The following is a 247,953-nucleotide window of genomic DNA, read 5'->3' on the forward strand; positions in this document are numbered from 1 at the left end:
TAATATGTCTAACCTACAGTATTAACCTTGAAGTATTCTGGAAAGCATGTTTAATTTCTCTGCTACAGACTCAGTTCCAGGAAACTCCCTCTTTTATTCAGGAAAGATTTATAGTCTTGATAGCATTTGATTATCAAGCACTGTTAAACAAAGATTTCCGGATGGCCTTTAGATTATCTCAGAGGCCCCTGTAAAAGAAATATTTGTTACTATAAACTATATTTGAGATTGGAAAATGAGCAGTTAGAGGGGTTAACAGCCACTGCAGATAAAACAAACTTTAACCTTCTAGGCTACGAATGATTTAGACCAGATCCAAATCCCATTGGAACAAAGGGAAAGACTTTTACAAGCTTTGGAGCAGGCCCCTTGTACTTAAAGATATGTAAGTGAGAAGTACTTACCTTTCAAACTGGATAGGATATCAACAGCAGATTCAAAGTCTTGTGTGTGCAGAATTGATGCTTTCTCAGTGCATGGATTGCAGTTTGCCACTGAGGTGAGTGGCTAGACCAGAGACTGCAGTTTGCCACTGAGACAAGTGGCTGGACTGAGGACTGTTGGGTCACCCAGAAAGGGGGAGAGAACTGAGTGGGGCACAGCCAGAGTGGGGCACGCCGTGGTCTGGGGAGCAATGTGGGTCCTAGAAGTGGAGGCGAGAGTGATGATGGGCGAGACACCACTAGATGAGGGCACTCTAGCGAAATGAGAGCTAATTCCCAGGATGGCCAGCAGGAGGCACCACGGTGGTGAGTCCCACCCCGTTACACATGACTTAAGCATGACCTATCATAAATCACAAGTGAAGGCGCAAAAAATAACTATGAATGGGTTAGATAAAGGTCAGCCCTAACAAATTAACACACTTCTCCCATTATCATTATCAACTTATGTTTTCAAAATGGCCCAGAGGCTGTAGATAACATCCAGTAACTTTAATGGAAGAGTTTAAACCCCCAAACCTTCAATAGTTTATGATTTGTACTACAATAGCCTGTAAAGGCTCCAAACAATATTGTGCCAGGCACTTAACAAACGTACCAATTTCCTGGCATCAGCCCTGGCCCAATGCAACCTTGAGCTGCTGATAATGAGTTTTAAATTGTACAGCTAGAATAGGGTCTATTGGGCATGATGACCATGGCAGAATACCCCCACCTGCCCTTTGGTTGTGAAGGGGCCCCTTGGAAGCCCAGGGATGACACATTTGTGCCAGGAGGAAGGAATCCCTCTCCAACAGGGGAATTCTCTGCCAGTAAGTTGCAGCAAATTTCTACTCCCTTTGAGCACTATGAGTGGCACAGAATCTGAAAAAGTCCTGTCCCAAAGAGCTTGCATTCTAAATAGGCAAGGAAAAGGAAGTGAGAAAATTGTTAAACTGATGACTGCAATTTCAGAACCTTTCTTTCCATTTAATTTAGATCTGGCTCTTCTTTCTTTAATGAATAAACAAGAATTGAGAGTCAGTGAATGACCATGACAGTGAGTTAAAAATGGCAGTTACCATGTTTAAATTTTAAAAGGACAGAACATCTCTTTGGGACACCATTGGAATGCACATCTTACAGGTATATTATATGCAGGGGAATCCCATTATTGGAAAGTGTCCCTTTTCACAAAATGCTTCACTCTAAATGAGGTTCCATTATAGCAATAGAACCTGTCCATGTAAAGGCCTCCTTTTTGCCTTGGAAGTAGTGGTAGGGCCACTTCTCTGCTCTCTTGGTGCATCTGAAGGAGTTATGGAGGAGGCCACGTTTGGGAGGCTGTGGGGGAAATAGAAGAGATTGGGAAAAGAACTGCAGCAAGACCAGCTGTCATGGCGTTCCCCTTTACCACTCCTCCAGACTACTAGCAACATCACTCCACTTATTGTGCCTGACATGAGTAAGTGAGGAAGGAGCTGCAACAATTTGAAAACTACTCTAAGAAAATATTGAGTTTCTTTAAAAACTTGACATGCATTTTCATGTCTGCAAGGGTGGTGCCTTTTGTTTTGGGAGCCACAACATTTACAGTTTATTCGGAAATCAGTGGTGAGATCACATTACATATTCCTGTAATGAGCTTTTTTCCTGGACAAGAGGGCTCATCCCATATATTTTAATTATTAATCTTAAATTATTCTTATGGCCAATTTCTGTAGATCTATAATTGGTGAAGATTAAGGACATGACTGCAATCTGCATTCAAATAAAACTCTGGAGGAATCGAATTCAAAACATTACAAGCGACCAATGGATTTATATCTAATCTCAGTTCTGAGGATAATAATTTGGTATGGGGGTATCAGGTTAATACTTTGCGTATTATATTAACACATAAGAGAAGAAGAAGAAGAAACCAGAGGCACAAAATTATAAGGTCAATAAATAGTTAAGCAATTCTCAGACATTCAAATGCTCAGCCAGAACAAGCAGACACGAGGTATGAAATACTAATTTTTAGTTAATGTGCACAGCAAATCAGAGTAAATTTTTAACATTCATTTAGCTGCCAAGACTCATCTGACTGGCTAGATTGAAAAGAGTAAAGGACTAAAGACGCATAAATAAGAAAACTGATATAGAAGAAATACGTAATAAATGAGGAATCCAACCTGTTCCTTTAAAAGACAATAGTCCTGTCTTTGCAGAAAAGTACTGTACTTATACGATGACCACTGTCTCAGCTGACACACCAGAGATTGGTGAGCTACTAGAGACAGAAAGCCAAGGCTCTGTATCTGGGGGCTCTAACAACTTTTACCCCCTTGGATCAGCACAGAGGGGGACCTCTAACACACACTCACCAGTGGGTTACACTGCATATAAATTCTCATGTAGGGAGATGAAATTTGTATGTACAAATCCTATTAACAGTAGCGGGAGTAGCATATGACATACATCTACACAGATCAAGGTGAGAAGGCACTCTATTCCCCTCTGTTCCTTCGTATCACTTTGATGGAGACACGCACATGCTACTTCTCTGAAGACAAGAGGGACACTGTGGGATCTCAGCACTTCTAGCAATCAGGCAACATATTTAGGTGCCTAACTCCAAGCATCCAGGTTCAAAAGTTTTGACTTTAGATCTCAGATAAATGTAAGAGACAATATCAGACCCATATTAACTGTATGTGGGATAGGTTTTTAAAGAGCTTTGAAATGAGTCATTTGACCACATATAGTTTCCTTCAAATCTGTCTAACTGCTGAGTTTCCAGCCTTTGAGATACCAAGCTTATTTCAATGTAGAACAGAGGAAAGCTTTAAAGTTAAAAGAAGCCAAATTTCCTTGATAAGAGATTCTATGGCTTTGAATGTGTATCTTCATCCCTAATATTAATCATGGCATTTGCAAGCTGAATCTTGGCCATATTTTTATAAAAGAGGAAAAATGTCCCTTCATCGCAAGGACACTTTTGACAGTACATTAAGCAATGCTTTTCAAATTTCAGCATCTTACATGGATTCGCCTGTTAACATTACCCTCTCCAAAGCTAGCCACATAACAACCAAAGAAAATCACTGTTGCTGGAGCGGATGGCTGTGAAGACTTTATGTACCCAAACTTGTTCTAGCACAAATGCCAGTTTTTTCAAGACAAATTGCAGATCTGACTACAGAAGACAATTTCATATGTAGTGAGCCAGTGTGGCTCCCCGCTGCCCCGGAGAGGGACGAACCCATCCGGAGTCCGCGGTGGGCAGAGTTAAGGAGCTCAGAGGGTCAAGCGGTGTCCCGGAAGTATAAAGACTCACCCTCAGAGCTCACTGGAGGGCCAGCCGCCGGGGATGCCAGATGCCTCCAGCCTAGTCCGCGACTGGGAAGCCCCTGTGGGCCAAGGTGCATGCCAGGACTGGCCCGACTTGCCCTATGCCCGCTACCCGGAGAAGTTGCCAGGCCTGCTGCTTGCCCGCTACCCCGATGAACCCATGGTGCTGGACCCCCCTGAGGAACCCACCATGACTCAGATACCACAAAACGGGGAGTCAGGAAGTAGCCCGGGGGCAGCCAACCCTAGTCTGGCTTGAGCATTGCCAGAGCCCATGTCAGTGTGTTGCGGCCAGGATCCCCATTGACACAGCAGCGGGTCTTCTACGGCTGATAGGGCCCTCGGCAGGGACGCAGTGGAGCGGGAGGGCCTATTTAGTAGCAATACTAAACCAACCCATGGGTAGCAGTCTCCCCCTCTCCCAGACCATTTGGAGGCTTGGGCCTACTGTTACTTCTCAACCCTGCCTGAGGGCCTGAGCTCCTGACTCATTGTTGCCCTGCCCTGACCTAGGGCCTGGGCTCACTACTGTTTGTACTGTTACTGCTCAGCCGTGCTCGAGCTCCTCCCTCAGTACTGCCCCTTCCTGACCTAGGGCCGGGGCTTACTACTGTTTATATTGCTACTGCTATTGTATTATTGCGCAGCCCCTGCCTGAGGGCCTGAGTCATTGTTGCCCTGCCCTGACCTAGGGCCCCGGCATAACTGTACTTATTTTCTGCCTCCACAAGAGCCGCCAGGGAAGACTTCCGCGGCTGAACTAATTCCCCAATCCTCTACTATGTGTAGTGAGCCGATGTGGCTCCCCACCGCCCCAGAGAAGGTCAAGCCCCGGCTAGCCTTTTTACATCCTAGATGTTAGATTGAAAAGAGCTTTCCAGCTTCTACCCTATTTCCCCACCGAGTGCTTTCCTATTGTACATCTTCTAGTGTTTTGTCCAATATATCTCTAAAACTTGCTAAGCTATAGTGCTTCTACCACTTCCCTTGGGAAACTATTCCACAACCTGCAATGAAGTTTTTTCCCTGATATTCAGCTTAAATTGTCCATTTTTAATTTCAGTCCTTCACTCCTAGACCAGTGGTTCTCAACCATGGGTACGTGTATCCCTTGGGGTATTCTGATGTCTTCCAGTGGGTATCAACTCATCTAGATATTTCTCTAGTTTTATGTAGCCTGTTGTAAAAAGCACTAGTGATGCCAGTACAAACTAAAATTTCATATAGACAATGACTTATGTATACTGCTCTATATATTATACACTGAAATGTAAGTACAATATTTATATTCCAATTGATATTTTTATAATCATATGGTAAAAATGAGAAAGTAAGGAATTTTTCAGTAATAGTGTGCTATGACACTTTCATATTTGTATGTCAGATTTTGTCAGCAAGTAGTTTTTAAATGAGGTGAAACTTGGGGATACGCAAGACAAAATCAGACTCCTGAAAGGGATACAGTAGTCTGGAAAGGTTGAGAGCCACTGTCCTAGACAAACCATCTCCTATTCTAACTAATTCCTATCCATCCTTACTATTTTCATACAATAAAATGCCATTATGCTTCATAAAACATTGATGAATTTTTTTCAAAATGTTTTAATTTTAAAAGGTTCCACCAGATAATTGAAGTCTAGAACAACTCAAAGCTGAGGCCTGCATTTATAAAATTAAATGTCCTTTGTACATTACTGGGAGATTCCAAAGTCCAGACATGGCTCTATGTCATATTAGGTGACAATTAACTTGGCTAATAGTGATAAACAGCATACTATAGAAAAATGGTCCTGATAGCAATACTAAACCAACACAAGATCAAATAAAAGCAGCTTTTATCCTTAAACTAAGAAAACTTGATCCAGTGTTCTCCCTCATCTAACAGAGTCCCCAGTCATCTCTGATATTAACTGAAAAAGTTTGCTCCTTACATATGATCAAGTCTTCAAAAAAACCAATACCCCAATTAAGTCATCTCTGCTGCATAGATGACTGCAGCTGTTTGTGTGATCTATACAAAGCAGAGAATCATCAGCCAATTGCACTAGACTGAATAACCCAAGGATAAATCTGCTGTGAAGTGAACACAATTTTCTATGAGTATTTTGGTGATGCCATGGTCACAGACTCTGAGGCAATTATAGCTGACTGCAGGAGACCAGAATAGCTTTTTTTAGCTCAAGGTAACACTTTTCATTCATGACATTCACAAAATGTATTGAGTATTCAGAGCTGGCTAGCTCATCAAATATATTCCAGTTTAAGGTTCCAATTAAGTCTACTTAATTGTTTCAGACCAATCAATAACAGCAAATCTGAAATGTGTAGATTTTTCTAATATTTATATAAAGCAGTTTCCCCACCCCACACTACAGTCTCAGATATTGTTTTCTTACTGACCCATGGGGGGGCATGGATCAGTATTCCTGTTCCGCTCCCCATCAGTATCTGGCCTATGCCAGGGAAGCTAATAATCTAAGCAGTGGACCAAATTCAGTAATGAATTCTGATCACATGCCACATGAACCACGTTGCATATATGCTAAGAAGAAGACTGACCCAGGTTAATTACATATCATTAAAGATGAATTTTTAGCAAGTCAACAAGAAGGCTTGCAGTGATTTGGCAAAATGTGCTCATTAACTGGTCGCTGGCAGTAATTTTGCACTCTTGTCCTTTATAGGAGAACAGACACCAGCTCAATTGTCTGATGTATTTTCCATTCGCCTGATTAAATAACTGAGATATAACCAAAAGAAGGGGTCCACTGCAGAAATTCTAGATTAAAATTTGCTGCTGTGCAAAGAATTTAAAGCCTTTGAAGAATCAAATTTTGAATTATAGAGAAAATGTATACACTGATCAGATGACCAGCAAATAGGAGTTGTAGGCATTAAGGTATACAGACTTGGTCAAATTAATACAACTTAAAGCAACTTAAAGCAGCCAAGAAATAGAACATTAGCCCTATACAATACTCATCTGATCCAGATGCAATAGGCCTAATATATGAATGAAACACGCCTCGCTACATACTCTAAATATCCTCTGAAAACATCCAAAGTCATGTGAAGCATTAAAGACAGACATATTCATTTTTAAAATATTTTGGACACTTACAAAATATGACTTTTCAAAGGTGTCATATGACATGTATTTTGGGGATTTATGACATCATGGCTGTAGATGCTATGGGGCAGAAGCACCTGATGTAAATTGCCTCCAGTTGCAGAGGTTCTGCTCTTGACAGAGAGAGAATTCCATCAACTATACCTCACATTATAAGATCAGGATTTTTTTAATTTACATTTTATTTGTAAGATCAGAAAATTAACTAGCTGGTGTTGTATCTAAGTCAGTGGAAGCTGTCAGTCCCACTGACACCAGCCATATGACACACACATCCACCTTTCCCAAAGAGAGAGCCTCATTCACTACAGCTGGTTATCTTAGCTATTTGTAGGATCTTTGTCTCATTTGCTCTAGAAGTTGGACGGTGTAGTGAACAAAGCATGGGATTGCAGGAAGAGAAAGAATATTAACATGGTTAAGAGAGGTGAGTGCCACAAGAGATTTCATTTCTCTCTGTCAGTCTTCCTTTGTGAAGCTAAACAAGTCACTTACATCAAAATTTTGGCAGGTGGTCACTACTGTCTGTTCCTCATGTTCTGAGTGTCCCGCTTGAGACACCTACATCCTGATTTGCCAGATTGTTGAGTACTACAACTGCAACTGAAGTCAACAGGGGCTGTGGATGCTCAGCACTTCTGCCAATAAGGTAGTGTGGTCTGGGGCTGTAAGCATGTAGCTAGGAGACAGGAGGACCTGCACTCTAATCCTAGCCCTTGCACTGACCCTCACTATATGGTTACTCCCCGCCCCCACCTGGTTTTTAAATGTTATAAAGAATCCTTTAGAGTTTACATGTTGTTACCATCAATTACAGTGGTCAACATTAAAAATTGATTTGCTATGTGTCCTCCAATTCCAGGCCACAAATTCACTGATGCCACATCAGGAAACAGCCATTTAAGCACTATTTTCTAACGAAGTTCCCTTGCTGAGAACACAATGGTATATGAGACTACCTTACAGCTTCCCCTTATAATTAAAGTAGGAAATGTCTTTGATAGCAGCTGACCACTGTTTGTAGTGGCTTCTACTGGGCATAGGAATAATAGTGTGGTTTAGAATAGTAAATATTTTAAATATTCCATCTGTTGCATTAGGATGTGTGAAGGCTCCCCAAAGGCTGTAGTTGTCATAGTAAGGTTAAAGGGAGAGATAATACAAATACTGTTCAGTGGTACCAATCATTGCAACGGGATTGTAACAACTAAACTCTTGTATGTGCCCTTATGCATCCAATGAAGGGACGTTAGTTTGAAATGTCAAATTGCAGTTGATTTTTCAAACTGTCACCTGCTATTTATTCTGCATAATGATCCTTTTCATTCTCATTTATTTTTCTGTGCAGTGAATTTCAATCCTGGTTTAGATATACACAAAGATTCAGCTTGAAGGAGTTAAGGTAACTGGGGTCATAAATAATTAATGTGAGATACTGGAGCTGTCTTGTTTATGAACAGATCTAAAAATCTGTTCAATAAATGGCTAAAAGGTGCCACACATCAGATTGGTTTTTAAGTGTTCCATAACTGAGTGAGTTTTCCTAAATTGTCCAAATAAGAGCCACAAGACAGTCACTGATGCAGAGCAACCTGGCTCACTGATTGCTTCTGCTCAGCTTACAAAATGTGTGTTTAGTATGTCCAAATGTAAAGTCAACAAAGGAACAAAGAATGCAGGCCATACTTACAGAATGAGGGACTCTGTCCTGGGAAGCAGTGACTAACATGGCTGCTACTCTGAAACCTGTCTAAAAAGACTGGGGGTCAGAGCGGATAATCAGCTGAATATGAGCTTCCAGTGTGATGCTGTGGCCAAAGGGCTAATGCAATCTTTGGATGTATTAACAAAAGAATATCTGGTAAAGTGGAGCAGTTATACTACCTCTGTATTTGGCACTGGCATGACTGCTTCCACAATACTGTATTCAGTTCTGGTGTCAACAATTCAAGAAGGATGTTGAAAAATTGGAGAGGGTTCAAAGAATGATTAAAGGTTTGGAAAACATGCCTTATAGTGACAGACACAAGTGGCTCAATCTATTTAGCTTAAGAGAAATTCAAGGGGTGACTTGATCAGTCTCTAAGTACCTATATGGGAAACAGAAATTTCATTAAAGGACTCTTCAGTCTAGCAGACAAAGGTCTAACAAGATCCAGTGGCTGGAAGTTGAAGCTAGACAAATTCAGATTGGAAATAAGGTGCAAATTTTTAAACAGTGAGGGTAATTAACCATTGGAACAATTTACCAAGGGTTGTGGTGGACTCTCCATCACTGGTAATTTTTAAAGTAAGACTGGATGTTTTTCTGAAAGATATGCTCCAGTTTAAACTAATTCAGGGAAGTTCTATGGCCTGTGTTATGCAGGGGGTCTCACTAGAATTATCAGAGTGGTCCCTTCTGACCTTGTAATGTATGAATGTATTAAAAAAGACCATTGTATTCATGAACCACTGTGGAGCTGTAAAGCTAGTAAAATCAAAGCAGTGGGAATCGCTAGACTGAATTTCTGTAATAAGGTCTGAATTTTAAACTAAACTACATTCAATATTTGACCACTTAAAATGTATTTCAATATAGCAATAAACCCTGCCAGGGTGGGCATTAGTTGGTTACTGATGTGCATCTTATATACTTTCTGAGGCAAGGGGATTAAAGGGTGAATGTAATTAGCCACCCATAGAATGCACTCTTAGTCTAACACCTTGGCATTACTTATTGCTATTAGACTAGGGCTCTTTTTACCTCTAATTTTTAATAAGCCTTTTATAAAAAGCATGCCGCATTTTCTTCTAGTAGTTCTCACTAAATAGATCAAAAATGTAAGGGAAGCCAATAAACACACTTATAAGTAATGTCTCTGAAAGCCTTATTCCTTTTGCAATTCCTCATTGCTTCCAAAATCTTCTCCAGGAGATTTTTCTCCATTCATTCTCTGAGATATCTACATGAAGTGTGAACACTGGCACTAGCCAGTCATTCAAAGTTCAGTACCACTCAGGGCTGGGGTCAGTACCCCATCATTCTGTTATCTTTTCACATTCCCAAGCAACAAGTAGGAGCCACATACCATAGCTTATCCTTTCTTTCCTTCCTTCCTATTTTGTTGGCGGGAGATATTTTAGGATGACCACTCGTGTCATTTAATAACATATGAGGGGATACCATGACTTGTTGCTTGAAGTTTCCACGGGGGAAACAAATGCTGGCATTCAGGTAAAAAATTGTATTTGGCCTCTTCTGTAACACTTTATCATATGTAAAAGTTGTACCAGGATTAAACAGCTGCCTGGGAAGTTCTTAAACTTCCTTTTTAAATAGGTGGTAACTGAACTGTCATAGTGACTCAGCTGCATCCCCACAATTTCTCTAAGAAATCAACATTCCACTGAACATTTTAGATTTGAAAAATGGCCCATTTTCAGTGCTATGTTTCAACACAGAAGTTTTATTTTGACAGAATAGTGCTTTCTTAAAGGGCAGATGTTTTCTGTGCAAAAAAATGTACAATATTGGCTCCCAAGATTGAAAGCCAAGCAAAGTCTGCAGTTAATGCACAGCTTTAGGAAACAGCTGATTGTAACTGAAGGTCTTGCATGTATAAGCAAAGTTCAGAGGGAGGCATGGTATTGCATCCTTTCTCTAAAAGTCCCTATGAAGGATATCAGTGTACCACACTGTCCAACAAAACTGACATTACTATATGATCATTTTGTGGCAGCTCAGTATCATGCAAACTGTACACCTTCACCCGAGACTACAACTGGTATCATTCTTGCTAGTCAAGGGAATATTGATGCAATTCTGGTTACATAACTACTCTTCACCGTTATTTTCAAACTCTTGCTGCTTTATAAGCCAAACAGCTCCAGGGAAATTTCCTCCTGGGCACAAATGTTATTATAATCCGTATGCCTGGGAAGGGGTGGAAAAAAAAGGCTATGTATTTAGAGCTGTTTTAAAGGTATTGCCACTGGCTCAGCCCACAAGTGCAGATGAGTCATATAAACATGCATAATCTTCTGACTATGCCTGTTATATGGGGCTGTCACAGTGGTACGAGATCCTCACTAACACTAATGAAGTTGTCCTCACAACTTCCATGACAGTTATTCTCTGTTTGATGGAGCTGAGGCAGAGTTCAGTGATTTACCCAAGGTAACAAAAAATCTGTGACAGAGCCAGGAATATAATCCTGATCTCTTGAATCTCAGGACAGTGTTTTAAGCAGACCACTCTTCCTTTCCCTTTTTCTGAATAAGAGATAGATGAGACCTATTGGTTTAACAAGGAAAACACCCAAAATGTCAGAACTAAACATTTTACTCTTTATATAGACTTAATTTATTCTCTCTGGATATACCTGGAAGTCCCTCTAAGGGATATTGTGTTATTCTGAGTCAAGCTTGATACTTGTATAATACTGTATTGCTCTTGAATTTTAGTCGGTTGCCTACTTCTTTGTACTCTCACCCTTCTAAGTATTATAATGTGTTGTGTGTATAATAGTGTGTATTTGTAAACCTCTGAAGTCAGAACTGCTCAGCTTTGTGTCATAGGTCCTATATTGCTTACAAATCCTCCTTTAGTTTGTGCTTTTTGGGGCACAAGGATCTTTGTTTTGTCACTACTGTGCCAAATGGCTTTGGTGTGCAATAGTGAAAACCATGATGTCCTAGATAATCATGAATTTCTTAATGTAACACTTAGTAAAGTTAATGAGTATAAGCAGAGGATTATAAGTGTAAAAAAGTAATTTAGTACTGATTGTTAATATAGCAGCAATGTTTCTGCCCCATGGAGACCTACCTACATTTACTACTAAAAACTATTTGCTAAGGAGGGATCTAAATTTTCTTCATCCACATAGAATCCATTTTGAACTATGCCTGGGGCTGAGTGGGGGTTGAGACCCCCAGGGAAAGGAAGCCGGCGCCTGTCTGTTGGTGAGAAAAACAAGCTTTTGCGCCACACAAAGCTCTTCTTCAGGTTTAGCCATCCCATTCTAGTAGCATTTTAAGTGCTGCTTGCTCCCTCAGCTAAATGGATAACACCAGACCCAACAGTGTCTTCATGCCCCAAAATTTTATATTGTGCTGTTTACAGACCTTCAGTCCATGAAAACATTTCTAGCCAAGCCACTTCAAGATAGGGTACCTACAAAATTCAGAGAAAAGTGACAATGCTCCCACACCCACCACACATACCACTAATACATGTGGACAGACTTCCAGTGATCAGAAATGAGCAAGGAAGGGATAGCGCAAAAGGTATGTGATTTAGAAAATTTCTATTCAAGTCACAGACACTAGAACCCAGGTCCTTTATCCTCCTTAACTGCAGGCAGAGATATCCGTTATCAGGCAATATTAGGTACCATAACCTCTGTGTGGGAGTCACTAGAGGATATCATTGTGGGTGCATACATACACACATGCGCACACATAGAATCATAGAATATTAGGGTTGGAAGAGACCTCAGAAGGCATCTAGTTCAACCCCCTGCTCAAAGCAGGACCAACACCAACTAAATCATCCCAGCCAAGGCTTTGTCAAATCAGGCCTCAAAAACCTCGAAGGATAGAGATTCCACCACCTCCCTAGGTAACCCATTCCAGTGCTTCACCACCCTTCTAGTAAAATAGTGTTTTCTAATATCCAGCCTAGACCTCTCCACACACACAGTACAGAATCCCTTCCTGACTAGCATAATCAGGCAGACAGAACTTGGGGTAGAGGGAGAGCTATATCTTTCTACAACTTTAAAAAAAATTATCTTGGCTCCTGGAAACTGATTCTGTTGTTGCCTGGTAACCCTTAATAACAGCAAGAGAGAGAGGAAGTAATTGTGTTGACTGAGGTGGTGAAGTCTGTGTCATCCTCTGTGTTGGGGCTGGAGGAGCCTCTTGGAAGCTTCCAGGAACTTCCTGTGAGAATTCCACCTAAATAATTTCCTTACCCCAGTTGGAGAGTCACTCCCTCTCTGGGTACTGCTAAACCTCCCCTGAAAGATGATGCTTATAAGTATGATTCAGAAGAACCTTTTGTTGGCTATGGAATGGACCAAATTGCATCAAAAGCAGATATTTCTCTGTGGAAGATACCCCCAAACCGCTCAACAGGATTTTCACATCTCCTCCCTCTTCAAATGATATGTTTAATTATCAGTATCTTCAGTTACCAATGTCTACAGCATCGTTCTCAAGAACAAAATATAAATGCTTACAGCAAGAGGTATTAATAGAATTGTTTACCAAGTGATGTTACCTCATACTTTGGTTATAAAAAGGAGATTTGCTTAAACGGAAAGAGATTCCCCAGTTCCTTATCTCTTCAAGCCATAGGAACCCTAGGTACATAAGCTTTAACAGAAGCTGAGAGGAGGTGGGGGATGGTTTCTTGTCCAAGTCCCATATTAAAATATTGGTGGCACATGCCTGGTCAGTCTTCATGACTTATCCTGTTGAGATTTTACAAAGGGAATAAGAGAGAGGGCAAACCAGTAGGAAACATAATAGGTACTTACAGTGAGTAGAGGAAAAGGAGAAAGGTGCAGCCTGTAGCAGTCAAATACAAATTGTGCATTTTAGAGCTGCAGCTGCTTGTCTCTCCCAGATTTAAAAGGCCAGCGGTCAGAGGAGGGAAGAACTCCTATGAAAGGGTGAAGATGCAGGTCTGTGGTAATCAGGGGAAAGAGTTGCAATTTATTCCTGAGGGGGGAAAAATAAAAGAGTAGGAATACTTTTACTACTGGTTGATTCGTAACCCAACCATTTAAAATACAAAAAGAAAAGAAGTGAGCTGTAGCTCACGAAAGCTCATGCTCAAATAAATTGGTTAGTCTCTAAGGTGCCACAAGTACTCCTTTTCTTTTTGCGAATACAGACTAACACGGCTGTTACTCTGAAACCTGTCATTTAAAATACATTTACTCAATATACAACAGCCATAAATAGAACCAAGGCGAAGTAACATCAACAGAGCCTAGTCTCCCACCCCTACCCCTGCTTGTGCCACCAAGATTTCAGAATACCTCTTGCATATATATCTGCAGTTATTTTATTATAACGAAGTGCCTATAACGAGTTTAATCATCCATAGATCCATTATTTTTATGAACAGCCAAATTCAGCAAAGATGCAACAGGATGAAGGAAGCTGTACCTGCATACACTAGTGCTGAATTTGGCTCTTGCACATTCAGAGGCAGCAATCTCCTCAGGCCAATATATTATTATTATTAGAACATTAGCATTTTCTTATCTATTAGTGCAAGAAAAGTCAATGGCCAACCAATTATTTAATTTTAATTTTGTACTGATGGAAGTCATGTAATACAGCACTGGCATTCTAAAGTTCAAAACTGCTCATGAATCTTCTATTGTGACCAACCCCTCTATTTGAGGACATAACCAAATAGAGCACACAGGTGTCTGTTCTTTTAAAAGTGTTTATTTTTAACTGGATGGTCATGTGTTCTTGTGACCAACACTTAATTAACTATGATAAAGTATAAAATGCTTTTTTCACCCACATGAAAGGATTTAACATGTGTTAATGAACACCAGTTGTTCTGGTATTGCTATTAGCATGGCAGAGAGTAGTATAACTAATAATGGAGGACACCTAGTGGTGTTTGGTTGTAGCTATATATGTTTACATAGAAAGTAGGCCAAATTCACCATTTAATGTGTCTCCACAGACTTCAATGAAGTTACAGCAAGTATTAATTTGGCTCATTGTGTTACCCTACAAACTTTCTTCTTAAGTGATTTCCAAAGGATTATTGGATGGTCTGTAGTTATGATCCATATTAAGTAAAGTAAAAATTGTTGAAAAAAATCAAGTTTGATTTCTGCCCCCACCAAGACACATGCTAAGTACTGTGTAGTAGGGATATTTTGATTGCATTGCAGTTATAGGGCCAAATTCACCACTGACATCAACCACTGCAGCTCCATTGATGTCAATGGAATATTTCTATCTGTTTAGGAAGCCAATAGTAAAGTTAATTATTATAAGCTTATGTAGTGAAGAGGCGTGGCCACTCTCAGAGATTGACAGTGAGGGGTGGCCAGCCGCTCCCTGGTGGGCGGAACCAGGAAGGCCACACTCTCCATGCTGGGAGCAGAGGGGCGGGACAGGAACAGGAAGTATAAAAGACAGGCCCTGTAGCATAGTTGTGAGGCAGTTGTTAAAGGAGATGGATGTGTCCTCTTTGCTGTGGATGCAGAAGCCTTCTGTTGCCCCGAGGAGGGCCCCAAGCTACTTGTACGGCCAGACCCGCCAGATGCTGAGGAGTTGCTGGGACTGCCGCTCGCAGTATACCCGAGAGGGAGAATAGGAAGTAGCCCAGGGGAACCAGACTACCATCTGGCAGTGGTGCCACCAGAAATACAATCAGCGTGTTGCAGGTGGATTCCCCGCTGACCCAATGGGAGATGACTCTGCCGCTGCTAGGGCTCTGGGCTGGGACACAGTGGAGTTAGGAGGGTCTGCATCTCCCCTGCTACCTCTCTCCTGGAGTGGCAGTACTCTTCCCCCACCTCTCCCTTTAGGTCAGGAGGCCTGTGCTTGTTGGGTGCTCCCCCTTTGCTGGGGTCCCCTAGACTGTGTTTGGTGCCCTGCCCTGCCCGAGGGTCTGGGCCCCTGAACTGTTCACTGCTCTACCCTGCCTGAGGGTTGGAGCTCTAGCCTGCTTGGTGCCCCGCCCTGATCCAGGGCTTGGGCCCCTGAACTGTTCACTGTTCTACCCTGCCTGACTGTTTGAGCCCTAGAGACAGCTAATTTCCCCCTGTACAGATTCCCATTCTAGGTGCGTGACAGTGAAGAGGCATGGCCACCCTCAGAGATTGACTGTGAGGGACAACAACTCAAGCCTACAGTTTATAAACATGATTAGTATAGGAAACTCATAAAATAAAGGAAAAGTTGGGGTTGACCAGTTTAGATTACTCAAACTCCTTCAAAGCACGCTTGTAGCTATGAAACAAACTACTGACTGAGGATTATTATGCTCTTATATAGTTTTTAAATATAAGTAAATGTCATTTATAAGCAATTTTATACTCAAACATATTTGCACTAATTTTCCACAAACTGTAGTTAAAAGGTGTGTCAATTATGTAGAAGATTGTTTAGCATGATGCCAAAGTCAGACCTAGAATGAATTAGGGAGAGAGTGACTGGCAATGGAGAGATAAAATACATAACCTAAACTTGCCTGAGAAAAACTTTTCCAGTGAAGTGGGAGCTATTCAAGCTGTTATTTGAAGTACATATATTTAGTTCCCAGTGGCACAATTGAAAAACCCAGCTGCATCTAAGCTGATTTTTATTCCATGTGGTAGGGCATGACATAGTGTAGTAGATATTTAGCATCCATTTGATTGAAAAGAAAGAGATACATTTTCTGAATAATTTTTATAAGATTATGCAATCAAACAAAAACCCACCCTGTATCTTTCTCTATATTTGCCTCTAACACAGGGAATCAAGCATAGCCAGGCTTCCGGTACAAACAGACTTTCAAAGCAAGTACTTTTGGGAAATTGCACAATTTCTTAGCTCATAATAGAGCAGTCTGCAAAGCAAAAAGTGACAAGTGAGACTTAAACTAGGCAGGTCTGAGACTGCAAAGTGCAGCTGATGTTGGCAGAAAGAATGAGATAGTCAGCTTTAGATTCAAATGCTGAATAATTCTGCACTCACATCAACACATGAGACATTGTCATTTACAAAATTAAGCATGCCATTAGAAACATGGAAGTCACTACTAGGTGTAACACAGGCTTCTCACACTGAAATCAGCAATGCATACGATCCCATCATGAAAACAGAATTCTAGGCCACAGTAGTGAGAGAGCTGAAGACTCACCCATCAAGTTACATGAACGTCTCCAACCCATTTAGGAGCCTTACATAAATCCCCAGCATATTAGTTTATGCATCTGGGAAGGCAAGAGGGGCAGTATTTTATCTCATCCACTATCAGCCTCTGCCACTGCCTCAGTTTCCTCACTTCCACAGCCAAATAAACCACCACAACTGATGCTTTTGAATCACTCTCTCTTTCTGTTTAATAGAATATAATAGTTTATTTCAAAGCAAGAAACATGTTGTCCAAATCATGGGAACAACCAGGGGTACCAGAATGGCTCTCCAATATGCCAACCTCTTCATGGGCTCCCTTGAGGAATAATTTCTGGAAACATGCACCACAAATCCAATGATATACCTGATATATATCAAAGGTATTTTCATCTTCTGGACAGAAGACCTAAACTCACTCTCAGATTTCCACCATAACTTCAACAACCACCACCCATCCATCAAAGTCTGTCTAGAACACTCCCACACCTGTATCAACTTCCTGGACACCATAGTCCACTTCAGCAATGGAACCCGACTGACAACTATATACAAGAAACTCATGGATCACCACACTTATCTCCACAGATCCAGTAATCACTCTAGATACACCACGAAATTCCCAGCCAGGCACTCGGATACCACAGAATATGCTCTGAGGAGAAAGTCTGGGATACACATCTTACCACAATTAAAACCGCCTTCACCAAAGGACAGTCCATCAGAAAACTAGATCGCATCAAAGAACAAGCTACCCAAAGAGAACCTACTTCAACACAGAAAAAGAACCCCACTGAGAAAATCCCTAGTTGTCACCTACAATTCCACTGGAACCCACATGGAGGATTATCAAACAATTACAATCAGTACTTGATGGGAACCCCACCCTGAAAGAAACATTTCCGGAATCCTCTCTTCTGGCCTTCAAACAACGCCCCAGTCTCACCAAGCTCATCATCAGAAGCAAACTACCCAGAGTCGACGCCACACCAGCTCAAAGCAGCACCAGACCTGGCCGAAACAACAAATGCAAAACCTAGACATCTTTCCACTGCTACTACAATGAACAAACACCCCCCACAACACGCCTTTCAGGATCCCTGGGTCCTACACATGCCTATCACAACCTGTGATGTATCTCATCCAGTGAATCAAATACCCCAACAAGAACTATGTGGGTGAAACTAGACAATCACTGTGTTCTTGAATGAACTCACACAGAAAAAGGATAAAAGACAAAAACACCCTATCACCTATGGACAAACACTTTACAAAGTAATTACTCTATATCTGACCTATCAGTTCTTATCCTCAAAGGAAACCTAAACAACACCTTCAAAAAATGAGCTTGGGAGCTTAAATTCATAACTCTGTTAGACACCAAAAATCATGGTCTCCACAGAGACAGTGGTTTAATGGCTCATTACAACAATTCATAACTTACTAACCATCCTTTGTCCTATGACAGCAGAGGTGTTAATAGCCTACTACACTTTATGTGGTCTCTTGCAAAATGTGTTAACCCCTTATGCTTAACAATCCATTCCACCTTGCATTAAAAGTAACACTATGGTTACTTTTCCCAGACCAGAAAGAGAGCTCTGTGAATCTCAAAGACTTGTCTCTTCCGACAACAGAATAAAAGACATTACCAATAAAATATATTACTTCACACACCTTATCTATTTCAAAGCTAGAAATTATGTTCTTCTACATGATCACCAATTCACTGCATCCTCATTAGCTCAGCAGTCCCATGACACCCCTTCTTAAGAGTTTTGTTTATGTCCCTCGCTTCAGGTAACTCCAGCCAGGTCTTCTCCCTAGCTGGTAAGGAAAGCATCTTCCCCAGTCCTTCCTAAACCTAGGTTGACTCTAGATCCCCTGCAGGGCCCCCCGAGCATCATACTTATATCACTCTCTGGCCACCCAGTTCTTAAGTCAGCGCAGAAATAAGGGTGGCAATACTGGAACCCCCCTAAAATAAGCTTGTGACTCCCCTGTGACTTCGTTTTGGGTCAGGACCCTCAATTTGAGAAACGTCTCCCCCATGAAATCTGTATAGTATAGGGTAAAAGCACACAAAAGATCAGATTTCATGGTCCGTGACACGTTTTTCATGGCCGTGAATTTGGTAAGACCTTACTCATGTGTTTTAGGCCCTGATTCTGCTCTCTAATTAATGGCATATCTCTCAATACCTTAAATGGAAGCAGGATTAAAACCCATTGTTTATAAACTCAAGTGGAGGCTATTTTTATTTATGTCCTGTATAGCACTGAGTATATCATGAGTGCTTTACAAATAATACATGGGAAATTTTTAGTGAGTAAAAAGATTACATCCACAGGGTCTGATTCACAGCCCATTAAATAAATGGAAAGACTTTAATGGGCGTTGGATCAGCCTGTTTGTTGACATGGTCTGTGTGGCCAGAGTTTCACATGAAATGTGGACTAGTTAATCACACAGCATTTTGTACATCTAATATTGCAGATTAACGTAATTGCATAGGCCCTGACTTCACTGTGTATATCAGAAACTTATTTACTGCAATAAAGTATAAAGGCCTTGATCCTGCAAATACTTATGCATACGTTTACCTTTTAAACATGCATATGGTCCCTTTGAAATCAATGAGACTTAATCTCTTGTTTCCAGTTAAGTGCAAGATGAGGCTTCCGTGATCAGATGTCATATGTCATAGTTTTCTCAATAGTCCCAATTACAATATGTAAAGAGAATATTCTGATAGACAGAAAAGATAAAATTAAAAGTTAAAAAGTCAGAAACGGGAAAGCATAACATTGACAAAAAACAAATTAGGTCACAATCCTGCAAGTACTTAAGCATGTGCTTAATTTTACACATGGGAATAGTTGTTCAGAATTCAAATTGGTGTTTGCAGGATCAGGGCCTTAATAATTAAAACTAAGAAAGGTTCAGTAAAAGATGATATCACCTAAGAAAGCGTGAGACAAAACAACTGAGTGAAGGAAAGTGAAGTGACAATTACACTCTTTTCAATATGGGAAAAGAAATAGGACTGCCAAAGTTCTTGAGAAGCCTCTAAAAGCAAACAAGATGTACTATGAAAACAGGAGAGAAGGAAAGAGACTGAAGAAGAAAAGAGAGAGAAGAAACCACAGCAAAAGATGAAACTAAAGCTGAATAAGTGACATAAGGAAAAAATGAATGCTCTGTGGACTGAAAAATTAGAAATGTTGTAAACTAACTGATCACGTCCATAGGGAACTTGTAGGTAATTACAAGGGTTTGTATCTCTGTCTGGAGGATTTTGCATTGGCCACTGAAACGGGATTCTGCAAGGGAGTGTCATTTAGTCTGCTTTGGTCTGGTGGGGTGAGAAATATTGAACCAGGGATACCTTTCAGAACTTACTGGGAGTGGGATGCTGGACCTATGGGTGGGAAGATATTGACCCACAAGCCTTCTTTATCAGTTCTGGTCCTGTGGCTGGTGGAGAGGAAGCAGCTGTGGACCAGACTCATGTGGACTCATTTGGCATTAACACTGCTGTCTTTCGCTTGCCTAGAGCAGACACAAGACCATAGGGAGCACGCACCAGCCTTGACCAGGGGCGGCAGGTTTGTATAATTTTTGGTGGTGTCCAGAATGGGTCCAAGTCCTGCCTCCCCACCACGCACACCTGCCTAAGGCTCTGGGAGGGAGTTTGGGTGTGGGAGCGGTGCGGCCAGTGGGAGGGAGTTTGGGTGCTGGCTCAGGGCTGGGGCAGGGGGTTGGGGTGTAGGAGAGGGTGCAGGGTGCAGGCTCTGCAAGGGAGTTTGGAATGCGGGAGGGGTGAGGAATGTGGGCTCTGGGCTGGGGCAGAGGGTTGGGCTGCAGGAGAGGGTGAGGGGTGCAGTGCTTACCTTGGGTGGCTCCCAGAAGCGACCCACACCCCCTCTGGCAGCGGCTCCTAGGCGGGGGGACTGGGACACCTCCATGCACTGCTGCCTGCAGGCACCGTCCCCACAGCTCCCATTGGCCGAAGTTCCCGGCCAATGAGAGCTGGAGAGTCAGTGCTCAGGGCAGGAGCACCGCGCAGAGACCACCACCCTGGGGCTGCAGGGATGTGCCGGTCACTTCCAGGAGTGATGCGGAGCGAGGGCAGGCAGGAAGCCGACTTAGCCCTGCTGTGCTGCTGGTGGCGGCGGCTGGGGGCCCCAGGGTCCTTTTACATCACCCAGGGGTGGCAGGCCAGGGCAGGAGACACTCCAGGGGAGGCATGCAGGGGCAGGGGAGAGACCAGGCCCCGAACATCGGTGGAGCTGGGCCCCTGTGCCCGGAATATTCCTGGAGCACGGGCACCACATGCTCATATAACTCACCACCCTGCCTTTGTACCACTTGGATGGGATGGGACACTGGACCACGGTGATGGGTGATTATGCAATAAGAACTTGCACAGTATAAAAACGAGGAGTACTTGTGGCACCTTACAGACGAACACATTTATTTGGGCATCAACTTTCATGGGCTAAAACCCACTTCATCAGATGCATGCAGTGGAAAATACAGTAGGAAGATATATATACACAGAGAACATGAAAAAATGGGTGTTGCCATACCAACTGTAATGAGACTGATCAAATAAGGTGGGCTATTATCAGTGGGAAAAAAAAAATTTTGTAGTGATAATCAGGATGGCCCATTTCCAACAGTTGACAAGCAGGTGTGAGTAACAGTAGGGGGGAAAATTAGCATGGGGAAATAGTTTTTACTTTGTGTAATGACCCATCCACTCCCAATCTTTATTCAAGCCTAATTTAATGGTGTCCAGTTTGCAAATTAATTCCAATTCAGCAGTCTCTCGTTGGAGTCTGTTTTTGAAGTTTTTTTGTTGAAGAATTGCGACTTTTAGTTCTGAAATTGAGTGACCAGGGAGGTTGAAGTGTTCTCCGAGTGGTTTTTGAATGTTATAACTCTTGACATCTGATTTGTGTCCATTTATTCTCTTGCATAGAGATTGTCCAGTTTGGCCAATGTACATGGCAGAAGGGCATTGCTGGCACATGATGGCATATATCACATTGGTAGATGTGCAGATGAACGAACCTCTTATGGTGTGGCTGATGTGATCAGGCCCTATGACGGTGTCCCTTGAATAGATATGTGGACAGAGTTGGCAACCGGCTTTGTTGCAAGGATAGGTTCCTGGGTTAGTGTTTTTGTTGTGTGGTTGCTGGTGAGTATTTGCTTCAGGCTCGGGGGCTGTCTGTAAGCAAGGACTGGCCTGTCTCCCAAGATCTGTGAGAGTGATGGGTCGTCCTTCAGCATAGGTTGTAGATCCTTGATGATGCGCTGGAGAGGTTTTAGTTGGGGGTTGAAGGTGATGGCTAGTGGTGTTCTGTTACTTTCTTTGCACAGTATAAAAACCAGTAGAAATCTGGAGTTAAGGAGCCCGGGGGTGGGTAAAGGGGAACCTCAGGAAATCTGGATGTGCAGGAGCCCTGGGTGTACGAAAGGTGTAGGGCCTGTGGGTGGGGAATTGGGAGTGCAGGGGCATGGGAACCGCAGAGGACGTGGATAGGGGGTGCAGCCGGGACCGGAATACTAGGTGTGCATGCGCAGGGGTCGGGGCGGGGAGTGCAGGGACTGCGAGTGGGGATTTGGCGGGCGCAGGGCCCCTCCGTTTGGGACAGCAGGGACACTGGGTTATGGGCCGAAGGGAAAAACGCACCACAGCGGTCCGGGCGCCACCGGCTCCTGCGACCCAGGCCGTAGCTGGGGCGCTGTGGGCCTGGCTGGCCTCCCCAAGGGGCGCCGGCCCCTCTCGCTCCTTCGCGCCGTCGTCTCCTGTCAGCTGCTGGCGGCGAAGCCGGGGCACGGGCCGGGCTCGCGCCGCGCTCCGCCCAGCCGCCGCCGCACGCAGGGCGCAGGCGCCAGTTGCTGCCGGGCCCCGCGCTCATGGCGCTCCCAGCGCTGCCCGGCTCGGGGGTGCAGTTCCGGAGGATCCTGGCTCACTTCCCCCAGGAGCTCAGCCTGGCTTTCGCCTATGGGTCCGGGGTCTTCCGGCAGGCGGGGACCGCCCCCAGCCAGAGCGTGGTAAGCGGGACTGTGCAGCTGGGGGCCGGGCAGAGCATTTCCCTGGTTACTGGTTATCACCCCCTCCCGCCCCGCCGTGCACTGGGGAGGGAGGGAGGCATTGCCCGGTTACGGGTTATCACCCCCCAGTGCACCGGGAGGGGGGGGCATTCCCGGCCACGGGTTGTTATCACCTCCCCCCCAGTGCATTCTGGGGGACCAGGCAGGGGCATTGCCCTTAACAGATTAATATCCCTGGAATGCACCCAGAGAGGCAGTTCCCTTAGTCCTCTCTTTTTCCGAGCTGAAAAGTGTGGAAAAAGTGAATCGAGAAGTGTTATTTACCCTTTCCCTACAATACAAAAATCACGGGTCACACAATGAAATTAATAGGCCGCAGGTTTAATACAAACAAACGGAAGTACTTTTTTACATAGTGGGCAACTAACCTGTGGAACTCATTGCCATGGGGATGTTGTGATGGCCAAAAGTATAACTCTGTTTTAAAAAAATAGATAAATTCATAGAAGATAAGATGTTCAGTGCGTTAGTGAACATGGTCAGGCACACAGTCCCATGCTCGGAGCGACCTTAAATCTCTGACTGCCAAAAGCTTTTATTTTCTTTTAAATTGGCCAAACTCCATGATTTTGTGCATGGGCATAGTTTGCCTTTTCACTGGGTTTTATTTTCCAAGCAAACTAAATCAAGTCTCCTTCTTCTTGCTCCTCCCCACAAGATGCAAAGGAAGAAAAATAAGAATTTTACATTTTTAATATTGTTCCCCACAAACATGAAGAAGGGAGGAAGAGCGAATAACTTGGAAGATTTAACAAGTCTGTTCAACTTTGTACCAACTCTGTTCGATCACTGATTCACTGAGCAACTCAGACCGGTCCAGAAATGGCAAGGCATGTAGAGAGTCATTCCTCAAGAACTTTCAGCATATCTCAAAATGTTACATATAATAACTAGTTGTATAATAACTAAAACTGTTCTTAACTAGCTAGTCTATGTTGTGTTTAGGTAACAAGTCTCCTGGGTTTGGAGTTCCTTTCAAACTGTTATTTCATCACAAATCTTTTGTTGTCAGAAACAACTGATTGCAGGTAAAGTTTGAATTTTAAAAAAAAAAAAAAAGTCTACTGAGAGTTGGAGTTTGTGTGTAATTTTCCAAGCATTGAGAACTCCAAAGGAAAAAAAATTAGGTTAGATTCTCATGCAAAGATTTGTCTTATATAGAAATGTGTTGGACATGACTTAACTGATTTTTTTTTCTTTAAGCAAGTTATGGGTTGGTTATGTTCTGGCTGTGTGTTGCTGTCTGCTATTATCATCGCTGGGCATTATGTGAAGATCAGTAGAATCTTAGAGTGGATATAGCTTGTTTCCTAAACTATATGTAACAGTATCTTTTTTTCTATTTACCTTGTAGCACAATATGCTGGACTTCGTGTTTGCTGTGGATGATTCTGTCACTTGGCATATGATGAACCTGCTAAAGAATAGGAGTCATTATTCTTTCCTAAAACTTTTTGGGCCAAAGCAAATCAGTAATATACAGAGCTGTGGAGCAGGGATTTACTACAATACTTTAGTGCGATGTAATGGTAGGGTAAGTACAATAGGTTGTGACTAATTTCTATAGATCAAATGTTTACATTTAGAATATTGGAATGACTAGCCTAGGGTAGCCTCTGTTCAGGAAATAAAAATTGCAGTTTGCATTTATGTTACAGATACTAGCTGATCCTTGACTGATACTTAAGCACTTAAATAAAAGCTTCAGTTCTACATAGCATCTTTAATATTCAGTGTCTCAAGCTGTTTTACAGAGTAATGTGTTAAATCCTGAAAAAGAAAACAGGAGACAACATTGTGCTCAATAAAAGCAACAATTAGACTCAGCAGTTAAAGTAAAGCACGTTCACAATAATAGCTGAACTTGTATTCTTTTTCTCAGCGATAATTCTAAACACATTACAGCCTTCAATGTGGTAAGGAGGCAAGTATTGTCACCATTTTACAAATGGGAAAACTGAGATCTAGATTCAGAGATTGGCCAATTCACAGAGCAGAGTGGATTATTTGTATTTTGATGTCCACGCAAATATAACATAACATAATTGACATCTGTCTTATTTAACCTCTGATTCCCTGTCATTTTAACACAGGGAGTAATATTTATTCTATCTAGTCATACTCCAACATCTGTGTCCAAACAAGTAGTATTGATGTGTGTGTGTTTGTGACTTTCCACCTCCTCAGTGCTGTTTCAAATTGTTCTCAACTTGTGGTAACGACAAGAAAATCAAATTCCATCTCTTCACCAAAAGCAGGAAGTGGAATGAAGGACATAGGAAAAACTACATTTGCAGCCAACTGTGACTTTGCTAAGGAATTTCAGGCTTGCGGTACCAGGGTGAGCATGGGATAAGTGACTAGACCAGGGGTGGCCAACCTGAGCTTGAGAAGGAGCCAGAATTTCAGTGTACATTGCCAAAGAGCCACAGTAATACATCAGCATCCCCCCATCAGCTCCATCCCCCGCTCCCAGTGTCTTCCACCTACCCGCAGCCCTGCAGATCAGCACCTCCCCCTCCCTCCCTGAAAAGCTGTTTTGTGGTGTGCAGGAGGCTCGTGGGTGCAGGGAGGAGCGAGGGCACTGCAGGCTGAGGGGAGAGGGTGGGAAGGGGTGGAGTGGTGGCAGGACCTATGACAGAGCCAGGGGTTGAGCAGTGAGCACCTCCTGGCACATTGGAAAGCTGGCATCTGTAGCTCCAGCCCCAGAGTCGGTGCCTATACAAGGTGCCGCATATTAACTTCTGAAGAGCTCTGGAGCCACAGGCTGGCCACCCCTGGACTAGACATTCACCAAAAAACCCATCTCACTGATTTGGAGGTAGAGAGAGAGAGGCCCTCTAATGTATTTCATGTGTGTAAGGCACTTGGAGGAGGTATGAATTGTGGGTCCAATCCTGGTCCTCTTGAAGTAAAGCTTTTTTAACTTGACTTTGAGGGGAGCAGGAGCAGCATCTTTGCTATAAAGACTTCTGTTATTACTCCTACCCATCACTCTTGCTTTTCCCTTCACACCTACACCCTTGTGTGGTGATGACAGCTTTTGGATGGTCTCCATTATGTTCATGCATGGTCTGTTAAGAATGGTTCTGGAGTTACTTTGACACTGTTAGTAATCATTGGAATCCTGGGATGTACAGAAATATGCTGTCTATGTTACATTATTTAGGCTGCTTTACTTTAACTTATGATTGACAGGAAACAAACTCTTCGGAGTGAATCCTTCTAACTATTGAAATTGACCTGCAACTCTGATAGAATTATATACTGACTACCCCAAATAGCAAAAATTGGTAGGGATTATTCTGCACATAACTTGGTCCTAAATTTAACATTTTATTGTTCTGTTTTAAGCCTCCCAAAGTTGCAGAACATAGCTCCTGTTCTGCTGTGACATCCTACCATGCACTCTGATCTATCCCAACTATCATACCATCGAGTGTATGCACTGGTCAATTTTTTTCAAAACTTATGGCACTTAGTAGAAAATAATAACCATTCTATTAAATCCTTAAACAAATCATGCAGAGGTAGGGATCCTGTCACAATTTCCTGTTAAATTCTTTAGGTTTGTAGTGTAGTTTCTTTGGAACCCTATGGATTTCACCCTTTCTCTATTAACCTCTATAGAGCTTTTCCATTAAATAATGCCATATAATTAAAAAAAGACACTGACCAAAATGTCAGCTTAATTCTTCATCATGGTTTTCTAGGATTAATGGGGCAATGCAGGAGAATTATAAAATTAATCTGCATTGTATTGAGTTAGCTCTTTAAAACATATATGCAAGATACCCTTACATAAAATACAGACCACGTACAGTAGAATTACAATACTCAAGCAATAATTGAATTTGAAAAAACTGTTATGAGAAGCAGCTGGAATTACCTTCTCTGGTAGATTAGGATTGCATGAACTCAATTCATGCAGAATTGGGTGGTAGAGTTTTTAATTAAATACTTTAAATCTTGGTGTATAATCTTTTTTGCTGTGAAGGCTTTATTTTGTGATGTTACTTCACGGTAAGTAGTCATTGATTAACACTGACTACTATGAAATTCCATTGTAACTGCTCATTACATTTACATTAGTACTGAAAGAGTTCATCATCATTAATGTCACTGTCGAATATCAAGAGGTTTTCATAATGATTTGCCACTTTGTACAAAATGTTACCAATTAAGTGTATAACTCTTCTAATCACTTAGTACTAAGATCAGTACTGTTTTATCTGTTGATAGAGTTTTTATGAACATAGCTTTTGAACTTAGAGTACATTGAAATTTGAAACTGTTCTAGTTACTTAAAAAACTTGAAAAGCTATTGGGATCAGAATATTGCCATGTCACAAGAATATAGCCGTCATCAACAAAACAATATAGCTACAAGAGAATTAAGTATTGACATAATTGTTGTGCGGCCATTTGAATCACAATTTTATTGGCACTAATTTTTATAGTTGACTATTCTGTAATTTATCACTCAGTTTTCTTAAGGGTCAAGTCCATCTGGACTAGGTTTATTTTGAATATATATATAATTTAGTTTTGCTTCAGTGTTATTGATCCTAGAGTTAATTTGTTTTAATTTTGATTCTAGAAAGGACATGTTAACAGCATATTGTCTATCTTCTCAATCCACTTGGTCTAGAAAGGATTGCTGATTTCTGGAGAAAAGGACTTCAGCCAATTTCTGTTTGCCTTTAGAGTTCTAATGGATTTTCCCATTCTAGGTAATGCTGCTACCAGTAGGTTCCCTGGGGAGAGTGTGAATTGAATAGTTTGAATATAAAGTTTCTCTGGTACACAGTCCAGTCCTGTCACAACTTATTTTCATCTAACCTTCTTGCTTGCTTCCTCTGCTCCCCCAACCTGCAGGGGATGGTAACCTTCAGTAAGTCACTGATCCCTGTACCTCAGTTTCCCTATCTGTAAAATGGGGACAGTCACAAGGATGTTGTGCCAATTAATTGGTTAATATTCGACAATGCTTTGAAAAAGTAAGGGGCTCCATGTTATCTCTTCTGTCTTCCTGTATATTGCTCACTCTTTGTGCTATCCACTAATGTGTTCTTTTTCAGTGGGATTATCTGCTCTCATGAAGGGGCCTTCCGCTCCCTCCCTTCTCAGTGTATATGTCATCGCTAATTTGCTGAAGAGGTTTAATGTTGATGGATGATGGTAGAAATCAAACTGCATCCCTTCATGAGTTGTGGGACATTTAGCCTAAGCCTTCTTTTGAAATTATTGTACCAGGCTCAGTGTTCAGAGCCCAACTTAATAAAAATTGAGTAGTGGTATGTTACTTATTTTTATCCATTTCCCTTCCCCTGAACTTCTGTATCGGGTACCTTGGAATTATGGTAAATTCCTTTGAGCCTTGGAATCCACTTCTTGCACTTTCAGAGTTAAGCAGAGGTCCTTCCGCAGCTCATTCTATAAAAGCCATTCTACTGCCTGCAAGTGTTTAGGAGGTCTTATAGTACTGTGTTGTGTAGGAATTGAAGAATAAGAATGATAGTGACTTTTGGATGTGTAGTAGTCGGTTATGCTAGATAGGCATCATCTAGCTTCTGTGTGAAAACATACAAAGCACTGAGAAATAAAATAGATTAAAACCTTTTGAAAACTTGAACAAAGTAATTCAGCATATTAGAAGATAGCAACTTTTTCATCCTATTCTTTTATTCCAACATTATTTATATTACAATGGGAGAAGCCGCTTTAACTGTCAAGTTGGCATAAACCTCTGAGGCCCCAAAGTCTCACTGTGAGACTTCCATCAGAGCAATTGAAGTGGGGTTAGCACTGACGTGAATCTTCATAAAATTTGCTGGGGGTAAACAAGAGGCTTTTATTCTTAGATTATAAAGCCAGAAGGGACCACTGTCATAATCGAGTCTGACCTCCTATATATCAGGCCATAAGACTTTCCTGAATTAATTCCTGTTTGAGTTAGAGCATGTCTTTTAGAAAAACATGCATTATTGATTTAAAAATGGCCAGTGATGGAGAATTCACCACAACCCTTGGTAAATTGTTCTAATGGTCATTTACCCTTACTATTAAAAATTTGCACTTTGTTTCCAGTCTAAATTTTATGTCTGTGTGAGAGGGTTGCTTTTTATTGACTATTTGTAGTTAAGAACATTGGGGTATTTCTAGCTGGCAGCCAACCAATCTATGAGTTTAAGCAGCAGAGGCCTGTAGTCTTGATCTGAAGAACCAGCATATCCAGTCTTGGTTCTGCCTGTTTGTGCTGTGTTAAGATAGCATCAAATCCCATTAGAAGTCTCATTTTGAATTCCTCTTTTAACTGTGAAAAGGATAAATCATCAGGCTTTCACCATTCTAGGTGTCCTTGCAACTGAAATGTTTACTGAAAACTTTGTTTAAAATGAGTAAGGGCCTTTAGAGAGCAGTATCAAAATTTGTTCTCTTCACGTGTTTTCCGGTGTTTGATATTTCTTTGAATCCTTTTATCTGCCTGGTAAAATCACATCTTCAGTGTTGTGGCAAGGAAGCAGGTTTTCCTCCCTGCACTACATCTCCTATCCAGCAGGTTTAGCATGAACAGTGCAGCTTGCATCATCCCCCTGGGCTTGGTGTATCACCATCCTTCCAGGTGCTCTTTGTTGGGAAGTGGGACTCTGTCCCTTGTTGTGCCATTGCCTGTCAAGAACACCTTGGTCATAGTAAAGCTTACAATGCCTATATATCTTAACATTTATTTCCTTGCTTGGGTTGTATAAATGTGGCAGGTATTGAAATGTCAGTGTTGTCACTTGGCAATCTTAATGATTGTTTGTTTTTTTTTAATGAAGTGTTTTGCTTCTGGAATATACAAATATCTGTATTTATATGTAACAGCCTCACTTAATATTTGGTAGATTTGTGACAGTGACATTTTCAGCTGGGTTACCCATTTTAACAATAGAGGATACTTTGCATTTGGTAGAATCCTTCAAAACGAAATAAATCACGGGACCAGTGTATGGGAACCCTAAATTGCAGGTTGTCATAAATATAAAGGGAAGGGTATTCACCTTTAAAATCCCTCCTGGCCAGAGGAAAAATCCTTTCACCTGTAAAGGGTTAAGAAGCTAAAGGTAACCTCGCTGGCACCTGACCAAAATGACCAATGAGGAGACAAGATACTTTCAAAAGCTGGGAGGAGGGAGAAAAACAAAGAGTCTGTGTCTGTCTGTGTGATGCTTTTGCCGGGGACAGAACAGGAATGGAGTCTTAGAACTTAGTAAGTAATCTAGCTAGGTATGTGTTAGATTATGATTTCTTTAAATGGCTGAGAAAATAGCTGTGCTGAATAGAATGAATATTCCTGTCTGTGTGACTTTTTTGTAACTTAAGGTTTTGCCTAGAGGGATTCTTTATGTTTTGAATCTAAATACCCTGTAAGGTATTTACCATCCTGATTTTACAGAGGTGATTCTTTTTTACTTCTATTAAGAGTCTTCTTGTAAGAAAACTGAATGCTTTTTCATTGTTCTAAGATCCAAGGGTTTGGGTCTGTGGTCACCTATGCAAATTGGTGAGGATTTTTACCAAACCTTCCCCAGGAAGTGGGGTGCAAGGGTTGGGAGGATTTTGGGGGGAAAGACGTTTCCAAACAATGTTTTCTCAGGAACCCAGATAAAGTTTGGTGGTGGCAGTGGAAGTCTAAGGGCAAAGGGTAAAATAGTTTGTACCTTGGGGAAGTTTTAACCTAAGCTGGTAAAAGTAAGCTTAGGAGGTTTTCATGCAGGTCCCCACATCTGTGCCCTAGAGTTCAGAGTGGGGAAGGAACCTTGACACAGGTGCATACAGCAATAAATAGGACTTGATTGGTTTTATTTCTTGCTGCTATTACTTGAATAGCAGCTTCCATTGAAGAATCTCAGAGTTCTTTAGAAACACTAGTAAATTATGACCCCTTCTTTGAAGTGAACATCATTCTCATATTACGAAGGTGGGCATGGAGCTCACATTTCCTGACTCCCTGTCTTATGTTGTAACCACATGGCTGTCTTTCCTTCTCTAAGTACTGTCCTAAGGAAAAAGCAGCTGGCTAAAAGTGAAAGCATAAATGCAAGACTTAAAATAAATCAGTTGGATCAAATTCTTATTAGAGGATTTTGATCATTATCAGAGGAATTACTGCTGAAATAAAAGGCACTTTGTAATAATCCATTTATTTGCATTGCAGTAGCAACTAGAGAGCTCCTTCAGGAACTAGGGCCTCATTGTGCTAGGTACTCTACATACATGTAATGAAAGAATCAAGTGAGTTATTTGCAGAATCACAGAATAAATGGCCTGTTTTTAAGTATGATTGAGCAATATATCTGAACCATGATTTGAAGTGACCATCTGAGTGAGAGAGTGTAGTGTGATGTCCATGCCCATTCAGTGCATTGTCTGGAGGGTCAATAAAGATCTTTTTGTGTTTTGGTTAGGATCCACTGGAAAGAAAACTTCATACATTTTAGATGCCTTGCAAGGTAGAGTTCTACAACGGTTGCCAATGCTGGTTGAATGTGTTCCTGAAGGTTTCATCACATGACAGTAGTTAATTAAAGGTTAATCTTTAATTCCTGGAGACTCCAGGACAGTCCTGTGGGGTTGGCAACTGTTAGTGTGATATTTTCATTTAGTTCTCTAACCAGTAAACCGTTAATATTTGTGTTTTTATATTTTACTTAAGAGATTTACATTTCTGTGAATTAATGACTTTTTTTTTTACCAGACTTTTTTACCTGATGCAGCCAGTGTGTAACAAACAATTGTGTGAGACCCTCTATTTTGTTTTTTCAGATGATAAAATATGGCGTAATTGGCACTGATGCGCTGATTGACGATCTGCTTCACTGGAAAACTCTCTATGTTGCTGGACGTCTGCAAAAGCCGGTAACTATCTTATTCTGTTCAGCTGGCTTGTGTCTTTGAAACACAGGAAACTACTGAGGTGGAAGATGATCAAATGCTGCAGAAAGTCGTGTTGATGATTTCAGTTGGTCAGGCTCTAGTTAATTGTCTTTTTATAATACCTTCGTTTAATGGTACAAACTGATGCATAAGAGATGCTTGGATAGTCTGTCTTCAGGTCAGTGTCATGAAAAGTTTGATACACACTTTTAAATGACTGTATGTGTCAAGTGTTCTTTCAGACCTCTAGATGGCAGCAGATATAAGTTAACTTGGAGAAAACTTGTAATAAAATATAGGGAGCTGATTATAATAATACAAAAATCAGTTTTAAGCAAGCAATTAAAAGGGAAGTATTTCAGCTCAGTTGCTGAATTCTTCCTCTCCGTTTTGCTTAAATTACTGGAGTGAGGTAAGGAGTCTTCCATGTAATATGCTGGAATATATAGATAAATATAGTCTGAATCTCCAGACACATAGTACATTGAAAAAAATCTGAAAGATCTCTGAATTTCCAAATAACTTCAACGATTAAAAAAAAATTATTTTCATTTTTACTTATTTTTGCTACAGCTTTTGAGATATTCTGCCTTTCTATCATGTGCAAGCCTCGCTTTCTGCATCCCTTCTTGACTTCAGTGGGAGTTGTACGCTCATAATGGAAGGCAGAGTTGTATTAATTTAGATGGAATGTAGATACCGAAGAGTCAAAGGTGTTAGCATGACCCTGTCACTGTCCAACATTAAACAGTTTAAAATAAGGTTTGGGGTTTAATATACAGTGACCTCAGCCTGCTAAGTATCATGGCAAACACAACATTAAACATCCTTTTAAACATTTTTTATTGAAGATAATGAAAAAAACTGTTCAAATATTTGAAATATAAAATTTGAAGTAAGGCTTTTATTTTAACATCATCTCTTGTTCCCTTTTCCTTTAGCAGAAGAGTTTTTGGAAAGAAACCCCCGTTTTTTGACAGTCCTTTAGGTAATATTAAAAATAGCGTTAACTGTTATTTTTGGGGAAAAGAGAAGAAGGTAGTTGAGATGGGCTAGAGCTGCTGCCATTATAGTATTTTCTGGAAGACAAAATAAAACATGCACACAAGAGGGGAGAGAAAAGAACAGCAAAGATGAAAAATTGCAGCCTCTGCCTCTGTCTCTGGTGTTGATTCTCATTTCCTGCGTCACTGCTGGAAAAACACTGGCACAGTACATGGTCTTATCAGCCACTTGGTGACTTGACAAACTTGCACCAACATTGTACTGTTTAGGGCATTGCTTTTAGCTGCCTCCTTCTGGTCACAGGTGTATAGCAGTGTTGCAAAATATGCAGTCTTGACTGTCTTAGCCAGACTCTTATTAAACAGAGGGCAAATGAAGAGAAATGGGAAAGAGCTAAACTTAAAGTGGGGAAGTAAAACACACATGGGGGTGTAGGGATTGTGACAGCCTCACATCCTGGGTGGTGGTTGGGGTTCAGCTGGAGCCAGTAAAGCTGGAGCTGGTCAGCTGGGTCCTCTCTTGGCCTGGTCGACTCAGGACACGTGTTAGGATCAGGATGACGAAGGCACAATATTGTCACACTGAATCCTGGGATCCTATGAGATGGTGGGGGTGGCAGTAATGATAATGAAGGTCATTCCTTCCCCTTCTTTCAGTCAGCCATCGTTGCAGTAGCCAGTTTCCCCCCCCCCCCCCCCCCAGGTCTCTTTTTGAGGACCCCAAATGGGAATGATGGGCGGAATAGTCCATCCCCTCATTATTTTGTCCACCAGTTAGGTCTAATTTCTGACACATGAATTTTGATTCACTGATTTCCAGTCCCACACTTCTCTGGTTTCCCAGGCATCATGATAACACAGTCCTTGAGTTATATCAGTAGGCCCTTTTGAACTAATTCAGTCTTCTTGTCTCCCTTTCGTACCTTTTCCCATCACCATTTGTTGTTATAGGCTATTGTGGCATTTTAGAACTTTCACTTTTTTACGGTTGAACTTGCAATTAGGATAAATTCCACACACACACCCATCATCACAATGGAGTTAGACACTTGATGTTTAGGACTGTCCATGAGAAATAGCCTTTCAAGCATATGTGCTTGATAGGCGGAAGAAATGATTGGTTTGAGTCCTTCCCATTAAGCTAATGGGAGTTCTGGCTGAGTAAGGACTGCAGGGTTTGCTCTTTTGCTCAAGTTTGAGCTATGTTCATTGAAGCCTCAAACCATCTTTCCTTTTCATACCCGTCCATGTCTAGAACTAAAATCTGCAAGACTTTGCTACTTAATAGGAATGAGGAGTTTTATACAATGTTACTTAGAGAATTTCTGAGCAAAAACCTTTGTTCCGATTCTTTGTAGGCTTCACATTTTAGGTTGTTCTTGTTGGTCACAGTTTCACTTCTGCTGTTGAACTTCTGATACAAACTTTTTAAAACAACTGTAGTGAAATTTTGTTTTGTCTGTAAACATGGATAATAAGGATGCTATTTTTATTTCTAAATTTGTTGGTGATACAGTAACCTGGATTGTTTATATTACAAGACAGCATTGGTTGCAGAGTAGTGTGTCAAAAGCAAGTTCTCTGGATACAAGGCTGGTGGTGTATTAATCTTGACTTAAACTATTTAAATGGACTTCCCCATCCCCTCTCTTGTAGAGGGGCAAATCTTACAAAAGAATAACATGTTTCTAGTGTTGTGCTGTAAGGAGGTTGCCTGTACTGATTCAGAACTACCCAACCTTTTCACAAGTACACCTCTGTGCTCAGAAGCATTTGCTGTGGCTTGAACCTTTTTTGGCTTGACTCTTGTTACAAGTATTTTTTTCTTAAAAATAAGTTGCCTCAACTGAATATTCTTACTGTAGTGTTAATGATATCCATTAAGTTCAAATAAGGACATCTCTAATAGGGTACAAATGGCTTTTTAGACTCTTTCCCAGGCCTCTTTGGCTGTGTCTCAAGAGTCTATTGACTTTTCACTCTGAACACAACATATAGTGTTGTTTAGCCAACTTCCTATTTAGCCGTATGTTGAAGAAACAGATAAACACAATACTAGCTACTTCATAACTGGCTTGTTTTCTTCAAGTAATTATGCTAGATGTAAAAAAAAATCCCAGTACTACCTAACCAGATAATGTTACTTAGAACAAGTGGCATTTCAGTGAATTTTCTGAGATGAATAAAAGCTTCATTAAGTATCATTCTGACATTGGTCATTTTCATGTTACATGTGTGTGTATATGTATTGCAGTGTCATTGTGTATATATAGAGAAAACTTACAGTAACAACCAAGCACAACTCATACATGTAACAATCAAAGCAGCATGCATTTCTACAGAAACGGTTGATCTTTCTAATATTAGCTTCATGTTCATAATGGTGTTTATCATGCCTTTTCCGTTTGAAGCCATTTTTTTTTCTTTTTGTTTATTTCCTTATTAGTCTTCCCTTGCATTAGGTCTTGAACAGCTTGCAAAAGCAACTTAGAGGCAAGTGATATTAGGCTGATAGTTCTACATTCTTTATAATCCTTAGCATTGTTCTTTTTGAGTATTAGGCTACACAGTGAGGTTGTAAAGTCTTCTGGCAATTCACCTGTCTCAAACATACTCTTCATTACCTCTGACAGGGCTTTCAAGCCTTCATTCTCTATGCTGTTTAACAATTCAGCCGTTATTCCATCGCAACCTGGTCCTTTTCTATTTGGAAGTCTCTTTATTGCTGCCATGACGTCTTCATCTATTATTAGCTGGTTTACTTGATTAATCTGTGTTTGAGGATCTTTATTAGACCTCAAAAGAGGAATGAGACAAGATTGTGTAATGTCACCAGCTTTATTCAACATTTATACTGAGTGTTCAATTAATTGAAGAAACAGAAGAAGGTATTAAGGTGTATGGAAAATGAGTGAATAACATTCACTATGTGCTGTTGGCTGATTCAGAAGAAGGTCTGATGAGGCAAAGAATATGGTGTAGAGTTGAACGTGGACAAGACAAAAGCTGTGGCAAAGTGCAACGATCCTGGGAAAACATGTAAGATTCCAGTGAACCATGCACAGCAGGTGAGAAATTATTGCTGCTTAGGATGCGTCATTACAGAAGATGGAAGTTCAGATATCGAAGTCAGCACCAGAATAGCGAGAGCAAAAGGGACATAAATCTGAAGACTAAATTCTGATCCTAAAAACTTATATTTGATGTATGGTAAATCATGATTGTGAAACACAAACACTGAAACAATAGATAATACAGGAAGTATCATTCTTCAAATTATGGTGATGTAGAAGGGTTCTAAAAATATTATGGATAGACTGTGAAACCAACGAAAAAGTATTGGGATGACTGGAACTCAACAAACACTGGATCTTGTGACAAAGATATGATTTGTAGGGCACATTTTAAGGGGTTTAGTGGGAGATTTGTCTATAGGCACTGGAAAGGCAGGTTGATGGCAGAACCCAAGGCAGAAAAAGACCTTGGATGTACAATATGATATCCTGGGTGGGGTATATCAATCCACAAAGAAATTGGCAGAGGATCATACAGAATGGGCTGCCATGGTTGCACAACTCCAGTGATGGAGACATTACATAAGAAGAATAAATAATGTCTAGGGCCATCCACTGAACGAGGAGAAAACAAAACATTGAATAGCTACTCATTAAGTGAGCACTGTCCATTCTGTGCAATGAATGAGGCAGGGGTCCTGTGGGAAAAATATGCACATCATGGCATACATGGAAGGAAGCCAAATTTCAGGTTGCACTATCAACCTTAATTTTGCATTTCCTCACTTTCGAGCACTTGACTTTACAACCTTGTTGGTTTGTTAACATGGTCTTTTGTGTGCAATAGACCTAATTTTCAGGCCCCTAGAATCCTGGAAGGTAAAAGGATAACCTAACATGTATTTGTATACTGTGGAACCTAGGAGCCCTAAACCAGTGGAGGGCAACCTGTGGCTCGTGGGCCACACGCGGCCTATCCGGGTAATCTGCTGGCGGACCGTGAGACAGTTTGTTTACGTTGACTGTCCACAGGCATGGCCGCATGCAGCTCCCAGTGGCTGCAGTTCACTGTTCTTGGCCAATGGGAGCTGTGGGGAGCTGCGACCAGCATGTCCCTGCGGCCCACACCACTTCCCACGGGTCCCATTGGCCAGGAATGGTGAACTGCAGCTATTGGGAGCCGCAGGTTGCCCACCACTGCCCTAGACTATCCCTCAATTAACCTCTCAATGAATCTGTTTTCTTCACTTGAAAGATTCAGACTAGGTCACCTAAAATTCTTTAACTTTGTCTCTAAACTTATATATGAGATGCTCAAGTGAATCAGTCTCATTCTCTGCCCATTAGTTAAAGTTCTGGTGACTTATTTTTTTGTGAGTAGTTTCTTTGCACAGCCCAGACCAATATTCCAATCCATTTTTAAAGATTTTGAAGTTCCATGCATTGATGAGCAAAGTATATATTTCTGAGTTGGTCAGTGTGAGTTTCCAAAGTGCTTGATCAAAAATCCCTAACATTAGGGCATTGCCAATAAGTCAGTTTGTCACCTTGACTAGCCCATGTTGTTGTTTGGTGGATCACATTTGAATAAGTCTGCAGGTGTTCAGAAAATTTGTTCTATGGTTTTAAATGTTTTCAGCTTCATTTTAGGCTCACCAGTAACTCTTCCAGTGTAGTCTAACACTTCATCATTGTCTTCTCAGATCAATTTTAATGCTAGGAAAAAATACAGTAGTTTGTGGGAGAAGAATAATACCCTAAAATATTTGCTTGTAAAGCCAATATCTCTAAAGTATTAAGCACGGTAAATAAAAAACATTTGTCTTAAACGTCTGTGAACCAGTTTACTCTCAAAACAATTGTCTAGATTTTACATCAAACTTCAAATGCAGGGGAAAATTAAAAAAAAAAAAGCATATGTTGTCACATTTGCCATAGAGTATTGGGACTTCGTTCTGATTTCAGCCCTGTTTTAAAGTGGAGTTTTAGCCGTAATCTGTTTGTCAGGCCTTTCTTTGTCCACATCCTAACTACATAAGGCATTAAATATTTTAACTAGATGATTCCTTTGTTAGTTTCATTTACAGAATCTGATTTTGGCTGTTTTTTCATTCTTTCTTTTCCATTCTTAAATCATATGGAAGTTCCATTAGAAACAGGTGATTAAGGTGGAGGAGGCCTTGGATTTCTTTGTACCGTATTTGGGGCAAGATGTTCAAAGGATAGCACAATGCCTGTGTTTGCAAAAATGCACAATGCACCAGTCACACCTCCTAACTCCACTTTTCTTTAAACAAACCAGAGTTATGGCAAATAATCACACAGATGCTTAGCTGCTAAATTGTACACTCCAATGACAGGTTTTTGTGGACACAAGGTGTGATTTACAAAAGCGCCTAAGTAACTTGGGCACACAAGCCCATTAACTTTCAGTGGGACTTGTACCCATAGTCACCCCTTGCAAATATGCATGTAGCTTTGCAGGAGCACTCACACTTGTTAGAAAATCTGTTTCTTATAAGCAAAGCAATTCAGCATTGCCTAACAGAAACAACAGGAGCATTTAGAAACCACAGTAAGAAAGTTTATTCTCCTGTAGCCCAAAGTAGCTTTGTCGACATAAGGTTCTGTATTAAGATTTGTTTTATCCTGGTAACAACCAGCCTCCTATGTCCCAATACATGCATTTTCTATTCAGGGTGTTAGGGTCTACAGTTAAGTCAAATCAGTTGAAATAACACTGCTTTGCCTTGGAAGAGCAAACTTCTCTCAGAGGCGTATAGACGTACTCGACTTCTGTGTTCCACTCTGCTTGCATGTGTGACTCTCCATTAATCTCTATCTGATGATCACTATCTAGTGAAGACCCGCTAAATCGATGGCAGAGCGCTCTCTGGTCTCCCCTGGTACTCCAGCTCTCTAAGAAGAGTAAGGGAAGTCGATTGGAGAGCGTCTCCTGTCGACTCAGCGCAGTGAAGACACCAGGGTAAGTCGACCGAAGTTATTCCCGTAGCTGGAGTAGCGTAACTTTGGTCAACTTACCCCAGTAGTGAAGACCAGCCCTAAGAGGAGAACTAATTTGTGTAAGGGTCTACTTCATGGATTTCCTAACCTGTCATATGGTAGATGACCAAAGAAACCACAAGGGTGCCTGTTAAGGATAAAGGGAGAATGAGTTTCCTGGTTACCAGGGAGAGAGCTCCACTCTTATCACATTAGTCACTCCTTCCTTCTCTCTCACACTAGTGTAGTAGGTTTTCTGTCACTTCTTGTTTCCTCACCAGATGTGTCTTTTTAACACTCACTCAGAATTGTTATTTTGATTAATCCCAGGATTCTAAAAGAGGGGAAGGCAAAGAGCTCTGTAGATACAAGAGAAGAGCGAATAGCTTTCACTCATTGCTGTCTTGTGACTATATGGTATTAGTACTGCAAAGGGAACGTTTACATAGAAAATGGACACACTCTAGGTCAGAGGTGGGCAAACTAGGGCCTGCGGGCCACGTCCAGCTTACCGGACAATCCTGCCTGGGCCCTGAGCTCCCGGCCGAGTAGGCTAGTCTCCACTGCCCCCCTCACTCCCTCGCTGTCTCCCCTCTCCTGCAGCTATACCCCTGTGTGGGCAGCACGACTTGTGCCCGCCTACCTCCCAGGCTTTCAAATAAGCCTGTCCTGCCGCTCTGAGTGGCAAGGTAAGGGGGCAGGGGGAGGGAGGGGTTGGGTAAGGGGCAGGAGGTCCCAGGGGGCAGACGGGGTGGTTGGATGGGGCAGAGGTTCAGTGGGGAGGCAGTCTGGAGACAGGGCTGGGGGGGTTGGATAGGGGGTGCGGTCCTGGGGGGCAGTTAGGGACGGGGGTCCAGGGAGCGGGTGGTCAGGGGATGGGGGGGGATTGGATGGGTCGGGGGTTCTGAGTGGGGCACTGGGGGTGGGAAGTGCGAGGGGTCAGACGGGGGCCAGGCTGTTTGCGGGGGCACAGCCTTCCCTACCCAGCCCTCAATACCGTTTTGCAACCCCGTTGTGGCCCTTGGGCCAAAAAGTTTGCCCACCCCTGCTCTAGGGTTAATTAATTACATCATAATGATGTGAATGGTTTTAAATAAATGTAGTTTATTTTTACACACTGGATTGAGTAATAATTATTGGTCTATCTTCAATGGTATTTTCCTGATGAAATCTTGCTCCCAAATATTTTGATTTTTTTCAGGTGAAAATACTGACACAGAATGAAAATGGCAAGCTGCAGGCTGCCCTACTTAGCAATCTGAAGAGTGCAGTCACAGCAGCCTTTCTCATGTTGCCAGAAAGTTTCTCTGAAGAAGACCTCTATATGCAGATTGCAGGACTGTCCTACTCTGGTTAGTATATGTATTTAAAGTTTCTCTTGAGAAAAAAGTCTTTGTTTGGTAAGATGTCATACTTTGTAGTTTGAGCTGTAATACTGCATAAATAATACCACAAATAATAGGAAGTCTAATATATGGTTAGCTCTAGTATAGAAGTGGCTCAGTGAGTCTGTGACTATTCATACATTTGTTGAGCTAAGGAAGGATGTGTAAGGTCTGATCCTGCATTTTAATGCAGTGTGAGTTTTTCTATCAATTTCAACTGGAACAAGGTTCCACCATACTGCATTGTGCCTACAATATTTCATGCTCCAGTAACTTCATGAGAGTTTGGTTCCAAAGGAGATATTGAGATGCCCTTCAGGTAAGGCTGAGTGATAGTTGCTGTGTTTCAGGAGACCTTGAAAACACACTTGAGAATTTAGTTTGTGCCTGAAGATAATAAGGGGATGAGCTTGTTCTTATGTTACTATGTGATACCTCAGCAAACTTTAGATTTTAATATTTCAAAGGCCTGAAAATACACGTGGTGTCCTTCTCCGCTGTGTAAGGTCTATCTAGTCAGTATTCTGACAGATGCTAAAGAGATTTATTGTTCATCAAATATTATGTTTTGTGATCAAATTCTTCAGCATCTTATTTTTTATCAACAGCTTTTTCTAAAGATGTAGTTGCCATTTTAATTATGGAGATCCTATTCAAGTTTGCAGTTATCGGTTTTTAAAACAATCCATCCTCATGTAATTTTATATTCCCTCTTGCAATCCTCTATACCATTCTTCCAAAATATTAGAAAAGAGTTTATTCATAAGAGAAGTTTTCATTAAAAGACTTCAAAGCACTCCACAAGTTATATATGAATCACTTCACCCACCACTGAAATGCAGCACCCTCTGGGGTGAAAAGTATTACGCACTGAACCATCACGAAGTGAAAAAAGGATACTGTATCTAAGTGAAGTGGTAAAGGGTGTTTTAGCTAGGCACACTTACTAGTGGGTTACATAGTCACCCCAGTTGGAATCTGATTGAGTCTTCTCTGAAAAGTGCTGTGGGATTTGCAATGACCACAGGCGGTCAGGATAATTCTTGACTATTGTAAGTAATGATACAGTTAATACAAAAGTAGGAGATCATTTATTTGGCTAAAAAATGTTGGAATTGGCTTTACTGCCTGAATAAAATTGAAGTGGTAAAATTTCAATTTTGGGATGTTTGAGAAATTAGGTGAATGTTGATGAGGTGGGGAGGGATAGCTCAGTGGTTTGAGCATTGGCCTGCTAAACCTAGGGTTGTGAGTTCAATCCTTGAGGGGGCCATTTGGGATCTGGGGCAAAAATTGGGGATTGGTCCTGCTTTGAGTAGGGGGTTGGACTAGATGACCTCCTGAGGTCCCTTCCAACCCTGGTATTCTATTATTTGCTTTGTTGCTGTTGTATTAAATCTTGACTATTTTCACAATCCCAGTAGATGAAACTTGTTTTATATATTGCCTGCTCAATCCCTTTGAGACAACCAGTATCTTACATGGTACATTTGACACTGATTCTTTGTATTTCTTTACCTAATAAAGTTGTTCATGAGCTTTATGGAGTTACTTTTTAAACCACTGAGACACACTGCATCTTGGGCAGATAGTGATTATAAGTTTTGCTGTGCTTGGCATGATGGAGCTTTGTTTTGCTCTCAGCTAGAGCTGTTTGTTTGGACTATTTCTTTGGAGGCTGTGGGAGAACAGGCTAAGGAGTGCATAGTATCCATTAAACGAAATAATAAAACTAAATTGCTGCCTTGAGATATTCAGCTCTTGAGTGTGGGGAAACAAAAATTGATTCAAGATTTTGTTGCTGTTCACATAATACTATTAGCTGTGCAGTAATTCAAATTAGAGTGAGCTCTGTCTCCTGGATGGTTGTTTTGGAGACTGAGTGCAGTATCTAGCATGATGAGGCTGTTTCCGTTTGGACCCTCTAGGCCAGAGGTTCTTAACCAGGTTACGTGTACCCCTGAGGGTACACAGAGGTCTTCCAGGGGGTACATGAACTCATCTAGATATCTGCCTAATTTTACAACAGGCTACATAAAAAGCACTAGCAAAGTCATTACAAACTAAAACTTCATACAGACAATGACTTGTTTATGCTGCTTATTATACTATACACTGAAATTTAAGTATAATATTTATATTCTATTATATAGTAAAAATAAGAAAGAAAGCAATTATTCAGTAATGGTGTGATGTGACACTTTTTTTGTATTTTTATGTCTGATTTTATAAGCAAGTAGTTTTTAAGTGAGGTGAAACTTGGAGATGCACAAGGTAAATCAGACTCCTGAAAGGGTACAGAAAAGTAGTCCGGAAAGGTTGAGAGCCACTGCTCTAGGCACTTCCAGATTACAAGTAATGTCAGTCTTGCAGTAGGAAAAACTAAGAAGTGGTGTGTAGTGCTTAGCAGAAGAATCTTACCAGTGAAAAAGAGCAGTGGGGTTAGGGGGCAGGGCAAATGTTTGATCAGAGCGGGTGAGCATATATATTACTGGTTATGATCACAAAGGCATAAAATGTTGCCTAAGGGAAGAAAAATTACCATGTCTAAGATATACTTACTAGTGTCTTCATTTCTGAGAGGAGGATAGAAGAGAAAAATGGTAGCTGAAAGATGAAGCAGTGTGCAGGGTTGGGAGTGGGAGCAAGAGGGGTGGGGTGTGAGGGTCAGAGGGTGCACGCGGCCAGAGGGCATGTGGCGCAGCAGGGCCTTCCAAGAGAGAAGCCCAGAACTTTGCACCTCAGGGATATAGCAGGAGAAAATTTTATCCTCCTATAAATGGAGGAGGGGGAGGACAAGAGACAGGACAGATGTGATGATTAGAAGCATCAGCAAGCGGGGGAAGGAGCTGCAGAGCTAGCCAAGTGGGTCTGCTATGCATTGAAACCCACTGATTGGATTAGGAACTACGTGGACTGACTATCCAGTATGTATTGAAAAAGGAAATTGGGGGGGGGGGGTGATGGAAATGAGTAAAAGTGTAAATTACAGATACTAAAATACAGATATTCAGTCCTGTGTTGTGTTAAGATACGTTACAAAGCATTTCATTCCTAGAGAAATGTGACCCTAGTCATGTGATCTAACGCTGCTGACTATGGTCTAAATTCAGCCCTCAGATACATGCATGCACTTGCCACTGACTTCTGTGCAAAGCATTTGATCTCTTCCTATGGTATTTCTAAAGTGCTTATTTTAGGATCTAAAGCACCAGCACTACTCAGTATAACTTTACACTTGGCTGTCTGTTAAAATTGTGATGTGAGTGCTAAGAACTTCATTTGTTAAGGATTTGGGCTTTTCAACCATTTTAGAGAGATGGGATTGACTTAATGGTGTTGTGTGGTTTTTGTTTTTTTTTTAATTCAGTAAAAATATCAGCACAGTGGGCTAGTGGAAGCACAGTATGGTGTGAACCAGATACAATCTCTAGGATATTCTCCTTGAGCTGGCAGGTGTATGAAAAGTACTTCATTATTAGAAGACAGTCCTCATTGAGGAGTGCATGTGGTTTTGGAATAATCAGAGCATAAACAGCTTCAGATGATTGGTGTCTAATTCTATGCTATGATAATCCCCTGTGTGTTCCATGGCTTCGTGTTCTCTGTTTCTGATTTTTTGTCAGTTAACTATTTTTGTTTCCTTGGTTTAGGTGATTTCAGAATGATAATTGGAGAAGACAGATCAAAGGTGCTAAACATAGTGAAAGAAAATGTGCCCCATTTTCAGAAGCTCTACAGTAACATATTACAGGAGTGCTCTCAAGTGGTGTATAAGCACCAGCTGGGCAGGCTAGAGGTAAATGGTTTACATTGTATGTTTTAAACCCACAAGTGGAATTGCTTTATTACTTAGACAGAGAGCAAGAATCGCACAATGCACCAGTGTGAATTTCTCTAGTTTTTCTCGTTTACATTTATTATGCTTCTGTTACTCAACTACTTCCAGCAATTAGCAAACTTGGCACAAATACCAATCTATAAGAATGAGGTTTAGCTCTCGTGCACAGTAAACTGCCATTCAACCTCTCATTGGGTGTGGCTGCTGAATGAGGGAGTCTTGGCAAGGGGGAGGAGGCTGGTTTAAAACAGGTGGCTTGATGACTGCCATTCAGAAGAAGCAGATTATGGAGTATGATGGCCAAAAACAGGTGGTTTGCAACAAGTAAGTGATTTATTGTCCAATTCTAAGTATTACTATCTGCAACCAAATTAGCCTAGGTTTCAGTGAACCCAAAGAAGTTTGAGTTCTAGCCACACAATTCAATGAACCAAACGCAAACTGAGTCCTGGCATCATCCCACCATAGCCCCTACTTCAGAAGTCCATCCCTGGAATTCAGGTAGCCCGAGAATGTCGTGGAGGAAGTGGATGACCAAGAATAACACTTTGGTTTGAAAGTGCATCATCAGAGCAGAAAGTACCAGATGAAAATGCCGGCCCTTTTGAATTACCCCTCATCCCATGTTGCAGGTGACTGTGGACTTGCATCACAACACTGGAGTGTGTTGTCCTGTCCAATCTGTTCACTCAGCCCTACTGTGCACGTTCTTGTGTACATTCTAAAGATTGTTGAAATATAGTGATCAAAACCATAAGTTGCAGCCCAATAACAGTTACCTCCTCTTAATTCAATGCATGGAGGAACTTTGCAATAGAATAAATATTTTAAGTGAACTGTTGCTTTGAAGAATGGAATCTCTTATTTGGATGAGAGGTTTTTTTAAAAAAAAGACTTTGTAGTAAGTTCAGAAAGTAAAAAAATTAAAAATGTGGAGCAAAGGGTGTTGACCAAAACATTTCCTGCAAATTACATAAACCTGACATGATGCAAAGTTTAATGCAGATGAGAGAGAGATTTCTCAAACAGTTTTGATGAAAACTAATCGTAAAATAGTGCGAATCCCTATATATGACGTTAATAATTTTGCTCAATGCTTGAACTTATTCAGCACTTGGAACATATTCAGCACATGGAATATTCAACACAGTTCCATGGTCTTTGAGATTATATTTGTTTTCCTTGTTTTCTGCATTTATTTTATTTAAGAGTAATTTGAGTAAATTAAAAATGCATATAAGCAATTGTGTTCCTGACTTGCTTGCACCATCAGCAAGATAGCATGTGCAAATTGGATGGCTACCTAAAAATTGAATCTTGCACTTAGGTTGCCTTTCAAGGTCATGGTTGAGATTATGCTCTGGAAAAGCAGTGGGAGCTCTCACTTCTGTTGCCCATGGCTCTGTGTGTGTGCACATGTAATAGACTGCATTATCTTTCTGCATATATATGTAACTTTGTAGCTTTATGATCAATATAGCTTTAGCAGGGATCAAAGATAGCCAAAACCCTTCTGTGCTCACTTTGGAAACGTGGATTTTGTGTTAACCATCTTTACTACGTGTGATTGAGTTCACAATTTTCCTTGTTTTTTGTGTTTGTAATGTTCAGATCGATAAAAGTCCAGAAGGTCAATTCATGCAGTTAATGGCTTTGCCGAGGACTCTTCAACAAAAGATAACTTCTTTTGTGGACCCTCCTGGGAAGAACAGAGATGTGGAAGAGGTTTTACTGAAAGTGGCCCATGACCCTGACTGTGGATTAGTGGTACATCAGGGTAGGTCTGTAGGTGCATGGGAGGCAGTCTCTGATTGGAAGTGATATATTTAAGAATTAGTGTTCTACACGGAAGCAGTTTAAGAGAATTCAGCCCATCAATTTAGAGGGGTAGAGGCAGAAGAGAGAAATTATAATTCGGAGATGTTGCATTGTACCCAAATGCTTAATTTTAGGATACAATAGATGCAAACGTTCTCAAAAATCTTCATGTTTGTATATCAACTTTCACTTGTCCAAATTAACATGGAAAAATATAAAGTTCCTGTTTCAAATCCTAAAAGAAATCATTTTAAACAAGAACTGGATTTAATTAGAACATTTAATTTTCTGGTTGCCTGACAGGTCTGTCTTGCCTGTCAGAACAAAGGCATAGTTTCAATCAAATATTGAGCTTCAGTGGTATGCAAATGTGTATTGTGCTACTCAGTTCATTTGAATTTGGAAGAATAACTCCAACAAACTGCAAAATCCTCACATTATAACTAGCACAAGGGTGGGATGTCTTGGAAGAGACATCAAACTTTGGGCAAAAAAAACTGTTGAGTCATGTTAGCAGGTTAATGTATAGACGCTTGTGCTGCTGCCGCCAATGCTGTTCTTGATCTGTAGATAAATGAAAATATTTAGCATTTGTGCAGTTCTTTATATCTTCAGAGTACTTGACAAGCTCTAGCTAATCCTTGCTGCAACACTGTGACATAGAAAATAATGAAAAAAGCACAGTTGTGATTTGTCCAGGACCCCATAGTGAGTCTGTCAGAGCAGTGATCATTTTTCTTCTTTATGTGCAGGTATTTCCCCACATATTTCTCCAGTCAAGGAGAATAAACTTTAATTATACAGTTTTAATAAAAACTGTTTCTGAAAAATCTCACTTCTTACTTTGTAATGCAGCAAAGTAATGCACATGAAGATGGAAACATTATAATTGAGACCAATACTCTTCTATTCTTCAGTGTGTGATAGTGTACAAAGGCTGTGTTGCACACAAAAGTTCACGCAAATAAGTGTGCGTTAAAATTTAGACAATATACTTGCATAATACAACTTAAATGCTGTTTTAAAATAGACTAAACAATTTTGAAAGTATTTTTACAGCCACTATTATTCTTAATTGTATTTTTTACAGCGGTGTCTAAGGACTAGCCAAGAATGAAGATCCATTGTGCTTGGCACTGTGTCAACAGAGAGAAGTAGACAGGCCTTTCCCCAAAGAGTTTATAATCTAAATAGATAAGACTGACGCGGGACAGGGGGAAAAGGGTGTAAAACAGAATGTGAAAACACAATTTCATATTGAAATAGTTTGTTCAATTCTTTAACAAGCCCAGGCAGGGAAATATGAAATGACAAAGCCCTGCTGAAACTGTGCATGCTGAGGAAACGTGATTGATTTGAACCACCCATGACTGGGCAACTGGGTGCAGAAATATAATGGGGAAGATTGAATTAATGGAATCAAACTCTATTAATTACTACCAAGTCTTCAGTATTCTTTTTTCATATAAACAATGTCATGTTGTATAAAAAAAAATGTTAGAAGAGCATTTGGAACAAATTCTTGAATGAGCATGACAAAGCAAAATAGAAAGTTTTTGTTAAGATAATTATAAGTTTTACTTACAGGCTGCTTTACTGTATAACTGGAAAAATATTTAACTTGCAATTTTTTTAAACTTTTTTTTAAGACTAAGATGGATAACATCTGTGTGTTTATATCCTTTCCCTTTACACAGGCATTTCAGGAATTGTGAGAACTTCCAGTCTAATACAGAGTTCTAAAACCATACTAACAGCTGGTAAGAACAAATGCCATTATATACAAATAGGCCTTTCGGTTTCAGAAAGTACAAATCTTAAAACCTCAAGCTCTCTTTGTTACAGAACTTCAAATTATAGACTTTTGGTCTTGGGAAACAGAGAGAAGCCACTGGAAACTTTCACTAGTAATCGCCTCTCTATTTTCTATAATTATTGGGAAATCATCAAAAGGCAAAGGAAATCTGAAACGGGGTGTGATGGGGATGTGGTGTATATATATTACTTTAGAGTTCTGCTCTGTCGAGCACTTGGCTAATTTGTACTGATATTTTGCTCTTCTTGTGTTCATGAAACTTTAGAATTCCCTCAGGATTTCTACACATGCAGGGAGAGCAGAATGAGTGTAGAGATTTGCAATGTAGACCAGAGACTAGAATTTTTGCCCTAAAAATTATACTAAGCTAAGCACTTACTGACAAAAGTTTCAGACTACATGTAAAATAAATATTTTGCCATATCTTATGCTTCTGACCAATCCCTCTGACAGAAACAAATATTAGATCCACCCAGTAGTCAAAACTGCTCTGTAGCTGGTGAGCCTCAGTTAAGAGACCAATACTTTCATGTTCTTAAAGGAGAAAAAAAAAAGTGAACTGTCTTAGAAAAAGAGTTCAGTGATAAAAGCCACCTGAGAAAAGGCTTAACTTTGTTTAATATTCAAATTAAAAAGATATACATTGGACTGGGAAAGGCCAGCTGATGGAGGGAAAATAATTGGTTGGCTGTGGGGAAACAGGTGAAGATTGGGTGACTTTTCCTCCTTCATCAAAAAAAACCTCATCACCTTCTCCATAGTTGATACCCCATCCTGGTGTGCTACCTGTCTGCCTCCTACAGTGGATCTAATATGAAGATGTCCTGAGCCTTCTAGTTTAAAAAATATTTACCTCACAGCTAATTTAGAGTGAAATATATTAGAGCCTGAGCTGTTACTGAGCCATCAAAATAGTCGGGTGAGTTGGGCCCTCATTAAGCCAGGGTCACTGGTAGGCACACTGGAGTTTGCTCTAACTTTCACTTCAAGAAAATTCCTTAAATTGCATAAAGCCATGACCAGATGTAGGTTGTAGCTCATGTACATGTTCCCTACCTCCCAAATGTAGGTTAGATAAAAATTATGGTTTAAGAAGTTATTCTCCATACCAAACAGTGAAGGATTGACTTTCCAGAGTTGTTATCCATCTTGAATTAGGAGCTCTGTAACAGGGGAGTCATACCCCCATCACTTTTTACCAGTCGTAAAAGAGGAAGAGGTGGAGCAGGGCCTTGTGAAGAAGGGACAGGGTGGGGGCATGGTTTGGGGACTGGTGGCCCCCCACTTTTAGGGAGCTTCTGCCACTCCTATCTTGAATTTACATTTCATATTCAATCTTGTGGCTATTCCAAATGTTCAGGACCATTACTAGCTTATTTTGGCTAAAATAATTATATAATAGGGATGATTGTACTTTGTGGGTTGATGTGTTTTGTTTTTGTTTTTTTTAAATCATGATGTTTTACAGTCCAGTTGTATTACATAGAAAGAAAATAGCCAACCTGTTGCCTAATCTTTCTCAGTACTTTGAGGAGACTGAGAAAATGAAGCAACTCCGGATTGAAGGAGAAATGTCCTTTGTAATGAGTTGGACATGTTACCTGTGTGTATAGGGTCTTTATTGCAATTAGTGAAGCTGTTGTTGCTTCATGGTTTGGTGTCACGGGAGCCTGGTAGTGGCTGAATCTCTCTTGCTCTCACTACTGATTAATATGGTGGTATTTTTAGACATACAAAACTGGCTTGTGAAGTTCAAATATGTCAAAAGAAGGAAATGCATCTGAAGCTGAGGAAAGATGGGCTTGATGTTGTAGCACAGGAACAGAAGTTGAAAGATCTGGAGTCTAATTCCTGCCTCTGACATAGGCTTCCTGTGTGATTTTAGAGTAAGTCACTTAAACCCTTCTGTACTTCAGTTTGCCTTTCTGTAAAAGTAAGGATAACATTTAACTACCTCATGTAGCATTTGATCCATTCATCTTCATAAAGTACTTTGAGATCCATAGATAGCAGGTGCTATAGAAGTGCAAAATATTGGTTAAAACAAAATATTGGTTTTTAAATCTTCAAAAATGTCTATGAATTCAGTGCTTGTGAAAGTTAGCTGACTGCCTGGGAGAATGAGACTGTTCGTATACAAACTGCTACAGTATGAGCCACAGCAGTGCAAGCTTCCCCACGTTGCTCCACATGAGTATCTGAACTCTCACCTGGAAGGACCCACCTCGGACAGTCCATTGGTGGCTCCTTCTCAATGCCTATTCAGGCTGCTTACAGAGATTTCTAAGATGTGGCTACCTGTGTTTTGGGACACTAAAAAACACATTATGACGACTTATCTCTACAACGCTTTCTGTTTTGTGCGCTTGAAACAGAGCCATCCTGAGATCTGTTTTCTCATCTTCTTCTCTAATGTTGGTTTTGTGCCTAGATACACAGTATCATTAACTTTGTATCTTACCATAAACAACATTTTTGCCTTTTAAGTAGCCAGTCATGGGATTACATTTATCCCTGAAAAAGTTGGTAACCCTCTCCACATTTCCATGTTACTTTTGGAAACGAAGGGTTGGGTGTGCTGGTTCAGGCCAAATAAAAATGGGCACGAAACTTTGCCTCAAACTTGAGGCAAACCCAAACCCCAGTGAGTCTTGAAAGGTTTGCTTCTCTTTTCTTTCCTCCCTCCCCTTTTTCATACACCTCTTACCTACTTCTTGCCAAAAGCAGAAGCACCAAAATAGACTGGATAGATCTTTTAGGATTACTGACCTGCCTTAAAGTGCGCAGAGATGAGCCCTCCAGACCAAGGAAGTTTGGATAAGGGTCTGAACTTCTGGATGACTACCAAAGCCACACCTCTTGAGGTGTGGTTATTGCTAATTTTAACATTGGAGTGAATGGAACAATTTGAAGTCTCAAACCTGCCCTTCTATAAAAAGCATGCATTAGAAAAACTGCCATATCTCTGCGAAGTCTGCTTCTGAGAAGCTTTTCTAAACTGTGTTGCAATATGAAAGAAGCACAGAATCCTTTTTTTCTTCTTATAGGCAGAGCTGGAAGAGCTGCCTGTATAGCTATGGTTGTGTGACACTTCCCAATGGAAGACCCTGTTTTCACTGGCTTATGACTGCCAAAGTTTAACTGTTGGGGCTGAAATCTCCCAGGCTGAGTGTCTGTCTCAGGTAACATATTTGAAAGGTTTCAGCTTCAGTGGTTTCAGCCATTTCTGAGGAAAAAAGGTTGTTTTTGCCCTTTTTACAAAAATTCTTTCACCCACTGAGTTGCGGGGGCTCTAGTGCTGCCATGCATTGATCCAGAGACTTGAAATTTATCAGAGGGGGTTGCGATAGGGTCAGGGATTTGCCTTTTGCCCTCCCCAGGAAGATTCCACCAAATTTGCCTGGTTATGAACCTCTGTAAAATGTGCATTTGCGCATGCTTAATGGTGACTGCTAAATGCTTGGAAGATTGTATGCACTGAGCCTGCTCCATCTTGGGGCTGCAGAGGCTGAGTAGGGAGACTCTCTTGTGCTTTCAGAGCTCCTCCTGCCTTTGCCCAGGCAGTGAGGAAGCTACCTGATTTAAGTGCAGAGGGGTGGGGAGGCATGGGAAGAATAAGAGCAAGGGGTTGCTGGAACCAGAGGTTGGGAGGTACCAGAGAGGGAGAAGGGTGGGTAGGTATATAGAAGCAGAGTGGGAGGGAGGCAGGAGCCTGTGGTGTGTGAAGGAGGTAGGGTTGGATAGAAGCACAGGGGGAGGAGGGCAGAAGCTGGGGGACATAGGAACAAAAGGATAAGTGACCATTACAGCTACTCCCTTCCAGAACCTCAAAATGAACCCAGGAATCGTGAGTCTCTACATTCCTCTCCTGTCTGCACATAGTTGTCAAACCCACTGGCAAAGTGTCTCATCCTCTTCTTGAGCTGGTCCACGTAGCAGGAGTAGGCTGTTATCCTCTCAGTCACTCCGTGAGCTCAAGTGGTATGGATATAAAGGACTGAGCCCTGCTGCCGACCCAAGCTGGGGCCAGTGTGGTTCCACATAATGATTTTTTTGTCGTTGTTTGTTTATTAGAAGCATTTAGGAAATTAAATTTAAAAAAAAAAGGTTAAAAGAATGCTAAGGTTGCAAAGATAAGCATCAAAAGTCAGGAAATTCCAGTTAAGGTTGCTGCTTGGTTTTTTCCCACAGGACCCCTGCATCATTCAGTGAGTGTGTAGTTACTCAATTTTTGTTTGTATCTTCATGCAATGTGTAGCTCCAGGCCAAAACCAGCACTGCATACATAATTATTAATTCCTCCTAGGCATTTGTTTCTGTGGTGTTCTCACCATAGTGTCTTTGTGCTTCACAATTACTTTATCTTTATAACATCCCTCAGAAATGAGGTGGGGGGTATTCTCCTTTTACAGCTTCAGAATGGAGGCAGGAAGAGAGGAAGGCCAAAATTGTTTCCTAATTTTGGGTGCCCAACTCAAGAGCCTGAATTTCTTAGCCTTTTTATAGCACTTCATATGTTTGAGCAAAGCTTCAGTCAGCTTCAGTTGCAGTTGTGAGCACTAAGCACTTCTGCAGATCTGACACTGGGTGTCTCACATTGTGTTCCTCCCCACTGTCTGGAATGTCCAATTCGAGGACACTTATGAAAATGCTGGCTTAAGTGCCTTCACACAGGAACTCTGTGGCAGCACAGAAGTAGAATTCAATTCTCAAGGATGGTATTCAACTGCCTAAACCTTGAGACTCCTGTATCTTCCTGCAGTCCTCTATCTAACTCATTCCATCCCTTCCAAATTCTGCAGTAAAGGGCAGGGGTCCTACAGACAAGTTTCTTTCACTACAAAGTCCAGATTCATCCCCAGAAACCCATCCATCTTGTGCGCTGAACTGAGGCAGGGGTTCTGTAGAGGAAAAAGTCATACATAAGCATGGAATTAAAGGTTTACAAGGGGACCTGATTAAGGTTGCCACTGGATATTTCATAACTTCAGAGTGCTTGACTTCGCAACATAAGTTTGTAGATGTAATAAATATTTAGTTTACATTTGTATCATGCTAGATCTCTCCTGGAGTTCAGGAAAAAATGTTTTTTCATTTGCTTAGAAATTAATTATTAATAGAATTATTTTGCTTATTACTACTGCTTTATATTTTCCTCCAAGTGTGAGGCTCATAAAATCTTTGTGATTGTTCCATCAATTTAAAGGCTTGTAGTATGTTTTAAAGGAGACCTTGAACCAATTTCGATTGAAGTTTCATCAGTACTTTAGATATTTGCTGCTAGGGGACTGTCACTAATACATGTACTTCAAAATGTCTAATCTGTACTGCTTAATTAATATTTAAAGAGTAGTAACTTCTGTTTGTTTTTAGCTCCAACCAGTTCATTTTCTTATTTATTGAGATACAGTACACAAATTTGTGGCAGATCCATAGTGGTGCTGTTGTTTTAATAGTACAATACAACAAATCTGTTCTAGGAACAGGCCTTAAAGAGCTGAGTTCATTTTAATTCAGTTACACCTAAAGATACTGATTTTGTTACTCTTTTCCTTAACAAAGATACCTCTCTTTTTAACTCTAATTCTCCTAAGATGACTTTGAACTAGTAAAGATGTGAAGAAGTGTTATGGATCTTCACTTATGTATCCAACTGTCCCTTACACCCTTCTTTCTCACACAGTCCTATTCAAGTGATACTGGCAAGCATATAGATAAGTGGCAATGCCAGCCATTGAATCAGTGGTTTGAAGCTCTTTGTCCATTTTCCTTCTATTCCTGGCAACTGTGTTGGCAAGGCCTGATGTCTGGAATCTCATCCCTAGTACATTTGTGCAACGTTGATGTTAATTTTCCCTACCATCATTCTAGCTGAAAGCCAGTGATTGGTAGTTCTGACTTTATAAAAGGAGATAATGTATCAATACTCCAGAAGCTTCCAGATAATCACTAAATGATGTTTAATTAGTACAATTAGTAAAGGATATTTGTTGCTTTTTGTAATAGCCTTGCTGCTTTAAAAAAGAAACTGTGGATCCTAAAACACCTACAATCCAGCCTTTAACAAGCTAATCTATACCATGCTGTTAAAGTGAGAGTACAGTAATTCATATCCAGGGTGGTGGTCATTACTTAGCTGGCACACTGTTTGTTTGCTAACATTATTTGGCAGAGTACACAGACATAACAAAGAATTTCAACCCACCTAACAGGACTATCCTTCATCTTTCTCTGCCAGTGTGGTTTTCAAATAGAGCTTGAGCTCTGTATTTTTGTTTGTTGTTAAATGCCCTATTTAGCTTTTGAAAATGTGCCTGTATAATTTCTGAAGTCTGTGGGGAGATTTCTGGTCTGTTTTCTATTAGAGATGGCACCATCGTTTGATTTATTTTTCCTCCTAGCTGGAGTCTGTATAGTCTTGTGGAACTGAAAACTTTGACATTTTATGTTTAGTTACTCTTAAGGAGTGATTGTATGTTGATATTTTTGAGTTTGGAAACTTTATCTGAAATAAAATCATACTTCATTATATTGACAGGAATGAACCATTGAGCTACAGGTTTCTGTGAGACAAATTCAATTCCATTGAATGTTGACAAATACATGTGTCAGATATACCAAGGGACTTTTCTGCTTCTACTCTTCATTTTATTTATTTATTTATTTATTTATTTATCTAAGGGTTAATGGGTAAAATATTGCAAACTAAATAATCTCTGTTGCTGAAGTTCCTTTGAAGTTCACACACATGCTTGAGTGTTGTCCTAAATAAGAGATGTTTTTTTGAGAATTGGAAACTAAATTTGCCTTATGTTTTATGGACACTTTGCTGTAATTATGTGCAAGCAGCCTTTATATGTTGACATCCGTTGTTTGGTGCAGTGGCTGTTAACCAGCCAACAGCAAATATTAAGCACTGCTCCACTTCACTGTAAATGCAGCTGTTTAATAGTGCAGTGGTTCTCATCCAGGGGTGTGTGTACCCTTGGGGGTACACAATAGTCTTACGGGGATACATCAACTCATAGATATTTACATAGTTTTACAACAGGCCACGTAAAAAGCACTAGCAAAGTCTGTATAAGCTAAAATGTCATACAGACGATGACTTGCTTATACTGCTCTATGCACTATACACTGAAATGTAAGTACGGTATTTATATTCTAATTTATTTATTTTATAATTATATAGTAAAAATAGAAAGTAAAAATTTTTTCAGTAAGTGTGCTGTTACATGTTTTTGTATTTGTATGTTTGATTTTGTAAGCAAGTAGTTTTTAAGTGAGGTGAAACTTGGGCATACGCAAGACAAATCAGACTCCTGAAAGGGGTACAGTAGTCCAGAAAGGTTGAGAGCCACTGTGATAGTGCATATGTTAATCCTGAACATGAGTACATGACAGGAAGTGAAGAATACCCCCTCTACTGTAGCTACAGGGGAAGTTTGGGAAAATGGCTGAATTTCAACATTCCAGGATATTTGGGCTAACCCCTTGCTCTTACAAAAAAATTGATTTGGGACCCTTAATGGCCAGAAGCACTTACAACCTCTTATGGCTCAATCCCCAAAAATGTTTGCAGTTGTGCATTATCTTAAGTCTTTGTTCTGCATCGTCTGGTGGAAAAATTTAAGTGGGGGGAAGGAGGGAGAGGAGGAGACCCACGCTCCAAGTAATCATGGATTCATAGTAAAAGCTGAAAGATAGTTGTTGTCCAAGTGCTCACGAGTATGTCTTCAAACAGATTCTGAAACGGGGGTAGAATTGTGACCATTAACTTTTACTACAGATGTGACTCATCACCCAGAGGGCTGTTATAAGCAATTTGCTATATGCAAGAACCTGCATTTTTTTTTGTAGCATGATGGGTTGGGATAGGAATAGATAAAGCCTCTTATTACATAAGATTCCAGTCTCAGGGCTGAAGTGGGTGGGGTTCAGTAGAGTGCTCACTGCAGGGAGGATATTAAGAAAATCTCTTAATGTTCAACAGCTGCAAGAGACTGTACTGGTTGGCAAGCAGATAAAACTGGCTGGCTTTTCTGACTGCAGTGCCAATGCAGCAAAGGAGCCCTGCAGGGATATATTAACTGCTTTACTGCTGATATTCCATCTGCCATACTGTTGTTATAGTGAGAGTACATTGATTTCATTGGAATGGCAGAACATAATTTTTACGTACAGCAACTTCAGAATTACAGGTTTGTGTTTTCTTGGTGTACAGTACCCTAGTAGCTTGGGCAGTAGTCAACAGGGTCATATTTTTTTAGGCAATTTTATTTGGGACAGGAACTATCCTTTTTTCTGTTTTACTGTGCGTAGTGCAATGGAGTCTTAGTCCATGACCAAAGCTCCTAGATGGTACCGTAATGCAAATAACAGATTATTTGTCATTTACTTTTCTTGACTGCAGTACTCTAGAGTCCATATGCATGCAACTATATAAATTTTAATTTGAAAAGTATTGTGTATGGTACATATGATGCATATTCCAAACAAAGTTCTCTGTTAATGTTTGGGTTGAACAGTTAGGTACTCAAGTGAATAAATGCAAAAATTAAGATTGCATGCACATCCTTAATTCAACCTTTTCCTGCATGTCCATTATTTCTTTTTAATGACATAATCCCATTGTTTCTGCAATTTATAATACTTTTTTCTACAGTGTTCAGTACTCAAGTAATATCTTGTAACTTTGTATATACACTTGCACTTCTTTCATTATGTTAATTGTCCAGTATTTCTTTGACTTAAAATATTATTTAAAATACTTTCATATGAAATTGATTACTGCTTAAGGTATATTTTAATAATTGAATGAGATGTACATCATCTTCTTTCCACCTTTCCAAAGATGCTATTCAGTGGATGTTACACTTAACTCTGAATCTAAGTTGCCTGTCTGTGTCAGCAAGCTGTCACTGTTCCGTTATACTGAAGTATGTTTAGCAATTATGGTTAAATTACTTCAATGTACTTTCTTAGTCTGGCATACAGAGTAATACACAGTTCTGCAAGCTGATATGCATACATAAGGTTGTAGAAAAGGTAGTATATAGTTTAGAGTACATTTTGATGCATACGTACAAGGGGGCAGAACTATAACTGTGCAGCCTTAAAATCTTGATTTTCAGACTTCTGAGTGCTTAACCCTGTAACTTCAATGTTCTTATCGTAATGTAGGGAATTTCATAGTATTTTTTTAAATTAAAAACTGGGGGGAGGAAGTAAGAAATACATAAAAAGCGTCACTCTCCAGGGCCTCAAAGCTTTGCTGGCTTGCCAAAAATGAGCAATACTTCGTTTTAAATTTCATAATTTGGTACACTATGGTTAAACACAGCAGAACATCATGTCCCTTTCACATTAGGCCCACAAGGGAGGATCCCTCTCCTGCAAACTTTAGGAACTGAGTCACTAAAGGTGCATCTTGCAAAGTACACAGAAATAGACCTTCAGCCCTTCACACCTAGAATGTGCACAAGTACTGAGGCAATGGCTGCTTTAGATCTCAGGCTCAGCCCTTGCATACCTTCATGAAAACTAGCCATGCATGCATGTGCAATGTCCTTTCTCACACACTTAATGAAGAAGTGATATGCAGCATTCTACTCCAAAAAGCTCAAATCAGAACAAATTTTCACCACAATACTCAGGCACTTTTCCTCTGAGAGCTTTTACCTTGCCAAATTTCATCTTTCACTTTATGGCTCTTTCAATTGCAGGACTGTTTTAAGAGAAATGTTCAAGAATTTTTTTATAATGGGAGAAGCGTAATTTTTTCATTCAGGTCCTAATCATCTTCTTGACCTCTGCTCCAATAGCTGATAATCCTTGCTGGTTGGACTCAGGATCCCCTCACAGATGTCATCTAGTGATGGCCCGGCCCCTCGGCTTCCTGACTTCCCCAGACAGTCCTTCTAGTATTCAGCTCTGCTTCTGCTGCATTACTTATGGTCTTTATCAACTTTTTGGCATTCACTCCCATGTCATCATGCTCTCCCACTTAGCAGAACACACGCAGTGGGTGGTGGAGAGCAGGGACACAGCAATGCTTGACAAGCTGTTCCACAAGGATGTGCAATGCAAATGCCTCCTGAGTTATCACTGCAGATATCTTCAGCAGTGTTAAGAGTAACAGGCAGATATGTCTGCATACATGTATACAATTATAACTTCACAGTCCTTTACTCATTTTGACTCTTATTGTCACCAGAAGCACTTCAGGGTGAACAGTGCCTACCCTGTTTTGAATCATGCATTATCATTCTTAGCGGTTGCTATCCATGGAATTTGTCAATTTTGTCTATCTCTCACGTGCCATCAGCCTCTATTAGCTACTATATCATGAATCTTACAAGAAAAGGAAAAGTTAGCTATCTGCTGTTGCTATACAAATAGCCTTTGGTCACCTTTCCAGGGAAGTATTTTATTTGAAGATTTGTTTAAGGCTTTCTCAAGAACTAAATAGTTGTTTCTCTTCCTAAGTTCTGCCTGTCTTGTTTTTTTCTTAGGGTTGAAGAAATCAGTGACTTACAGTATGAAGAAAATGTATAAAATGACAAAAGGATGCCTAAGGAAGGCTTCCTGATGTCCAAGTTGTGTACATACTATGTATAGGTAAATAAACAGACTTCTTTTTCTCTGCAAATATTGTGCAATTGGTACCTGTTGCTTAACTGCCTATGTAAACTGTGGATCGGTAGCAACAATTATACTATGTATATACAAATACTTGCTTACATGGGGTACGGATCTCATTTGGTGCAGATAATTTGCTGACGGCTGAGGGAATTATTTTGCAATTATACTTAAGGTTTTCCTGCATATATTAATGATTTGACTCTCAAATACATTTGCCAGAAATGCTTGTTTGCACATCTGAAAGCAAAAAAATAAAATTCCTATATGTTTGATAGCTTTCCTCTCCAAAATAGTCCAGATTCTTTCTTCTCAAGCTTTCTCCTGTTCTCATCTCCAGTCTCTTCTGAGGAGTTTATAGAATTGTGGGGTCCAGTTGAGTTTTAACTAGATATTAAAACTTTCCCCATACAATTCTTTCTTTCTTTATTTTTTACATTAAATCCATGTGAGCACATGTATTTTAAAAGTGCAATATTACTCTATAACCCTTCTTCAGAGTGGAATCCATCAAGAATACATTTTTCTCACACACAACCCAGAAAGGAGTACTTGTGGCACCTTAGAGACTAACCAATTTATTTGAGCATGAGCTTTCGTGAGCTACAGCTCACTTCATCGGATGCGTACCGTGGAAACTGCAGCAGACTTTATATACACACAGAGATCATGAAACAATACCTCCTCCCACCCCACTGTCCTGCTGGTAATAGCTTATCTAAAGTGATCATCAATTTGGGCCATTTCCAACACACTCACTCACTCTCACTCACTCACTCTCTCTCTCTCCTGCTGGCAATAGCTCATCCAAACTGACCACAAGTGCCAGAAGTACTCCTTTTCTTTTTGCGAATACAGACTAACACGGCTGTTACTCTGAAACAACCCAGAAAATACTTAATGAGATAGAAGCATTTTGGAGGATATATTTCACTGTCTGTGCCATGTCTGGGAGCATAGGTAACTGAAGAGTTACGAGCCGGTAAGGTATCATAAAGGTCAGCCATTCTTGGCAATCCTTTTAGTTGACAGCAACATAACTCACAACTAAATAGTGGCTGGGAGGTTATATTTCAAAACAAGGTCAATTTTCATTAAGCTTCTGGGTCCAGTAATGTGTAAGTTACGCAATATATTTTAAGTGTTCTGCACTACCAACTCACAAAGTGCTTTAAAATCAGCCTGGTTAAAATCATGGACGTTGTTAGTTACAGTATAAACTACTTGATTAATGTAAATTGTAAAATGTGTGTGAAAATACTGGCCATAAGGATAGAACCTATTCTCCTCCAATTAATCAGATCAGCTTTACAAAAGAGATTCAACTACCATATTCTTATTACTTTTCAATAAGTTATTAAAGATGCGGTCAGTGGAGGCATTGACTTTTTAATGTAACGAGAATCTTTGATATGGTGTATTAGGAGTAGCTGCTGAAAATAATGGGAATGTTTCAGAATTCCTTTTTCTCTTTGGATCAAGTGGCTTTACTTCCTTGTTTATTCAGAAATGGCTTTTCTTAACAGGTGTTCTCCATATGAAGGGACTTGACAGGGGCATCCTTTTTCTCACTATTTGATCTGGTTTTAAAGCCAGTGGCAGTCTCAATAAGGCAAAAACAAAAATATAAAGAGGTTAGGAATTTAAAAGCAACTTTCCCACAGACTACATTTTTTGTTGCATAACCTTAATTACTCAACTTTATCATTTTGATTTCATTTAATTGGAAGTTTTAGGAAAATCTTAAATTACAAAAAGAATTGAGGGTGTAAAACCAGCTGTTACCTATTTCCAAGGAGTAATTTAAGCATATCATGCAGCTTGGAAATTTGAGTGGGAAGTTGAGGAAATAACATAGTGTAACATGGCTCATTAATTCAGTTCTGCTTTCATCACCATTGAACAGATGTAACAATCTATGACTTTAAAATCCTGAAGAGCTTAAAGTGATTAAATTTAAATCTAGAGTCAGTAGATAAAACTAGATTGTTCCATTTAAAACTTTATTGGAATAAGACTGATAATACGGAACATTGAATATCCTCCTAAAGCCATTGTTCCTATTAACTGTCTTTCCTATATGTATATTCCTATCATATTGTCACCCATCAGTAGTTGGTTACAAATCTTGGAATAGGGTCAAAGCAACCGGACAAACATTTCTGTATAGTGTGCACTTTCTGGTAGTGGTAGGCTTTACGTTTCCAAACTTCCAGGAATACAATATGTTAGGCTAAAATTTCCATATTGATTGTTTCAGAGAAAAAAAAGTAAAAAGACGGCAAGGGAATTTATATTGGAGAATGGCTGAAAACCCATTTCTTCCATGAGTTGCCAATAATTATAATAGTAAGTCTCTGCCTCATACTATTAGGTATGTTAGAGAGGCTCAGAAAGTTGGTTTGCAGCTGCTTCTGTACCCTGTGGAAAGAGACCATGAATCAGTAAGCCTAGGATATTCAGAAATGCAAGAGAAAAGTGAAACTGGGAAAACAGGTTAGTCTCCAAGCACAAAGAAAAAGGATATCATCCCCACGTAACAGGTGAAAGGTAGTGTCATCCTTGCATCACCTTTAAATAGAAAATAATTGGCACTTCTTTTAACTGTGGCATATTCTGCAACAAAAGTTATTCAGGTTAGGAAACAGTTGTATATGTAGCTCTAGCATTGTGTGTCAGGTAGTAAGAGGACAAAGTCCCCGCTCTGAAGAGTTCATAATCTAAGTGGCATACACAAGGAGGATGGGGGTTGAGAGTAAAAAAAGACAGACTAGTGGAGCTGGGGCACATAACTAGTTAGTTCCTCAGGTTTTGGTTGGATTTTTTTTTGGGGGGGGGGGGGGAAGGGGGAGAGAATAAAAATAAAGGGTCTGCTTGATTGCCTGCTAGTCTTGTGTACAAAATACCACTTATCTTAACCAAAAATAGATATGGAACAAATACTTGAATAATCCCACAAATGATGTATTTTGTAGTAAAATGAGTAAAAATTCTCTGAAATCAGTTGCTGATTTAAAAATGAGGCTTATTCAGCAGCAAATTCTTAAGAATGTTGGACACCATTCAGAATGACAAAGGCAGGAATAGGAGATAATGACAAGACAAACACAAGCCTACTTCCTGTGCTGTTCAAATATCCTGAAGTGTGATGTTGGAGGGCCAGATGAGTATAATCACCCCACTGGAAAGTTATGTCCCAATTTGACAGTATGCTGATGAGCCATCCTGCATTCCCATTAAAGTGGGGGAAATGCACCAGCCTGCAGGATTTAGTCCATGATAAAATAATTGAGAGGAATGTATTTCTCTGTAGAATTGTATTTTCCTGTGTGTATGTGTCTTCTGTTTTTGTAATCAAACTTTGAAAAAATAAAAATATTTTATATCAGGAAAATATCCACAGTTGTTTCGTGTGAAAAAATAATTTAGGTTCATAAGGTGCCTTTCACTGAACATGGGAGTGAAGACTGGAAGAATCACAGTCACAAGAATGTACAAACCAAATGTATATTACCAGATAATTCAAGTAGAGAACTAAAAAATTGCTCCAGCAAATTAACCCATTTGTTGTATGCTCTTCATATTTCATATAGGATGTACCAGTTTTTCTTACCTGAGTGTGTTTATAATTCTATTACATCTAGAGGCCTCAACAAAGATCAGGGTTCCACTGTGCTAGGTGTCATACAAACACGCAAACGTTTTACAAATGTGAAGAGCGTACATTCTAAACAGACAAAACAAAGGGTGGACAAAAGGAATATCTGTATCCCCTAATTCATTATGAAGTGAAGAAGGATTAAGTGACATGTCCAAGGTAAAAAAAGATGTCTGTTGAAGAGCTGAGAACTGAATCCAACTCTCCTAATTCCCAATCCAGTGCCTTGTCAGCAATATCAGATTTTGATCAGTAAAATCTTAAATGCTTTGGCTCCCGTTGCTTCAACGACTGTCTCAGAGATTTCCTATGTGCTGGTGCTGAGGCAGTTAAAATATTTTGATACCCCTGAGCTAATACCTGGCTGAGAGCACGATTAGCAAAGCTCTTAGGCACATGCTTAACTCAAGTCCTATTCACGTAAGGGCTTTATGTTTCAATATAACTGGACATTGAAGATTTGATTCTAACTAAATTTCCATCCTTTGGTTACTTTCAGTTGTTTCTTTGTTTTTTTTGTTTGTTTGTTTTGTTTTTTAATAAGGCAAATAGGGAAGTATGAATAGACCCTTCACTAAAAGAATCCCATTAGGATGTTTTATATTGTAACATGCTCATATTTCACATATTCTTTTCGTCAGAGTCCTCACTGACACAAGATCTTGGGATAAGCAACTGGTTATGTTTAAAGTGAGTGAGGAAATGCATTAGAGATGAGTTTGAGCTGTGGAGGAGAGGGTGAGAGTACAGTTTCTAAACAAACCAGAAATCTAATAATGTTTTAATGTGGGATTGCTGTTTTGAGAGGTGCCCACTCATGAAAAATGGTTCAGAACTTTAGAAATAACTTGATCTGATCTGTGAGAGTGAGGTTTGACCCTGGTTTCTGCTATAGAGCAGAGCTGTCTTCATTGTGAGCCTACTTAGCTGAGCAAGGGCATATGTTTAATAAGTAATGTTCTCTGGGGGGGGATGTATTGCTCTCTGCTCAACAGCTAAGTAAACATTTTTATGTGCAACAGATGTTTTGTATAGAGCCAAACCCTCCAAAGCTTTAAAGTGTAGGCTCCTTCCAGTGACTCAGTCTCTTTCACATTACAGGTGTTACTTTATTATAGAGCTTGCCTGTAACTTGAGTTGGTTTTATTTGTCTTACATAACTGAAGTAAGCCAAGCTAAGATATGCACTGCATAGTGGTGAACTTTCTTTGTGCACAGCAACAGAATGGGCCATTTCTTATTCTCCAAGGAGAGGATTAAAAATCCCAGTTTGAGCATGCCTAGTTTACTCCATCTGTTGATACATTACAAATATTCCAGTCTGTGTAGTAAATCTTGGAAGAGAGACTTGAAAAACTTCTCTTTTGGTTGGTGTAGGCAGAAAGCTTTTCTTTCAATGGGTTCTGCTCTGTAAATCATTTATCTTTGTGCTTTTAAAAGTGTCCTACCTTTCCCCTTGAGCCATTGGTCTTGTATGTATTTAGCTTTTTGGCAGAAAGCCATGAATGAATCATAGGCAAGTGCAGCACACATTCTGAGCTCCTCTCTTTTGTACAGTTAAAGTTGTGCATTTAATTTTTCTATGTATTTCAGATATTTTTGTTGCTTTTGAAGTTCCCAGCAATGGTTAGAAATGACCCCTTGCAGTTTACAGCTATAATTCACTAAAATAACTAGCAATCATGGCGTGGAAAGCTAGTTTTAGGAGAACATGTACTGGTAACTGTCTTCAGTGTAATAAGGTGTATTTGCCCTTCTACAATGTTAGTGACTTCCTGTACTTCAAATTTTCATTACATCTGTAACTTTGTTTTATTGAAAAAAGAAAAGGAGTACTTGTGGCACCTTAGAGACTAACCAATTTATTTGAGCATAAGCTTTCGTGATACAGTATGCATCCGATGAAGTGAGCTGTAGCTCACGAAAGCTTATGCTCAAATAAATTGGTTAGTCTCTAAGGTGCCACAAGTACTCCTTTTCTTTTTGCGAATACAGACTAACACGGCTGTTACTCTGAAACCTTTGTTTTATTGCTCTCTCTCCTGCCTAAACCGTGCCATCCTCCCATTCTCCTGCATGTTTCCCTGCTGCTTGGTTACATCTCACTTGGATTTAATTCCCAGTTAGTTCATTCTCTTCTCCCCAAAATATTAATTTTACTGGTCTCTGGCAGCTCCAGATCTTGTTTCCCTCACTTCATCATCCTGTATGAGCAGTGTGCCCAGTAGAAGCAGTTAGGTGGGTGGCTCCTCATTTTGAGGTGCTTTAAAAGGCATCCATGCTTTCTTCTCAGTGAAAGACATCGGTAGAAGCTACTAGACACTACCATAGGCGAGTCAGCATGATGGGACCAGCTAGCTCTCCTCACACGAGGCAAGAGCTCTTCAGACCACACTTTGAGAAACACTACAGTAAAGTGTATTCTGTCTGGACAGATAAAGGGAACTTTTAAATCAAGATTTCTCAGACCAGAGTTGGCAAAGTAGCAAAAATAGGTTGAATAGAAAAGTCCCTGTCCAGATGCAGCATCTATGTCTGTTAGAAACCCGCTTCTCTCTGCACCCACCCATCTCAGGAATGGGCCCCTTTGTCAACAAAAATTTGGTCTCATGAACAACCATCTAAATAATATTTCTGGATCCTGATCCTAGCTGTGCAGTGACAGCCATACTACAGATGGTTACATTTTATGTAATATAGCATATTATGTACGAAATTGGCCAGCTGCTCCGGAGTGGATGCTCAACTTCAACTAATACCTTCAACTAATATCGCCCGTCCATCAAAGATGGGTGGTTCTCCCCCTGCGTAAGTCCTCTTTTTGTTGCAGCAATAAGTGGGACATAATTAAGATTTGCCAGTTCTTCCAGGTGTTTAGCCATATGAAGCTTCAACGATCTAATGCTATATTTAGAGTACTGGAAGTTGAAATAGAAGTGCAGGCTCTTTTAAATATCCTCACCTATGCCTGAGGAGTTCTCTCCTTTGGCATACTTTATCTGTTGACTTTGCATGTCAGTGCATTTGACTAACAGACTGAGTAAGGTAGCTGCAGGATTAGTTAAAAAGCAGATAGTCACCTAAGAACTATAAGTCTAACTTTCCATGGCTCCTCCATAATGTCCTGTGGTTTCAACATGTGCATTGATGCTTTGAGCAAATAGTCTTGTCAGAGAAAATCAGAGGATCTATCTTGGTACTTTTGCATAGTTTCAATAGAAAATGAATCTTTTCCATTACCTGCAACTTGAGCAGAGGGTGACTAAATCAGAGTATCCCCTCCCCTCCCCACCTCTTCTCATAACTATCATACCAAGCAGCACCAAAGAATAGGACGACTACTCTCTGTAGGATGCCTTTTCCTATTCAATATTTTTAAATTACCAACATGCTCTGGTGATCAATGTGGGGTTAATGTCTGTGAAGTTATGAGATCCATTGTAAGATGTTCAAAAAGTGCAAAGCATTATTACCTCTCCTATCAAGGCAATGTGAATCCCCTTTTTGTTGGACCTATTTTCTGCATGTGTGTAAAGGTTTATTCTTTTGTATATTGTTATCTTTTGATGGAAGAAATAAAGTATGGCTTGGTTTATATAGCTAATGGCATAAAACTTCTGCCACACTCACTGTTTCAACTGTGCCACAAAGATTTGCAGTTGATAAAATTTCATTTTACCATATTTTGAAATTATAAATCTGCCATAACAAAACCTTTAACTGATCTTGGACATGATTATTGGTAACAGGAGAAACAAGAGCAAGATGCCTACAGCCTATGGTTTTGTGGATATTTACTCAGGTGTGTTAAATTGAGTAAATTGAAGAATAGATTAAACTGTAATAAATTAAAACAAAGTTTGAGATCAGATATAAGTGTATTCACAGAAAAAGAACATTGCAGGTAACCCTTGGAACCTAGTCTAGAATCATATGTCTCAGTAGTGTCTTCAGAATCCACTCATCTGATCAAATCTTGGTCTGTGAATAATCAGACTTTTACACCCTTTTCTGTCTTTTTTTTTTTTTAAAGTGCACACAGTGGCAAATCCTGATATACAAAGGGCTAACGTCTGACTTGATTTATACCCCCATGCAACCCTGTTGACTTTAGAGGACTCCCATAAGTTTTCAGTCAGGGTAGGAATTGGCTCCTAGAAGTGGTCTTCTTCCTTTCAATAGCAGTTGTAGGCAATAACATTGTCAGTCCTGTTCATTTTGCTTCACTTGCTTTCCCATTATGCCATAGGACTCTCTTTAAAATCTTGGATCTGCTACTGAATGCATGGACATCCTGCTTTATGATACAAAGAAACGAAAGCTAATGAACCAGCTATAGGTCTCATTCCTTGCCTTACAGAACCCTTCCTACATGTCTTCAGTCCTGCACTATACAGACAGTCTATTTTTTGGGATATTTGGTACAGTCAGGTGTTTGGAACCCTAAGCATATTTTTATTTATTTATTTATTGCTGAAATCTTGCTGGTCTCTTGCTCTCCACTGCCTCAGTGCTGTGAGGCTTAGGTATGTGTTCTTATCATTGTGAGATCACACAATCTATCATTTATTCTTAACAGCCTCTTTCATTCTTGCTTTGCTTTTTGTTACCTTTAAATAATGTATACTAAATAGTCACTTCCTTTTTTTCTACTTTATTTGTAATTTCACTGGGAACGCCTCTTCAAGTAAAAAGGAGTCAATTTGTTATTTCTTTTTTAAAAGAAATCCTGCTTCATATTTTACTTGTACTAAGCCATTTGGAAAAGTGGAAACTTCCATCTAGTACTATAACATAGCTCTTACATCCACTTGCAAAATGTGTTGGCTTTAGCAAATGGGGTAAAGGAGGAAGAAGGGGACACACATGTGACGGGTGCAAGTCATGTCACTTACAGCACTTCTGGAAGCCGCTGATAATATGGTGATGAGGGCAGTATGAGAACTTGAATAGATTAGAATACCCCCTTGTTTTGATTGGATAAAATGCCTGATCTTAGAAGTGCTCCAGACCAGCAGCAGCAGCTGTACTGATTTAGCATGGGACCAATGATTAAAAGTGGTTGGGACATGGCCTTTCGCACCCGATTACTCTTGGCTCCATGGCGTATGGAACTTTGAGCAAGTGGAAAAACCCTGGAGGGGGCCCCTAACTGGCAATTCTCTCTTCATGTACAATAAGACCTTCTCTGAATTGATAGTTGTCCATAAAGGGGGTGGTGGTCAAAAGAGCATCAAGGAATTAGGTGCCCAACTCCTGTTGAAGTTGAATGATATTTGGACGCTTAGCTCCATTTGTCATCTTTTTGAAAATCCTGGCTGTATTTGTTGCACACTTGCTCAGTGGTTTACAGGCATTGTAGTTCAAATTTTTTAAAGTAAATTTTGTGAACAAGTATAGCTTTTTGATTATACAGAATTGTCATCATACCCTGCAATGAGGCAATCTATAAATCCTTAACTTTATAATATTGCTACAGTAATTTTGTATCTGGTCAGAAAAGGCAACCTGTTCAGATTTGCTTGATCCTGGATCTTAATGAACCATGACTGTACGATGACTTATCTTTTCTCCTGTATGAATATTAAGGTAAAAACAATGAACTCATTGCATTTGTAGTTTGAGCTTAATTTTTGTTATGAAATAGAAAAGGGATGGAGCCTGAAGAAATTTTCACAACTGTTTGTGTTTGTTGGGTAAGTGCATGTTAAACAAGACTCTTGTAATCCAAAGACTGACTGTGCTGAATTTTTAACTACGTCAAAGGCTAATTTTTCTAAAGGGATTTTATTTTAAAATTACGTCTGTATACCATTTATAACATACCATTATACTATCCTGTCTTTTACACTGAAGTCTCTATTGGAATTATAGCTTCTAAAATAACACAGTGGTCACTTTGTTAATTCTAATAAACATATTTTAAATAAAACTTTAAAAATAAACAAAGTTTTAACTCCAGAGAATATTTTCAGTTTAATATTACAATTCCAAACAATGCTACAATACTTTAACGAAAAAGGAAAACCAATAAGTGTCTTCAAAAAGAAAAGGAGGACTTATGGCACCTTAGAGACTAAAAAATTTATTTGAGCATAAACTTTCATGAGCTTCAGCTCACTTCATCAGATGCTACAGCTCACTTCATCTGTAGCTCACGAAAGCTTATGCTCAAACAAATTTGTTAGTCTCTAAGGTGTCACAAGTCCTTTTTTTCTTTTTGCGGATACAGACTAACACGGCTGCTACTCTGAAACCTGTCAGTAAGTGTCTTGTATTTCAACAGCTTTGGATACCTATAGTACTTAGGACTGGACTTGCCTCTATTCTAGAACAAAACAAGTAAGTCAGTTGGGGTCCAACGTTCTGATGCAGCAAAACTAGAGTCATTTCTGTTTCTACTGGACTCTGAAGTTACTTGGTAGTTCTCTTGAACACAGTGCTGCTGTTGTGTTCCTGCTCCAATTGAAAGTACTGTCTCTTTTAATCTTCCTTAAGGCGATGGAGTAGACCAGTGAGTTTCAGACTTTTGTATTGGTGACGCCTTTCACACAGCAAGCCTATGAGTGAAACCCCCTTATAAATTAATTTTTTTATTGTTTTTTATATTTAATACTATTATAAATGCTGGAGGCAAAGTAGGGTTTGGGAGTAAAGGCTGACAGCTCGCAACATCCCGTGTAATAACCTCACGACCCCCCCCCCCCCCGGGGGAGTCCTGACCCCCAGCTTGAGAACCCCTGGAGTAGACTATTGATTATGCTATGAAGAAGGCAAGCTTTGCCTTGAAGTATTGAATAAATTTACCAAGTTTAACTATCAAGACTGATTCCCCACTCTGGCACTCCAAGTGCAGAAGGTGGGGCCCTGCAAGAATTTCAAAAAAATAATACTTGCCACTCCAGGCTTGTATTAAACTCCCAAGGTTACAGCTTTTCTCTGACCTTGGCTTGGTAAACGCTATCACCACCCAAGTGAAAAACTGCCTCTTGCAAATCCTGGAAAAACTCACTTGGGAAGTTTTCCCTGAGGCCCCTTGGCTTTTCCACCCATCCCTCGGGGAAGCTGGGAAAGAAAACAAAGAATGGAAACCCAGCTGTTGCCGCCAGCTAATTGAAAAACATATGCACAGACTTTTTAAGACACAAAACCAATCAGGTTCTTAAAAAAGAGTAAATGTTATTAAAAACAAAAAGAAAGAAAATACATCTGGAACTTAGGCTTTTGCTAGATTTTAAAAGAGCAATTCCAAAAATGAAGCACTCAAAATAGCTTTCTTGGGGGTTCAGCTTAAAGGTAACAAGCAAACAAAAGTATCTGGAGTTAGCACAGAGGAGTCCACAAGCCTTACAGAAAATAAAATAAATAAACCTCACCGCGTCTATCTAAACATTCCCTGTCCCAGTGAATTCTTCTAGGTGTGGACGACGAATTTTCATATCTGGTCCAAACTTTACACAGTATTTCAGCTGCCCCAGTCTCTTCAGCCCAGAGAGAAACTCAGAGAGACGAAAAAAAACACCAATATTTTAAAATTTTGGAAGTGTTTTCTTAAGTCTTCCCATATATGCTACAGTGTCATGCGTTTAGGCATGCTTTTGATATAGTATAGCAATGTAAATGGATCTAGATTTCAAAATGAGAACTTTAGATGTAAAGCTTAGTGACGCTAAAATATCTTTAAAAAAATTATTTGCATATGGAGCTATGTGATTTGGGTTAGATAAGAAATTTCTTGAAGTAAATTTTACAAAGCTGGTGTCATTTGTGAACTATGACCCATGATGATATTAAGGCAAGATGTAGGTGGAGCCAGATCCAGAATATAAACTATACTGACAAATGTTCCAATGTAAACAGCAAACCTTATTAACGCTGACAATGTTTTGTGATAGCTTTGAAAAGGGCTTGCTTACAGTGGCAAAAATTAATCATCTTTGTGTTGTGCTTGATTGTGCAGAATTTCAAGTAGTACATTAGGAGCTTCTGTTCAGAGAAAGCTGACTTCACAAGCTCCAATCTGTTGCCAAGGAAAAGGCCTGTAATGTCATTATTAACAAAACTGTAAAATCACAATAAGAGGAGAAGCTGAAACTCACTGAACTCTGTTAAATTTCTCTTGTAAGAGCTATGAATGCCAGCTGGCAACTTACCTCCCACATGAACACTTAAGAAAAAATTCAGCTCTTTGTTGTTATGCACAAGTATATGTGACTGAAAAGGCTTATAGCAGCATTGTGCCCCAGACCTGCCAGCTGCACGACCACATGAACTGAAATCAATTTTTAAAACGAATTTCTTTAACAAAGCCTGGCTTGTAGCGTAGCCTGTGCTGAAGTATTCCACTGCTGCAGGGAATGCGTGCATTAGCACAACTGCCTCCAGAGTAGTAAAATGTGGTATTGCTTGTGTCTGTGTGTGAGGAGAGGTTAGCTTAGGGCATTCTTTATTCAAACGTGAGGGGGAGGGGGAATATTTAATTTCCTTATATGGCCATGGAGCAGGTGTCAGGTTTGATCCTGTAACCCTATTGAAATTAGTGGGAGCTTTCCCACAGTAGGCACCACAGAATTGGGCCTTCAGCACTACCAGTAGGCTGTGACAACACTGCAGATAAAAAACATGTTTAAAACTGGGGTTTAATAATAAATAGCAGTACCTGGTCAAACCAATCCCTTATATTTCACCTAGAACTTTATTGGGAGCCAGTGCAGATGCTGAAACACTAGTGTAACTTGCCCGCTGTATGAAACGGTACTTATGAAGTGGGCCGCAGGTTTCTGCATATTGTAGAAATCCCCGTATCATGGTGCAAATGGAGGAAGAACTGTGGCAAGTTCCACAGTTCAGAGAAAAGGTTACAATCAACTTGCCAAGCGCAGATGGTAAATACTCTTGAAATTGCTGTTACCTAGATATCCCCCAATGGTTGTTGATCCAACAAGCATCTGATGTTTCAAGCCCTATACTTTGCACTGTTTCATTTGCTTGTTTCTCCCAACCTACAAGTGTTACTCCTCATTCTTATCTGAGTTCAGTCTGTCAACTGGCCTTCATCTGTGCCCCCATCTGTGTAAAGCACAGGGTAAGGCAGCTGCATTGACCGTGTCACATGAGATGGAGATGGGTGTCATTTGCACTGAAGGTACTACAACCTCACTGATTTTTCTCGCAGCTCCATATGCACATTGACCAAGCAGGGTAATAGGATGGAATTCCTCAGGAGAGAGCCCTTGGGGCACATAAAAACAGGTCCTTCTCCTAGTGGAAACAGTGTGCCTGGCCTTCTGGGATAAGGTGCGATCAGTGACAATGGAATAACTACTATCCTTTGATCCCAGTCCAACTATGACATATAAAATGTGGTCTAAACGTGCTGAGGCAGAAACAATCCCATGTGGGCCCTGTGTTCTTCAAGCAGTATCCCTATGCGTGGTCCACTTTAGGTGTGCATGTCTCTCTTGAGCCCTTGATCTGAGATTTTTTCCATTAATGTCCATTAAGTCTGGACATGCTTTCTATGTATCCTCGTGCCCCACACCAAGGCTATGGAGGGCTGTGCATGGGAACCACCCTCTCTGCCATCTTGGCCAGAGACAGAGCATTAGCAGGTCCATTTTAAGTATGCCTTAGTTATTTTTTTGTGCAGCTTACCTATAGATTTTGTTTAGGATTAGTTTAGTGTTGTTAGATATAAGTAGTGAGAGGATTGACTTGTTTCCTCTCCCTCCCCTTCCTCTGGGGAGCCTTATTCTCCTAGCAGGGCCTGCCTGGCTTGGCAGGTTTCAAACGTTGCCTCTCTTGATGAGAAGCTATCCTGGTTAGCGATGGCCACTCCAAGTGTGTCCGTTGCTTGGGGGAGTCACATGTGTCCCCCAAGTGCAACTTCTGCCTGACCCTCAAATCCAGTCTGAGGAAGAACAGGATGATTAAACTGAAACTGCTGATGGAAAATCTCCCTTCCACCTGCTTCTGAGTCAGGCCAGGAGACCCCCTATTCCCCTCCCCTGTACCTCTGTCTCCAGACTGATCTGGTGACCCTTCAGCCTTGGCACAGGTTTCCTCTAAGAAAGGAAAAGGTACAGAGGCCTCAGGGAAGGATTTGAAGAATTGGAGCTTGGACTTGCATCAGAAGGAGCAAAAGAAGGAGCCAAAAAGGCTCAAGGCCCCTACTAGATCCAACGTCTTCGAGGCCTTGACCTCTCGGCTCAGCACCGTAGAGATGAAAGAGTGCTTCTCAGGTACTGGCATGGCCGCAAGTCCCAGAGCTCTAAAGCAAAATATGGTTCCAACAGGTCCCCAGTACTGTCTATGAGGGACAAGGAGGCAAGACTAAGCACTCCAGACTGGTATTGTCTGGCACAGCCCTGCCATTGGTACCAGGAAAACCACGGTGCCAGACACCATCAGTATCTGCATCAGTATACTACCCATCAACAGGGCGATCTACTTCAGCAACCATGTCAGTACCAGTCCCCTACTCAGTACCACCAGAATTCAGGTATGCTAAGAACTTGTCTGTGACGGATCAACCAGAGTCCCTACTGCTCACAGGTACCAAGCATCTCTACGTACCAAGATCCCAATCTCCAGATTACCATCACCTTCTGGTATTTTTTTCTGCAGATGCCCTTCTGCTGGAATAATTGAGGAGGACAAAGGAGAGTTCCAGTCAGTCTCATTTATCTCTGTACAGAGCTACGCTATGTATCTTTATAGGAATCCATTCTTTGACATTCACATGGAAGATCCTCATGTTCGACAACAAGAGTGATGGAATCAACCTTGCATGTCACCTGCTTTCATATATGCTCCCCCTCCCCCGTGGCCATGCTGGGATCCGTGGGCTGCATATCAGCAGCAGTGTGCCAGACCCCCTCCAGCTCTGTCATATTGGGAGCCTGGAATTGTCCAGTTCTCTTCTTCCCAACCAGCCCCGCAACAAGAGGAGACATTTGAGGAGCAGGAGGCTATGGTGGATAAAGAGGCCACCCCTCACACCTCTATTTAATACTCATCTCCAGATGAGGCAGTTATGCCTCCACTGCCTTCCATGGCCAGTGATGTCTAGCAATTCCAGAACCTTATAAAGAGGGTAGCTGACGATCTTCAGATACCCATTCAAATTGGTCAAGGACTTGCAACTCAAATACTAGACATCCAACTGTCAGCAACACCCACCAGGGTTGTGTTACCCATTAATGAGGCACTCTTGGACCCAGCTGTGGCTGTGTGGCAAACACCTGCTACCATTGCACCAATTTGTTCTCCCCAACTATTCAAAATTTTTGTTCTCCCACCTCCACCTAATTCCATGGTGGTGGATGCCATAAATTAGCAGGATAAGCAACCGCCTAGAACAAGGATTAAAAGAATGGAAGTTTTGCTCATCTGTGACGCTACAGTTTTCGACTGCAAATGACCAGGTGATCATGGCTAGATATAATTTTCAATCTATAATAGATTTACAGCTTTTATTGAACGTTTTCCTCAGGAACATAGGGAATAATTTCCATCCATCATGCTGGGGAGTCAATCATGCCCGAACCTCTCTTCAAGTGTCCTTGGATGCCATGGACACCACTTCCAGGCCCATCTCTGTGGCGGTTATGTGCAGGGCATCATGGCTTCATTCTTGGGGTTCCCGAGAAAGGATCCAGAACACTGTTGACGACGCTTTGATGGTTGAAAGTTGTTCTCTGAGACAACAGATGAGTCCCTGCATGCACTAAAAGATTCCAGGGCCAATTTACGGTCTCTGTGTACACCTATGAATAAGAGAAGATTTAGTAGGTCACAGACAACTGAAAGATCTCACCCTGCTCAGTTCTCTGGATTTTATAGATCCACTGAACTTTCTGTGAGGAGCCAATGTAGAGAGCAAAGCATTGGAAGGATATAATATTTTAGTGTCATTCAAGAGGCAAATAGTTGTGTGTTGAGATTTTTAGGGGTGGCTGTATTCATTACCACTTGTAGTAATCCAGTCTTTGAAGGCCTGGATCACTTTGGCTAGGTCATTGTCTCGCAGTGTGTCCAAGCTGTCTTAACAGTTGCAGAAGGAAATTGTCATTTCACTGGCATTTCAGCCATATCTGAGTGTCAAGAAACCAGAGAGTCCAAAGAACTTCAGGCTAAGGACCAAACTGACTATTTGAAGGTAGCCTCCCTCAATATTGGGAGAGGCTTTGGTGGTGGCTAGTCCTTCAAAATATATCAGCATCACCTCTGTTTTGTTCAGGTTTCGTTTCAGGCAGCTTCCTCTTATCCTGGCCAGGTCTGAAAACAGTTGGGTGAGAGTGCTATCAGCATTGGAACTGGTACAGGAAATAAAGACAAAATCTTGTTTAAAGTACAGCTTCAGTGATTAGCAAATAAAAGAACATAACATAAGAATGGCCCTACTGGGTCAGACCAAAGGTCCATCAAGCCCAGTATCCTTTTTTCCCAACAGTGGCCAGTGCCAGGTGCCCCAGAGGGAATGAACAGAACAGGTAATCCATCAAGTGATCCATCCCCTGTCGCTCATTCCCAGCTTCTGGCAAACAGACTAGGGACACCATTCCTGCCCATCCTGGCTAATAGCCATTGGAATTGGACCTATCCTCCATGAATTTATCTAGTTCTTTTTTTAACCCTGCTATGGTCTTGGCCTTCACAATATCCTCTGGCAAGGAGTTCCACAGGTCCATCTAGCCCAGTATCCTGTCTTCTGACAGTGGCCAGTGCCAGGTGCCCCAGAGGGAATTAACAGAATAGGTAATCATCAAGTGATCCATCCCCTGTTGCTCATTCCCAGCTTCTGGCAAACAGAGTAAAAAGAAATCATAATTAAAATTAATTTTTAATTAATTAAAGAGAATAATTAATTAAAAATAATTTAAAAGAATCTGAGTAAAAAGGAATCATGGAATAAAATGTGATAGATGTTGAGGCTTGTTTTCAGTCCTAATATACTTGTATGGTTCTCTCCAGTATTATGGGGATACTGTCAACTTAAAAATCATGTCCTTTTAAAAAAAAAGTTTGTTAGTCGTAGCCCCATAGCTTTCTAGAAATTCTAGAATTAAAAAAAAAAAACAACAGTGGCATGGGAATGCCACTAGTTAAAGTTGCATCATGATATCTGTGGACCTTGCTAAATCCTTTAAATTCTATATACTTAATTGGATTTCTCTGAAATTTGGTGTGTCTCAGGAGGGTGCAAAGTAGGGTTAGTGACCCACATTTGGAGTCATTTGAGTCAGAGGTTCCAGAGACACGTCACTCAGCAATAGAAACTTTTTTTTAAATGGCTAACACCCCACCCCCTCCGCCAGACCTAGAAATCAAACTATTGATGTGATGTGGGTCAAAATGGTCTCAATCTGTCAAATTTTATCCAAGGTTGCATATGGCACTCACTAAATCCTGGAGGTTAAAATCCACACCCCTGAGCAATGTAGTTATGCCAACCTAACCCCTGGTGTAGACAGCGCTATGTCAACAGGAGAGCTTCTCCCATTGTCATAGCTACCGTCTCTCACGGCCGTGGATTAACTACACCAATGGGAGAAGCTCTCCCATCGCATAGTAGTATCTCCACTAAAGTGCTACAACGGCGCACCTGCAGTGTTTACATGTAGATAAGCCCTGGATGAGTCATACCTTGATGCCCATGAATTCACCCTTCCATTAACCTAATCTAAGGATTAATCACAACACCCAACCTAAGACAAAAGACATTTTGAACTGAGTGGCTGGAGGTTGCTATGATTTGTGAGTAACCATTAGCAATTTTAGTTTGCGGAACGTAATGAAAGTGTTTGGGAGGGAAAAAAATTAGACAGACATGTAAATGTTTCCTGGGAGGGCTACGGTATTGGGGGGGGGGGGAATGGGATAGAAGGATTTGGGGCTGCAGCAAGGGGTAGGACATTATGGGAAGGTGGATAAATGGGATGGGTGGTAGGGAAGGGGAGACAGCCTGGGGGTTCAGGTGAGGGATGCCTTGTATCTCTAGCTATGCCTGTGCATCCCATCTCTTACATGCCAGCCACTTTGCACTCTACAGGTCTGTCAGTGCACCCCGAACTTGTGCACCTCAAGTCTCCCAATGCCCCCCACGGCTCTGCCAGTGCAAGCCAACGCAGCCCCCGACCCCACCCCACCCCCAAATACTCCTAAAGTCCTTAGTTGTGGTATTACTTAGACATATCAATGCTTCCTGGGAGAGGGGTTGGAGCTGCAGTGAGGGGAGGGGGATATATGGGGATGGGTAGTAGGGGGGAAAGGCTAGGGCTAAGGAAAGGGAGGCTTTGGGGCAAGCAGGAGTGGACGGGTGGGACAGAGGTAAGGGTGATTTGGGGGTGAGTAGAAAGGGGACTGGAGAACAGGGGCAGTGGCACCCATCAGTGCCACATTCATATTCTCTCTCTCTCTCTCTCTCTTTTGCCCTTTAATAGTATTAGATGGAATCCTATGGCTGAGAGTGAATGGGTTGTAAAAGGAGGTGAAGAGCTTGTACGTTAGCAACTGTAGAGTAGGCAGCTTAAAAGTGTGCATTAACGGAGAGTATTGGAGCATTGCTGAAAGAGGGCAGAGTTAAGGTTGTATCTCCTGGTTTCCAAAAGTGAGTTTTGCTCAGTTCAGCATTCCACAAGGGATGGCATACCACCAAACAACCTTAACTTGCAATAATGTAGGGGTTTTTTTGGCCAGTGATGAATATGCTTGTTACCTTGTGTTTCTTTGGCTTTTCTATCTGCTTGGACAACGAATAGGCCAGTTTGACTTTCAGCTCTTTTAATGCTGCAATGTTTGGGTTTAAAACACTACAAACTGTTTGTTTTAAAACTATTATGTCTTTTATATGTATATAAATTCTACTGGCCTTCATTTTTACAGAAGCTTGGTTTTACTAAATTTAAATTAGGGTCTTAATTTTCTTCTTTAGAAAACTTCCTGTTTATGTATTTTAGCGAGCACATACAGTTGGTGCTATCAACAGTAGTTGGAATGAAGGTATGTTGCTTTTGTGGAAGTATAACATTGTATAAGTATAACGTCGTATAAGGGGACATGCTGGATACATTGTATATGAGAGGGCATGCCAAAACATGTTACAAAATATCTGAGGGAGCACACGTAGGGACAGTTAGCTTTTGAATGGAGAAGCAATTAAGATAGAGCCAGCACGTCTAAGAAGCAGGCATCAGAATGGAAGGTGTGAAGGGCAATTAGTTAAGTTAACTGGAAGCTGTTAAAGGAGATTGTTAAGGGTGGCAGGTAATTGAAGATACGTGACTGGTCTCAGGGATCTTGAAGGGTGGTGACTAAAATCTTTTTCTTCTTTTGTCTGTAACTTCTCTGTAACTTGTTCTCCAGCAAGCTATATAAATTAAGAGAGACAAGCCCCACTCGGGGGGCTCACTTCTAAATGTATTAGCAGAGCAGCTTTGCTAATAAAACAGAGTGGTCTGATAAATTGTGAGTCTGAGTCAAACTTTGACAATTTGGAGGTTCCACCGAGATGGCAAGCGGCTTCACTGAGGCTGTGTGTTCCCTGACTGCCTTGCAGGACGATCGTGGCAGCCGGCGCCTGGACGCTTAGTCCAAGCGATCCTGCACAAGACAGAAAGGTACACAGCAGCAGCGCAGTCTACGCCATTGAACTTGTTGGTTCCCACTCTGTTCGGGTAGGGGTCTTTGGATCCAGCTTCTGAAATCAGACGTCTCAGGTAATTATTATTTTTGTGCTTTAACCGGTTTGAGGACTGTCTTGTCTTTGTGTCTATCAGTCTTCCCCGTGGTGTGTGTGTGTGAATCTGGGAGCCATCTCTGTCCGGAGACTGGCTGACCAAGGGGTCCCCGTCCCCATGGTCTGAATAAGTGGAATCTGCACAGCTGCAGCCACACCACGCCTTGGGTATAACCCCTGGTGTGAAAGCAAGGGCAGTTGAGGCAGTAGCCTATGGGCTCCTTTCTGTGTGTTGCACCGGGCACCGCTCTGCTGAGCCCGAATTTCCTTCTTGTGTGAGTGCTGTGTGAAGTCCTCCTGGATGGGTAATCAGAAGTCTAAGGTAGAACAGTTCCCTAAGGGAACTCCAGCTTATTTTATGTATTTTAGGAGGGGTCCGGACTCTTGTAGGTTTCTTGAAAAATGGTCCAAATTAGCTCTAGAGAACCCCAAATTACAGTGGCCACTGTTAGGTTCTTGGGACAAGGATCGAGTGGACGCTTTAAAAAGCAAACTCGTCCTCCCAAAAACCAAATTGGAGAGAGGAGAAGTAGACTGCTTCATGCAGTGGTGGGAAGAGGCAAATCGTAGATGGACTGAGTCAAAACTCACCTCTCTTAAAAATTCTATCAAAAAACTAACAGTTCAATTGGATGCAGTCTCTCCCACCACTAGTCCGAGCGCTCCCCTTTGCCCAGTCCTGTGCAATGATCCGGATCAAACCCGACCCGCACCATACTCCTGCGCAAATAAGAAATCAGAAAAGAAAAAATCTTCAGTGACTACAGATAATGAAAGTGAAGAAGATACCCTCATTGGCCTCGCAGCTCTGCAAAATATTATGAAGAAGAAATCCAAAGCAGTCTGCAAAGATTCTCTTGACATCTCTTCTTGGAAAAGAGAACCTGATGGGAGGTTAATGAGAGACTCTGATCAAACTGTTGTGGCACCCTTACGAGTCCTTAAGATGGGAGAAAGTGAGTCCATATGGGATTATAAGCCCTGGACTCGTACGGAGCTTTTATCTATAGTTAAAAGTTTTCCCAAACCACAGGAAAACTCTGTCAAATTTGCTGAGGAGTTTCTGTTAATCTGTGAAACCTATGAACCCTCTGAGACAGATCTCCTCCAACTGTGTAAATTGTTAGCTCCTGCCAGTTATTATGAAAAATGGTTGGCTGCCGCAGACTGGCCAGCTGAGGCACGCCATTCAACCATAAAAAGTACTGGCCCAGATTCGGCATACAGAGACCGGTGTATGGCTCTTTGGAAGCGCCTGCATCAAGCCATTCCCAAAGTGTGATCTCCTAAAACAAACTGGACAGCAATACGTTGCTGTAAGCAAGGGCAAGGAGAAAGCCCAGGCGACTATAGGTCCCGGCTAACTGATATTTTCCTACAACATTCAGGAATACAAGAGCCCAATGTAAATGGGCAGGGGGCCTTGGCACATGCATTTGTTGATGGTCTTCTCCCTGTCACAGGCAGCATGTTAAAACGAATACGTGTGGGATGGGAGACTGAAACCATGGACAAATTGCTGGCAGTAGCAGAGCATTGCCACCGCACTTTAAAAGGAAAGGAGGAACAGTCCTCCCAAAAGTTAATGGCTGTGCAGATACAGCATTATTCAGGACTAAGCAGACCACACTGGGGACAGGGTTGCGGAAGGGGGCGGGGGGCTGGATTAACTGGGGTTTGTAACTACTGTAAACAGCCTGGACACTGAAAAAAAGAGTGTCCAAGACGACCTAATAATTGTATGGGAAATCAAGTGAACCCCCGCTGGTTCCTCCAGCTGATCTCCAACCCTATTTTTCACCCCAACAATGACAGGATGCTGGGGAACCTCACAAAGTTTTAGCTCCCTTATTACCTCTGTCCCCTACTGGAGAATGTGTCCTGACTGTAGATGATCTCTCTCTCCCTTTCCTTGTTGATACTGGAGCTTCTCTTTCTACAATCCGCACCACTGACTTGCCTGAGGTTCCCCAATTTGGAAAATCTGTGTCTGCTGTTGGCATTACAGGGATCCCTACCTCTTTTCCCCTCTCAAAACCTTTGTCTGTTCAGGTCGGTCCCCTCTCTGAGGAGCATGCATTCCTCCTCTCTGATTCCACCCCTGCAAACCTTCTGGGATGGGACTTGCTATGCAAACTTGGCTGTTCTATTTACTGCTTCCCAGATGGTGTCTATCTGCAAATCCCTCAGTCTTCCTTATGTGATTCTGTAGCCTCCCTGCTGTCTGAAACTTCCCTCTCCACTCCGGTCCCTTGCTGTCCCTTAACTCCATCCCTAGAGCACCTAATCTCTCAGGTTCCTTCCCCCCAATGGCCATCACATACCTTCTTTTCCAGTGGTTCCTAACCCTGCTACAATACTAGCGTCTATTCCTCCAAATGCAACCCACTTTACTGTTGTAGATTTGTGCTCCGCTTTCTTCTCTGTCCCAGTTCACTCTGAATCCCAGTATCTCTTTGCCTTCTCCTACAAGGGTCAGCAATATACATGGACTACCCTTCCCCAGGGGTATACAGAGAGTCCATCCTATTTTTCTCAAGCCCTAGCCAGGGATCTCGCTGATCTGGTTTTCCCATCAGGATCCACACTGATCCAATATGTGGACGACTTACTCCTGTGCTCCCCCTCTCTGTCTGCCTCAGAAACTGATTCACTAACACTTTTCACAGCTTTAGCAAACAAGGGTCATAAGGCTTCTCGCACAAAATTGCAGCTCTGCCAAACCTCTGTCACATACCTAGGCTTCCTTCTTTCCCAGGGCTCCCGTACACTCTATCCAACCCGGGTACAAGCCATCCTTAGCTTTCCCCAGCCTTGCTCTCCATGCCAGGTCAGAAAATTCTTAGGCATGACAGGGTTCTGTAGGCAATGGATTCCCCAATATGCTTCTCTGGCTAAACCACTCCAAGAACTCACTCGATCCTCTGTACCTAACTCCATGCCATGGCCACTTGAAGCAAATGCTGCTTTCATCTCCTTTAAGCAGAAATTAGCCTCTGCCCCTGCCTTAGGGTTACCTAACTATGACAAGCCTTTTACCCTTTTCTGTCACGAACAATCTGTTTGTGCCCTCAGGGTTCTTACTCAGGAGCACGGTGACAGAAATCGCCCGGTGGCTTATTTTTCTGCAACCTTGGACCCTGTAGCCCAGGGTTTACCCCCTTGCCTACGCGCTGTAGCTGCTGCAGCGCGCCTGGTCGAGATGTCTGAGTCCCTTGTCCTCCGGTCTCCTCTCACTCTCATGGTTCCCCATTCTGTGGAAACTCTCCTTCTGCAACGCAACACTGCTCACCTCTCCTCTGCTCGCCTCACTAGGTATGAACTTTTGCTGCTTTCAGCCTCACATATCACTATTAAGCGCTGCTCCCGGTTAAACCCCGCTACCCTCCTTCCTTTACCTAGTGATGGTGAACCCCATGACTGCCTTGCAACAGTCTCCGCTATCACTGTCCCGCGCCCCGACCTTTCAGATGTACCTCTCCCTAACTCTGACCTGGTATTATTCACTGATGGGTCCTATTATAGAAATGACCAAGGCCACCTTCTTGCAGGGTATGCTGTGGTCTCCCTCTCTGAGACCATAGAAGCTGCGCCCTTACCCTCTGTGACCTCTGCCCAGGTGGCTGAACTGATTGCTCTAACCCGTGCCTGCTTGCTAGCCGAGGGGCTCTCTGCCACTATTTTTACTAATTCTCGGTATGCCTTTGGGGTTGTGCATGACTTTGGCACCCTCTGGCAGGCTCGAGGTTTTCTTACCTCTACTGGTACCCCTATCAAGAATGGCCCCTATATTGCCACCCTCCTGTATGCAGTTTTACTACCATCTGCCTTGGCAATTGTTAAGTGTACTGGCCACTCAGCGGCAGACACCGAGGTGGCAAACGGTAATGCACTTGCTGATGCTGCTGCAAAACATGCCGCCACTATAAAACCTTCACCAGAAGTGTTTCTTGGTCCCCTCTCCGTCTCTGTAACACCACCATCCCTGTCTCATCTCGCTCAGCTCCAGGATTCTGCCCCAGAAACAGAGAAAGACTCCTGGAGTGCTTTGGGTTGCTCTTTGCATTCTGATTCCCTTTGGCGATTGCCCACCGGTACCTTTGTAGCCCCCCTCTCACTCTACCCGTCTCTAGCCGCCCTGCTACATGGTGTTTCACATGTCGGCAAGGAGGGGATGGTCTCTGCTATGAGTAAGGCGGGGTGGTGGGCTCCCCATTTCAGCTCCTTTGCAACCCGCCACTGTGCCGCTTGTGTTACTTGTCAAATGTAGGCAAATCTGTAAAAGTAACACAAGGGTTCCAGGGTTTGCCTCAAGCACCTTTCCTACACTGGCAACTTGATTTTGTACAAATGCCAAAGTGTCAGAAATATGAATTCATTTTAGTTATAATATGTCTGTTTTCGGGTTGGATTGAAGCCTTTCCCTGTCGCAAAGCTGATTCATTGTCCGTTGCAAAATGTCTGTTAAACCACATTATTCCTACCAAGGGAATTCCTGCCACTTTGTCTAGTGACCGGGGAACACATTTTACTGGAAAAATTGTTCAACATCTAAACCAGGTATTACATGTCACCCACCTGTTGCACTGCCCTTATCACCCACAGAGTGCAGGGGCAGTTGAAAGGTGAAATGATGTGCTTAAAAATAAGCTGGCAAAAATCTGTAGTTCCACAGGGTTAAACTGGCCAGCTGCTTTACCACTGGCCCTTATGGAAATTCGGTCATCCCCATCCCAGAGACACAAATTGAGTCCATTTGAAATCATCATGGGACGCCCTATGCAAACAATGGCTACTATTACCCCAGCCCCAGACCTAAACCTAACTCACAGCACGCTCCTCCAGTACTGCAAAGGATTAATGCAAGCTGTGAGCTCCTTCCATTCGCAGGTGCGAGCAGCTTGGCCGACGGAACCCACCTCTGCTGCCTATCACACTCTTGAGCCTGGTGATTGGGTCTACCTGCGGCACCACCTTCGGAAGCACACCTTGGAACCCCGGTGGAAGGGTCCATACCAGGTACTGCTCACCATCCAGACAGCAGTGAAATTATCCGGCATCGCTGCATGGATCCACACCTCACAGTGTAAGCCAGCGCCACCTCAAGAGGACCAAGCCCCTCTGCAAGACCACGCAGAACCAGCTTCAACCCCAGAAGACAAAGAGGAACAGCCTGCAATACCTTACAATCTGCGCTCTCGTAAGGGTTGCCAGAAGCAGAGGGTAAGCAGACAGCAGGACCCAACAAACAAGAAGCAGTAGTGAGCCTAGCGCCTGCTGGACGTAAAACCGTGACTGCGGTTCCCTCGAAAGGGGTTGTCGGAACCAGAAAGGGTCCTGATTCCAACATGTGTCCTTTGAGAAACTTAATCCTCAGCTACTGTGTCCTGAGGGTCTGGGGAATCCAGAGCGACAGTGACAATTCTTTCATCCAACAACAGGTGCAGATAGCCCAGATCCTGAATATTTCTAATTGCTGGGTCTGCAGCCACATCCCAGCTCACTCACAAGCTAGTATCCCCATCATGGCAATCCCTTTGAATTCCTCAGAGCTTGCTGGAAAACCCTATCCACTTAAAAGGACATGGAAGGAAAATGACACTTGGGGGCTGGGAAAAACATATGTTCCTAAACTTATAAGCGTGGTGAAAGGAAAGGGCCACTGGTGTTGGGTGTGTAATGGGACAGGGATGAATCTAGGGAGGAGCAGCTGTCTCCAATACATCGTGTTCCATGGTGTATGGGACTATTCAAACAAGGTTGGAGAATGGCGAACCGGGTATGGAAAGATAAACTTCCTCTCAACCTGGGACCAAACCAAAGATTCAATCTCTTGCTCCCCCTACAGCCTCCCTGAGAAAAACAGCACCATCTACAAATGTCATGTGAATGCTACCTCTTCTCCCAGTGAAAATCATCCTGTGCCCTTTGGGGGATACTATTCCTCCTTCGTAAATTTTCAATTGATTTCTTGTTGTATCCAAAACTGCACAAGACACACCATCCATCAGGTTACCCCTAACCAGAGTGCTAATCTAATGTTGTTAAATGTCACCAGTGAAAGTAATGAAAAAAAAAAAACGATTGATGTATGGAATCCAGTAAGTCATTGGTCATGGGCATAGCCTTGACCAAAAGGGGGGATTGTGGAAGTATAACATTGTATAAGTATAACCTCGTATAAGGGGACATGCTGGATACATTGTATATGAGAGGGCATGCCAAAACATGTTACAAAGTATCTGAGGGAGCACACGTAGGGACAGTTAGCTTTTGAATGGAGAAGCAATTAAGATAGAGCTAGCACGTCTAAGAAGCAGGCATCAGAATGAAAGGTGTGAAGGGCAATTAGTTAAGTTAACTGGAAGCTGTTAAAGGAGATTGTTAAGGGTGGCAGGTAATTGAAGATATGTGACTGGTCTCAGGGATCTCGAAGGGTGGTGACTAAAATCTTTTTCTTCTTTTGTCTGTAACTTGTTCTCCAGCAAGCTGTATAAATTAAGAGACACAAGCCCCATGGGGGGGGGGGTCACTTCTAAATGTATTAGCAGAGCAGCTTTGCTAATAAAACAGAGTGGTCTGATAAATTGTGAGTCTGAGTCAAACTTTGACACTTTTAATCAATAGGGTATCTCTGCTTTAACAAACTTTTTTCTCTGCTTCGTCATTTGCAAAATGAAAAATATATTTCTAATGTTTGTCATAAAGTACAAGACAATGAAATCTCAGCTTTCTTTCCTAGTGCTTAGGATCTGTTGCCTAACAAAAGGGCAGATGAAAATACATTCTTTGAGCATAAGCGTTTGTGTGTGTAAAAAAAAAAACAAAAAACACTTCTTCAGATGCATGGAGTGAAAATGATAGAATTTATATTTTATTTACAAATCACAAGCTCTGTAGTTTTCACTCCATGCATCTGAAGAAGTGTTTTTTTTTACACACAAACGCTTATGCTCAAATAAATCTGTTAGTTTTTAAGGTGCCACCGGACTCCTCCTTGTTTTTGTGGATACAGACTAACACGGTTACCCCTCTGATACTTAATACAGTCTTTAACATCCTTTGTAAAATCCCTCCTTCCCTCTGCCTGTGAAACACCCAAGTACAAGCGTAATCTAAAGAGCAGAGATTCTCCCCCCGCCCCCAGGAATCCTAGCCTTCATTCCAGCAGCTGCACCACTCAAAGCCCGCTCCAACCCCTCCCACAACAGCACGTTGCATTGAAAACAGTGCTGTGAACCGTTGGAGCTCGCCAAACATAGCAAGGCTGCTTTTGTGTGTAAAGCAGCAGCCCAGGGCTCCTCCCACCTTCAGCCCTGCTTGGATTTCCCTGCCTGCCTCCTCCCTGGAGGAGGGGGGATTTCCCTCTCCTTTCCCTGTGTGTGGGGGTGTGTTGTTTTTTTTCTCTACCTGCTGAGGATGTGATGTCAGGGTCTCATTATCCTAATCTATGCTGATCTCATGGGCTGGCTCAGCCAATGGGGCGGCCCGGCTCTCCCCACCTGCTAGGAAGAGAATTCCGCCGTGCCTAGGATTTTTCCCTTGGCTACTCAATGCAGCGAGTGGCGCTGGGGGAGGCCGGGCCGGGGCTCTTGCAGCGCCAGCTCCCTTGCCGGACTCGCCTTATTTGAGTCTCGGTTCTGGAGTAAACAAACAACCCCCCCCCCCCCCTTGGCTCCTCCTGCAGCCGGAGCCCCGCTGCGCGCTGAGCCTGGCACTTGTTGGAGCCCCGGCCACGGTGCGTGTCCCGCCGCGGCGCTGTGGGGGGGGAGCAGCCGCCCGCCCTGCCGCGTGGGGTGCGCACTGCACACTGGTGAGTGAGCCGCTTGGGCGGGAGGGGAGAGGGAGGCTGCCGCAGCGGCGGGCGGTGCGCTCTGGCCCCGGGAGCAGGTTGGCCAGGGCCCGTGGCCTCAGGTCCGTGGCCGCAGGGTTAGAGCCTTGCTGGGTCCCGGCGCGCGTGGGGGTAAGTGCAGAGGGTACAGGTGCCCGAGGAGGCCGGTTCGGCTGGTGCCTTGGTTCCTCCGTGGCTGCACCAGAGGAGCCCTTGGACCTGGAGGGGGGGTGCTCGGGGCTGGCTTGGGCTGTGCCCTAGGCTGGCCTTCCTGTCCCCCTTTGCTTCCGGCCCCCCAATTCCTGACTTCTCTCCGCTCCGGCTGTGCCTGCCCTGGGCCTTCTCGCACCCCGGGCTACACCTGCCCTGTGTCTCTGGCTCCCCACGCCCGACTCTGCCACGTCCCTCCTTTTGTCCTGGGCCCTTGGCTGCCTTTTGTGACCCTTTCCCTGGCCCACGAGCCCTCAGCTACTCCAGTGATGAGTGCAGTGCAAATGCTTGGCTACTGTCCATGTCTTTGCCTTGCTATGGGGGCCAAGGGAGCATCTCTTAGCTTGGCTGTATTACTGCGGGCACTGACTGCAGCCACCTCTCTTCTGCATCCCACAGACTCCTCCTCTGTATAGTCCTGAGGAAATGTGAGCTGGGGAAGCTTTGAGCTTCCTGCATGTGCTGTGGTGTGGGGGATTTCCTAGCACAGAATATCTCCTGGGCTCCCTGGCAGTCATGCAACATACTGAGAAGGTTGGCCAGAGCTCTCCCTTGGTACCAAGGACCTAACTTGGGGATTGTAGCACGGCAAGCTCCATGTAGCGTGCATGTGGAAGGGACGCTCATCCTTTCTCTGTTCTTGTGTTGGCGTTCTTGTGCTACTGTGTAATGCTTGTGGTGTAATGGGAAGAGAATGCATTGATTCCATCTGGCATTGAAAACCTAAGTTTAGTTTCTCAAACAAAGTGATTTCAGATGATTCCATCATCAGGGAAATTGGCAGCGTGGTGGAATGCTGGATTCTGAGGGGGGAATGCCAAGCAAACCTGCCTCACTTCTAAGCAGATCACTTTGCAGAATTTATTAGGACCAGTCATGCTATTAGTAATCCTAGTTACTAAATCCTAGTTACTAAATCCTAGTGAGGGTGGGAAGGAAAACTCCCCACCCTATTTCAGAAGGTGGGTTTTCTGTGATCCCCTCATCTTCCCTCTGATGTCCCATACCTCTCAGAGCTTGTCTACACTGGAACTTTACAGGGCTGCAACTTTCTCGCTAAGGGGTGTGAAAAAATACCCCCCCCCCCGAGTGTAGCAAATTTCAGCGCTGTAAAGCATCTGTATAGACTGTGCACCAGCACTGGGAGCAGCGCTTTAACATTGCGAGTGTAGACTAGCCCTCAGTTCCATATAGGACTGACACCTCCTTGCAGACGAGGGGATGGATGGAACTTCTTCTGCAGGCCATGAGTGCCACTCCTGAGTCAGGCAGGAGTGTTACTAAGGGGATGCAAAGTGATTTTTTTTCATACCCCTTCCAACATCCATCTCTTGGAATGATTGTACTATTTCTACAATGCTCTCATGCTCTGCCAGTCTATGTGGAAGTGGTTGGAGATCCAAATTTTGCCCTGCAAACTGTTGGTCCCCATCATTTTAAATTAATATTTGAGTTGACACAGGGTGAAGGCTTACATACATGCGGAAGTTTCACTAGTTATACTGATACAATTATACCAATATATCTGTACCAGTCTAACTATCATTTTCAATGCTCTTATTCTGGAATAAGAGTGTTCACATGGGAGTTACATTCATATAGCTATATTTGGCCAGCTTAATTCACACCTTGATTTAAACTTTGCTATGAAACTTAGAGGTATAACTTTCCCTTGCAGACAAGCCCTGAAATTTCTTCCGTAAAATGTGGTTCTATATTGAAAAGTAAGTCTGTAAGAAAGCTTTTTGGATTCATTGTTTAAATCTAAGTGACTCTGTATAAAATATATTCCATTTATAGAGATTTCTCTCTATTTCCCAGTTGTGTGAACTCAGCCTGTGATTGGCATCATACTGAATTTGTTCTCCTCAGGCATAATTGGAAGTAATAATGTTCCACTGGCTAAACTATGATTTCAGTGATACCTGGGCAACCCTGTTGCCTTCAGTGAGCTTTCACAGGTATAACTGATGGGAATTTAGTAACTTTTTTCTATTGATACAAAATCCAGCTTACTTTAGCTGTGTTGGCTTTAGAAGGTGGACAGGTGTAAGAAGCAGGGAAAAAGTGATTTTTCCCCCCTGCTTCCACTAAAGTAAACAGGTATCACTAAGTAAGAAGGAGCTTGTTTTCTTTGGTTTTACAAAGTAACTTTTTTGAGTAGATCTACACTTTAACTGTCTGCCTCTATTTTTAAAGTGAGAGTGTGAGATTAAAGAGTCTCACTCACAGTACAGGAAACTGTAGACATGGGAAGCTCGGAATGAAATTCTGTGGCCTGTCTTTATTATGCAGGAGATTAGATTAGTGACCTCTTTGGCCCTAGAATCCATAAAATCTGGCCATAATGGTCCTTCTAGTCTTAAAATCTATAACTTAGATGAGAACATTTCTCTACAAATTTTCTTGGCCTATATTTTCCTGTTTGTCTGCTATTGAGGAAATTTGTCATCAATAAGTTTTTTTTTCATCCTAGCTTCTCTTCTTGATCAATCCATTAATTAAATCCAAAACCTGCATTTGGGATCAGTCTGTTGGCATGGAAAATGTTGGAGGTCATAAATGCAACATTCTGGATCTGATTCTGTTAAGCACTCAGTAGACCATACATTCATCTACCTAAGGAAATTGACCAGATGATGTCAGTGGTTCTCAGCACTGAGCCCTGATCTATTCTTAAAATGTAGAACAGCTTAGCTACATCAGTCAGGGTGTAGATTAAGCCAACCTAACCTCCCGTGTACGTGTGGCTAGGTCAGTGCTCAGAACAGTGGATTACTTACATCAGTGGAAAAATCCCTTGAGTCAATGGAGGAAGCATCTACGCTACGGCGCTAAACTAAAACAAGTGTGCTGTTATAGTGCCCATAGTGTAGGCATGCTTTGAGTTTCGTTGAAGTGGTCCTGAAAGCAGTTTAACTGGTAGTGTAGGTGAGCCCAAATAGTTTCAAGCATGGCTAATAGAGAGCTGGTAGAGCTTGGTGAATTTCTTAGTGTACTCAGGCCTTTCAGACTGTGTTGTAGGATCAAATAAGAAAAGCAGGGCTCTGAGGTGGGAGGACTTTCTTCTTTAAACATGCATACCTTTGATAAATAGCAAATAAAATACATTTGGGAAAAAATGGGCAGGCTAAGTAGATTGCTTTCTGATAAAGTTGAAAGTTCCCTACAAAGAAAAGGTTTTTAAATTCACCTTATTGTCACTATATATTGCAGGTGTCAGATCAGTGTATTATGTTACAGAAAGTGAGCTGCAGTATCTTCCAAAAACAGGACTATAAGAATGGAATTTCAGCTTTACTTTGAATTACATTGTTTTTGTTGGCTTATACTTCAAACATAGTTCCTAATAGTTTCCTTTTAAAAAGGTTACTTTATTAAAGGGGGATTGTGCACATCAAAAGAAGAAAATGATACAAGACAAGTTGAAAAGCTTAAAGACAAGAATCATAGTTACCAGCCTTAGAGTTGCTCATGCCAAACCACTGGCCCTGTGGCCTGGACATGAGGAGGGAGCAGGGCCTTGTCAGATGCTCATCTGATGCTCCTGGAAGTTGGTTTGCAGAATCAGACCCCAAAGTTCTCACTTTCTAGAGTCCATTTTTATAGGAATTTCTTCCTATGCCAGTCTATGGGAATTGCTTCATCATGCTGTTGCTGAATCAATCAGCAGATGGCACATTCCTGATGGTTCCGTGCTGCTAGATGTTATCTTGTTCTTTGGTTCTCCCATTCTTGAGGGTGTTGGGTGGATTCCAGCCTGCCCTCCGGGGTCCTCTGGTTATTTCCACTTGATGCCTTCTTCAGCCGATGGACACTGGATTCTTAGGCTGGCACCTCCCTGATCATTCAGTTATTATCCACACCAAGCATCCATCCACATACATCCTCTATCTCTATTTTAATCACAATTGTTAATACAACAAAAGGGCGGGGAGTCTCTGGGTGCTGTTTCTGTTGTTACAGAGTATTGCTTTGAAGAACAGACTCTGTCTTAGAATGTACTAATGCAATTAGCAGCTTGCAAGTTTCACACATAGAGGGAGAGAAACAGTACCAAAAACCAAGAGATCTCTTAGTTTAAATTCCAGGGTATTACTAATTATGGGGAATCAAACTCATTTGTGATTTTAATACAGAACTTCTTTAGTATGGTCCAACACTAGCACAAGCATTATAAATGTTAGTTATTAAAATTTCCAATTCTCATCTTCTAATTTTACATTATTTAACTTGCAAAGAACCAAGCGGGTCTCAGGTATCTATCCAATGACCACATGAATACCAGGTTAGAAGGTCCAGTCTATAATCTGGAACACCCATTGTCAAAAGGTGGTTGTCTGTATATTTATTTTTGTTCAAGCGCCAAAAATGGTAGTGTACATTGTAAAAAAACAGACTTGATCCTAATATTTTACATGAGATATTTACCCACCAAGATGACTTACAAGGAGCCACTGCTTACTCCCAGAAATTGATGTGTGTGATGGATTCATTAGATTGATCAAAGTATCAACAATTCTGTCTTGTTTAACTTGGTCTTTTAATTGTTTATGTGCTGTAATAATAGTTTAATCTATCATGGCATTGATTAGTGTTGGAAGAGGGGGAGAGATGATAAATATTGTAGTGGAAAAAATGCAAGGAAAATGGGAAATTTATTGGCCTAAAATCAGTCATCGGTTATTACCCATTCAGTTTTATTAAATATTTAAATTGAGAGAGATTTGCTATGGAATCCGAATCATTCATGTATGATTCACGTGGATACCCAATTTATTGCTGAACATTTCTAAAACCAAATTTACTGCATTTATGAAAAAAAATCATAGGAAAAGCATACTTAGTTGTATCTTCCACTTCCAGAAAAGTGTGTTTGTGTGCTGAAAATGTATTGATCCATCTGACATTGAGAAAAAACAACATTTAAAAAAATGTTTCCCACTGAATGTAGGAATGTACCAATGTGTCTCAACCTTGACTTGGGGGGACCATCTCTGGGAGGAAAGAGGGTAGTATTTAAGGTTTCCATGCCCATTTGCTCTTTGGTTTCTCAGAACAAACTCTCAGTAAAAGTGACATCTCATTGTTATCCATTACATTAGGCTCCGCAGAGATCACCAACTCATTTCACATAGGCCACTAAAATTCTTTAAGCATGCATTCAGCCAAAAAGATGGTAGTAATTCAGGTCACTGTGAGAAGTGAATGAGAACCAGGCCCTAACTGGTGATGTAGCCTTGAAAAAGTCTCGGAACCTGTCTACTGAATTCCACAGCTCCTTCATTATGAAGAATTTGGAATCCTGTGAAACCTCAGACACTTTATCTTTTACATGTAACAACCATGGTACTTTAGTCAGATTATTTACCAGTGAGTGCCATATGGATGAATACAAATTCTAAATCTGAGGAATGTGCAGTTTAAACTCTGAAGTTTGAATGTAATGTGATGTGTGGGTCATTGTCATGAAGTCTAGCTGATTTATATAAAACCTTGAAAGTAGCTTTACATATGGTCCTGAGTCACCTTGCTAATTTTTATAGTTTTACAATCACACTTTTTTTTATATCTATCAAAGTGTTTTTTCCCTTTTGCTGTGTAATTGAGACACACAGATTGACAGAGCAGAAAGAGAGAAATTGACTATGTACAAACGTACTGTGGAAGTGTGATGAGTAAACGAGTGGGGGTAGGGGGGAAGATATCTATTTCTGTTCTAATCTATTTGTTACAATAATCTTAGCTGTTACTTAGATCAGTAGTAGGTACAAAGGATAAAATTCAGACAGAAATGTTATTAAGGTGATTGTGTCCCTTTAAATCTTACTGCGGTTTGGATCTTTCACCAAAACAGCAAAAATAGTAAGAACGTTTTAGCAATAAATTTCATAATAAGGCAGTGGCACTGGAACAGTTTTTATAGTGAGGTTGCTGAGAGCCATTAAACCACACATATATGATGGAAACCACGTCAAGCCAGGGGAGCTGTCTCACCCTGAGCTTTGAAACTTCTACTTTTTGACTACATGTGGAATGAAAGGTACTAGCTGGAAGGATTCCTTTCAATACCTTGCTTGTTCTTATCAGTAATCTGTACTGTTTTCCTTTCCTGAACAATGGGCCCATGTCGTCTTGTCTTGTCTTGTCTGTCTTTAGACTGAGATGTTTGCGACAAGAAGCATGCCTTGCTCTCTTTATAAAATACTCTGTAAATGTATGGCTTTATCTAGGTAATTTTCAAGTAAGTTTCTAAAATTTATGTGGACAATCCAGACACATTTAACCATGCTAATGTTGAAAGTCTGCAGATCTCAATACTAAGAGTATCCCATTAAAGAAGTTCCCCTTTTCTAATGGACGTAACATTAGTATAGTATAATATTAACTTTCGCAAAATGCATTTCTGATTTTATTTATTTATTTTTATCGCTTCTGTAGGTCTCACCTATGAAATAAACTTTGAGAGATACTCAAGATAGTAATGTACTAAACACAGTTTTGCTGAAAGCTGTATGTTTTTAAAATATCTAATATCCTGAACAGAATCAATACCAGGTTCCTGTTACCTTCCCTCAATTTGGATTTGTGTCCCCAGTTAATAACCTTACTAAAAGTATGTTCCAGAAATGGGCTGAGCATCTGCAATGCCAATGTCTTGAAAGTTACTGAAAAATTAAAAGCAAACTGTACTTTCAATATCAAATTATTCATAATATCGCCTGCACTATCAAAACAAGAGAGAGAAAAATGAACACTTCTTTTGCTAAAGGCTTAATAGAGGATTCAAGTTTTTTTTTCCTTCAAATTTAGTACACAGGTTTGCATTTAGAGGCTTTTAACTATCACTTTTATACATCCACATAGTATATTAATTGGCAATTATAGTTCTATAACTTTGTCAATATGATTTTTGACTGCGTTGTGGGGGAGAGGGGGTCGGGCATTGGGTGCTCAGGCCCACAAACAACATGCCAGGAGGCAGATGAAGTGGTACTTTTAGTAATCCAATGGGAATAAAGAGGTAAGAAAAAGATGGGCCCCATGGAGTCCGAGAGATAGAGAGGAGAGGTGAAAGCTGTGACACTAGAGAGGTGTGGTGGAGGTGGGAAGGTTATGATACAGAGAAAGTTCTACTGAAGATAAATTTTCCAGAACTAAAAACTGTTGATAAATGTTCCCTGCTAGGTTTTCTTATTCAAATTTAACAAGTCAGCTGTTTTTATGGACTCAGGCAAAATTTTATGCTTTTCATGTTTTGTTTGCACATGATTCGAGAGTAGTGGTTCTTAAACTTTTTTTCGTGGACCACTTGAAAATTGCTGAGGGTCTTGGTGAACCACTTAATGATCTTTCCAAACGTTGTTTGTACCATTAGCTAACTATTGTAAAGCGCTTTGGATAAAAAAACCGTAATTATAATTAACGTTATTTTGTTCTACAAATAAAAGCACACAACTCTTATTTTAATATCAGTAGTCTTACCTTTCTAATGCAATGGATGTGCCCTCTCTCCCCCGCTGCGGCAGCCCCCAAGCTGGGAAGGAGAGGGGTCTCTCCCTCTCTCCCCCGCTGCGGCAGACCCCGAGCTGGGAAGGAGAGGGGTCTCTCCCTCTCTCCCCCGCTGTGGCAGACCCCGAGCTGGGACTGGGAAGGAGAGGGGTCTCTCCCTCTCTCCCCCGCTGCGGCAGACCCCGAGCTGGGACTGGGAAGGTGAGGGGTCTCTCCCTCTCTCCCGCGCTGTGGCAGACCCCGAGCTGGGACTGGGAAGGAGGAGGGTCTCTCCCCCCACTGCAGCAGCCCCCAAGCTGGGGAATGTCGTCTCTTTCTCTGGTGGCCGCAGCCCTGCGTGTCCCAAATTCCCCCCATCCTCTCTGCTCACCCCACTCCCCCTCCCCTTATTCCCACCAAGGCCACCACCTCGCCTTATATGTGCGTCTTTTCCAGGATCCAGGCACCTAATTAGTGGAGCCATGCCTGCGCATGGCCTTTCATTCTATCCTGTGCAGCGACTCAGGCATGCACCTTAGAGGGAACTATCCGTGGACCACCTGAATGGAGCTCTCAGACCACTGGTGGTCCACGGATCACAATTTGAGAACTTCTGTAATTTAGAGGATGAGAATCCATTTCATCATTTTTAAACTAGTGTACTTAGTTGTTTTCAGATGTTTTCCTTTTTCCTGTGAAATTAATGGGGGCAGGAAGGGACTCTGAATCTTCCATTGAAAATACATACTAGAGGTTTTAAAAAGAAAATATTTACAACAGAAAGCGTTTTCCTCCCCACTCCTTCCCTTAATGCTTTAAAAACTTTAGGTTAGTTTTTATAGTCTTTGACATTATTTAGGCAGGGAGTGGGAGAGCAGAGAGATTTATTAGTAAAGTCAGGGAAAACTAGTCCCCAAACATATGTTTGTTGTTAAGCCTGTATACATGTGTTTGAGATTTCGCCTGCTGCCACCACCCTGCTTTGGTCAGGATTGGAAATGATATTTTAAAATAAAAGGATTCTTGTAATGGGATCACACTCTGCTTTTTGAAAAATCAATAGGAATTGTTAACAGCTTGAGCTTTTTACTGTCCTTTTGTTTACTTAGCACTGCTGCCTGCCCTCTTATTAAAAACGGACCTGTTAGCTACAGCTGGCTCGTGAATGAACTCTTTTAATTGATAACTGTCTAAGCCCTGGTCTACACTACAGGGTTAGATAGAATTTAGCCACAGTAGGTCGATTTAAAAATGATTGTGTCTACACAACCAATCCCGTTCTGTTGACCTAAAGGACTCTTAAAATTGACTTCTGTACTCCTCCCTGGTGAGGGGAGTAGCGCTAAAATCAACCTTGCTGGGTCGAAATTTGGGGTAATGCAGACGCAATTCGACAGTATTGGCCTCCGGGAGCTATCCAAGAGTGCTCTAATTTGACCGCTTTGGACAGCACTTTGTACACCGATGCACTAGCCAGGTACACAGGAAAAGCCCCGGGAGCTTTTGAATTTCATTTCCTGTTTGGTCAGCGTGGTGAACTCAGCAGCACAGGTGACCATGCAGTCCCCCAGAATCGTAGAGCGTAGACTGTTTCTGTGCTCCCTCTATCATCTCCATCCCTGAGGTTATCGCAGATTAGAAGGTGAAAAAAACGCACTCACGATGACATGTTTTCCGAGCTCATGCAGTCCTCCCTCACTGATAGGGCACAGCTTAATGCATTGAGGCATTCAGTGGCAGAGGCCAGGAAAGCAGTAAGTGAGCATGAAGAGCATAGGCAGGAGGCGATGCTGAGGCTAATGGGGGAGCAAATGGACATGATGAGGCATCTGGTGGAGCTGCAGGAAAGCCAACAAGAGCACACCCCCCCGTTGCATCCATTGTATAACCGCCTGCCCTCCTCCTGAAGTTCCATATCCTTCTCACCCAGATGCCCAAGAACACGGGAAGGGGGGAGGCTCCTGGCACCCAGCCACTCCAATCCAGAGGATGGCCCAAGCACAGAAGGCTGTCATTCAAACAGTTTTGATTTGTAGTGTGGCTACAATGAGCAATGTTTTTCCCTCCTTGTCTTTCCCTCCTCCCCCACCCGGGCTACCTTGTCAGTTATCTCACTTTTTTTTTTAATTAATAAAGAAAGAATACATGGTTTCAAAACAATAGTGACTTTATTTCCTTTGCCAGCTGTGATTGAAGGGGGGAGGGTGGTTGGTTTACAGGGAATTAAAATCAACAAAGGGGGAGGGTTTGCAGCAAGGAGAAACACACACGCAACTGTCACACCATAGCCTGGCCAATCATGAAACTGGTTTTCAAAGCCTCTCTGATGCGCAGCGCACCTACCTGTGCTTTTCTAATCGCCCTGGTGTCTGGCTGCTCAAAATTGGCCGCTAGGCAATTTGCCTCAGTTTCCCACCTTGCCATAAATGTCTTCCGCCTTACTCTCACAGATATTATGGAGCACACAGCAAGCAGCAACAACAATGGGAATGTTGGTTGCGCTGAGGTCTAACCTAGTCAGCAAACAGTGCCAGTGAGCTTTTAAACATCCAAAAGCACATTCTACTGCCATTCCGCACTTGCTCAGCCTATAGTTGAACAGCTCCTTACTACTGTCCAGGCTGCCTGTGTACAGCTTCATGAGAAAGGGGTAGGCTGGGTCCCCAAGGATAACAACTGACATTTCAACATCCCCAACGGTAATTTTCTGATCTGGGAAGTAGGTCCCTTCTTGCAGCTGCTTGAACAGCCTGGAGTTCCTAAATATGCGAGCATCATACATCTTTCCCGGCCATCCCACATTGATGTCGGTGAAATGTCTCTTGTGATCCACCAGTGCTTGCAGCACCATTGAGAAATATCCCTTGCGGTTTACGTATTGGTTGGCGAGGTGGTCCGGTGCCAAGATAGAGCTATGTGTTCCGTCTGTCGCCCCACCACAGTTAGGGAACCCCATTGCAGCAAAGCCATCTACTATGACCTGCTCATTTCCCAGAGTCACTACCCTTGATAACATCATCAGTGATTGCATTGGCTACTTGGATCACAGCAGTCTCCACAGTAGATTTGCCCACTCCAAATTGATTCCCGACTGACTGGTAGCAGTCAGGCTTTGGAAGCTTCCACAGGGCTATCACCACTTGCTTCTCAACTGTCAGGACAGCTCTCATCTTGGTATTCCCGCGCTTAAGGTTGGGGGGAAAGCAACTCACAAAGTTCAAGGAAAGTGGCCTTACGTATGCGAAAGTTTCGCAGCCACTGTGAATCATCCCATACCCTCAACACTATGCTTGTTTAACAGGCCCAGAATCGGCGTTCCACTCTATCAACCAGCCCTAGTGCCGCCATGATGTCCCAATTGCCACAGCCCGTGCTTTCAGGAACGTCTGTGTCCGTGTCCTCCTCCCAATCGTCCTTGTGCTGGTGTCTCTTAGCCAGGTTCTGCACATACTGCAGGATAATGCGCAAGGTGTTTACAATGCTCACAACAGCAGCGGTGAGCTGAGGCATGTGCACGGGTAACCCAGGAAAAAAGGCGCAAAATGATTATCTGCCTTTGCTTTCATGGAGGTAGGGTGGGAGGGAGGGGACATGTACTGACGACATTTACCCAAAACCACCCGTGACAATGTTTTTGCCCCATCAGGCATTGGGAGCTTACCCCAGAATTCCAATGGGCAGCGGAGACTGCAGGAACTGTGGGATAGCTACCCACAGTGCACCGCTCCACTGGCCACGGTATTGAGGAAGCATTCCGCTGACTTAATGCGCTTAGTGGGGACATACACAGTCGACTGTATAAAATCGACCTAATTTCATAGTGTACACATACAATCACATATTAGTCTTCTCTTTCATATCTCGTGTGTTTTATTTATATTGAAACTTTCTTTTTCAGTTTTGAAGACACTTTTAATATTAAGTTATTTTAAAGTGAAACATTAACAGGTTTTTGCATGGTATTTCTGTTGGATGGACTGTGTTAATTTGTGTGTATCTAGAAATATTATTTTACAGTGCTCACAGTTGTGCTAGGCAGGTACATCACAGTACCTATAAAGTACGTATGTCCCTTCCACAAGGAATTTGCAGATTAAGCTTGGGAATTTTGAATCTTACCTTTTAAAAGAATATAAGAATTGCCATACCGGGTCAGACCAGAGGTCCATCTATCCAGGGGCAAGAAACTCTTTAGAAGGCAGCTAAGGAAAGTTTCTTTCCTAATCCCCATATGCTAAATGTTGGCTTGTGCTCTGAAGATTTATATCAGTGTATATTTATGAAAGTAACAGCCACACAGGGAAATACAAAAATTCAGATCTGATTATACAACTGTGCATATTCTCAATATTAATTGGTAGTTGACTTTTTAAAAAAAAATACCTTTGATAGAATAAAAATGTCTTGGTGGCTTTCCATCTTTGGATGGGTTTGTCTTTCACTTGGACAAGTGTGAATTAGGGGTCTAATTCTGTTGATGTCAGTGGAGTCACTCTTCTGTAAGTGATTGGGCATACTGACTTTTTTCCCGTCTTCAAACAAATTGCATCTTTGAATGTTGCTTTATGTTGCGGTTGACTGGGGTGGGAGGAAGGCAGCGGGAGGAAGAAAAGTTATAAGGGCCACAAAAACCAATCCAGTGTGAACTTAATATTCAGAGGGCAGCAAGCATCTGACTTCCTTGGTTCTTTTCTCCAGTTCCTTTTTGATTTTTTTCAGTCATAAAGTATTTCGCTCTTCTGCAGAAGCTGACACTTGCATAAATGCCCAACAGGCAGGATGACGGACTGTTTGGATACTAGGTTGCTTGTTTGGTTGTATGACTTTTAAAAGATCACAGTAGAAAGGATAAAAGAAGAGAGGGTTTGGGCGAGAGAAAGGGACAGAGAGAGACAAGTTCCACCCAAAGCATAGATGTGCATATCAATTCCCCTAGTACTGAAATGCAGTCACATCTGGACTTGATGTGTGAAAGGATGATCTTGTGGGTAAAGCACAGGAATAGGATTCAGGAGACTGTGGGTTATTTCAGTTCTGCTACAAACTTGGTTTGATGTTGGGCAAGTAAGTCACTTAATTTTTCTGTACCTCAAATTCTCCATCTGTCAAAGGGAGATAATTATAGCCGCCTACCTCCCAGGGATGGAACTGAGATTCCCTGAGCAGAGGCATCTTGAAGTAAAAGGCATCTGTCCTCATGATTGGGTTCATCTTAATAAAATGGTGGCTGTTCCCTGGTGTTAATATATAATTGAAGCCAGCCTTATTTATTCTATATGTGATGGTATAATGTTTCTGAAAGTGATGTTTCCTTTTCCTTGTCTTACAGTAGTTTATATGGTGGTGTTTGTTTGTGTGTGTGTATATATATATGTGTGTGTGTGTGTATGTGTTTATAGGGAGTTAGATTTGTTATCTAATGACAAAGCAACTTCTCACCTCTTATAAACATAATTTTATGAAACTCTTAGAAAACCTGGCTCTTTTATATTATAGGATCCTGCCAGGAATGGAGACTCCATTGGATGTTTTGTCAAGAGCAGCATTTCTAGTACATGCTGATGATGAGAAACGTAAGTCTAAAATTTAATTTTGTGCTTCATCTCTGCCATTATTTTGGTGCAGCCATTTTACTTTTGCATATTGGATCTCAGTTTAGGTGTTGGATTAATTAGTCTTTCTCAGTTTTCTGTATCTAAGGTTTATAGAGGAAAAATTTCAAAAGTGCCACTGTAATTTAAGTGTACAAATGGGACTTGTGCTCTGAAATCCCCTAGGAACTCTTCATGAGCTCCTTCATAGTCTCCCAAAAGGAAAAACCGAACAATGCATTTTTAACATCTAGTGTCCAAGAAACCAAACATTCCTGATTTTTGGTATGCGCTCAAGGTTTCAGAGGAGCATGTTCCTCTTTCTGCTCTTGGGTAGTAAATTGATGTGGAGTCTCTGACAAACTAAGGACTCTTTCATCTCTGATGTATGTTAGGTCCATCCCCTAAGAAGCTAACAGGTACTCAGCCAATGAAGATGGGCCACAAAACTTCCTTTTCAGTGTTCAAAAAACACCTATCACTATTATACTCGATATCTGCCAGTATTCACTACTTACTACTTTAAGATAAAAGTCAAAGCCTTTTTTTGTAATGTAGTGAAATAACCTGTTTTATTCACTCTCCAACCTACCTTTTATATCCAATTGACTCTTCTTAAAAACACTTCAGAATTCAAGGAAAAGATAATGGTTGACAAAAAGCAGAGAGATTATCTCTGTTAAGCTTGGGAGAGCTGTAAAAAGTATACTAAGACCTATTCCACAATACATTCATTTGACTGCAGGTTTAAATGCATTTAATTTGGAATTTTGTATTGTGGGTTAAGTATAGATAAGTGGTTTCTTCTCTGAAGATCATGCTACCTGAAGTAGGGACCCATTTGTCAATTGGATGCTTGACATAGAGGTACATTTGAAATTCTGTTTGGTGAATATAGGGTTTTTGTAAAACTTGTTAGAAAAGATTACAGCATAACTGGCATTGTTTAGTGTGATTGAGCATTTGTCAGGGTCAGTGCTTTGCATCTTTTCCATACCATCTTCCTGTGTTACAACAGGGAGAAAAGAAAAAATTCAGGACACCCTACCATTAAAAGGGATGGTGTACCTGACCCTCAGGTGAAGAACTCGTGATCTAGAAAACTTTATACTTACTGTTTGTAAAATGAATAAATGTAAAAAAAAATCTTTTGCCTAGCAATGAAAACAGAAAAATAGACAAAACACAAAGGAAGTGCAGTATGTGTATTTAGACTTAGGTAACCATTAAGTAATGATTTTTGTGGGTTTTTTTTTTTATATGCTTCCAGAAAGCAAATCCACTTTCAAGCAAACTATTAAAAAAGGATGTGTTAATATGCATTAGGATACAAGTAAACAAAAGCAAAATAATTTATTAACAGTCTAAAGCAATTTTTCATATATGTGAAGAACACAAAACTGAGACACACTGGCAACTTGCATCAAAAATGATTTGGCTCCCACATGAGGGGATGAGAGGAAGATGGAACTACATGAAAGAAAAATAGCACATAACTTTCTCATTTGTTTTCATAGAATATAACATGTTTTAAAATATGCACATGTAAATTGTGCCTCATTAATATTTTGTAGCCTTCATCTTTTCCCTTGACAGTCATATTTTGACATTCCATAAATTCAGCAGTGTCTCTACAGAAATAGACTTCAAAGTTCTATAGAGGCATATTTAACCCTATTCTGTACACATTAAGCAATACATTCAGCTAGCTTAAATTAGCAGTGTAACACCCTTGAAGATAAGGATCTGGTCCAGAAACTTAGTTTGGAAGTATGAAACCTCCTCTTAGCAGTATAGGTATTTTTTATAATCCTGACCTCATTTAATTAATTATATTATTTATGAAATAAGCAATGGAACACACATACAGAAATTGCTAATTCAAAGACTCATAAATTTGAAATATGGATTTTTACTATAAAAGCTACGTTATTACTGAAGCAATGTACTTTTTGTGGCTGTTAATGATAAATTCTGATCACGGCTCCTGAAACTCCGCAATCCTTCAAAGCTAATTTCTTCACAAAGGGTAAAATAATTTTCAGTGAACTCTGCTTTGCTGATAGCATGTTAACTCTCATAATTCTGTATCTTCAAAATGTGAAGTCAGTTGCAGAATTCCAAGAGAACCTAATTTTGACCTTTGTTCCTGTGTATCTAATGTCGAAGGATCATACTGTGACCCATTAGAATGTTTCCAGAAATGAAGATTCCACACACGTGAGCCTCTGTAGTTGTTGACTTGGGTTTGTTTTGTGATGTGGATTCACTGAAGGGGTTGTCATAACCTATATGTAAGGGGGGAATAGTCCCGCTATCGTGGGGAACTTTCCTGGCTTCTGCACTACCCCGGTGAATTGGGCTAGCAAAAGGATCTGAGTCCTCGTTCCCACTTCCTTTACCCAGTGGCCTCCCTGCCCTTGAGGACTCCCCTTCCACTCTCCTGTCTGGCAGAGTCCTCGTAACCCCAACAAGGCTGGGCCCAGGATTCCTGGGGGGCTCGACCCCCAACCCTGCTGTGGTCACCTAGGACAGGGGCTAGCGTGTCCCCACTCCGGGGTACTCTTTCTGCACTGGGCACTTCTCTGATCCACTGACCATTACATACAAGTTAAAGCAAATGCAAGTTATTTAATCAACAATTAAATTTAAAAAGAATAAGGGAAAATGAGAAAGGTTAAAGGTCAGCCCGCTCTGTGGCAGGGAACATCACAAACAGTGTCTCTGGGATGTCCGGGCAGTTCACAGTCTGTTCCTTGTAAGTCCCAGGGCCTTCTTCTCAGGCCCTGGCTGTGCTACAGGGATGCTGTGGGTTGGACACTCGCTCTGGTGGTAGCCACAGGCTTTAGGTGGCAGGGCCCTTCTTCCCAGCGCTGCCCCCGCCCTGTCAGGGTTACCAATCCCGCTCCGAGTCTGGTCTGCAGAGCCTCCTGGCTGAGGTGTCTCACTGTGCTGGGTCCACCGCCCAGGGTCCCCCCTCACTCTGCCCAGCTGCTCATGACACCCGACTCCAGACCACTCCAGCCCCAGCTCCACTCTGTCTTAGCTCCAGCTCCCTGGGCTGCTTCTCTGGCCCCTCTGGCTCTGGTCACTGCAGCTCTCCTCCCAGGGCAAGTCTGCTCTCTCTGGGCTGTGCCTCTGGCTTTGGGGCTGCAGTTCTGCTCTCTCTGGGCTGCTTTTCTGGTCCCTCTGGATCTGGCAGAGCTCTGCTCCCCAGCTTAGCTTGGGCCCTCTGCTTTCTCCTTAGCCTGGCCCCACTCGGTCTGACCCAGGCAAGTCCAGCTCACATGGAGGACGGAACCTCCCTGGCCTCCTGATTCCCTGATTAGCCTGCCTGCCCTGTCATTCAGGCTGACCTGGAGCATTGGCTTCTCCCCATTGTTCCTGGGAGCTGTCAGTCTAAGGGTCCTGATTCCCCATCGTCCCTTCCCCCTTTTTAGTACTGGGAGCTAGCAACTAAAACACCCTCACTGAATGTTAGTAAGGGGGCAACAGTCCCCTTACACATATTGATATCACAGATGTAGGCTGCATTATTTAGCCATAAGCACTTGATTTTCTTTCGACTGCTTCTTTAACATGGGTGCCTGATGTTAACACCATAAAGGATGTCAGTTGCTAATCGAAGGTGGCTGTGTTGCCATTCATGCAGGGAAGATTAAAAATAGAATCACAAAGGGTAGTATGATTGGGTTTAGAAGGGCATTTTGAATATGCCAAGTAGAAGCCACACGGTGTAGAACAGATTGTTCTCCCCACTGGTTTAGTAACTTTGTTTTTAGTAGAGCATGTGGTGGTATTACAGTAGAACCTCAGAGTTATGGACACTGTGGGAATGGAGGTTGTTCATAATTCTGAAATGTTCATAACTCTGAACAAATCATTATAGGGGTTCTTTCAAGAGTTTACAACTGAACATTCACTTAATACAGCTTTGAAACTTTACTGTGCAGAAGAAAAATGCTGCTTTCCGTTTATCTTGTTTAGTAGTTTATGTTTAATATAGTGCTGTACTAAATTTACTTTTTAAATTTTTTTTTCCCGTCTCTGCTGCTGCCTGATTGAGTACTTCAAGTTTAAAATGAGGTGTGAGGTTGACTGGTCAGTTCATAACTCTGGTGTTCGTAACTCTGATGTTTTACTGTACAATGTGAGACTGGTCAGCATCTGACCATTGCTCCTAATGCTGACCACAGGCACTAGCCTAAGCAGATGCTGACAAGAGAATCTGGTGTTCTAGATTTTAAATTGCTTTTGTGAATAGTTGGTCGTCTATAACAAAGTCCTGTTGCCAAATCACAGAATGCTCAGAGCTCTCAGTATGACATCACCTTGTGAGAGGAATGAAACTTTTCTTTTTCTGTCTTTTAATTGTATTTTTATTGCATTAATCCACATATTTTTCTTTGGAAAGTGAAGGCTGATTCTCTCTGTTAACTGAAACAAAGCTTTACCGATTCTAATCAAGTCATTAAAATAATTACAATTGAAAATAAAATCACTGCCAATATGCAGCTCAGAAGGCTTGGGGATTTGGAGTGTTCACAAACAGTCAAGATCATGCAAATTCAGTATCACAGAAGTTTGGTCTAATGTCTTAGGATGTGAAGCTATATAGTTTAACAAATTGTTGGGTCTTAGTATATAACATTAATTTATCTTGATTCTTCGTCTCCTTACATTACAAAGATAATGTAATCCACCCCATCATATTGGGATGCCTTCTTGGGCCAATAGAATCATAGAATATCAGGGTTGGAAGGGACCTCAGGAGGTCATCTAGTCCAACCCCCTGCTCAAAAGCAGGACCCATCCCCAATTAAATCATCCCAGCCAGGGCTTTGTCAAGCCTGACCTTAAAAACTTCTAAGGAAGGAGATTCCACCACCTCCCTAGGCAACGCATTCCAGTGTTTCACCACCCTCCTAGTGAAAAAGATTTTCCTAATACCCAACCTAAACCTCCCCCACTGCAACTTGAGACCATTACTCCTTGTCCTGTCCTCTTCCACCACTGAGAATAGTCTAGAACCATCCTCTCTGGAACCACCTCTCAGGTAGTTGAAAGCAGCTATCAAATCCCCCCTCATTCTTCTCTTCCGCAGACTAAACAATCCCAGTTCCCTCAGCCTCTCCTCATAAGTCATGTGTTCCAGACCCCTAATCATTTTTGTTGCCCTTCGCTGGACTCTTTCCAATTTATCCACATCCTTCTTGTAGTGTGGGGCCCAAAACTGGACACAGTACTCCAGATGAGGCCTCACCAACGTCGAATAGAGGGGGACGATCACGTCCCTCGATCTGCTCGCTATGCCCCTACTTATACATCCCAAAATGCCATTGGCCTTCTTGGCAACAAGGGCACACTGCTGACTCATATCCAGCTTCTCGTCCACTGTCACCCCTAGGTCCTTTTCCACAGAGCTGCTGCCTAGCTATTCGGTCCCTAGTCTGTAGCTGTGCATTGGGTTCTTCCGTCCTAAGTGCAGGACCCTGCACTTATCCTTATTGAACCTCATCAGATTTCTTTTGGCCCAATCCTCCAATTTGTCTAGGTCCTTCTGTATCCTATCCCTGCCCTCCAGCATATCTACCACTCCTCCCAGTTTAGTATCATCCGCAAATTTGCTGAGAGTGCAATCCACACCATCCTCCAGATCATTTATGAAGATATTGAACAAAACCGGCCCCAGGACCGACCCCTGGGGCACTCCACTTGACACCGGCTGCCAACTAGACATGGAGCCATTGATCACTACCCGTTGAGCCCGACAATCTAGCCAACTTTCTACCCACCTTATAGTGCAATACCATTTGTCCTTGCCAAAAAATATTTAAACAGTGTAACTTTCAAAAACATCAGGTACATCAAAGAAATGCAGGAGTTCTTGCCTACTAATGATGAATTAAAGAGGAGCAAGAGTCTTGAGAAAATTATCTTAACAATGTTTTTGAGTTGGTTGGTTGATCTTTTGAAGTAACTTGCACACTTGTAGAAAGTGCAGAAGCTTTAAAGCAGTTTTCATTGGATGCTTTTGTTTGAACTCTTTTAATAATGTGAATTCCTTGAAGTTTTAGTTATATCTATGGTGGTTCAACATCTACTTGAGCAGATGCTGTGGTTTGGATTTTAAAGTCTGTGGGGCTGGAATCTTGAGCTGGATTTAGGTAAGAAATCTGAAGTGATGTTACTTACACTTTGGCTTCTTCAGTGTTCCTTGCACTAATTTACATCCTCTTAGAGGTACCAATTAGACGTATTGAGTTTTACACGCCTTTTACTACATATCACTTGCATCACCTCTGAATTTGACCCACTGAGTGAAAGGAAGTCTTAGTGGGTGTAACCAATGGTGAGCTGGAACCAATTTGCACCGGTTCGCTGGAACCGGTTGTTAAATTTAGAAGCCCTTTTAGAACCGGTTGTCTCGCGAAGGACAACCGGTTTTAAAAGGGCTTCTAAATTTAACCACCGGCCAAAAGTGGCGCCTTAGGCGCTGACTGCATGGGTGCTCTGGGGCTGGAGCACCCTTGGGAAAATTTGGTGGGTGCAGCACCCCTCCCCGCACCAGCTCACCTCCGCTCCGCCTCCACCCCTGAGTTATGCTCCACCCTGCTCTGCTTCTCCGCCCCTCCCCCCGGCTTCCCGCGAATCAGCTGTTCATGTGGGAAGCCTGGGAGCGCTGAGAAGCAAGCGGCAGCTTCGGACTCAGGCTCAAGGAGGCGGAGCGGAGGTGAGCTGGGGTGGAGGGGAGGGGGCGCGAGGAGGGCCGCCCATGCCGCAGCAGGTAACCAGTAGGGTGCGCAGGGGAACCTCCCCCCGCCCCAGCTTGCCTCTCTGGGTTTGAGCGCGAAGTCGCAGCTTGCTTCTCAGCCCTCCCAGGCTTCCCACGTGAACAGCTGATTCGTGGGAAGCCGGGGGGAGGGCAGAGAAGCAGAGTGGGGCGGAGGTGAGCTGGGGCTGAACCAGCGGAGATGAACCGGAGGGAACCGGTTGTTAAGATTTTGGCAGCTCATCAGTGGGTGTAACTTGCATGTCAAGGAACCAAAGGAGGAGAGTGGACCAAGAAAAAACTTCTAGTAGGATGGCATAAGTAGCTCTAATGATCCACTTTAACTTACACGTTCACCTCGTTTGTCTATAATTTACTCAGACTTCCTTAAATATTGCTAAAAGGGTGTTGTTAGATCTAAGTTAGTCTGAGTGTGAGGAATACAGCTTACACCACTGAATATACTCTGAATTTGGCCCATTATCTTCATGCTTGTCAGTAAGGTGCCTAACTTATTCCTGGTGCTCCACAAAAAATAAATAAATATTGCTGTTGGTTAACACATCTACACTGCACCAGTACTCTGTACTGAATATTTATACATAATGGAAAATCTGTAAAGTGTTTGTTACAGTGAAGATTGCTCTGAATGGAATCTTCTTATTTTGTCTTAAATCAAGTTTTCTAGTTATTCATAGTCTGACTGAATCACTGCATTTTTATTTGTTAAAATTATTTTTTATAATATATCTACTAACTTGTGGTTACTTTACTGCTGGTTCATTGGTGTAGAGTCTAATAGGTTCCTTTTTTCATTTTTGTTTTGTGTCATTGACAAATGAACCACATCACATTTAGTTTCCCGTTTCCCAATTTTGAACAGGGATTCCAAATGTGTTATCTTTCCTGAAACATGTTCCTGCCCGAAATTGATTCTTTAGTTTTGCTTTAGTGCTGGAATAGAATTGTGTGTAACTGACAAATGCTGGCTTTTATCGTCAAGATTTAATTTTGCTTACAAATGGAGAACAAATGAAATATAGCCTGATAATACTATATAGAAATGGCAATAGCAATTATCAAATAGCTATTCGTTAGATTTCAGTGAAGAAGTAAACTTGTTCATAAAAGTAATTTTACTGCGCATCAACCAGGTATTCTTATCTAATCAGTTTGTTTTATAATCCTGGAAAACAGCTGACTGACTACACACCTGGTATGCCAAATGGGCAAATAAAATTGTCTGAGGAATTAAAGACACTATTCATCTTAACTAGTCTCATGCAAAATTGCTTACCTCCGGAGCAGTTTTCCACTGTAGGCAATTAAAATTCCTCTGATCTTTTTTTTTACCTTCTCTTCCAACTATTTGATTTTGCAGAGAGAAATATATACACGCATGTGCATGTGTGTAATGCATAGTACATTTTTTTTTTAAAGCAAAAATAGCTTAGACTTTTTATGCCTCTAGTTCAGGCATAATCAAGCTCAAACTATTGGAGCTTTCCCATCCCATCTATACCTGTCTATCATAATTTTTATTTCCTTTTCACTTAAGTACCGTATATCGGTTCTGAGTCCCCTGGCACATTTAAAATTACAAATCAACATTTCAGCTAGTTTGCTGCTTTTATCAAGCAGAAACAGATCTTCCTACAGCTTCCCCCAGCTCTCCTAAGTGGCCAGATGAAACAAATATTAAAATACTGTTTTTCCAGATGTATGCAACTCTCTTTACTTGTTTGCTGTAGTGGAAAAATACTGTACAAGAAATCATTTGGGGGGAAATGAATTTTGTGAGGATACTGATCTTCATATCTGCGAGGGAAAGCAATTGCTACAGCTGTTCAATTCTTTTTGGGGACCTGGTATGGTAGAGTGAGTGTCAGTACAAAATGAGCTCTGTTTGGCTCTGACTGCTGTGTAATAACCATTCTGCAGGAAGGTTCACCCCTTTAAGTTTTTAATTTGTTTTTTTCCCCCCACAGGGAAAAGATTTTATTTAATGACCTTTTGGGTGATTTACAATAAGCCAAGAACATGTTTTTGCTCAGTACAGAAATTCAGCTTCATGAGACGTTTAACCATGTTAAAAATGGTTTTTATTTCCTAGTGCAGATAAGACCTGTCATTAGCATTTGGTCCATCTGTTGCATTCAAAGATGCAACACAAGAAAGGATGAGCAGAAAAGTTATCAGTGCACTTATAGGCCTGATTCTTATTTATAGTGAGGCCCTTTAATACCGCTGTACACCCATTTTAAAGCCTCTTTACACCATTAGGGTGATGAAAAGGGGCTTTAGTGTAATGAGAATTGGGGCTTATATTGAACTTGTAAAATAGTTTAAAAGAACTATTGCATATAGCTGTTTAGATTTCCCGGGATTGTTGTTAGTGTCCTTAAACAAATTTGACTGACTCTTTTGCAGTTGACCCTATGTCAATAAAGTTGAACTTTATAGTGATGTGTTTGCACTGTATTTTGTTTGCAGTACTTTTAAAAGTGTCAACCCTTTTTGGTTAGATCACAAATGCTGGCAGTTACTTTAACAGCTACTAGTTTAAATCATTCTGACATGCAAAACACTTCTTGCTATCAAAGCATATTTAGTAAACAAATGTACCTGAGTCATTGAAAATGATGAATTGTGGAGGGATAAATGACCAAGGTAATTAATTGTATTTGCAAGTATTGCTACTGTGACATAAGCACAGTGGTATATAGTCCTCTTTTACGGTGGATTGGGACTTTAGAAAAAGCAGGGGGAGGAGGATGACAGTAACTAAATAAAATAGGCGCGTATACTATAAACAGAAATTCTCTTTGAGAAGCCATAATAATTAAGGCAGAGGGCACAGAGTTGCATCTCCTACTGAATTCATTGTTGGCTTATCTGCACTCCAAGTCCTTTATTCCACTTGAAAGAAAACAATAAGATGATGTCATTACCAACCAATCACCTTGCAGTCTTGTCGCTAATCACTGTGGTTGCCAAAGGCAAGGGGAAAAAGGACGCTGAAAATCGGTGTTGCTTTTGAGCAGCTGTTCAGTGCTGGAAGTAAGCTATGTGTAAGAATTTGAACAATAATTGCAACAGAATGAGCTTTTCTGTTTTTCAATGTTTCAGAGATGCAGCCTACATAAGTGAGGCTTATTGAAATAGCTGTGTATACATGTTCGCTTGTAATCTTTTTGTCGTTATCGTAGTAGAAACATTATCAAATATAATTGTGTTCTATTACTATGTTGTAACTGATTTGCAAATCAGGTTCCATGCAATGAAATGACTTGGTAGTACTGGTTATGCAAATGAACCTGTTTTAAAAAAACAAAAAAAACCCTGAACCTGGTAGTTATTGCTCCTTTACTAACTTTTAATTTTGAAGTGTAATGTTTATGGAATTATCGGTGTAAAATTGATGTAGTTTATAATAAGGAAGAACTTGTAGGCAGACAGCTTCACAAAATGATTTCACTAGCTCGACATTCCAAGTCACCTGTTTGATTTTCAGTGTAACACAATGAAACATTTAGGACAGCATTCTGTACTTTTTTAATCACTTTTTTTTTTCTCAGATCACTGAGTTAAATTGGTGCAATGCCCTAGTGTGAACACACTCCTAAATCGGTTTAAGAGTGTCTTAAATAAGTTAAGGATCTTGGGGCTTGTCTATACAGCATGGAAAAGCACTACAAAGAGGTGCAATTTGTAAAGTGCAATAATGTGCTGAGCTATAACTTCCCTGGGTAGATGCTGCTGGTGCTCCCTAAAAGGTACCTAGTTCACATCAACCTAATTCTATGTGAACTGGGTTGGGTACCTTTTTAGACAGGTTTCAGAGTAACAGCCGTATTAGTCTGTATTCGCAAAAAGAAAAGGAGTACTTGTGGCACCTTAGAGACTAACCAATTTATTTGAGCATAAGCTTTTGTAAGCTACAGCTCACTTCATCGGATGAATACTGTGGAAAGTGTAGAAGATCTTTTTATACACACAAAGCATGAAAAAATACCTCCCCCCACCCCACTCTCCTGCTGGTAATAGCTTATCTAAAGTGATCACTCTCCTTACAATGTGTATGATAATCAAGTTGGGCCATTTCTTCTACACTTTCCACAGTATGCATCCGATGAAGTGAGCTGTAGCTCACGAAAGCTTATGCTCAAATAAATTGGTGGAAATAGCCCAACTTGATTATCATACACATTGTAAGGAGAGTGATCACTTTAGATAAGCTATTACCAGCAGGAGAGTAGGGGTGGGGAGGTATTTTTTCATGCTTTGTGTGTATGAAAAGATCTTTTACACTTTCCACAGTATGCATCCGATGAAGTGAGCTGTAGCTCACGAAAGCTTATGCTCAAATAAATTGGTTAGTCTCTAAGGTGCCACAAGTACTCCTTTTCTTTTTACCTTTTTAGAATGCACCCAGTGCAGTTAGAGCACAACGTGTTAAAACACACCCCTCTTGGACTCTTGGCTTGCAACTGACTTGAGTGAAGGGGATTTTAAAAGTGTCCACAATAGGGGATCGATTTAACTAAATAAGTTAAACTAGTTCAAAAAAAATCCCTAAAGTTACTTTAATGTAAGGTGATCTTTTCCTTAAAAAACAAACAGAAAAAACCCCAACACACATGCTTAAGGAAAATGGAAAATGCGTAGCACAATATTACAATGAAGGAATAAAATAGAATTTTGTCACAGAGTGTGTATTTATTCTCTTCTTGACAGGCTTATGCAACTCCCAGTAGAATCAGTGGGAGTTATAAGTGTGTGTATTAAGGAGGACAAATGTTCCACCCCATTGTATTATTTGATATGGGTTTAGTAAAATTTCCCACAGAATAAGAATTTGTAACTTGCTATCCATAATTTTTCTTTTGCAAATACATGAACAAAGTAGCAAAACTTGTAATAAGGAAATAAATGGAAAGAACTGTGGACATACCATATAGTTGGAAAAGGTTACTTCAGTTTTCTCTCTCATAAAATGTGCTTATCTGGTTTTATTGTTCTATATAATTCTTCAATTAAAGAGAAGTTAGAGAAAACTTGGAGTTGCTTATGCAAATAAGCACTTTAGCGTACGTTTCTTTATTAAACGTGCAGGTTTTCTTTGTTGTTGACAGCATTTACACTTGAATATTTGCCTCATGCTAAATCCCTCATGTCCTGCAGCTGCTAATGCTCTTTTAAAAAGCAGTAACTTTTAATGCACCACAGCCTTTGTGCATTTTGTTTGTGCATTGTCCTTCCAGTATGAATATGAGGTTAAAGGCCTCAGCTGATATCAGGACCCATTGTGCTTAGTGCTGTACAGCAGGGAGAGACAGTCCCTGCTTGAAAGAGATTGTAGTCTAAATAGACAAGATTAGAGATAGGGTAGGAGGGGAGGTGAAGTGACTTGGCCATTGTCACACGGCAAGTTAGTGGCAGAGCTGGGAGTAGTACCTAGAGTCTTCTGACTCCCAGTCCAGAGCCCTATCCAATAGATCACTCTACTTCACAAAGTCCACAGAGAGTTGTTAGAGTGGTAACATCATGTGAGCAGTCTACTTCCACAGCCAGTTTTAAACCTCTGACTTATGTCTGTTTCCAGGGTAGCCTGCAGGGCCTGTGGTGCTGGGATGGCTCAGATCACAGCCATGAGGATTGTGAAGGATAAAGTTGGATTTGTTGGGACGACAGTGTTCACCTCTGTCACGGTGGAAGGGTAGTCCCAGTTCCTTCAGGACATTTATCAAGCTAAACTAGAGATTCTGCCTTTTCTTTGGGCCTCTGTAAGCTGAGTCAAGTAGTAAACATTAGGATGTTCCTCCTGAGCCTGTGAGAGAACCATCCAAGAAATGCCTTACTTAAAACTATATTGTTTAGTTGCCATCTTTTCATTGTTCACTAAAACAACGTTATGTATTCTGGATTTTTTTTCTTCAACAGCAAGCAAATAATATTTTAACAAAACAAACATGAATTTTTGAATGTAGTTAAACATTCATATTTTTTTAAAATCAGGTTTGTGTTTGTTAAAATTGTTTTTAACTAAAATAGTTAAATAAAATAGTTTAAAAAAAAACCAAAAAAACTCAAAATTAAAATCAACTGTGTCAGCCAGGTCAACATGAGAAACTTAAAATATTGGCTTCTGCAGCCAACTCAGTAGTCTTCACCTTCATTTTCCTGATTGTTCATCATCTGGAAAATAAAAACAAGCTTTCCAGCTTTTTCAGGTCCCAAATGATTTCTCAATTTGGAATGAATTAGTTCAAAGGAAGACCATATTCTTTCTGCACCGGCAGAAGAAGTTACTGCTGTTAAAAGTGAGATTATCACTTGAACAGTCTCTGAATTCCATCAGTTCACTGGTGTGACTTTCTTTAAAACATCATCAGCAAACATATATTTCTTGAATGGTTCTTTTTCACAAACTGGGGTCTCTTTTATGTCTTGCTGCCATTATAGGTTTTCCCTTCTAGTGAGAGAATGGTATGGTAGATCTCAAATCAACTCAGAAAGACCTCAAGACTTCTGGAATATGCTGCTCAAACAGTTTCACTTTTGTTTCTGCTGCCTATCCCTCCCTTCTCACATTTATCTCCAGACTTCTTCTCCTTGTCCAGATCTGTTCCGTCCCCAAAACAATCTTCTATTCATTCAACTTTTTGAAACTTTGCACTTTTAGGGAGAGGTAAGGGATTAATTCTGTGTACACAAATTTGCAGCAGGACAATAGCGTGGAGGTCTGTTATTTCTCACCTCTATATATAATTTATTTATTTAAAAACATTTTGCATTAACAAGCATGTTATCTCTGGAGACACAAATCCACAGTTTGAGAACTACAAACTAAGCCTCTCTGATGGTATCTTCTAGACTGAGCACTGAGTCCCATTGGGTAGATAGAAAGATTAACCTAAATAATCTATACAGAAGCCCCTGGAACCCCATAAGATTGGGTCCCTAATCCATGAACTATTGGAATTCATTTACAAAACTTTTCTTAAACATTACATGAATATATTGTCTCATACTACAGAATTAGAATTTATAATCCCTATTACATGATGAGATATCTTTGAGCTATAATGTATCTTTAGATAGGTTTTTTCCTCAAAAAGCATTTTAATAAAAACATCTGATTTTTTTTTTTAAATCGTTGATTTTATTCACCCTGGAAACAACTGCCAAAAATTTACCTCTGATGACCCCAAAGAATAAGAAGTCTGACAATTTGTTTGTCTTGTTTGCTGATGCTAAAAAGCTTTTACCATCTCTGTCATGGGTCTGTGTCCCAGTAGGTACGACAGTATATCACATTCCTGTCTGTATCAGAGCTCATTCCACCAGAGCTGTCTCTGCATCATGAACAGTGGGTGCACCGAGCAGGCATCCAGGCTTCACTACCTGTTTTCACTTACTACAGTACAGTTGGTGTGGCAGCTTCTGCAAATATTGGTGTTGAAAGCCTGATCCTATTGGCTGTGGTTCTGTAGCAATATCTCACTCTATATTTATTTTGTGGAATGCTGCTGATGAACTCTTGTCTAGGTTGATAGAAGTGGACAGATAAATCAGATTAACAAAGAAATTCCCCCTGCATTCTATAAATGTTTTCACTATGACTCCTGTTTCCATGGTCCTTCAGCAGATTGACTAAGGATTTTTTTTGTACCAGAAGCATAATAACATAGATGATGCATAGATAGGCTGTATGTGTTCTAAATCAAAAGAGCTCTTTTCTTACTTTGTGCCTGTTAGACAGTTCAGTATAATCTAGAATTCTGAATTCATTTTCTCCTTTTAGAAGGTTGTCACTTATTTAGACAAAAAATGTGCAGTGTTAGAGATCATTCCACCTCCTGAAAAGTAGTAGACTCCCCATATGGCATGATACATTTTTTCATAAGAAAAACAAGAACATAAGAATGGCCATACTGGGCCAGACCAAAGGTCCATCTAGCCCAGTATCCTGTTTTCCGACAGTGGCCAATGTCACGTGCCCCAGAGGGAATGAACAGAACAGGTTATCATCAAGTGATCCATCCCTTGTTGCCCATTTCCCAGCTTCTGGAAAACAGAGACTAGGGACACCATATCTGCCCATCCTGACTAATAGCCATTGATGGACCTATCCTCCATCAACTTATCTAGTTCTTTTTTAACGCTGTTATAGTGTTGACCTTCACAACATCCACTGGCAAGGAGTTCAACAGGTTGACTGTGTTTTGTGTGAAAAATACTTCCTTTTGTTTGTTTTAAACCTGCTGCCTATTAATTTCATTTGGTGACCTCTAGTTCTTGTGTTATGAGAAGGAGTAAATAACACTTTCTCCACACCAGTCATGATTTTATAGACCTCTAGCAAATCCCCCCTTAGTCATCTCTTTTCCAAGCTGAAAAGTCCCAGTTTTATTACTCTCTCCTAATATGGCAGCCGTTCCATACCCTAATAATTTTTGTTGCCCTTTTCTGAACCTTTTCCAATTCCAATATATCTTTTTTGAGATGGGGCGACCACATCTGCATGCAGTATTCAAGATGTGGGCGTACCATGGATTTATATAGAGGCAATATGATATGTTCTGTCTCATTATCTATCCCTTTCTTAATGATTCCCATCATTCTGTTTGCTTTTTTGACTGCCGCTGCACATTGAGTGGATGTTTTCAGAGAACTATCCACAATGATTCCAAGAACTCTTGGTTGAGTGGTAACAGCTATTTTACAGTCCATCATTTTATATGCATAGTTGGGATTATGTTTTCCAATGTGCATTACTTTGCATTTATCAGCATTGAATTTCATCTGCCATTTTGTTGCCCAGTCCCCCAATTTTGAGAGATCCTTTTGTAGCTCTTCGCAATCAGCCTGGGACTGAACTATCTTGAGTAGTTTTGTATCATCTGCAAATTTTGCCACCTCACTCTTAACCCCTTTTTCCAGATCATTTATGAATATGTTGAATAGGACTGGTCCCAGTACAGACCCTGGGGGACACCACTATTTACCTCTCTCCATTCTGAAAACTGACCATTTATTCCTACCCTTTGTTTCCTATCTTTTAACTAGTTACTAAGCCATGAGAGAGCCTTCTCTATTGTCCCATGACTGCTTACTTTGTTTAAGAGCCTTTGGTGAGGGACCTTGTCAAAGGCTTTCTGAAAATCTAAATACACTATATCCACACGCTTGTTGACCCCCTCAAAGAATTCTAGTAGATTGGTGAGGCATGATTACCCTTTACAAAAGCCATGTTGACTTTTCCCCAACAAACTATGTTCATCTACATGTCTGACAATTCTGTTCTTTCAATCTTGGTGAATTAATGTGTTAGGAAGAACTGCTATCAGGTTGATGATTTGTAGAACAAATCTAGGGATTTAGAGGAGAGTCGGGTAACTGGCAGAGGTAGAGAGAACTGAGAAATTGAGGCTTGTGGTATAGGTGAGATATATTCTGGAAAAATAGATGTGGTATAGGACTTGGATTTGATCATTTGTTTTGTTGTTTATTGAAATCAAATCTGTCCTGTGTTCCTTTTGGAACATCTGCTTCCCTAATACTGTCTTATTGACCAGTGAGAAACAACTGGTAGAGCTTGTTCTAGTCTAGAAAGTTAAGACCAGTGTACATGGGTCTTCAGTTTTCTAAATACTATTTATGCCTGTTAGGCACATTTTCAAAGCATGATTCTGTCTGTCCGTATTGATCGTTCAAACTCTGTTAGAACCTGGTGGAGGTGGAACCATATTTAAATATGATTTCCAGACTAATTTCCCGATCCACTGTAAACTGGTTTTAAACTTTCTGTAACTTTGGAGGCCCCATTTCTATCTTGCGTAGTTCAGAGCAATGCCAACTCTATGCAAGGCAATCGTGTGTATACAATATAGGGTCGGGCAAATACTGCAAAAAATATCAGTATATAGTCTTCAGAGTAACAGCCATGTTAGTCTGTATTCGCAAAAAGAAAAGGAGTACTTGTGGCACCTCAGAGACTAACCAATTTATTTGAGCATAAGCTTTCGTGAACTACAGCTCACTTAGCTCACGAAAGCTTAAGCTGAAATAAATTGGTTAGTCTCTAAGGTGCCACAAGTACTCCTTTTCTTTTTAATGAGAACAGACTCTTCTGCCCAGTCATCCCAACCTGTCCTTATCCAACCTCTCATGCCCACTCCTGGTTCTGTGTCCCGGTCCTATTCTCCTCAGACTTCTTATCATTGTCATCTTGTCCAACAAGTTCTCTAATCCTTCCTCCCCCCCCATCCAGTTACTGATCTGTCTCTCCCCACTCTCCTGGTCTCCATTGTCCATGTTCCTCATTCCCACTGGGTCCCAGTCCCTCTCAGTGTAAAGGTAAGATTTTGTTTTCTGTTCGGGGACCTTGCCTTTTGGGGTTGTAGCCTATAATCTGGATTTTATCATTTTGATCGTATTTTTATTTCTGGCTATATAATTAGGTTTGGCCTAGATGTAGCTGTATTATGGATGCTCTGCTTTTCCTCATATTTATTTCTTGCATTTTTATTTTATTAAACTGTAGTATTTTGTATGAGTTTTTCCCCCTGTTCAATTGTCCGAGGATTTCCTTTTCCAGATATTTTTCAATAAGGCATTGTTAAATTTAGGTTGCAGTACAGCTTTATTTTGTTTTCACTTTGTGTCTGAATCTGGTTAATGAAAAGTCAACCAGTAGTAAAAATCAGATGACACACAGCTTTTATTTTTACTAGATCACTGTGGGTACTTTAATTCTCCCAGCTACTATCCTCTTTCTCTCCCTTCTCCCCCCCCCCCCCCCCCGCTTCATTTTGGTTCTGTTTTAAACTTCCTCCTGCATTTTGTGTGTCTTACTCACCGTTAAGTATTTAGTTCTTGTAATTCTGTTTGTGCTTGTTCAGTACTTCATTAAGTGGCAAGTTCATACTCAACCTCTCTGCTCCCCATGCATATTTGAGTCAAAACTTGTTAATTGATGACACACAAGCTTTTACTACTGCTATAAAGAACCTGTAGAGTGAGCATAATTAAAATAAGTCATTTACCATAATAGGCTAGTAACACAACATGGCAGAAGTTCCTATGTTTAAAAATGGGAAATACTTCTGTAAATTCCCTTGATGCAGGTGGCCAGTGGATTTTTTTAGTGGCACATTATGGACATGAGCTGTATTCTCTTCTCATTTACTCATTTACCGTATTCTAGATTTTTATACTGTTCCTTTCACCTGGTTACTAAAGCACTGCACAGTTAAGGAGCCCAAAAAACAAACATTTTTTTCCCTTCTTAATTTCTTGGGGCTAAGGAGCACAATATTGCATGTGTAAGATTTATTTTAAAGAGCATTGATCCTTGAGGGGCGCTTTATCGAAAAGGCGTGTGTTATATCTTTATTGGAACATAGACCTAGCTAGATCCATTTCTGGCAACGAGTTCTGTAGCTAGAGTACCACTACCAAGAATGCTCTGTTCCTGATGATACAAAAATGTTAGCTAAGCTCTGAGGGCAGAGGTGGGCAAACTACGGCCACAGACCACATCCGGACCACGGGACCATCCTGCTCGGCCCCTGAGCTCCTGGCCCGGGGGGCTAGCCCCCTGCCCCTCCCCTGCTGTCCCCCCTTCCCCGCCGCCATGCGGGCAGTGGCGCTGCGTGCTCATGCAGGGTAGCGTGACAGCGTGTCTGGCTCTGGTCAGGTGGCATGGCTCCCACACATGCTGCTCTGAGCGGCATGGTAAGGGGGCCGGGGCTGAGGGGGTTGTATAAGGGGCAGGTGGTCCTGGGGGCAGTCAGGGAGTAGGGGGCGGGTTGGATAGGGCAGAGGTTCCCGGTGCGGGGCAGTTAGGGGCGGGTGGTCCCAGGAGGGGGCGGTCAGGGGACAGGGATCAGGGTGTGGTTGGATAGGGCGGAGGTTCGGGGTGCGGGGGGGCAGTTAGATAGGGGCTGGAGACCCAGGGGGCAGTTAGGGGCAGGGGTCCCGGGAGGGAGCAGTCAGGGGACAAGGATCAGGGGTAGGCAGTCAGGGGGCAAGGAAGTGGGAGGGGGCAGATAGGGGGCGGGGGCCAGGCTGTTTGGGGAGGCACAGGCTTCCCTACCTGGCCCTCCATACAGTTTTGCACCCCGATGTGGCTCTCGGGCAAAAAAGTTTGCCCACCCCGTCTTAGGGTATATCTACACTGCTGTTAAACACCCACAGCTGGCCTGTGTCAGCTGACTCAGGCTCAGGGGTTTGGGCTACAGAGCTGTTTAACTGTATGCAAGGCCTGTACGATATACTCTTAAGAGTAAGTGTAAGATATACTCTTACAGTGCAAGGCCTGGAGAACATACATAGTTATGCTGGTAAAGGCATGATCTTCTACTGATTCTACTGATCTACTGATAGGTAAATTGGTGCGAACTTGGGTGTGGACTCTTATAAACCAGGTTTAAACCTTGAACAAGCCTGAGAGAGAGAACATAATTAGAATTCTCAGATTCCAGGTTAGGTTTTCAGGGCAGGTAGCTAAAGGAAAAAAATCAGGGATGGATAGGGGGCATTATTTCTTCGATGTGCTTCCCTCCCACATTCAATCCTGATCCAGCTTTTCCAAGTAGGCCGGGCTATGAATTTCCACTACAGAGAGTAACCTGAGCTGATTATATTTGATATTCTGAAGACACAAAGGACTTTTACTTCTGGGTCAGTAAATCATTACAATTGTATGTCTATATTTTCACCCTTATTTTTACATTTTTTAAAAAGCTTTTTGAATATCACGTGCAAGTTGGTCTCTAAGAGCTGAACTATATTAAAAGGGAAAGGTGATTTTTATATTTCCTGGTCTGGTTTATGTTTATTTTTCTGAGAGCTTGAAAGTACTATATATCCAATAAAAGTTGATTTAAAATTTCATCTGCTACAAAGATGGAGCTGTTTTAGCAAATGATACTGGAATTAGTTCTGTTTTGGACACCTATGTTCTTTTGCTGTAATAGAAATTGTGAATGCTAGTCAGTCAGGAAATAGTTTTAGGTTTAGGTAAATAGGTTTAGGTCAGGTTTAGGTTTAGGTCAGGAAATAGTTTTGTCTTTCATTTATATTCAACCAGATTATTTTATTTTATATAAACTTGTTCTAGATCTCCTGAAAGTGGCAGTAATAGTAAACGGCTTTCATTTTCTAGGTCACGTCCATAATATCTTCATCAGAGAACAGCTGTGCACCACAATAGTAACTGTGCCACTATTAATCTTGATCCTTTATTTGCTTTCTTTACAGCCCAGGTTTAGACGTTTGACAATGGCAAAAGGGCTACAGTTCAGCAATGGCTGTCTGTCTCTTCTGTTCTAGTATTTATACACTAAAATGCAGGACTCACGTTCAGGTTGAAATGGATGGCACTTTTACCCGAGTCATTCTCTGTGTTCAGTTTTAAAACAATATATATTTTACTCTGCATTGTAAAATAACACTCCAGTTTACAAGTTATGGAGGAACTGTTCCATTAAATAGTTTTTTAACTCTCAGGCTAACAAAGTTCTCTTTTCAGTAGGCAACTTAAATCTAGTTTTGGATTTCAAACATGCCAAAGTCTAGGTATGTTTGGTTCTGGGGTTTAATTCAGGCCTATAAACTTAGCACAATTGGACTCTGATTTTTATTGGGACTTTAAAATATGATTATTCAGAATGCAAGCATTGTCATAATACATATAATAAATAACATTTTCTGTTTTGTCATACTCACCTAAGCAAATTATATTTTTCTAAATGATAAATATCACATAAAAGTAATATAGCTGAATAATTCATTTATTGTAAAACAGATTTATTTACTTTTGAAATATTATCTAAATGTCAGTTCGTATATTTTGTTGGAAACTTGTGATTTCAATTCTCTTGATTAAATTAAGAAAGAAACTTGGATTTAATGTTCACTCCCCAGGTGGAATGTCACTTCCAAAGCTCTGGTATGGGGGGGGGGAAAAAAGGATTTTCGTCTATGCATTACTGCCTCTTTTTAGATGTGTGAAAAGGGAAGCAAATTTTTGAACAATTCTTCTATGGAAATCAAAAGTATTTTTCCTGTAGGGAAATAATTTTAGAGAAACCTTGGGGTTCTGTGAATCTTTTTTCTTTTACTTTTCTTGACTGAAATACTAGATACGTTTTGTCTGAGCTAATAATAATCACTGGCGACATCAATAGCTTCTGTTGCCAAAAGAGAGTTGGTCAGCTGCCTTAATCCATTCCACTGAACTTCTCATGACCCTCAACAGATGTTTTGCCTTTAAAGGTCAATTTAACTTGCTGAACTGACTTGCTCCTTGCTTCCCAAAGCATGCCAGCATAGTTCAGAACTGGAATGTGCTTGTTTGACACAAGGAAATGTCTTTTCCCCTTAGTATTTTATATTTTTTATTTTTAAGAAATTCTCTCTAGGTACCCATATTAATAATGTAATAAATGGCATGAAGATGTGTTAAAAATGATAAAAGGAAAAGAGAATGGGGAAAATAAAACTAGTCAAAATATGAACACAATATGAAATAAAGACAGGGTCAGTAAGAAATTCTTACACATCTATATGTACTATTAATAATATTTATTTGTATTACAGCTGCACTTAAAAGCCCCAAATAAGACTTTGTCCCTGTGGTGTAGGCACTGTAGTAACCCACAGTAAGGAACAACCTGCTTCAAAAAGTTTAAAGTCTGTACAGACAACTTTCATACAAGGAGGAAGAGGTGGGCACAGGAGATTGATCAGTTAGTGGGATTTAGATTACCCATCTTGAAAGTGGAGGCAGTAAGGAAAATTTGCATCTCAGGAGGACAGCATCAAAAATTTGTGTCTCAGGAGGGCATACACAAGGGAATGAATATGAAGCATGTTTCAGAGAGAAACTCTTGGTAAGGAGTCTTCAATTTCTAAAATGTGATCATTGTTCAGAACATCTATGTAATGGTCTATTTTGGGGGTAATTTATAAATGTTTTGTAGGGACTGTTCGAGCAAAGCAGACCAATGCTCCATCTTGTCACTGATAGAAGCCAAGTACTAGATGATTCATATAAAGTTTCTTCCTAACCATGGGTTCTTCTTCAAGTTGTGTCCTTATGGGTGCTCCAGTAATGGTGCGCATGTGTCTTCAAGCCCTTGATCAGAGATTTTCAGTTAGCAGCGTTGGTTCAACCCATGCATGCACCGTGTGCTTCCTTATGCCAGATACCGAAACTATATAGGTGTGCCTAGGCAAGTGGCCCTCAGTTTCTTCTCAACCACCTCAGCCTGAGATGAAGCCCTCCTGTGTCCACCTTGAGCATACCTTGGCTTTTCTAGTATTTCTGTAGTGGTTAATTTAGTTTTTATAGCTAGTTGTTAGTATAGTTTAGTGAGAGGATTGTTTTACTCCTCTTTCCCCTGGGGGAGACTAATTTTTTTTCCTGTCATGGTATACCTGGCTCACCAGATCTCATATGTTGCCTCTCCTGCTGAGAGGTTATACTTGTGAGTGACAGCTACTCTGTGTGTCCTGTTGCTTGGGGGAGTCCCACATCTTCCAGAAGAGCAACTTTTGCCTGGCCCTCAAGTCTAGAGAAAGAAAAACAGGGAGATTAAACTGTCTCTGGGTCAGATTGGAAGCTTCCCTCCCCCCCAAAAAACCCCCAATAACAACAACAAAAAAAACCCCTATGTCTCTGGACAGATCCAGTGCTCCTTTTATCTCAGTGCAGGCTTCCCCTAAGAAAGGGAAGTCTTTGGAGGCTTCAGTGAAGGCTTCCAGAAAGAGGAGCATGGACTCTCATCTTAAGGAGTCAGCTCCTAAAAAGTCCAGGTCCTTGGTGAGATCTACGGTGTGTGAAGCCTCGACCTCTTGACTCAGTACTGTTGAGTCCAATGACTCTTCCTCTGGTACTGGCAGGGCTGTAAAATCCCAGAGCATGAAGAGGAGACGTGGGTTCGATAGGGTCTTGGTACCTTCTACCAGCAAAGAGGTCAAGCATGAACATTCAGGACTAGTTCCATCAAGTTCAGCCCAGCCGTCAGTACCCATGCATGGGGCACTTTCTGCACCAAACAAGCAATGGCACTAGACACCATTGGCGTCTGCTTATGTACACCCACCATCTGTAGTCCTGTTGGCTTTGGCTACTGTGTCACTACTGATCCCCTATTTAGTGCCACAAGAGTTCAGATAACTAAGGACCTCCTGATAACTGATGAGCCAGAGTTCCTCCTCCTTGTGGTACTGAGACCCTCATCTCCAGACTACCATCCTCCATTACTACAGGACTCTCCACTGTTTTGTGGGGGTGCTACTGCTTTGGTTGAGGTGGAGGAGGATGAAGGAGACTTCCAGTCATCTCCTCTCTTTCTGTTCAGGATTCTCTAACATAGTGCTTCAGGAACCCATTCTCTTAAAGTCATAGGGAAGATTGTGCTCATTATTAAGGGTGGAACCAATCCTGCATGCCACCACCACTTCTGTATGGGACCTTCAGTGGTCATACTGGGACCCCTGGGCTGCCTGTTGACAACAATTTGCCAGATCACCAGTACCATCTCAAAGGGACTCCAGAGTTGTATAGCTCTTTTCTCCCCAACCAGTTCCCCCGCAAGAGATGTTTGAGGAGCAGGAGGCTACAGTGGATAAGAACACCTATTTCATCCTTGTCCCAGATGAGACAGTTATACCTTCATCATCATCCATGGCCAATGATTTTTGGCAATTTCTAGACCTCATAAAGAGGGCAGCCGATATTTCAAATTCCTCTTGAAGAGGTCAAGGATTCATATCACAAACCATTGGATTTCTTGTCATCTCTAACACCTTCTGAAGTAGCATTACCCATCAGTGAGATGCTCCTCGATCTGGTTAAGATGGTTTGTCAGGCACCTGCCACTATTCTGCCCACATGTAAACGGGCAGATAAAAAGTATTATGTTCCCCCAAAGAATTCTGACTTTTCTCTCACCCTCCACCTAAATCCCTGGTGGTGGATGTGGTAAATGAGCAGGGTAGGAAGCACTTTATATCTACCCCATATGATAAGGACCAGAAACTGCTAGATCTCTTTGTGTGAAAGGCCTATTTGCAATTCAGGATTGGAAAGTATCAGGCAGTCATGGCCAAATAAAATTTTACTAATTATAACATATTCATGGCTTTTATTGAACATGTGTCATGAGACCCAAGGGGGCAATTCCAGTCCATCATCTCAGAGGGCCAATTGATGGCCAGAACTTGTCTTTAAGCATTCTTAGATGCTGCAGACACTGCTACTGGGTCAACCTCCATGGCAGTGGTTATGCAAAGGGCATCATGGCTCCATTTGTTTTGGTTTCCTTTGAGAAGTAAAGAACACCATGGAGGACCTCCCCTTCGGTGATTGTAAACTGTTCTCGGAAACCATGGATGAGTCCTTGCACGCTGTCTAAAGGACTCTTGGGCTACTTTACAATCCCAGGGCATATATTTACCTCAAAATAAGAAAAGGTTTGGTAGGTCACAAACTTCTCAGAGATAATGTCCTGCTCAGTTTTCCAGGTTCCATAGATCCACCGAACCCATCAGAAAGAGAAACCAATTTCAGAGAAAGGGGGCTGCCCAACCACCCTTCACTATTTACGTTTTTTGTTTCTTTTGACTGTAGATTTTTTAAATTAAAAACATAATTTAAACATAACATTTAAACAAAATATTTGGACTACATCTGGTTAGTAAATATTACTGTATTAGCATAGTCTGTTAATTCTCAAAAATGGAAAATTTAAGGGGTTGAGGTAATCTTTCTGTAACTGCATGTGTGCGTCTTTTTGTGTCTGTTTAAATCCTTTAATGCTTCGGTTCCCAACTTTCATTCAGGGATTACCACTGGATCACAAGATTACCAGCACAGAGAGGTGTAATGAGAAGAAGAGGAAACACTGGGAGTTAGGCAGAGAGGATATGTCTTACAGAGTTGCCAGAATGAAGAAGTTAGAGATCCACTATTCTAATGTATTGTAGTTAAGTGTTTATTTCATCCCCTCCTTCCTTCCATGAGTTAAGGCATTGAAGAAAAGAGCTGGAATCTTTTGGAATGCTAGTAGTCTCTCTGCTATACCACCAGTATACTTTACGAAGGGGAGGACAGCAGTAAAATGACATGGCATGTAATTACACTTAGGGCTGGTCAACAGTGGAAACTTACATCAGTGTGTTACCTTTCTCAGAGGTGTGAAACCTCTGAACGATGTCATTAAACTGACTTAACCATAAAGACAGCACAAGGTCGACAGAAGAATTCTTCTGTTGACCTAGCTACCGCCTCCTGGGGAGATGGATTAACTACGCTGATGGGAAAACTCCCGCTGGTGTAGGTAATGTCTACACTGAAGTGCTCCAGCAGTGCAGCTGCAGCACTGCAGTAGCGCAACTGTAGTGTTTCAAGTGTAGACAAGCCCTAAGCCTGTAACTTCACGAAAAGAATTTTTTTCTGAAGAGGTGACAATCCCAAAAAGTATTGAAGCATGGACTTAACAGAGAAAGGGGAACAAAGAAAGAAGCCCTGGAATTATCTAAATTTTCTGCTTGTAACAAATTTCATATTACATTTTCTATTTGCCACTTGTTGTAGGTTATGTGAGATTGGTATAGAAACAAGTACTGACTGTTTTTTTGCTTTCATTATCCCAAAATATTTAACTCCTTCTTTAAAATATTTTTAATATTAAATAACTTGTATACAGATAAAATAATATTTATCAGCAGAGGAACAGTTTACTCATCCTGCCCGTTAAAATGAGAGCTGCCTTTTCTTACTCTATGTCCACTGACAATCAACAAGAAAAAAACCACACACTTGAAACTAAGTAGTAGTGACAAGGGTGGATTGATTTAATTTTGTGATTTTTTTTTTATCGGCAAACAGGAAATCTAGATTTAAATAATTGATTTTAACTATGCTTTGCATTTGTACTTTCTAATTATTTTCCGAAAGAAAGATTGCTTGTCATTCGTTGGTAAACATCAAAACCTGTTGATTTGCAACTAAAATAACCTTTATACTAAAGTTGGTGCTTCTTTCTACTAACCTTGAGGATACACTATATCTAGTCACATTTATTTATGCAATTATATAGTTTAATGTACATATTATTAATTTTTATCTTTTTGTTATGTTAGGAAATGGTGAATGCTGCACTTATTTCCTAGATGATTAATTTTTTTACTTGTGATTTACGACAAACTCTATAGGTATTTTTTTTTCTCCTGCTGGTAATAGCTCACCTTACCTGATCACTCTTGTACAGTGTGTATGGTAACACCCATTGTTTCATGTTCTCTGTGTATATAAAATCGCCCTACTGTATTTTCCACTGCATGCATCCGATGAAGTGAGCTGTAGCTCACGAAAGCTTATGCTCAAATAAATTTGTTAGTCTCTAAGGTACCACAAGTACTCCTTTTCTATTTGGATGGAAATTAAAATGAACTGCGTAACACTCCCAACGATGAGTCAAGAGGATGAATACCAACCGCAGGACAGACTTTAAAACCAGGACACTAACCCCTAATTGGTTGTGAGTTCTAAATTTAAAAGATGCTCACTCCTGAGGCACTTTTAACAGTCAACATGGAGTGACAGTCAGTGTCTTGCCATCCAGGTGAGCGTATCTCTGTGACAGGTAGCCCCTTACACCACAGATCTCAGCAATATTTAGGCTACTCCTGATCCCAAAGGACTAATCACTTAATTAACCAGGTTAATTGTGCTTTAGGTCTCACACCAAAGACAATGCTTGTAGCCAATTCTATAGTAAACTATATGAAGATTTATTAAATAGGAAAAGGAAATTAGAGAGTTATTCACAAAGTTAAAGCAAGCAAATGTAGACACGTGAATAAGTTCGTCTTAGGTTTCGAAAGGTAATACAGGCTTCTATAGTCAGCAAGCTGTATTTGTCCTTTATCTTGCTTATTCCTAGAAAAATTTCCTCCTCCTTCCCCCCTCCCCAAGTCCAAGCTACATAGAGATACTTAGTTCAGGTTTAGTTCCTTTGGTTTAGTTCCTGCCATGTGTGCTGAGCTGCAAACTCAGCTGATGGAAGGAGTCCACTTGTATAATTCTTCTTCTTGGGAAAGACGGCAGAACAATAATAGTCTTTAGTCCTTTTGTTGACCGTTTCTTAATCCAGATACAGGGAGTTTCCTGTTGTAAGATCCAAGAACCTCTAGTATTAATGTCTCTCCTCTTTCGGGAGGGGCATTACAAATTCTGTAGAAGAGCAGCTCTTCACCCTAATTAATGTCCCTCTCCTGTATGGCGATTCATACAATCACGGAGGCTCACAATACAACCTGTCAAGTATTACATTACAATATGGAACACAGATATTAAAAGTAAAATTTAATTTAAATTTTTTAAAAATCTGATTTTAATTTAAAAAAATTGATTTTTTTAAAGTTATCAGTTTTTTTTTATCCACTCTGAATAGTGACCACAGCATAATTCAGTTAAACATCTTATGGAGAGGAATCATTTCACAAATTGGAACTGAGACCCTGAACTTCAAAATGGGGGGTTTATAAACAAAACAAAGCAAGACAACAGCCCTAAAGTGAAAAATGTAAAAGCCATAGAGTCAGTGTGGGGACTATGTAAGCATCTCCACAACAAAGCAAAACAAACAAAAAAAAAAGTGAGCAGGCAAGAAAAAAGCCAGAATGGTGAAATGGCAAAGTTCAAGATGTTACCTGAGCCAAACAGACATCTTTCAGAAAATGGAAACCTGGCTGAAGTGAAGCCAATGGAAAGGAGCATAAGCAGGAAAATGTAAGATGTTACAGGTCATTTCATAATTGTCTGTCAGTGGGTTTTCTTGGACCTTGTTTTGAAGCTCTTGTCATAGACAGGTTTTTGGACTATATGGATCTCTAGTCTGATCCAGGATGGCAGTGCCCAGCTGCTTTTGCGTGGTGACCAGTCTAATTTTTATTATTGTTTGTGTGCTATTCATCATATGTCACTCTCAAATTACGATTCCATGACTGTTCAGTGTCTCATGATGATTGGTCCAAATGTGGGATGTAACTGTCATGGTTCAGGGCTGCTGCAACTGTATTGCCCCTCCGTGATCCCTTGAGGGCACCCACTCTAGGCTCCTTGCTCCTTAGCCATCAAGTCTCTTCAGTGAAGACCCATGTCTCTTTCCCTCCTGATTTGGGCTTAGTCTGAGCTGCGCAGTTCCCTCCCTACTTTGTGATATTCCCAGCAAGCCAGATTGTCTAAAGAGGCCAGCGTCTGCTCTTTGTGTTCACTACAGAGACTATGAACAGTTGTAACTGACAGGACTCTCAGGTTACCATACAGCTCTTTATAAGCAAGCACATTTATTCTTAAGGTGAAAGTGTTACAGAAAAAAATATTAAAAACAGTAAAAGAACAAACACTCATGATAAAAATCTTGAGTTCACGCCAGCTCCAATCTCAGGCTCTGGTAGGTGTCAGTCAAGTTCATAACTGTCTCTGAAGGTATGTCTACACTACCCGCTGGATTGGCGGACAGCGATCGATCCAGCGGGGGTCGATATAGCGCGTCTACTCTAAACGCAATAAATCGACCCCCGATCGCTCTCCTGTCGACTCCTGTACTCCACCGCCGCAAGAGGCTCAGGCGGAGTCAACGGGGGAGCGGCAGCAGTCGACTCACCCTGGTGAAGACACCATGGTAAGTCGATCTAAGTACGTCAACTTCAGCTACGTTAGTCACGTAGCTGAAGTTGTGTAACTTAAATCGATTCTCACCCCCCCCCCCCAGGTGTAGACCAGACCTCACATTTGTAACCAGAACCATAAATAGTTCAGTCTTTTCTTTATACAGTTTGCACCTTTGATCTTGGCCTCATGTAACAGGTGATCAGCAGACAAAGGGTGTAGCTTCAAAAGGTTGGGTTTTTACATAATCAGAGGTGGGGGATTTGCATTGACTTCTCCCTCGATATTCTCCATGAAAACCATTTCACACTGTTTGTTCCAAAAGTCCAATCTTGGCTGGCACATTGTTCTGTATAGTCCTTTGAAACCCCAGCTGTCATGCTTGTCACATCTCCCCTTTCAAGAGGTTATGTATAAACTAGGCCCACAATAATACGGAAGGCTTTAATTTGATGCAATGGCCCCCTAATGATAATTAAAGTTACATTAATAAGGTCTCTCAAGGATACCGCAGGAAATTGCCATATCTGTCACTGTAGTAACGTGGCAGAGAACCAACATGAAGGACACACAATAGTTGTTTTTGCAGGAAACTTAAAATGCCGTGGGGTTAATTGCTTTGGGGCAAATCACTTTCTATAACCTCTGCTTCATATTTTTTTTATTTCTGATGCTAATTTTCAACCGTAAAAATGTGGGGACTCTTAGTTTATTTGTAACTTACACCATTTTGGAACTAATGAGTGAGTCACTTGAAACAAGGTATGCTTGAGAGGTATGAATAGATCTATGATTTAAATCTTTATTTTTTTGTGAATTTGCTGGGCTGCTACCTTCAGCAAAATAAACACTCGTGAAATGTCCGTTATAGATTCATAGAGTTTAAGGCCAGAAGGTAGCATTAGATCTAGTCTGACCTCCTGCAGAGCACAGGGCATTACATTTCACCCAGTTACCCTTGTATTGAGTCCAATAACTTATTTTTGACTAAAGCATATCTTCTAGCAAGGTATTCAGAATGGATTTTGAAGATATCAAGGGACTAAGAATCCATCACTTCCCTTGGTAGTTTGTTCCAATGGTTAATCTCACACTCACTGTTTTTTTTTTTTTGTTTTTTTTTTAATTCTTATTTCCAATTTGAATTTTTCTGGCTTCAGCTTTCTGTCATGGGTTCTTGTTTTTATGCCTTTCTCCACAAGACTAAAGAAATCTTTATAACTCCGTTATGTAGGGTAATGAAGATTAGTTCATATTTGTGTGCATATGTCTGGTGTGGTGTGGTTTTTTTTTTTTTTTTTGTTAATCTGGCTGGATACATCTAAAATGGATTTGCTTTTTACTCTTCAGAAATATGACATTGTTTTATTATGAGCTGTTCTGTTGACCTAAATGCAAACAGATTGTATTTGGTGTTTTTCTGAATTTAATCATACACCAAATGTTAAGGGAGAAGACAGTGAAGATAGAAAAATGTAGGTCCTTTTCACCACTTGTGGCCATTAAAGTAGGGCTATATTCCCCCCACTCCTTCCTGCATTATTCTGGCCAGTTCCAAGTTGGGCAGTTACATTTTACTTACCTAAATTCCTTCTGAAGTTTCAATTGAAACACACTTCCTTTTGTTTCTTGAATAGCTGTGTGATGTTGCTGTGCACTGTTAAACAGGTACTGTGTTCTATCCAGAGGAAAGGAGTACTTGTGGCACCTTAGAGACTAACCAATTTATTTGAGCATGAGCTTTCGTGAGCTACAGCTCACTTCATCGGATGCATACCGTGCAGTTTCCACGGTATGCATCCGATGAAGTGAGCTGTAGCTCACGAAAGCTCATGCTCAAATAAATTGGTTAGTCTCTAAGGTGCCATAAGTACTCCTTTTCTTTTTGCGAATACAGACTAACACGGCTGTTACTCTGAAACCTATCCAGAGGAGTCTGTGTTTCAGTTATGGATAGTGTATGGTTAATATTGTTAGTATATTTTTATTAGTAGTAATATGGTGTTGGTGGTTGGTTGTTTCTGGTAGTGCCCAAGATATTTCAGGCATTTTACAAATATAAATAAGACATAATCACTGCCCCAAGGTGTTACCTTCTGTCTGACTTTAGAAAGTAAAGGGCAAAAAGATGTATTATATAAAAGTAGTCAAAGGGGTGGTTGGGCAATATGGTTCTAGCTAGCTAGATTCCCTCTGAGGCAGGTTGGTAGAAGTGGGTCTTCAAGAAGGAGGGAATAGGGGCCTTGTGGATGACCATAGGAAGGGTGATGCATGCATTGGGGCTGCACAGATATGATTATGTGAAACCTAACTAAAAGGAAGACAGGGCTGGAATCATTTGTCAGAGCAGAGGTGTTGGAGGGCAATGTGAAACAAGACAGAGATAGGTGTGTAGGGAGGGGCAGAAATATGCAAGACTTTGAGGCAATGATAAAAAACTTGTAGTTGGTGCAGTAGCAAAATGGGAGCTAGTGTATGGATTCAGAGAGAGGTGTGGCAACTTTAAATCACAAGAAAAAACTGCCGAGAAGAGTGAGCTTCTATTCTGTATAGTCAAATGAGTGAACTTGTTCTATTCTGTATTGTCAGTGAGTTTCAGGAGTATATTCATGTATTCTTGGATTTCCAAAAATGCAGGTGTATTAAAGTAAGATATTAGAGGGCAGATATTTTACATAGTTTATACACTTCTCCACTTGGCTTTCATTGTGTGCTATTTCTGGAAATTCCTTGTGGTTTTTTTTCTTTGACAACAGCTATTGCTCATTATACCTGAGCCTGTGTTTAAACACACATTCTTTAAAAATGTATATGCAGATTTGGTGAATAAATCTTTTATATTGTTGTTTTCCAAGTAACAAAGGACAGGCACTTAATGTGAAATCAAACCCAGTATAAAATAAAAAGTGTGCATTACTATTGTTGCCTCTGGGATTATTGTGTTAAATTAGTATTGTTCTTATTGAAGTCAGTCAGAAATTTTTTGTTGTAAATTCATTTTGAATAGGTTTTGGTCTCATGTCTCAGATTCAGTGCTCACTGACGTCCAGTGGACTACCATTAACTTCAGTGGCGCTGGTATATGAACTATATGCAAAAATTAACAGAAGGCTGCACAGTTGAAAGTGGATTAGGAATAAAAATAGTTATCTTTTCTCCAGCTGGGTTTATGCTACTCTGTGTAATTTTCACAGTAGTTCTCTGACTTGTTTCAGTAAAGAGTGGTAAGATCATATAATGAATGTTTACATATAAGAATAAAAAACGATATTGTGAGGAACGATTCAAAGAAGAATTTGAAGAGTACTAAAGAAAAACTCTTCCAGAAACTGACAATAGTTTGTGACTTTCTTCCCCTTCCCAAAGAAAAATGAGTGGAATGAAATTAATTTCTCCAAATTTACCACAATACCAGTTATCCCCTGTCTAAAAGTTTTGAAATGGGATGTCCAGCATAAGGAATAGATTCTGTAACATAAGTGGAACACCCCCCCCAAATGCTGTGCCTTTTCATAGCGAAACCTAGTATTGCTATTAGTGTTAATGCTCCTTATAGTGCTAAACATGATGATTTCACTGTTACATTGCCCTCCTCCCTGTTTGCTTGTGTCCACATGTTTCTTGTCAAATGTTAAGATTATAAATTTTGGGGGCAGGGATTGTTTTTAATTACATGTGTGTATAGTTCTTAGCATGTGATCCTGGAGTGGGGTCTTTAAATGCTGCTATTATACAAATGGTAATACTTGCCTTACTACCATTCCACACCAATGAGTAAATCCCACACCCCTTACCTAAACATGCATAATAATTTTACTTGTATTATCAACTGCTGCTCACTTGGCTGTTCATTCTTGAATGTCCTGAGAGATGGCCAAGTTTGTGGCAATAGGGTCAGTGTCCTTCCCCTCTTGGTACTTTTTGTTGCCACAATTATTTTATGTTTCTTCCCGAATTCTAAAAGAGCAATGATTTTTTTTTAAAATAACTATAACTTTGAATCACCCCAGTCTCTCCCTGTCAAAAACAAAATCTTTGGCATGCTCGCTTTCTTTATGTTGTACCTCTATTTAACACAGCCACTCTGCATTGAAGAGAAATAATTTTACTTCAGTCTTCTTTAAAACAAACTCTATTTGGTTGTGAGTGCACTTTTGAGAAAGACATTTCTCTCCTTCATACTCTCCTCTCCCCCACCCAAGCGTGCACTCCCCATGGGCCCTGCCTTTCCTGAATGTCGCTGTTGGAAGACAAGTTTGGTATTTGGATGGTACTCAAAGTGGGTAATCCTGCCCAAATGCACTGTTTTGTTGGCTTGGCCCACCCCGTAAAAACGAATGAATCTGCATTGTACAGTGTTTTGCTTCAAAGCTGGTGAATATTAAACAGTGAAATTTAGCAGCTGTGTTATGAAGGGTGCGGAGAGTGGTTTTGAATCCATTTTAAGGGAGGTTGTACAAACTGGTGTTAGACGGCTTAAGAGGGTAGTCAAAGATTTTTCTTTTCTTTTCTTTTCTTTTAAATCTTGAGTCTTAAGTCAATGGTGTGATTTTGGGGAGCCTGACTTCTGACTTTTGAACATTTTGGCTTGACAATATTGATATGTAGATATTTTGATTTAACATTCATTAGCTTACTTTTGATACTGTTTTGCCAATCCTTTGTTGTGCCTTGGATAAGATAACAGCAAATTTTATTATGATTATCTAAATACATGCCGTGTTATGGAAATAACATTTTTTGTTAACCTGCAATAGACTGAATGTTGTCCATCAAATGGAATTTTGATCTGCAGTGTTGCTTTGTCGAGTTATCAGTAACATTAATTGCAGTATGCTACATTCTGAGCAACATTTCTTTTTTGCACAATGTTGAGGAGAGCTTAGTATAAAAATCAAGAGATCTGGAGCAACTAATGTTGCGGTAGAAAATGGACATTGTGCTAAGATGTTTGAAGCATAATCCATGTTCGTATTTAATTTTGATTTAAATCTTTGCATGTTTTCCCAGCTCCAAACTAAAATAAACTGATTATTTTCCATTGCACATACAGGTGACCGATTAGCCATGTAGCGAATCGCACAAACATAGCAACAACATGCATGCATACACATACTATTATGAGAATTTGGGCCCAGATATTTTAAACTTTGTCAGTTTCTCCATGTGCTCTGTATTAAAATAATTTGACTTGCAATGATTGTCTCCATTGGTCATTTCTCATGTACTTGTTGCTGGCTGTCTTTTTGTTTTAAACCTCCATCACTTTTAATACCCTCAAACACTTTTAGTGCTCTCCACTATAATGAGATCTCCCTCCCTGGGGGAAAACCCAACGTTGTAATTGGTGACAGTGTTCTGTGTGCCCCACTGACCGAACTGTGCCCTGTGATTCATGTACTGTCCTGTGTGCCCTACTAATATATTCAGAATAGCTTCATCTGTAATAGACTAGTTGTCTTGGGTAAAGTGAGGCAGGTGCTTTGGTAAGAAAAACCCTTAAATATTGTGCCATCAGAGTTTATATTTCAACTTAATTTAACACAGTTTATAAAATAAAAATAATATAGCACTTGGAATGTACATGAACTGACACATTTTTTGAGCAGAAATTTTGTAGCCACAGACACAGTCCCTGGCGTCTGTTAAGTCTGTACCCTAGTAAATTGCTACCTGCAATATCAGTACCTTTGTTTGGTAGAGCTAGTGCAGTCACCATTAATATGAGGTGATATGCTTTTCAAAGGTTGCTCTTGTTTAAATACAAAGATGTTGACTCGTGTTTCTTCTTAGACTGGTTTTCTGTTATCATCCCAACCATTGTTTTATGGTGGTCATATATGATTGCTGAAGTTGAAGGCTGCTAGAAGATGCATAATCTTATGGAAGTTTCAGAGTATGTGATTAATCTCAGTTTTGTCATTATTTCCTTCAGTTCTTTGTAGACCACAGTTATGGATAAATTCTGATCTCACCTATTTACAAAAAAATAGAGTTGGTGTAATTATGGAAAAATGCAATAGCAATCACTGAAGAGTGAAAAGTGGATTAATGCATTTGTAGTATTATCTCAAATTTGGCACCAGAAAGATAAATTAGGAACATATGAGTGTCCATACTGGATGTGAGCTAAATCACTGACTTCAGTTGAAATCCTGGCAGCTACAGAAAAAGGCACAGACATGAAACAAAACCATGTTTGATCATGTGTGTAATTCTGCACATAAGGTATATATGGGGATAGTGTCCCCTGACCACTCCCCCACCCCCCCGGGACTCCAACCCCATCCAACCCGCCCTGCTCCCTGTCCCCTGACTGCCCCGCCCCCTATTCGCCCCCTTGACAGGCCCCCCGGGACTCTCACGCCTGTCCAACCCCCTGTCCCCTGACCCATCCAACCCCCCTCCCCCGCTTCTTGTCCCCTGACTGCCCCCTCCTGGGACCACTCCCCAACTGCCCCCCCAGGACCCCCCTCCATTCAACTGCCCATCCCCTGACAAGCCCCCCCGGGACTCCCACGCCTATCCAACCCCCTCTGCTCCCTGTCCCCAGAACATCTGCCCCATCCAACTGCTCCCTGCCCCCTGGGACCCCCTGCTCCTTATCCAACCCCTCCTCCCTCCCCCTTACCATGCCGCTCAGAGCAGCAGGAGCTTGCAGCCCCGCCTCCTGGCCGGAGCCTGCCGCACTGCCCGGCAGGAGTGGCGGGCCAGAGCACTGGTGGTGCAGCGAGCTGAGGCTGCAGGGGAGGGGCTGGGGGCCAGCCTCCCTAGCTGGGAGCTCAAGGGCCGGGCAGGATGGTCTCGTGGACCGGATGTGGCCCGCGGGCCATAGTTTGCCCACCTCTGATCTAGCCTATCCCCCCAAGATGTGGTAGAACCAAGTAAACCTAGACAGTCCCTGACAGTGATGGGGTTTCCACAACCTATCTTGGTAACCTACTTCAGTGCTTAACTACCCTTCTAGTTAGAAAGGTTTTCTTAACATCTAACCTAAATGCCCCTTGCTGCAGATTAAATGGGTTACTTTTTGTCCTGCCTTCAGTGGACATGGAGAACAGTTGATCCCCGTCCTCTTTATAACAACTCTTAACATATTTGAAGACTTTTATCAGGTCCCTCTTCAGTCTTTTTTCCTCAAGAACAAACATGCCCAGTTTTTTTGACATTCCCTCAGGGCTCAGGTTTTCCAAACCTTTTATCATTTTTGTTGCTCTCCTTGTGGACTCTCTTCATTTAGTCTACATCTTTTTCAAAGTGTGGAGCCCAAAACTGGAGGCAGTGCTCCAGCTGGGGCCTCACCAGTACACAGTAAAGCGGACTAATTGCCTCCTGTGTCTTACATACTGGTTACATCTTTCCTGAATATTCATCCTTTTTGCAACTGCATCACATTGTTGACTCATACTCAGTTTGTGATCCACTATAACACTCAGATCCTTTTCAGCAGTACTATCCCCTAGTCAGATGTTCCCCATTTTGTAGTTGTGCTTTTGGTTTTTTCTTTGTAAGAGTAGTTCTTTGCACTTATCTTTATTGAATTTCATCTTGTTGATTTCAGGCCAATTCTCCAATTTGTCAAGGTCCTTTTGAATTCTAATCCTGTCCTCCAGAGTGCTTGCAAGCCCTCACAGCTTGGTGTCATCTGCAATTTTATAAGCATACTCTCCACTCCACTATCCAACTCACTAATGCAAATATTAAATAATATCAGACTCAAGACAGACTCATGCAGGACCCCCTTGGATACGTCCTAACAAGTTGGCTACAAAGTACTTCTGCACAAAGGCTATGAACGTTGTACAATATATATAGTGGCTTCAGGGTAAGCTGTGATGATTACCTACATTCCACTGAGTCAGTCATCTAATCATAAATCAAACCTATTTGGCAAAATCTCTCAGCCAGAGAACAAATGTTCATGTACATTACAAATCCAGAGAAGACATGAGTATTTGATACAACTATTATTGTTTTGATGCTATAGAAAAATGAAGTGCTTTATAAATATTAATAGTTCAAACCCTGCAATATCTGAGGCTGTCTTCATTGCAAAGTTAACCCAAACGCAGATAACATGAGTTAACTCCTCTTAAGTTATCATAAATTATTTCTGTTACCATAGTGCCTAGGAGCCCTGGTCAAGGACTAGGGCCCAATTGTGCAAACACAGAACAAAAAACGGGCCACACCCCCATAATCTTACAATTGAGGTATAAGGCATGAGTCAATAGATGGATACAGACAGATACAGGAAAGTACAAGGAAACAGTGAGACAGTATTGGTTAGCATGGTAGACAGTACTCTCAGCACTCCGCTACCTAATAGTTGTCAAAATTTTTTGTAGGTGTTATTACAAAAGAGTTTTTAGGGGGGATTTGAAGGAGGATAATGAGAAAGCTTTGTGAATGTTTACAAAAAGTGCCTTACAGGCATGAGGGGCAGCGTTAAAAGATAATTCAGCAGCCTTTGCTAAGGAGATTATGGAATTAGAGCAGATAGATAATCTTCAGTTGATGATGATGAACAATCACTCCATTAACTGAGCTGGTTCTACTCCTGATTTGGACAATGTTGAATGAGTGAATCATGCAGAATTTCTTAGCATAATTAAGGCAAAATTCACCATCCTTCAAAAACACCTGCCTGAAATTTGTTGCTATGATGGGTGGATGTTTGCATGTCTAATATTCGAACGCTTAGTGATGCCAAAATACTGTTTCTTTCGTTTTGCATAAACTCTGACTGACCTGACTTTAACCAGGAGTGAAACATTTGTTGCCATGAAACCACCAATGAATTATCTGCATACAGATTGCCCTTCAGAGTATTAAAGTTGAGGTTTGAATGAGTAAAATGATGGAAATTATAGTTAAGTATCAGTCTGAAGACACAAGTAGAATATTGTGTTTTGTTGTGTCTCGCTGTCATAGGCTTATTTATTTTTAACATGGATGCCTCTAAACTCTGACAGGTTTCAGAGTAGCAGCCGTGTTAGTCTGTATCTGCAAAAAGAAAAGGAGTACTTGTGGCACCTTAGAGACTAACAAATTTATTTGAGCATAAGCTTTCATGAGCTACAGCTCACTTCATCGGATGCATTCAATGGAAAAAAGCTAAACTCTGAGCATCAGTACAATAAAATAATTAACCTTTGACTTTCAACTGTGAACTCCTCGTGCTTTTATTAGTTTATCAGATTTAGGCTACATGTCGAAGTTGCACCAGTATAACTATAAAACCTGTTTAAAAATCGGTGCAACCTCTTGGTGGACAGACCTAAACCAATATAGGCTCATTATAAATCGGTTTGTCCACACAGGGATTTTACCAGTTTAACTACATCAGTCATCTTTAATTAAACTGGGGTGTGTGTGGATAGACAAGACTTTGATATTTATTTTTAACCTCCCGTATGCTTTTGTTGGAGTTGATGTATGTGAGTATTTTAATGGGGAAACCTCATTTTTCTATAGCTGTCACTCTGAAAATGTAGGTCTTTCTTTTGGAGGAACTGTTGTGCCAAGTTTATGGTAAGCCACATAATGCAAGTTCCTGTACTGAGATCCAGTGTTATTAGAACCTATTTTGATAGGTATTATACAATGTGCTTCATTCTACATTGCTTGCTTCTGATTTTTATGTAAAGCCTTTTTTTAAAACCTCATAAATCAATGCTTTACAAATTGAAAAATTTTAAAAATTTTTATTTTTGCCAAAGAGGGAACAAATTCGCATCTGAAAGCATCAAAATATTTTTATCTTTTTCAAATAAAAATGGCAGAGTTGTTTTTTACTAAAAATGTTTGCTGACCTCTCACCTATCCATACACAGCGTGCCTTGAAGCTATCCAGGCAGCATCCTTTGCTATTAAAGTAGTGTCTTCTTTTAATCTGGATATAACTGCTGTGCTGGCTAATGGGAAGAGTTGGTTTCTCAGGGCTTGTCTTCACTGCAGAGTTAATTTGATGGCGACACTTGAGTGTTGAGGTACTTTTAACTCTAATTGGCTGGCCTGTCAGAGGTACAAGCTACAGCATGAGTTACCACAATTCATCAGCTGCGAACATGAGGGCTCTGTGTAGCTTGAGTGTTTTGCAGTGTGGCTGCTCTCACTTAGTGTTTGCTGCCATCACATTGTTATCTGTGTGTGTTTTTACCCCTTCCCAGCCTTGTGTTTGTCTTGTCTATGTAGATAATAATCTCTTTGTTTCCTTGTACTCCCAGTCTGTCTGTATTTATTGTCTTTTGTCTTTTACGGAGCTTGAAAGCTCTTTGGAATCGGACCATCTTTTCGTTCTGTGTTTGTACAGGGCATAGCACAATGGGGTCCTGGTCCTTGACAAGGACGCTTAGGCACTATGGTAATACAAATGATTAAGGATAACTTGAGAGTTGTTAACTGAAACGTTGATAACCTGAGTTAACGCGGCAGTGAAGACATATGCTCAAATATTACTCATAATTCAGATCTTGCATTTGTAAAGCACTTTATTTTCTAAAGCTCGTTCCGCTTGTAGATCTCAAATATTCTACATATTCCATACTTATCACAGTATGGGAGTGATGGAACTGCCCACAGTGCAAGTAGAGAGTAATTATTATGTGAAAGCTGTACTGAAAGTCAGCGGGTGAGGTGTTTGGACATGTTGTGACTTGGCCCAGAAGTGTGCCTTCATAGTAAAGGAAAAATGGGGAGTTGTAAAGAATGTAGTCTGATAATACTAGTATGGAGTTACCTGAGGCAGTTGTTCTTGGTCTCTCAAAGTCTGAGTGAGATTTTTACTACAGCTTTAATGGAAGGAAAAAATTGGGAAAGATGTTTTGGTATATTTTATATAGTGTTGTTAATGACATGTAAATATTTATTACTGTACACAAGATATGTTTGCTGAAGAGTGGAAAATGTAAAGTGCTTTAGTCCTTGTCTATAAGGAGAAATTTTACTGGCATAGTTATACCACTGTCTAGGTATGCTGCTGTAAATGCCCATGTGGACATTTGTATTCTGGAGTCAGAGTGTCTACATGAGGAGTTACAGCAGTATAACTAGTCTAGTAAATTTCCCCACTGTAGATAAGCCTAATTATTTCAAGACTCTGCCGTGAGCTCTGGTTTTAGGAATCCACTGCACTCCAGATTCTTACCAAGGGTTTAATCCTGCCAAGTGTTTGCTCACACGAATGGTCATGTTGAGGTAAGTAGGATCACTTGTATGAATATGGAGTTCTCACATGGATAAGGTTGTTCAAGATTCATGTCCAGTTTTGTAACTCCAACAGACTCCAATGAGAAACTGCTGAATTGGAATTAATTTGCAAGCTGGACACCATTAAATTAGGCTTGAATAAAGACTTGGAGTGGATGTGTCATTACACAAAGTAAAACTATTTCCCCATGCTTATTTTTCCCCCCTACTGTTACTCACACCTTCTTGTCAACTGTTGGAAATGGGCCATCCTGATTATTACTACAAAAGGGTTTTTTTGTTTTTTTCTTCTATTCTGCTGATAACAGCTCACCTTAACTGATTACTCTCCTTATAGTTGGCATGGCAACACCCATTTTTTCATGTTCTCTGTGTGTGTGTGTGTGTGTGTGTGTGTGTAATATTTTCCACTGCATGCATCCGATGAAGTGGGTTTTAGCCCGCAAAAGCTTATGCTCAAATAAATTTGTTAGTCTCTAAGGTGCCACAAATACTCCTCGTTCTTTTTGCTGTTACAAACTAACACGGCTGCCACTCTGAAAACTATAGCAGGACTGTCAGGCTGAAACCAGGTTATAAAGTGGTGGTTCTGCTGTGGAGAAAGCACCAGCTAAATGTATCCTTTACCAATACAGTTGGGAGTGAATATATATTAGTCCTCAAAGGGCCTGTAAATTCCTCTTGAGAGAATGTGCTGTGAACTCCATACAGTTCACCCCTTAGGCCTGTCCCATGCTCCAACCCCTACTGAGAATTGGAGAGAATTTTTAGACTTGTATCATATTTATCCAAACTATTGCTATTTTATTAACTCCAACAAGCTAATGCTTTTGCTAAAATAGTGGATGAATTTCAGAAACCTTTTCAAATGCAAGCTGTTGGGGAAATGCTTATGGACCAAAATTCAAATCCATTCCAATTAGGAGATCCCGTAAATGTAGGAGCTAGACATATCCCAATTTTAATTCACCCAAAATGAAGGAAGTTTCTCTCAGCCTAAATTCAGTCTGTGATCATTCTAGGCAAAGTTAAGGGCCAGGTTGTGTCCCCAGACCTGCACAGGTTCACAAGGAGGAGGGGGAAAGACCACAAGGCTCTTGCTTCCAACTAGAGTTACCAACCCTCCAGGATTGCCCTGGAGTCTCCAGGAATTAAATATAAATCTGCAGGAGACTGCTGAAAGCAACCCGGGAGATAAATCATAGGGCATTCTGAAAATGAATAGTGAATGTTGACTCCAGTTTATGCAGTAGACCAGCCAGTGTTTTAAAATGCCATGGTAATGTGCATACAACTGCCCAACAGTTGCACTGTGCAGGCATTTCTTTACCTTGTGCGGCTGTGACTTCATTGTGATGTAAAGTCTGTGCACTCTGACTGATATATGCACGCACGTGAGCACGTTCACGTTGTCTCTTTAGTCTACACTGAGCTGCAACTGCCTTGCACTTAAAAAGACCCAACAGAAATGGATGATGGTGGGGGCTCTTCAAAACATAGCAGCTCTGAAGATACTGTTAAAAAAAAAAAAATGTAATATTCTTGTTACAGTGACAACTGGTGTAAAGACCCGGACTATAAAAACTGGCTTCACAAAGTTGATGAATTTATAGCCGAAGGCATTTTGTGTTTATCGTTCATTTTCCGTTAAATATGAAGGGTGATGAGCTGTTAACATCCAGGTGAAATATACAAAACATAAGGAATCTGTGAAAAATCAGAAACAAACACCTCAAGTTACATCCTTTTTTTATAAAAGGGGACACACCTCAAGAAAATCTAGTGACGGCAGCAGAAATTTATTTTAAGTCTAATCAATGAGCTTTTGCTGTATCTGTCATTTTCTAATGGTATTTTATTTTATTTTCTGTATTTTTAAGAATGGAATTAACTAATGGACACATGCACACATACACACAAACATTTAAACGTGCATTAACAAGCAAAGTAACCTAAGCCTGATCTCGCTATTTAAAAATATGATTCACATTACAACTGGAGATTTTGCAAGACTGTTTATTTCTGCAATATGCTGAAAATGTGAAATTATGATTCATCCGATGAAGTGAGCTGTAGCTCACGAAAGCTTATGCTCAAATAAATTGGTTAGTCTCTAAGGTGCCACAAGTACTCCTTTTCTTTGTATGATTCATACGACGCTCCTTATTTCCACTAAAGGCAAAATGATGGTTCCATACTAAATGCGTGATAGAGTACAGTAGGTCAGTCATTAAATGCCATTATGTCATGTGGTGAAACCTCCTGGCATGTATCTAAACAGTGTTGGCAACCCTACCTCCAACCCGACTTCACAGGGGCTGTGCAGAAATCCCATTGCGAAGCATAGGCAGTGTCTGCACTGATGAGAGCTTGACCCACAAAATGGTTGCAGGGGGAGACATGTCCCTTTCCACTCTAGCCAGTGGAGCTATTTCAGTGGTTCTCAGACTTTTGTGTTGGTGACCCTTTTCACACAGCAAGCCTATGAGTGCGACCCCCCCCCCCCAGCATAAAGTAAAAACACATTTTTTTATATATTTTACACCATTATAAATGCTGGAGGCAAAGGAGGGTTTGGAGAGGAGGCTGACAGCTCGAAACCCCCCACATAATAACCTCACGACCTCCTGAGGGGTCAAGAACCCCAGTTTGAGAACCCCTGAGCTAGTTGGTTGCAAAGGGAGTAAATGCATACTGTGCTCATTGCAAGCAGGTCAGATCTGTCTGTGCCCTACTAGCCCCAAGAGGAATTTTAACTCAGCCAGGATTCCTCCTGAGGACTCCTGCTGCAGTACAGCCTCTCCCTAGCCCCTGCCAGCCTACCTCTATCTACAAAAAGAGGAAGCCAGCCCAAAGTCTTTAATGCTGCTGTTGATGGCATTAGTTTGTCTCACTTCCTGTAAGCCATGTTTTATAAAAGGCATACTCCATCCACTACACCATGTGTGTCCTATGTCTTCCAGATCTGAACTTTTTATAGAGGTCAGTGCTCAGAATGAGCACAGTGATAAACAGCAAGGAAGTAGAGTTTGGATACTGCAACAGAGACATTGTGGTAGCACTCTTGTAAAGAGGTGCTTTATTGCCAGTCTTGTTGCTTTGAAATACACTATCAGTAAATTAGCAGGCCAGACAAGTTCTGCCTGAAAAGGATACATGGACCAAGGATTCTTTTATTTTTAATTACTAAAGTGGATGAAAGAGGTGAGGGCGGCGTGGTCTTGGGCACAAGTCATTAGTCTTTAAGGTGCCACCTGACTCCTTGTTGTTTTTGTAGTCAGGAACTGACTCTCTTCTGTGGCTGTAGGCAAGTCTCATAATCTCGCTGCCTTAATTTTACCCTCTGTGGAATGGGTCTGATACTTGCTTCGCCACGAGGTTGATGACAACAATTAATGTCTGTAAAACTCTTTGGAAATTAAAATTGCTGTGTACATGAAAGCATTGTGCATTTTCCAGTATTGACAGCAAATAAGAAATGACAACACATTTTTTAATAGAGAACCATCTAACTTACAAAAATGTGGATCACGTGGCTCCAGTTTAGCTTGCTTTAGTCTCTTGCCATCTTCCCACTGCTCCTGTAGATTCTCTGTTTGGGACATCTGTGAGATAAATCATTGTGTGGAAACATATTGTTTTGTTATCTAAGGTGCCTGTCTGATTATTTGGCTTCAGAGCTAACTCTGGAAAGTAAATCTGCATTGGAAGAGAGAATTTTGTCACGGCATAGTATCTTGAATGTACACTTAGTGTAACTGACGGAGTCAAGAAATCCTAAAATGTAAGGGATATTGTCGCTATATAGTACAATCGGGGATATTGCAGATTATGTATTCCTTACGCCACCTGATCTTAAACTGAACTTCACACCCCTTGATAATCTGTATGTTATTCCCTGATAATCAGAAACTTCTATGCTTAAACTCTGTACCGTTCACTTTTTAAAAACATAATCTTAATAAAATTTTTAATTCTGAGAGTCCAGTACTGCCAACCCCAAGTGATTCCAAAAAATCATGAGATGAAAAAAATAATTTGAGGTTCTTTGTATTTGCCTCCTGGGTTTTGAGTATTTAGGAGACGTGGGGTCACATATTTCAGGCTTTACTCTTCGACTGTGAGGATTTTTTTAATGAAAGCTGACATTCTCTCTGCTTCACATGCCATCAGGAGATGGAGCTTTAACAGAAACACCAATATCATGAGAGTTAACTACACATACATGGTTGCAACACAATGGACAAGGTCACTATTAGGTTGTAGTTTTTTATTAGTACTGTAGGATACAATCAGTCACTGGAGAGACAAAGCTTGAGTATTGCTCCGGATACATCAGAAATTTGTTTTCTGGGCTCCAACAGAATTCCAACTCCCCTCTGCTTTGTTTCCTAAGGAAACTTGTACATAATACTTTAAAATCCCATTAAGACATTTCTGTTTTTGGCTTTTTTAATTAATTCAATAGTTATGGCATTAAATTGTTAATGATCCACTAACATATTTTGTGACTTGCATTTTGTGTGACTGCAAGTGCAGACAGGAGTGTGTGTGATATCATTCTGAAGGACGGTGCTTTTTCCCTCGTTTTCTTCAGCTGTAGAAGGTCTCTCCCACCTTGCCCTACAGGTTATTTGCTAATTGCATGCTGTCAATTGGTTTTGGCACAACAACACACAAGCCAATAAAAACATGTTAGGAATTGAAGTTGGTGCTGGTTTTGCAGTTTAGCAGAGCAATGCCCAGACAGAGTTTGTCTTTGCATAGAGATATCTCTTCTACTGCATTGCTCTTCTTCTGTAGGTTTGTTTTCAGGATTTACATTTTCGTAATCCACATGCAAAAGAGAGGAAGGAGGCAGATAACATTTGGAAGGAGAGAGCGTGTTTGCCTTTTGTTGCAGTTAGGTTTTAACTTGAAAAAGCCGACAGTGAGCTCTGTGGACTCTAGCTTGTGTATAGATCAACAAAGTTTTGTTCTTTGATATAGCGTGATCAGATATCCTGATTTTATAGGGACAGTCCCGATTTTTGGGTCTTTTTCTTATTTAGGCTCCTATTACCTCCCACCCGCTGTCCCGATTTTTCACATTTCCTGTCTGGTCACCCTACTGATTGGTGGCAAAACTTGCATTGTCTTCTGTGAGGCACACTTCTAAAGCTGCTGTGGGAGGGATTTATTTATAGAAGTTTAGATCAAGTGAATGTAAAAAGAGCAAGAACTTTTAACACAGTTCTCCATTCTTGCACTGCTGCAATGTAAAGGGTGTAATTAGTTTAGGCCCAAAATAATTTTTGTGAAAAATATTCTATTGAACTTGAAATGAATAGAAGTGTTTGCAGTTCACACAATTACTGCATTGTGATAATGCAGCTAATGCAAGAAAAGCAGAAACGGAAGCAGACTATAAACACAAATGAAAATGGCTCGTTGATATTCATAGCTCAGTTGTATATGTTCTTTTAAAAAGGTAAGTGAATAGCTGAATGGTGAAATGTATATTAGGTTTTTACTTTAATTCAGTTTTAATAAGGCATGGTCTTGGTAATAATATAATGAAAAATAAAATTTTGAAATTTATATTCAAGTTGCTAGATTTTTCTCATTATAAGATCTGGCTTTCAGTTCCTTCTAACTTTGCCAAATTGGAACTGTTTTGGCAGAGATTTTCCATGTGAAATGTCTGCCTCAGGCTGAATTGTTTTGGTAAGTTTTCAGCCAAATCAAATCAGTAGTGTCTGAGAATGAGACTAGGAAAAAATGCATTGTTATGCCCATGTTTAAAAAGTTCTTACAAACCCTTATTTGAAAAGCTCTAGCAGCCCCATTCTTTGGAGCAGAGACTTGAAATTTTGCCAAGGGGTGGCATTTTTGTCAGGAATGTGTCTTTGCTGTCCCCTTGAAAATCCGCTCAAATCTGGCCAAGTTATGAGCAATTTGAAAAATTGTAGTTCACACATGCTCAGTAGAGACTTTTTAGCAGCTATATTCCCAAAGACTCTGCTGCTCTTAGTATGTTCCATCCTGGAGCTCAGCTAGACTTTCCCTGCAATTGCAAGTCTTGACTACTGCCCAGCCAGCCTGTCTCTCCGGTGCTCTCAGTGACCTCCCTTGCCACCACTTCACTGGTCCCAGACAACATGGAGGAGGAAGCTGCCTAATTTGAATGGAGAGGGTGTTGGATCATATTAAAGAAGTTCTGTATTAAAATCACAAACGAGTTTGATTCCCCATAGTTTAAATTCCAGGGTATTACTAATTAAGAGGTCTCTTGGTTTTTGGTACTGTTTCTCTCCCTCTATGTGTGAAACTTGCAAGCTGCTAATTGTGTTAGTACATTCTAAGACAGAGTCTGTTCTCAAAGCAATTCTTTGTAACAACAACTACTCACACAGAGAGAGACTCAAAGCAATACTCTGTAACAACAGGAACAGCACCCAGAGACTCCCCGCCCTTTTGTTGTATTCATCTCGCTTTGTTAACAATTGTGATTAAAATAGAGATAGAGGATGTATGTGGATGGGTGCTTGGTGTGGATAATAACTGAATGATCAGGGAGGTGCCAGCCTAAGAATCCAGTGTCCATCGGCTGAAGAAGGCGTCAAGTGGAAATAACTAGAGGACTCCGGAGGGCAGACTGGAATCCACCCAACAGCCTCAAGAATGGGAGAACCAAAGAACAAGATAACATCTGGCAGCATGGAGCCGTCAGGAATGTGCCATCTGCTGATTGATTCAGCAACAGCATGATGAAGCAATTCCCATAGACTGGCATAGGAAGAAATTCCTATAAAAATGGACTCTAGAAAGTGAGAACTTTGGGGTCTGATTCTGCAAACCAACTTCCAGGAGCATCAGATGAGCATCTGACAAGGCCCTGCTCCCTCCTCATGTCCAGGCCACCTGGCCAGTGGCTTGGCATGAGCAACTCTAAGGCTGGTAACTATGATAACAACCTTGCAGAACCTGTGTGTGTGTGTGAATGAATGTCTGGATAAATATGAAATTGAATGGAATGTTATAGCTATAACTAACTGCTTACTATGATTCTTTCTGTATTCACAATAAATGTGGCATTTTGCCTTTTCCCCTTTAATAAGATCCTGCTGGTTTTTATTTTATTGGTATAACAAGGGGAAAAGAGCCAGACCTTCATGGGGAGTAAATTGGGACGAGGAGCTGGGGAGGCAGAAACTGGGACTGGGAGTTGCAAGAAGAACTGGGACTGGCTGGGCAAGGAGGCTGGAACAGAGAACCACTGCGGAAGAAAGTGATGGGGGAGTGTATAAAGATTTGATGAGGAGCCAGGATGCCATGGAAGAACTGGGACTGGCTAGGCAGAGATGAGCTGTGCCTGCTGATAATGGGGGGCTGAATGAGGGCAGCCGGCCTCCGCAGTGTTACTGAGCATGCTCAGTACAAGCCAAGCAGCAAATCTTGGGCGGAGGGGCACTTGACCCCTCATGCCCCTACCCACCTGTCACCTCTGATGCTAGGCAAAGAGACTGGTACAAGGAACTGACGTTGAGGGGTGGAATAGGACACTGATATGGCACAAGGAGTAAGGGAGCTAGGCTGGAACTGGAGCCAGTGAGGATGGAAGTGTGGTGTGGGGGGGTGCGACTGGGGCCAGGGTTAGGGAGTGAGACAGATGAGGAGATGGGAGGGGAGATGTGGGACTGGTTGGGCAAGGAGACCAAAGACAAGGAGCTAGGGGATGGAGATGGGAACTGGTAATGGTTGGGCAGGATGACTGAGAGTGGGGAAGAGTAACTGGGAGTTGGACAGCAAGCTCAGATGGGGAGACTAGAACTGGCTGGGCAAAGAGACAGGAATGGGATGAGAAAGCTGAAAAGTGGAAACTTGGGCTGGCTAAGAGGGGAAAAGGGGACTGGGATGAGGAGTCAGACGTGGGGAAGAGACATGAGTGGTCCAGGAACAAATTGGAGGAGATGGAACAGGAGGGGTCAAGCTTGGAAGGAATGGGCAGAAGCACATGTTCTCCTCCAGAACCTGGAATGGAACCCTAGATTTCTGAGTCTCACCATTCCTGTACTGTCAGAAAATATCTGTGAAACCCACTGAGAAGTGTGCATCTCATCCTCCTCTAGAGCTTGTCCAAGAGGGGATGACAACCTGCTACTGCTGTCAGTTACTCTATTAGCTGAAGTGGCAGAGGTCTGTGCGGTGCATCTAAAGCAGAGGTGGGCAAACTATGGCCTGCGGGCCACATCTGGCCCATGGGACTGTCCTGCCCGGCCCCTGAGCTCCCGGCTGGGGAGGCTAGCCCCCGTCCCGTCCTTCTCAGTGCCGCCGCCGCACCGCCAGCGTCTGGCCCGCCGCTCCTGCCAGGCAGCACAGGAAGCATAGCTGGTTCCAGTGGGGCTGCTGCTTCTGCTCTGAGCAGCGTGGTAAGGGGGCGGGGAGTGGGGGGGTTGGATAAGGGGCAGGGGGTCCCGGCGGGGAGTCAGGGGACAGGGAGCAGGGGGCGGTTGGATTGGGCAGAGGTTGGATTGGGCAGAGGTCAGGGGACAGGGAGCAGGGGGGGTTGGATAGGCATGGGAGTCCTGGGGGGGCCTGTCAGGGGGCAGGGCAGTCAGGGAACTGGGAACAGCGGGGGTTGGATAGGGAGTGGGGCCCCGGGCGACCTGTCAGGGGGCGGGGGTGTGGATAGGGGGTGGGGGGGCACTCAGGACAGGGAGCGAGGAGGATTGGATAGGGATTGGGGCCCCGGAGGGGGCGGTTAGGGGCAGGGGGGCCCCGGGGGGACGGTCAGGGGACAAGGAGCAGGGGGGTTGGATGGGTCAAGGGTTCTGAGGGGGTGAGAAATGAGAGGGGGCCGATAGAGGGCGGAGGCCAGGCTTTTTGGGGAGGCATAGCCTTCCCTACCCAGCCCTCCATACAGTTTGCCCACCCTGATCTAAAGGCTCCAGTCCTGCTGATGAACCATGAGGGTGTCAGTATGATGGCACAGGAAGGAATTTGTTTTGTCAGTTTGTATTTTTAAAAAACCTAGGAAATTACACACCTACAAATGACATTACAATAATAATGGTGTAAATGGAAACATCAAGTCCTCAGAAGTTTAGAAATGCCAGAATTAAGGTTGCTAATGCAGCCTCCTTGTCCATATGCCTTACAATATATACTTCAATTACATTATGATATGCTATTTTCCCTCAGGACTCCTGCCTCATTCAGTGCATGGGATGGATGGTATTTTGGGAATGAATCATGGTTGTGTAGCAGAGAGGCTGTTGTCTGTAGGACATTTTGTGGTGGAAGTTGGAAGGTGTGTAGTGAATGTGGCAGGAGACTGCAGGAAGAGAAAGAATGGTCTCATAGTTAAGGCAGTTGAATGCTGCCTTGGAGAGCTGGATTCTGTCCCTGCCTGTGTAATATGAGTCAAGTCACTTACACCAGACTTTTCACAGGTGGGCACTAATTGTGTGTTCCTAGCCAGTCTCAGGTTTTTGGGTGTCTGACTTGCAGAAGTCCTGAGCGTTCACAGCTGCATGTGAAGTCAATGGGAGCTGTGCTCTGAACATATAAAGCACTATATAGTGATGATAACTTTGAAAAATCAGGTCCTAGGTGTCGGAAATTGGGTACCCAAAATTGGTGGATAATTTTGACCTTAATTTCTGTGTGCATCAGTTCACCATCTGTAAAATTGGGACACTAATTACCACTCATCTTATAGCAATGTTGTGAAGATAAATTCATAAATGTTTGTGAAGCACTCAGATACTATAGGGATGAGCACCGTAGAAAAAACTGAGAGAAAATAAATAATTCAGAACAGGATTTGAATAATGTTCAGAAATTAAGGCATGGGGCCACACATTGAACAATGGGGAGAAAAAATACTGAATAGTTACATGTTAACTGAGCACTGTCCTTTCTGTGCACTGAATGAGGCAGGGGTCCTTTGTGCGTGTGTGTGTGTGGGGAACAGTGTGTGATCATGTAACTAAAGACCATATATGATGAGTGTGAACAAGGGGACCGAATTTTGATTGCTTGGAAAACCTTAGTTCTGGCACTTACTAACTTTTAAGGTACAAAGTTAGGCCCTCAGCAATGTTAGTGTGTGTGTGTGCGTGAGAGAGAGAGAGAGAGAGAGATTTACCTTATCAGTGTCCCTTCAAGAAAATGTGATGTAAGCCATAAAACGACTGCAACTGAGGACTGCTTAGCTTCTAGATCCGCCTAGATTTTTGATTTTGCAGTGGCTTCCTCCTAACAAAAAATCAGCATTGCCAGAAATGCTAGCAAGAACATGTTCTGTTCCAGTGTACGTGCATGTGTGCATTTTAGTGCCATCTGCTTGGTAGAGCATCAGAGCTGCTTGCGCATTCGTGAGACTTACATCTTGGTTGGTTTACTAAGAGGACATAAACTCAGTTTTACTACTGACAATTAATGGATTTCCCCTTTAGATCATACATTTAGAGCCTTTGATTTAGGGGGAGAAGATTACGAGTTTTATTTCCTTTCATCTGTGATATAAATGATGATTGTGATGTCTATATGTGCATAGCCATGGGCCATCACTGTGTCAAATCAATAGCTATGACCAGTGGTTATGACTGGAGATTTCAATTCACCCCTTGGCTGTCACAATTGTTATTTTAACCAAACCCAAATAATGATGATAATTTAACTGTTTGTTTAATAAATTATTACTTCTGGAAACAGCAGGCTAGGATGCCTTAGGTAACAATACTGCTTATGTAGTAGCCACCTTTTGCGCCATCTTTCCCCATCAAAGAAAACAAAAGTCTCTGCAACCATATGGAAATGATAAATTGCCAGCCTAACAATGTTGATTAAGGATTAGTCTCTTTTAATAGGGTTCACTGTCCAATTTTTCAGAAAAGTAAAGTGGTCCAGTTTGACTTGTAGTTGAGTGTTTGTGTTTGTGAATGAGCAAATTTTTTACTTTTTAGTTTATACAAGATAATGGCCAAGGTAGACACTTTGGTAATATTAATTGACCAGTAAATTGCTGGGCAATCTGCAAAAATGTTTGGTTTTGATAAGAACGGAAATAGCTTAGCTTTAGCTCTGCTAGAAGCTGTACTTGGCTGATATCCATAATAAATACAGTTTGTATTACCTTTGATTAACTTGTACACAATATTTTCATGTATATAATGTGTGTTTGCTCTATTTGATTATGTCCCATCAACAGGGCATTTTTTTCAGAGAGATTAGTTGTTTTTGGCTTAATTTAACATTTAGTGCTGCTTTAATGCCTTATTTGACGATGGAATCGGATTGTTTTTATCACTATCCATGTCTCCAAATGGAATTTCTCTCAGTAAGTGAGAGCTATATTTTTGGAGAGAGGTGCTAGGCTAAACTGAAAAATTCAGTGTAGTAGATTCTGCTTTTTACTGGGTTGCCAACTTTCTAATTGCAAAAACTGAACACCCCCTGCCCTGCCCCTTCCCCCAAGGCTCTGCCTCTGCCATGCCCCTTCTCTGAGGCCCCACCCCGCTCCATTCCCCCCTCCCTCCATTGCTTGCTCTCCCCTATCATCGCTAACTTTCATCGCTGGGTCAGGAGGTTGGGGTGTGGGGGAGGAGGAGGGTGAGGGCTCTGGCTCGGGAGGAGGGGTTTGAGGTGCAGGAGAGGGCTCTAGGGTGGGGGTGCAGGCACTGGGTGGGGCCAGAAATGAGGGGTTCAGGGTGCAGGAGAGGGCTCCAGGCTGGGGTAAGGGGTTGGGGTCTGGGGAGGGGTGAGGGCTCCGGCTGGGGGTGCAGGCTCGGTAGTGGGTTTGGGGTGCAGGAGGGGGATTTGGGGAGGGGTCAGGGATGAGGGATTCAGGAGGGGGCTCCAGGCTGGGTCAGGGAGTTGGGGTGCAGTAGGCGGTGCGGGGTCCTGGTGGCACTTACTGTGGCTACCAGGAAGTGGCCGCCAGGTCCCTGTGGGCCCCTAGGCACATGGGTAGCTAGGGAAGCTCCTCATGGTGCCCTCATGCCCTCAGGCACTGCCCACGCGGCTCCCATTGGCCACAGTTCCTGGCCAATGGGAGCTGCAGAGCCGGCACTCAGGCAGAGGCAGCACACGGAGCCTCCCTGGCCGCCCATCCGCCTGGGGCCGCAAGGACCTGGTGGCTGCTTCCGGGAGCCATGCGGAGCCAGGGCAGGTGAGGAGCCTGCCTTTGCCCTGGACTCCTGTTGCGCCGCTGACCGGACTTTTCATGAAAACCAGACGCCTGGCAACCCTAGTTCACACCCACGCAAACAATAAGCAACTAAACAAAATGGCAGAGCTGTGGTTGAATAGGCAGAAGAAAGTGGTTGGGGTGAGCTATTAAATGACAGAAGGAGATTGGTCAAACAATTTTTTTTTAACATGGTTATTACAGGAAGTCTTTCAAATATTTGGTTGGCTATTTGAAGCAAATGTTAACACTCTTTCAGTTGTAACTATTTTTTAACTGTGTGTGCGCGTGTGTGCATGTGCATGCATGCTAGACTACACAGGTGTGTGTTAAATAAATTTGATTGCATCATCTGCCCACAAATTCATCTACTATGAGATTTAACCTAACACTCCAATCTCCCTGTGCAGCTTTAAAAATTAAATTAAATTAAAAAAAAAAATTCAATCTGCCAGGTAAATATTTTCTTCATTCCCCAAATGTGACTGTGAAATTGACCAAAATGGACCGTGAATTTGGTAGGGCTCTAGCCATGAGAGATGAGGGGATTGGTCCTGCTTTGAGCAGGGGGTTGGACTAGATGACCTCCTGAGGTCTCTTCCAACCCTGATATTCTATGATTCTATGAAGTCCAGGGCCCAATGCATACAGAAGAATAAGGATGTGAGGGAGCCAAACTACATCTCCAGTGAGGCACTGCAGTGGCGTTTCCAAATGGAAATATTTTGGTTTTTGACTGAAAACCAAAACTTTATTTTTGGGTGTTTTGGGATGTTTGGTTTTTTCAACAAAAAAATTGAAATTTTCCATGAAAAGCCCATTTTTTGAAAGGGAAACAAAACTCCTCAGTTGAGACTAAAGCCCAATTTCCCATAGAAAAATAATTTCAATGGAAAATTTTCAGTTAGCCCTAGTTTCAGTTCTGTATTGGCAAAAAGAAAAGGAGTACTTGTGGCACCTTAGAGACTAACCAATTTATTTGAGCATAAGCTTTCGTGAGCTACAGCTCACTTCATCAGATGCATACTGTGGAAACTGCAGAAGACATTATATGCACAGAGACCATGAAACAATACCTCCTCCCATCGCACTCTCCTGCTGGTAATAGCTTATCTAAAGTGATCACTCTCCTTACAACGTGTATGATAATCAAGTTGGGCCATTTCCAGCACAAATCCAGGTTTTCTCACCCTCCGCCCCCCCCCCCCCCCCCAAACTTACTCTCCTGCTGGTAATAGCCCATCCAAAGTGACCACTCTCTTTACAATGTGTATGATAATCAAGATGGGCCATTTCCAGCACAAATCCAGGTTTTCTCACCCCCCACCCCCCTCCAAAAACCACACACACAAACTCACTCTCCTGCTGGTAATAGCTTATCCAAAGTGACCACTCTCCTTACAATGTGTATGAAAATCAAGGTGGGCCATTTCCAGCACAAATCCAGGTTTTCTCACCCCCCTACCCCCATACACACACAAACTCACTCTCCTGCTGGTAATAGCTCACCAGCAGGAGAGTGAGTTTGTGTGTGTGTCGGGGGGGGAGGGGGGGAGGGTGAGAAAACCTGGATTTGTGCTGGAAATGGCCCACCTTGATTATCATGCACATTGTAGGGAGAGTGGTCACTTTGGATGAACTATTACCAGCAGGAGAGTGAGTTTGTGTGTGTATGGGGGTGGGGGGTGAGAAAACCTGGATTTGTGCTGGAAATGGCCCACCTTGATTATCATGCACATTGTAGGGAGAGTGGTCACTTTGGATAAGCTATTACCAGCAGGAGAGTGAGTTTGTGTGTGTGTGTGTTTTTTTTGAGGGGGGTGGGTGAGAAAACCTGGATTTGTGCTGGAAATGGCCCAACTTGATTATCATACACGTTGTAAGGAGAGTGATCACATTAATCACATCAAATGCAGCTGTTCGTCACTAATTCAACTGGAAAAAATGATGCCATCTTCAAGACAGAGACAATATCTGTTTCAAGGAAGTGGAGTACTCCATCCATAATACAGAGAGCCTTTGTTAGGCACAGTGGAAATGGGAAGGGATCCAAAGCTTCTGGAGGGAAGAGTCTGCTAGTGACCACCATGCCTCCCCATTTTCCCCAAGGTCCATGCTACTGAAGGGTTGGAAGTGTTGCCAACTCCTAAAGGGCCTGCCATAGCAGAATGCAGGCACACATTGCCCCCTCATGTAATTTGTGATGGTATTGCATTTCAAGAGGGATAACGATGGTGGCATCTGCTCAGCATCTTACATGTTTATACACAAAAGCAAGGGGAATAAACAGGAAGAACTGGAAGTATTCATCAACAAGATTTAAAGAAGGGCAGGTGAACCAAACTTGAGAGGGGTTGTGACCCTGCACATCTGGTTGCAACACCCAGAGAGAGAAGCCATCCCATCCTCACAGAACAGGAACTGCCTCTGCGGGTGAGTCACGGACACACACAAAAAATTCACGGAGAAACCAGGTAATCACGCTATCCGTGACTCCCCCCCCTTCCCCCCATCATGACAAACCTACTGCAGTAATGATGAGTTAGGCTTACCATTATTATCCCCTATTTATAGGGCCCTACCAAATTCACAGTCCATTTTGGTCAATGTCACAGTCATGGGATTTTAAAATGTATACATTTCATGATTTCAGCTATTTAAATCCGAAATTTCACGGTGTTGTAATTGTAGCGGTCCTGACCAAAAAAGGAGTGGTGGGGGAACGGGGTGGGGGAGCCGCGGTACTGCTACCCTTACTTCTGTGCTGCTGCTGGCGGGGTGCTGCCTTCAGAGAGGGGTGCTGCCTTCAGAGCTGGATGCCCGGCCAACAGCCGCTGCTCTCTGGCCGTCCAGTTCTGAAAGCAGCGTAGAAGTAAGGTGGCAAAACCCCAACCCCCCTCCAACTCCATTTTGGATAAGGACCCCAATTTGAGAAACGCTGGTCTCCCTGTGAAATCTGCCTAGTATATGGTAAAAGCACACTCAAGACCAGATTTCACAGGGGGAGACCAGATTCCACGGTCAGTGAGTGTTTTTCATGGCCATGAATTTGGTAGGGCCCTACCTATGTAGGAGTTTAATGTATCTTTTAAAGTATCAGGGATGATTGTGCAGAATCTTAGCTAGAAAATTATTTTTTACATTCCTCCCTCCAAAAATTAGCTTTATCTATTAGCCACATTTATCAACAGCCTATTGATAGGCAATCTTGCTATTCCTGGCCTTCACTCTTCTACTTTGCATACGTGTGTGTAACTATGTGTAAGATGAAGGCAGAATAAATCTGATAGTGTCAGACATTTTTAAAGTGTGTTTAATTTCTAAAGCTTTAAATGGGTGTTTCATATCTACTAGTTAAAAAGTTCAGGCTGTAAAACTTCTTTGAGTTTATTTGGTATGAATTGATTTGTTATAAGATAATAATATTTGGAAAGAAGAAGCCTAGTGATCTGAAACCTTTTTATTTAGTTTTCAATGACCCACTTGTACGTGTACATGAGTGTATCTTGTCAAAAATCAGAGACTATCCCTTAGCGAAGAATGTTTATATATCTGTTGTCTGCTGTGCAATGAAATAAAAAGGGAAATATGCATATTAAACAAATGTATAAAGAGGGAGGATGTTTTTTTTTTTTTGGCCAAGGATCTGGACTGGGACCCAGGGTATTTGGGTTCAGTTCTCAACTCAGTCACAGACTATGTGATCTTGGGCTAATCACTTAATCTTTCTGGGGGAAATTTTCAAATGCACAAATGGCAGTTTGGTGCCTAAATCCCTTAGACACTTAACTGCTGTTGAAAGTCAATCTCCGATCTGTACCTTTGAACATCTCCTCCTCTCTACTTCAGTTTCCCACCTATACAATGGGGATAATACTTTATTTTCCTCACCTTTTGTCTTTTTTTCTGTTTAGAGTATAAGCTCTTCATGGGGTGGGCTGTAGCTGACTGTGTTTGTGAAACACCTCCTAGCTTGGAGAGACCCCATTCTAGATACCACCATAATACTATGGATAATAATGTGATCTAACTTTACTGCTACATGAGCAGACAATCTTCACCTGCTGCTTAAGTTACAGGTTTGTTGGAATTTTTGAAAGCATTTATTAGGGTTTACTTAAATGCACATCATGTCAAAGTTGCTATTATACTTTCTTTCCTCAGCATGCATGCATGCGTACACTTTTTGCCATATCTCAATGATGTATTGTTTAAAAAGTGTCATGGATTGCAATAGACATTAAAACCCAGCTGCTAGGCTGAACAATCCATTAACTATAATTCCTGAGCACAAATTTTTTTGCAGCTTTAAATATGCATAGGCATGTTACCCTGTCCCTTTAGTCTCTCTGGACTAGCTCCATTCTTGTAGGCCAGCAGGGGATTGAAACTGACAAGATTCCTGCTGGTCTGGAGCTTCAGAGAGTAGGAAACTTGTTAACTTCAATTCCTCGCTAGCTCACTAGAATGAAGTTAGTGTGCCAGACTGAAAACTGCATAGTACAGACATCCAGATCTGCAAACACAACAGGTTGCCCAGCACTGATGTTGATCTTAACATTGGGACAAGACTTGATTTGCACCAATGATGGAAGAAGGGGGGGAAAGGTATTTATTATGTTGGGAGTTATCACATTCAGGATGTCAGCCTTGACCTTATATTCTAAAGAGTCTCTTGTGTTTAAACTTCATGATTGCCTAGGTGAACAGAGAGACACAATATTGTGATTTACAGCTTTGGGTAATTCTGTACGTAACTCAGGTGTATGAAATATTTAATAACAAATCAAGTCATACTAATGAAATGTCATTTTCCCCACGTGATGTAATATTGGCCAGTGTTGAATCCTTGTAGGTTTAAAGGACAGATAAATTAGATATGCTGCACTGTTCCTTCCCCTGCTGGGTTTGTCTGACCTTTTAAAATGTTATGTTAATATGATTTTTGTATTTAATCTAGATTTTGTGGAAGTGAGAAGTAAGAGTTTGTTTTCAGAAAATGAATTTTCTGCATATATCAGCAAATTAATTAAATGAGCTCGGTGAATTGGTGTGTTGAAGTCTCAGATCCATTGCTGCAGTAAACTTTTCTTTGTGCCCTACTTCATGCAAAATATATTAAGTTGGTAGACATTGTGGTGTCCCGCTCCCACAGTAGTAATTCAGTTAGTCATATTTTATTTATGCAAGTTTCAGAGGCATGGCTGTTGAAACAGCTATGAGCAAGGAACTTCTGTAGTCTCATGGCAATGAAACCTGATGAGTTATGTCTTAATTTTGCATATTCACTCAAACTATGATGTGTATATGTATATATGCTCTCCTTTTTGATTAAATCTAAGTGTGAGTTGAAAGCTAGTTAATTTTAGCTGTAAAACAAGGTATGTCTAATACTCTGACTACAAACAGAAGCAGCTGTCAATGTTTGTTATTTTTCCTGCATCATCTTTTATTCTAAATATCAGTGCAATATTCTCCTCTGTGTATAGTATGAAGAGAAGTGGTAAAATCATAAGTGATTCTTGACAGCGAGGATTTCTCATTTATTTGCCTTTAATTTCTTGTGATCAAAAAATAAAGAGTTGCAAACAAGTCAGTTTGACTCCCTGAGATTTGTAATGGGTTGCTTCTCGTTTTCTTTAAAGTCCTGGCTGTTGAAAGTTGCACTATCTAACATACCTCATGAAGAATCTGTGCATAGTATGCCACTGCCAGATGTGATCACGTTTCACAAACTAAACAGACCAAGAAAATACATGAATGAGCAATAGCCAAGGAAAAGTTAGGGTTTTGCAGGAAGTGCTGTTGTTGATGATAACTTTTGCTACTCCCTCTGAATTAGTATGGTAACAATGCTCTAGCCTGGTGCAAGTTGCGAGAAGTGAGTCATCTTTAGGATAAAATAAAATAATCTCCCAATCCCTCACTGTCCTAATCACTTACAGTCATTCAAGTTCCCAAAGTGCTTTTCATAAGCATAAATACTGATCTCTTGGCCAAATTCCAACTTGGATAATTACTTCACTAACTGACTGAAGTTGATATCAGTTTTACATACAATCACTTCTGTCATGCAGCTGTCTCTAGAGTGGAACGCAGCAGGTGTTAAACAGCACACAGGAACACTATACAGCATTTTAGGACAGGAAGTGAAGAACGCTGTCCTATCCAATAGCAATTAGACAGAATATAATTATCCACATTAGCATTTATCTGGCCCATAAGGGTTATGCTACCCTCAGTTAGTACCTTTTTCTTTATGATGATGATGAGAGCAATTGGACAGGAGCACATTCTGCTAATAGGCACAAGAGGAATGCTCAAAAGGAAGTTAGATGTCACACAGTAGAAAGATGTACGCCATTTGTCTGAGGTCCCTTCCAGCTCCTATGTAAATTTAAAAAGTAGTGTCTTCATTATTTTAACTTTTTCTTTCTCTTTCTGTTTTTTTCCCCTGCCTACACATACCCTCATCATTATTATAACACTACCAATAATGTTCCTATCAGACCTTAAAATCACTCGAGCTGAGCTTGGGTTCACCATGCAATAGTTATACGTTTATAACAGGGGTAGTCAATTTATTTTTTGTCAGGGTCCACATTTATTGGTCAAGGTATAAACAAGGATAGACTCCAGAGAACATCATAACAAAACAACAATAATGATGATAAGATTTTGGGGTTCATTCAAAAGTGTCTGGTTGTCCAGATTTGGCCTGAGGTCCGCCTATTGGCTACCCCAGTTTATGAGAAAGCATTTTAGTGTGTGTGCTCCTACTTTAGATGGAACTGATGTTTAAAGACACTAATTTCTTTTTCTTCTCATCATGTCACTATCTAATTGTGCAGTTCCATAACTTAGCATGTTTTGACTTTTTTAAAGTTTAATCTTAACTCTGAATTTCCTGGATTTGTAATGCTTGTTGTTGGAATAATTACATCCTTCCATATAATTAGATTTTGTTCCATTTTTTAAAAAATTACTTAAATTAGAATTCCTGTTTGCTTTTTGCCTTATGCATATATTTTTATTTTTATTGGGCTATGTTTTAATTTAGATTGTTTAATACAGTCGGGTATGTGGAGAAGGAAATGCAGTATATTAGTTTCAGGCACATTATCACCTAGCAGCTATCATCTAGTATTTATTCAGTAATTAATTTTAATTGGATGTGGAGAAAAAAGTTAAATCTGTTCCTGAGCAGTAGTCATGCTTTGTGCCCCTGCTTCTCACCTTGAGAGTGAACAAGGTACTCCTTGGGGAATTCTGTGCCACTGCGTGTGTGCACATTTCATGGGCTGTGCATCCCCCCCCCCCCCGAAAATAGCTTCTTTTGAAAAGTTGCTGCAGTTCTGCCTTTTGCCCACCAGGGGACAGCGTGGAGCTAGAATAGAGCAGTAGCTCCCAGCAGAAAATAACATCTGAAGTTCTGTCTTGTGCCTACCAGAGGGCGCTGTGGTGCTAGAACACAGCAGCCACTCCTGGCCAGTGCAGCTACAATAGGGAAAAGAAAAAGCCTGCTTTCTTCACAGTGCTTGTTGGTCCAGGTCAGGAGACAGACTGTGTGGGGTTGCTGGGGGTCAGACATAAGGGTTAATGGGTGAGGACAGACTGGGGCAGGGGCTGAATGGGAGTGGAGGCTCAGGACCACACATTTTCCCCACCCATACCCAACAACCCTTCAAATTCATACCTAGGCTCCTTCCCAGTAATTACTTCTCTCTTCCTCCACTCCTCTACAACCCTTGATTCCCCAAAGCCTTTGCACTGCTTCTGAGGGGTATGGGAAATACAGTTCTGTATTGTACTTTAAGTGATTTGTTGCTCAGGAGTTCTGTATTAAAATGCCTAGTAAGGAATCTATTTGTCAAACATTTCTTGAATCTTTTGTGTTGTCTGTATGTATTATAATATTGTGTGCAGAATTTTTTAATTGTTTGTTGCAGAATTTTTAATTTTTCGGCACAGAATTCCCCCAGGAGTAGAACAAGGAGAGGGTCATCAGCTGATATGAATATGCATTCCAAGTGGCGTAATAACTTGTCTAATGTTAGAAATGGTAATGAGCAAATATGAAATATATAAAAATGGGAATACAAAAACATACCTCAGGAATAAGGTCTCTCTGCACTTTAAAGAGGATTTTTTTAAAGAGCAAATTGGTTGCTCTGGACAATAATTCTATGATCATGAAGGGTAAAATTTTCAAAAGTACCTATGTGACATTGGACTTCAAATACCATTTTCCAAATCACCTGAGTAGGTGCTTAAATACTACTGAAAATTTCACAATAAATCATTAATATCAATAGATGGCAAGCTGGACTCAGTACAGCTGCATATGATTAGAAGGAGTCTAATATTTTCAGCTATATGCAAGCATAAAAAAATAGCAAATAGATGGAAAGTTTCTGGTATCTGATTTTTGAGAGCATACACAGCTTATTTTTTCTCCATGCATCTTCGAAAGACAGTGAAACCAAAATACATTTCAGCTGATAATCTTTCATGAGCACATTTAAATATTTTTTCCAGTAGAAACAAATATTGGTGATGAATGAGAACAGTAAGCTGCCATATTTAATTATTAGTCATTTTGGAGCTGCTTTTTAGAAAAGGTTGCATGTAGGCGATCTTACAGTTGGGCAGCTAATTTGTGTGTGTAATTACTACCTATAAATGGCCATTTAGAGGAATAACTGGCCATTTCGTTCCTTGCAATCAGGGTAACTGTGTGCAAATTAGATACAGATTTGCATGTGGCCATTTGATAACATTGCAGAAAGAAAAGGAGTACTTGTGGCACCTTAGAGACTAACATTGATTAGAGTATAAGCTTTTGTGAGCTACAGCTCACTTCAAAATTGGACACTAATATTGGTCTGGACTTACTTTTGCCAGAGAAGGGTATTTTTTATAACTTTCTTTGGCATATTAAAATCTCAAATGGTGGAAAAATTCCATAGATATTTAGAACCATTAAAAAAAAAAGGCGTCCTTGTGGCACCTTAGGCCTGGTCTACACTATGGGGTTAGATTGAATTTAGCCACGTTAGGTTGATTTAAAAATGATTGCGTCCACACAACCAACCCCGTTCCATCGACCTAAAGGGCTCTTAAAATCGACTTCTGTACTCCTCCCTGACAAGGGGAGTAGCGCTAAAATTGACCTTGCTGGGTCGGGTTTGGGGTAGTGTGGACGCAAATCGATGGTATTGGCCTCCAGGAGCTATCCCAGAATGCTCCATTGTGTCCGCTCTGGACAGTACTTTGAACTCTGATGCACTAGCCAGGTACACAGAAAAAGCCCCGGGAACTTTTGAATTTCACTTCCTGTTTGGTCAGCGTGGTGAACTCAGCAGCACAGGTGACCATGCAGTCCCCCCAGAATCGTAGAGCATAGACTGTTTCTACGCTCCCCCTATCATCTCCATCCCTGAGGTTATTGCAGATTAGAAGGTGAAAAAAACGCACTCGCAATGACATATTTTCTGAGCTCATGCAGTCCTCCCGCACTGATAGGGCACAGCTTAATGCATGGAGGCATTCGGTGGCAGAGGCCAGGAAAGAATTAAGTGAGTGCGAAGAGCGGAGGCAGGACACGATGCTGAGGCTAATGGGGGAGCAAACGGACATGATGAAGTGTCTGTTGGGGGAGGAAATGGACATGATGAAGCGTCTGTTGGAGCTGCAGGAAAGCCAACAAGAGCGCAGACCCCCACTGTATAACCGCCTCCCCTCCTCCCCATGTTCCATAGCCGCCTCACCCAGATGCCCAAGAACGTGGGGGGGGGGGGTGGAGGCTCCTGGCACCCAGCCACTCCACTCCAGAGGATGGCCCAAGCAACAGAAGGCTGTCATTCAAACAGTTTGATTTTTAGTGTGGCTACAATAAGCAGTGTGGCCTTGTCCTTCCTTCCTCCCCCACCCCACCTGGGCTACCTTGTCCGTTATCTCTTTTTTTTTTTAATTAATAAAGAAAGAATGCATGGTTTCAAAACAATCGTTACTTTATTTTGAAGGGGGAAGGGTGGTTGGCTTACAGGGAATTAAAATCAACAAAGGGGGCGGGTTTGCATCAAGGAGAAACACACACAACTGTCACACCATAGCCTAGCCAGTCATGAAACTGGTTTTCAAACCCTCTCTGATGCGCAGCATGCCTTGCTGTGCTCTTCTAATTGCCCTGGTGTCTGGCTGCTCAAAATCGGACCCCAGGTGATTTGCCTCAACCTCCCACCCCACCATGAATGTCTTCCCCCACAGATATTATGGAGCACACAGCAAGCAGCAATAACAATGGGAATGTTCGCAAAAAGAAAAGGAGTACTTGTGGCACCTTAGAGACTAACCAATTTATTTGAGCATGAGCTTTCGTGAGCTACAGCTCACTTAATCGGATGCATACCGTGGAAACTGCAGCAGACATTATATACACACAGAGATCATGAAACAATACCCCCTCCCACCCCACTGTCCTGCTGGTAATAGCTTATCTAAAGTGATCATCAAGTTGGGCCATTTCCAGCACAAATCCAGGTTTTCTCACCCTCCACCCCCCCACACACAAGCTCACTCTCCTGCTGGTAATAGCCCATCCAAAGTGACAACTCTCTTCACAATGTGCATGATAATCAAGGTGGGCCATTATTTCTTTGTTATTTTTGTTATTTTCTTTGTGAGCTGTAGCTCACGAAAGCTCATGCTCAAATAAATTGGTTAGTCTCTAAGGTACCACAAGTACTCCTTTTCTTTTTGCGAATACAGACTAACACGGCTGTTATTCTGAAACCTGTCATTATGCAAGGCACTGCATTTAGCCGTATGGAGTGGAAATCTATCAACTGCATGAAAAAACTTGTACAGATACAGACAGACAGCATCTTCCTTTCCAAATGCAAACAGATGGACATCGTACCAAAAGGACTGAAGGTAAAAAATCCATTACAATCTACATACCACACAGACTATGCTGACAGCTTGTGCCACACGCTCTCAAAGAAACTGCGGAATCACCTGATCAACATCCTCTACAGCAAACAGGGAAAGATTAAGAAAGAGCTCTCAAAAATGGATACTCTCATAAAAAACCAACCTTCCACACAAACTTCCTCGTGGCTGGATTTTACTAAAACTAGACAAGCCATTTACAACGTACACTTTGCTTCTCTACAAAAGAAAAAGGACACTAAACTTTCTAAACTACTACATGCTACAAGGGGCCACAGCAATGGTTCCCTCAACCCACCTAGCAATATTGTTAACCTATCCAACTATACTCTCAGCCCAGTAGAAGTAGCTGTCCTATCTCGGGGCCTCTCCTTCTGCCCCTCCACCCCCACGAACATGATACAGTTCTGTGGTGACCTAGAATCCTATTTTCAACGTCTCCGACTCAAGGAATATTTCCAAAATACCTCTGAACAACATACTAATCCACAGAGGCCTCCCTACCAACACTACAAAAAGAAGGATTCTAAGTGGACTCCTCCTGAAGGTCGAAACAGCAGACTGGACTTCTACATAGAGTGCTTCCGCTGACGTGCACGGGCTGAAATTGTGGAAAAGCAGCATCACTTGCCCCATAACCTCAGCCATGCGGAACGCAATGCCATCCACAGCCTCAGAAACAACTCTGACATCATAATCAAAAAGGCTGACAAAGGAGGTGCTGTTGTCATCATGAATAGGTCGGAATATGAACAAGAGGCTGCTCGGCAGCTCTCCAACACCACTTTCTACAAGCCATTACCCTATGATCCCACTAAGAGTTACCAAAAGCAACTACAGCATTTGCTCAAGAAACTTCCTGAAAAAGCACAAGATCAAATCCACACAGACACACCCCTGGAACCCCGACCTGGGATATTCTATCTACTACCCAAAATCCATAAAACTGGAAATCCTGGGCGCCCCATCATCTCAGGCATTGGCACCCTGACAGCAGGATTGTCTGGCTATGTAGACTCCCTCCTCAGGCCCTACGCTACCAGCACTCCCAGCTACCTTCGAGACACCACTGACTTCCTGAGGAAACTTCAGTCCATCGGTGATCTTCCTGATAACACCATCCTGGCCACTATAGATGTAGAAGCCCTCTACACCAACATTCCACACAAAGATGGACTACAAGCCGTCAAGAACACTATCCCCGATAATGTCACGGCTAACCTGGTGGCTGAACTTTGTGACTTTGTCCTTACCCATAACTATTTTACATTTGGGGACAATGTATACCTTCAGATCAGCGGCACTGCTATGGGTACCCGCATGGCCCCACAGTATGCCAACATTTTTATGGCTGATTTAGAACAACACTTCCTCAGCTCTCATCCCCTAAAGCCCCTACTCTACTTGCGCTATATTGATGACATCTTCATCATCTGGACCCATGGAAAAGAAGCCCTTGAGGAATTCCACCATGATTTCAACAACTTCCATCCCACCATCAACCTCAGCCTGGTCCAGTCCACACAAGAGATCCACTTCCTGGACACTACAGTGCTAATAAACGATGGTCACATAAACACCACCCTATACCGGAAACCTACTGATCGCTATTCCTACCTACATGCCTCCAGCTTTCACCCTGACCACACCACACGATCCATCGTCTACAGCCAAGCTCTGCGATACAACCGCATTTGCTCCAACCCCTCAGACAGAGACAAACACCTACAAGATCTCTGTCAAGCTTTCTTACAACTACAATACCCACCTGTGGAAGTGAAGAAACAGATTGATAGAGCCAGAAGAGTTCCCAGAAGTCACCTACTACAGGACAGGCCTAACAAAGAAAATAACAGAACGCCACTAGCCGTCACCTTCAGCCCCCAACTAAAACCCCTCCAACGCATTATTAAGGATCTACAACCTATCCTAAAGGATGACCCAACACTCTCACAAATCTTGGGAGACAGGCCAGTCCTTGCCTACAGACAGCCCCCCAACCTGAAGCAAATACTCACCAACAACCACATACCACACAACAGAACCACTAACCCAGGAACTTATCCTTGCAACAAAGCCCGTTGCCAACTGTGCCCACATATCTATTCAGGGGAGACCATCACAGGGCCTAATCACATCAGCCACACTATCAGAGGCTTGTTCACCTGCACATCCACCAATGTGATATATGCCATCATGTGCCAGCAATGCCCCTCTGCCATGTACATTGGTCAAACTGGACAGTCTCTACTTAAAAGAATAAATGGACACAAATCAGATGTCAAGAATTATAACATTCATAAACCAGTCGGAGAACATTTCAATCTCTTTGGTCACGCAATCACAGACATGAAGGTCGCTATCTTAAAACAAAAAAACTTCAAATCCAGACTCCAGCGAGAAACTGCTGAATTGGAATTCATTTGCAAATTGGATACTATTAATTTAGGCTTAAATAGAGACTGGGAGTGGCTAAGTCATTATGCAAGGTAGCCTATTTCCCCTTGTTTTTTCCTTACCCCCCCCCCCCCCCCCCCAGACGTTCTGGTTAAACTTGGATTTAAACTTGGAGAGTGGTCAGTTTGGATGAGCTATTGCCAGCAGGAGAGTGAGTTTGTGTGCGTGTGTGTGTGTCCCCGGGAAAAAAAAAGGGGGGGTGTGTGAGAAAGCCTGGATTTGTGCTGGACATGGCCCACCTTGATTACCATGCACATTGTAGGGAGAGTGGTCACTTTGGATGAGCTATTACCAGCAGGAGAGTGAGTTTGTGTGTGTATGGGGGTGGGGGGTGAGAAAACCTGGATTTGTGCTGGAAATGGCCCATCTTGATTATCATGCACATTGTGAAGAGAGAAAAGGAGTACTTGTGGCACCTTAGAGACTAACCAATTTATTTGAGTATGAGCTTTCGTGAGCTACAGCTCACTTCATCGGATGCATACCGTGGAAACTGCAGCAGACTTTATATACACACAGAGAATATGAAACAATACCTCCTCCCACCCCACTGTCCTGCTGGTAATAGCTTATCTAAAGTGATGGGCTATTACCAGCAGGAGAGTGAGTTTGTGTGTGGGGGGGTGGAGGGTGAGAAAACCTGGATTTGTGCTGGAAATGGCCCAATTTGATGATCACTTTAGATAAGCTATTACCAACAGGACAGTGGGGTGGGAGGAGGTATTGTTTCATGATCTCTGTGTGTATATAATGTCTGCTGCCGTTTCCAAGGTATGCATCCGATGAAGTAAGCTGTAGCTCACGAAAGCTCATGCTCAAATAAATTGGTTAGTCTCTAAGGTGCCACAAGTACTCCTTTTCTTTTTGCGAATACAGACTAACAGGGCTGTTACTCTGAAACCTGTCATAATGGGAATGTTGGTTGCGCTGAGGTCTGACCAACAGTGCTATCGAGCTTTTAAACGTCCAAAGGCACATTCTACCACCATTCTGCACTTGCTCAGCCTATAGGTGAACTGTTCTTCACTACTGTCCAGGCTTCATGAGCCATGGGAGCAAGGGGTAGGCTGGGGTAGGTGCGACCGTGCGGTGCTGCTGGCTGGGAGAGCAGCCTGAGGCAGAAGCCTCCAGGGAGAGCAGAGTTGCAGCAGAAGCGGTGGAGCCATACACCATGGATGAGGATGGCTAGCAGTCCTACTGCACTGTCTGCTGCGAAGGCACCCACGAGCTGCTGCTGTGTAGCAATGCCAGCTGCTGCAGGTGCTTCCGTGTCAAATGCTTGGAGGTCCTAGTAGGGCAAGGTACTTCGGCCAAGGCAAAAGAGCAAGAGCCCTGGAGCTGTTACATATGTCAACCACAGAAGTACTATGGGGTGTTACAGCGCCGACCAGACTGGAATGTATGGCTGCAAGACTTCTTCACCAGTGACAAAGGACAGGAATATCATGCACCTAAAATCTAAAAAGGCCCACACATTTTCCAGAGTCACTACCTTTGATAACAGAACATCAATGATCGCACTGGCTACTTGGAACACAGCAGCTCCCACAGTAGACTTGCCCACAACAGCAGCGGTGACAGTGAGCTGAGTGGGCTCCATGCTTGCCGTGATATGGCGTCTGCATGGGTAACCCAGGAAGAAAGGTGTGAAACGATTGTCTGCCGTTGCTTTCACGGAGGGAGGGGCAACTGATGACATGTACCCAAAACCACCTGTGACAATGTTTTTGCCCCACCAGGGATTGGGAGTTTAACCCAGAATTCCAATGGGCGGCAGAGACTGCAGGAACTGTGGGATAGCTACTCACAGTGCATCACTCCGTAAGTCGATGCTAGCCACGGTAGTGAGGACACACTCCGCCGACTTAATGCGCTTAGTGTGGACATATGCAACTGACTGTATAAAATCAAATTCTAAAACTCGACTTCTATAAAATCGACCTAATTTCGTAGTGTAGACATACCCCCAGAGACTAACAAATTTATTTGGGCATAAGCTTTCGTGGGCTAAAACCCACTTCATCAGATGCATGGAGTGGAAAATACAGAGGCAGGTATAAATACACAGCATATGAAAAGATGGGAGTTGCCTTACCAAGTGGGGGGTCAGTGTTAACAAGCCAATTCAATTAAGGTGGAAGTGGGCTATTCTCAACAGTTGACAAGAAGGGGTGAATACCAAGGGAGAAAACATCACTTTTGTAGTGCTGAGACAGCAAATGTAATCAAGGTGGCCCATTTCAAACAGTTGACAAGAAGGTGTGAGTATCAGCAGGGGGAAATTCATTTTTGTAGTGGCCCATCCACTCTCAGTCTTTATTCAGGCCTAATTTGATGATGTCCAGTTTGCAAATTAATTCCAGTTCTGCAGTTTCTCTTTGGAGTCTGTTTCTGAAGTTTTTTTTGTTGAAGAATTGCCACTTTTAATTCTGTTGTTAGGTGTCCAGGGAGATTGAAGTGTTCTCCTACTGGTTTTTGAATGTTATAATTTATTCTTTTGCGTAGAGACTGTCCGGTTTGGCCAAACTGTCCATTGTGATTTGTTCTTTATATTGGCTATTTGCCAGACACACAATGTGCTTTAAAGAAGACCTGCAGTAAACAGTTTCTGATGTGTTGTTGTTCTCTTGTTAAAGTTGTTAGAAGAGTGAGTGCTAGAGATCTTGCAATGATTAAATTCATAATTCCCTAATTCTGAGTAATTCTGCCTCTAGGGCAAGTTAAAACTATTCCTGAGGCATTACCTTGTCCAAACGTTGTAATCAGCAATTTCTAGTTTTGGCAATTTTGATATAACCATTAATTAAAGCCACTGTTTGATTGTTCTTTGCCTTCTTCATCCAAAAATACAAGCTTATGGTGTGAGGTGACCCTTTGGCTATTGAATTTGCAGGAGCATATCCCTTTTAAACTGATGAATTGAGCACTGCAAGGAAGCTGAACTAGAATGTCTACTAAGGGATTAGCCAGAATCAAAGTCCATGCACTTTGTTGCAGAGTTATAGCATTACTGGTGAAAATGTGTGTGCAGTTTTTCACTATTACCTCCAGGGGATGCTGTTGTACTAAAAAGTTTGAGTGTGTGGAAAATAAATATATAATGGCCTGTTTTACAAAAGAAAAGTATTTTGTGGTGTCATAGTAAGTCGTATAGCTCACATGTAATGCAGAAAGTATAGTACTTAGTGGTACTTAAAAGTGTTATAACATTTAAGCAGTGATATTAATCCATAAATAACAAAACTCATGGAATATGCTATTAGCAATGTTTGCTTTTCCATATACTTGGCATGTAACCTGATGACATACATTTGCCATTGATTACATTTCAACCTGAGCTATTCCAGATTGGTGAAATGCTCAGTGAATCATGTATAAGACTGTTGGGAAGTCTTTCCTCGAAAGAGTGCATTGAGCACATTACAGGGATGTAAAGTCTAGGAATGCTTAGTATTAGTACCCACAATGCTTGAGTATGGAGGGATTTTAGGAATGATGTAGGGCATGATTGATTGTCTCATATTTGCCTCAAGAATTTTTTTCTTCCTGTCCCTTCACTAGGAATGCATTTCTTTTTATAATATATATAACTTTTGGTACCAAGCTATTATTTAGCTGGAAGATGTGACAGATGTTAGTCACTTTGCTTAATGTAGTACTAGAAGGTGTTCGAGTACTTAAGTGATGAGTGCAGCATGAGAACCTTTATAGAATAAAATAGAACACTAGCTTCCCCCTCTCCCAGCACTCCAAACAGCAGTTCAAATATTGTATGTTGGAATATGCCAATACTTCTCTTTTCTCCCATAGAACTAGCTTGTAGTAATGGAATTTCAGGAATGCTCTCGCTACTATAGTTGCACATAGTGTAAATACTTTCCTTATTTCTCAAAGTGGTGGTGTCCCGGCTCTATGAAATTTACACTTCAGGCTGGAGGTACTTGCCTCTCCTTTGTCTCCTTTGTTGTAACTGTGCAGTCTTTACCTCTACATTTACAAATGTAAGGAGTAGCCTTTTTTTCCTGTTATCCTGTTGTTGCAATATTTATTAAAACACTGTTTTGCTTTTAGTAAATGAACATGCTCTGAAAGACAGTAATGCACCAGTGTAGCCCCTAGTTGTAGTGGGACTCAAGGTTTACTTCAGAGTTCTGGCTTTTGCATCAGAGAGGGTAGCCCCTACAGTGCTTGAGTAATGATTCCAGCCTATTCCCCTTTAAACTTAAAAATGTCATTTTCTTCATTTAAAAATTTCCCCTTTTTAGAAAGTACCTTATGCTATTTTTAGCCTGTAGGTAGGTGGGTGCAGCTTTAACTGTCTCAAATTCTGGGAGCCAAAAAACATCATGGTAAACTTTAATTAGCAAATTATTTTTATTATACAAGAAAGTGGTTACTTGAACATTAAGTATCTGGGTATGTTTTTGTGCCATGTTCATCACCATGGTCTCTGAGATCCATAATTCTTTTAATATAGAGAGAGTCCATCTGTTTTTCTTAATAGTGATCCATATAAAATGAAGAGCTTTTACATTTCATCTTCCCAATGAAACAAGATTTCTTTTCACTAACTTGTTTTCTGTTGCATTGTTCTTAGGATCACTTTAGTAGTGTGCCCCTTCAGTTGAGATTGCATACAAGGAGGTATTTACAGCACTGCTTTTCCTATTCCAAGTAAAGTAATTTTTGGAAGGTAAATTGAGTTCACTTGTATGGAAACAGTATCCTAAATTAAATTGTCTAACCTCAGTGGAACAATAATTCCTTGGGATTTATATTGCACTCTCTTCCAAGTGCTTTGGCAGAATGTCACTCTATGGAACACTCCTGTATGACAAGTGCCTGCCCTAGAGTTGCCACCTTTTCGACTGGACTTTTCAATTAAAAAACAGACATCTGGCAACCTTCAGTGGCACCCAGACACAGAAGCCAAAAACTGGACTGTCCAGGTAAAACTCAGTTGGGTGGCAACCCTAGTCTGCCCCTTTGACACAAGGGGGAGATTTTCTAAGGAACAAATCGAAGTTATGCACCTGACTTCTGTTGAAAGGCAGTGAGAATTGGGCTCCCTCCAAGGAAGCTAAGGCAGAGAAGTGAGGTGAAATTGCCCAAGACCACAGGGGGAATGTGTACCAGAGGTAGGATTAGAACCCCATTAGTTATGTGTTTACTTTAGACCATGCTTCTGTACTGGCATTGCTTTGTCGTTCAAATCAGATTTCAGACTGCAGGAGACACCAGTTGATATCCATTAGGTTGACATACCATAGCAGCACTGATACACATGGTCTGCCTCTTGTGGTGATCTACATACAACTGTATAAATTAGAAGCCTTTAAGATCAAGGTTCGAACTGCAGCAAAACAAGCCACATCCTGAGATGAGAAAAACTGTTGTAAAAATCCCCTTCATTTCTGTCATTTATACCAGAGTTTGAACAATGAATTCTCCAGGCACTAAAAAGCCATAACCTGAAATGTTTAACTACTGACATCCCTTAGGGATTTAAAATGTAGCGGTAGACTGATTAAACTGTAGTATAAAGCTGTGTGTGCATATCTACCAGCACTATTCAAAGAGTTGATATGGTGGTTTGGTTGTAATTCTCATTCTTCCATCCTGGAGCCATTAGAACTCCATTTTGTTAATTCGCTGAAAAATAGTAAGATTTTAACATTAACGACACCTATTACAATATGTTGAAACCAGATCAAATAGGAACTGCAAACATTTTGATGATCAAGTAAAAATAAGTGTCAGCTGTGTATCTTGAATTAAAGTTGGAGGATGGGGGAGAATTTAAAATAAAAGTTTAACCTAGGTTCTGTCACTTGGAAAGTGAAGCCTGCCTTCAGGTTTAGATTGGTAGACTTCTTCCCAGTACTTGAAAAGAGACCTCTCTCTCTCTCCCTCTCTCCCTCTTGCTCTCTCTCATCCCTCCTTTCAGTTTTGCAGTGGTAGCACTGCTTCCTGTCAAGAGCAACTCTGACATGGCCCTTCTGTAAAGACTCTCCACCTCCTCCTCCTCCTCCTCCTCCTTTCTTTCAAACACTCAATACATTTAGAGACTGATCTTGTGCAGAAAATATCCCTGACATTTGAAGAGCTCCAGGGATTCAGTGAGCATGCTCAGTGCTCTCTGCCTGATAGAAAGAGGAAGCTAGTTTACATACGACTCATACCAAGCATAGCCTGCATGTCAGTGCAGTTAACTTGCAGCGGGCTGTGAGGAGAACTAGCTTGTCTTTGTCCTAGGACACTTCCCTAATTTCCCTCCCCCCCCCCGCCACTTAAATTTCCAGAAAGATTTGCAAAGTTTTTTGTTTTGTTTTTTTTAACTGGTTTTCTTTGTAGGTGTGGGACAAAATACACTCTAAACTCAGTCTCTGAAATCCTGGAAAGGTTCCTCCCTCCCCATCCAACTTTCCTTAATATACTTTATTTTGATTAATCAAAGGCTGGGCCTTGAGCTTGTGAAGTTTAGAAAGAGCCAGGAGCTAGTCAGGCAGCGTTTGTCCTGCATCCTTCTCCCTGTTTCTGGGCAAAAGCAAAGAAGCTGGTCTTTTTTGTTAGCCCGATAAATGCTATTTATGAAGATGGACCTGTTGAACTACCAATACTTGGACAAGATGAACAACAATATTGGCATGCTGTGCTACGAAGGTAATTGTTTCATTTTGCAAAATGCTTTTTATGGGGTGTTTTTTGTTGTTTTCAGTGTGAATTCTCTCTCCCTTCTATTTATAGTTGTTACAAGGTACTGTGCATTTTGTACTGTCTACGGGTTTGATGGGATTTGTGAAATGGAAGTTGAATTCTTTTTAAAGGAAATTTTACTGTTCAATATTAATATGAAGTGTAGGTTGTCTCCTCCTTCCCCCCGCAAGCAAAGATGGTACTGATTGAAGTACTTTAAAGCAGCAATACCCGGATAACTTTTTGCCAGTGTTAATGTAGTTGTAAAGGAAACATTTTAAAGTCACTTTACAATATGGTGTATGAGTTAATTTGTAATGTACATTGTGTATGTGTAATCTACACCATTACATGTAAATAGATATATACGCTTAAACACATAGTGTAGATGTATTTGGACAATGAGACTTAGACGAAGTTTTTGTTTTTAGTGTACATCCTGAACAATAACTAATTTTTACTATTCAACTTTGGCAATTGAAGGGCACCCATATTACAGAGCACAGAGTGGCTCTTTGTTTGACTTCTCATTTCCTGCACAGCTCTGAGAAAGCCCTGACAGTGAAGGATGTCTCCCCCCTCACCCACACACAAACACACGCCCCAAAGAGCCCTCCACATAGTCCTGGTGGAAAGAATTACACAACACCCTGGAAAACTGAAACTTTTTTCTTCACCGTGCTCTGAGTTTTCTTATTTGTGTCCAGCTGACGTAGGTCTGCAGTTACTTCTGAGACTGTAGGTAATAGTAGCCCTGTTTTGAGGGTGCCTTAAGTTAGGGGCGGCGTGGGGGAGGGGAAATCAGCTTCTCCATCTACTTGAGCTTTTTATCTACGTGCAGTTTGAAGAAGTGGCAATGGCCTGGATTTGAGTGGAAAGAAAGGCACCACTGAGCTAATTCAGCTTGGCAGGAGTGCAAGTTTTCCTGTAGCCACATACAAACATTGCAGAAGTCTCTCTTCTAATTCAGCAGCAACATTTTCGACATTCATTTGGAAAGTAAATTTGCTATAGTTGTCAGGGAAGGAGCAGTAAATAATGTATAGATCTGATCAAGAGCTAACCACTTGCATGCTTTAGTAAAAGGCTAACCCAAAAATCAGGAAGCTCACTCTAGAAATAGATCTTTCCCTTCCCCCCTCTGTTTTAAGTCAGAAAGACCACATTTCAAAGTGCCAGGGGGAGCAGAGAGGTTGCACGTAGAACTATTAATACTTCCGGAGGGAGGGGGAGGTTCCATCTGAACAGAGTCAAATATCTTAATGTAGAAATTTACTTAATTATTTCCACAGCAGATTTTTCAGGTTTGCCAGTCAATATTGAACAATATGGTGCAGATTGTGCATGGCCAATCAGACTTCCATGCTCTTTCCCATGGTGCTGTTTATTTTTTGAAACTTTGTGGATGCAAGAGTGATTGGATAAAGGAATGTTGCTAATCTTTTTTTGTTAATCTCATCATTGTCCTGCATTAACAATCAAATGCTTTATTATGATGTGACTGTTGGCTCCTGGTGAAAAATGGCAAACATTATAAATAGAATTTTTGCTTACTTGATGGATTTTTCTGAGGGTTTTGCTGACTAGAGGGAAAAAGTTTTGTTGCTTTGGGTCTTACTAGTTTCAGTCAATTGTATTTATTAACTAATATTTATAGAAGTTGCTTACTAGACGTTTTCCTACCTTTTTTTGGACAGATCATACTTTTAATAGTTTGAAAGCAAAAGCACAGCTCCAGGAACACACACTAATACAATATAGCAGCTTTTGTTTAGTTTAAACATCTGTTGTAATTTTCCTTATTATGGAAGTTATTATTTTTAACACTAAAATAAACATGTAAGAAATGAAAAAAGCAAAAGCAAAACTTGAGCGGTGTTTATAGTGAGGTGTTTATATCTAAGTGGTTTAAAAAGTATAAACACTGACCACATCTGCACTGAGCTCTGAAGGGTGTTTTTAGAGATGCCTGCAGATCTGCCATGCCAATGCCAAAGTATTTATTTTACAGGGGAGTTGTGTCAGCAATGATGGATCTTGTCTTTTCAAAATCACCGCTGCAGTAATATGTATACTTGAGAACAAAGTGGTTTTCAGATTCAAGTAATTAGTCTTTATTTAGGATCATACTTGAAATACTTACACAGACACAGTCTCCTGAAAAGTACTTTTGCAGATATAAGATAAGATACAAATACACTATGTGATTATTAGATCTATATAATAGGTTGGGATTTTCAAAAGTGATGGAGAAAATTAGGCGCCTATATCCTATTGGAATTCAGTGGGAAGTGGGTGCCTTTACTCCCTGAAGCTCTTTTGGAAATGGCAGCATGTTGCTGCTTTTCCTGAGTAGCTGCCTCAACTGTCCCTTTCAAATAGAATGGAATAATGCTGACTTTATCCATTTCATTTTCTGTCTCAGTCATTATTAAAAGAACAATGTTGTTTGCCCCCGCTTTTTGAGGCAATTTATGGACTGGTGAAATGTGGCATTGTTATCATTGGAGAGGATTTGCCCATTTTCCTCTTTGTGGGTAATTTTGCTTCTAGCAGAAACAAGCCAATACCAGGTAGTGACTGGCCATGTATCTGCAGGCGCAGCACCCTGGACTTTAGTGCATGTTCCATGGATGTACTGGTGATAGGATCAGGCCCTTCAGAAGTAAAAGCAGGTTCTTTCCCCAACAAGGATGTCTTAGGCCAGCCCTGTGGCCCAGCACAGTGTATTATGCTGATGCAGAGGACTATAATTTGGACTCCAAGCTTAGTCTCTGTTTTCCTTGCCCAGAAAACTGGCGCCCACAACTGTCAGATGGCTAAGCAGTGCCAGTACTGTGGTGGTGCTTAATGACTCGTGGATGAGAGCAGCCCTTCAGAGGGGTCTCATTTTGTCCTTACGCAGCACTCTGTCATTTTTTTTCTTCTTTCTTCTTTGGCTATCCCTGGGTGTGTGGATGATGTCTGTTAAGGGGGTTCATTAGTGGGTTTTTAAGTGGCTGAGGAACCCAATTTGTGCCCTGCAGATTTTCCCACAGCAGTGACAGGTGTGATCTTGGAGAAGACGTAGTGGTTGGTTGGACTGTTGTGCCCTTTCTTTTCTCCTTTGTCACTTCTCTGTCTGTTCTCCTCAAAGTGAGCTGTGGCTTGGTGTATGGCATGGCACCACACTGTTCTGTTTTGCGCTGTGTCCTCCCAGTTTGTTGGGCTGATGCCTCTCTTTTTAAGATGTACTTTCAGTATGTCTTTGAAGAGCTTCCGCTGCCCTCCACGGCATTGTCATTGTCATACAGCCATGATTAGGGGAATATTTTGGCTGGCAGTGTGTTCTAGCTCGTCTAGTGGTTAGGGAGACCTTAGAGAGAAATTGGGTTGCCTGCCATAAACCAAAGCAAAATAGGTAAATCTTTGGTCTCTGAGTTGCTTATGTCACAGGTGCTGTTCCTAACTGTGAGCCACTCTACTATGTGACAAAGGTGAGAATGATGAAAGCCAAAGAAGGAAGCTAAGGCCCTGTCTACACTGGCAAGTTTCTGCACAGTAAAGCAGTTTTCTGCGCTGTAACTCCCGAGGTGTACACACAGCCAAGCCACTTAGTGTGCAGCAACTGCGCAGTTGGAGCGCTGTAAAAAACCCACCCCAACGAGAGGCGTAGAGCTTTCTGCCCCAGGGCTACAGTGCTGCGGTGCCAGTGTAGACACCCTGGTCGAGTACAGCGCTGCGACTGGCCTCCGGGAGGTGTCCCACAATGCCTGTTCTCGCCTCTCTGGTCATCGGTTTGAACTCTACTGCCCAACCGTCATCTCCACCCCCCGTTCATTCCATTGTGTGCTCAGTGATGCGTGCAGTGGTCTCAACGCAACTTTCCAGGTGGCCATGTCTTCTCCATGCGCCAGGCGATCCCCTGCTTGGAGCAATGCCGAGCTGCTGGACCTCATCAGCATTTGGGAAGAGGAGCCTGTCCAATCCCAGCTGTGCTCCAGCCATAGGAATTATGATACCTATGGACAGATTTCATGATGCATGACAGAAAGGGGCCATGACTGGGACACAGTGCAGTGCAGGGTCAAAGTGAAGGAGCTGCGGAATGCCCATCACAAGGCACGGGAGGCAAACCGCTGCTCCGGTGCTGCGCCCATGAGCTGCCGATTCTATAAAGAGCTGGACGCAATACTCGGCAGTGACCCCACCTCCACTGCGAAGGCCCCTGTGGATACTTCATTGGCTTGCGTGCCAGTCGAGAGTGGACTGAGCCAGGAAGAGGAAGTCTTGGACAAGGATGTGGAGGGAGTGGGGGATGGGGACCCAGAGGCAGAGGATGACTCAGAGGCCAGAGATGCATGCAGCCAGGAGCTCTTTTCTACCCCAGAGGAGCCTAGCCAGTCACAGCAGTTGGATGTTGGCGAAGTGCAAACAGGAGAGGAGGCCCTTGGTAAGTGCATCTGATTTTGGGAATCGCTGAAGCGAGTTGTTGGGGACAGGAGGGTTGCAGAAAGCAGGCTTGTCTCCCACCACATGCCTAGTCTGAGTGGCGGAAAAGGCTGTTGATTGACTCCCTCGCGTCACGGGAATCTCCCTCAGAGATCTCCAGGTTCTTCAGCAGAGTGGCTTTGTTTCTTGTCCCATTAATGGTAACTTTCCTGTGCCGTCATGGGGCGGCTGGGAGAGCACCGTTGCTGCACACAGGCAAGCCACATAGGGGCCAAAGCGGAAGCCACAGGGTTGGAGGAGACCCTCCCTTGATTCCTTGCTCACCCTCAGCAGCGAGATATCTTCCATAATGATCACATCCTGTGGAAAGCGTGGGGGAAGGAATAATTATCAGGCCCCCCACTACAGTGCTGGCTCTCCCCAAGAGCCACGGGCCCAGTGTACAGGAGGGTCCAGGAAGAGTGATTTACCCTGTCCCTGTGGTTATTCACCATTTTGGGGGTCTTGTGGCTCATGTGTGCTTGCCTGGAGTCAGCCAGTTAGTGACAGGTGTATGAGTAGTAGCTGTGTTTTAAAGCACCGAGTCTGTGTTGTCTGTGTTGCAAACAATACTGCTTCTGTAAAATGTTGCATTTAAACTTCACCAAGATGACCTTGAAGCCCAGCTTCCCTCTTTATTGGCGGCAGAATGACCGCGTAGAATTAGAAAGTGGCCTAGAAGAACTAAGGAGGACTTTCTGCGTGAGGTTATGAGGCACTCAGCCACTGAGAAACAGGAATTGAAGGAGTGGTGGGACAGCAAGAAGAGGGACTGAAAGGAGAACGCGGCACGCCAGAAAGAAGCCAGGGAGTGGCTCTTAAACATGGAGTACCAAGCAGACACGCTCCCGGCAATACTAGCTCTTCAAACTGAGCAGCTCTGTGCCCGACCTCCCCTGCAGCCGCTGTCGCAAAACTCTTTCCCATGCGCCCCCCAGACACCACCAACACACTGTTATCAACCTCCTGGCTCCAGTCTCTACCCGCAGCATTCCACTCCTCCCTCCTCACAGTCCACTAGTGTGGACTCCCACTACCCACTGCACTCAACACCCATCCCTCTGCAGTTTGGCCCTGCTGAAGTCCAGCACCCGCTGCGTCGTACTCCAAAGGAGAAAGTTGGATATGATCCCTGGACAAATCTTTAGCCATCCCGGGACCCCTCCTCCTCCTGGGACCTTCCCTTCTTTCATCCCCCCTCCACTGATGTATTTTTTCTTTTGACTCTCTCCTCTGGTTGTTGTCTTTTAATAAAAGAATTGTGTTGGTTTGAAAGTAATCTTTATTCTATTAATTGAAAGCAAAAAGAGTACTGCAAAGTAACATACAATTATGTTAAACCCCGTTCTTGCATCATATGCACCAATCACCTCCTAGCATTACAAGCACTGCAATCCCAACCATAGCAACAAATATTAGTGGCTTTCAGCTTCAGATTGCTGCCTCAAGGCATCCCTGATCCTTATGGCCCCACGCTGCGCCTCTCTAATAGTCCTGGTCTCCGGCTGTTCAGACTCAGCCTCCAGGCGCTGAGCCTTTGCCGTCCAGCCCTGAGTGAAGCTTTCACCCTTCCCTTCACAAGTATTATGAAGCGTACAGCACGCGGCTATAAGTATAGGAATATTCTCATCAGCCAGGTCCAGCTTCCCATACAGGCATCGCCCGTGGGCTTTTAAATGGCTAAAAGCACACTCAACAGTCATTCTGCACTTTCTCAGCCTGTTGTTGAACCACTCCTTGCTGCTGTCAAGTTGCCCCAAGTATGGCTTCATAAACCATAGCATTAAGGGGTAGGCGGGGTCTCCAAGGATCACAATGGGCATTTCAACTTCCCCTACGGTGATCTTCTGGTCCGGGAAGAAACTCCCTGCTTGCAGCTTCTTGAATAGGCTAGTGTTTCAAAAGATGCATGCGTCATGCACCTTTCCAGACCAGCCTGCGTTAATGTCTGTGAAATGCCCATGGTAATTCACAAGCGTCTGGAGAACCATTGAGAAATACCCCTTGCGATTAATGTACTCAGTGGTTGGGTGGTCTGGTGCCAGAATTGGAATATGCATGCCATCTATCACCCCTCCGCAGTTACGAAAACCCATTTGTGCAAAGCCATCCACAATGTCATGCACGTTGCCCAGAGTCACGGTCTTTCAGAGCAGGATGCGATTAATGGCCTTGCACGCTTCCATCAACACAAGTCCAGCGGTTGACTTCCCCACTCCAAACTGGTTAGCGACTGATCGGAAGCTGTCTGGAGTAGCCAGCTTCCACAGTGCAATCGCCAAGCTCTTCTCCAGTGACAGGGCAGCTTTCAATCTCGTGTCCTTGCACCACAGGACTGGGGCGAGCTCATCACACAGTCCCATGAATGTGGCTTTCCTCATGCGAAAGTTCTGCAGCCACTGCTCGTCATCCCAGACTTGAATGATGATGTGATCCCTACACTTAGTGCTTGTTTCCCGAGCCCAAAAGCGGCATTCCACTGTGGTCAGCACTTCCGTGAATGCCACAAGCAATCTCGTGTCATAGCTACTACGCGTGGCGAGATCAATGTTACATTTTTCTTGCCTTTGTAGTTTAAGGAATAATTCCACTGCCACTCGTGATATGTTGGTGAGAGTGAGCAGCATATTGGTCAACAGTGCGGGATCCATTCCTGCAGCCCAAAAAGGCAGGGTGCGCAGTACACAAACCGTTGCAAGATGATGTCAAATGTGGACGGAAGCACAGGGTTTTCTGGAATGCGAAGCAATGCATTACAGGTCATAGGGACAGGACACAGAATGTCAAGTGACCTCCTCCGCCTTCCCACAAGCCTTAGCGGCAGAAGAGAAAGAGGTGCTCTGTGGGATAGCTGCCGAGAGTGCACCACTCCGAATACTGCTGCAAGTGCCGCAAGTGTGAATACACTATTGTGCAGGCAGCTGACAGTGTGAACACACAACACCGGTTTCCCTTCGGCGCTCTCTGAGTGGCGCTGTAAGTTTGCCAGTGTAGACATGCCCTAAATGAAAGTTTGCTGTGATCTTCCAACAGAAAGTGGTCCTCCTCTTCTGGGGTGGTTCGGATGGGGGTGTGTGTGCATTACAGGGTTAGCCAAATGGATGGCACAACTGAGAATTATTATTATTACTATTGTTATTAATTTGTGTTATAATAGGCCTTAGAAATCTGAACTTAAATTGGCACATTACTGTTAGACGCTTTACAAAATATGATAAAAGACAATCCCTGCCCCAGATAGCTTTATAACCAACAACAAAGTGGGAGGGAAAATAGTTGTATGGGGGACGTGAAATGACTTTGCCCAAGGTCATGCAGCAAAGCAGTGGCAGAAGCAGGAGTAGATACCAGGTGAACCATCATGCTTCAAGTATGAGAGATACTATCATCTTAAAATATCTAGAAGTCATCGCAGGTGGTGACTTTGTCCTTTCCTGGGGGGCACTCGACCCCCACTCTGTCCCAGGCACTGCCTCCATTCCACCACTTCCCCAGACCAGCATTCCCTACCCCACCCCACCTTTTCCCACCCCGTTCTGCCCCCTTCCCTGAGCGTGCCCTGTCCTGGCTCCTCTTCCTCCCCTCCCCCCCCCCAGCGCCTCCTGCATGCTGCTAAACAGCTGATCTGCGGTGTGCAGGAGGTGCAGGGAGGGAGGGGAAGTGCTGATTGGAGGGGCCGCCGGTGGGTGGGAGGCGCTGATTGGGGGGGCTGCCAGTGGGTGCTGTGTACCCACCATTTTTTCCTGTGGGTGCTCCAGCCCTGGAGCACTCATGGAGTCGGAACCTATGGTATAAACAGAAATGAATTTACCTTTGGATGGGCCATTCACTTCCTGCAAGATGGCTGAAATGTCTGTCGGGGTAACTATTTTGTGTGTGTAACCTTCATTCTTTTGAATGTTCTCAGTAGTTTCTCTTGGCTTTAAACAGTTAGTGATGCCTCAATCAACGTATGGCTTGTCAGCAAAATTATTTTAATTTTACAACATAATTGATAATTATGTAGTTTTTCTCATTAGATGGAGAGACAAATGCCTCAAATTCTTCAGTCTAGAGCTATTCACACTTCCATCAGGGGAATGATGGCAGACATTTTGTTGATGATCAGCTGTTTCAAGCAGATTATTTTTCAGTCCGTTTGGTGCAATTAGAGATAAGAAAAAAATGAAGGCTTCTAGATTCAAATGCTTGATATTGATGCTTAATCTGACTCATGTATATTTATCTTCCTTGTGACATTTATCAACAACTGCCAGTTTAATAGAGTAGTCCTTTAGTTTCATTGTTCTCTCTCTAATGAGCTCAGAGTTATCAGGAAACTCATGGGAGATGGTGTCCTCACTGGGGTGAAAAGGCCATAAAGCAGACCCATTCTGTAACAGTCTCAAGTTCCTAGTGCTGCATATCAAATGACAAGCACTTGATCTGGGGTTGTACTCTGAGGTATAACATCTGCATCTTGTTTTGCTGTGGAAACTCAATTTACTTTAGTTTCATATTCTTTCTCTGGGAGTCTTGTGTGAGGTAATGCAGGCAGAGCTTTAAGTTAACAAAACAAATCACAGGTGAGCTTGTCCTTTGGTAATGCCAGCAGTGGATTGGTAAACTTTGGCTCCTGATAATTGCAACTTAAATATTTACGGGAAGGTGCAGTCCTCCAGTGGAAGATTGTTTCATTTTGTTGTTTATCTCATGGAGTGCACAGATGGCTCTGTGTTGGAAGGCAGATTTCTGTCTTCCTTCCTCCCTCTTCCATTGTCTAATGCTTTGCATTATTACTGTGTTCTCGGGGCTTGGACTGCTGCACTGGGAAAGGTATTAAAAATGCAATAAGATACAGAGAAATCCCTCCAGGCATGTTATGAGACTCAGAGCACTCAAAATAGTTTTTGTTCTGCAATGTCTTATGGACAGTCAAGAAAACTGGACTTTGTTATCAAGAAAATTAGATCCAGATTTACAGAAAAATACCACTTTGTTTTGTTTCCTAGCTTAATGTAGGCAGTTTATACTAGTTAGTTGCATATTACATAATTACTTCACTGACTTCCTGTAATTACTTGGCTACAATTTCCAACTAGTAAAGATGTGTAGTGTTTTAGTGCAAAGCAAGCTATTTTTAAATGTGTTTGTTTTCCAAAAAGCCCAGTATAGATATAAGATATGAAATGCAGAGCCTGAAAGTAATTCTGCTAACTTCATTTGCACGCTTTTTTAAATGAAATACCACATGTTCTTTTAAGTTATAAAGAATAGTTTCCACCAGGTTGTTGTTTTTTTTGTTTGGTTGGGTTTTTTTTTGCTGATCTTGCATTTCACTCTAGATTTGTATAATCAGCTTCTCATATCAACTCCAAAGCCTGTTTCAGTTTCTAAATATATAAAAATAGCTTTACAACACTGTCCTTCAAATAAGAATGAGTGGAAATGTTGAACCCTATGGAAACCCCCTTACATAGTGAACTAAAATATCTTAATTTACCTTTTATTTACACTGCACTGGACTGCTTCCCTCTGGATTAACTTCATTATTTTAATCAAAGTAATATACTGGGACACACCTAGAGAGTTCCCTACATTTATAGAACATTGAATAAGATTTTTATTTTTAAATACCTTTTTTCATATCAGAAAACAAAGAATTATAGACTTATTTTCAGTATCTCCTATCATTGACAGGGAGTGTCCTCTTCAGTGAACTTCAAGATTCTTTTCCTCCTTGGTCCTGCAAAACAGGAGAAGTTTGGGTTTGAACAATATTTCCCTGAAGTTTTGATGTTCCTCTGAGCCTCTAAGGCCCTCTAACATTTATTGAAGGACCTTAAATCAGGAATGAACAAATAAATATAGGACTGGGGGTATTCTACAACTTTCAAAGGGTTAAGATACGCAGCCCATTTCCAGAGATAAAGTTTGGTAACGTCTATAGAAGCAAATGTTCCACTGCATTGCATTAATGAGGAATTTGGTTAAAGGCTGTGACTTGTTACTCACAAGTGAAATTTGTTTCAGTGCCAGGTTTCTTTGGATGTAAATCCAGGGACTTTAGAATACACTGAAAAAGCTTAAATTGCTCCAAAGTTCAAACAATGCACTGTATTGTACAGAGGGCTGTTAGAGAGCAACTAGAAACTTAAACAACAGTCCGCATTGTGTGGCATCTAAAATTATGAATGGAAAAAGTTCATCCATATGTATTGGTCTTGCATTTTTTTAAACATCTACTTTGCATGAAAATAGTTGCCTCTTAATTCCTTTTTGAGGATTAATACAGATGGACCTTTATGTTTTGATTCTGGCTGAGTAGACTCTAGAGTTTAACATGCTGCAGGCAGACAGTGTGCCAAGCAATTTAGCGAAGTTGTTTACAGTAACAATAATCCAGCAGGACAGAGGCCATAATTCTTCACTGATAATAGAACGAGGTAGTGATGAATACAAGTTTCTGGAGGAGTATTTACAAAAATTGTATTGTGCTTTCTCAGTTTTGTTTTTAATTTTATTTTAATGCCAGCCAACTTTTTCTTTTACACACAGTCTGTATCATCTCCCTCAAATATTGCTTTGCAAATCAGCATGGAATTGTTGCTTGATACACAGAGAGCCATTGTTTCCTTTCCCTTTCAATAAAAGCCATATGCTTTGGAAGGTAATTGACTGCATGATATGGCACTGCTGGCTGTTGTATTGACACGCTAGGACCATCCATGGGCGCAGTCACGTATACACCGTGTGTTTCCACAGTGCAGTTTTAACTTCTATGGGGCAGCTTTCTTGCTGGTGCTTCATCAGATATTTTTAAGGCATTGCTAATGCTCCTTCTGACTGCCCTAGTTGTATAAGTGACTATTGTGATCCATAGGGGCTTGTGTCTGTACCACTTCTTAATTTTGGATGATTTTATGAAATTGTGTCATGAAATTAACTGTGTCCTGGAAAGCCTATATGTAGGTGGATCCCCTGTGAGTTTGCAGGCTTGTCATGTCTTTGACAGGCCAGAAACAATGGTGAATGATCAGCGCTCAACTGTAAATTCAAAGTAAAACACCTTTGGACAGTAGGTTTGCTCTCCTGGGAGAAGACGCTTTCTCCTCATGTCTGAAGGGGAGCGGGGAATTCGGAGTAATGCAAAATTACCAAAAGACAGAACAAAAGAAACAGGTGACCTCCCAACAGGAGTCTGTAAAGGGGGAGGGGGGAGGGGAAGAGGAAAGTTGGGTGCGGGGGGCCAAGGGGAGCCATTTTGCACAAGATTAAGATGAGGGAGGCTGCTTCAGGAGCAGAATAAGGCTAGAGAGTGGAGGACCTTGGAAGCTGGAACACAGATGGTCTGCCAAGGGAAGGGAGAGCCCGTGAGGAGGGACATTGTGTTTAGGATGTTTTATTGTTTTGGGCAATCTGTACGTTCCTGTGCTTTCCATGATTAAATAGAAAGAGCATAAAGCTGAGAGACTGAACAAAGTGAGTGTGCCTGTTGACTTAAAACAACTGCTGCGTGCACCTGAGAGAGTTAAATGGTAAACTAGAAGATTCAAACCTCTTGGGTGGGAGTTTTGGGATGGGGGTGTTTAAGTGCTGGGGAGTTGGAAGGGTCAGTGCTGTGCCCTGAGGAGCCAGATGGCTGGAGAGCAAGTCTAAACACTTGAAGGTGAGTATCCGATAGAAGATCTGTGCCCTGAGAGTGTGCTCACAGATCCTGAGTTTGGGGCAATGGCTGGACTCCATTCAGGCTCCAGAAGCTTGAAATACCCCCGGGAATCCAGAGCACAGAGCCTTGGATTCCCCATACAGCAGTCCTAGTGTGTGGGTGGCCAGGAAGCGATGGATCTGTGACAACCATCATGATGTATGTATAATGGCATCTTGGTGTGCTCTGTAGTCTCTATTAGGAGTGTACTGTTTGGAGAAGGTGGTGTGGGCAGGGAAGGGTGGCAGTGGATCATCTAGCAAAGATAGAATTTTAAAATAGATGGCTGAACTCTTAATTAAGGTTATCAATGTCAGCTTGTCAGCCCCATGTGGATGGGTGGGGTTATGAGAGGTTATAATCCTAATGTTAGTTTGGGTCACCAGTATCTTTTTTTCAAATTAGTCCCAAAATAAGATCGTCATGTTAGTATTTTATTAGGGAAAGTCTGAATAAAGATTTTCTTGTGTAAGTTTGGCGAGAGGAAAATAATGATGCTTTTTGGGACAGTAGAAGCATCACTTCTAGCCAGTCGTCTATGCTAGCAGGAACCACACTGAGGCTGAGATTTTCAAAGCCATCAAAGAGATATGGATGCATAATTTTAATGGAAACTGGGTGCCTAAATCTCTTAGGGCTGAGATATTCCAAAGCCACCTAGTAGCCATGTTGAAATAATGAATGTTTGTGAAAAATACAGAAGAAAATTGTGTAGCAGAATTTGGTTTAGAAGGTTTGTTCCTCCTAAGTTTTTTGTCACTATTTGGTTTGAGTTTTGAAATTAGAGCACTGTTTTTCCTGGCCACTGATTTAACTAAATGTCCATGTCCCAGAGGACAGGAAGCTGTTGTACAAGGAAGTACAGGGCTACTGTGCACCTCTCCAGCCTTTCCCTACACAAATCTTGCATATTGCTGTTTTGTGTGTCTTCCTTGCTGTATCAGTGGGAGGAAAAATAACATGCACAGGGTAATGCTTCCTACTAGAGGATTTATGTGGCCAGTAGTAAAATGTTTATGAATAATGCTGAGGGTCTATAGTTCTTGTATCACAGCAGGAAAAGACAAGGAAGCTGTGCATTACATAGCAAATCCACTGTTGCAGCAGATAATTACCAGTCCAGTTACTTCACCACTGTTCTGCCTTCTTTCTTTCTGCAGCATGCATGGTTGCAAGAACCCTACCTTTGCTTTGTTTTTATTTTGTTTTGGTTTTTGGGTTTTTTTAAGTGCATCATCATACCTTTACTTTTCACTGCCCTTCTTTCCTGAGGGATCCTTGCTCAATGGCTTACTTAGTGCATAGCATTGTAACTTTCCCCTCACCCTTCCAAACTTTGTTAGTAGGTGCCAAGAAATATCTTGTTCTCAAAGGAAAAGGTTTGGAGCTGACTGTGTTTGAAAAGCAGTAGTTGTTCCTGGATACAGGATTGGCAGGACAGCCATGCAGGCTGGTCGTCATGATGCCTTCCCAGTTTGTAGGGCTTAACATTAATACAGAAAAATAGAACTTTTCCCTTGTGTGTTAACAGCAGGCTCTTCAACATAGGTAATAGTTAGATGGGGAAGAGATGTAAGAGACAAGGAGAAATATACAATATACAAATGATTATTGTACTTTCTCAGCCAAAAAACTTAGAAGGGCTGATTGGACATGTACCATCTCTTGTTAACAAGGGTGGGAGTGTGGCCCAGCAATGCTTCATATAGGAACAAACAAAACCAAAGCTCACAATGAAAATCCGTGAAGTGAAGGCAGTTAAAGGTGGTGTGAAGAATGTGTTTTTTCACTGGCAGAAATTCTCATTGATTTTTTTGAGAGTGGCACCTGGATGCTATGATGGTGGGCACTTCAGAAATGGCTAGACAGACACTGTTCCCGTGGCTCACTGAAAGGCAACTTAGCTAACCACCACTATGTTTTAGCCATTCTCGTACTTGTAAAACAACCAGACTTGGAAATTTCTAAACTCTGCAGCTCTGAGGGGTTTCGAAATCAGATACTAAGATATTTCCCCTTGTTGATCTGTATTACTGTCTTAAGACCGTCCCCAGACTTGTTCCACCCCTCATGATCAATGTTTGATCTTCCTAATTTTAATTCAGCAGGTCATAAGAAAAAGCAAAAAATCTTGTTTCTGTGACCCTAAAATAACCTAGGAAGAAGAGTAAATACCATACAACAGTTAGCCAACTAAAACAGGAATATCCAATTGTGCTGAATATTTATTGTTTGGAAAGTATTCCGCTAAGAAGCGGAAGCTTTAGAAAAACATATTCCTAGCATTAAAAAGAAATAGACATGAGAGTACAGCACCTCCTTTGTGGTGGTTTTATATGCATTTTAAATGGGGAGAGGGAAGGGGAAGTGCAACATGATTCATACCAAACTAGTTAAAACCCAGCCAGTTTCTTGGATTTGGTATAAATATTTATAGCGTGTAAGGGGATTTTTTTTTAATATGGTGGTTCCTGCTAAAGGCCTTTAGATGTGCTCTTCTGACATCTGGTGTGCATTGCTGCTGTTTCACCCCCACCCTTCAGCTTTCATGCTGTGGCATCTTGGGAAAGCTATCACAGTCACTCTGTGGTCAGCTTAAATTAAATCACATGGAGCCATCTGAGAGAGTGCTGACATGCACAGTTTTCCTGCTGAACAGTCTGAAACCAGTGGCTACAGTTAAGAGGTGAACTTTTCACTGCTGCCCTATTCTAGACAACAGACTGCATCATTCACCAGAGAACTCCAGAGCTGGAGCAGTGAAGATGTCCAGCACTAGTACTGACCCTTACAGCAGCATGGTTGGTTCTTTCTCTCCAGAGTCCCCCTTCCTTCCAGTATTTCTGCAACTAAGGTATCTGTGACACAGCTTAGTTTATTAGCCAACAATTAGAAATCCTCTTCTTTGAGAATCTTGAAAGTCCTACTTCCTAGCAGTGTAGGTAACTGCCTGGCAGTACTACAGCACTTGCCTTAGGAAGCACAGAATTTATGTTTGCAGTGGATTAAATTCACCACCACCGTAATTGGTTACAAGTGGCTCTCACTGAGTCTATATAGAAATGAATGTGATTAGTGAAACAAATGTTTGAATACGCTTTGTGAGGTATTTTGCATTTCCAGCACCTTTAATCCAAAGGATCTTAGTTTTTGATAGGCTCTAATTCAGCCTTCCAACAAGCCTGTGAAATAGGCAAATATTATCCCTAGTTACAGATGGGGAGAGTGAAGAAAAGAGAGGTTAAGGGACTTGGTCAAGTTCACACAGTGAATCAGTGGCAAAGCTGGGAATGGGACTCAGAACTCCTGACTTTACAGTCCTTTGCCTCAACCAGTAAACCATATCATGATCTCAATCTGTTAGTGACCTAGATATGCTTTCAATTATCTGCTTTTGAAATATGCAAATAAAAATTCCTGTGAGTCACCTATGTCAGGAAAATTTAGCATGTGTCTTAAAGCTCAGTGTCTGAACTAAATCCTTTCTCCCTTGTTAGCATGGGATGGGATAAACAGAGCCTTTAGTGCCTCCCGAAGGGGCCCTGCCTCCCAGCTATAATGAACCCTGGTGTCTCCCTGAATTGAACATAACTGAGGAAAGTTTTAGGATTCCTACTAATTGGGTGCTAGCTGTCCTAAAAAAAGATTATTCCGAGTGGCCTTGAAAGGAGCCAGAATTCCGTCCCTCTCCCCAACAACGTGAACCAGGGCAGGTGCTCTGCAGACATCAGCTGGTTTGTTTATACTTTTGTGTTCCATGTTCTAGAGACTTGTGAGGTTCAAGAAAAAAATGTGGCCAGACACACTGCTAGTTTGTTTTATGTTTGTTTCCAAAAATCTGTCCATACATCTGAAATACTGGAGGTGGTGTTGGGCGGGGAGACTCCAGCTAAGTTGCTATCCAGCTGTGGGATCCTGGGCGTGCTGCAACGAGGCAGAGTTCCACAAAAGCCAGGGTAAGATCACGTTTACCTCTGTGGCCAGTGGCACCAGTCTCCCAGCTGAAGACATCACCCATGCTGTCCAATGACCACGGCTTTCCCATTCACTAATTCGTAACTGGAGTTTGGAGCAGCACAAGCTCTATTGCAGGTTGGAGCATATGCCATATTTAATAGGTGGTGGACAGTGGAGGTACACCAAGGTTTTTAAATATGCACTTTTAAGGTAATGCAGGGAAGTGTTACCCTAAGAGAGTTGGAACTGGTATACTTTCTAGTAGTCCAGAACTATTGAAGCAAGTAATTAGCTGGAATGTAATATTATGATAGTGCATAGTTGGAGATTTGATTGCTAGAGTTCTTGGATCAGTCGCTGTTCTCACATGAGTGATGGGCAGAAACACCAGTGAAATCTGGATCTTGTTTCTAGCAGTCTGTCCAGAGATCCCTGTGTTTGCTGTGCTGAATGTAGGGGTGATTGATGGAGGCATGTTTCTGCTTCTTTGACTGGAAGAAATAGGGAAAGGTTGAAATTGTGAGCCTGAAGGCAGGTGAGCCAAGAAAAGAGTGCACCAGCAAAGGACTAATAAGAATTAGGGACTGGGTGAGAGAGCAAGACAATGGAGTCCTGGCTGAAGTCCTTTGAGATGTAGAATGCGCCCTCACTGATATCAAGACCATCCACCCTGAGTGCCTCAGAGGCTCTGATTTATGCTCATTCCCTCAGTTTCCAGGAGCTCTGACAAACTTATCCTGGTTGACCAGAAATCTCTGATCGGTGGTAGGAAATCCTGTCCAGTCAGCGTGTAATTTCTCAGTAGTAGACACAGCCCTTCCTCTATCTTTCCTGTCTGACTTAGCTTCCTCTCTGTGAAAGGTTTATTGGAAGTGAGGTTGTAACGTGGGCCCTGAAACCACCATCCTCTGCTTAAACTAAATTGGCCAGCTCTTTCTCTGAAGTACAGTCCCATCAGTCCTTTAAAACCCCAGGACAGACTGCTTCCTGCAGCTCACTTAGTCTCTGATAACATCTATTACAGTCACTATGAAAAGGTTCATTTTAATGAGAGGGAATAGCCAGCTTCTTTTTCTGAGACTGAGGGCTTGGCTACACTTGCGAGTTACAGCGCATAAAAGGAGCCCCGAGCACACTAGCTCACTACCAGTCCTCACTGGCAAGGCACGCAGAGCGCTCTGACTCCGCGGCTGGTCCACTCCTGGTACTTCACCTCAGTGAGTGGAATAAAGTTTTGTGCGCCCCCACTGGAGTGCCACAGTGCCAGTGTGGATGCCCTGGCCTGTTAATGCGCTCTGATCGGCCTCCAGAAGTGTCCCATAATGCCTGTTCTAGCCACTCTGGTCATCACTTTGAACTCTACTGCCCTGCCCTCAGTTGACCAACCATCAGACCCGCCCTCTAAATTTTCTGGGAATTTTGAAAATCCCCTTCCTGTTTGCTCAGCCAGGTGTGAAGTGCTCTCATCGAATCTTTCCAGGTGACCATGCTTCCACGCACCAGGTGATCCCCAGTATGGAGCAATGGCGAGGTGTTTTGGGGGAGGAAGCTGTCCAATCTCAGCTGCGCTCCAGCCGTAGGAATTACGATACCTTCGGGCACATACAAAGGCACATGATGGAACGGGGCCATTACAAGGATGCACTGCAGTGCAGGATTAAAGTGAAGGAGCTGCGGAATGCCTACCGCAAAGCCCGCGAGGCAAACCGCTGCTCCGGTGCTGCCCCTGCGTCCTGCCATTTCTACAAAGAGCTGGACGCGATACTTGGGGGCGACCCCACCTCCACTCCCAGTATCAACATGGACACTTCACAGCCCAGTTCAACAAGGCGGGAGAAGGAAGAGGAGCAGCAAAGCAGGAGCAAGGGCGCTGAGGCGGAGGAAGACACTCCGGAATCCCTAGATGCATGCAGCCAGGAGCTGTTCTCAAGCCAGGAGGAAGGTAGCCAGTTGTGGAGGCTGGTGCTTGGGGAAGGACAAATACCAGAGGAGGTTCCCGGTAAGCAGCTTTTATTTTGGGAAGGAAGTTATTCAGTGTGGGATCTCGGGGTGAGGAGGGTTAGGGCTGCATGCATGCCTAGATGCGGAATAGGGCGTTGATGTGCTCTCTCACATCGTGGTAATCGGCTCAGTGATTTCTTCAAAGGTCTCATCCAGAACTTGGGCAATGCGCTTGCGCAGGTTTCTCGGGAGAGTCACTGTGTTCTTTGTCCCAGTAAGACTAACTTGTCCACACCACTGTGCCGTGAAGGGCGGGGGGGACCATTGCTGCACACAGGCAAGCTGCATTACAGTAGAAGACCCTCTCTTGCTTCCCAGGTCACCCTCAGCAGCGAGATATCTTCCAGGACGAATCCCTGTGGAAAATGTGGGGACAGTGTTCAGTATAGGGGCGCCCTGGCGCTATTGGCTCTCCCCAAGGCACAGAAATCCAGAGGACAGTACAGCTGTGAAACAATCAGTCACGCTTGACCCTGTGCTTGCTTACTATTTTGGGGCTCCCTTGGATTATGTGCGCATGCTTTGGGATGGGCACATTATGCTATTGTGTAGACTGTGCTTGCCCGTAAGTACGGGGGAATCATTGCTCTGTCTGGTGTGAACAATGCTGCCTCTGTTAAGTGTTGCATTTTGCCTTTACAGCTGCAACCTTGAGATCTCAGCCGTCCGTGTTATCACCGGTCAAAAGACTCCAAAGAATCAGAAAGAGGCCACGTAGAAGCAAGGAAGACATGTTGCATGAAGTAATGCAGCATTCAAGTAATGAAAATCGAAAAGTGCAGGAGTGGCAGGACAGTGAAAGGAGGATCTGCCAGCAGAATGAGGACTGCCGGCACAAAAGTGCGGTGCTCTGGCAGCAAAGTACGGATCGGCTGATAAGCAAAATGGAGTGCCAAGCGGACTCGATCCAGGCACTCGTAGCCATGCAGGCGGAGCACTGCCCGAGCCCCCCTGCAGCCCTTGTCCCAAAACTCTTTCCCTTGTGCCCCCATGTCACCTCCAACCCACTTTTCCCAACATCTGGGTTCTTACCGCCACCAGCTGCCTCCAACACCTGTAGCTTCACCACTCAGCCCTGAAAACTACGACTCTTACCCACTGCACTCAGCCCCCATCACCATGCAGTATAGCCATCCTGAAGTGCAGCACTCATTGCACAGCACTCCAGACAGGAAGGCTGAGTATGATAACAGGACATACGCAAATCTGTGATTGTACCTTTCCCCACCCCACCCCATTGGCCTTTCTGTTTCCCAAGCAGTTGTGTTTCTTTTCAATAAATGAATTTTCTTTTCAATAAATGGATTTTTTGGCTTTGAAAACATTCTTTATTATTGCATAAAGTAAAAGATACCTTAGCCCAGGAAAGAAACAGGCACTGCAAGTCAGCGTAGCAAACACAGATTCCTACTAACATTGGAACCACTGCACTTCACTCCCGTGCAGGGCACCAGACATTACTGGTGGCTTTCAGCCTCAAATTGCTCCCTCAGGCATCCCTAATCCTTGCAGCCCTGTGCTGGGCCCCTCTAATGACCGTGCTCTTTGGCTGTTCAAATTCAGTCTCCAGGTGTTGAACCTCCGAGTTCCATGCCTGAGTGAATCGTTCACCCTTCCCTTCACAAATGTTATAGAGGGTACAGCATGCGGATTTAACCGCGGGGATGGTGTCATCGGCCAGGTCCAGCTTCCCATACAAAGAGCACCAGTGGCCCTTAAAACAGCCAAAAGCACACTCCACAGTCATTCTGCACAGGCTCAGCCTGTTGTTGAACCACTCCTTGCTGTTGTCAAGGCTCCCTGTTTAGGGTTTCATGAGCCAAGGCATTAAAGGGTAAGTGGGGTGGGGTCTGCAAGGATCACAATACACATTTCAACTTCCCCTACGGTGATCTTCTGGTCTGGGAAAAAAGTCCCGGCTTGCAGCTTCCTGAACAGGACAGTGTTCCGAAAGATGCGTGCATCATGCAGGTTTCCGGGCCAGCCTGCGTTCATGTCAATGAAACGCCCACAGTGATCCACAAGCGCCTGGAGAACTATAGAGAAATACCCCTTCCTATTAACGTACTCAGAGGCTAGGTGGGCTGCTGCCAGAATTGGAATGTGTGTGCCATCTATTGCCCCTCCGCAGTTAGGGAAACCCATTTGTACAAAGCCATCCACAATGTCATGCACGTTACCCGGAGTCACAGTTCTTCTGAGCAGAATGCGATTAATGGTCCTGCAAACTTGTATCAACACAATTCCAGCGGTCGACTTCCCCACTCCAAACTGGTTAGCGACTGATCGGTAGCTATCTGGAGTTGCCAGCTTCTAGATTGCAATAGCCACCCACTTCTCCACCATCAGGGCAGCTCTCAAGCTCGTGTTCTTGTGCCGCAGGGTGGAGGCGAGCTCATCACACAGTCCCATGGAAGAGGCTTTTCTCATCCGAAAGTTCTGCAGCCACTGCTTGTCATCCCAGACTTGCATGACGATGTGATCCCACCACTCAGTGTTTGTTTCCCAAGCCCAAAAGCGGTTTTCCCTGGTGGTAAGCATGTTCGTGAATGCCACAAGCAAACTCGTGTCACATGCATTACTCGAGTCGATATTGTCGGAGCCCTCACTGTCACTTTGGATCATAAGGAATAACTCAACTGCCAAACGTGACGTGTTGGCGAGACTCGTCAGCATACTCCTCAGCAGTTCGGGCTCCATTCCCGCAGACTGAAAGGGAAGACAGAGTGCGCAGTACAAAAAATGTTCAAAGATGGTGCAAAATATGGACGGAAGTACAGGGATTGCTGGGATGCGAACCGATGCATCGTGGGGCATTGGGACAGGACCCAGAATGCCCCGCACCCCCTCGCCCCCTTCCCACAAGCCACAGTGCCACCATGGGAAGAGGTGCTCTGTGGGATAGCTGCCCATAATGCACCACTCCTAATGCCGCTACAAGTGTTGCAAATGTGGCCATGCCAGTGCGCTTGTTCCTGTCAGTGTGGCCAAACAGCAGCGCTTTCCCTACTGCGCTCTCCAAAGGCGGTTTAACTCAAAGTGCTCTACATCTGCAAGTGAGGAATGACTTCTGCTAGAGCAGTGATTTTCAACCCATGGTCTGCAGATCCCTGGGGATTCGCAGACTATATCTACAATTTCCAAAGGGGTCTGCACCACCATTCAAAATCTTTTAGGGGTCCACAAATGAAAAAAGGTTGAAAACCACTATGCTAGAGGAACCAAATTACTTATATGTTGGCCATTTTCTTTACTGTTGAAGAAGGAAAGTCCAATATTACAGATCCCCTCTATCTGCTAGTGTATGTTGACATTAATAATGCCTGGACTGCTCCTGATATTAAGTTAATCCTTCCCTCATAGTGCAGCTGCGAGCATATAAAGTTTAGCTAAGTTGAAACTGTGAATCGCAGTTCCCCGGGCTCCAAAGTAAACTCTGTGCCGATCTGTTCTTCAAACAAATCCTTCGCCTAGCTCTGATGGGGAACAGCATGCCCTGAGATTCCCTGGAAAAGAATGATTTTACAAGTTCTTGATCACCAACATTTCTCTCTTCATTCCCTTTATGCAACCCAATACACAATGAAATGGCTGGGAGAACTTCTGATGCTTCCAAGAAAGCCACATCTTAATGTACCCAAAGGGTGTCATTCTTCTCTGATGAAATCTTCCATTGTCTCCATGAGAGCATTTTTGCATCTCAGTCCTGTATCTGTATCCTTACCATTCCCTTTGCTACGCTCTTGATTTATATGGTAGGAGGAGAAGACGCTGCTAAATTCAAGCTTGTTCTTTTGTAATTTGAGGGAAACTGCATGGGCAACCTTTATGTCAAACCCTTGCTCAAAAAGAAGGGCATATTGCCTGCTGGGTCAAAATAGTCTTCTTCCTTCTGATGTTATACAGACAGAATTTTGTGTATTCCTTTTGTTACAGTCAAGGTAGGTATCCTTGTTATAAAGCTAACTGTTCTATCTCAGTTTCCCAGAGGAGTTGTGGTACTACCCAGGCTGCTCTTCATCAAGGCTGTTTGAGTTTTGAAGATAGGGTAGAAACTTGTTGCATTTCCTCATCAGCGGAGACCGATCAGCATCATCCACTAGCCCCCCCTTTCCATGTTACCTATGACTATTTCATAGTTTCTGTGTCTACATTTTCTATCCCTAAAGGTGCAGACACATCTCCAGGAAATAAAGCCATAGCTGTGAGGCAAGACTTCTAGGCCTTTGTCCCATATCTCTTAGCAGATAAAATCCCTGTCATTTTGCTTCAGTAAAGGAAAGAGCTTGCAAGCTTCACAAAATGGTACTCAAAGTGCATGGGAACACAGCCAACACCATAGCGATTATGCAGACCAGCCTGGTTCAGCTATCTGTAGACAGGCATTATCTTCTGCCTCCTTTACCCCTTCTCCTCTCCCATGATTCTACACTCTGATCTAAAGACACCGTTGTCCATGAGCTGACGTTTTAGAAATTAGCTCTCCAGCATAAGAGGTCTGTACTTCTTGAGTAGCTGACTCTTTCCTCAGCTCCACAATATCTGTTGCCTGTGGTAGAAGTTACAAGTGTTTTTGTTTGTTGTTTTAGTGTTTGGACTAAGGTCTGTTTCTTTAGCCTTGGACTGCACAGTATTTCTGTCAAGAGGACCATGAAAAAAGCGTTGTTGCAGTCCAAACGCTGCACGTTAGCAGCATCTGGGGAAGAATACTGGCTCACATCCCCTAGTAAAGAACACTACAGAATCAACAGGCTGAAGGGATCCAGTGTCAGTCAGGCATGTATTCCTTGCATGGAGCCTGAGAGTATGTCTATGCTGCAGTTAAATACCCATGACTGTCCTGTTTCAGTTGACTCAGGGCTGTTTAATTGCAGTTTAGATGTTCGGGCTCAGGCTGGACCAAAAAGTTTGCATTTAGGAGATACTGCCCATGCCATATCCGGGAAGCAGATGGAGTGTCCAAGAGCTACCAGATGCAATAGCCAAAAGCTACAGTTATGTTACAGTACTTAATTTTACATGGAACTACCCAGTTTAAAATTCCCCAGACATGTATTATTACAGAACCCCATCTCACCCCAGTATTGTTCTCCTATAAGATTTGACCAGTGTGGAATTTTGAAATTGCAGGATTTCATATGTATTGCACACCAGGGAAATAGAACAACTAGGTAGACCTTATACAAATACATTGATCTAAAAATATAAATCCCAGAAAATGCATGAGCTAGCTGAGCAAATAAGAGTACCACATGGCCCTAAGGTTAAAAAAAAAGAAAAGAAAAGAAAAGAAACCAGCAACCAAACAGCACACTCTTATTTCTAAGAGGACAGAATGCCAACCATATTAGCTGACATACATTCAGATTTGAGTAGTATGTATACATACAGTCCATTAATAAAATGTTGGTCAATTTTGCAAATATTTAACTTTGTTTTTCAGAGGGAGTTATTCAGTTTTGGACTTTCACAAATTGAATCTCCTATTTGCCTCTTTTTGTCATTACATTTAATTTAACTTTTTACGATGTCTCTCGATACCACTCAGCCCTTTAAAATACTGCTTAAGCACCTGATCTAACAAATCTTTCCTATTGTAACCTTACTCTCACTCAGATTTACTTTTGAAGTGGATGGCAAATCTTTAAGCTTTGATCATTTTCACCTAATGACAGACTGGCCTTTGATTGGCTCTGCTTTCCTGTCTCTTATGTTTCAGGATAAGTCACTTACCTTGGTGACAGAGGAAAGAAGAGAGAGACCCAGAAACTGCCACAACTTTGAAAAGGAGTGGTAGTTTGAACTCCAGAACTGAGATACTGGTGGGCCATTCATGACTTTTCACAGATAGAATTTTTCACTAGGTATTATCTATTCATCTTTCCTTTTTTAATGTAGATGTTGAGTTCAGATTTGGGAAACCAAAGGTAGAAACTTTTAACTAACGTCAGTCCTGAAGTTTTCCAGTCACAAGTGTGATGATATTCCATGTAAAGTACTCTAAATATTAACAAAATTAAGCTGAATTTAAGAGGATATTTGTTACTCAGGTTTTTCATGACCACGGTTTTGAGTAAACAAATCTGTATTCATTTTCTATATTGGAAATGGAAATATACAGCTAATGTGTCACATGAAAACAATTTTGGGCCTGATTAAACCCCACTGAAGTTAACAGAAGGTCTCCCATTGACTTCAGTGAGCTTTTAATGCAGCCCATGGAGGTGTTTTTGAGATTTAAAACTTCACAAGGAGGGAAAAGTCATTGTCTAGATCTGAAATAGGCCTTTTTAAGTGTTCAGTGATTCATCCATGAGCAATATTACAACACATAGTGCGGTTAGTGGTAAACAAGCACTTCTAATTACATTTAGAATACTGGGTATTTTGCCAGTGAGTTAAATGGAACATGCATCTTTCTGTAGTACAGTCAACAGTAATATAGTTTTATTAAGCAAGAAATATGGGATTTATTGTTTCTTGGAGCAGGTAAATGCCTTTTTCTTCTCTTTTGGAGGCTATAATTTGTTATTCCACTCTGTGCTGCACCCAATAAAAATAATCTGCAGTCATTAAGGAAATACTGCTGCTAATTGGAGAGTTCGGCAGTTGAACCATCAGCAGCCCATTTTACAATGCCATAGGTTTGGAAGCATACTCAAGATCACATACTTGGGGCTGTTAGACCCTGTGCATCCTGACTGTGACCCTGGTACATAGCAATATATTGATCAACATTGCTTTTACTGGAGCAGGAGTGGATTGTGACTCTACTCATGAGCTTAACCACTATACTTCTGGGAGAAGAATAAAGTGAGAGTATAATTCAGGGAGAGAGCAAGTAAAAATATGTTGCATTCATTTGTGGTTCTTCTGTACCATTTTAAATGTTTAATGTATGTTTTTGCTAGGAGAGTGGCCTGTGGGTCAGAAACAGTGTCAGTTAAGAGTACCCCTTCTTCCTTCTGTGTTGAGCCAGACGAAAAAGAAGCATCTTAGTCCCTTTACATTGCAAGGAAAGAGCCCTCTCTTCATCACAGAAAACAGCAGCAATTGCTTGGGAGATGGTTTCTGTTTCTTTTGGAACCCGCTTGTCTTCTGCGACTTGGAAAATATATTAATTAACGTTGGTTGTAATTAGGTCTTGCAGGCAAGCTAATGTGGACACTTTTGTTTAGCTGCAGGCTATCTGGATTCATGTACTGTAGCTGGAAAGAGAGAAGATCTTCCGTTATCTTGCTCAGCACCTTGGAAGCAGGAGTTACTAAGTGTGAGAGAATGCAGAAAGGATCCCATTTTGAATGGCTAGCTTTGACTTCACCGGGACTAGTCACATGCTTAAAATTAGACGTGCTGAAGTGCCTTGCTGAACAGGGGCCTACAACTGCAGTACAGCCAAAACTGCTGAGGTATGAAAAGTGAAATTTGACAGAAATAGGCGTCCCTAAAGATTGACGTATGGTGTTTAGGAGCTCCATGGAGTGGAAGCATGCAGGTTAGCTCCAGCCCGCCTGCTCTGTAGCTTCATTTCCTCCTACCCACCTGCCCTACCGCCACTCTGGCTGATCACCAAAGGTACACAGGATGAAGCCCTGCTCCTGCACACCGTAGGAGTGCCACAGCACAGGAACGCACCTGGCCTGCAGAACTCCTCTCTCTTAAAGGTTGAAAGCTTGTCTCTCTCACCAACAGAAGTTGGCTCAGTAAAAGATATTACCTCACCTACCATGTCTCTCTAATAAGTTCTTAACTGGAGTTTAGGTGCTTAGCTTACCATGTACCTTTCCCTGCTCCTGCATATTACAGAGTAGTTCAAACTACTAAAATTACTACATACCTGTTTCTATAGAAGTGTAATATATAGAGAAATATGCACAGGGTGCAAGTACAAGCTCGGCTTATTCAGGCAACCTTAATGTTGACATTTCCTGGCCCTTGAGCGCTTAACCATGCACCCTTTAAGCTATAGTAATGAAGTGCTTTGTACGGAATATAGCACTCTCAGTGCCTCTCACATTGGAGTCAGTCTTAGCAAGTGCTACTGAACCAGATTCACGGTGTGTGGGTCAAATACAGGCTGCTGCCTTGATGATCTCTCCAGTGAGCACACCCACCATCTGCAGGAGGAAAATATCGCTGCAGCCAGATTCTGGCCCAAAGCAGCCCCTTGCACTGCCTCCCATCCTCCATACAGTCTATCCCCATGAAGGGTAGAGATAGCCGGGGCGGGGTCTGTGGTGTGACTGGAACTGTGTGCCGAGGCAACAGCCCAGTGGGGCACTAAATTATGGTATGTTCCTCCTGTGGCAGGCCCTAAGTGTTCCACCATCAAGGGCAGACCTGCAGAAAACCCTTTCCTTATCGGATGCAGGAGCCAGAATATGACAGGCAACATAATGGCCATGTTTCAGCTTCTGGACACGTGTTTTCTGGCACACCTCTCTTCACACTGTTAGCCAGAAGTTCTCAGTGATGGTTTGGATGTTGGCAAATGTTTCCCAGCAATATTTTTCTGCTGTACTTTATACGTTGAAGCTTGGGTTCTTGCTAGCCTGGTGTCGTCTTGTGAGGAAGCTGATCGGGTTCAATGCCACATAAGTGAATGATTTATGAACTATAAAGCCAGAAGGGACTACTGTGATTGATCTAGTTAATCAATCAACCTACTGCATAATACAGGTCATAGAACTTCCCTGAATTGATTCCTGTTTGAGGAGAGTGCTCTATTACAAGAGGGGAAATGGAGGCACTCCCAACTATACCATAAAATCAATTTTAAACCATTTCCAGCGGCTACCTTCATAGCATACATTAGAATTAGACTGTATCTAGTCACTGTTTTTTTTTCTCATTGTTTTATTAGGAATGTAGTTGTATTCAAATTGTCTTAAAAAACTTATTCTTCAGTCCATCAACTTCTTTTCAATCCATACATTTTTTGTTAAAAGTATACGGCGCTTGTATCAATAACATGACTTCTGATAGCTTGAATATTTATTTATAGACTTTTTATCATTAATTCAAGACTTTCCATTGAACAATCTAAATGGATGCGTGTGCTCCCTTTGGTCAAATAGCCGTTAAAGTAGAACTATGCTAAACTGTGTACCTTAGAAATCTCACACAAAATCTCAGATCTCAGTGAAGACTTAATATCTGCTAGATTTCATATTGCTAAGATTTCACTTGTTTACAACATTTAGCATACTATGAAATATTGTAATGATTTATAATCAGTTGACAAGATTGATGAACAAGGTACATATTGTGATCCAATATCCTTGTTTAGTATTGTTCACTTAGTTGTAATTCTTAGATTTCAGCACCTTGCTATAGGTCCCCTACTCTGTACAGAGTAGTTATGAATTGCACAGTTCTTGTTCTGTAATCACATGGATTGTAATTTTACTCCCATTTATGATCACTTCTCCCTGCACTTTATTTCTCCCTGTATGTTTGAGGTGATAGGGGAATGGAGTAGAAAACACAGAAAGTGGTGGTTAAATTTCACTGCTCTGTCATCTGCACGTTCCTCAGATTCAGAATTTTATTTTAGTCTGCCTTGTGTCGAGGAGTGTATCTTGTAAGTCTTTGGTTGGAAAGATGAAGACTTTCATTTCTGGAGTGTAATTAATGCTCAGATTTTATGGACTTAATAGCAGCCAGCTGGAAAGAGGAAATTGGGAGGGGGAATAGGATATAGTAGCCATGTTTGAATAAGCATGCTGCAGCCCACACTGAGATGCTGGGGTAGGGAGGAAGGAAGCAGGCTGACAAACGTGTGTGTATTAATTTTTTTTATTTCTAGTCTCAGTGAGTCATGAACTTCTCAGAAGATTTTATATGATGCATTTTAAGATTTCTCTGCTATCTTGCTATCAAATCAGCACTTGTAAAAACATGAATTACGCCTTTATGAAGCTTGTATTGTGTGTAACATTTCAGCAGGGAGACACAGTGCTGACTGAACTCGAGGAGAAAACACAAATACTATAAATGATCCAGTACTTACGGGACAGTATGAAGATATTGTAGTACTGATCAGCATGACTGGATGTGGAATGCGTCTTTTCTAAACATATAGCTTAGGTTAGATCCATTATACCAAACAAACCTCAGATTTAAACCTGTAAGTTGGTAAAGGAGGGAGCATTCTTGCTGAGTGCATGGAACCCTGTTAACAGAGCTTCATGTTACTGCAGTACTTGTACTATAGGCAGATGGTGCGTCCCGTCATGATCTGTGTTTAGCTTGTCTGTACTCTTATGTTGCCTAACCATTCTAATTGAAAAGAAAACAAAACAAAAAAAGTTGACTGGGATGAATAGCCATAAGCAGAACTATTTGAAAGCGGCAGATACGCAGGGCCTTAGCCCAGCTGCTGGTTGAAACAAAGAGAAGTATTATGAGAAGCATAATGAACGTGCATTGGCTATCGGTGCTTCAGTTGCAGCCCAGACACCGGCCTGTACTGTAATGAATTTTAAAGATTGGGTACAGGCTTGTGGAATTTTATGAAATACAGTTTTATCAGAGTGTTGTCTTGCCAGTAGGATGATGTCAGTCTGGTTACCATAGAGTGTGGTCAGACAGAGACAGACAAATCCAGTCAGTAAAACAGCATTTTGTTTGGTAGACTGAGTTGTGGTTTCTCTCTCCCTGATTTAAATTAAAGTGCTGTAAAGAGGAAAGAGTTGAAAACAAATCTTTTTTTTTCTTATTTCAGTTTTTTTTAATGTAAACCAGTTATAGGCCTAATCAGTCTTAAAGGCAACATGAGAGGCTGAATTTGCAGTGGGGGATAAATACAGCATAATGCATGTGGCAGGGGTTATGTTTATAAAACAGTTTATCCCTGCAATTGATGGTGAGGCCATTAGCGTTCATCATGGATCTCACCCTCTCCCGTCCCCCCGGCCTTTTCTTCTGGGTTCTTTCTGCCAGCCCTATCTCCCTGTAGGGTTCCAGCCCTGTGAAGTACTGAGCACCTCCAGCAAGATGCTGATGGTCATCCAATTCAGTAAGAAAGTCCTCAGCACCTTCTGATACCCAGGGCCTCAGTAACAATATCTTCATGAAGTTGTAGTGGTCGTGAGAGTCATCTGATTTAGTTTTGCTGGGTGGCATTGTCATGCCGTGGATGAAATCGCTAGAACGCTCCAAACTAGCTGATTACTTTATTTGCTCTTAGAATAATGATCCCATTATTTTTTGCTAAGTGCATCTAAGAGGCTGAGAGACATGGACCACTGGAATCTTTGTAGAGCTTGATTGGTTTTATTAGGAGCTAAGGAAGACCCTTTATGCTTTACTAAGTTCCTTTAAAAAGGCTTTTATTACACCAAGTGCAGAAGACGATAGCATATTGCTATCATGAAATTTCTAATTGAATGTGTTTTATTAATTGAATTAGTAATTCAAACCAGTGCTGTTGCCACCACAGACATGATTTTTGAGGGGGGGAAAAAGTCCTGATACTTGGAAAAATAGAAAAAGGTACAACCAACTTAAGAAATGTTACTTAGTGTCTCTTTGATGTGATACTGTGTCAAACTCCCTGAAAACCAAAACAGCTTCTAGGTTGGCGAATGAATGGTACTGGTAGATTTTTGCCTTTCGCATCCACTCTGAGACTTCAAAAGTGACCTTGAACACGGTGGAGGGAGGAAGGCCGGTGGAGGGAGGAAGGCTTGCGGGGAAGGGAAGTATCAAACTCTTCAGAATGATCGAGATTTCATCTTTTGAAGTGGGTGTCAACTTGCACTTCAAAGATAGAAATGAGGGAGATGTGCTAGGTAGGGAGTAGCTGATTGTGGTATGATTTAGTGCTGTTTTGTAGCCACAGGCTTGTGTCAGAATGTGAGCATGATTTATGTGGAGCTCTTTACTGTCAACGGTAAAGGTTGAAAAATGCAGTATAGAATTTATTAATCAGATGGTTAAGTTCTTAATTGCAAACCCCCTACTCCAGCAGAAAAAGTCTTTACAAAAAGGAGGTTTTGACATTAACAATTGGCTGTTTTAATACAGCATGTGATCTGCATGTCCAGTTTCAGAATGTCTGCTGTAGAACATACTTTCTGCTATTTAGTTTCAAGATGGAAAATTCCCATTTAGCTTCGATGCCAGGGTCTTTAATAGAAATCATGACTTGTGGTGTAATATAGGTCACAGTATATTTGCTAGTTTATATCTTACTGACTCAATTGGCAAAATGTTTATTTTTACTGGTAAACTTTCAGGAGGTTTTCTTCTCACTCACTCTTTTTCCAACAAAATAGTACTTGTCACCCGTGTGAATTAGGGCTACTTTCTATAAATCATCTGTTCAACAGTGGTGATCTCAAAATGTGTAGTGGCAGACAAAGATTTCTTTCTTAGGTACCGCATTGCTATAGATGGATTTGAGTTTATCCTAATTTTATTTCCCAAAATTGTGACCATGTGGAAACTAAAATGCTTCAGACACTGAAGGAAAAATACCAATTTTATACTTTAACAAAAGTGTGTGTTTCAGAAGCATTACCAGCGTAGGTAAAGTTGATAGCCCAGATTACCTTCAGATTCCCACAACCCCCCCCTCCCCCGAAGTGATTTTCTTAATCTAAAAGTCCATATGAGGTTTAAATCTGATTTATTGTAGTAGAGGTGGATGTATCAATGGAAGCTGTAAATGTTGGTGAACACTGGCATTTAATTGTAAAGGGAAGAAGTTTTCAGCCCAATTTGTAAGGCATGCTTAATTACAGCAAAGGGATATGCTATATAAATGTATCATTTCTTGAATTTGTATACACAACTCCTGTAAAGTGCAAATGAGATTTCCTGCTAAATCTCAGATGCTGTGATGAGGTGTATCTCCTGGGTTTACTGCTAGCTTATCTAGTTGAAAGTTAACTTGTTTAGGATTGAATTTTTATGATCCTTGTGCCAGGCAGGCACGTTCTTTTGTTCATTGCACTAAAATGACTTTAAAGGGCCAAATTTACACCAGCGTCAGCAAGAGCAGAATTTTTCCCTTAATGTTGACCAAGAGTAATTAGATTAATATATTTGACAGGTTTGATTCAGGCAATATTTTATATAATATAAATGTAAAGTTTAGTCAATAAATAATTTATATCCTGAGTATTTGGCACAAATGTGAACTGTAGTTCCAGAATTTAAAGACGTTGGGATAGGGAAGGAACAAAGGCTACATAGCGCACACACAAAAACAGTCAGTCATGCTTTGCATCATAAGGTAATGTAAGTTCCAGTGTTGAGTTGGCCTATTCTATTAAAAGAAATGCTTCTGAATAAAAATACTTTTTAAGACTGCACTGGCTCAACCTTTAGGCTCACCCAAGGTGAGTAAACTACCCTTTCTGTAGTGGATTTTTTCAACTGTTACTTTATTCCAATATTTTTATTTTTAAACAGGATCTTAAACAGTTTCTTGGTTGAAAGACATGTCTTCTGAATGATGCCTAATACTTGGCTTCTAACCACTCTTTCAGTGTGTCCTGAACATGCTGTGTGGCTTGTGCCCCATTACTGTGTCAAAAACTTCCCCTTAAGAGTTGTTTTTAAAAGGGGATATTTTTTTCCCTGTGTTTATTTTACCTTGTGTTCTTGTGTAGGTGAAGCAGCTCTAAGAGGTGAGCCCAGAATGCAGTCTCTTCCAGTATCCTCTGCTCTAACCAACCATCGAACAGGCCCTCCTCCCATCAGCCCCAACAAGAGAAAGTTCAGCATGGACCAAGGGGAAGATGAGCTAGACTGTGAAAATGAACATGTCTCTAAAATGAGTCGAATATTCAACCCGCACCTGTAAGTTTCTCTCTTTCAATGCCTTTATTTCCTAGCCAAATAGAATCTAATGCCACTTTTGTCCCTTTAATTACAATGTGTTGTTTTTTTGTAAATTTGCATGTTGAAAATTATAGTATACCTTGGATTTAGGGCCAGACTCTTCCTATCGTGAGAGGTAGGTCTGTCTGTATGACGATCAAGAGGATTACATGGCACTTTAAAACTGTTTTTATAGCCTCAGGTAGTAGGAATTATGTTGATTGTGTACATCATAATATTTATATCTAGGTAATAGCTTTTTTAAAATAATACCCCCTTTTTTTTAACCTGTTCCCTTCACATCCCACACCCTTAAGCTTTTTACCCTGTGGAGAAAAAGAGGTAAAAGTGCTTCACATTTTTCTAAGGCCAGGAGACTCTGAGCCCAGCTGCTCAGTAGATTCCACCGTGACAACTGGACAGGCTGCAGTTGTTGCTAGAAGTTATTTATGTGATCATATTCAGACCCCAAAAGTGCATTTCATTAGGAGGTGAAACTTTCCATACAGGTAATATATGGAGAAGGGGTGTGTGCGTGTGAGTGAGTGAGTGAGTGAGTGAGAGAGAGAGAGAGAGAATATCATCGAGGTGCCGTTTGTGCTGTGTTCTTGTTGTTCTTGGGAATGCTGTTCTGGTTGGCATGAAGTCTAGGCTTAGAGAATTCCTTTCATTCTTGACTGGAGGAAGTGATCAGAGTACTTCAGCAGTCAGAGGTAGCTTGATAACTGCATACTGTTCCCTGCTGCCTCAGCTGAAATGGCCCTCTGCATTCCTCACATTCCACGCTGCTTTGGACTGTTGTGTTCAGTCACAAGATAGGGACAGAGGTATTTATCCTCAAATAAATCACCATAGTGTTAGTCAGAGGCTGGGTCTGCAGTCTGCAGTCTTGGAATTTGTTACAAATCAGGAATCCAGCGCCGAAGTAATGCAAAACAGTGATGCACACAAGTGGAGAAAGACTTCTCATTTGCAGCATGGCTTTTTCTCTCTCTCTCTCTCTCTCTCTCTCTCTCTCTCTCTCTTTAACTTAACTATTTACAGCCCTTCTCTTTCTTGCAAATGAGAATGCTAGCCTTGGAAAAAATGAAGTACTTTGTTTCTGAGGCAATACAAAAACATATATGGAGAATTTTTATGACATTTTTGTATTATAATGTTATTTAATGGAAAATGTGTAATTTTCAAAACTGACATGGTGGAAATATAATAAAACATAACTAGCAGTTATGTATATTGTGCCACTTTATACAGTGCAGGCCATAAAAAAGGTGGAGTTTGAACTGACACATTCACGTGCAGCCTAAATTGGCTTCAAAGCTAAAGCTCTGGAAATGAGAAGGTAAAGTCAGTTCCTTCATGCAGTCCCATGGCTTAGATGGATCTTAAAGGTGACTGTACTTAGTCTTGTTTTTCTGCAAAGAACTTTTGTTCAGCAGACTGGTTCTTTCAGTGTCTTAGTGTAGGAAAGATGTGTCTCCCCCTACAATAATAAGGTATAGGTATTGTCTGCCCTGTGGTCCCATGGCGTGAATCAAATCATACATTTTAACAAGACTCTCTAGTTCAGAGAGGAAAAAAAATCTATCACAACACATACTGTACCCTCTTTCACTTTGTTTTTAATCTTCAAACTAAAAGATTTCTAGCAGATAATACTCAATTCTTTGAACCAAATGTCACAAAACTCAGACATTTCAGATGTCTCTAATAAAAAAAATTAACAAACACTCCCTGAATTTTGCACTGCAAACAAAAAAGTTACATTTCTCTAATGATTTCCAGATTTTCCCTTTTTCTTTGTCTCTGGTTATGTTTGATCTTGAGTTAGCAATATAAATGCATTATATAAGACTTTGTAAAAGGCTTAGACAAAGTTTTGACTTAAAAAAAATTAAGCATCTGCAGTAAAAGCTTGTTTTTGTTACTTTATCACTAAAGACATCATAGTATATTAGGGGAAAGAAGTGTTGTACTGATTACTATTGGCAGTAACAGTTTACTGGCTTGGAGGGTCTGGAAAAGATAATTTGGCAGCATTTCATTTAGAAAAACAAATAATTCATGTTTAGCTGCTGTTGCTGCCAATATCATGTTATATGGAAACTCTGTCCTTTTGAAGACTGGATGGCAAGATTAATTGTATTAAACATAGACAAGAAGATAGAGAAGAGGATTATAAAATTTCAGTTTTGCTCAGGCCTATTGGAACTAATTTAAAAGAAAAAGATGTAGGTTTTGGAATTCGGGAAAGTGATATATATTTTCTGTGCCACAAAATAGAAGATTGTTCCACTGCTCTGAGTTGGTATTAAACCCCTATTTAAACCACAGACAATTGGTCTGATGTACTCCCAGGCGTCTGCCAGTGGAACCTGGGCTGTGCCTGCAGGCTCCTTGAAATGGCTAGTCTAAGTGTGTGCAGCTCTGTCCTGGGAGAAGGCATGGCCAGGACTCCTGGTGCATTAATTCAACACATCCCCAAGGTAGCCTATGTGTAGAGCCCATGCTGTAGATATAAAGCCACCGTCCTGTGGCAGAACCCCATGAGAATGGCTGATACACACACTGCCACCCACTACAAGGAGGAATCCCATTGGGCACAGCTGCCACAGAGGGTGCAGTGGGTGCATATTTACACCCCCTGCATCAACTGCAGACATTTCAACCACAGTGTATTTCTAAAGTACTTTAGAGGGGCCGTCTGTTTTTGTAACCCTTGTCCAATCTTGTGTGTGCCTGTGTCACTTGCTTGCTGAAATCATGAAGTAGGCATGTTTTCATCCTTGCCATGGGAGTATACCGTGGCAGTGAATGTGACTGAATCAGATTAGACCTGCAGCAGTACCATATATTTTATGACGGGTAGAACTTTTGTTCGTAGTTTGTCGTTAGCCCTAAGTAGGAGTGCCAGTGCATCCCCCCCATCACTTGACATCAGATGGAATGTATCCATCTGAACACCTGGGGACTGCAGAAGTAGTTTGATAGAAACTTGAGGTTGGCAGCAATTTGTTTTGGAATGGGTCTGGAGATATGTTGTCCCTACTTAGGTGTAACTCCCCATTTGCACTAAATAATACCCCGTAGGTAGGTTTTTGATTATTGAATGGTATGTACAGGTATATTTATTTCAACATCTGGGATAGAGGGAATGAGTCAAAACAGCCTGGAAACTCTGCCGTGTTCTATAAAATGTGTAATGGAATCCCTTTCCCCCAACACTAGACAACGATTTAATTTAACAAAGGTTGTAGTTTTCGGAGGAACTGATTTTCTGCTGCATGGGAAGTGAAGCATGGCTGGGACCTTCCAGCTGAGTATTTAAAATTCAGTACATGATATTCCAGAATGAACTGTCTGTCCTTCTTTTCAGCTTTGCAATGTATTGGGATGTACTAGGACCATTATCTGCCACTTGCTTTATGATCTGGAATAAATCATACCTATTAACTTCTCTGTAGGAGCCAGCTCCAAACTTTGTTATGCTTCTTTGGCTAAAATTAACTAGTAGGGGTGAAAGGGAAAAACCGATTCCCTTCCACCAGTATCTTGCAGCTTTTTCTATGAAATATGACAAGCTTGGAATCTTTTTTGTTTATTTTTCACACTTTCTACTCTCTAAATATCTCTCTATTATGTTACTTCTAAAAGCATTCTGTAACATATTATGGGTATTAAAATCTTTGCTGGATTGAAAGGTGCTTTGTTTTCTAATAAAATTTAAAGAGCCACGTCATTTTAAACCTAAAAGTGGAAAGTGCCACTGTTTTCTTATACTAAACCCCTGTGATTTTATAGAGAGTAATTAGGAAATTGATTTATGTAGGGCCTGCAAATGCCATACCTTTCCATGGAGTGGCAGGGGAAGTGTAACCTTCTTTATATTATCTTTTAAGGGAAAATTGGTTTATTGTTATGGTTCCTTCTGTTTAATTTTAAATGGATCTGGCTGTTGTGATGCAAGTATAACACTAATGAGGTGTTGTACCTTTAAGTAAAGGTCTCAGGCCTGACCTGTGTTGTGTGGGTTTCTTGTTTGTCAGGCTGGAGGCATTTTCTCATTTTCACAGTTCAGCTGAAAACAAAGGCCTCCTTATCCTTGCAGGGAGCTCTTAAGAGCTGACATCAGCCTTTTCCCAGCAGGCATCATTTCTGCCTTAAGAGTCCTTGCAGAGAGCTGGGAAGCCTGATGATAGCAATTTCTTTTCATGGCATTTTTTTTTTTTTGCCAGCTAACAAATCAAATGAGTAAATGCCCAGTGCACCGAGAGCTAAAGAGGTTGGAAAAAAGTGACACTGGTCAGTTTTTTACTTCTCTGCCTTTTACTAGGAACTCTCATGTGCATAGCTCTTCTCTGTATTTGCAGCATGAGGATGGTTGTGGCTGGCATTATACAGTAGGTAAAATCATTACAGTGTGGTGACTGTAAAAATGTTTTCCATCTTAGCAAACTGTAGGGAAAAATCAGTATATTTTGTGGTAAAATGAAGGTGTTAATTGATGATCTTGGTCTCTTTGGAAGGGTCATCTAGATTTTGTTTTACTGTTAAAGTTATACGTGAGTCTTACCATCTTAAAATATATTGGCGAGAGACTGTTGTTTTCTCTCTGCCTGTAGATTACTCCAGTTTAAAATTTAATATTTTTATTTTGGGACTTGACCATGATAAATACGTATAAATATTAAACGGTTTCCCCCTCTAACTCTTAGTTACAATTCATTCAGACGTGCAGCATTCGGATTGTTGTGGACATGAACTTGCATATGAAAATGTCGTCATTCTGTTGCAGCTGTTCAGCACAGTTTTAAAGATTAATCTCTTACATAAGAATTGGCTTATCATAATAAGACAAAGCTCAGGTCTTCACACTTATAACTCTGCACATACAAATACCTTCTAAAATGTTAAGTTTGAGACCAAAGCAAGAAACTTCAGAGGGCAGGCTGCCACTCTGTTCTTCTATTGAAGGATTGTGTCATACAAGCTACCTTGGATTTCTGCACTGCAGTTTGCAAGATCCCATTGGACACTGTAGATTTCTTACTATCGTAATCCTATGCATTTTCTCTTCTTTGTAGAGCCCTCAGTGGGAAATTACAGTGGTTTGTATATTTGCCTCTCTTTTCAACTCTTCTCAAAGCAGACTGGATTGAAGATGTCCTGATTTGCCCAGTCTGGTTACCTGGAAGTAGCTCAAAGCAAGGAATTCAAGTGAGATCCTGAATTCTACAGGGCAGGGCAGGGCAGTGCTGGATCACCTGAAAGAAGGAAGTACTTCATGTTGCTTTCTAGCTATTCCTATTCTTTGCAGAAAAGAAGCATTGAGGGGCTCCACAGAGAATCATGTCCATTGTCTTTTTGATGCAAAAAGAAAAGGAGTACTTGTGGCACCTTAGAGACTAACCAATTTATTTGAGCATGAGCTTTCGTGAGCTACAGCTCACTTCATCAGATGTATACCGTGGAAACTGCATCTGATGAAGTGAGCTGTAGCTCACGAAAGCTCATGCTCAAATAAATTGGTTAGTCTCTAAGGTGCCACAAGTACTCCTTTTCTTTTTGCGAATACAGACTAACACGGCTGTTCCTCTGAAACCTGTCTTTTTGATGCAGATGACATAGTAGCTTCAAGGGACCTTTGGGAAAGAGTAAAAAAGCATTAAAATGGAAACAGGGAGGCATGGGGAGCCCTAACTTGAACTCTGGGTTTTTGTTTAGTGTTTAAAAATATGTTGAGATCGTTATTTTAGGGTGATTAACCAGAATGTAAAAAGCAATCCAGAGCTACCAGAATTTATTTCCTAGTCTGAGGCTGCTTTTTGAAGTGTTTTAGAACCCAACTCAGCATTTTCAAATGGATCCTCTCAAATCTATAATTCTCCGGGCTCTCAGTGGCACTTTTACAGCATAGGTCTTATTGATTAGAACTGGTTCACCCTTTTAAAGAGGCACCAATTTGTTCAAAAGACTACATGGCAGGAACAGGACAATTTGAAACCTAACGTGTTTCCCTTCACCTCACTTCTGCTGAATGAACAGAAAACCATAAACCAGATTTATTTTTCATGACTGCTAATGCCCTTTCAATCTCTCCCCAAACTCTTCATCCCAAACTCCTGCCAAGAAATGCAGATTAACCTTTAATGAATAAATAACAAGTCCACCTTAACTGTGGTATTGTGCACTCTTAGTAGGAAAAGGCCCAGCATGTGGTAAGCTGTTTGATCAGTAATGGAGTCACTATCACAACCTCACAGAAGCCAAGGAAAGCATTTAAGAACATGCTTAAGTCCACCTGTGTTTAGGAAATCAATCAAGCATAGTCTTAAGTGCTTCCTGAGCAGGATGCTTTCCTGAATCAGGACCAGAATTTGGTCCACCTTCTGTCATGATTCAAAATCCTGATTGAGCCAGAGACTTGATCCTTTCAAACCTTGTCTGTGTACCACAAACTTTTACTCTCTGATATTATAGGCAATGATTGGTCAGTTTGAGTCTGTTCACTTGTAAGCAGAATGGGTTTGTTATCCAACTCCATAGGTTGCTTTTTATTTGGTGGTACTTTTCACCCCTGGAGTGCCTCCTGTGGGAAGAGCACAAAACATTATCCAGACATTAGTGCTTTGTCCCACAACCGCCTTGTGAAGTAGGGAAGCATGGTACAGATGAGCAAATACAAATACAAAAAATAATTGACTTGCTTATGGTCACAGGGAAGTCTGTGGCAAGGTTGGGAAAAGAAGTTATCCCATATCTACACTGTGGTGAATTTTAGAGCCACCAACATATACCAGGTTTCAGAGTAGCAGCCGTGTTAGTCTGTATCCGTAAAAAGAAAAGGAGTACTTGTGGCACCTTAGAGACTAACACATTTATTTGAGCATAAGCTTTCGTGAGCTACCGGAGCCTGATAGCTAACCAAGAGGCAAGGAAAGAACGAGTACACATTCAAAAACATACTCTAGATGTATATTATAAGCATATGAAAACACAAAGGTTTTGCATATTTGTTTCTCTTATTTTCATTTAACCATTTTCCCAGATGTTTCCTGCTGTTTGACAGATGTACCATTTACTAGAAGGTTGCACTCTTGAGAATTAGAATGTTATGGACACGGTTGCTATAGACAATGACTCTTTAAGGGCAGGATTTGGAATAAAAACTTACATTAACTTCTGGTTGAATAAGTAAATTTTTCTCCCCAGACTAAAAATGCTGGACTGGACAATCTCCTTTCATTTCCCTCTCATACTGTAATCTGCTACAAAAACATGCTAACTGGCTTTAACTCATTCCTTCCAAATTACTGAAGTGCTGACTTCCAACAAATGGTATTATTGCTTAGTGCTGAAAGGTGAAAAGTGTTGCTTTGGCTGTTTCTAAGAGTCTATGATCCATCTTTACAATTCCAATAACCACTTTCAAGCATTTCCAGCAACGAATGTCCCTCTACCCCTTTAGTACCTAATCTGAAACTGGATACTCAGAAATTAAGAGAGAAAATCGAGAGAGGGCAATTTAATCTATTACTTCTAGCACCACCAGTCTTATTTTTGAGTTTCCAAAGAACATTAACTTTGGGAGGAAAGCTGAGTTTTTTGTGTGTGTCTTATCTGGCCACCCTTTAGAAACCCGAGAGCCAGCTTCCTGAATAATAATGCCTTGAAGTCTGCTGTTTTGTTTCTTCAGAAGCCAGGAGGGTTCCTGCAGTGAATTTCACGAAGGAACTTCCTATCCTTTGTATTCCTTTTTTAAAAAAATGTAGAAACAAGTTCAAACAAACCTAATGCCTAGGAATAACAAACACATACGTGTCCTTTGTCTATGAAGCACATTTGTGCTGATGCATTTCATAATTATGCAAGAACTTAATTGTAAATAAACCCTCCAGTAATGTGTTAAACTTTCCCAAGAACTGTGTAGGGAACGTTTTATTTTCAACATGTGGGCAGACCCATGTACCTTGCACCACAGCTTTCCTGGGAGGACTCTTATTCTGACAAGGCTTCTGCCTGCCCAGCTTTTTTGTGCAGGAGACTGCTGCCAAGTTTGTGAGGCCCAAGGCTTTCTTGTGGGAGGACGCTGGGCTGTCTTCATGCTCTTTGGCAATGATTAAAGTGAGGTTAGTACCAAAAAACCCTTTCATTTTATTCCCTGATCCTTGCTTTTTCAAACCAGATGGCAACCCCATACTTTCAGCTGTACTTAATTTAAGCTGTGAGGCAGCAAGTGCTCTGCCGAGGTAGAGAGTCGATTAGTTGCTCAGGAGGGCCAGAAGTGACTTCCTTCCCAACTGCACATCAGACCCATATTGCTAACACTGTAGTTTGCTTTACAGAGAGGCCAGAGCAGTAACTGCAGCATTCAGTTGTTGATAACCAGTTCAGCTGGTGTTATAAGGGTTAATGTAACAGAGGCCATTGTTTCGCTAATTCATTGGAAGTAACAGTTTCAGGTTAAGCCTGACCTGTTAGTGCCATTCATGATTATCATGTGACAGTCTACAGACAGGTTTCAGAGTAGCAGCCGTGTTAGTCTGTATTCGCAAAAAGAAAAGGAGTACTTGTGGCACCTTAGAGACTAACCAATTTATTTGAGCATAAGCTTTCGTCAGCTACAGCTCACTTCATCGGATGCATTCTTCTTAAACAGGTTGCTGATTTAGGAGTACACTGTGCTTTTCTTTTGAGCCATTATTTTGCCAACATTTCCTCCAAAGGGGGTGGGTATGTTTTTAGTTTAGTATTTATCCTTAAAGAAAATTACAAGGGAAATAAAAAGAACAGGAGTACTTGTGGCACCTTAGAGACTAACAAATTTATTAAAGCATAAGCTTTCATGAGCTACAGCTCACTTCATTGGATGCATACAACAATTGAAATCTAAAGGTTCTAACCTCAATTATTTGATCACTTTCCTCCGTGGAAATTTTGCTTGAATCCTGTTCTTTGTAGTTGCCTCAGTTCAGAATAGTTTAGAGAGATACCAGCTCCCATACTGTTTGATAGAAATTGAACCATCCTTTATATTTCCTACTGTGCTGTAAGTGAATTCTGCAACTTAAGAGTCCTCTCATTCTCCCATGGAAATTATAGTTTTTAAAATGCAGTAGACACTATTATATGCATAGGAAACTTGCATTCCTGCATACCAAATTTGCTTATTATTCAGGAATAATGTTCAGGAATTGGATTACACTTGCCCATTTCATCAGCTATTGAGTAGCTGTGTTTGCTTGCATTGGTTTGGGAGTTGAGTGCAGAATACCTGTGATAAATAATGGGATATGTGTGATTAACTCTGTGTACTTTGATAATAACTTTTCCTGAACTGTCTGGGGAAAGTCTCAGAATGAGAAAACAGAACACACGCTAATGATTGCTTCATGTATTCTTTAATGTGGCACAGATGTACGGTTACTGTTAATAATGGAGGAGTCAAATATTAAAGTGAAGTTAAAGTTAATTAATGTGTTCCTGCCAAAATCCTGCCCTTGGAGTCATTGTCTATAGAAACTGTGTCCATAGCCTGAATGTGTAAACTGTATGTGCACAATTTATTGCTTGTTTGTTTTACTATTAGTAGTGATAAGGCATGAAACTTCCTGACTCATATTGTCACAGGCTGCCCGTCAAAAACATTTTCAGCATTCATATGGATTATCATATTTTACTCAAAACTAAAATCCAAGCAATGAAAAGAAATTGATCACTTAATAAACACTTTTTGTTTTTGCTGGAGTTCTGCTGTTCTGACCAAGAAGCTTATGAAACTCAGAGGTTTCTCTATTAAGACATTTGTGTGGGGTTAAGACATCCTTTGCTACTAGGCCATGTGAGCACTAAACACAGAATAATCTGCCAGTGTGGCTACTGCAGGTATAAGTATGGTGACCAATTTGCTTTTTCTTTTTCAATGTTTACTTACATCATTGCTGTGGAGAGTTTTACAAAATACAGACAAAGCCTTTTTGTGTTACTGAATGTTTCCATAGTCCTTCAGTAATTCAGTTTTCATTTGCAGTCACATATAACAATTAGCCTAGTATATGAGGTAAAAAAAGAATCTTATTCTCATGTTTGGTTCTGTATCCGTGTGATCCATATAGTCTTTCAGTTTCTAGTTTTGGAGTAAACGTGTGGTCTTAATATTGAACAGATTTTATCACATTTTAGTAAAAAGCTTATTCTTTATTTTATGAGATGGCCAGAGAGAGCTCATAGGCTACAGAACCAGTTGCTTTTAAAAATACATTTTAATATATAGCCTGTTCTTTTAGGACTATCTTTTAAATCTCTGTCCATAAGGCTTGCATACTTTCTGAGCTGTCTCTTGTTCACACCAACTAATGCTACTCGCACATCTGGTGAATAGAGATTGTACTTGCTAAGAACTGGATGGTTCAGAGCTATTTTTCTGTGTTGTAAGAACTGTTAGTTTTAGGTTGAGATAAGAATCGCTATAATCTACTGCCAATAAATTTTGCTCAGTTACCAGATTTAGTACTTCAAAGGCAGTCAGTGGCCATGGTTTTCATACACCTGCTTTCCTATTCATGATCAAGTTCTTGTTTAATAAATTTGCCAAGTCCTGTTTGTTGTTACCTTTTGACCTTCCATAATATATGCTTCCACAAAGATTGGGACAAAAAAGGGCTTAGTCCCGCAGTGTTTTACCTGCATAAAAATTGAATAAACTCCCATAGACTTGAAAAGGCATTCTGTATGCTAAGGGAGTGGGCCCATAAACTGATTAGAATAAGCTCACTATCTTGGTGCATTACATTTGTATAAGTGGTTGTGTGAGGGTTGACAGTGGATATGTTAGAGAAATTTTAGACCAAACTAGTGTAACTAAGGCTATATCTACACTAGAGAGCTTACAGCGGCACGGCTGTCCCAATGCAAGATCGCTTGTGTAGTTGCTCTATGCCGACGGGAGACAGCTCTCCCGTCGACATAATTAAACTTCCTCCAACGAGTGGTGGTAGCTATGTCAGCGGGAGAGTGTCTCCCACCGAAATAGTGCTGTCCACACTGGAGCTTCTGTCGGTGTAATTTATATTGGTCAGGGGTTGGTTTTTTTCACACTCATGAGTGGCATAAGTTATACTGACAAAGATGCTAGTGTAGACAAAGCCTAAGAAAATATTAATGAGAGAAATAATCACTGTTTTTGGTGTCCATTAACAGCATTGTACAGAATTCTACTCTCTGGCTTTATTAACAGCAGCTTACCACACCAGGGTTCCCAGCTCCTCTAGAACAGATAACATACCTCCTGTCTTGGCAATGTGGAGCTCAGACTCATGCAGCTAATTTTACTGCAATCAGATACAGCACTGCTGTGTGTATTTTATATGTAAACTTGCTTCCTTGGATTGGCCAACAGTTTTCTCTGTGTGATCATAAGCTGTTTTACAGTAATTTCCAGTGACTTGGGGTAAAATGTCTGTTGCATGAGCCAAGAGTAAGACTTCAAAAGGATTTTAACGTGGCTGAATTATGAAAGACGGCCCATGACCCATGACGGGTAGAATGCAAGAGGAGATGCCTGCTGAAGGTATTTGTGAGGCATTGCATTTGTATACAGATTAATCATTTTACAGCTGTCCCTGGGGAACTCTCCAGTACCCCTCCGAGCTTCTAACTGCTTTTCTGCCTCTCGTTGCTCTTCCTGCGTGCCACTTACACATTCAGATTTTCTTCCCGTGTGGAGTTAGACCTGTCAGGGATGGTCTAGAAAGATAATACTTAGTCTTCCATGAGTGCAGGGGACTGGAGTAGATGAACTCTCGAGGTCCCTTCCACCCCTACGATTCATGTGATAACTAGAAATTTCCAGCAAAACTTCATCCCCATCCTTCTATATAATACTTTGCCCTTCTATAGGTCATTCTTGCCAAGCCATCAAGAGCACCTTATAGACATTAATGAATTAAACCTCACTACATACCTAGGAGGCTGGTATAAGTTTATACATGGAGAAACTGAGGCACAAAGAGAATAAGTGACTTTCCCATTGGGAAGACATTCTGTTGAGCACCCTCATACATGCATTAATCTGGTGTGTGCTCAGGAAGCCATCACTTGAGTACAACCATCCTGGCAACTAGTGCCCTGCCTCTAAACTTGTGTTGTCTCAGGCAGGGCACTAGCTGTCACACTGTTTGCCTCAAAATGGAACGAAGTTCTCTTGGCTCTCAGTCCGCTCCAATAACTTCATGACTATGCTTACTGTCTCCAGTGCTTATATTGATTTTGAAGAGAAGTAGTTCTGTTTGAATATACGTAGTATTAACTACCTTTTAAAAATAGCTCTTCGGTAGTATTCAGATGTGAATGCAGCCGATGTCTTTTGTAAAGACAGAGTATATAGCTTCCTTTCTCTTCAGATGTTTGTTTTATTTACTTCTGATGCTTTTGAAATGTTCAGCCCTTCTGCCCTCTGTTTCTTGGACTTTCCATGTTGCAGAAAATCTTGCTTTATACATTTTTCTAGCTTACTGCATACACTCGGGGCAAGCTGCAGGTGCTGCCATCCTTGAACAGTAGCTTAAAGCAGTGGAGAGGAGACAGAACCAGACCATATTTTAGCTTTTTTCCAGAAATGGGCCCTCAATTACAGACAATTTCACAGCAGATTAGGATAAGGAAATCACTTGTGTAATGTCTCAGGATAGATGACCAGGAAGTGTTTCTCTTCATTGTGGTTGACCAGAGATTGGCACAAGGCTTAATATTAATTCTCCTGGCTCAGAGAGATGAAAGTCATGGCCAACTGTTGACTTCCATCTGGATGCAGTCTAAGTAACAGGGTTATGGGTATGGGTACTCTCCTGGAGGAGTCCTACATTTCAGGAAGCTATCTGCAACTGTCACAATGACCTACTGTATTCAGACACTTTTCCTCACTGATGAGATAATATTGAAATGCTATGCGATGGTACCATCCATGCTTCAGGAAGTGATCAAGAGTCAAACCATAGCTGCTTTTTGGTCCCCTTTTTATAGTGGAAAGAGGGCAGTACACCCCTACAACATCAAATTCTATCCAAGGCCTAAAACTAAATCCTCTTGCAAACTCTTCCATTACCTTTTGAATGAGTAGACTGGGAGCTTCCTTTCGAGATAGACTCTCTGTCAAGATAGGCTTTTTAATTGCAGTTCCTTCAGCAAACCTGGCAGCGCTCATTATTTCTGAAGCTCTTTCCCTGTTATTTCAAATTATTTTGGCATAATACACATATCCACACACCATAACATTACAGTATGTCCTAGAGAATCTCTAGCCACACTCTACAAGAATCAACAGAAAGCAAAATAATTTATCAACTAGTGAGACATAGTGCTTTACTTACTGTATATGGGAATGTCAGTACATGTAGCAAAACATCCATTTAAAACATTTGTCAGTCTACCAGCACTTACTGAAGAGAAAGAAACAATATTTTCTATGATGAAATTAGAGTTGGGATCCACGATTGTGTCCATTGTTTTATTGTACCTTAGATTTGTATTTCAGCTTCTGTGCATTCTGCATTTCTTACATACTTTTTTTTATGAATAGTAACTCATCATGAATAGGTAGCTCCTCATTCCTCCTGAAAGTGTTTTCTTATGGCATATATTGGCATTGGAAAACTCTTTACTGTTTTTTACAACTCATGGTAATCTGTTCTATTTTTGCTGTGAAATTATTCCCAAGGGAGATTAGGTTTGCATCTAAGTATCCAATTGGACATCATGATTCCAAACAGCTAATGAGCTGTTTGTTTCAGTGAATAGATAAGAATAACCTGAAATAGCTGCTGCATTACAGGATGTCTAAGTAATATGAAAATACATGACAGAAAACACATTCTCATCTCAGTATTTGACACTCCATATTTACATAGAAATGCACTGTTCACTAAAATGGCTACTGACATCCAATGGCGGCAACACAGGAAAAGTGTGCTAAGTACAAGTAATAGAAGATAGAAACCATAAAATTCTGCTTCAGCAAAAAGGACACATCTGTCTTCCACAAACTTTCATTAATCCTTACCTCTAGCCTCATCTTTTTTGTATTCCATATTTTGTTTTTGGTTCAGTTCACTAATGTAATGGTCAAATCTCTGAAGTGAATCTGACATTCAAGATAGGAAAAATCTGATTGGCAGTCTAAGATAATCAAAGTTCTAGTCTGGAAAAGTAAAATTTAATTATTGATTGCTGGACAAGCTTCTGGAGAGCACCTAAAAATGCTAGGTGCCTTTTATTGAGTGGTGTTTCCAGCCTGATGCTATAAAATGAAAATGAGCCACCTGCCTCTTTCCTTATAAATGGTTTTGAATTGGAGAAGAAATGGAAAATTTGCTGGCTACAGTTAAAGTCCATCTTTGTATCCATTTGAGCCACAAACTGCACTTCTAGAAGAGTACACCAGTATAAATTCACTCTCCGAAAATGTGGCAAGAGGCAGAACTGCCACAGTGGTGCTACAAGAAAACCGTTGTGGAAGATCAGTAGTTAGTTTCAGGTTGGATGCGTTGGCCAGTACAGAACAGGGTTTTTAAATTCAGGTTAGATCAGCAGATTTTCCCCAAGGGAACAATATACAACAAAAATTACATTGTTCGCTAACAAAATAAAATTATCCTTCTCAGAAAACCAGTCTGAAGTTCAGATTCTGTGGGGTAGTGATGCTTTAAAAAAAAACCCCACAAATTCCTAGTCTGGTGTAAATTGCCTACTTTTGAGGCTTTTTAGGGTTGACTACTAAGCTGTGAAATGAAATAACAGGGAAGAATAAAGATGTTTAGAATTAAGGGGGAAAAAAAATCTCTGTAGCATGTTAGGGAAAACAGAAATGTGTATGGGCTACTAGCCATGCAAAGTAGACCTGGCTGTATTTTTCTATTCAGGCACAAAGAATGTTTGCTTATGTTAGCTGATTGTAGTGGTACTTCTGATAATTAGGTTGGCATTTATAGTGCAACTTATCTAATTTTCCTTTTAATTAAAGGTTCTTAATTAGTGAGGAACAATGTTACACTTCCTCCCCCTCCCCCCCCAGTTTTATTCATTAGTGAAATGGCACCGAGGTGCTCCTTTCCTCACCTGGCTATGTTTTAGGTGAAGTATGTAAATAGGTATATTTTGAAGAGGGTGGGGGGAATACAAGCTGCATTAATAACACTGTGGAAAGATATTTTCTACCAGTTGATCGGAATTCCTTAAATAATGTTTAACAGAAGCATTTGGATTCTTTCAACCCTCAAAAGATTGTGTGTGCAGTAGTAACCACTGAAATGTCAACATTTGTGCAGCATTACTACACAGTTACAAAAAGAAAAGGAGGACTTGTGGCACCTTAGAGACTAACAAATTCATTTGAGCATAAGCTTTCGTGAGCTACAGGTCACTTCCTCTGATGCATGCTATGCTCAAATAAATTTGTTAGTCTCTAAGGTGCCACAAGTCCTCCTTTTCTTTTTGAGAATACAGACTAACACGGCTGCTACTCTGAAACAGTTACAATAGTTTCTTTTTTCTAATAGTGGTAATGTCATGTGACCGTTGTAATTGGTAGTAAATGCTGACTCTTTAATGGCAACCCCTGTGTGTTAGCAATTTGACTATCAAAGAAAGATGTTGAAACTTCCTGTCAAAACATTAAAATAATGTTTGAGTCTTGTATCAAGGTATAGACATTGGTTTACTTTTAGCCATAGAATGCATAGTGCGTGTATAAGGAAGAACATCTTGGAAAGTAAATTAAAAAGCTGTGTAAGTGGAATCTTGTTCTTTCTGCCTGTGCCATATACTTTTATAGTACAACCATTTCAAGTAAAAACTTTTTCTGCCAAAGGGATTCTGGGACATTTGTGATTTCTCCAGTTGGAGATACAGTAACATTTTGGCATCCATTCCTTAAGAAACTGCATGCTGGAAGTCAGTGTAAGCAAAGCTGTCCCCTTCCCTGGGCCTCTCTTTTCTCTTTTCTTTAAACAGTTGGCAGAGTTAGTCTGTTCCTCTAGGATGGGTGTGAATTACCACAGTTCTCTGCCAGTACACAGAGCAGCAGCAGCAGCATTTAAAGGTTATACAATTCAAAAATCGTTGAGAACAATGTGGGGTAACTACCTTTGAACTGCTTAACGCACAGGACTGAAACATTGCTTTCAATTAGCAAACATTATTTAGAACCAAATTGAAGCAGACTTTCATCGAACAGTCAGGATGTGTGTGGTTTTGGTATGACATCGATCTAAGCACATGATGCTTGGTAAGCACTGGAGCCTTGGTTATGATTCACTGGGGAGAAACATGGAAAACAATGTCTGTTTTTAAGCACTGGGAAAAAGGACTGAAGATTTGAGCAATGTATAATTTTCTATCTGGAAAGCAGATAGAAGGTTTCAGGGTGAGGGTGCTCTCTTTTACTGATATAACAACCCATTCTGTCACTGAAATTTACACACACCAGGCCAGAACCTCAGCTTGAGTAAAGCAGAGTTGTTCCATTGTAATCAGTGATGCTACACCAGGGGCAGGCAAACTTTTTGGCCTGAGGGCCACATCGGGTTTCGGAAATTGTATGGAGGGCCGGTTAGGGGAGGCTGTGCCCTCGTTGCCTATCCGCCCACCCTCCCTGCTTCTCACCCCCTGACGGGCCATCCAACCCCCCCGTTCCCTGACTGCCCCTCCAGAACCCCTGCCCCATCCACACACACCCCGCTCCCTGACCCCTGGAACCCCTGCCCCTGACCGCCCCATCCAACTCCCCCTCCTTCCTGATTGTCCCCCCGGGACCCCTGCCCCCATTCCACCACCCCCCGTTCCCTGCCCTCTGACTGCCCCGACTCCATCCTGACCACCACCCCGAACTCCCCTGCCCTCGGTCCATCCTCCTCTGCTCCCTGACCGCACAGCACGGAGCACTGGTGGCTGGCGGCGCTGCAACCGCACCGCCCAGAGCGTTGTGCTGGTGTAGTGTAGTAAATTGCTCTCCGTAACTGCTACCAGTAGCACATTCCTACGCGGAGCAGTTTAATACACTCCACCAGCAGCATGGTGTGCTGAGGCTGCGGGGGAGGGGGAACAGTGGGGGAGGGTCCGGGGGCTAGTCTCCTGGGCCAGGAGCTCAGGGGCTGGGCAGGAGAGTCCTGTGGGCCGGATGTGGCCCATGGGCCGTAGTTTGCTCACCTCTGTGCTACACTGAGACCAGCTGAGGATTTGACCCATAATAATTTTGTAAGGGGTGGAGAGGCTTGGAGACAGTGAGGGATTCTGTGCTTGGTCAATTAAATAGTGTCATTCATTATGCATTACAAATCTTTAGCTTTCAAAGATAGCCAGCAATTACCCCTACTAGTTTAAGAAGCCTGGATATACAGAACTACTTCATTTTGGTGAAATACAATTATCTTCAGACATGGAAGCAATTCTGATGGCCCCTTTGGCAAGAGCATTAAGTATCTAAACAAGCATAGAGCAGTTTTCCAAAACATAATTTAAATGGGAGTAAAAAAAATCAAAAGAAATAAATACAATATTCATTGAATACTATTTTCGTGTAAGTTATTAGAATAATTGTTTTCATACTATTAGTGTAAACATTGCTTGTAAGCAACAACAAAACAACTATTTCCTGTATAAGATGTTTCTGCTTGTGCTACTAAACTTTACAAATGAAGTGAAATTTAAGCTTTCCAAATTTTGAAACATCTTTGAGTTACCAGTAATGAGAATATCAAGCCCGTTTTCTTTCTAGTTTCATAACTGGAAGTGTTTTCAGTTGCACAAATACATTGTGAATGTAAATTTTTCAAAATATGTATATTTAAAATTACATAATAGTAATGTGAAGGGGTTTGATTCATTCCCTGTACTAATATCAATAAAGCTAATCTTGTATTCAGATCAAGTATATGAACAGTCACCATACCAATGGAATCTAAGAGATCTATATGGTTAGATAGTTTTTTTTTTCTGCCATAAGTTTAATTTAAAGTTGCTAAAATTTAGTGTAAATCAAGATCTGAAGAAATCTTTTTGTGAAGAATGGGAATTGTGTAGTGACTAACCCTAAAAAGAAAAAATATTTCCAAAGACTGTTAAACAAGAGAGTTGTGAGTGCAAGCACTCGTGACAATTTTGGGGGTATTGATCTCTGTAGAGGAGACCGAAGGAGCACTGAATAAGATGAAGAATGGTAAGGCAGCTGGCAAAGACAAGATAACTGTTAATAAGATCACGCAGTTGGAGATATTGAAGTAAAGCAGTTTCACAGATTACTGTGTGTTTGCTGGGATCAAGCTAGGATACCAGATGACCTGAGAACGGGATTGATTGTGCTTCTTTAGAAGGGAAAGGGTGGTGCAAATGATCCAAATGCCTATCGGGGCATCACCACGTTAAGTCAGGCTCTGAAAGTCCTTGAGAGAGTTTTGAAAGCCAAGGTTGAGGTTCAAGGAGGAGGAGAATATAGGAGAGGAACAACATGGCTTTAGGAAGTGAAGGAGTACTAATATTTGCCATGAGACAGAAGTTTGATAGAATGATAAATGGAGGGCTTAACTGCTATGCAACGTTAATTGATCTTGCAAAAGCATTTGACTTGGTTCTATCGGAGCTGGTTTTTAGAGTATTGAGATGGATGGGAGGGGACTACAAGTAGAGATGATTGAGGAACTGTATCAAGGGTCAAGAGCTAAGGTGGTAGGTACCAATACATGGAATTTCGGAGGATTTTGAGGTGACAGCGGCATTGAGACAAGGCAGTGTACTCAGCTTCTCTTCATCTTAGTTATGGCGTTAATTTGTAGGAGAACCGAGCTTGTGGAGATGCAGAGAAAACAAATGTATGTTGACGATCTGGCCTCGATGGCTGAAAAGAGGAACTGGTAAATATGATATCAAAGTGGGCATCTGTGTTTTTAAAGATCATGGTTTAAAGGCAGACACAAAGAAAACTGAAGTTATGCAAGTAGGGAAGGTGGTAGAAGACCTGTTCATTGAAGTTTCAGGAAAGAAGCTGAATCAGAAGAATGAATTTGTTTGCTTGGGAAGTATTCTTAGTGCCACCGGAGAGCGATCTGGAGAACTGAAATTGAGCATGGGTGGCAGTGAAAAAGCTGGCAAGAGTACTTGTTGGACTGGCAATTAGGTAACAAACTGAAAAGAAAAGTGTATGCTGTGTGTGTTTGTCCATGCTTGCTCCAGGGAGACAGTTGGTCTTAAGGAGATGGAAGAAAAGAAGATTTAGGTAGTAGAAAATAATACATCAAGGAGAATGGCAGACAAGCAGAGAGTAAACAGAGTGCACCTGAAAAAAATTGGGCAGGGGGAGAGATGAACTTTGGACTCTTAGTGATAGGCTGGTGAGCACACATTTGAGGTGGGCTGGACGTGCGATAAGGATGGGAGAAGAATGACCAACAAAGAAAGCATGGGAGGAAGAAGACAGCAAGAATGGACATGAAGGACCAAGGATATGATGGAAAGACTTTGTCAAGAGATGTTTGAGGAGAAATAGACTGGAACTCCAAGACCTAGGAACCCATACCATGGACCAGAAGGAGCAGTGAAAAATCATGGGCACCTCTGATCCTGTGAAAAAGGAGTTGAGAAGATAAGTGAAGTGAAGAATTTAGTGTTAATCTTAATCCTGGGAGTACTGAAATGGAAGTATACTCTAGCCTGTGTAGTGCTCTTGTGTTACTAGTCTGTGTGGTACTTAAAGATCTGTGCTGGACTCAAACAAAAATGGTGAATTTCCTCTGTAAAACTAGAAGTAGCAAAAATTTCTCATCGTTGTCAGTGCTGGATAGATTTTCATGTGAATTACTTAAGAAAAGTATTTTTAAATACAATGGGCCAAAGCATACCCTGCCCAGAGGTGATCATCCTCACAGTGTGAGAAGGGGATGTGGGTCCACAGAGGGGCATGAGGCATGGCTTTCCTCTCTGTCTGGATATCCCAATATTCTCAGGCCAGTCTCTGTGCTGCTGTTTCTTGCTCCTCATAGTCCCCCATAAATCCTGCCTGACAGCAAGGCTCATTCTGGAGCCACGCTTCCTACCAATTTCTCACCATTTATGGCTGTGCATTACCTCCGTGCCCAAGAGGGGTAGAAGGAGTGGAGCAGGTGCAGACACTTAAAGGAGCAGAATTTAACTCCGACAGACATTTCCTATGGAAATTTTGTAGAGTTGTTATCCACATATAGCAGATGCTCCCAATTCCATCCCCACCTTTCCTATTTCTCCCCCAAGCCTGTGGAGGTCCTCATCATAGGGAGGGATAATGCCACGTTGGTTTTGCTCCCTTTCCTCACTTGGAGTGGAATTTAGCAATACTTACTTACCCTCCAAGTCTGTAGCCCATGGCCCACCACCTCTGGACAGGTTTTTCTGTTGGAATCCTGTATAAATGGGTATGAAGTTCTATAGAAACATACAGACAGGAAGTTATATATGTTAAATATGTTTGTTTGCATTTAAGCTTTATATAAAATGAATAGAAATATATATGCTATTTGAGTTGCATGTAAATATATGGAAAAACCTGACATTTTTGAGTTTCCTATAACTGGTCAAGTTTTGCCATTTTGATCAGCAAATTCAATATTCTGGCATGGAAATCCCAAACATTGGGCAAAACTGTGAACCTACAGTTCCATTTTCACAGCAGAAACAGCTCTTTGTGGTGAAGAGACTTCTGCCTTTGAGAATTGATGTGTCTTCATTACACAGACAAATAAAATCTAGGGGATATAATATTGTATTCTCTTTAGCCAGTGAAAATCTGAATTTATCAGCAGGAAGAATTTGGTTTTGTACCAAGCAATGCTAATACTTCAAACTGTACTAGACCATATAGGCTTTAGTTGTGATCATACACCCAAGTGTAGCCTTTCTGGTTTGCAGCTGTGGATGGTATTGTGCTGCAGCAGGAAAAATTATCCCTCTCTGTTGGCATCTAACATTAGAGATTTTCCTTAAATTTGAAAATAATGTAGGGCCAAATTCTGTTTACACTGATCACATAAGTAATTTCACTGGCTTAAATGTATTGTTGTGGTTCAAAGGGACTATTTTATGTGAGCAAGGCAATTAGAGGTTAGCTCATAATTTGTATTTAGACTTAATCTGTTTTTAAGAATGTGTTTTAATGTAATGATTTATTGACGAGACCATTTCATTGCTATTGCCCAGGTTTAACTCATTACATTGATTTTTTTTTTTTTTTTGAACAAAAAAATCTCATTAAGTGGAGACTTTGTATAAGGTTCAGTGTTTAAACTTTTCAGACAGAAAGAAAGATCGTAGCTTGTTTGTGTTGTGCATTCAGTGGTCATTTTCAGTACTGTATTTTAAGAGCAGTTTACTGTACTTCAAATATAGAAACTGCTATGCTTCCCATCCAGTCTCTACTCATACCAGTCACTAGCTCAGTATAATCCAATACAAAACGTCTTTCTTTAGAATGCTGATATTGCAGACTGTCTTGTGTACTGAAATGTTACTAGGCTGGCAAAGCCATAGAGCAAAGCACACAAACACAGACCTGTAAGAATACATTTCCCAGTGTGTTGTGTACTGCTTGCTATGGTGAGATCTCTTAAGTATTTGGTTATAAGGGCAGCAGTAGCCGGTTGCTCCTTTACACTGTGTCCGAATGCAAGGAAGAATTGGTGCTGAAGTCGCTAATCATATTCTCACCAGGAATCCCATTCTTTCATGGAAAAAGTACAACTGCCTTTTTCAACCAAATGAGGCCCTAGAGCCAATATCTAGCTTCATCATCAATCACAGTTAGGTCAGTATAAATACAGAAAGTTTAGAAGGAAAAAAAATTTTCATTTCTTAACATAGATGGATGCTGCAGTCCATTAAGAGGTGGCTGATACCCTTCTCCTTCTCTTTCTCTCTTCCCCACCTCCTCGTCCCTCCTATACTTTAAATATTATATGTTAAATATTCCAGAGGAGTAATCAGCCATCTTTTACTGGCACACATGTGAACAAAAGGTAGCCACAGTTCAGAACAATAATGTAAATCTAAGTGTAGTTTTGATTCTGAATACTATGGAGAAGTTGGCGTCAAAACAGAGTTATTAAATACCTCTATACAAACTAAAATATAAAAAAAATCCTATATAAAAACAGGTAGAGGGGTAAGTCAAGTAAAGGTTACCCTCTCACGTAAATCTTGCATTTTTATTTCTATTAGATTTTGTGTAAGAAGGCTGGCTAAATTGCTTGTTAGCGGGTCTCAGGATTCCTTATTTGCATCTGTTTACAATTGTTATGTGGGATTTTAACTTTCAATTTCTCAATTGTTAGCTTCCCTTTTCCTGCTAGCTCTAACCGTACCAGACCTCTAGAAGATGCAGTGGCTTCTTGTACTGGTCAGTTGTTTCAGCATTGAATAATAATGTTCACATCTTGATTTTGGCATAATCTCACCATTATGGTAAAAGCTGTTTTCTCTCTTTCCCCACCCCTCGCAGCCCCAACCCTCCAGTCATACCAGCATTTCTGCAAAGTCTCTCTTGTGTATTATTTTGTTATGATTGGGTAAGACAAAGTTTTTAAATGGATTTATTTAATAAGTATCCCTGTTGAGTATCTGGCAGTCTTGTTCCATAAGATCTGCTCTTGCTCTAAGTTTTTCTCCTGCCTTTTCATAAAGCCACTTTTCTCTTTTAACTCTCTTTCATCCCTGGTATGAACTTGATGTGCCAGAACCACAGTACGGGGCTTTTGATAAAGTTTAACCTTTAAAATACTGATCTTTCCAGAATGCCAATCAAACAAATGCTTATGTGGATGTGTGATTATGTCCTACTGTATGTCATAATTCATCAAGTTGAAAGCGCAATTCTCTCTCTCACATTAGTTTCCTTTTGAATGGTTTGTCTGTTTAGCAACTTCCCCTGATGAATAGCAAATACACATCTATTAAGCAAAAGAAGATACAAAATCATTTATTTGTAAAGTGCAATAAATGTTGAAGTCTTAATTACGTGAGTGAATCTGTTGAGGAGACAATTCACCAGTTGGTTGTAATTAATCTTCTGTGGGAACTGCTCTTGCTAATTAAAGAAACGTGGTGAAAGAAAATACAACCATTTGAGACAGAAATAAACAATGGATGCTGCTCTTTAAATGTTCCATGTTTCAACAACCCCACTGCCTCCAGCGGAGTTACTTCTGATGTTAATTAGGTGGCCCTAAGGTAATCTACACTTATGGCAGCATGCAGAGTACGCACACTGCATACCCCAGCTAGCACAGATCTAAATTGCAGTGTGGATGGTGAGGCACTGCTTAGGTGAGTAAACTGCCCTACATGCCTGAATCCCCAGGGTATATATACCGTATATGGCTCTTTACACAATCAACCAGTGCCCCAGTGTCTACTCTATTGTTTTTAGCAGTGTACTGTCCGGCTGCTGGAGCGTTTGCCCACTGCAGAGAACGGCAGTGATTGATACATGTTCTTTCCATACACTTCAGCATTGCTTAAGGAAAGCTATTGCTAGGAGGGTGGGGAAGGGGAGTAGACTTTATAGGATTCTAAATTGGTAGGTTTCTGGCCTTAAAGTATGATCAGTAGCCAGAATATGGCTCAATTCTTAAAGCATTAAATAAGTATCAGGAAATCTAGGGGAAAATGCGACACTATCTCCTGACAGAGCTTGGAAGCATAAATCACTCTTTAATAAAAGTGTGTGTTTTACAGGAGATGGTGGGATGGACAGGGGATGGGTTGATCTATTTTATACCTTATCGCGAAGAATTGAGCAGCACATGTCTCTTGGTGTTTTTGAAAAGGCCTCTGTCTTGCAAATGTCATTTCAGCTGTATAGGAGTGCAGGGCACTTCCCAGAGTTATGTGATGTGGTTTTATGAAATGGCGGTAACAAAACAATTGACTGCCTTTTTCTTTTTAAACTGCTAGAAACAAGACTGCCAATGGGGATTATCGAAAGGAGCACAGAGACAGGAGTCGCAGTCCAATAGAACGGGCTGCTGCCCCAACAATGAGCCTTCATGCCAATCACATGTATGCCTCAATCCCAAGCTTGACCATGGATCAACCTCTAGCACTGACCAAAAACAGCATGGATGCAACGCGAACAGTCAGCATGACACCTGCGCTGACTTCTGTGGAACGGCAGCAGGTACTTGTCTTCTAGATGGATAAGACTCTCTGGGTTGTTGTAGGAAACCTTGCTGTACACACATGTATGACTTCCCAGACATAAGCAAAGTATGTTATGAATTACAATAGGTAGGCAACAATACTGTTCAGGCAAAACATGGTTGGTTGTCGGGTTTTTTTATTTATTTATTTAATTTGATTTTATTTGATCTTATTTTTAAGTTTCACAGTTAATTTTGTTAAGATTCAATGTGTTCCATGAGATAAATGGCTGGCTGTTTGAAAGCAAATCGCTTCCCTAAACTCTCTTCCATTCACCCACATATTTTATATTTTGATAAGCTTGTAAGTGCATGTGTTTGAATTAGAGATGCAAACTTATTGAGCGATCTGATTCACTGTGTTCAAATAATAGTTTGCAGGGCTCTTAATAGCCCTAGATAAAACTGATCAACTCAAAAGCACTAAGGGCGCTCCACTCTCTTTGAGGATGCCTATGTGCCTTTGAAAATCTCTCTGCTGTGGCTATACTGAAGAGGGGAAGGAAAGGAAAGAAACATGAAAAGAAGAGGAAGAGGCTGGAATAACCTACAACTCTGTAACCCAATGAGATACAGATTGCTGAAAGGCTCTTCTCATCACTGAATTAAAGCCCCACCCTGAATGCAGAAAGTCATTGAACAAATTTAATCAGCGTGAAAAGGTTTATGTGTGGAACTAATGACACCATCTTCTCTGTACATAGTATGTTGTGCCATTGTCTAATAGTGTTCCCCAACTATTATTGGAGATCTCTTTCTTCTCCATAATGGCTTTACTTTCCACCCCATGCCACATAAAGGAGAAGGCGTGAAGCAGGTAGGTCACACAGTGGCACACACTTGCACAAGCACGGAATTCTAGTTCTGTCGTTGTTCTTTGTCAGTTTGGGAGCAACATCTTCTTTTAAAGAATCCCTGCATTGTGAAGAGAGGTGGATTTTCATGCATGCTACATAATAATCCCTCTCTTTTATATGTCAAAGCCACTTTCACCCCAACACCATAGCCCTTCTCTCAAGTGGGAATCAAAAGCCTCTATCTTGTTCAGCCAATGACTTATTAAAAGTTGTACCGTAGTGAGTTGTGGCTAGCTGCAGCATGGGAACATAAGCTGGCACATGTACCCAGCCATTCCTTGCTCCCCTATCATGATTTATTGCAAAGAGTAAATCCATATATGTGGATGAATCTTTCAGTGGGGAACATTTCCACTACAACTTACAAATAAGCTTTTGGCTGGATGACCAGCTCATATTTTATGGTCGGTGCGGTGGTTTTTCTCTTCTCCCTTTTGTAGACTGGCACTGCAGTTCTTTCTCTACAGCTTTTGTGCAGGCATCCAACCAGGGCTGTTATTTTTAAAGTCTTGCTGTGTGGAAATGGCCTGACTGTCCCTAGGTTTGCCGCTATCTTGTATAACTCAATGTGCAGATTCTACAGCTATTGTTCTATGTACAACAGTTCTTCTCTGCCTCTTAACAGTTTGTTCAGTGATGACAGAGAAGGAAGGGACAGGCTTCCATTGACGACACTGGCTCTCTTTGATAATATCACTCTTGTTTCTCAACCTGGCAGCCAGCACTGACATACTCTGCTGTTTCTTATGAGGTGTTTGTACTGGATAATACCCAAGCACGCTGGCCAGATTTTTGTTTTGTTATCTTTGACATTTTGAGCTTAGTTGCAATCTAGTGTCTTGGGGAAATGGGATGGTGAGGTGAGGCGAGTCCTTGCTAAGATTACAGTATAGAAACTGTGTATGGAAAATAGCAATAGGAGGCTGTGGCTTGATTACACCTTAACCAAGTTCATACAACTGTAATACATGCTCACGTTTCTGTATCTGCTTCTGTGTCTAATGTGGCTATAGAAACACAGGTTTTGGCCAGTGAGGTTCAGCAACTGTAGTCACTATGTTACTAATTCCTCTGTACTTCTCATTTTAATATATTCACAGTGGTAATAGGCAGTGCAAGCACAGGCATTCTTGTGAAGTCTGGAAAAGATGCAGACAGAAAACTCATTCACCCATAAATCCATTCTTAAACTCATGTAGCCATATATAGATTTTTCTGCATATGTATAAAATACAGTTTTTTGGAGAAATATCATCTTAGGCAAGGTGAAGAAACACAGTACTGCCAACTATGCAGCATGTAAAATGAAATCTGTGTCCACTGTGCCTTGCGTACAAAGGAGTCAAGTAACTGAAGCTTTCCCCCCGCTATCAATGCAGTAGGATGTGAATGGACATTTTAGCTCATTATGTCTAGAAAAATAGTGAAAAAAATAATATTGCTTTGCTTTATGTAGCTGGCATTTGACTCAGAGAAACTTACTTTGATCTTGCAGTGAAATGAAATCTCTGTTCAGTGTGCCTAAACTGAACGTATTTTAAACAATGAAAGCCATTCCCTCCCCTGGTATTTCTCTTTTCCACTGACTTTCTGTTGAGGATAGGTTTAGTACAGTTTGCAGATCGACTGATTGAGAGTGAGGCATGAACTGAAAATTATTTGCCAACTGCGCTGATTCAGGCAAGCCAAGTCATGTGCTCCAGAAATGCAGTATTCATGTAAGTTGGGCATAGCAAAATGAACTTGCATCATAAAATATACCAAAAGTTTTAAGCAAAAATATTTTAAAGTGTGTGTGTTTTTCATCACATCTTTCTTCAGGCAGCCACCTAGAGAAACCAGGACCATTCCTTTGCATAAGGCGCCCCCCCCTCCCCCTTTTCCACTGAATGTTAAACTGAAATGACTCAGTACTTCAGAAATGGACCAGTTTGAAGTTTTTAATAATGGTGTTACCAGGGTTGCCCAGTGACAACAGTTTTGGGGAATTGCATGTGTTTTTGGAAGTGGAGAAAGGGTGTTGCTTATGAGGCAGTGCTGGAAAGCCACAGCAACAGAAGAGGTATGGCTTCTTGAGCCAGAGAAACTTTTCCGAGCCATTTTGGTCTATTTCTGTTCCACTGTTTTCAGGACTCCGATATCGCTTGGAGTTTTTTTCTACTCTTCATGCTTTACATCAATATAGGGAGTAATGCACAGGATTGAGAATTCATGATTCTGGGCGAGTAATTCAGCTGATCTTATTGCCTCAGTTTCTTCAACTATAAAAGTTAGGTTACCTAACTACTAAGGTTAACCTATTAATAATGTTTGCAAAGTACTTCAGGTTCTTCAGAAGGAAGATACTGTGGAAGCTTTACAGCAGCTAATAAAATTCCCCCCAGTATGTTGTTGACAGTCAGTTCTGCACTACACTCACACCAAAGTGAGATCAAGACTTTGTGTTTTGATTAGTTTAAGTGTTGAGATGCAGTCCTGAAAGAGGAGAGCTTGACTCTTTTAAAATGAGAGAGACCAATATGAGGAGCCTTGGTATTTTACTTAATGAGAGAGTTAAAATGAGTACGTCTGCTGTGAAGGGAGGTAGGTCAAATTCTACTGCATGCACAGTCATTTTTATGATGTAATTTTATTTTTTATCAGGATATTCAGACCTTTGTCTTCACAAATGTTTTCCAAAAGAAAACATTCCAGGTTTTGTTCTAATATTGCAGTATCATGTACAGAATGGGATTTGCTGTGTGGCGTATTATTTTGGCGTTAATCTACTATATTGAATTAGATATTTTAGGGATTACTTGTAGCCAGATAACTCTCTCCTCCTCTCTTACATAATGAAATGTATTTGCTCACAGCTGACAGGCCCCCGCTAAGATTATTTCAGTTAATGTGTGCTTTTAAGTGATGAACAACTGCTAGCATTGTCTGTACCAGTGACCTTGCTGAATAACAATTCTGTTCTTTTCCCTCTCAGAACCGTCCATCTGTAATCACATGTGCCTCTGCAAACAACCGTAACTGTAACCTCTCCCACTGCCCCATAGCCCACAGTAGCTGTGGTTCAGCCATGCCAGCCAGTTATAGAAGACCATCGAGCAGTAAGTTATGCTTCACCTTTTCTCTCCTTTCTTGGGGCTTTGAGCTTCAACATTCCTAGATGGCCAAATTATCCAAACCTGTTTTAAAACTTCACCATTTGTACTGAATAAATGGCAGGGTTTGGGAGCTATGGCTTATTGTATCTTGCAGTAGATATGAATGAGGTAGCCCTTCTGCTACAGTCAACTATGTGGAAGGGCTTTTTATTGTGATCACTTTCCATCCTTCTAATATAGAATTATGGGATTCTATGTTTATCACTAATTTCCGTATCAAAATGAAAACAAGTTTTTTTCTTTTAGCTCTACAAACTCTACCTAGCCTCAGAGAGCCACGCTGGGTTCTCTGCATTCCACAGTGGTGTTGCAGAAATGTAACTGATTGGAAATTGGTAGACAGTTCTGTTGATGTGCAAGATGGAACAAAATCCAGCTTGCTCCCTCTTAGCTGTGTTGGAGCTGCAGCACTAGGAGGAATAAAAAGCAGTAAAAATATGGGGCCTTGTGTTGCAACTGGATTTGTATGGGCAGCCCCTTGTGCAAGCAAGAGCACCATTAAAGGAGTTTTGTGCCTCAAGTCAGTGGGTGCCATTTCTAAATAGTTATTTATCAAATAGTGGCAACAGAGCAGGGGCACTGTTTGGCAAAGGTTTTAAAAACAAGAATAAACATGCAGCAAATGGAGGTGGGCATTAAATCCTAAACCACCTTCTCATGCCCTGTAAACTGTCTAGGGCAGTGATCTGTTTGTAAAGCAGCATGCACGCTTAGGGAGCCTTCCTTGCCCTCCACTCACTTTGCGCAGTACAGGCTTCCCAGGCTCTCCCCTTACTGCACCATGGAATGGTTATGTTTCTGCTATGGACACAGGCCTTTGCAACTACAGAAGGCAGGTTTCACTCCGGATTGATGATGCTAGATGTACTCTCAAGCTTCCTCTTTGTGTATAAATGCAGAAAGGAAGCTACCTTCTTTGCTTGGCAGTCTAAACATTCCCCCAGTGTAGGTTTCTACTTTCAGTTCAATTAGAACAGGGCTGGGCAAACTACGGCTCGCTGGCCAATTTAATCTGGCCCTCAAGCTCCTGCTGGGGAGTGGGGTCTGCCCCGCTTCCACACTCCAGCTGGGAAACGGGGTCAGCGGCTGCTCCGCACGCGGCGGCATGTCCCCTCCCCAGCTCCTGTGTTTAGGGACAGCAAGGAGGCTCCGTGCGTCGCCCTCCGAACCCTTCAGCCCAAGCCCGGAGCACTCTTCTACACCCTAAATCCCTCATTCCCAGCCCCACCGCAGAGCCTGCACCTCTAGCCAGAGCCCCCACCCCAAACAACTGAATGCCCTGCACCCTGAACTCCTCATTTCTGGCCCCACCTCCAGCCAGAGCCTTCATTCCCCGATTTTGTGAGCATTCATGGCGCTCAATACACTTTGCTCACCCCTGATTAAAATTTTTGTTTAAATCCTTCAAATTTTCTGTGTTAGTGGTGTGAGCTTGCTCCACTTCATCCATCCTCCTTTAAAAGGAAGGGTTAAAAAGGAAATGTAAATGCCTTGCTCTCTGGATGGCTCCCTTTATCCCCCTGTTCTTATCTTACATGGTGTGTTTATTAGGCAGTAAACATAATAAGTAATATTTTTAAAAGCAGCCAAGTCCCATTTTCAGAAGTGATTTCAGTTATACCAACATGCAAGTACATCTACCAAAATAGATATTCCCAGATGAGCATTGGAATAACTATACCAGTGGAAGCACCTTTATAGGGACATCGGGTCTTTCTTAACCAAAATAGGTATACTCGTACAAAATGTATGGGTGTAGACCAGGCCTTAATTACTGTTGGACTCAGGAAGAGCCTAAGTTACTTCAGGTGCTTTTGAAAATTTTACCCAATATAAATACTGTAAATATCAAACACCTGAATATGCATGCCTTTCTGAGATATTAGTTTCATTTCAGGGCAGGGATAAGAAATAATTAGGGCTGTCAATTAATTGCAGTTAGCTCACACACTTAACTCAAAAAATTAATTGCACTTAACAATAGAATAACCACTGAATTTTATTAAATATTTTTTGATGTTTTTCTACATTTTCAATTACAACACAGAATACAAAGTGTACAGTGCTAACTTTCTTTTGTTTATCATTTTTACAGTACATATTTGTAATAAAAAATAATATAAATAGTATTTTTCAATTCACCTCATACAAGTACTGTAGTGCAATTGTGAAAGTGTAACTTACAAATGCTTTTTTTTTTTGGTTACATAACTGCACTCTGAAACAAAACAGTGTAAAACTTTAGAGCCTACCAGTCCACTCAGTCCTACTTCTTATTCTGCCAATTGCTAAGACAAACAAGGTTTTTTACATTGATGGGAGATACTGCTGCCTGTTTATTTACAATATCACCTGAAAGTGAGAACAAGCATTCGCATGGCACTTTTGTAGCCAGTGTTGCAAAATACTTACATGCCAGATATGCTAAACATTTGTATGTCCCTTCATGCTTTGGCCACCATTCCAGAGGACATGCTTCCATGCTGATGATACTCGTTAAAAAAAGAGAGTTAGTTAAATTTGTGACTCTACTCCTTGGGGGGGAAAATTGTACATCTCCTGCTCTGTTTTACCCGCATTCTGCACATATTTCATGTTCTAGCAGTCTCGGATGATGACCCAGCACATGTTCGTTTTAAGAACGCTTTCACAACAGATTTGACCAAATGCAAAGAAGGTACCTATGTGAGATTTCTAAAAATAGCTACAGCACTCAACCCAAAGTTTAAGAATCTGAAGTGTCTTCCAAAATCTGAGAGGGATGAGGTATGGAGCATGCTTTCAGATGTCTTAAAAGAGCAACACTGATGCAGAAACTACAGAACCCAACCACCAAAAAAGAAAATCAGCCTTCTGCTGGTGGCATCTGACTCAGATGATGAAAATGAACATGCATCGGTCTGTACTGTTCTGGATCATTATTGAGCAGAACCCATCATCAGCATGGATGCATGTCCTCTGGAAGGGTGGTTGAAGCATGAAGGGACATATGAATCTTTAGTGCATCTGGCACGTAAATGTCTTGCAACAGTGCCATGCGAACGCCTGTTCTCACTTTCAGGTGACATTGTAAACAAGAAGCAGGCAGCATTATCTTCTGCAAATTGTAACCCACTTTGTTTGTTCGAGTGATTGGTGACCAAGAAGTAGGACTGAGTGGACTTGTAGGCTCTAAATCGCTTGACAGCCCTAGAAATAATACTGATTTCCTCCTCCCTGCTGGTCCACACTTTCTAGACAAATCTGCAGTATGCTTCCCATTCTGACTCCCAACAAAATATAGGATCAGATGAGAAATTCTTTTCAGATTGGAACAGCTGCTGCATTTGCACAAGTTTTCCTCATTTAAATGATTATTTGTGCTCAACAGCCCATTGTTTTGAAAGGAATTGGGCAGGATAAGACAACACAGAATGAGATTTTTAACCTATTTTTAAAAGCTTATTACCAAGTTTTAAAGTATATGTACAAAACCATGTATTTTTTAACACAAGAAGGTTTAAAATGATTCCTCCTTTATTTACCTGCAAAGATCTGTTCTCAGATGCTTGCTTTCTCCTACAGTGGGTTTTTATGTTACTGATGCGTAACGCAATGCAGAGTGTTCCTGCCGTTCACTGACTTACTTGAAAAGTGGAACCTTGAACCTAGTTCTTGGCAGCTACTGTAGAAAGCATTTCAGCTTACCCATAAGTAATTCAGGGATTGAGCCAAAGTCCATTGACTTCAACTGACTGTGCATCAGGTCCTTAAAGGATGGGCTCGAGTGGAATTAATGGAAAATGAACACTTTTTCCATGGGATTTTTTTTTCCCTATAAAATTGGACATTTAACTATTTAAAATTTATATTACCAGACTAAGGGACGTTATCAGAAAGCTGGGGGCCTCTGTATAAAAAGTGCTAGGCCAAATTTTGGCCAGTGCAGGTAACAAGAAAAATGTTTTCTAGTTTAACATTTGATCTGCTTCTGCATTTTTAAGTCGTCCTCCAATAAAATGATGAAAAAAGTCCAGCTGGTACCAAAATGGGAGGAAGGAAGAGTCTGGAAGCAGCATCTAGTAGCTAGAGTCTATATTCAAATGTTGTTTTTGCCTTGCCTGTTTTTCCCATCTAGCTACCACTGCCTGTGATCCAGTGGTGGAAGAGCACTTCCGCAGAAGCCTTGGCAAGAATTACAAGGAGCCGGAGCCAGTGGCAAACTCTGTGTCCATCACAGGATCAGTTGATGACCACTTTGCCAAAGCACTTGGGGATACATGGCTTCAGATTAAAGCCGCAAAGGATGGAGTGTCCAGCAGTCCTGAGTCTGCCTCAAGGCGGGGCCAATCTTCCCCTTCTTCCCACATGGTCAATCATAATCATTCGCCCTCTGTGGTCTCATGAAGAGAGCAGATCATCAAACTTCTGAATTTGCATGGTTTGACTGAGCTTTGAATTGTGTTGGGGTGAGGGGAGATTAGTTTTCAACACGTTTTTGTGTACTTGTTTGGTATTTGTACAAGGGTGCCCTTAAAGATGATAGCAGGAACTATTTGATAAAGATCTATATGACGTAGCATCCTTTTTTTCCTGCCTCAGTTACCAAAGAAACCTCTGATGCAAGCATCTGCTACCCATTTAAAAAAAAAAAAAGCATGCTAATCCACAAAAAAGCCATTACACACAGTTGGTTGACCCAAATGCTTTTGCTTCTATTAGCTTCTTGACACTACAATTTGCCTGGTTTGCTTCCATTCTCCCCCCCCCGGTGAAGTAATTTTGTATGTATATACTTGAAAAGAACTGTCATGTATGATTTGCACTATTGGAGGAGGACTAAAGTTGCATGGCAACTTTATGCATGATGCTAATATCCTGAAGGCAAACTGCTGAAAAAAAGGGTTTAAGTGACATTTCTGTCAGTTATTTTTTGTTTTAAACCGCTTTGGAAGGGGAAGTCTCGTACAGGTTATAGGTCTTTCTTTAGATTTCAGGTGCTTAGTGCTTGCAACTGGACTGCATAATTTACAGACCACACGGGCATTTAATTTTTTTCTAAACACTGCAGTTTGTTAGAATAGAGCTGAGGATGGAGAGTTCAATAGTGCTTAAAGATGCATGTTATGAAAAATAGCTGGTATCTATTAATGTATAGACCGTAAGAAACATAATACTTATTAGCTTTTCTTCAGAATTAGTTTATTTTTGTCAGTAACAGTCCTAGATCTACTTACTGCTGGTACAGTTGTACTCTGATTCACTTTATTAGCAGCCAGCAAGAGAGGACAGCCTCAGGACAGGCCTCATAAATGAAGCAGTCTAGAAATATATGATGCGTGGTACAGGATGCTATAGCTTTGCGCATGAGTGAATAACCATTTATGTTTGCATTACTGTCTGCTTAACATGAATTTGCTTCCTAAAACTAGAAGTCTGTGTAATCCAACTTTAATTAGCTACAGAAACGGCTACCTTTAAATATCTTGGACAACAGATTGTTACAGTTTGTGAAATATGAGCTTTAATTTTTAAGCTTACTCATAAACCTAGGCCAAGGCAGCATACATTCCTCCAGTAGAAAACTTAATATAGCAAATGATAATAAATGCAGTAATACCTGTATAAATAGCTACTAACTAGACATTAGGTAATAGAGGCAGGCATAAAAACACAGCTGTGTTAGTAATAAAAGTGCTTCTCATCTTTTTGTTAAATGTAACTATTCTCCCCCCCCAATACATTCCATCATCCCAGTACAGTTACAAGTAGTGCTTTTTTTTTTTAATACTGGGTTACCTGAAGAGACTGGTTCAATATAGCAAGTTACGATTAGTTGGAAGATGAACTACATGTGATGTATTATGGACTGTTACAGTATTGGGTCCATTGTGGCTTTTATTTTAAATTGTTTTGATGTTAAGCTATTTTAATTTGAGAAAATATCAGAAGATTGGCTCTTACTCATGTTGAGAGGGTGGCTGCTCAATTTTTTTTAAAAACAAACACCACACAAACAAGCCCCCAGTTTCACACATTTCACTACCATCTTACTGGGTAGTCAACGCTTAGCTGCTTTGGCATTCAGTACCCTACTCTCTGTAGGAAAATTGTTAAAAGAACACTTTTTTATATAGGTAACTTTAAGACCATCGTTACGCTGTGCGTAAAGAATGTACAGAGAAATTTGTAGGTATTTTTTGAGGAACAATTAATTTGTTAATGATATGTAGCTATTTAATTTTTCCCTTTCCTTTATTGTAATCATTCATTTTTTGTTTGGAGAAAAAAGTTGATCTTTTTTTGTTGTAGATTTGTCTGTAATACATTAAAAAAGTGCAGGAACACAGTTATTCTATGAGAACACTGCATTAGCATTAATAGCCACTAGTTTGTTATTGCTACAGGCTACTGAGCATTATAACAGTAAAATACTAATACTGTAGATGGACTCTGTGGAAAATGTGACTCCTTCTACATTTCTTTGTAAACACACATGTTTTTAAAGCTAATATTTTCAGTAATAGCTGTTTTACAAGGTCACATTTACTTATCTGAGATAGGTAAATGGATGTGGGGCAATAAAGATTTAATGTGATATGTCCAGTAAAAACAAATATATTAAACACAATTATGTCATGAAAGCCAAAGGGTTGGGGGGGAAAGTAAACTCACCATAATAACGCATAGTGAAGTTTCTTCACAGAGCCATGTTATCTGCTACAGTTCAGTCTGAAAGATTCTCTCCGTGTTTGTAAATATACCATTCTTTTGTGGCCTTGTTTCACCTGGGGAAAAGAAAAAAAGGTTTGGCAGGCCATCTTTTTTTGTACTTAAAAAGTAGCCTTAAAGAACAATAAAGTGCTCTTAAATCACAGGTGTGTGCATACTCTTCTTTGTAATTTGGTTAAAAAGGAAGAATTGAAAATGACCATCTTACCTTTGCTAGGGTTGGAGTAAGGGAACAATGCATCAAACTGTGATCTTTCCCTGGTAGATGGAGTCAGACCTACTAGACCTCTGTCCTTCTTGCACCCCATTTTTCCATGCAGCATATATATCCTGCTGAGAACATAGCCAGTGACGAATAGCAGTTAGGGACACGTATATGGGACGATATTGATCATACAAAAGTTGCTTACCCACCACGTTTTGAGACATGCCGGCAGAGATGGCATTGGGTAGCTGTTGTTTTTTCCCTCCGGCAAGGGAAATTAGTTGCAGGCAGGAAACACTTTCCACAGTTATGGTGGCTGCAATGGACCATTGCGTGGCAGACTCCAAAAAAGGCTTGTTCCTGCAGCAGTATTTAAGAATGCCAACAGTTTTGTGAGCACATCACTAGGGACATGTGTGCATTGGGGGGGGGAGGAGGGGGCAGAAGCACTGCCACTATAACCCATAGACACCTCCTACAGCGATGAAAGGGGTTTCTCTGTCGCTGTAGGAACTCTGCCTCCCTGAGTGGTGGTGGTGGTAGGTAAGTCAACAGAAGCATTCTTCCATCTGTCTACACCAGGTGTTAGGTCACCATAGCTACAATGCTCGGGAGATGTGAATTTTTTACAGCCCTGAACAAGATAGCTACATTCTGAATGGAGGCTAGGCCTGCAACTAGGGAAACTATTGAAATATTTTTGGCACAATTCCCATTGATCAAGTCACCGAGATCTCAGCATATCATTTCCATAGGGGACTAGAAAGCAGCTGTTCATATTTAATGCAGCTTAACAAGTAGCAGCCATTGTTTTAGCAAGAGAGAATGGGCCAGTCACATATATATCTCTGCTATACAAGCAGCGAAGAGAAACTCACTTCTTTTTTCCACTTTGTCCCATCCGTCACATTCTTGGAGCTTATCTACACTGTAAAACTCTCCCCCTGCTGACCAGAAGTATAGAGAGGAGGATACTTGTGTTCAGTACAGTTTTAAAAAATGTGGTTAAAATCTGCTCTGATCTAAGGAGGGGATTTTAGTGGAAAATAATTTGACTGGAAGCTGATCCCCTAAAAATAAATGTGCTGGTACCTGATGTTCAATAACGTTCTTCAGAGACTGAGACAAATTTCAGCTCAGGCTGTAGTGGAAGTCTGTCTGCAAAAAAGATACTGCCCTAGAAGAACAAAACAGTACAGTTATTTCACTGAGAACATGTTGCCTTAGATGTTCAATAGGAGTGATGTTAAACAGTGTTGTAAATTGTGTTCAAAGCAGCTAAACTTCTGAAAAAATATGCCAGGAATTAAGTACGCAAACATGGTTGTTAAATATTTCTGGGTGTAGGAGACTATGAGAACACACCAAAATCAATTAGCTTAATACATTTGAAAAATATCCCTTTCTGTAACTACCCATGGAAAAAGAACGAGGAGTACTTGTGGCACCTTAGAGACTAACAAATTTATTTGGGCATAAGCTTTCGTGGGTTAAAACCCACTTCATCGGATGCATGCAATGGAAAATACAGTAGGAAGATATATATACACAGAGAATTTGGAAAAAATTGGTATTGCCATACCAACTATAATGAGACTAATCAATTAAGGTGGGCTATTATCAGCAGGGAAAAAAAAAAAACTTTTGTAGTGATAATCAGGATGGCCTCATTCTTTTTGCTGATACAGACTAACACAGCTACCACTCTGAAACCTGTACCCATGGAAAGAAGCCTAAATACACAAAGTAAGTGACCTTTGGAAGGGGAGCCAGCTACAATGGTCTGTTGTCTGAACAGCGCTTTAGATAGCACTGAAGGGGTGTAAAAATCCCGATGTGCACTAATTGGCCCATATGGACCTTGCTAGTGCACACCACACGTTCTCTAGTGTGTGTTAGTGTAGTACCATATCATACAGGTTTATAATAATGTGCATTAAGGAACCACAGCAGCAGTCAACAAAGAGTATGTCTAGACTTCAATCACAGGGTATGATTGCAGAACTAGCTTTAAGCAGTGCACGCTTCTGCCCAGGCCACCTGACTACCTACCTGAAATTTTAGGGGGGCTTGTACAGCTTCACTGCTCCAGGACCCAAGATAACTAGGTTAAGCTAGCTTGGATATATCTACTTGAGCTTCAGTCACAGTCTATGATTTCAATACAGACATACCTAAAGTCATATTATTTGATGGGGCAGTCATTGCCTATTCAAGAATGAACAAACAGAACCTGTACGCAACAATATATTTAGTAACTTTATGTTACTAAAACAACAAAAACCAATGAAACCATGACGTGTCTCCTTGCCTATTGCTTGTATCTCCTTTTGGTGATGACAGCATGGTTCTGAAGAGCATTTTTCTCTTTAATTTTACTGCTGCTTTTTTTGAATTGCATCTTCAAGTTGCTATTCTATAGACCCCAAGGAAACACAATATGAATCTGCATCTTCTTCTGCTAAATTAGTTTCATACCAGAATTTTAATATAAGACATCATGGATGACAAACATATAGGCTACCCATCAAATTCAGATTGTTCTGAATGTTTCACTGGCATCTAAGCTTTAAATATTTCTACCTCTTCAAGCTGCAAAAGCAACCTTTAAAAAGCTGACAACAGGATAGCAACAGATTGAAACAATAGCACCAGGACAGGTGTGAACTTCCCCCATCTTACTGAGTGAAACTTTTATACCTCCTTAGTTGTCAAACTTGTTAACAGTGTCACTGCTGAATGGTTATCACACCTATCCATCAAATTATGCTTTTCCAGTGGGGCAGCATGCATTTGGCAAGTCTCAATATTCCATATAAAGCTGTAGCCAAATACAGCAGCAGTAACTGAAGTAAATATCCAGTGCTTGTCTACACTGCCCCGCAGTTTGGACTATGGGTGTGTGAATAGCAGCACACATCTAAGTGGTGTGCTGTGACACCCTTGTGTGGATGCTGCAAGCACAAACAAAAAGGTTCCTAGTTCGCGTAACTTTAATCCTCTTCAAACAAGACTACAGTAACTAGGATCCTTTTAGTTTGCACCTGTAATATCTACATGGCAGAGTTATAGCACAGCACTTTGGTGTGCCCTGCTATTCACACCCTGTAGTCTGAATGTTGGGGCAGTTTAGACACAGACCAAGTTCTGTTCTAGTTTGGATGCCAGCAACTTTTCCATTAGCATCTGTCCATGTCCTTACACGAGGGGATCAGATTTCACTAGAATTCCCTTTAGATTTCTTTTAACCCTGCTCCTAAATCACCCCTGTGATAGCAAAGTAGTGACTGTCATTTACAGATTATAGAAGGTTGACCATATTTTGAATTAAAATCCACAATGGCTGTGTGAATGGTGACTTCCCCCAATATCTAAATACCATGGCAATGCAGAAAGCTGCCTGTCTAGCACTTTCATGACAAGACATGTAAGAGGGACTTTAAATGGCCTGCGTAAGAGTTCTACTCACCAGGGCTGGCCCAGTCATTCTCAGCTGAGACGAATCTGCTTCTTGTCATTATTTTTGGTTTCAAATCCCACCATTCCTCAACAAGGATCTAATCTGCATCTTCCAGCACTACAGGAAACTGCCACTCCAAAACTGAGGCCCCTGGTTTCAGTTAGGCCATCTCCTTTAGGGGAGAGGGAGAATACTGACTGTCCGCAGATCCAAATATATATTTAACTAACAGCATGTCATATGTACTTAAGGGTTTTTCTAAAGTAAACACTTAATCAAGGCCTCCCAAGAGGACAAAGCCATGCTAGATATAACTAGTTATCTATACTGTTCATGCACACTCCAAGTCCCACATCAGAGAATGCACCTACAGTAACTCCTCACTTAACATTGTCCCGGTTAACGTTGTTTCGTTATGTCACTGATCAATTAGAGAACATGCTCGTTTAAAGTTGTGCAATGCTCCCTTATACCATTGTTTGGCAGCTGCCTGCTTTGTTCACTGCTTGCAGGAAGAGCAGCCCCTTGGAGCTAGCTGGTGGGGTCTTGGAACCAGGGTGTACTGGCAGCCCCTGTATCAGCTCCCCTAAGTTCCCTGTGCCCCATCTCCACATAGCAGGGGAGACACACGAGACAGGGCTCAGGACAGAGGGAGCTTGCTGGCAGCAGCTGTTAACTTCCTGATCTTCTTAAAAAGGCAATATACTAAGAGTGGGGTCAGTGTAATTACAGGGGCAATGCGTGTGTGTCTCACACACACATATGCACCACACCCCACGACTTTAGAAAGTGGAGGGAATGGTGCGCTCCAGTGGGATAGCGTGGGTTCAGCATCATGTTCCATTTCCTCAGGGAATTTTGCAGCCACTGCCATGCGTCTATTGTGTCTCCTCCCCTCATTCTGCAACGTGTGAGGCTACGTGTTAACCCTTGAGGGCTCAGCCAACTGCTAGTTCATCATTTAGCAGCCAGGCATTCCCTGAGAAATGGCCCATGCTCTGACTCCACCACCTCAACCAAGCTTCACAATCATTGCCGTGTACAGTATTAAATTGTTTGTTTAAAACTTATAGTGTGTGTATATACATAATATCTTTTGTCTGTTGAAAAAAATTTCCCTGGAACCTAATCCTCCTTTTTACCATTAATGCTTATGGGGAAATTGGATTTGCTTAATATTGTTTCAGGAACATAACTACAATGTTAGGCAAGGAATTACTATATTTTAACAAGGTCAAAGTAATAGGAGTTGTAACTATCCCTTACTGGAAGTTCAAATGGGTTCTCTCCTTTAAATGTGTTTTCCTGCATCTAAAAGGAGCAACAGTCTTTAGTTGTGGGTTTCATTTTTTGTCATGTATGGATCGCTAACTAATAGCTCTCTTGTCATTCAGTCCTAGAATGCTCCCTTCTGGTTCCATTGGGCTCTTTCCCATGACACATGCACAAGGGGGCCTGTGTATCCAGGGGGAGGAGAGCAAGTACTAGTCACCATGTTTCAGGGATATATGCTCTCCTTGTGCAGGAAAGGGGAGAAGTTTATAGCCATGTGGGGGGCATAGCAAGTGCTGCCTTCAGGCCTCAAAGAGTCAATGGAATCCATAGGTACGTATGGATCCACTGTTCCAGATCTCAGGGCCATTTGGTGTGCACACAACTACTCTGTGAACCTCTTTTGCTACCAGCACATCTCACTCACTGCCATTAACACCCAAGGCTGCAATGTAGATGTACCCTAGGTCTCTCCCTCTCCTTGTTATTAACTCATTTAGTATACACCATTGAATGTCATCTTTGTTTCTGAGTCAACGGCCATTTTTTCCAGTTTCAGGACAGGTTAACTGACTATAACAGAGGCATTCTCAGTGTCTTTTCCTAGATTAGGTTTGATTTTTCTGGTTACAAGTTTTACAAGTATATTGATTTGCATTTAATAAGTTTTCTTGCCCCATTCCACTGACTACATTTGACCATCACGTTTGCAAAATTAATATACTTTGAGCGCAGTGCTTATTAACACAAAGGCCTCTTTACACTGCCCTTCCAGAGAAAAGGGATCGAGACATGGTTGCAAGTCACACTGTCTAGGTGTTGTAAAGGGACCTTGGTGTAAATGAGAATCAGGGTTCCCTCTCTTCCCAGTTCCATGAAGGAAGCTCTCCTGTTACCATGTGCAGGGCAATGGCCCCCTTTCCCAGATCTGCTCACAATTACTTAGTTTTACCTACAGACTCGCAGCATAACTTCCAGAATAGAAAATATTAATGTAACCATTTTTTAAAAAAAATATCAGACATGGTTCTTACTGGGCAGGCACAGAAATGCAGGGCTGAGAGGGACCTCAAGAGGTCATCTAGTCCATCCTCCACACGAAGGCAGGATTAAGTAAACCTAGACCTCCCTGACAGGTGTCTGTCTAATCTGATGGGGATTCTACAACATCCCTAGGTAACCTGTTCCAGTGCTTAACTATCCTTACAGTTAAAAAGTTTTTTCTAATATCCAACCTAAACCTCCCTTGCTGCAAACTATGCTGATTACTTCTTTTCCTACCCTGGGTGGACATGGAAAACAGCTGATCATCTTCCTCTTTACAACAGTCCTTCACATATTTGAAGGCTGTTATGTCTTCCCTCAACCATCTCTTCTCTAGACTAAATATACTCTATTCTTTCTACCTTTCCTCACAGGTCTTTCTAAACCTTTTATCATTTTTGTTGCTCTCCTCTGGACTCCAATTTATCCATATTTTTCTTGAGGTGTGGTGCCCAGAGTTGGACACAGTGCTTCCTTCAGCTGATGCCTCACCAGCATCAAGGAGAGTGGGACAATTACATATGACACTTCTGTTAATACATCCCAGAATGACACTTGTTTTTTCCTCAACAGCAGCAAACTGTTGACTCACATTCAATTTGTAATGCACTATAACCACTAGATCCTTTTCTGTAGTACCGCTGCCTCGCCAATTCTTCCTCATGGCTCCATCCATGAAGGGGAATGAATGCTGCAGTCAGACTACCATTAATAGGCCTTTATAGATTTCATCCTTAAAATGGGGCGGGCTTAGAGGGAAGCATGCCCTATGAACAATCCCCTTTTCCCAAAAAATACACGGAGCTGCAATATACACAGACTTTTTCATCTTAAACCCTTTGCCCCGTAGAGGGGTGTATAGGGATTGTTGCATTTGGTTTTAAGATTATTCCTCATATGTCCCACTCCCAGTGCAGGACTCAGAGGAGTACAAAACATTATATTGAAAATAGCCTACAAAAGTATCCCCAGGAGTCATTAAATATGAAATTTTCACATTCCTCTTCGTGGTAGAATTAGGAGACCAATTTATCATACAACATTACTTTAATATATGGTCTTTCATAGTTTGCTAATTACTGTATCACTTCAGAGGAGTATTTATAACCAACTAACATGTGTCTCTGTTAGCCACAGCTGGCGTGGGATTAATCATAAATGAACATTGTGATTTTCATGAATTTATGGCTCAACAGAGGTGGAGAAACAAAAGTAGTCTACTGAAAGAGAAATTCTAAGTTATGACAAAGCAGTTACTCAGTTCCAGTAAGAACACACTTCATAAGATTGACATAAAACCATTTCAGCCTTTCTTGCTTATAGGATGACTAGTTAGGCTGTTCACTATTGGATTATTCACTCTGGTTTTACATTTTATTTTGTTATGAAGCAGCTTTCATAAATGCCAAGCAAGACATCTGTCTTCTCTCTAACACAAAGACAGATACAAAGGCATCTGTCAACATGAAGTTGAGTAAGCCACACATCTGCTGTATTCAGTAGTTGAAAATCTGCTTATCTTGAAAACTGTTTACTCACTTTTGGCAAATATGATGCAAGCAGCATACTTCTGATTGTGTGTGTTGCAACTCATGATTAGAGCCAACACTGCCTTTTCATGTTCAACAATGAGAGGACAAACCTTCAACATCTTGAACTACTGAAGTAATTTATTTGTTATCCATATGTATAGCTATGACATTTAATATAAGTTGTATAAACAATATACAACTCAACTGCCATCCTATTTCTTGAAAACTAAGTGGTGCAATTACAGTTTCCTGAGAACTACATTTTACAGTTAATAAGAAAACTTTCCATAGCTGGGGAAAAAAAATCTCTTCTGTGCTGAACCAGTATACACTCCTATATGCTTGTCTATAATTTAATTAATCAAGTACATCCTGAAATTAATGTCACGATGATCAAAATTTACTTTCTAAGTGACATTTTCCTCAAGGCTCTGATTGAGGTTGGACTGCTAGAAGTTCCAGATCATTCATTTCTTCAGAAATACTGCATTCATTAACCTATGGCACCAAATGGAAGGGGAACACTGTTACAGATTTGACACTATTGCAAAAAATTTATTTTATTTATAAGAGCTTTTGGAAGCTGAACTCCATGAATTTAACCTGACGGTTTTATGCATCATGCATATTCCCAGGTTTGTTACTGTAGGGTTGCTTATGGATACTGCCATGTATTTCATTTTATTTTTTAAAATACAGATATGAGCATTGAAGCATTTGTTGTGAAAATAAAACACACAAAAAGAATTAAAAAAAGAAATCTAAGAAAAGCTTAAATTTGAGGCCTTCTCACCTCAGCTGTGCCTTCTAACTTGAAAGACGTCAGAATGACAGCCAGCCTTCTTCCCTCAACAGAACATTTCCCTGATCTGCCAACTTGCCCTAACCCTCTCGTGGAGGGATCCCATCTAGGAGTAAAAGGTTAGTTTTGTTTCCATGCCCCCTTAATTCTTTCCTGCTCTGCTGAGATGCCCAGAAGATGCCAATTAGACTCAATTGTGATGATTTTATGATTTGGACGGAGAAATGGGCCAGCTAGCGACTTAAGTTCTGTGTACTTACAGCTGCAGACATCATCTGGAAGGTGTAATTTCCAACTCGGTAGATGTACACAGACTAGTTCTGCTTGAGCTAGCACACTAAAAATAGCAGTGTGGCTGCAGAAGCATGGGCAGTGATGTGGGTTAGCCACCCAGGTTGGTACCTAGGATCTCAGACAGGATTGTACTTGGGTAGCTAGCTCACCACACTCACACAGCTATTTTTAGCACACTGGCTCAAGTAGCATCTACCTGAGTGGGAATCACATCTTCCAGCAGCTGGGTAGACATACCATGCATTGCAATCAGGAGGTATCATTCGAACACATGCAGACATACCCAAGCTAGCTAGTCCTGCCTGCCCAAGACCTTGGGTACAAAAACTTTCTGATGACTGTGCACGCCTAATTGGAATGGACATGAGCAACATATCTCGAAGAACAACAGTTACAAGAGGTGAATAACTGTCTTTTTTTAAAGGTACAAGATTGAGAACTCAAAGTCAAAGTCCTCAAGCTACAGACTAGGTGTACTAATGTGTGTACGCACTGGTCCCTCAGACTCAGGTTTGGAGGGAGGCCACTCTGTGCTGCTGTGTCTGGCAAACAAGCAGTCTATGGCTCTGGCCCTTAGGTAGGGCAGAACACCCAACAGTCCAAAGGCTCAGGCCCTCAGGTAGGGTGGAGCACCAGACTGTCGCCTGTTGTCCTAGGTCAGGCAGACAAATGCAGGCCTCCTGGCCTAAGGTGGGGAGGCTGCCACCCCAGGGGAGGTTGACAGCGGGGGTAGAGGAAATGGGCCCACCCTACTCCACCAGGTCCCAGTCAGGTTACTGGGGGCAGGGGAGGCATCAAGTCATCACCCATGCCAGCCCCTTCTCATCCAGGGCCACCTCCTACCTTCACTGGGGAGGCTGCAACTCCCAGTCATGACTCTGCACCCTGTTAGCTGATGTCTGAACCCTACCAATTTTCAGAGGAAGTGTGATAAATGCCTGAGGGAATGCTTAAGGTCAGAGTCAATAGTGGGCCCGCCCACACCCACTAAACACATCCTTAAGGAAAGAGAAGTGTGACAAGGTCAGGCCAGATGGCTACAGGAGAGTAATAGAAAGCAGATATATTAGCCCCAGCTTAAGTAGGTCCCTTTTCCCTGGGTAAGGTAACAGGGAAGGTTCCAGAACAATCAGGAACCTTCTGGAGACAATTAAGACAGACAGGCTGATTAGAACACCTGCAGCCAATCAAGAAGCTGCTAGAATCAATTAAGGCAGGCTAATCAGGGCACCTGAGTTTAAAAAGGAGCTCACTTCAGTTTGTGGTGTGCGAGTAAGGAGCGGAGAGCAAGAGGCACTCAGAGCTGAGAGTGAGAACTGAGAAAAATCAGTTTCATCCCCATATCATCAATACAATTGAACCTGCCTCACACCAAATCAATTCAACCTTCTTTCACCCTCAGTATCCCCTTAACAGGCAGAGGAGCAGTCAAAAGGAGTTTGCAACAGAGCTTTCCTCCTCTTCATCCCCTACACAGGCTTGGTGGTGGGCCAGCCAAGGAGATGGGAGAGCATCTCCACACAGCCCTCAAGGGTAGTGGTCAGCGCTGGCAGGATCTTCATCTTGCAATGGAAATGCAACAATTCCTTTATCCCCCTCAGGTCTAATACATGTGGTTATTGCACTGGCCAGTGATAACGAGAGCAGAAACTGAC

The 247,953-nt window shown here is 41.6% G+C and overlaps 2 protein-coding genes across 10 annotated transcripts; both read left to right on the forward strand.

Moving 5' to 3' along the window:
- The first annotated feature begins 22,642 nt into the window (after positions 1 to 22,642).
- TAMM41 (TAM41 mitochondrial translocator assembly and maintenance homolog) lies at positions 22,643 to 61,727 on the forward strand. Of its 3 annotated transcripts, none has more exons than XM_048858009.2 (8): positions 22,643 to 22,827; positions 24,242 to 24,421; positions 31,699 to 31,791; positions 40,032 to 40,182; positions 43,869 to 44,014; positions 45,668 to 45,833; positions 47,572 to 47,634; positions 49,419 to 49,684. In XM_048858009.2, exons 1-8 carry the CDS (start codon positions 22,690 to 22,692, stop codon positions 49,472 to 49,474), a joined length of 993 nt encoding a protein of 330 aa, XP_048713966.1. In that variant the 5' UTR covers positions 22,643 to 22,689; the 3' UTR covers positions 49,475 to 49,684. The 3 variants fall into 3 exon arrangements, with proteins under 3 accessions (XP_048713966.1, XP_048713965.1, XP_074986660.1); XM_048858008.2 differs by lacking the exon at positions 49,419 to 49,684 and adding an exon at positions 58,205 to 61,727 and having other exon boundaries at positions 22,644 to 22,827; XM_075130559.1 differs by lacking the exons at positions 22,643 to 22,827; positions 49,419 to 49,684 and adding exons at positions 23,609 to 23,717; positions 58,205 to 61,727.
- A 23,530-nt stretch (positions 61,728 to 85,257) lies between these two features.
- Positions 85,258 to 237,832, forward strand: VGLL4 (vestigial like family member 4). 7 transcript variants are annotated; one of them, XM_048857616.2, is made up of 6 exons: positions 85,258 to 85,541; positions 98,757 to 98,833; positions 202,547 to 202,736; positions 226,722 to 226,944; positions 230,798 to 230,921; positions 235,096 to 237,832. In XM_048857616.2, the coding sequence occupies exons 2-6, from the start codon at positions 98,770 to 98,772 to the stop codon at positions 235,362 to 235,364; spliced, it is 870 nt and encodes a 289-aa protein (XP_048713573.2). In that variant the 5' UTR covers positions 85,258 to 85,541; positions 98,757 to 98,769; the 3' UTR covers positions 235,365 to 237,832. The 7 variants fall into 7 exon arrangements, with proteins under 7 accessions (XP_048713573.2, XP_048713574.2, XP_048713570.1 ...); XM_048857617.2 differs by lacking the exon at positions 85,258 to 85,541 and adding an exon at positions 85,675 to 85,691; XM_048857615.2 differs by lacking the exons at positions 85,258 to 85,541; positions 98,757 to 98,833 and adding an exon at positions 170,237 to 170,776.
- Positions 237,833 to 247,953: the final 10,121 nt, after the last annotated feature.

Source organism: Caretta caretta, chromosome 7 (assembly GCF_965140235.1).
Source record: "Caretta caretta isolate rCarCar2 chromosome 7, rCarCar1.hap1, whole genome shotgun sequence".
NCBI lineage: Eukaryota > Metazoa > Chordata > Testudines > Cheloniidae > Caretta > Caretta caretta.

Coding starts and splice junctions, on each gene's coding strand:
- TAMM41 (XM_048858008.2), top strand. CDS start 22,690: ATGGCGCTCCCAGCGCTGCCCGGCTCGGGGGTGCAGTTCCGGAGGATC. Junction 22,828..24,241: donor CCGCCCCCAGCCAGAGCGTG/GTAAGCGGGACT, acceptor TTTACCTTGTAG/CACAATATGCTGGACTTCGT. Junction 47,635..58,204: donor TAAAACCATACTAACAGCTG/GTAAGAACAAAT, acceptor TTTTTTTCTTAG/GGTTGAAGAAATCAGTGACT.
- VGLL4 (XM_048857613.2), top strand. CDS start 170,695: ATGCTATTTATGAAGATGGACCTGTTGAACTACCAATACTTGGACAAG. Junction 170,777..188,403: donor TGGCATGCTGTGCTACGAAG/GTAATTGTTTCA, acceptor GAATCTTTCCAG/GTGACCATGCTTCCACGCAC. Junction 188,923..189,566: donor AATACCAGAGGAGGTTCCCG/GTAAGCAGCTTT, acceptor TTGCCTTTACAG/CTGCAACCTTGAGATCTCAG.